We start from the raw sequence: 244,982 nt of genomic DNA on the forward strand, positions 1-244,982 counted from the left end.
GGAGGCGGAGAGGATTTACTGGATGGCAGCTATGGAGAAAAAACCGGCTTTGAGTAACTACCGAAAGGGCAAAAATGAAATAAGGAGGGAGGCATTTTACGATAATTCAAGGGGAAGCGCTTTACTGTTTGAAGCGAGATCGGGTTGCCTTAGAACGCGTAGTTATAAAGCAAGATTCAGTAAAGAAGAAGAACAATGCACATGCTGCGGGAAAGATAAGGAAACGGCGGAGCATGTTCTGATTGAATGTGGAGATATCCACCCAGGTGTACGTTTGGGCACGAGCCTACAGGAAGCCTTGGGTTTTAGGGACAACAATGGAAAGCTGAACACACCCGCGATTGAAATAAGTAAGAGACGGTTAGAGTATTGGTGGCAGAAAATTAGAGAGAAAGGACAAAAATAAATATTGGAAAAATAAAATATGGACAGTGTGCCGTAAATGGCAGAGAACTTAAGCTGAAAATTTACCTTTTTTTCCATTAAGATAGAATTTATCGAAGTAGAGGCATTAGGCCAACATAAAAAGAAAAAAAGGTTTTTTTTTTTTTTTTTTTTGTCGAGCCTGGTGGCATACTTGTCACCACCCCGTTATAAAGGGGACGCTCATAGCATCCATCCATCCATCCATGTGCTTTTCTCGCGTCGTCTACTTGCCTCTGGGCGGGTAAATGATTCGACCGTGCTCAGTTTTACAGTGGTAGTCTTTTCAATTATGTTGTTGACGCCGAGAAACTTGCGCGTGTAATCTACAAGCGCAAACCACGCAGCCGATACAGAGCGTGGGTTTCGCGGCCACTTCTTGCGAAATGGGCGCGCTTGTCACGCGAAAAAGAGTTCAGAGGAATCTCTTCCGCCGACCAGCAGGTGGCAACAACCCCGCGTGTGTCGCTCGCAGATTTGTTATACATTTTCGATTGCAGTAGTATTTTAAAGAGTGGAAGTCAATGCAGTTTTTATGCAGTGCGGCAGAAGAATGCAATAAAGTACAGACTACAAGACTGTTGGCTTGATACAAGTTTATTGGAAACAGTACTATAAAACATTACATAACACAGGGCTTCACCTTCATGGCTTTATTCTGAACAGCATGCTGGTTTAGCCCTTTCAGCAGAAAATGGACACGCGTAATGCTGTAGAACCTGACAGCCGATATTGTTAAAGAAGCCGAATGCTCACTGCAGCCAATTTGTGGCACATTGGCTGCTAGGTGCAAAAAATCCTTCACTACTTCGGTGTGCAAGCGCGTGGTGCTAAATGCACGAGTCTATCCTCAAGGGTTTTGATTAGACTATATAGACGGACAGACGGGTAAAGAAGGCCCCCATGTCCCACTTTTTACACGCTTCTGCTGGCAATTGGTCCGTCACACTATCACGTGTCACGAGGCAGTCATCCTTGCAAGCTTCGCATTGGGTTGAGGAGATCCGCTTCCTGGCTACATATCCTGCAATATAATAGGTGAGGCGGTCATCACTGCGTTCTTAAACGTAGTCAGCGTGGTCAATCGCAACCTCTGCTGCTTCGAGAGGTAGTGTAACGTCGTCACAAGCTGGTGCTTCATTTTCAGACGGGCAGGTGCACGAGAGACAGTCTTTCACCGCAGGACTTGTAGCCGGCGTCGCAACCCGGCACAAAGCACCACCTCTGCGTTTTTTTTTTTTTTTTTCCGTCGACGGCATTCTTCAGAGTGGTTCCAAAATCGACGACAACCGCTGACATCGGCTCCTTCAAGAAATCGGGAAGCGATAGAAAAAGCAGGCCGTACTTCGTGAACAGCGAGCGCTAACTTGCGATGCTCCGTCACCTACGAGACACGAGAAACACATGCTCACAGTCGGCACATGCCACAGCGCCCCGGACTGACGCGCCAAATTTCCCCCCAACGGCGAGAACGCGCAGAGGGGCCTCGCTAGGCAAGAGGCCGCCGCCGCAGTCATCACACCTCCCCACCCTAGCTGCGCCGCGCAACGCAAAAAACTCTGAAAAAAAAAAAAAAGACAAGTGGCGTTATCTTCAGGAAAACCGGTAAAGGATTCAGTAGCGCGCGGTATGGTGTATGAGAATTCATGGCGGGCCCACAGAACACCTACGGCGGGCTCAGGCGTATTGTGGCAGGCCCAAGCGAGAAACGGCCGAAAGGGGGATTTTCTGTGTATTGTGCGGGAGGGTGCCACAAGATTAGTTACAGAAACACCGCAGGAAAGCTACCAAAGGTGGAATTCTACCGATTCCCTTGGAGAAAGTACGATGACAACCGGAAAGCACGTGGATCACTGCCGTACAACGAGCAAGGTAATAACAGACCGCTGTTTTTGTTCATGTGTGGTGCAGCCCACCTCATGTTTAACCTGAACGCACGAATGTCTACCGGCTATTCGATAAGCGCCGTACACAGTAGCATAACTATTATAACGAGGGGTGGTGGCGAAACAAACGAGAATACGCGCATAAACAGTCCAGTGCAGCTATCTGCCAAGCTGTTCCGGACAACAGGACGCCGCCAATCGGCGCATGTGCATGATCAATTTCGTAACGTGTTAAACGTAATTTCCTTTCCTTCAGGTCAGAGAGGCATCTGTGGCAGCCCGTGTGGGGCGATACCCGGATATGCAGCGCGCACTTCGTGGGGAACAAAAGGAGCCCCGATGCAACGCACCCGGCCTATCTGCCAACGATACTTCCGTCGAGCGGCATACATCAGGCAAGTATCGCTAGGACAGGTCGTGTGTTAAGTTGCGTTGTGTGTGGCACTGTTTCGCACGCTGCTGTGGGCTAGATACATAAAATGGAGACCGAGCAAAATAATTTGCACCTCTTAGCGGAACCTACATGGTATATGGAGGGCTGAAAATCAAGAAAGCTAGCGCTCCCCCCCCCCCCCCCCTATTATTTGAGGCCTCCCACCTCGGCAGGTCAGCTGTAGCACGGCATCAACTGGAACTGTTGCGGCAGTCCTACAGCTAACCTGCCAAGGGGGATACTCAAGGTATAAAGGGGGGAAGGGAAGCGCTCTCCCCCGATTTCAAGCACTCAATATACCAATTAGTGACCCTTAAGAAGCGCTAGTGATTTTGCTTAGTCTCCTTTTTATGTGTGAAACAGTGTCATACACGCCGCAAAAGAACACATTTCGACAAGCGGTAGAATTGCATTTTCTGGCAGTACTGTCTTTTGCAGGGGCGATTCTAGCTGTGTAATTTGTTGCATATTAATTGAATATGGTTCATGAGGTTGACGTGGTTGAAAAAAAAAAAAAAAAACGGGTATCATCGTACTGCTGCACACATTTCCTCTGTACACTGTGCACAACAGGTTGCCACTGTGCGACTAAGCTTCTAGCGCAGTGTAGGCAGAGGTAAGATACGTGCTGATGGTAGCTAGCTCGAGTTTACCGGCCACATTCGGTGCCTGCAGAGGAAGCACTTCATGGTGTCCATGTGGAATTTTAACTTTATTGATTTATTCACTTATTTGATAATACCATATGGCCAAAAGGCATTATTGGGGAGAGGGGCAAAACATATCATACAATGTTAGTGATAGTTCAGAGGTTATGTAGAAAAAGATATGTAAGTTTGTTGGCTTCGATGTAGAATACTACATGGTGCAGAATAGAAGAAGCAGTGATCGATGATGGTGGGTACAGGTCCGGGAACGTGTTTCCAGTCTACAGACGTTGTAGGGATAAACAAATCACTGCATGTTTTGGTTGTACATTACATTACACCAACTTTATTTGAATGATCGATTCTAGCCCGTATATAAGAAGGGAGGGAAATGAGTGTGGCACAAAGAGCTAGAATAAAGAAATATAATTAGGGAAACAAGACACTGGCGGAAAAGCATACGACAAGAAGCAAGAGACGGCAGTTCAAGAGAGTTCTTCATGGCAAATATGCTAGCTTAATGGATGTGATTGTAAAAAATGAAACTAAGCCGAGTTGCTTTGTATGAATTAGAGAGTAGTTATTAGATTAGCTTAACTCGGATCAGCCTAACTCGGATTGGCATATTCTAGCTCGCTACTACTTAGTAATGTGCACTTTAGTCGTTGAAGTGAGGCAAACACAGATAAGTTTTGGTGAATATACCAAAGCATGCAATTTGCATCAGTGGTAATGTAGTGAACATGCAGAGACCAGCTTATACAAGAGGTAATGTGTATGCCTAGATGACGGTAAGGGGTAACTTGTTCGAGTAGAATGTTAAGTAAGTAGTTAGCAGAAGAGGATGAAGTACCGCGTTCCCTCGATGGTGTTGTTAGAAACACCTTAAATGAACACCCTGAATACACTTGGAGTTGTACATTCATTTTTATAACCTTCACAAGCATTTGTTGAATTGCAGAGGTGGCATCACTACATCGATATTGCCTCAAAGTTTTGTGGCTTGTGAAAGTTCTGACAACACTAAATTTTACTCAGAATAACACTTTATCTGTTATGTGTTTATCTATCTTAATTTGCATATGTAATTCTAAATATGTGTGGTCGCTGCCCTGTGATGCTACCCTCTCTTGTATAACGGGAGGCCTTGATCCCCTTATAAATTGCTTGTGTGCTGGTGTAAAAATGTGGCGCATGATGTAAAAATGTGTTGCAGAGCTCTACGACGAACCTCGGCAGGCATGGTGACAGCAGAAAAGGCCCAGTCACGGCGATTTAAATCTATGGTCAGTTTTTTTTTTCTTCTTCAGTGTCATGAAGTTATAAGTTGAGTAACTCGTGTATATTCAGGTTCTATAAAAGGACATGTATTGTTAAAATATATATTGCAGCCGCAGTAATTGTATTTATAATGAAAATTGAGTGTGATTAACGGTTAAGATATTGCAAATTACTTATCCAAGTTCAGTGCGGCTTTGAGCTGTTTGAAAATGCTTTGCAAATTAACTGAGGGTTGTTGTTGAAGGTACAGATAGCTGATTGATCTCGACTCATTTTTTTTTTCGGCATGACACAAAGCTCACCCTTCCTATGGTTTGTAGCTACACTGGTTAGTCCCAAAAGCACGTAGTTCTTCTCGCAATTCTTGGAAGCTGTTTTCATTCTGCTTTTGTAGAAGTTCCAGCCACCTCTATTTTGAGCTTTTTAAGGGCCAGTAAACAGGCTCCAACGGACAGAGAGACGGATGGACGGGTTGACGGATAGATGTTGAAAGTGCCTACAGTTTGCAAAGAAATGCTTCACATTTAAAATACTATAAATCCCCTCTCTTGAAAAAAGGGGTCGGTTTGAGTCATCGGGAAGGACTATCTTTCAATCAGTAGAGTCATCTCATTTCATGCTCTGGGCAGTTGTCGGTCTCTTTATTAAGTTAATAAAGGCAGGCCACGTTTAATTGAAAACATACCTCCTGCGGCTGTCTTTTCAGGTGACTCATACGGACGACACCGCCCGGTGCTACACAGATGGCTCTGCACGGGGCTGCACTCTGTTCCTGTCAGTGACACCTGGTGGCTTGGCATCGACCCAGGTACAGCGTTGCTGAAACTGTGCCATTTTGCTACAATCAGCATCAAGCTGCGCCAAGCGTCGTAAAGGTTGCGTTGAGACAAAGTTTATTGTTCTGTTCCTCCACACATCGAGAGAGTTGTTTGCCCGATAGTCTTGTAAACTTTTCTAAATTGCTGCAGATCAGCTTGCCTCTACTTCTTTGTGCCAGTGCAGTGCACGTGGTAAACAGGGTCCTCACACAAGTCATTTTTGTATCTGTGGCAGTTTCTCGGCCACAGAAAGTCCAACGCGACGCTACGACTTGGGAGATGTCCGAGAGTAGAACTCATTCTAACTGTGTTGGAAAATTTGTGATCTTTTTATTCTCAGTCAATTCTGAGTCAGTGCCACCACCTTATCGAAAGCTCGGGGTTGCACTTGTTTTACCATGGGCACACTTTTCGCTATTTGGTAGTTTCGTGTGACGATATCACCACGTGATGCCATCTTATGTGATGTCAAAATAATACAGTCAACTGCCGATTTTCGTTTTTAACTGCCAGTTAGTTAACTGTTTATTCTTTTATTAAAAAAAAAAAAAGACCAAAACGCTGTGCTACATCGAGTCATAGGCAGAGCGCCTAGCATCCAGGAAGTACGCCAGACCAAGGCTGCCCGAACAAGAACGCTTTTTTAGAGGCGGCTTTTGTTTTTATAGCCATCATGAAATCATATCAGGTGCAACTCGGTGCAAGCATAAACAACGCTATCTGTAACCGTAGGTCGCCATGCGCGTGCATGTGTAGCGCAAACTACTTTGCAGCAGCCCTTCCTTCTTATGGTGGTTCTGCTGTACTGGTTTCTTGGGCTCATCGGAAAGAGCATTTCTCCGTGTTTAATTTTCCCGCCTCAGCTTGCTCATCCCTTTAACAACAAGCAAGCAAAAAGCAAATGTTTGAAGGTCGTTTTGAGGCCCTTGATTGGCCGTGGCCGCCATGTTGCCTCAGCTCGCCTCGCCATTGGCCCGATGCTCGCTCCGGGAGATCGTCGTCTGCTGCTTGTGCGTCGCGAGGACATGGCTCTCGAAAATCGCCACTTCGTGACGTGTTCACGGCTTGATAATCACTTAAGATATACGCTTTAGTTACGAGCAGTAAGCGAATGCGCGATCAGGTTACTACGAGCGGGCGCGCGGTGTACGAGCGCCGCGCGTCATCGGAGTCATCTTTAGCCCTATCTCCGCCTACAGCGAGACTGCGGGCAGGAACGACGCGCTAGCGCATTCGTGGTGACGTGCTTCTTCGCAAGCAACGAAGCTGTAAGCGGCGGCACGATGTGATTACTACGAGTGGCCGCACCGATGCACGATCAAATTACTACGAGCGGGCGCGCGGCGGTCTACGATGGCGGCGCGCCATCGGAGTCGGCTTTAGGCCTAACTCCGCTGACAGCGAGACTGCTGGCAGGAACGACGTGCAAGCGCACTCTTGGCGACGTGCTTCTTCGCAATGCATGTACCACATCACTCGCTAGCTCCTCTGAATCACGTACGGGCATTTTACGCATCAGCAGCGGACAACACAGTCAAGCTCGTCAACCCCTCCCCTTCACGGCCAAGGATCGCTTGGAACAGCGACTAGCAGTTTCGCGCGTCGTCATTCGAAAATTGGCGCTCAAATGCTTCAGAAGTAGAGTGTTGGCAAGGTTTGCCCAGAGTGTTTTTGAGGCATGATGTGGCAATAGCTAATTTAACAATCTTATAGTGGGCGGACTTGAAATTCATTAGTGGTCTGTTAGAGCACGGTTCATAGCACCAGCAGATGCTAACACCTGCAAAATAAAACCACATATGTCAAAATCCAATTTGGCCATTTACTGGGAGTTCATGGCTTAGACTAACCCCCGTATTCAGAAACGCTCCTCGACTTGACTTGAAACTGCCTTCAATGCAGTGGGTTTGAAATGCATTGGTGCTACTTTGGCACCGCCTAAAGACAGCGGGTTCAAAAAGTCTTTCTGCGGCATTTAAGTTGGTGGCAGGTCAAATTCAAGTCAAGCAGCGTTTCTCAATAAGGGGGTTAATGGGTGTGGTGTTTGCGAAAGACGTAAGAAGCACCGGCAGCACCACCGAACAAAAAGACGTTTATTGTACGCAACACATCGAATAGATACATAAAGGACAGACGCGCCCCTGAGGGTGAAAGAACACAAAGTAAAAACCGAAACTGAATATAACATACTCCCTCCCTTATATGTAGTGATTAGTTGTTAGTAAGTGTTAGTAAGAAACCCCTATGTATGCACTGTACATTTTACACGCTGTATACACATACATATTTACACTACATACACACTGTGCTATACACACAGGCAACTAGTGGGTCTGATAGTCCTTGAGCCAGACCGGTGGCCAGCGCTCTCGGGACGGCCGATGGGGATGCTGCACGGCCGGAGAGGGTAAGGAGCTTGTAGAGCTCTGTAGTACGCCAGGAGACCGCGATTACGTCCCAGGAGAAGGCGGCTGCAGCATGGCAGGCTGCGGATCAGGAGCAGGCGACTGCGGTACGGCAGACTGCAGTACGCCAGGAGGAGGCGGCTGCGACCCGGGAGAAGGCGGCAGGGCAGGCTGCGGCACTTGAACCGGAAGCTGTGGCGCAGGTAGCTCCGAACGTTGGTATGGTGGACTCGTGCCCCTCTCAGGAACCCGGGAAAGCTTGGAGGCGTTCTATGTGCGGCCGTCTGCAAGTTGGAAAGAGGCAGGTCCCCTCCTCCCCAACACCTCAGTTGGCGAGGAAAAGGAGCGATCCCCCTTGAAGCGAACGGACGGCTTCTTGATACGAACGAAATCACCCACAGCTATCTTTGGCTGCTTAGCAGCTCTTCTGCGGTCCGTGTACTCCTTACTGCTTTGCTGTTGAAGCCGGACCCTTTGGCGCAGTCGCGCCAGTTCCTTTGCTGGGTCTTTTGCAAACGCTGGTGCCGAAAACCCCACAACATCCAATCTGGTTCGGGGCATTCGCCCATGCAGCAGAACTGCTGGGGCAACTCCAGTGGTAGCCTGTGGAGTACAGCGGTAAATAGAGAGGTAGTTCGTAACTGCTTGTCGGATAGGTCTCCTTTCGAGGAGTGAAACCTGGATGAAGTTCTTCAGAGTTCGATTGAACCTCTCTACTTGCCCATTCACCTGGGGGTATTATACAGACGAATGAGACAGCTTGATGGCTCGGTTTTGAAGAAAGCTTACAAATTCACGTGAAGTGATCTGCGGCCCATTGTCGCAAACAATCTCTTCTGGGTATCCTTCACGGGCAAAAACACTGGTTAAGAAGTCTTTCACGGTGCTTGTGGCCACTCCGCTGCAGAAATATATCTCTGGCCATTTGGAATGGTAATCGACCAGTGTTATAGCAAATTGGCTATTGTGAGGTGCATGTTCCAAGGGGCCAACAATGTCTAGGCCCAGTTTCTGCCATGGCCTTTCAGGCCAGTCAATAGGCTGCAATGGTGCTGGCGATGTTTTGGCAGACTTATCTGCCTCCAGGCAGATGTGACAGTTTTTCACGGCAGATTCAGCTTGCTTGTCCATCCGTGGCCACCAGAATAGCTCACGAAGTCGCGCCTTTGTGCGCGTGATGCCCGGATGTGCCTCGTAGGCAACGGCGATGAACTGAGCCGTGAGTGAAGACGGAACATGAGGCGTTCTGCGCGCAGTAGAAGGTCATCAACAACAGAAAGTTGTTCGCGCACAGAATAGAAAGGTTTTGCCTTCTCTGGTATGGACTTTTGTGGTGGCCAAGAACCGAGCACGAACGACTTGACCGTTTGCAGACAACCATCGTTGAGGACGGCTTGCTTGAATTCTTCCTTCGTCACGCAAGCCAACTCGACCAACGACACAATTTCTTCATCCTTGGCCAGCTGTGCCTGCGCGGCAGGAGCTGGCAGCCGAGAAAGAGCATCTGCCACCGTGTTGGTGGACCCCTTGCGGTACTCGACAGTGCAATGGTAGCATAGGAGTCGCGCATTCCAGCGTGCAATTCGAAGTGGCCTTCTGCCACGTCCTTGCGAAGACAGCAACGATACCAACGCCTGATGGTCCGTTCGAATCTTGAAATGGCGACCCCAAAGGTGAGTGTGCCATCGTTCGCACGCCCAAATGCATGCCAACGCTTCGCGTTCGCCGACCGAGTACTTTCTTTCCGCTGGTGACAAGGTACGAGACGCGAAAGCCACTGCGCGGAGCTCATGGCCATTTTGCTGCTGCAGAACGACTCCCTGCCCATAGTCAGAAGCGTCGGTCGACACGATGACTGGAAGTGATGGATTGAACATGTGGAGAACTGTACTTGATGAAAGCATTTCCTTGACCCTCCGGAAACTGCTGACTGCTTCGGCTGACCAGATGAATGGCTCATTCTTGCGAAGCAGAACGCGCATAGGCTCGACCACCTGGGCCAAGCAGGGAACAAACTTGGAATAGTATTCTACAAGACCCAGGAATGAACGGAGGGCAGCAACATCTGTTGGCACTGGAGTGTTAACTACCGAGTCTACTTTCTCTGGAAGCGGCGAGATACCTTGTGCAGTGACCTCATGCCCTAGGAAAGAAAGTTCTGGAACGTCGAAGAGGCATTTGTCGTTCAATTTCAGGCCTGCGTACTTGACTTTCTGCAAGACCTTTGTTAGATTCAAAAGATGTTCTTCTGCACTTTTCCCAAAGACTATCACGTCATCAATGTAGAACAACACACCAGGGCAGCCATCCAGAATTGTGGCCATCATCTTCTGAAATGCCGCTGGGGCAGAAGCTAACCCAAAGCAAACTCTCTTGAGCCGAAAAAGTCCTTCATGCGTGATGAAGGCTGTCAGGTCCCTGCTGTCAGGGTGCAAAAGAACCTGATGGTAGGCAGAAGCCAAGTCAAGTTTTGAGAAGTGTGTCGCGCCTACCAAGGCATGAAGGAGTTTCTCTGTATGAGGCAACGGGAAGCTGTCTGGTACAATAGCCTTGTTAGGCTCCCGGAGGTCAACACAAATTCTGATGGTGCCGTCTTTCTTGTCAACGACAACAATGGGCGAAACCCATTCAGAAGCATCGATGCGTTCGATCATGTCAAGGCGGAGCAACCTGTGAAGTTCATTTGACACTGGTTCCCGAAGTGAATATGGAAGACGGCGCAGCTTCGAGGATATCGGCTGCACGTCTCGCCGAATCTTGACACGATGCGTGTCACCCAACTCGGGACTGAAAAGTGAACCGAAGTCGTGTTCCAAGGCTGGCGGAAGGTTTGCTTGCCTGGGTTGCTCTATTGACTGCATCGGAATGTGACAAGGTGTCGGGTCATTAACAAGCGGCGGCGGGGCAACGGACGTGTGCAGGCACATAAGAGTGGAGCCCTATATTCGAAGATTTAGGGCCTTAATGCCGTCAAGGCCAATGAGACAAGTTCCTTGGCGAACTATGTAGAAAAGAAGTGGTGCAGAGCGCCCTTTAAACTGAACGTCTGCATGGAAACAGCCTAGCACGGAAATTGGGCGCTTCGAATAGTCAAACAAAGTGACATGCGGAGCTGGGAGGAGCAAACCGCTTTGAAAATGTTGGTGAAATTCTTGCTCTGATGGAATTGAAACAGACGACCCTGAGTCAACAAGGAATGACAACTTGACATCCGCTACGCGTACTTGTGTGTAAATTGCGCTGCGAGCGGGATGCTGCACAGTCAAAACTTGCTCAGAACTTCCCCCTGATAAAGCATCGTCATCGATGCCAACTTCACGAATCCTGCCTTGCATTTGACGCTTGCAGTTGCATACTTTCTGAAAGTGGCCCTTGATGCCGCAAAACAAACACTTCTTTCCCTGCGCAAGGCACTGTGTCGCTAATGCGCGGTGATTCCGCGAGCCGCATCGGAAACAGTGTGGTGAAACGGACCGGCTATCTCTGTCTCGCCGAGGGGGGCGGGGCCCCTGTGGCGCACGCGAACCGCTAGCGCTTGGAGAGTTTTGCTGAAAAAGCGCTTTTGGCTGGAACTTGAATTTTCGCGAAGAATGCGAATACTGGGAACGACGCCGTACAGAAACAGGCTCGACCGAAGCAGAAAATTCCTTCAGCTCTTCAGCTGCTTGCTCAAACTGAAGAGCGATCCGCACTGCGCTCTCGAACGAAAGGGAGGAACCCTCGAGCAGCAACCGTTCACGTACGCGGTTGGAAACAATGCCGGCAACAAATCGGTCTCGCAGAGCATCATCTTCTGAAGCGAATGAACAATGCAAAACGAGCTCCCGTAAAGCAGCAACAAAGTCATGAACGGACTCGCCTGCGTGTTCGCTGTGGCGGTGGAAACGATGACGCTCGACGACGACGTTGCACGACGTGGAAAACTGCTGCCGTAAGGCGAGGAGTGCAGCCTCGTACTCGCCAGTAGCGGCTGCGGGAGGCTTCTTTTGTACTTCTGGTGCTGCGGCGCTTGCTGGTGCTGCGGCATTTGACACTGCAGGTAAAGTCCGGTAAACACGCTGCCCTTCCGCCCCCAAACAATGCAGAAGAATGGCCTTGCGTTGCGCTGGTGGGAACTCGGCTGCTTTGGACGCTAGAAGGTAGACTGTTAAAGTCTGCGCCCACTCCTCCCATGGAAGTGATGGCCGGCTGGGCGTCGGGAATAACGGCGGAGGCGGAGCAAGGCCGGAGAAACTCATGGCGGGGTGGACCCGGACGGCACTCGATGCTGAAGGTAGCTTGACGTGTTTATCCCATCCTCGTCGCCAATGTGGTGTTTGCGAAAGACGTAAGAAGCACCGGCAGCACCACCGTACAAAAAGACGTTTATTGTACGCAACACATTGAATATATACATAAAGGACTGACCCCGGGGGTTAAAGAACACAAAGTAAAAACCGAAACTGAATACAACAATGGGCTCGTCACATCAAAAACCACATCAAGTAGAACTTTGCTTTGTAGTTCAAAGTTGTGCAGATGATAATTTAAAACAATCAAGTAATCATCAACATATTGTAATATGCAAAGAACATTTTTATCGGTGAGCAAGCCGTTGATCTGATGATGATTGAGTGACCAAGAACTAGGTCTCTAAAAACTGCGCAATGCAGGAATGAGTGCATATGCCTTGATTCTGCAGGTATGGGATCCTTTCAAACATAACGTATGTAGACTGATAATAAATGCTTAAAAGTTCTAATAAACCACCAGCAGAGATCCCCGCAGAGTTTTGAAAAGCGATGGAACCGTGTTTGTCAATAGAATGCCAAACACACTCGAGGATTAGGTTGAGGCTGGGAATAAAAAATACCTTTGATGTCAATCGATAAAGCCCGACACCACTTGTCAGAGAAAATGTCAAAGACATCTAAAACCTGGTTAGATTTTGTCACGATAAAAGGGTTGTCTAGCCCTAAAAGCTTGAGATTATGCCGATTCAGATTCAAAGACAATGGTCAGGAAACGTGTATTGATGTGCTGCTGCATTTTTGCACTAAAAGAGACATTTAAAAAATTTCTCTTGCTCCTATCAATGTGATGATGTAATTCGATAAAGCCCGACACCACTTGTCAGAGAAAATGTCAAATATATCTAAAACCTGGTTAGATTGTGTCATGATGAAACGGTCGTCTAGCCCTAAAAGCTTGAGATTACGCCGATTCAGATTCAAAGACATCACATGACCTTGAAAGCTCTTTGCAGATGCCGATAACGGAAGGGCGTATGGGAGTTAAAAGTGCTTGTTTTACTACACATGCACTCAAAAAAGACGATTTATATTTTCATAACATAAATGATGAGACTCAAACACTCTGGCAATGATCTTGGTCTTTGAATGTACTTGTGAAAGAATAATGAGTTTTGGTGCACTAGAGTGCAGAAATACACAATGGACCGAACACCATTGACGACGATGAGCGCTGAACTTCCTACAATGTTTATTGGAAAGTAGCACACACATACAGAACGTTTCAAGAAATGTGTCCAATATTCTTTTAATATCATCAAAAAGCGGTATTTGCTCGTTGTTTTCACGGTTGCTTTTTCTGTAGCGGCAGGCATCTTAGGAGGGCATCTTAGAATGGGAAGAACCCATTGACACTTTGAGATTTCGGGAAAGTAGCTTCTAGTAATAACTGCGATGTATTGAAATTCTTCTAGATTTTGCAGTGAAACCAAAACATGCAATTGCGCAACTGCCATATTCGTCCAAAATGAGGGAGCGTTGTTATATGAACTATTTCCTGACTTCATAGCGTGTGTGTGTGTGTGCTGCACTTACAATCACAACGCGCATAATGCAAGTACATAAACAAAATGGGAAGAACTGCAGCCCTGTAACTGCTGTTTTGAACAGTGGCTGCGTATAAAAGCCGCCGCTCGTCTAACAGGTGGGTCGGGTTTTACGCGCCGGCTGCACTGTCCACGCGGCCGCGCACCCCACGGTCATGTGGAGTGCTTTCAATAAGCTTTTGTGATGTGATTCAGACGTGCTTGGAGCTGTGCTTGATATCGCCACGAACGTCTATGAATGTTCCGAGGTTAACAAAGTGCTGTAGATGAGAGTTTCCGCGACCGGCTGTATGATGATGCGTTTCACGGCTAGAGCGGCGAAAGAGCATGTATGAATCAGGGGCACGAATTTTCATATGCCCGTTTCATGTCATTAATTATACTGCTAGAAATTCCTGTGCCACCAGTCTTCTGCCCATAACTTTGTTATTTAGAAAGAAGGCATAGGTCGTCATGGTGTGGTCCATTTTTCTGATGCAATAAACCTCTCTCCAAATAAAGAAAAGTTCAGTGAATATTTGTAATCAAGTACTTAATTTCGCTAATTACAACTTCAGGACAAAAAAGTATGTGTAATAATTTCGGTATATGGCTTTATTCAATTACAATCTTTTCTGTCATACCTGTCACACCACTCCTTCATACAAAGAACTTGGTTTGAAATCCATACTTGTGCTTTGTAAATCATGAAAAGAAGTCAACTATCACAAGACAAACCTGAGATCACAATTTTTAGGTGTCTTAGAGACGTAAAGAAAAGTTGAAACTTTAAACGCAGCTTTCTCGATACTGTTTTTTTGACATTATGCTCAGCCCCTCCACATGGTTCAATGAAGAAATAATTTGTTTCTTGTAAAGTATTTGTGGTATCGCTTCAAAATTTTTATGGAAGCACTGTGAGGTCATTCTTAGTGTCTGTGACAATTTTCATCAATATCCAAGGAGAAACAAAAAAGTTCATTGAAAAAAGCTTGTCGAAAACTTCGACAGGCTTTTTCTCACAAGTGTGTTTTGGACATTGTGCATTGCTCGTGGAAAGAGTAGCACGGGAATGGCTGGACCGATTTTGATTTTTTTTTCCCTGAATCCCTGAACACTGCTTGTGGGTGCAGCAATCTTCAATTTCTGTTTTATGGCCGTGTTATTTTTTTTGACGATGATTTGTCCGTGCCACTGTTTCTGACAATGTGTGTCGGCAGACATGATGATTTCTAAAAAAAAAAGAACTTATTAAAAAATTCTGAGAGTGCCATACCCTGTAGCTTTCTTTTGAGTAAATATCAACACCATTCGCAGCTTCCTGGCATGTTTTGTTGCAGCGCTAGGCTTTCCACGAGCAGACCATCTAATTGGATCGTGTAGCATTATGTAACTTGAGAACTACTGTAGCTATCATGATGAAACTGCATGTTTACCTATTTGAGACACTTATTAGTATGCATGCCAAATTTTATTGCTGTAGGTCAAAAAATAAGAAAGTTTTCTTTCAATGCCACCTCCCTCCTTAAATCGGTGAAGCCACCCGGTGTTGTCGGCAAAGCTGTCTTTACCGAGTGCAGCGGCAAACCATTTGGCCTTGGCCATCAGCATGGGGCCACTTACCGGAATAATTTCAGCTCGCACTTCTAAGAACCAGGCATAGAGTGCCTTTCCTAGACTCCTGTGGGCAGGAGCGGACACACGACAGGCTCCTGACGTTCGCTGCTCCACCACCTTTGCCTTGATGTCTGCCTTGTTTTTAAACAAGGTAATCAGCGTGCTCCGTGGTATCCCGAAGTCATCCGCGACAATCGAACATTTCTCGCCCGCCTCAACACGCTGAATTGCCTTCAACTTTATCGCAAAGTCAAGGGTCTTGTGCTTCTTGACGCTGGCCATAGCTACACGAAAACGAGAAGGAATCCGTAGCAGATTCGCACACGATGCATGCAAAAGAGGAATGCTGCACAAGTGGTGGTACGTAGGCAACGGGACAACTAAAGCAATGAAGCGCTCGCCACCTTTGAAGGCAACAGCAAAAGAAGCGAGCTGTGGTTGGCTGATCAAAACTCGCAAAACAGCAACAAAAAAATAAAAGAAAAGGCGAAAGGAGGAGACATCGACTCCTTCGTTCCTGCTCTCTGAGCCGACCCGACGGGTCTGCGGAGGAGGAAGCATGAAAAAGAGAGAGAAAGAACAAAAAAAAAAAAAAAAGCCGTTCTGCAAGTTAGGGACTGCACTCCGAGCCTTCTCGCCCTTACCTTTTTTTAATGCATTTGGCGCCTTCCAACTCTCACGGAGATCGCGGAGGGGCGCGTGCTGAAGCGCGTCATCCAGCTCGCGTGGCGTTCAATATATCCGAAGGTGGGTAAAAATACCGTTCAATATAAATGTGCAAATTTCTATACTTTAACAAGGAAATTTCAAGGTGACAACTTTCGAGTTCGATATACCCGTGTTTGACTGCATTATACTTGCCAGGGGATGCTCCAGAATTGCGATTGTTCAGCTGCCATGAGAGTGATAGATAGTGCACAGAAATTTTATGCAGTCGAAGCTCACTATTTCAAACACGCTTAATTCGAACTTCCGGTCAAATCGAAGTCACGATGAGGTTCTGTCAAAGCTATGTGTATTGCAATGGGCGAAAACAAACGCCTAGTAACTCGAATGCCCAAGCACTTACGACGGTTAAGGGGAGACACGGCTCTTGCGACCTAAAAATTTGCTCAAAATCGAATTTAAGTTAAATTAATTTTTTAATGTGTTTAGTTAGGCAGTTAGGTCAAATGGTAGCATTGAAGTCCTTCATGCGAAGAACCCATTGACACTTTGAGGTTTCGGAAAAGTGGCTTCTAGTAATAACTGCGATTTATTGAAATTCTTTTAGATTCTGCAGTGAAACCAAAACATGCAATTGCGCAAGTGCCATATTCGTCCAAAATGAGGGAGCGTTGTTATATGAACTATTAACTGACTTCATAGCGTGTGTGTGTGTGCTGCAATTTCAATTACAACACGCATGATGCAAGTACATAAACAAAATGGGAAGAACTGCAGCCCTGTAACTGCTGTTTTGAACAGTGGCTGCGTATAAAAGCCGCCGCTCGTCTAACGGGTGGTTCGGGTTTTAAAGAGATACTAAAGGCAACTATCAAGTTGACATTCATTGTTGAAACTTCGTAGTGTTACTTTTGTGCCAAGGAAGGGCTTAGTTTGAAATAAAATCCCATTTTACTGATCTGCATTGGGTTAGGGCACTTCAAATCACTCGCCTCAAAGGAAATACTGACGTCACTATTGTCGTGCACAACGTTGCCTGGCTTTAATGCGCGGTCGCAGACACTATGGTAGCAGCAGGGGGAAAGTAGCGGGAGCCACTGCAGACAACAGCCATTGAACAAATTTTAGCAATGCCCTTCAAAATTGCAGATGCGGGGGTTCAACTGGGTCCCGCTAGGTGGCATGACCTATCCAGTTAAACCACCCAAAAATTTAATTTTTGAACTACTCATGCCATTCCCCATAGTAACTTCCCATAGTTGTTTTTTCCATGAATCAAACAGAAACTAACAAGCAGCATTTTATTGCACCTCTTGATGCACGGAAGGATTTTATTTAGTGCAGCTAGATTGATTACTAGTGATTGATTGTAGACGGTTCGCCTGACATCATCGGGATCATTTTGAGAATGTCCTACTGTGGCACATGTATTCTTGTGCATTTACCTTAATTTCTCGATAAGCAGGGCACTGCTGTTGATAATATTGTCGTTTTAGACGTTGTCATACATTGAGCTTTCAGTTTGACATAAATTGTTATTTGACTTTAATGTCCCTTCCAGTGACGCACTTCCATGACTCACTTCCACACATGACGCATGACGCACTTCCTTGCCTTAATCAGAAGTGTAAAACGCTTGCGCACACTAGTTCAGGGAAGCAAAATGGTCTCTGCTCTGGCCGCAAAGCTCGCCACCAGGAAAAGCATGGTAACACACTGTTATAATGCCTTTCCCAGTAATTGTGATGTGATTTGACAAAAATCTTTATGAAACCCTGTCTAGATGGCGCCTTACCTATCTGTAATTCACATTTTCAGTGAGGTGTTGTAAGGGAATGTATAAACATGTTTCAGTGCTTCCTTTTTTTTTTTAATTGTATCATTTAGACAGCCACAGCTTCCATATAACAAGTTCTCTACAAACACACTCGCACAGGTACACCTACTGCCCAGCATTGAACAGGCAGGGCCTCGTTCAATGGCGACAGAGTGGTGCTCGAAGTCTGGCCCGCTGGGTGCCAGCCCAGTATTCTACCACTGAGCCACGCCGGTGCTTGGGACTTGGTGGCAAACTTGCCTTAAGCAGGCTTGGTGTCCGGAAAGCAATCACGTTAATATGACTTATAAAGCATTTCAAAACAGCGAAAGAACAACCAGTCGTCACTCAACGGTTATAGCGTAACGAGTGGGTCGTCCAATGCTCCAACCCATTACAAAAGCTTGTTCTTATTCACCTATTAACTGTGGTGCATACCCATTTCAGGCATAATTCGTCATTGTCGTCAGCCACTGCATGACCAATTGGCTCAAAATTCCTTACAAGTGTTTAGCGAATACTAGACTTTTCGGAAGAATGACAAAAAGCAGCATAGCGAATGCCGGCCTACTACCAAAAAAATTTTATGAATAATGCCCTAGTATATCAAGCACAAGCAAGTGTGCTTGCAGTAGTTACCCAATGAGTGTTAGAAAAGGCTCTGAAAGGCTGCTATTCTAGCTTTCGCTGTGACTGTGCTGTGCCTTACATGCAGACCTGACATTTTTTGCTTTGTTTTCTTGCTGCTGTGCTTGCATGGCAATATAAGCAAAGAGGTTTCTCCTGCATGAGACAGATGGTGCTCTGCGGTAAAAGGCGCGACTCTTACATTTTGATTGACGTCATCCGAGCTCGCGCTGCTCTCAACTGTTTAGCATGGTTGTTAAACTATGTTTTGACTTTTATTGCATCATTATTTTGTGATATAAGGGCTTGATTTAACACTGTTTCGATCATCAACGGCATGGGTTATCATACCGAAATAAAATGAGATGATACATTTAAAGCTTTCTTTTTCGAAGAACCAAGTGGAGGGGACGTTATTACGCAAGCAAATACGGTAATACATTTCCATCCTTATAAGCAAGCGTTCAAGCGAAAGTGAAGGCTTGAAGAAATGAAAAAATCATGAACGTGGTCTGTCATCAAAGTCGACGTTTCAACAAGCAGACTTCTCTTCAGGTGTAGTTGCAGCCTTAAAGAAGACAAGTTTGCTTGTCATAATGTCACCTCCAGCAACACCCCGTGTTCACTAATTAAGTTTAATTTGCATCATTACACAGCAGATAACATGAGACGAACGTATGTCATTGGTGCAAGGAATAGTCACGATGCTCACCTGAGGGATCTGGCCATCGGAGACACCGTCGCGGAATATTATGATGCGCTCGGGAAAAGCACCAAGGTTTGCCTGAGCGTACTTGCTCAAGCAGTCCCGAAGGTGCAGTGTGAGCATGATGCCAAGCTGCTCGTGTGTGGAGGGAAATGACACACGTGAGTACCAGCGCGTGAACGTCTGGTTCATGATGGCAACGAAGGCGCCCGCCGTGCGGTTGCGCGAGCCGGCGTTGTGGTATGTTTCGTAGCCTATGACGATCGTGTTTGACAGCGACATGGGCAGGCACCAAGCCTTGCCGCCCAGCTTGCAGTTGAGCTGAATGGCCATCTTGGTCGCCACTGAGCGTATGTTGCTGTGGTTCTCGATGGTGCGAGAGAGGATCACCTGCGAGAAAGTCGCCCCATCAAAGTAAGATGTATGCTGGCAATTTTCTCGCTTGTGAACAAACACGTGAGGAAGCACCAATTTACTTCAACAATCGTGCAAGAACGATAGGTTTCAGTGGGCTGATGATTGTCAATAACTAATACCACCTGCCTGTCGCAAGATGTTTGTTCAAGTTGCTGTGAATGGTAGAATGTTTATCAAGGCGAGTTCCTTGAGTATCCCATACTAACAAAAAGTTAGCATAAGCGAATCAAAGAAAATAATGATGACGAAACGAGCTGTGCGTTCACTTTATCCTTGAGGAGAAGTGACTAAAATAACAAGGAAGTGTTTTAGTGATATTAAGGGCACAGGGTTAGCAAACATATAGAAAAAAATTTTCTTTTTCTATTAACTGAAATATGCAGCTTTTCTTGAACCAAAATTAGTAGTTTTGTCTTCGTACGATTTTTTTTTTCCTCTAAAGATGACATATTTCGAAACTGCACAAACGTGTCAATGTGCTCAAGTGACAATGTAAAAGTTGCCTTAGAAAACCAGTGTCGGGATCACTAGGGAACAGTCGACTGATGCAGTTTCGAACACTCCTCGTATCGCTACACACGTGCAACAAAATTTAATCGAGGCCACGTTGTCTCTGCAAATAATGAAAAAATGCTGTGATGAGTATTGATCGCCAATGTCGTGAGTCTTGCTACTCAGTGACTACTGTAGTGCTGATGTAGCGTGCGATAGACTTTATGCAATCTAAAATGCATGTCTATGTCACTACATTGTGTCATACCCCTATATTGCATGAATTACGAAAAAGTCATTTTAAAAGTTATTTTTTCAGCTTTTAATAATAATTGATTGAACCTGAATGTGTACTAAAAGTTTCATAGTTATAATGGCTGTAATAATAAAAATACAGCTTTGTGCCAAATATGACTCGCCATGAAGATGGTGGAGAGGTCTTGCTGCCATGGGCAAATAACATAGAACCGTGGAAGGTGGTATTTGTAGCCCAATGTGTGAAATGAATGAAGCAGTTGTTTGTTGCATTCAGGCACAGATAATTGTTGCGTTTCCTGCACCTTGCTAACGACTTCTTTGTGTAAGATGGCCGCTTACGTCTTTATCTCTTTTCATCAAATTTTGCCAGTGGCTGGTTTGGTCAGATCGGACGTCATTGGAGGGCATTAGTGCAGCCGGTCCCCGTAGTTTTTTCACTTGAACCTGAAATTCGATGCCTTCTCTAGAAGGCCTTCTTTGTTGCTTTTTGGGTAGGCACTTGTTACGAAAGATAAGTCATTCTGCAATTTCTGTTTGAATTGAGCCAGTGGTAGTACTTCTTTCTTCTCAAACTGCTCCAGCACCCTCCGGTACAGTAGCCATGCTGCTACTACCGATAAGTCAAGCTCTTGGACCTGATATGCATGCAGTAAAGTCCAAGCAGTGAGTTCAGCATGTCGACTCCACCCATATGTCTGTCGCAAACCTTTAATATGCTGGGGCAATCATTCTAATCAAACTCCTTGGCTAAGGTAAACCAGCGCTTAGTCGTTTTGACTGGATCCCTCCCAACAAAGCTCGGCAGAAATGTCACGGCGCGGTTATCATACCAATGCACACACGATAATTCTATGTCATCTATGATGGTTGTGAGTTCCTCTGAAGCACCACGTCTTTTACATTTCAGTTCCTTTTCGCTTTTCAGGCTGCAGTTTGGTTGACAATTCCCCCTCACCATTCTGAGCGACGAAATTCCATCTTGTGATAGTGACCTGTGATAAATTGGATGCATTCATTGCACTGCCGCTCTATACCTTCACCGCATAGCACCTATATCCCCTCCCGCGTGATTTCCTACTATCTGCAATATGGTAAATGCTAGTTTGTAGTGCTGAGCTGCAGCCACGGAGGAAATTGAATAACCGAAGCTCGAATGCATTGCATTACATATATTTGTTTTGCAATTTACGGGACAGATGGCACCACGATACCAATTTTGTCTTTCAAGTTCATACTGGGCTAAATTTGGCACACACTAATTTCAGGTTCTTTGGTGTAGTTGCGATAGAACTACTGAAAACTAATAAAAGGCTTGAATTCGTGAGATCATAACGTATGCCAAAATATATTTTCCTTGCTTATCAGCGGAAAACGTTCATAGAAAAAAAAATGTCGATATCTCGTGTTCGCCCCCTCTGAGTTGCAAGTTGCATCCCAAAATGCACTTGCCTCTGTTTTGCTTATCACTCAACAGATATGGAATTACTTGCCCATCATGAATGCACAAAACTATGAAAATTACTCCGACAGTATCATAGTCTCAAGTGGGCAGCCCACACCCACAAAAAAAAAAGGTAAACGGTATGTGCCTAATATGGGACGCTATACAATAGAGGGCTAATGACAATTAACAAAGATGTTGTTTTCTAATTGTTATTGTGTCTAAGAAAATGAGCCTTTCATTTTACACTTCTTTCCTACATTGTTTAATGGTGTAATATTGGGTAAATGTTTTAGATGTTTAACAAGCGTTGAAAGCTCAGCAACTTTGTATAGGTTCGTCTTCAGGCATATAGGTTCTCCAACTGAGTTCCACAAAACCCAGGGATTCAGTGAAGGACATCTTGGGGTCTCTTGAGTGGACAAAACGAGTCTAACCCGCTCCCGTATTAGCCTTATAGCAATTTAGCCACACTAGCAACTAATTATTTATTTTGGGCAAAAAGATTAGCATTTTATTTAACACTATCTAACATCGCATGCTTCTTCTGCGTATCGGGTGACTGCAGGTAGTGAAAGACCCGCATGGTAGCAGCACTAGAGGGTCGTCACTTAGTGTTCCATCAAATTTTCAGAATTGGGGAACCAGTAGTAACAGAACGCTCAGTGTCCTGATTGTTGTGGCAGAAAAGCAGAAAGGCAACACCTTTCTTTAGTGAGACTACGACAGAGAGTCAACACGTCTTTTCAGTTTGAATGCATCATGAAGACTGGTTTGTTTCTGCACTATGCGCAGTACTGTCGTAGAGAAGGAAGGTAAAAGAAAATAGAAAACAGAGAAGCACTACTACATTCAAAAGAACACGTGCGAACCGTTAAGAAACAGAGCGAGAAAACGCTGTGCCTGTGTTGGGTGTCGGCCCCTGCTGCTTTCAATTTGCTTCCTCAATTGGTCCTGTAGTTCGTAAAAGTGACGAGACGCCAAGGATGCTCTCCACTCTTTCCTTATGGTCCGCCACGTGGACCACTCGTTGCCTTTGAATAGCGAGTCATTGCGGTTGCACCCCGGAAACGCGTCCTCCCCAAGTTGCCCCTTTTCAGCCTTTTCGCTGCGGGTATTTCATTCAATGTTTCTTCTTAGTGGTGGTTGCTTCCCATTTTGTGATAAATACAACCTCTCTCTATGAGAGAACTCTTGAGCTCATTGTCTGTTGACTTCTAGGGAATAAAGCAGTTGTATTAGTCGTTTCAATTCGTTTCGTTAGTTTCAATCTGCACGGCCGCACCCTGTCGTCTGTGTCCTTGGAAATTTCTTTGAAGTTTCTTTCTGGGAATCATCCACATGCGTCATTTCACGTTATCTTGTTTTAAAAGTACCAAATTGTCTATTTTTATGTCGCTCAATGTCGTTGAGTGAACATGTGGGCCGATCCAAGCTTCAATAAGTACTCTTTTCGCCACAGCCTCCAGAATTCTTCAATCATGGCCGACCGGTATCTCCAGCGTCATGAGAGATGCGCGTCACCACCTGCAATTTCGGCTGGCATATGTCCTACCAGCAAAATTTCGGCTGGCAGATGTCCTACCACCGGATGCCCTACCAGCAATCAGTGACCGAGCTGTTCGTGCTTGGAAAGTTATTCGAGGCCAAGTTATTCGCGGCAAGGAAGGTACTGTTCAATCCCGCGGCAACGAAATTGACGGGGCGGGCGAAACAATTAGTTTTTGCGGTAATTCGTTGTAGGGATTTGAGGGGGGAAAAAAACATACGGGTCATGAGACTTCACTGATGCAAAAAATAAAACAAGATTTAATGCCAAAAATCGGTCAGTTTGGGCTGTTTTTGCTTCTTGCCAAGCAATTGTACAACACGACGTTCACATGCTGCCAACAGAGCCATTGCTTCGTTGTCATCTTGTGCCCCGATGCAACGACGGATGACGTCAAATACGTCCAGCATTTATGAAGTTGGAGGCAGCGCGGAAATACTTTGCACAGATGCATCATTTTTGTCCGACAAAACACCATCGTTCTGTACGCTTTGTGATTTCTTTGTTTTTCGATTCCTCACGCACCGCCAAGCAGTAGTCCGCTTGCATGAACTCGCTGATATGGACATTGGCCGGCACATCACTTTCCTGCAGGCCTGCCCATGCGAGTGCTACTTCTTCGTCCATCAACTCATTGTCATCATGATCTGCGTCGTCATCTCGAGCGTCTATCGTAGAATCTGAAGTCTCTGCACACTCCAAATAAAATCCAGCATGGCGAAAGCAGTTCGCGACAGCGTCACTTCCTGTCGCGCCCCACCAAGCAGCAATCATTTAGAGCCCCATAAACATGTCGATTTTTGTTTTGCGACCGAACGGGGTGTTTAAAAGCAGCCTTTGAATAAGGTGCTTACGATACACAAAGTGCATGCCTCGGATGACCCCTTTGTTGAATGGTGGAATAATAGAAGTGCTATTCGGTGGCATAAACTTGAGCTCTACGTTCTCGAGCTCCGCATTCTCAACGACGTACGCGGAACAATTGTCCAAAAGCTGACAAACCTTTCGTGCTTGCCTGCCTATATTCCAGTCAAATTCCTGGACTTCGAATTTCGCACGTGTCTTTCACGCGAGGCTGTTTGCCATATACCTCACTAGAAGGCGCCGATTTTCCTTGAAGCAGCGTGGTTTTGCACTTTTGTCGATGATCAACAGCAGTCATTTAAAAGAGAGTTTTGCGTAAGCATCTTGTAAACAAACCAGCATCATCGGCATTGTAGATATCCGATGGTGCATAGTCCTTCAGGAGGCTTCCTAGGCTGGCCGACATCCACGTGGTGGTGCCGTCTTTATCAGCCGAAGCGGCTTCACCACACAACACTTTGCCGATGATACTGTGACGGGACTTGAATCGGTTGAGCCACCCTATGCTGGCTTGAAGTTGCCTATGCCGAGCACAGAAGCGAAATCCACCACCGCTAATGGCTATTTTCTTGGCCCGCGTCTCCACAAACCATGCGTAGACTGCCTTGTCCAACGCTTCAGGCACTGACTGGGTCAACTTCTTATGCTTTGCCGACATCCCGGCAGCTGGAACTTTGTTTATAGCGTCCTCGCTCTTATAAATATAGTTGACAGAGAGCTCGCTGCAGTTTCAAACTCTTCAGCGATGAGCGCCTTCTTCTTGCCGGCTTCAGCACCTGCAATAATGTAGGCCTTTGTCTTCAAGAGACAAACACGACATGACTGTTCGCGTTACCGCAGCTTCAGGAAACAATGTATGGGTGACATATCGGCGGTCAGAAAAACCTCACGTAATGACTGGTCTCGTGCTAAAAGAGGTTATGTTATAAGTGGTCTGCACTGTAGTTGAGAGAGAGCTCGCCGCAGTTCTGAACCCTTCAGCAGAGAATGCCTTCTCTTTACTGGGTTCAGCATGTGCGATAATGTGGGCCTTCAAGCGGCAAACACTTCCACTTTTTTGCCGGCTGTGACATGACTGTTCGCGTTGCCGGAGCTTCGGGAAAAACTCCATGCCAGTTGTGAACATGTGGCTTTAGCCCTAGTCAAGCAGCAAACCGTTGCCCCAAACGCCTGGCCACACCGTGCTGGGATTGGCCTCACAATTCTAATTTTGTACGTACATTAACCAGCAATTCTTGGCAATAAAGATTCTCATAAGTTTGGTAAAAAACAATTAGAAGTACGATAAAAATGTGTGTTGCTTGTATGCAGACGCAATTTAAAACGTTTTCTCTGAACCTACATGACTATGAAAGTGCGTTGCATCGCCATCAGTATCGTGGCGTGGCGGCTTTGTTTTGTTTACGTTGCGTGACAAGGCTCCGTCGCACCTGGTATGCTTGTTCCGAGCAGCTTCTCATGTGCTTTTTTCTTATAATATTAACGTCGATAGTTTGTCAAGGCACTAAAATCCTTTGCAAAAATTATAGAAAGCTGTAACTTAAATCATTTTTGCTCGTGGTTGTTCGGAAAATAACTTCGTTAACGTGCAAATGCAACTGTGAAGTCGTTCGCATTTGGGGAAGCCTAAAGCATTTAATCCCATGGGACATCGACGGGGAATGAAAAAGAAGAAAATTTTGTTTAAGTGGACTCCTTTGAGCCAGGAGTCGACTGTATATGCTTGGCAAGAGTGACAAGACTCCCAATGGCGAAGCAAAGGAAGGCCATGCTTGGTCAATCATTGGAAACACCCCCTGCCATGGTTGGCTCTATATTGGAACGTCACTCAGTACCAAAGCATGTTCTTGGCTGGGAGGCAAGCATTTTGCCTATACGACTTCTGGCAAACTTATTTTAGTTCTTTGTCTTGGCTACTGTTTGTTGCCTACCTACTATACCTCTAAATTTTTGCATGCCAACCCTCTGTTAAAACACCAATATTTCTTATGCAACACTCAATATATATAAAGCAATATGACATTTTTCTATTATCTCCTGAACTTTTACGATTATGAAGTCTTCTTTGGGCTTCTGTTGAAGTCTTCTCTCGTAGTGCCATGCCTTCTTTGTATAGTGCAAAGAATATCTAATTTGAAGAAAGACTCCATTCATCTTTGCCAAATGAAAGAAAATTGTTTTAGTAGTACAAGTTTTCAAACAAACTTGAGTGACGCAGTGTGGGCAGTATTATGGTCATAGTGAAAAATTTTCTCAAGAACTGAAACAAAAGAAAAATCGCCACATGGAGAAGTCTACATACCAATAAACTTGAAGATTAGGGTGTTGCCAATGAAAGCCAGAGCAAGAGTCAAATCTGTTTTCTATGGATGCTGAATGAGCAGAAACGGCAGCACATTTGCCAGGATTTCAAATGCACAATTGAATGTGCTGAAGCTCCCCGTGCATGGCATATTCAGCACTTCTGACATCTTCTAGGAACAAATAGCTGATCTGTAACAACAAAAGCTATACATAAGTCATTAAGTTTGTATTTCTATATTTGATGTTTTGAATGATTAGAGCCAGGGTTCTCCCCAAAAAATTTTGAGAGGTGGACGGCGAGGGGGGGGGGGGGGGGGAGGAGGAGGAGGAGGTCGTGTCATATGAGCGTTAACCGAATAATGACAACACAACAGAGGGTCAAGCAGGGGGAGGGAGGGTGGGTCCTATTAGCATGAACCGAATAATGACAGCGCAACAGCAGATGTGCAGATGTTCAAGCAGAATTACAAAATACAAGGGACTTTATTTTTTATTTCTGCCTTCCCAGACATGTTACACCTTCAGCCTCCGATTCTTGCTCTTCGCCCACTTTTCAACAACCTCTTCATATGGATAGGTGTCAACATCAGGTCCTTCGCATGCAATGCGAATAAGGCAGTCCAGCGACTTTTCTTTCAGGCGGTTTCTTAGCTGCGTCTTAATTAGCTTAAGAGCAGAAAAGTCTCGCTCACAGTCTACAGTGTGCGGTGGCAGTACAAGATATGACCCTGCTAAACAAGCCATGATAGGAAACAGTTCTTACATATCATGTGCCACAAAAAGCAAGAAGTCTGCAGCTGTCAGCTTTTTTACACGGTCACACTCAAGCACGAAGTTGGCAAAAGCAATCCACTCTGCAAGCACATCCTCAGTATATGGCTTGCCAAGAGTGGGGCAAAGCCTCTGCAGCGCACTGACAACTTCAATGCCGTTGCCACCAACCATTTGTTTGTAGCTGCTACGGTCAAACACAGTAGAATAGCTGGCCAATATAGGGTGGTCCTGAAACCTGTCCTGGATATTTTCCAGCAGCTTCTTGACAAATGCCCTTTTGGTGTTATGGAGCCATTGTTCAGATTCCTCTGTAATGGTTACCTCTATGTCATGGCTGACACAAAAATCCTTGACCTTTGTTTGGATGTTGCTTTGCGTTTCCAAGGTCTTTATGCATGATTTTATAAGTCCTTGTATAAGGTCCACCTGCAGCGATGATGTTTGAAGAGTTCTGGAAAGCCTGTCAATTGCTGGGAGAAGGTCACACATCATCAGTAGAGTCCCAACAAACTTTGCATTCGTCACGAACTTGAGCAGTCCCGCTGCCCTGATGTCACTGCGTTGTTCTGCCTCCCTAGACAGACTGATGATGATGGCCGAGAGATTATTGCGGATGGCTGTGCATGACCCGCCAACACTCAGCCACCGTGTGGCAGATGGCTCGATGATTTTTCCTCCACGTTGCTCCGACTCCAAAATGTTCTGCGCAGCACTCAGCCCAGCTGTTCGAACTGAACTGGATGCATAGAAGTTGTACAGTTGCTGCAAAAGTTCTTTAAATTTACTGATGTATGGAATTGATTTGGGGGCCTGCAATGCTGCTAGGTTGAGCTTATGTGCCGCACAATGAACCCCTACAGCCTGAAAGCTGTGGGGAGCTGTTAGAGCTTTTTGCTTGTCAATCAATAACTTACCAGCCCCCCCTTTTTTTCCCGTCATAACAGGTGCGCCGTCAGTTCCAATTCCGCGAAGGGCACCAAAGAGCAGACCCTTCTTATTCATAAAATCTTCAACGGCACGAGCAATGTTGGTGGCATTGAGGGCTAATGCTCTTTCGTCACCTTGGTGTGGTTCGTGGTTGCCCAGTACATCAATCATAGTCAGGAATTTTACTCTTAATTCCCCACCGAAAATGTACCTGCAGTGGATGACCAGCTGCTCCACAGTTGCGCAGTCGGTAGTTTCGTCGAACATGAGAGCATAGTGCTCACTCTGACGAAGTTCGCAAAGGATTTTATCTTCAATGACATCCGACAGGCACGTGACCATCTCCTGAATTGATCTCTGGCTACAGTACGTAGCATTCTTTCCGGCTGTTATTTGTGCTTTCACATCAAGGCCAAGCAGAGACAGCAGACCGAGGAGCGGCTTGAAGTTCGTTGTGTGTGGTATCCGGTGTTTACACAAGTAATACATGGACGCAAATGCTTGCCTCATAGCATTGCGGGAAACCGGGCACTGAACTTTTTCAAGCTGCGACACGGCCACCTTGCTGTTTGCCTAAAGCGTGACGGCGTCGCGGTGCGAATGGCACGCATCATGTTTACGAACACTGTCTAGCCGTATCCTTTTGCATGGTTGTTCATTTCATACGGGCTTCTGTAAAGGCCTCTTGTTGTATTTTATGCACAGCTTGCAAAACATCCCACTTTTGATGTTGTCATAAAAAGCCATGGATGGTCACGTATCCAAGATGCGTTGAAGACTGCTGCCTGCTTGCCGACTTCGCAAGCATTTGTCTCATCACACGTTGCTTCAACGCTTGGGGTTGAACTGCCGCCATCATGCGCACTGGATTTCAGTCCCTGCGACACAGGCGATGTCAGGGGCTCAACAGCGTCCACGTCGGGTGCTTCCGGCTGCGTAGTTTGTTCTTGCGGATCACTACTGGTCACTTCTTCGGTAGCTTTTCGAGAAAAAAACGACAGCAGAGACGGCTGCGCCGCCTTTTTTCTCGCAGCCATCTCTCGCGCACTGAACCAACTGAACGACTAAACCTCTGACTGAACGAACAACGAATGACTACGAATTCCACGAGGCTTTTGTTCGCGTAGTCAGAGAATATCTACCACTGGCGTAGCGCGCGTGCGCCCGCCTCGTTTGCTTGGATTGGATTGGATTTACGGGGTTATGAAGATGGGACGTTCAGTGGCGCCACACCACGAATGTTTTAAAAATGTACATATACGCCGAGCGTGTAGGTGCTGTCTTTACTAGTGATGCTGCGCAAATGGGAAAATGCAGCTTCTTGAGAAAGCAATAAATAAAGTTGAGGAAGAAAGCAGCGACAACGTTGCGAATAGAGGCCCTCAACAACGATGAGAGCGCGCGCGCAAGCTGTACGATCGGTATCGGCGAGCCGAATGCTGAAGCTGTATTAAAGTGAGCTAGAAGAGAGTAGTGGGCTTGCTGGGGTCCCCTGCTTGACGCCGGGTATGTCACATGTGTGGTGGCGCCACCAGCGACTTCGATGTAGGGCACTGTCTGACGGAGGCGTTGGTGCGCAACTGAAGTCATGCTTTTTGTGCACTGTTATCACATGCACTGGACGGAAATGCACGCGAATTTCGGCAGTGTAAACGGTGATGCTGATGTCGCTGAGACAATAAAAATAAAGAAAGAAAACTAGCGTGCAGCTAGGTGCGTAGGCCGTTAGCCTACGTGTGCGCGTAGGTAACCCTCTAGAACACTGTAGCGTGGTGTATGCAGCTATGCTGTTAGCTCGTTATTTGATGTTAAATGAAACACACCGAATACCGTCAGTACTCGTGCGAATAAAGCTGCAGAAAACATTCTTTTCTGAAACTCTGTCGGCGTAACTCGCGCGATTAAACTGCATGCAGAACTCGATGCATGCAAGGGATGCTGCGCGAATATGAGATGCATTTAAATTCTCTTACGAGTGATAAGCAGCGATGGCGAACTTTTCAAAGCTTACGTTGCGCGGCTATCAATTGTAAACTGGATTCTTTGCATTTCTTGGGCCCTACTTTCGTCACGCACGCCTTTTACGAGCATGTGAAATTATTACCGAGGCTGAGCTTGGCACACACTCAGGAGTTTACCACGAGCTCTTAATGTTATACATTTCACAGCATTTAAAAATTTGCAGCTGCTCATTCTTTCTGCAGATCTCCATTATCTTGGCTCTGTAATTTGGCTATTTCTCCACTGAATATTCCTATGCAAAGACTAAAAATCCACAGATCAGAAAAACAGGAAGCCACTCTCCCCAAGTACTGGGCACAAGTACATGAAAATTTATTCATCAGATATTGGGAACAGTTGCTTACTGGATATTTCTTCTTCAGGAGCAGCGGCTCAACTTTAGATGCTTTGCCTTTTCCCGCTTCTCTGATCTATCAGAATTAATGTCTTTCACAAAAAAGTGTAACTGTGTAACGATATAAAAGCTGATTACGTCTTTTGAGAGGCCAGGGGCATGTTGTGCGCACCCAACTTTTTGGGAAAACCTTTCTTTCACGATTGCCAATACATCCAAAATGCTGTCCGAATGCAACTTGTGGCAAGAAAAGCACTCCGTAAACATGTTTTCTAGCTTGCTCACAAAACTGTACAGGTGGCTAGATGGATACGACAGTCCACCTTTGTCACGAAAGGTGGTCAGACGAGCGAGCTGAAAATCTTCTCCTTGAGCTGGCATCGTGAGTAGGGTTATGCAAACTTCGCAGTTTGTTTTCACGACACACTTTCGCGCAATACAGCCAGCAACATAAAAGATCAGCCTGGAATCACTTCTAGCAATATGCTGGTTGTGGTCAATAGGTGCTGGTACAGAACTAGGCTCATCCACAGTGCTTGCACTGCCAACCGAATCGTCTTGTGGCAGTGTGTCAGTAGCAGCATCGATCTGCAGCAATGAAGCTAGCTCGCCCTGGTCACAGTTCCCCTGGCTAACTGTTTTCACGAGACCATAGAATGACAGACAAGTAATGGTTAGCAAAAACTGAGTTGGCGTGGGGTGGTCATTGCTGCCGGATGACTGACGTATAATACCAAATAAATTTTCTAATGGGTCTTGGCTGATCTTTGATGTCATTACGTATTTAAATCCTACTTTCCCTGTCAAATAAGAAAGCATTTCTAGCACACTGGTTATAGTCGCACGCAGTCCAGTCACTGTGGAGTCACTCAGGAAAGCCTCCTGTGTTCTTTGCATGAGCTTCCCATTAATTTAGGTACACCAGGAAATCCTTCAGCAAATCGACTTCTCTTGATCCTGGGCGAAGAGCTTCAGCTGGGTACCGGGACGTCATTGCACATATCACGCTGTGTATCTTGCTGAAAGTGAAAGTATATTTGATTGTAGTGACAAATTTAATAGCATTAGTAACGGCTTTTACAAAAGTGTTCTAGAAAAATTGCACCTTGAACCACGATTAAAATGCTGCCTCACCGGAAAAAGAGCTGTGTCGGAGTTATGCTTCCCCATATGCGTTCCAGCTGTTCTTTATATAAATGGAGTGCTTGAATAACCTTCAGCCCAAAGAGCTGAAAGGCAAACGACACTCATTTTTTCGAAGCCATTTGGTTGAATGTGGCACATTGTGATTCCTGGCATGGCTTTCAATGTGACGTTGCAGGAGTCAATCTTGTGGGCCTCTTTAACATGTTGTATGGTGACCTGTAGAAATGCAGAAACTTGTGATGAATTGCTATCATATCCATATAGTTGCCTCATATTTTTAAACTACAAGTAACAGCCTAATCAGAAGATGCACAGTCTTATTCTCAATGAAGAAAGTGAAACCACTCAGGGTGTTAAAATGCTTAAAATCGTGCATGCAAATATTTTCATGCATGAACAAATAGACAACAAATGTCACTATATGGACAATGGAAAAACTTACATGGCCAGCTGGGGTATTGAATCCCGTCTTCAACAGTGAATTTCTTAGGCACTTGATTAAATGCGGGAAGTCCGACACGAAGAAGAGGTGCCGAGACGCATCAGTTGGGTGTTGGACCTTACACTTCACTGACTTCGCACTTGCTCCAATGCCCAATCTCTTCCACATGTTCCGGTTCCAACTGGCACCGTCGCAGGTAACAAAGTCGACGAATATTCCACTTTTTTCTGCCAGGATTGTTGCCTCAACAACCACTTTCGCAAGAATGTCCCCCTTCATATTGCCATTAGTGGCGAAGCACCCAATAATCTGGCTCCATTTACCTTGGAAAGGTACGAAAAGGATTACCAGTCCATGGTCGGAAGGTATGCCTTTGTGCGCTCCTGTAGTGAAGGGTCCTAAATCTACGAAGCCCTCGATTGCCCCAGTCTTCTTCACTGCCAAATGCTTCGACGATTTTAACTCGTCAATCAGCAGGCCACCGTGTCGTTTACAGTGATCCAGGTTGCCCGTCTTTTCTTTAAGTTGCCTTAAGACCTTTTCATTAAAGCCAAAACACGTGCGGTAAGAAGTCATGTAGCGCTTTAACGTGGCCTTGCTGGGGAGAGATAATATGTTGTTCTTTCGAAGATGCTCAGAAAGGCGAGGACTTTTCATCTTCATTATTACACATTCCAATATCCAATTTTTTGTATACCTTTGCCCGCATTTTTTCACCTTGGCGGTAGCGAAACACTGTCTGACAGCGTCTCATTGTCTTGGTGGAAGACACGTGATGTGTTTTTCGAGGGTATCTGTTTTAATTGCTGCATTTTTTCCTTGCATTTTGGCGAGGTCTTCCTTGACACATGAAAGAGGACGAACAAGACGCCTGTTCTTCTGGGTCACAGTTCTCAACTTTCGCTTATGTGAAGAGCAGCTCTTGACATGCTGGCTCTGAACTCGCGACCGTCGCATGAGCATAGCCCTCCTCAAATATTGGCAAGAGACGCACTGTGCCCCTGGAAAACAAGAAAAAATAATTACATTGGTAAGTGTGACAGAAAATAGCATATAGTTCGGAAGAGCGTGCATGTTATGTTAAAAGACGTCACAAGATAGTTAGCTTTTTTGGCAACCTTTGTCATACAGCTCCTGCTGAAGTAGGATCCGTGGCGTGAAACAACTTGGCCCTTGAGTTTTTGAGTGAACCACTCATCTTCATAATCCTCTTGTGATATGGCACCACCACATAACATTACAGAGTTTGTTTCTTCAAGAATTGTCTCAGCCTCGGCTTCACTTCGCACTAGCACCTCTTTCAGCAACGTACCTCTAGCGTACACCTTGCAATAGACGTCAGACGAAGAGGGAACGAACATCACTACTTTTTCTGACTGTACCTCGCTTTTTGCAGTCAGCACGGTTGTGCAGTAGACGACGCCGTCGTTATCCGGGAACTGATGCTTGCTCCAAAACAGGGAAGGAAGTCTCAAGGATCCAAACAAGTTTGTGCTGGCTTGTTTATCGTTTGAGCTTTCTGCATCAGAGTGTAGATCACCCAAGATATCGTCTGGACGCGCTTCCACGAGCTGGGCACACGTCGCAGTCGTTTCCGTCGAGTTTAGGGCGCAGCCATCAACAGTCACGCCAATGGTACGAGAACGTACCTTGTCGCCTTCAACGCTTCCCGATCGCTTTCTCCTTCGGGTCGGTATTTCTTGTGGTGTCTTTTTCGTCAAATACGACGCCAAGTTAGGCAGGATTGTAGGCACAGCGTCCTCTCGTAGGCAAGGTTTCCCACGTGGTGTGCGTACTTCTTTCCCTTCGATTATGTGCACGTAGTCCCGTAGCACATACTTTGGCTCAAAATGAAGTTCACACACGGCAGATGTGTCGTCCAGGGCTTTGTCCGCTCGATGCAAATTCCTTTCCCATTGCTTCCTCAGGGCTGCATCCTTCGGAGCGCCGAACAAAGACGGCTTCTTGCTGCTCTTCACGTGGACGTAACCTGTACGACAGCCTGGCTCAAAACAGGGGTTTTGCCGCCGCGGAAGCATTTTAACCTCGTTCGAGGGTCACTGCTTGTCAGGCCACATCACTGTTCGCCGAAGAACCTAGGGGATTGAGGATGCAAAGCGCGACGAGTTCTCAAAGTAACAAAACTTGCACACACCGACCGCCACTCCAAACAGGCAGCAACTGCCGCAGCGCCAACGCTCACTACATTCAATGCGGCGGTGGCGCCGTGCCGCGGAGGCGCGCCGAAGCACGTTTGTGTGACATTGGCGGCGTCACCGCAATGCATGGCGCCGGCCGGCGAGTGAGCCCACTACCCTATTCTAGCTCACTTTAGCTGTATGGAGGCGCAGCCAAGCCAGCGCCATGCCGGCCAAGCGTAGGCATGAAAGGGGAAATGGAACCCGTATCACCGTGCGCTCTCAATCTCAACTCCTGTTCTTTTGCGATGAGCGCATTCTTTGACATTACCTTTTCTCTCCAGCCGCTGACGGGTCCGTTCATTGAACATTTCCTTCCCGGCCTGCTTTTTCGGTTCGCGCTTGCGGGAGCCGGCGTGCCGGCGTCTCGCACTCGTAGGTTCCAGTTTTCCCCGAGTACAGCAAGCTTGAACCCCGAGAGGTGGGCATTGGTGGTGGACGGCCGACTGGAGAGGTGGACGGTCGGCCGGAGAGGTGGACGGCAAAACCACCGCCGACCACCGTGGGGAGAACCCTGATTAGAGCATAAGAATTCACTAGTACTTTAAACACAAAGTGTTCCTCGATTCAAAATGCAATTAAAAAAAAAAAAAGCTATCAGTTTTGTTCAAAACCAGCAACATGTCTGAAGAGGACTCTAGAATGATAATATGAAAGAACATATTGCATCATTTTTGTTGGAACAACTATTAAAATATGTCAAAAATCATGTTTCCAGAGTTTGATCGCCAGTGCTTATAAGGCATCTATTGTGACAAGATAACATATAAAATGTCATTTTCTCTTCTAAGCTTGGCTAGATGACACTAATGATGTCTTTTCAGTGAGTGGAAACTGTTTAGTAAAAAAAAACGACGATTCCAAGTAAATGTATTTACGTAGTGTGTGCTTCTACGACAGCGTTTGACATCCCTGAGTAAACAGACTGCTCCTCCATTTATGCCTTCTTTTTATTTTATCTACTGCGGTTAAAAAGAATTCATATCTTCCATGCTCAAGAATGCACTCCTTTCGTGCGTTCTTATGGTGTCATGTTGTGCCAGAATGAAAAAGCAAGGCCTCTCGCATGAATGAAAAAGAACTTTTGAAAAGTGGTCGCCAAATAGATTGGTTTTCATTAGCCCGAATGCGTACATTGTCAAACCAAAGGCGATCGATGCAGAGTTTAAAAAACGTTGATTACGTGAACATGTGTAGTAGCGGTTCTGGGCACGGACAAAACACGTTTTCTTTGTGTTGCATAAGGTCTGCATTGCCAAGCACGCCATGAACGGATGCCTTCCACTGAGGCGATGAGCTCCCATTATTCTTTTTTTGTTCCGGAAGCCCTCGATCTCGCAGGTACGTGCATGGATTAGCTCAATATTCATCTACTTGTTTTGTAGTAATGTGACCAGTTGAAGTGCTGTCTGTATTACACTGCCGCTTTCTGCCCGTAGGTTGTGAAAAAATGCCCGATGCATTCGCATCAAAAGGCACTTGACTATCCAGTTCTCGTCGTAACACATTCCCTTCAGGGGGCACACTGGTCTTAGAAACTTTTTTTTGCTTTCCAACCAATTTTAATGAAACTCCATGGGCTTGTTCAGTTTTTTTAGCTGATTTCAAATATCCAATTAGTTTTGATTTAAGCTAATTAGTTCCCGAGATAATCAAAAATCTTTCGTGATTGTTCTTGAGAACAATAGAAAAAAAACTAGTCAACAAAAAATTACCAGCATGGCATGAATTGATACTAGAAGTTGTGGAGAATGAAATGACGGAAGCAGTTTTTTTGTCTGGCAATCACACATGCAAGTTTACATCAATTCTAATTTCTCGGTTTAAAGTATGCCTGCTAACCAGTTATTTAAACAATTATTTAAACATGAAATGCAAAATCTGTTTCCCTTACTTCAAGGTTTAAACATTCAGCTTGACAATGCAAAAGAAGTTATCTTTCTAGCTGCACCGCATGCCGAGATTTACCTCTCAAGAATTTCCTAAACGTCTAAAATATGCATTTTGAGAAAATGGCAAAAAACACAACGGTGCCATGTTTAATGTAAACGGTAAAACATTCTGTACATTTTTGGAGTGAAATGACTAGTAGGCCCCAGAAGCATAGTCCCCTTGACTGCTGGCATCCAGGTGCCGCTTCTTGAGCGTCCGCTGCACATTTTCTGCAGACGCACGCCTGAGGGTAGAGTCCCTGGTTCGGCGGCGGTCTTTTTCAGCCATGTGTTTGCTACTCAGTAGGCCGGGGTTCAAGCACAGCTCTTTGAGGATCTTGGATGATGTTACTTGACTTCCGGCATTAAACCTCATCACTGCCTCGGCGACCGCAGCTTCTACACTGGGAAAGATGCATGGCGCTCCTTCGGGGCCAGCGACCAAATCACAGAGTGGAGAATTTCATTACTGTTCTGAGTCTTGCCTCGCTGGCAGCGCTCCAGCAGCTTCTTGTCCGCCAAGCGTTTGTACACTGGAAGCAAGTCCTCACAGACATGCGGCGGCAGGTTGTAGCGGTGTTTGGGGGCCGGCTCACCCCTGGCCTTAGCAGCGTTCTGGCGGCACCACGAGTCAGGACTTGTAAGGCACAGGCTGTGGTTGGACACGGCATCGTTGGACGTCACATGGTGGTATGTGGCCATCACAGCATTGTGCATGGCTGGCACGTCCCCTTTGTGAGATTTGATGGCCCAGCCATAGTAAGAGGTCAATTTGTTAACCAGGTCACCAGTCAGCCGCCCCCTACCACTGAGGCTCTCAGAGCCAGCTGTCCTCTGCTTTGGGAGATTGCGCAGTTGCGTGCCCATCCTCTTCTGGACGTGGTTCACACATTCCTCTTTGGTTACCTTTATAAAACCATACACATCTGCTTCCTTCAAAGCAGGGTAGGTGCGGCAGTCGCCATCAAAGAACTGTAGTGTATCTCAGCTTATGATGCTCCCACGACCTCTGAAACAGAATGAGGGCAGCTTCCACTTCCATCTCTCCAGCTTTTTTTGTGCTGTTTTTCTGGCAGTGGTGGTTCGCTTTCCACTCGTCGTAGGACGGGTCACTTTCTTTAGGCGCCCGCTCGCAGCCGGCACAAAAATTGCAGAGCACGACATAATCGAGCACAAGCCCCGTAAACAACTCGATAACTGTGCTGACTCCGATGTGCGACGAGTGTCCCCTCGTCATCCAGGAACCGTTGTACGACACAGCGATGTTGCCCGGGTTGCCGAGGTCCAGTTCCGCGTACAGTTCCCGAACCGATCGCGCGCACTCCGCGGTCAGCTTTTCCGACGCACAAACAGCTGCGGGCGTCAGTTTCGTCTTCACCTAGCTCTGCAACGTTTTGTTGTGCAGGCCGCGCGAAGAAATGTTCATCGATTAAAAACGTCGTTGAATGCGGTTTGCTGATTGCCAGTAGACTGCATAGCGCGCGCGCCCAAAACATTGATGGCAAACGGCTTTGCCTTGCTCTCGCCGTCAACGCGCGGCGAGCTCCATGCCACCAACACATCGCCGCAGGTCGCGCACGTAAGCACTAGCTTTACGGCAAGACCGTACTCCCTGTCCTCTTTGCCGATGTTTACATCACCGGAGCACAATTTGCACTTCACTGCACGCGTCAGTTCGTTCACCTGGTCCAAACTCACGATCGAAAAGCGTGTTTCGTCCAGCGGCGTGGCTGCAGCATCGTCGATATCGGCTAACAGGCCGCACTTGCGTTGTGTTGCTCCAGTTGAAGCGAGCTCTTGCAGCTTGTTTTCGGCGTTGCGACGCACCTCTGCCACTTCTAACGGGTGCAGCACTGCTGTATCAAGACGAACGCGGCCGCTGCCGGATGCGTTATCTTGAGCGGGCGGCGGCGGAGGTGCTAGGTTTATGTTATCAGAGGCCTCGCCGCTGGCCACGGAAGGTGGGTCGCTTGCTCGTTCAGCGCTCCTCGCTGACGCGGAACGGCCTTTGAAGTTCTCGAGGAGCGACTTCTTTCTTTTTTTGCCGTACTGATTCCTTGTGTGGAATTTCCTTCCGGCTTTCCACATCGCGATCTTTGGCTAATCCGTCGTTCTCAGTCCGAGCAATATGGCGCCTGACTGCCCCGCCGACGGCGCGAAGCAGACGACACACGCCGCTTGTGGCCAATCGCGTTGCGCTGTTTAGTCACGTGCGCTCGCCAGGGAATAGGAACGCGTATTTTTGCTTTTTTTGGCGCGTGTTTTCTACTCTACCAATGAGCGGACTGGAGCCAGAGTGGCGGGAAATTGAAGACCGAAGACCGCGCTTTCAAATGAGACCTAGATCACTGCGATACTGCCCGTGGCGCAGCAGCGGGGAATTATTGAAAAATTGCCATTTTGGCGTCAGAATCTCGCCGAATCGGGCCCGTAAGGCTTTTATAAGTAGCTGTTACTGTTCAAGTACCAACTTTTCGGAGGAAAAACTGAGCAAACTAATAGAAAAATACCTGTAGATTTCAAAAATGACATCTAAAAAAAATGCGTTTTTGGGCAATTTTTCGGCCCCAAAGACCCGTGTGCCCACTTCACAGATTGTCGTTAGGCAACAAGAAACCAGGTCTTCGCAGCAAGTCACTTCTTTTGACGGAGGGTTGCTATTCTTTCTTGCACTGCTGATTGATTAAATACCTCATTATGGACTTTCATGTAAGCCACTTCCTGCTGCACAGTGGCCAGTTTTCTTTTCGTGCACGATAGATTGCTTGATTGTTAGAGCATGCTGAAGACTCGTAGCGTGCTGCACGCCTTTTCCTGCGCAGTCTGTTTTGCACAAGCCTTCGCAGATATCTGCACTGTGCGCAGCTCTCCCCTTTAGTATCAACACTAAGCTTATCTTATACTTCTCAGAAAAATAGAGTTCCCTTATTTCGGCACACTATACTTTCCTAAATCGGGTTTCAGGCCACATTCACCACACAGAATCTGCGATCCAAATTTCTTGATTAATTCTCCAGCTTCGCTTACTATCCTAAGCACTTGCTTGCCACTTTCCTTTCCATGGAAATATGCTGTAGCCAGTACGGAACCTGGTTCGGGCATTACAGCTCCAAACTTCACCATCATTTCAATAAATAACGCAGCAGCGTTGTTTTCTCTGCGATAACACGCATAGGCAAAAGAGCCAGCTGGTGCTTCTGTCAACTGGCAGCGCTTTAGGAATTGAAGTCTTGCAGAACGGGTGTTGAGCTTGAAGCACGGTGGGCTGAACACTGCATCAGAGGCCCTGCAGTGTGTGCTTGATAACTAGAGGCCGGATTTCTAGGCACTAAAAAGTGTGTCTTAGGTGCCGAAAGACAGGCAGGTAAAACACCTATTTTAGTCTCTCGAAATCATAATTATAGGCACAATAAATTTCAACAAAAAGTGAAATATCCCGAAACAACGACCTTGGTGACTTGTATCTATAGCAAGAAGCAAAAAAAAAAATACTATTAAAAGAGCAGAAAGGTATCAACGATTCAAAATGTGGTATGCATTTCCTGCGTGATTCGCAGTACGTGGTCTTTCGTTTTATTGTCTAGCACTGTGCTTTAACAATCCACCATTCAATAAACACTTTTCTAGGTCTCTTTTGTTTCGTTGTGGCTGGGAAGGGCAGCGCAGGAGCAAATAACCAGGTCACTCTTCCCCCTGAAGAGAGGGATGCTTGGTCTAATTGTGTAGGACCAATTTCTCTCCTATCGGTGAACTCCTTGAAGGGCCCCTCACTAGGTTTGGGCATTTCGAGCTGACAAACGTAATGATGCACTGGGCACTTCGGATCATTCTTGTTAAGATTTGCAAAATTACATGTAATGTAAAATGCCTGCCTGGAAGAGCAGTGCGCTTTTTCCGAGTAAGTAATAAGTAAGGCACCAGCTGGGACGTGGTCACATCTTTGTCACAGATGGGCCAAGCACTTGTTTCGTCTGCCATGGAATCGGTGATACAGGCCAGGCAGAATACATGGCGGTAGGGACACTCGACCGGATCACCGAACACGCCCTGGCAAACGTGTTTATTGATCCATTTTTTTCTTTTTTGTTTATACTGATATCAAATTTGAATATAAGGTGCATAAATTTTGCACCTAATGTTGGTGCACACAAGCACTTGGTGAGGTCTCGGGTCGAAGTTCTTCACAGAGTAGACAGCAGAGTCTTACGGCATCTCCGACGGCCAGCTGGAGGCAAGTCTGAGGTTTTCAATGGTGGCTGGCTCGGGAGGAGACTTTCTTTGAAAAGCAGATACAGGGAGACCAAGCCGGTCCAAGTGCTGCGAATGGCACATGTCGGGAATAATTAAGTACATGTGTTAAATACAGTCACACCTAATTAATACGCAGTTGGCCGGGAACGTCGTTTTGGTACGCACTAAGTAAGCGATGTACGAATTAACCATCAGGGCTAGTTTAGCTTCTACTTACCGGTCAGAAAAGAACGCCACAATCCTCACAAACGTGCGCACACACACACACACACACAAGCTTTAGTTAGGGACAGAAAGGGTTGTGTGGGCAAAAGGTAATCAAATTATTAAAAGAAAAAGGAAATATATATATATATATATATATATATATATATGTACATATGCCCTGCCTGCTGCACGTAAGTATTGCAGGCTGTCAAATAAAAATAAAATGAATAGGATAGATGTCAAATTTCAATTTAGAATAAAAGAAAAAAATGGAGTGACGTAGAGAGCTCTACCAGCGTGTCCACCAATACCAGGGGAACGAGCCAGAAGCTCAGCGGTGTTTATTGATCTTTTTTTCTTCTTTTGTTTATACTCATATCAAATTTCAATGTTAGGTGCATAAATTTTATACACAGTCTTGAATTGGGATCTTGACTAGCAAGTCTTTCTTCTTTCTTGATTTCGATGTTTTTGTTGAACTCAATCTTCGTTCACCCACCTCGCGTGTCCTTGTTTTCTGCTTGATCCTGGATAGCTCTGCTGGCCTGGACTCCTCATTTTCTTGGTGCTGCTCAATTTTGTTCCTTCTCGTGGAATTAGCCCTTTCATTCTATAAACAGTGTATTTATCCCTTTTTTTGTCATTTTATTTGTATTATATCCCCTCTCCATCTATCTTTTTTTTCTTTTCGCTGTGTGTCATCTCTCACGTCCTCTCCCACACCGAATCACAACATCCATTGAATGTTTCTTGTGCCCACACTTGTTTCAATATACATATACACATGCACACACGTATTTCAATATACATGTACATTTGTACATCCATTTTTACACTATACAGACTACAGTATACATGTACATTTGTACATTAATTTCTACTCTCTACAGACTACCGAAGACATGCAATTTTTGTTTGCTGGCTAAACTATATTATAAAATCTTTCTTTTGTTGTTTTTTCTTTTTATTTTGTGTTTTTGTCTTTCTTTCTGTCTGTTCTTTTTTTCTTACTTCTTTTCACTTCCTTTTCTCTTTGTCTCTTCTTTTCTTTTCTTTTTCTCTTTTTTGTTCTCTGGTAGGTTTTGGTTTGCTTGTTTTTCTTTGTTTTTTTATCTGATATTTGCAATTTTGCTGTCAGCTGCATTCAATTTTTCTTTATATTTCCACTTTTACTTTCAGCTGCAGTCGTTTTTTTCTTGATTGTTTTTTTTCCTTTCTATCTTCCCTTTTTTCTTCTTTTTTTTCTTTTTTTGCCATTCCTTTTGAAAATTTTGGAACACTCTGACCAATGCTTTGTAGCGCTCAGGTCATTGAATAAATTTGAGCAAATCAATTCAATTGTGTTTTTGTATTCAAATGAGTATCCCTATTTCTACCATTTTTCGTTTTCCCCAAGTCATGTCCGAAGACTAACAAATCCATTGGAGGTTATGTGATTCTGTGCCCCGGGAGAGATGTATATGTCTGAACCCGAATTTGTCGTCAAGGAACACACGTGATGCTACATGTTTTCAAACGGTAGAGGCATTGTTAACCAGCTCTTGTGTGTTTGTATCTGTTCGAGGATTTCCAAAAAACGGGAGTTGGCATTTGGACTCCTTTTCTCTCCAAGAGAGGAGATTCATATCCGTCTGGTCTTCCCAGATATTCTTGTTTTCGAAATGCTTTCGAACTGGAAAGAACGTTGGGTTTATAGGGAGGCTGTCTATTCAATGACAGTCTAACTAAGGTACTCTGGGTATAGTCCTGTTTCCATTTTTTTCGTCCTTAGTTCTTCAGCTAAAAACATACATTTCCACAACCTTGTGTGGTGCAAGGTGGCCAACTTGCAAGGTGGCCAACTTAGTGTGAGGATGTTTGGCAAAGACCAGAAGGGAATGGGATTACTCCAAGCCAACGTTAGCCCTTGGGGTCCCCCCTGGCCTTCCCAAGGACGTAATGTAAATGAGCTACCTATGGAAGCTATTGTGTTATTGTATTGGAATACTTGTCTTTATTGCCGTGGCCACCGAAAAAAGAGAACAACACGAGGGACGCAATAAAATAACAGAAATAAACACAATTAGGAAAAAAGTTCAATTAATGAACTCAACAATCAACGCAAGAACATCATAATGGAACGTGAAAAGAAAAAGAAACTAAAATGAGCTCAAGGCTTATACTCTGTTATGAAACCTATTGAGACAAATTAAACTCTCACTTAAGACAGATCCACTGAGATAGGCCAAATCGTGCCGGCTAAACACAAGGGCTAACGCTAGCTCTACAGAACGACAGCTGCATATTAGGGCCATTTCTCACACAATGTTAGTAATAGTAATGCTACATGTCCGTAAATAACAAATTTGTTTGCATTAGATTCAGCTTGAGGCATGCGTAATAAGTAGATTTATCTTCTGCAAGTACAAGGTCATTCCAAATTTCCTAGGTCACTATTCCAACTAATCCTGTAGCAGCGTGACCTGGGAACTTTAGACTGCACATGCTTAAAAAAATTTACGAAGCGAATTCAAATGTTTAAAAACCAAAAAGGACAAGTTCCCTCTTCACAGAAATGGAATTTTGTTTTCCTATCATCATAAAACAAAATACAGCACGGACATTCTACAAATTGTGTAAACAAAAATTGTTAAAAAAATTTATTTTATTTTGGCGGCTTTGTATCTGGTATTTAAAATAAGAAATATCATAACTTCCATATTAGCAATGCACCTGTGTTGTTTTCCTATTGTAACAGTATTGTGCAGACTTCTTTTCTGAAAAAGAGGAGAAACATTTGGTAAGCACTACCACTACCGGTGAGTAGAGAGCGAAAAATTGTGTGAGCACTAATAAATAATTCATTTATTTCAATACTCCTAACAAGCCTTGTTAGAGGCTCTAAGTTGCAGCACAAAAATAAATGATTGCACATAATAAATAATAATATATATCATACAGATTGAAAGGGCTGAAAGCACACACAGCTTCATAAACACACCAAAATGTTGGCTTGTAGTACTAGTAGAGGCAAAAAAAGCAAAGGAGTAACACACCGATTAGGGTCATGCCATGCCAAATTACCCAGTATTCTTTCAACCATCTCGGATCTGGCGGAAAAAGTTTCACATGTTTCTCGAAGTGCGAAACTCGTCCTGGTCTTTAAAATCCGTTGCCAAAAATTTTCCTCCCAATTTATAAGTCTGTAGTATGGCACCAAGTGAGGTAAAAGTCGTCAAACAACAGCTTCTTCAAAAGACTTTTGGGAATGCACTCAATAAATGGCATTTGTGGCAAGGTAATGAAGTGATCTAACTAAACATAATGACTTATGCATATAAATTCTTTGAGAGCTTTTCCCACAAGCACTATTGAATAATGTTGCTAAGTTTGAGATTTTTTCTGGGAACATGGCAAGTTCTAAGGACACAAATAAATATGTACTGTTGACCAGTTTGAGATGCTACAAATTAAAAAAAGTTATGCACTGAAGGTTACCAGATAGTCTGCAAAAATTTTGAATTTCACTTTTTTTGAGCAAAGCTCTCTATTCAGCATCGAAAAGCTTGCCTTGGTGGTCGGACATAAAGTATGCACATTTCATTTTAAAGCTCACTGTACTAGCTAAATATAGGCGAAGTTACTAAAGAGTATTATTTTTTAACCATGAGAAACATTTTTTTATAATTGCATATCTCTATCAGCTTTATGCCTAATTCACTCAAGCAGCATGAAGCACTCGCAAGGGCAATTTTCAGCAGAATTCCACAGACCTGAGGCACAGACAGCAAGCTTGATGCGGAGCAATTGAAATTGGAATGAGGCTATCGTCAGCATTCGATTGCCAGGAGAGATGCGCTACGATGAATGTGGCCAGAGTGTGGAGACCAGTAGCATAGCAAAACAATATATATACATATATACACATATATATATTAGGGGTGTGCAAATATTCGAAAGTTTCGAATATTCCTCGAATAATAAATTCACACTATTCGTATTCGATTCGAAAAAAGTGTATTCGAAAAGTTTGAATATTCGAATCACTTCAAATATTCGACAATATCGAATACTTGATTGGATTATCATGCGGAAAATAACTCTTCTTTAATATTTCCGCTGGGTTCAGAGATATCAAAACGTTGCCCAGAGGGGCGACTAGCGTCAAAAGTGCACGGAGGCACTATGTCGGCCAGCGACGTTCAACAATCAGCAGCAAAGTTGACGTTCTTGTAAACGTATTGCACGCTTTTCTTATGCCGCCGTAACGTGCTGCACTACCACACGTTCACTATGCGGGACCTCGTGTGCAGGAACGAAGCTTAATCGTTGCCGCGTTGTCTCATCAAAACATCGCTTGATAACGCACGACCGTGCACGCGCGTGCTAAAGCAGAAACTTCGTCACCGTCGGCAAACGCTTCGGTTAGAAAACATAATAAGTTACAAAAAGAGTTCTAGTGGTAATTTGTACCATGACGTCGCATTTATTTCCTTTTTCAAGGAAGTTCCGCACGTGAGCAGTCGCACAGTTATACAACATGCTCAAAAGCGGTTAGTCCTTTATTGCTAAGTTATGTCGTATTCCCGGCAAGTATGCGTTAATAACTTGGACTGCATTCTAAACATATTGAATATATGAAATATATATGAATATATTCATATATGAATATATTGAAAATATATGAAGCATGCTTGGCTATGTTTTTGGACCCACGCTTCAAGTCAATGGTATTCAGAAACAACAAACAAAAGTTGGTGTGGCTAAAAGATCTGATGCTTCAGGATGTTGCCCTATGTCCTGCTGTGGAAGTCGTGCAGCCAGCAGCAAAAGGGCAGAAGCCACAACAGTGTGTGAAGCCATCCTCTGATGTTTGGAGTGCATTTGATAATCTTGCAAATAGTCAAGTAGCAAGTACACCACTGTCTACTTCAGAATGGGAAATTAAAGCGTATTCTGAAGAAGCCCTACTGAAGAAATACAGTGACCCATGTGACTGGTGGCAGACTGCGGGCACCTTCAGATACCCCAGTCTGGCAAAGCTTTGCCCCAAGTACTTGCCCATACCAGCCACTTCAGATCCAAGCGAGCGTGCCTTTTCAGTGGCAGGGGAGGTTGTCTCTGTTCGGAGGGAGCGCCTCCTGCCTGATAATGTGGAGCAACTCATATTCCTCCATGATAACATGTAGTCATTATGTTTCATGATAACAGCTAGTCATTATTTGCATTGTTTTCCAAATAACAGTGTATGTTGCGTTAACAGACAGGCTGTTGTGTATTTTTTTAGATAAATACATCTTAAATTATTGTTACTGTAGAGGCATTTGTCCTTTGATATTCGATATTCGATTCGATATTCGAACATGAATATTCGTATTTGATTCGTATTAGAAAAATTTCATATTCGCACACCCCTAATATATATATATATATATATTTATTTATTTCACGTGGGGGTGGTGTGTGAGGGGAAGGCGACTTCGGTGTCATACTTTATGTACATTCGTGGTTGTTTGTATGTGTGCACGTAGGTATGCATATGCGAAACTAAGAAAATCGCAGCATACCTAGAAGTGAATGATGATGCGTAGAGCGAAGCTTCAGAGGGTTTTACCAGTAAACCGTGAATCCGTCTGTCTGTCACTCACACTAGTGCCTTCTGCTGAGTCATCCATAAACTAGGCGGTCGCGAACCGGTCACAGTGGAAGGACACACCCATGGCTTTAAGACAAAAAACACATGGACTGTGCTTGGGGGGGGTGGGGGGAAGGGGGAGAAGAGAGTTAAGCAGCTCCTCCTGCTTTCCTGGCTAAGCCACTCGTGATGACTGCCACATGAACCATCAAGCCGCTAAAAAGTATATAGTACACAATAATCCCTTTCGCAGAACATAAACGAGGCTATCGGTTTGGCTTTTTTTTTACCACCGCAATGGGGGCTCTCTGGCCGCAGTGCGTACGAGGGCATGCTCCATATTCGGAAGCGTCCTCTACTCCGGAGCGCAGAAAAGAGCCCCCGTGCCGAGAGCTTACCACTGAGATGGCAGTAGGGCCATGTTAGTCGCCTGTGTGGTGTGTTGGTGCTCCCTCCCCCTTCTTCACCCACTTAAAGCGGTGGTCATAGGCTGGTGTACAGCAAAGCAACGCCAGCCTCCCTGGAGACTACGAATTGTTAGTAGTTTAAAATCGTCGGCTGAAAAGCCAAGATCTCTTAGAGTGTTTACACTCTCCTTGGCCCAAACCCCCCTATTCGATAATGTTATCGTCAAAACGATTGGAGGTACATCCCTTGTTACGAGAGCGCACAACTCGTGGTGCACGTACTTGCTTACTTTCACGGCATGGGCATTTTACAGCTTAACCCTTACTTTAACCACCTGAGCGTCCAAGACAAGGGCTTGGTCATCTCTATTCAACACGAAGTTGGTGATTTTAACCCCCAAGCCCGTCTTGTAGTGGGGTTTCTCTAAGACAGAAAAGCCCAACTCTCTGTATCGTTTAACAACATACTTCACCAGCGCATCATGACGTTGGATTCTCGTATGATGCGTGCGATGCCATTTCTACAATATGTGCCCAAGAGTCTCTTCTTGGGCACACCCCGCTCTGCATAAATTTGTTACGCCCTGGCCTCATTTTAGCCTCATCAAAGTAGGCACGGTGTTGAAGCGGACTCTAACCGCAATAAATTCCCTACCAGAAAGGAACCTAGTTCTTTCAGCTACTCACGCCGATGCCCCAGGAGCATTCGCCACTTCTTTTAGAGCTGCACCATCTGTGCTGCTAAGGAAGTATGTAGTCCAAAATTATTTATTGGCTTTCTTGAAATCTATTACACTCCCTTTGTATTGCTGCATGGCCTCTGACTGCCGCACAAGATCTTGTGCATGTGCCATCTTGTGGGCCGTTTTGCAAGCTCTATACTCAGAAACTAATAGGGCATGTAGTCAGCGTAAGCGTTGGTATGGAATGACAGTCCGTAAACATGGAATACCCAGTCTGCCATGTGGAACCCTCGCATGAAAAGCTCCAAAAGGAATGTCATGCGGAAGCTTTAACCAATCGCTGATCGATGACCGGATCGACTTTACAACCTCATCAGGTGTTGGCGCGACACCGGACCCAGAATGAGACTATGATATAATCGCGGGAGGACATAAAAGCGAAGGACAACTAGGCGCTGCTGCGGTTTCAAAGCCGCCTTCCTTATATTCTCCAGGTCCGCCTTGAGTTCATGGTGTACCGGCCTAGGACGTGTCATCCGGGCACTAAACGAAATGCCTAGGTACCGCCACTCTCTCTCACCCACAGCCGCAGGGATGGCCTCGTTAGTCACGTAGAACTTCACAGTTGGGTCAATCTTCACCAGCTTCTTCCCCGCCGGATCATCGCCAATGATAAGCACTTAGAAGAGTTTAGTGACAACCCTCGCTTTCTACGAAAAACTTGAAGACTGAGTAACTTGTCCTGCAGTCCCGTCGGTATCGATGCAAATATGATAAGATCGTCTGCAAATGCCATGCCCGACACATTCAAATCACTTGAGTCGGTTGCAGACACAAAAGCAATCTGTTTCTTGCAGTGCTCTGCCAGGAAGTCGTCAACCACCAGGTTGAAGAGTATGGGCGACACAGGGTCACCCTGCCTCACTCCCGTAGAAGACCGGACCAACAAGGACTTATCTTGAAAACTGAGGACAGTCGTTGCCAAATCATAGAATCGGCGGACATTCGACAAACTCCTCTGCAATTTCCTTCCTTTGTAGAGCCACTACCAAGGCATTGAGTGTAACGCTGTCAAATGCCTTCACTATGTCCACGGTGGCCATAAGCAATGCCCTTCTTTTCCTCCTTGCTTTGTGTAGAACCATGCCGAGCAGGTGAACATTCTCACCACAGCCATCCACCGGAATGAATGCACGTTGGGGACAGTCCAGAAGGGCCATCGCTTGCAGACGGTTTGCCAAAATCTTATGGAAGAGGCGAAGGAGAACCGGGGCCACCGTAATTGGACGGAATTGAGAAAAGGAGGTTGCCCCATTGACTTTAGATACAATGACGGTCCTGGTGGAGCATTAAGAAACCGGCAGATGCTTCCGAACGAGAAGAATATTCAGCAGTAGTTGCAGGATCACAAGAGGCACACATCTCAATTCCTAAGCCGTGAAGCCATCCGGGCTAGGAGAAGAGCTGGCTGCCGGAAATGCATATTTAATGTCCTGGGCTGTAATCGGCCTCCTGGGATTCCTATCCCCGTGTATTTCAGTGTTCGGACGAGCGAGCCGAGGCTCATCACAACGGTTTTCCATTACCCCTTTTCACTGGTTCAAGAAAGATTCAGGATCATCGACCTGACAGGACATTTGGCCATCAAGTACCTGCCTGGCGGCTCTAGCTTGGTCTCTCTTGAACATTTGTTGCAGCTGTGCATACTCCTGTTTCCGCCTTTTCCTATTGCTGGAAGAAACAGCTGCAGAGGAAGTGTATTTGGGAGGCTCCGTTTATCTCTAAAAAAGTTCTGCCTGATGTAATTCTTCAGGTCCATCCCGATATTCCTCCCATCAAGCAGTTGATCCCTGATCTCCCAAAGCCTTGGGGTTGAGAAGCTGCGAGCACATGCCGTGTCAACAAGTCTACAGATCTCCTCTAAACACGCACGATGTGAGTCCACATGTTCCTCAACATCGTCTCCGCCTGGAAGTGGCGTATGTGTGTAGTTTGGGACGTCGGAACTGCTGAAGCGCCAAGAAGTTCGCGGACCAAATTTCTGTACCCAGTGCCTGTGAGATTTTACAGAGTCAAAGGTCCTTCTGTTAATGTGAAAGTGTGGCTTTTGATTCAGGTTCTTAACTTCAGTTATAGTAAGCTCTGCTTCCTTTTTTGCCAAGAGGGAGGACTCCTCCTTAGACCACCTCGGCTTGACACGAGTAATAACAATGTCTGCGTTGTAGGCATTAAAGTAGGCATGTCGTTGATGTTGGCTCAAACCAACGAGTGAAGAGAAGGCCCTGCCGTAGTCATTACATGTGTGGTGTTGTGGAACAACATCCTCCTCAGAGGAATCAGACAATAACTCCATCAACTACCGTGGCAGGGGTCTGTTCAGACGCAAAGTAGTAGAAGTGGGGTTGTCAGGTGAAGACAAAGCGGCATCACATCCACGAGCCGCACCAACGGGCTGAGAAACCACCAGAGGAGAGGAAGAATAACTGCTCCCATGTGAGGATGTGAAAACATGGCCAGAAACAAGACAAGTTGGATCAGGATGCGCATCCCCCACCTTTGAAATAGGAGACAACAAACCACCAACAGACACAGCAGGAGAAACAACCGAAGAATCATCTATAAGATCATCACCACGAACCATCGAACCACCACAATGGGACCCAACATCTGGAGAAACCGAAACGGAAGAACCACAAACCATCGAACTAACACAATGAGACCCAACAGCCGGAGACACCGGAGCAGTTCTGACCACGAAGACTTTAGGTCGGCCACCCGTTGCCTCTCAAGCAACTGCGGGACCAATCTTCTCCGCACCATAGGCCAAAGGAACCGTGCTTCGATCTGCCGCTGCATCTGGAATAATAGAGGTCCCCTCCAGAGCAGCAACATGCACAGTATCCAATGACCTGTTCGAAGACAGCTCATGACGGTCCAACACGCTCCCCATCACCAACCCATCCGGAGCATTTGAGGTACCCTCCGGAGGGTTGGCTAGCGGTTGAACCGACATGAGTGTCAACGAACCTATGGTGTCAGAACAGTCGCCCTGAGACGTATGGGAGACCGCGGGAGTTGACACTCCCCTTCGGGATCTCAGGGCGAACCGTGAGGAACCCGTTCGAAAGGCGGGCACCTGGGTAAGTGCGGTGGCCCCGGCCTCCTGCAAGATAGGTACAGAGTGAGTTGCCTTCAGATCCATTCCAACATCTTGGCTAACTAGAATCGATTCCTGCGTGCCAAAAGCATCGTCACCACCGCGTAGCATCGTTTGCGGCTCATTCACTTTTGTACTTATTGACTTGTCAAAAGATCCAGCATCGCCGGTCAAAGCTTTGGCATCTTGTCGTAAATCTGTACAAGTCTTGTGGACTCTTGCCACATGAACACCCAATCCCCTTTCAGTGGTAAAACTTCTACCACAAATTAAACAAATTTCCCCTGGGGGGTCAGCATTGCTCCCGGCACCACCAGGGGTGCCAGCCCCACCACCAACACAGGCTTGAGCATTCCCGCTTGGGACGGGCGTCTTCTGACGCACGTTTTTCTTATTTTCTCTTTTCGTTTTCGTGACAAGCCAATTTAGCAATATAGGGGAGGCAGCCCCATATCGCCTTTTGCCTCCGCCATAAGATCCTGGGCTCAGGTGTGAGGACTTCTCACCCAGGAACTCTTCATTCCCTTTAGCAGCGAGAGCAAAGCTCTCTACGTTGCCGTGGGGCACCACGAGGAGGCGGCAATGGCAACGAGGTCGGTGGCGTGACCTCGTGAGAGCTGGAAAAACCAACTCTCGCCCCACAAAAATGGGGAACGCCTCACGATTTTGCGTGTCATCCTTGCGCAGGGGCCACGCTAATCTTCTCTGTATCAATCCATTTTTAGCATATGTACTTTGAAAGTACATATACTACAAAAGTACAAAAGAAAGTCTTTAATCCAAGTGAGCACATCAAGAGGAATGTTTTGCTGTATTGGTAAAATATGTAGTGAGCAACCCTATCAAGAGCTTTAGAAAAATATGGGAACAATGCATCAACCTGAGAGACCCTGTCAAGTAACAAATGTATTCAGACAAAAAGGCCAGCAAGTGCAATGTCACATGATAAAACTTATGAAAGCTGCACTGATAATTGAAAATTATGTTACGATCTTCCAGCTAGAGGCCTTGCCTTGCAACAAGAAAGCTGCTACTCATCACAGACTAAACTTCGTAATTATTATACAAGTTGGCATTAATGGGTCTGATCTTACTAGTTGAAAAGTAGCCTAAACATGCTCTCTCAAAATCAAAGGTATAGTGGCTGACCTTTTTACAAACTCTGCCACTCATCCCATTGAAGAAATGTAAAAAAATGAACGAAAATATGGATGCCCTAATGGGTACTGTTTCGACTTTTCGTGCTCTAGCTGACTAACTTGGTATGCTGTCAAACAGAGTAACAAGATGAGCGTCGTTACAATACTCTTGCTAGGTGTCCAGAACTATGGCTGGACGTAGCCAGGGTCAAATTTACCACAGAAATTACAACTGCGTGTCTCAAAGGTCTTTTTTCAAAGGCTATGTTTTGATTGTACGATGTGGAAAGCAAATTCCAACTGGATAACGACAATTAACTCAACATCATCGACATGGTACAGGTTTGTTTTACATTCACTAATGTAGAAGAACATTAACAATGAGTATGAAATTTTGACTAGTACTATAGCCTCATGCAACGAGAAAGAGCGAGAGAGAGAAAGGAAAGCCCCGCCGCGGTGGTCTAGTGGCTAAGGTACTCGGCTGCTGACCCGCAGGTCGCGGGTTCGAATCCCGGCTGCGGCAGCTGCATTTCCGATGGAGGCAGAAATGTTGTAGGCCCGTGTGCTCAGATTTGGGTGCACGTTAAAGAACCCCAGGTGGTCGAAATTTCCGGAGCCCTCCACTACGGCGTCTCTCATAATCATATAGTGCTTTCGGGACGTTAAATCCCACAAATCAATCAATCAATCAATCAAGAGAGAAAATAAAGGCCGTGAGGTTAACCAGATATTGGCATCTGGTTTGCTACCCAGCGCTTGGGGCGGGGAAATAGGGGCAAGAAAGAGGGGGTAGATAGAAAGAAAAAAAAACGTGTGTGCACTCATGTGAAAACAAAAACACATACAGGAAAGGAGCCCTAGCTACAACCGTTCAGTAAGGTTGGTCGATCGCAAAAAGTGTAGTAGCGCTTTCAGGGCCTTCTTCTGTGAAGTTGCACCTTGTCGATATTGTAGAATTTCTTGCTCCGACAGAGGTTGATTATCTAATTTGCTGAGTTCCTTGCGAAGGCATAGTCGTTTACTATACTCTAGGCAGTCACAAAGAATATGTAGGATCGTTTATTCTTTGCCACCGTGGCCACAGGCTGCGCTGTCGGCCATCCCAATGTAGAAAGTGTAGGCATTGGTAAACGCAACGCCCAACCACTCATGCAACGAAAATATGGATGTGCTTATGAGCTGCTTGATCACCTGTCACTGTTCTATGCCTGCTGGACTGAGAACGCTGAACCTTCCAGAATATGCAGTGGGGGATGGAGCGAAAATGATGGCACTTGGTTACTTTGCTGGTGATGCGGTGACACAAATTCTTGCGACATCAAGATACCATAATGCTTGTGACATAAATGTTATAGTGGCGCTGGCATGAGAGGCGACAACTGGGCCAAGAAGAATAGAAGCAGCACCTGAAAGAGAATAAATATTGAGTGTGACATTGTAATGGCTGCGTTATGGCCTCATGAAATAATGTGACATGCTTGCCCAACACGGTGTCAAACCTTTTTCATCAGTTACGTGTGTGCATACCTGCACACTACTGGCTGTCGAATGTGGATATAACCCACATGTGATTCACTGCCTATGTTAACTCAGAAATAGCAAAAATCTACTTTGGAATTCTCTGAGTAAGCATTAAGGAGACAGTACAACAGACCATCTCTTAGCAATAGCAGCAGCTTCACAATGAGTGAAATATTTCAATGAAAAAATACAGTAAATATCATAGTTGTGGCTGCATTTGAACCTTGGAATTCGAGGTGGTGTACACAGCCACACTAGTGGTTGTAAATGCTCCAGAAAAAAAACTAATAAGGCTTCGTATAGGAGCAATGCCGAGTGTTTGCAATGATGGCTATCTTCATTTTAAACAATGTAATAATCAATAGATATGTACTTAGATATGACTCAACAAGCTACAATGAAGCGCTGTTTTACCTGGCAGAAATTACGATACGCACATCATTGCACGGCGGCGTGCACCTCATTTTCATAAACGTGAAGTCTGTGCTCTTAAATGCACAGATGTGAGTGCAGGCATAATATTGCACCAGCAGCTACTCCTTAGGCATCAGTGTGATTGACATATTGACATGCCTAGTAGGCCCTTGATATGCTGACAGCTACTAAGATTACATGAATATATCTATCAACTTAGTAAAAACTGAAGGAGTAAAAAAAATGCAGCCAAGACAGCTTGTCATTGACTCTTTCACATGAAATCGATCTCCACAAATCCTGGGATTCACTGTATTGTATTTGGATTTAGTTCATGAGAATGTATAAGAACCACGCTTTTTAAAGTTATTTTTGTGCCTTCTGCTGCACTGTAAACAATAATTATATCCCAGGTATAACACCAGCAGAACCTAAATAAAAACAGTATGTTTAGAATAAGTGTGTTAAGTAAAATATATGCAACAATTATGAAAGTAAGCATATGTGGGCTTCAAGACATCTCGATACTAATCAACATGAGCTAATTACTTGCCATGTAATATTTGAGTTCTTTCTCAAAAGAATAAGAGCTTTTCAATTTAGTATACAAAAGTTGGCGCTATTGCAACCCATCATGTAAACCATTTTACATTTAGAAGCTAGTGATGACCAAAGCACATAGATATGAGAGTGTGCAAAAAAGGCAGCTCTTTTGTGAATGTAAAAGCTCCTGCTGAAATGAATTGTGACATTTGTTTCTAATTGAAAAAAAAAAAGAATTGATTCTATTTTATTCACAACATCAAGGTATTAACTTGGTTTCCAAGTGAAAAAATGAATTGATTCTACTTTATCAACTACAATAAGTATCGACTCTGTCCCTTTTAAGGTGGAAGTGACATCAAAGATAGTAAGTAGCTCGCACCCTGCTAACTTCAAGCAGAACTGAAAAAAAGAACACAGCTTCTTAAAGAAGCTTCGCCTTAAAAGAATCAACTACTTTCATGATAAGTGCTCCACTATGGTTTAAATGTTTTTTCGCTTTTCCAATCTTCGACAAGCAGTTTTTAACTGCAGATAACAGAAGCCATATAATCTACAGAGGCTTTGCGAGTAGCTAGCAGTGTCTTCGTATTCCTTTTATTTTCATCTGTGCATCTAAACTATGTTGCAACTACTTGACATGCGTTGTCACTTCAATACAGCTACATTGGTTCATGATTAGACATATCCTTTTTTTATTCTTATTTCAATTGATCCTTTTCCAAATTGCGGTGTTCTTGCCGCTTCCAAATGTTATCGCTTCACTGCACTGAAGAGTAGCACCTTTTATTGCCACCTTGACTTCACGGCAAGTTCACATCATTGCAACCGACTGGAAGAGGATCACGTGTGCTTAAACATTTCTCACAGTGAGAGTGGCCACATGTCCCTGAGAGCCTGGATCTATTGAAGGCCACAACAGCACCCAGACGATGTCACACCTAAGCACATGCCACGTCATCAATTTGCCTAACATAGAAGGACACACGAGACACCAGTTTGTCCATGTCTCCTTTCCTGGCCAAGACCAAAGGTGCGATAAAGTCATATACTTGGAGATTTTGGGGTACAGAGAAATAAGCTCTATCAAAGAAAGATTTACTAAACAATTAAAGTGTTTTTTACTCTTGTCATCAATAGCAAGCTCCTTCATTTATAATCGTGTACGTGCATTTTGAATGATACTCTTGTTTTCTACTAGGCAAAATACAAGATAGACTGATATGACCAAGCTTTCTTTTTGTTGTTATACACCTTGCAGAAGCACACGAGTGTTGGCCACCCGTCTTGTCCCACCAGTGTGGGCATCAGTGGGGCTTCCACGCACAGTTGCATTGCCTGGTAGTTCAAGAGATCACAAGTAAACAAGTTCAGAAGGAGGCTGCTACTTGAGTCCTAATGCATATAAAGCAGACTCATTCTCAGGGAGACAAAGAAATGATAGAAAGGCAGCAAGGGCAACTAAAAGAAGTGAATATGCTGAAACTACTTACACTTATTAGGTACTTATTATCCTATCAATTTATTATTGCATAGGACCAAAATATTGTACTGAAAAACAAAATGTTTTTCGCTGAGCTAATATTAATTTATATGAGGACATGGTGCAAATGTTAGCAACAGTTGAAATCTGACCCTGTATTTCTTTCCTGGCACAAAATGGAATTTTTCAGGCCATCTTGAATGATTTCCTACACTCAATAGCTGCGCCTAAAGCCACTTTGGTCGATGTTGAAAGCACTGATGACGATAATAATTTGAATCTGCAGGCACGCAGCAACAGAACTAGGGACAACGTTACTAGATAGGTTCAGTTGTAAAACTCTCCCCATGCGCCGTGCGCCGCCGGCGTCTCTGTTTCTCGGCGTGCCGCGAGAGGGCGGGACCGCCGCATTTTGCTCTACCCGGCCGCTGCTCATCGCGTGCAACGGCGCTTCTCCCAATGCCGCTTCGGCCTTCTCATGACGTTAGCGCACTATAACATCAAAGATTATCCGCTACCCGTCAAGTTGTCCGCGTCCAGACTACATCTAGGCCAGAGTACTTTCCAGTAGCTGCTCAGGATCGCTTAATGTGGGGCAGAAAAGCCGTTCGTTACGGCTCATTGCATTGCTTTCTACAACAGGTCAGCCGAAGCGCATCATAGTTTGCGCGCGCTTGCGTCGGCTGCTCGCCGGCAGTCAACCACGAGCGTGAACGGTCTGCCGCAAGCTGGTAGCATGGAATAAGCCTCCGTTAAAACTTATTTTGATTGTCTCTTTCCAATTTTATAAAAAATCACGAAACCGCTCATTTTGTTTCCAGCCAAAGAAGCAAGGTCATCATTGGAGCTACGTCATTTATGGCCACTCGAAGACGAAACTTCCCAATTGTCTCGACGTCCTTTTTGGAATAGTATCTTTTCCATGTCTTGCCCTGACAACAGTTAGCTTTACCAAACGCCACCAAGAAGCGACATTTCTGCAAAAGGCGGAATAGCTTTAATTGAAAGAATTATTGAGTCAATTAACTGACGAAGTTAAACCAGCTTACATGTCAATAAGCATAATGTTCTTTTCAGCAATTTATTGGTTTTCACAGTGCACACTTTACGGCAGACACAAAGTAGAAAAATATATGCAACGTTTTTTTTTTAAATTTACAATCAACTCCACACCTTTTTTGCTTGAGGTGAATATTGCTACAATATACCAAAGCATGTTAAGAGAAACAAAGTAAGTAATGAATAGATACATGCAAGCATTTTTATTTACAAATCAACTCCACATCTTTTTTGCTTACGGTGAATATGGCTACAAAATACGAAATCATGTTGACAGAAAAAAGTAATGAATAGATACATGTATGCAAGGTTTTTTTTTTTCATTTACAACAAACTCTACAACTTTGCCAGCGTGCTTACAGCAGCTTAGCGCGTTTGCGCGTGGACTTGACCTGCACATTCAAGGCACGCTCTCGCTGAAGGAATCTGGAATAGAAATACATGCGCGTCACCAAATACAATTTGATGACGCGCGCAGAGAATTCCTCAGAGTGAACGTCGCACCCCACCCGCACGAGGGACTTTTTGCTCAGGTCTTCCAAAATAGACCAAAACAAATCCCCGAATAACTGCTTTGCCTCTGTGTTCTCTTCAATAACTTGCTCAATGCCCGAGAGCAAGCAGGTTAGAGCATCTGATGGGTGCTGAAGGGCGCCTGGTACAAACGACCTCATTTCTGTGAGGATAGCTGCTGCTGACACATTACCGCTATCCTTAACGGTCGCTTTACAGTCATCACAGTCTGAGAACCTCCTAGCCTTTTTCACAATGTAGCCCCCAAGGTAATAAAGGACAGCATCCGTGGCAGCAGGCCTGCAGTAGCTGTGCTGAAGAGTGTCGCCCTCGGAATGTTCCTTCAGTTGAATTCTCTTGACGATTCCTGCCAGCTTGTCTTGACGGGCCTGCCTCTCTGCAAAAGCAGCTAGCTTTTTGACGTTCAGGCTCTCCTCGACCGTCACCAGAACTTGTTCCTGGTCCCCCGTGCAGTTTCCCTTGGTTGCCATCTTGAGCGGTGTGTACAAGCTCAGGAGCCTGAATATCTGGCTGAAGTGGCTGATAGTCGGGTGGTCCTCGTCGCCGCCGAAGCTCCTTACGACTCCGAAGAAGCGCTGTTAATGACAGCAAAGATACATTTGGTTAGTCACCAAACTGGCTAGCTGCAATGCTTGCGCTTGCTTACCTCTAACGGGTCCTGGTTTAGCTTGGCAGTCAAAACGTATATCACGTCTTTGTCATGCAACATGATGATGATGTCAAGCACGGACATTAAAGTGACATGCAGAGACTCTGTGGTCATCTGTGAGGCAAATAACTTTGTTTTGAGCCGTATGCTGTCCTCCTCTGTGGTGTTTAAAAGCCAGAGAAAGGTTCGGATCACCTGCAAGAAATAAGACATTAGCCACCCCTTTGCTCAAGGTAGCAAAAATGTACCAAAAGCGGACGACGTGTCAAAGGCGACTATTGTCTCACCTCGATTTTCGGCGAGCCCTTGCGGATGCCTTCTACCGGTATTTTGGCATTGAGGACATCAAACAGCTCATTTATGAGTGCAGTGAACCTCTCCGTGCCTTCAGTGTCTTCGGAACCAGGTTCACGTTGCTCTCTGTAGAAACGAAGTCCTAGGGCAACGCTTCTGCTGAAGAGGTGCGATAAAGTTTGAGGAAGTACCTCTGAGTGGTCTTATTGACAGCACGGCATGCGTCTCTCAATTAGAAAAAAAGCATGGGGAAGGGGGTGATTATATAGCGCAAGTGGAGGCACTATATGGAGCTTGCGTACCTGCGTTGCAAGCCGAACGTTCATTTTCTCCAGCTTGCCGGAGCTCACATGGGAGGCTGTGAGCTTTGGAACCACCTTCAGCTGCGCCTTTTCTTCCGTCTTGTATAGGTGTTCGTAGTGCTTGAAGTTTATGCAGTGAGGGCCCGCCTGAAATCAGATGCACGAAAAAAGAAAAAAAAATACATTTTCAACGAACAAACATATCGGTTTCCCGAAGCTTGATAATATTGAACAGTTGAATGCCCATGCGCATTTTTACTTACTTTTGCATACGTGTGAGACAGAAAGTGGTTCCTCACGCACTTCAGAATGTGTGGCACATCACACAGGAAGTGCAGAAACCGTCCCTCTTCAAGTGTGGGATGTGGAATCTTGTTCACCGGAGTGTGCAGCTTTCCTGATATTCCAACATGTTTCCACATTGGTTGTTCCCTGCGCCATCGCTGACCACGGCGATCACTAATGCGTTGTGGCGTTCAAGTTCAATCACACACTCCAAGACAAGTTTGGCCAGAACAAAGCCTGGAGCAGCACCTCTCGTGGCGAAGCTTGCTACTGGCTGCACCCAGTTGTGGAAAAGGGGTATGAACATTATCACTAGAGCGTGATCAGCAGGCACGGTGGCAGCCTCTCCTTGCGAACTAGAAAAATTCACAAATTCATCAAACTTGTACGTTGACTTATTAAAATCAACGGACTCTTTCAGTTTGATCTCGTCAAGGACAAGCGTCCCACACCGTTGCACAGCCAGCTTATCCCTAAAAAACGCACGAATAGTGTCAAGGGCCACTTCGTTGTATCCATACTCACAGGGAACGCCTGAAAGAATCTGGTTCAATCGGCTGCAAGTGGGAAGTGGCAGCAGCTTCATGCTGCGCAACAAGTTGTACGCCTTGGGGCTAGCAATTCGTAGGAGTAGGCAGTTCATGACCCATGTCCTTGCATAGCGTACCCCTTGTGGTCCTTTAACCTTCACGTTGTTCAGTGACGTTTCAAAGGCCACCTGTTGAATTGGTGGAAGGGATTTAATTGCCTCCTTGATTGTTTCTGTGGGCCTGCATGTCAACTCCTCCTTCAAGTTTTTGATTTCCTTCAGAAAGGCAACTTTTGCTGCTGCAGCTCTCATGGCCTTCTTTTGGAGGTTCTTCATCTTCTTCTGCTTCCGTGTCAGTCTCTCCTTTCTTCGCAAGGCATTCCCCAGGAGTTTCTTTTTTTGAGCTCGACAGGAAGAACAAGTCTCTTGGGGTGACAGAACTTTGCATTTTGGTGACAAGCAGCCACCGTTGTGCTGTTGTCCGTGACAAATCAGCAGCTTGTCAACTTTGTCTAGAAGAATGCTCAGGTCGTTAAGGGAGTGCACGCTGAGATTAAAAAATGTCTTCGCTGGACGCCCGTGAGCGCTTGCCGATGCTTTACTGTCTCCTCCGACGCACACACATTTTTCAATTTGCAGTGCTCTATGGGTTGACGTGATGGTGAAGAAGGCTACATATTCGCCGCTGCTATCTTCCAAAGCGAATCTGCGCCACAAAGGGGGCAACTCAACGTTCTTCATGTCAGCTACTGTTATTTCCTGTACGTTTTCAGCAGCAAAACATGGGCTGCAGCCTGCGTCTTGCGCGCTGTCGCCTTCGTCAGCGTTCTTGCATCCGGCCCCTGGAATACCCTCCCGTCGCTTTCGTTTTTTCGGAGGCGTTTTTTCGGAGGCAGGTTTGGGAAAACACTGGGAATGGCACCATCAACAAGGCTCCACTTCCCACGTGGCGTTTGAACAGTGTTGCCATTGATGGTGTGCACGTACCATTTGTCGATGTCCTGCTCGTGAAAATGGCAGTCGCACACTTTGGACTTCGTTGAAAGCTCCTTATCCGCACGCGGGATGGCCTTATTCCAAAGCGAGCGAAGCGTCGCATCTTTGGGAGCCGAGAAGAAGTGCCTGTCCATGTTGTTCTTGTTGCTGCTGTAGCCACTGGTACACCCGGGAACGAAGCAGGTCGGCATTGTCGGCCTCAGCCTCACATGCAGAGGCCCACAGCAATGAAATACAGTCGCTGGAAAATCACTAAATGTGCCATTCGAACGGCATCGCTCATTCAGCACTTCTGAAAACGACCGCGCGAGCAAGAAACGCCGGAGACCGGGGCACCGAATGCGCCGGCTACTGCGGCGCATAAGCGAAACCGCCTGCGAGCGCCCCGGCAACCGAGCCGGTTGCGACTGCAGCGCCACAGAGAGAAAGATCGGTGGCGGTTCCGGGCAGCGCCGGCCAGTTTTACAACTGAAAATAATCTAGTAACGTTGACTAGGGATTACAAACCTGCAGCAGCAAGTTTTGAAGGACTTGATGTTGGAGTTTGAGCACGCCTTGGTGCAGCAGTTGCAATGGGGTCAGGTGTAGGGCATGAGGCCGTCGGGTTGTCTTCAAGTTCGGTACTTCACAAGGGAACCAACATAAGAGCTGTGCTGTGTGCTTTGAGCTTTGGCCTAGCTTTTCTTTCCAATACACATCAGCAATAACTGCTCTCAAATAGCAGTTGCCTGATCCTTAACTCTTTCGCGACCGCGGGAAAAGGGGCCGTTTTTACTAGGTGTGAAAAATAATTTTTTTACGGCTAGATACTAATGCCTTATTTACATTGTTTGGTACTAAAATGTAGCTAAAAGAACGCTCTATCCAATAACATAGTTGTTGTACATATATTTATTACACATAATAATGAAAAAAAAATTATATAGAAAAGTTTATACAGTGTTTATACATTTAACACTTTAAAAAGGGGTATAACCTAAAAAATAATGAGGTAAAAAAAAACTGAAGATATACAATTTGTAGTTTTTTATGTTGCAAAAAGGTTGTTCAAGTTTCAGAAATTATTGTGAAAAACTGTTTTTCCCACAAAAAATAAAGTTAGTGAGGGTGCGTCTCGTGCCATTCTCGAAAGCAGTCCTTCGTCGGGATGAAACAAAAATAGACTCCACATGGCTGACACAAAACTGCTGTTTTCATCTGTGTCTTTCGTTTGTCGTAGCAGAGCTTGGAATTTCGGCGTTTTTCTTGCACCTGGGGCTTGTGTTCCGACTTTTTTGGAGGTGGAGGAGGGGGAGCATGTCTTTCGTCCATGCCCAGAATCTGGTTGATCAGCTCAATTCTAAATGAGAGCTGGTCAAAGCCAGTTTTTCTTGATAGCTCATCTATTTCAGGGTGATCCCTCCGGTGTGTCTCAAAAAGAATAAAACTATTCACGATGGCAATGTCGATGCAGTGAAAGAACAGCGTCTTCCACCATCTCACGTATTTCATCAACACGTTGTAGGAAGCAATGAGTTGATCCGACTTGTCAACACCAAGCATGCCCTTGTTGTACTCTTCTATCAAGAGCGGCTTCCTAACGGGAATCTTGGTTCATCTGTCTGCCCTCTTCACTTTTCGCGTTGCTATGACGTGTTTGTTCGCTGTGTGTGCTGTGCTCATCAAGTTTACTACGCGCTTGTCTTTCCACTGCAAGTACAGCACGTCACTGCATCGCATCCAGCGAACGTCTTCTCGAGCTGCTCTTTTCTCCCATGTGGTATCTTTCAGCTCGGAGGGGAATCCGCGGCGATCTTTGCGTGTTGTTCCGCAAGACAGAGTTTTCCGCTCAAGTAGGTGTACAAACAGAGACGTGGATGTGTAAAAGTTATCGAGGTAGATGATGTATCCTTGATCTAAATAAGACTCGCAGAGGCATGTTACAACGTCATAGGTGAGTCCCTTTGAGCTGGGTGCCTCTCTCTTCCCGGTGTAAACACTGAATTGGACAGTGTAGCCTGTCCTTGAGTCTGCGAGGACCCAGAGTTTGTACCCCCATATGACCCCCTTGTCCCGCATATACTGACAAATTCCCGATCTTCCTTTAGACTTTACCATTCTCTCGTCTACACACACGTTGCGGTACGGCCGAAAAGCTGCGAAGAGACGTCATTGATGTGCTTCAGTAGGTCTGATATCCTGTGCAGCTTGCCATCGCGGACGGGGTCTGTCTGCTCCGGGTCCATGACACTAAGAAAGGCAAGGAACGCAAAGGAACGGCTTCTTGGCATCATTTTTGGAGGAATGGGACCAGAAAATAATTCGGAGGTGTTCCAATACAGATGAAGGCGAGGCAACTCAACAATTCCCATGTAAATGAGCATTGCAATGCACTTCATCACTTCAACCGGACTGAAGTTCCTCCACGAGCCGTCTCTTTCCGCGTACGTCTGTCTCTCTAAAATATGCATCCACGCATATTTGTTCGTGTAGTCGCAGATCATGCTTATCACCTGCGTGGTGAAAAAGAACTGGAAGAAATCGACCGCCCGGACGAAGCGCCATGCGATACTCTGGAGCGCGCCGCCGACTTCGACCCCCGGGTTTCGTCTCGGCAGAAACTATACTCGCTTGATAGATGCAGGCAAAGAATCATGTCCGTAGAACGTTAAGACCCTGAAAATGAGTGAAATTGCTATGAGTACACGCTCCGCCACTCGTAACCACTGGTTAGTCAACAAAGTGTGCGGCACGCATACAGCAAACACTCACCTGTCGGACGTTGCAGTTTGACTTGACGCATCCTCGTCATCGGTGCTAAAATCTGATGAGTCAACATCTTCTCCAGACTCACTGCTGCTGATTACATTCTCAAAATCGACTGTTGATGAGCTGGATTCGCGAGAAACGTGTCGTCTTTTGGGAGCGTCTATGCGCGATGACGACGCCATGATCGATACGTGCACGCCGCAACCCGAAACTTATCGCAGCGAGAGAAAACTTCTCCGTAGCAAAAAACAAGCAAAACATCGCAGGTCCCTTCGTGTGTTTCCCACTTTCTAACCTAGATGGCGTTAGGCGCCCGTAAACTGCACAGCGGTGCGAGAATTCAAATTTGAAATGCATCGTTCAAATTGAACGATTTGAATAGGCGCGGTAGCGAAAGAGTGAAATCCAGCCAGCACCTGAGCTCGACAATCTGTCTGACATTGAATCTCGCCATTTGGTTTAGAAGAGTGAAGTTGTTCTAATCTTTGCTGGACACTGAACGGCATATCAGAGCCTTCTTTTGTAAGACAGCTATTCCTCAACTTTTCGCAGAATAGTTCAAGCTCTGGCATAGTAAAATGTTATGTAACTGGTGAAATGATTATGTGACACTGAAAACAATTGCATATTCATAAGAATTTCATGTCTACTGCAGGATGAAGGCTTGCATGAAGATATTCCAATTTGCCCATTTCGGCAAGCAGACTGCATGTCATGTCTGCAGCATTATCAACTTTGTCACTTGATATAACTCATGTTCAATGTTCTCTGCGTGACTCTTTTCTGAGAATGTGTGTTTGTGTGTAGACATGTCTTTTTGTACATGTCATCATTTTATACATCATGGTAATCACCTGACACCTCAAGTAGCAAGCTAGGCAACCAAGCAAACATTTCCAGGAATCTTATTAAACATCGCTATATCTCTGTCTCCATCTATCTGGTAAATATACCACAGTGACACACACGTAGCACCTAACTAAATCATACAACAGGTCGCAAAGTGTGCTGCTAAGCATGGCTGCTGCCTTCATATTTCACACAGAAAACTTTCAGAGATTATGCTTGCTATGATTGTGCAGAAAGCAAACGTTTATAAATATTTGTCCAGTTTGTTATACTCTCTTCTTAACTTACTCAACCAGTAAAGCACTGTTGTATCATGCAATTGGTCAAATGACACCACCTATAAATGCAAAGCAGGCCAAGTGTATGGCTCACTATCAGTTAAGAACGAGTAAGAATTGCAAAATAAGCACATTTCTTACCAGGCTCAGCACCGTCCCCCACTGTGAACTCCACGTAGATTGCCAGGGCTGCTTCTTCCCTATTATCTGTGCGACGTTTCGCTGGTGGGTGGGCGACCAAGTTTCGTGTGGGTCTTTTGATGCCGTCGCGTTCAGCGAGCAGTCGTACGGTTGACGGCGGTGGTGTGTAGCCGCATTCGCGTGTTAAGTCAGCCGCTTACTGCAGGAGGTCCTCCAGCTCGGACTGCTCCTCTTCTGTACCGGAACTATTGCGGAGCCAGTAATCGCAATTTTTGTGAATGGGAAGGAGCAGTACATTATAAAGTCCAAAACGAGACGCACTTACCTCTTAACTTTCTTCTTCTGATCCCGCAAAAAATGCAGGAGGATTAAGTTAAGCCTTTCGCTGACACTGCGAATACTAAAGCACCTGCCGAGCAGCTCTGAGAGCCGATCGGCTATCTTCAGCCACCTCGCAGGGTCAAGGAAAGGATTCACATATAATAACTCTTTTACGGGCGCGATGTCGTCGCTGAGCGTTAATCGCTTGCGCCCTGACATCGATGCCGTTGATGACTGAGCGAATACCTAGTCAAACAATGTGTTCGTTGTTGGCGCTTCTGCTTTGGCTTGTCTTGACTCGGCGGCTTGCTCCAGGCCGTGAATGTAGAGCCTATCGAGCGAGTAGTTTGCGTTACGTAAAGGCTCACGTTCTCTAAAGACTTGCAAAGGTAAAGAAATATACGTACAAGCTAAAGCTTCCCGATATCTGCCTACCGCTCCGAATCGTTCTCGCGGTTCTAATACAAAACGTGCCACTCCTGCCAGGCAATCCGTATAACAACCATTCGTGTAAACGTGTGTTCCCAGCAAGCGGGTTATTCGTCGCGCCTCGTCCCGCGTGAGTCTGAGGAAATGGAAGCCGCATTGGGCTGCGGGGTGTTCCTGCCAGTCGTCTAGCGTGGTCAGGACGTGATCAGGACGCATGGACTGTTGTTCGTAACGAATTGGCTCGCGTTTGATTAGTAACTCGAATTCTGCGTTGGCCCTTTCCAGTTTGAGTTGATCGGCGGTGCTCTCATGAGCACTTAAAGTGCCGTCTTTCGTGTCGTCTTGAACGCCCCCAACAAGTGGAGAACCGCGCGCTGCAAAGAGACAAAGTGGGATTTGAGATGGCAGTAGAGGCATATCGCTTCCCACCAAACTGGCGAACCGTACGTGATGGCGGGCATGATGACGTTTCTATACGTCAGCTTCTGTTTGGGGCGCGCAAGTCCACCCTGCATTCGAGCAAGTATTCCGATCTTTGCCACCAACAGTTCAATCTTTTTTTTTTTTTAAGGAATTCAGCATGCTTAAAGAAGGAGAGGAGAGTATGAGACGACTCACAGTATCCGCGAGAAGTCTTTATACGTGAGTTTGTTTTCTTCTGGGTTCAAATAATGGACATGCGCCACTTTTTTGTACGGCGGTGTTCATTTGTTTTATCCGTGCTAAGGGTGACCCTTGCCCCAATGGTTCACCTCACTATGTTCTTCAACACTGCGGACCCAACCTCTCCCAAGCGCTCTCATGATTCTGCCGCGATGACAATGATGGTGTCGTCGGCATTCGCTTGCATTGTGACGGCCATAGAAAGTGGGAGGCATAAGAGATCGTGGATCACTACGTTTCATAGCATTGGTGATATTGGGGACCCCTGCAGACTCCCCAGCAAGGGTTATGCCACCAGCTGGGCGGCGTTTGATCAAAAAACCACCGACCACTGTTGTAGGAACGGCCTCAGCAGGTGGTAGAGATTAGCCGGCACGCGGCACTCCCGGAAAAGCCAGAGCACTCAAGGGTGCCACACACTTTCAAAAATGCCCTAAATGTGTAATCACATCAAAACCGTGGACCTCTTTGAAGCTTTCAGCTGCAAGAGGGTCTCTTTTAGATGGACCAAGGCCAGCACCACACTTCTACAGTACGTGAATCCAAGCTGACGGTCGTGGAGATGCCCGTGCTTCCATAATAAGTAGTGGAGGCGGCCGTTCAAGAGTCGTTCCAGGGTCTTGCCGAGAACTGAATTCACCTATATGGGCCTGTATGACTTGAGCTCGGGGGGCCGGCCCGGTTTCGGAATGAAGATTATGCTGCCGCGGCACCAATAATGAGGGAAACATCCGAGCGCGAGCACCGCGTTGAATACAAACATTATGAATCTCGCGTGTTTTAAACAGGCCCTTCACAAGGAGTGCCATGATTGCGTCCGGCGCTGGCGAGGAATGCGGCGGCATCGCCCCAATCACCTCGTGTATCTCCTCCTCGGTAAATTGGATACCCACGTCGGCAAAACTGTATGGCCTGGCGGCCATTTGCCTGGCCTCAGCGTGCTCGGGCAAGTCGGTGCCCCGCCGCGGTGGTCTAGTGGCTAAGGTACTCGGCTGCTGACACGCATGTCGCGGGTTCGAATCCCGGCTGCGGCGGCTGCATTTCCGATGGAGGCGGAAATGTTGTAGGCCCGTGTGCTCAGATTTGGGCGCACGTAAAAGAACCCCAGGTAGTCGAAATTTTCGGAGCCCTCCACTACGGCGTCTCTCATAACCATATGGTGGTTTTGGGACGTTAAACCCCACATATAAATATAAATAATTGGGCAAGTCGGTGCACTGGTCGTCTAGATGTGTCGCAGTCATCGAGCCGTCAGCTCATTTCAGCAGGGGTAGGCCAGATGGCGTTACGCCCGCCATAATAAAAGAACTCTTTGCTATTAGGCCTGACTTCGAAATGTTCATTTTGAACACAGCGCGAAGACTCGGCCATTTCCTCAGGTGCTGGAGACGCAGTTGAGTTGTGTTCATTCAAAAACCAAATAGACCTCCGCAATACACAACCTTGTACAGACCGATCTGTGTGAAGTCGGTCTTCGGAAAGGTTCTAGAACGATTGCTAAATGGCCGTCTCTACAGCTTTCTATGGTGGAACGGTCACTTACATACCCACCAGTACGGGTTCACGCACGCAAGAAGTGCGGTATTGGCCCTTCACAATCTCAAAACCAGGCTCGTGCAGATGCGGGCATCGAAGAACCCCAACATACTCATGTGCCTAGACTTCGAAGCAGCTTTTGACAGCGTCTGGCACCCGCAGGTCCTACACTTCTTCCGGGAACGAAGGGTTCCGTCTAATATCTATCACTTATTAAGAACTTTCCGGACTGATAGATCTATGTTGTTCTGAGCGCAGGCTGGGGAGGTGGAAGCGTGGCCCACAATGGGTAGTCCACAGGGATCGCCATTGTCACCACGTCTGTGGATTATGATAGTTCACGAATTACTTTGCTTGCAGATGCCGACAGGTGTCGCCACGCAAGTGTACGTGTACGACACGTCAATAATCATTCCCGGAGACTCAAAGAAAAGGCTCAAAGAGCTTGGATCCAAGTACTCAGGAGAGTACTAGAGTGGGCGCGGGTTGCCAAAGTCCGAGCTAGTAAAGAGAAAACAATTTGTGTACTCTTCCCGCACGGGCAAGGCAGTCTAGGCGTGAAGAGTCGCCTAACAGTTAGGGCTGAAAGAACGGATAAAGCCATCGCTTTCAAGGATTCAGTGCAACTTCTGGGCGTCACTTTCGACAGGCGTTTATCATTCTTCCTCCACGCCGATGCCCTCAAGGCAAGGGTGGAGACACTACTGACGTGTGTCAACTCCCTTGCTCGTTTACAGGGTGGTCGCCTGCGCCCGAACCAAAGGACCACGCTATATAAAAATGTCATACTCCCGCCCATAGCATACGCGTCACCAATATGGTGGGACGAATTGTGCCAAGATTCCAGGCCAAAGTCACGAATCGTCTCAATTCAAAGATCAGTATTGGTTCACATGTCTGAGGCTCTCCACACGACGAGGACGGCCGTGCTACAGGTAAACTTGCGCGCCCGCCCCGTCCATCGTGCTGGAACTGGAGCGGTTAAACGCCGAGTTCCACCTGTTTGCCATCCGAAAAATGACACGATATGGGGACCTGATAGTACGCCCGGATGAGATAACGTATCCGGTAAATCGACTCGCAATACATCCATCTGAGCGGGCCTCGTTTCCTCACCATGGAATAACGGCTCGAGAGGCCACTTGGATTGCCGGGCGTCCAGGGCTACACGTTGTTGTGACTCCGGGTCCTGCCGGTCTCGTTTTCGGTAGCTGGCCCCGTCGCAGGATCCATCGTCCAACAATTCAGCGAGAAGAAGCGCCCGAACGAACAACAGAGATTTATTTACATGTGGAGAAGTGGTCAAGTGACCCAAAGAGAGAAGAGTGCGTGCGATACAAAACGTCTTCGGCATTTTATAGCGGCACGTTGTTGACACTGGGCGCCTTGTCCGCATCGTCAGCCAATACGGTGTCGCCGGCACCTCGGCCACGAGGGAGGGGAAAACACCTCTCACAACACAAGGAGTGGCACAACCCAACACCATATATGGTCCCGGCGCCCCAAAATGTTACCAAATATGGTCACGAACGCACAGCAGACCCCATAGCTCTCCCGGCGAGGAGGAACACGAATGGGGAGGTGGGGGTGGACGACACCGTCAGGTCAAGAACCGGTTCTCCCCCAAACTCTCCCTGCTTGGCTCCCCAGGGCCGGTCGTAACAGTCTCTCGCGCGGGGGGGTGAAGATCTCAAGGGGCTGAGGTTTGCAGCCACTGTCCGGAGAGATCAGCGCCGGCAGTCGGTTTGGTGACGACCGTCTTTGATGAAGAAGAGGGCAACACCTGCTTTATTGAGGGCTCAACAGACGTCACATACGCACATGAAAACACAACTACTCAGCCGGTGAGCGCCGGACCATTCCGCCAAACTCCACCAGGCAATTTTCCCCTTTAACTGATATTAAAGGAAATACACAGTTTATTCAAAATGTTACTCACACTTTAAGGTGACACAAAACAACAACACTGGAAGCACACCGAACCCGAAACCCTGGATAGCCGTGTCTTCAACGTTTTCAAACAAGTACACCTAAAAGAGTAAAAAAACAATCACCAGCTCTTGTCTAGGTCAGGAAAAAAAATGCCAGAGTTTTCGAGACATCCTCTCGCGTCAGGGGCATCGACTTAAGCCATCAGCGTTGCCATGGAGTACACCCCTTTTGTAGCGTATTTCAAACGTATATTGTTGCAAAACGAGGCTCCAACGCAGCAGGCGGCCGTTCTTAGAGGACATGGTCTGTAGCCAGGTGAGAGGACAGTGGTCCACTTCCACAATGAACTTGCTTCCGGCAATATAACAAGCCAGTTTCTGGACTGCCCAAACCAAGCACGCACATTCCTTTTCGCTAGCGCTGTAAACCTGCTCGCGAAGGGTGAGTTTCCGGCTAACATATAGGACGGGATGCTCTTGATCCCCCTCATCCCTTTGACTAAGAACTGCCCCCATGCCTCTATCACTAGCGTCGCATTGGACTATGAAAGGCCTCGAGTAGTCCGGTGAACTAAGCAAAGGTTGGCTCGACAAGGCCGCTTTCAAAACGCGGAAAGCCTTTTCTTTCCCCTCATCCCAGTCGACCATTTGGGGCTCGGTCTTGCGCAACGCGTCAGTAAGACTGCTGGCAATGTCGGAATATCTAGGAATGTACTTACGATAGTAACCAGCTATTCCAAGAAAAGCCCGAATATCGGTTTTCGTTCGGGGCTGGGGAAAGTCTCGGATAGCTGCCACTTTCATTTCAGAGGGACGGCGATGCCCTCGACCGATAACATGCCCGAGAAAGAGTACCTCTGCTTGTGCTAGCTGACACTTGGCCGCCTTTACCGTTAAACCTGCTTCGCGTAGGCGTGTCAGTACTGCTCTCAAATGCGCCAAGTGTTCTGGCCAGGACGAGGAAAACACGGCGACGTCGTCCAAGTAAGGCAATGCGAAGTCCTCTTGACCACGCAAAACCTTATCCATTAAGTTGGAAAAACAGTAAGGCGCGTTCTTTAGGCCGAAACTCAACACTTTAGGGCGGAATGTCCCCAATGGTGAAATAAATGCAGCATACCTGCTCGCCCTCTCGGTAAGCGGCACCTGCCAGTAACCTCTCACTAGGTCTAGCGTTGAGATAAATTGCGCGCTGCTTACCCTCTCGACGCGTTCCTCGATGTGGGGAATTGGGTATGTCTGATCCTTGGTGATGAGGTTTAACTTACGATAGTCTACGCAAGGACGCGGATCTTTGCCGGGTACCTCCACGAGAATTAACAGGGAAGTGTAATCACTTTCACACGGCTCAATCACACCCAATTCCAGCATCCTGTTAACCTCTGCTTTTATTAGCTCAAGCCGGCGAGGTGACACCCGATACGTCTTAGATCTTACCGGTTCCGACGAGGTAAGCTCTATGTCATGAGTGAGGACGGATGTCCGGCCTGGCTCGCTTACAAATCTGTCCTGAAACTCGGTCAAAAGACCACGCAATTCCTGCTTCTGCTTCGTTGTTAGTTGTGACTTTGATACTAAATCCTCAACTCTTTTCTCGATCGGGACTTCGTCCGATTCGGGAGCTAATTCAGGGATTTCTGCCGGAACCTCTTCCGGAACATTTAAAGTCATGTTCACGATGGCTTCCCTCTCTTTGTAGGGTTTGAGTAAGTTGCTATGATACACCTGGTGTGCCTTACGACTTCCTGGTAATTTTACCACATAGTTGGTGTCAGACAATTTTCGAGTAATTTCGGCCGGGCCGACCCATTGCACTTCAAGCTTATTCTTTTGGGAGGGCCTCAACAACATGACCCTGTCTCCTACAGCAAAGTGTCGTGCTTTAGCGGTCCGATCGTAGTAAAGCTTAGCCTTCTGCTGTGCTTTGGTCATCGCACTCTCGGTCAGTTTTTGGGCTGTTGTTAGACGATCCAATAAGGTGAGGACATATTCCACTACTACAGGATCATCACCCTGACCTTCCCACGACTCTCTCAGCATACGAAGAGGAGACCGCAGTCTGCGGCCGTAAACAAGTTCCGCTGGCGTAAACCCTGTTGTCTCATGTGGTGCAGTTCTTAGTGCAAACATCGTTGCAGGTAAGCACATTTCCCAGTCAGTTTTCCGTTCAAAACATAAGGCTCTTAGCACTCGCTTCATCATGGAGTGAAGCTTTTCTATCGAGTTCGACTGCGGATGGTAGACTGAACTATGCAATAATTTCACGCCACACCGCTCTAGAAAGGTTGTTGTTAAGGCACTCGTGAAAATGGTGCCCTGGTCTGATTGTATCTCGGCAGGAAAGCCTACCCGGGCAAACACGGACAGAAGTGCGTTCACTACTTCGACGGAACTTAGCTCTTTTAGCGGGACCGCCTCTGGAAATTTAGTAGCTGGGCAGATTAAGGTCAGGATGTGACGGTAGCCTGAAGTTGTCTTGGGCAAAGGACCTACTGTGTCAATTACCAACCGACGAAAGGGTTCCGTGATTACGGGTACCAGCTTCATTGGAAATTTCGCCTTATCTCCCGGCTTACCCACTCGCTGACACACATCGCAATATTTTACAAACCTCTCTACATCTTTAAAGCATCCAGGCCAGTAGTATTCCTGTAAGAGACGATTTTTCGTCTTCTTTACGCCTAAGTGTCCTGACCATGATTCTCCATGCACCAAACTAAGCAAATCCTGACGATACGCCTGAGGTACGACTACCTGGTCAAATTCTACTCCTCGCCTATCTAGATATTTTCGATAGAGTATGCCTCTCCTCTCTTGGAATCTCACATTTCGTTTGGCGATTCCCTCTTTCGAACTGTCCTGGAATTGCTTAAGCGTTGGGTCACCCTTTTGTTCGGTTATTAATGAAGCGGGGCTAACCTGCAGCAGCCGACTGAAATTATCCGAAGTTGGCATGACACACAACTCCTTTGTAGTTCCTAGTACCTGGAATGTGTCACCCTCTGTGCTATCCTCTGTATTACCGGGAATCGTCTTGGGAGCAATGGCATTCTCTATTTGCTCGGTCAACGAGGCGTAATTGACCCCTTCCAATTCGGGAGGAGGTTCAACGTCGCCTTTAGGAATGGTTGCCTCCGCGACTACGGCTTCTGCAGCCTGTTCTCGCACAAGTCGATTTGTTTCCGTGGTGTCCAACTCGCAACCAGGCCCGTTGTCGATTTGAGGCTTGTTTGCCTCAGTGAATGTTGCTCTCGCAGCCAGCGCACGTGCCTTTGATCTAGTCAGTGCCTGCACTATGCCTTCTCCCAACGTTAGACCTTTCTCCTTCAGCATTTGATCTGACTTATTTGAAAATAAGTAAGGATACTGAGGGGGTAGATATGGCGATACCGCGGCTTCTGTTTCCAATGTTCCAAATGCGCCTTTAAGGACAACTTTAGCTACGGGAAGGCACTGACTGTTTGCTTCTACGGCTTGTCTAATCCAGGCACAGTCTCCTGAATACTGTCCGGACTGAACAAAAGACGGGTGAACTACGTCCATAGTGGCTGCGGAGTCTCTAAGAACCCGACACTGCTTGCCGTTCAGGTAAGGTCGTACATATAGGGCTCTAACAACTTCATGTTCTCGTCGGCTTCATTTATAGATAAAAAAGCCACCTTTTCTTTCGGGCAGTCTTTCGCGAAGTGCCCTGTTTCGTGGCAATTGAAACAAGCAGCCGGTTTTCTCGCCTCAAATTTCCTTTTGCTTGCCTCTGCCGACGCCCCATGGTTAGATGAATTGTTTTCCTCACCCTTTTGTGCGAGACTTGTCGGTTGTTTTCTAAACGGCGCCTTATTCGGCCGTAGGAATTTTTCCCTTTTAGGCTCGCTGTTTGCCCCGAGGGCGCGGCGCGTAACGAATTCTTCAGCGAGCTCTGCGGCTTTTGTTACGGTGTTGACGTCTGGTCTATCCTGAACCCAGAACCTCACCTTTTCTGGTAACCTTTGATAGAATTGTTCCAGACCGATACACTCGAGCACCTTGTCATGATTCCCATATGCCTTTGCCTCTTTCAGCCACTCCCCCATGTTGGCCATTAACTTGTAAGCAAACTCCGGGTATGAATCATTGCTCTCTTTTACGGCGTTGCGAAATTTTTGTCTGAAACCTTCCGCTGACAACCTGTATTTCTTGAGAAGGCTCGACTTTACCTCACTGTACTCGTCAGCCTCCTCCTTCGTGAGGCGCGCGATTACTTCTGAGGCCTCCCCCGGAAGTAGGGACAACAAGCGTTGAGACCATGTATCCTGGCTGAAACCTTGCCTTTCAAAAGTTCTCTCAAAGTTGATGAGGAACAGCCCAATGTCCTCCCCTAGCTTGTACGATCTCATTAGGTCCGTCATTTTGAACCTGGCCCGCTCTGCTGTACCGGATGCCTCGCTGCCTCCTGCTCTACTATTATGGCTAATCTCTAGCTCGAGGCGCTTCATTTCAAGCTCGTGCTTTCGCATCTTATCTGCCTCGGCTTCTGCCGCTTTCCTTTCGGCCTCCGCCGCCTTTACTTCGGCCTCGGCCGCGGCCGCCTTTGCTTCGGCCTCGGCCGCGGCCGCCTTTCTATCGGCCTCTGCCGCTTGCCTCTCCTGAATCTCCTCGACACATTCTGACAGCTCGTCATCCTCCGCCCCCAATGCGAGAATCGCCTCTATCAGCTCTGGCTTTCTTTGAGAGTCCGACACCTCCAGATTTAACTCCCTTGCAAGAAGCAACAACATGGACTTTCGCAGGGATTTCAGATTCATGGCTGCCTCCAGTACCGCTGTCTCTGTTCCACAAAGATTCCTGTCCTGCAACTAATTAACCTTGACGGCAACGACAGCTCTAGATACCTGCCTTGCCTCAAGTTTTCCGTTAACTTAGTCTACAAATAAAGCTTCAAAAGCTCTTACACGGAATCCTGCCCTGTCACTGTTAACCTTGACGCCACTGACAGAAAGAGCTTAACCAAGCTATCACACAATTTCTGCCTGACGCAAGTTACCTGTTAACCCAATGACCAAGACAGCCCCTCTCTACCAGCTTTTACTTAACACATAGAGTAAATGCCTGGTAAAATTTAACAGAGAAAGCCGGCACTCACCCAGTTCGCAGTCATGTCTCCGGCGTCGTGCCTCTCAGAAGTGCCGTTCGATTCCCTCTGGAAGTCGATGAGCTCGTGTCCTCCTTCTCCTGTCGTCCCGTTGTTGAACTTCGGGCTCACTCCGTCCAGTGGTCGCTTTCGGGGTTATCGGCATCCCGCGGCTGCCATCCAGTTGTTGTGACTCCGGGTCCTGCCGGTCTCGTTTTCGGTAGCTGGCCCCGTCGCAGGATCCATCTTCCAACAATTCAGCGAGAAGAAGCGCCCGAACGAACAACAGAGATTTATTTACATGTGGAGAAGTGGTCAAGTGACCCAAAGAGAGAAGAGTGCGTGCGATACAAAACGTCTTCGGCATTTTATAGCGCCACGTTGTTGACACTGGGCGCCTTGTCCGCATCGTCAGCCAATACGGTGTCGCCGGCACCTCGGCCACGAGGGAGGGGAAAACACCTCTCACAACACAAGGAGTGGCACAACCCAACACCATATATGGTCCCGGCGCCCCAAAATGTTACCAAATATGGTCACGAACGCACAGCAGACCCCGTAGCTCTCCCGGCGAGGAGGAACCCGAATGGGGAGGTGGGGGTGGACGACACCGTCAGGTCAAGAACCGGTTCTCCCCCAAACTCTCCCTGCTTGGCTCCCCAGGGCCGGTCGTAACAACGTGTACACGGACGGTTCTTATGCAGAGGGACTGGCGGTGGCGGCATACATCGTTTTCGGCTGGGCAAATCGTGTAGAGGTCATTGGAAGGTTTTCAGTATCAAGAGACAAGAGTGCATTTTGTGAGGAGGCCGTGGCTCTGGCAGAGGCCCTGACATGGCTGAAAGCCCATCCCCGTCCCAGGACGTGTTCGTGTACACGGACTGCCTGTCGCTTCTCCAGGCCCATTTATACCGTATGAATACCGATCCCTGTATAGTAAAAATGCAGCACACGATTGTAAACATCGCATTGAAGGCAAACTTCCGTCTTTATCATGTCCCGGGACACCGTGGGGTGTTAGGTAACGTGATAGCCGATTTTATTGCCTCTCGCACAGCACGACGTGGTCTATCGAGGACAAACAAGTGGTCGCGGCGTAATGTGCGGTTGATGTTCCGGGCGGAGATGAACAAACGCTGGGCCTTTCAGTGGTCTCTTGAGAAGAGCGATACAGAACTACACAAGGGGGTGCCGAACCTGCGGCAACTACCGTAGTCCCCCCCCCCAACAAAGCACTCATAACGCTGCTCACGGGCGGTTTCACCCATACTTTCACAGATTCAACCAGATGAGAGATACCAGGTTGTTTTTGTGGAAGGTTGTGTGAGAACATCAAACACTACTTGACGGAATGCCCGGAAACAAGCCACACAGCTACACAACTGAGTCCTCACGTGATGGCCGACGACTCCAATCTACCACGCATTCTTGAACAAGCGTGCAATCGAGCGCTGTTAATACGCTTAGTGAGACAAATAAGCGAAAACATCCCCGAACTGTCGCGGTGACGATCGATCAGGGCTCTGGTCTTGTTTTGGTGGACACAGAAAACTGTGCTACATTACATACACACATAGACTAATACATAACAACAAACGTTGGATGGTGCGCGCCTTGGGATGCACAAGCCGCGTCCCCCCTGTCGACCCTATACAGGAGAGGTCTCGAACCTCGGGGGCGTGGGCGCTGTATCGATGCCGGCGCGTGCTTGATACACTAGGACAACAAACATACAACAACAAGACGGTGGTGCACGAGGAGGAAAAGTGCGAGTCAACCGTAGGAAAGATCGAAGAAAGCTCAACAAAGTCACAAAAGGTCTACCCTGTTCTGAACAACCACGTGTGGCCTGGCTGACCACTACTTCCCGGATGGAAGATATGAACATTGTGGATGGCAAACTATGAAGAGGCCTTCGAAATGAAGTGTACCAGGACGAAAAGAGCGGGTCAACCAGAGAAAAGCTCGAAAAAAGCTCAACAAAGTCACGGAAGGACTACCCTGTTGTGAACACCCATGCGTGGTCTGGCTGACCACTATTTCCCGGAGGGAAGATACGGACATGGTAGATTGCGGATTATGTACACAATTGTTTTTTTTCTTTTTTTCTTCTTTTGTTTTTCTCTTTCTTTTTCTTTCTTCTTTGCTTCATTTTTTCTTTTTCTTTCCTTTTTTCTTTTCTTTTGTTTTCTACTGTGAATCTTGTGAATCGGGAGCTGCCCCGCCGTGGTGGTCTAGTGGCTAAGGTACTCGGCTGCTGACCCGCAGGTCGCGGGATCGAATCCCGGCAGCGACGGCTGCATCTCTGATGGAGGCGGAAATGTTGTAGGCCTGAGTGCTCAGATTTGGGTGCATGTTAAAGAACCCCAGGTCTTCGAAATTTCTGGAACTCTTCGATACAGCGTCTCTCCTAATCATATGGTGGTTTTGGGACGTTAAACTCCACATATCAATCAATGAATTAATAGAGCATATGACAAATGGTGACAATTCCTTGCAGTGAGTGGAGTCTGCTGAAATCACCTCATCTAGGGAAAAATGAAAGAACATACCACTGTAAAAAGTTTGATTTATTGATTGATATGCGGGGTTTAACGTCCCAAACCACCCTATGATTATGAGACGCTGTAGTGGAAGGCTCCGGATATTTTGACCCCGTGGGGTTCTTTAACGTGCATCCAAATTTGAGCACACGGGCCTGCAACACTTCCTCCTTCATCGGAAACGCAGCCGCCACAGCCAGGATTCGATCCCTTGACCCGCGGGTCACCACTGCAAAAAGTGAAAGCTGTTAACTGCCAACAAATGTGCTACGAAGGTGTTCACTGCAAAACTACCAACAGTCTTTGTTGCATGATTGGAACCATTGGTGGTGATTAATGGCTTTCACTTGTGACAGTGACACGTTCCTTGTAAAAGATTGCCCTCTGTATGTCCCTTTCATGTGCAAGTAGAGTTCACCTCAAAGTGGCACTGATGTAATGCGAACATTAGCCACCGTAATAGGTTGTCAACACAGATTGTCTACTGCTAAAGTTTGCTAAGCGGAAGATATTAAGACTAAGCTGGTCACACCATGGATCCTGGCAGAGCAGCTGAAGTTTACTTGGGAAAATATTGAGTAAGCAGTCGGCATCTGATCTGCAGCACATATTCAGTACCACATTTGTAAGGCTGAGTTTATCACATGAAGCTTTGCAACTTTCAAAGGGCTAAAGTAATGCCGTATTTACTCGATTCTACTGCGCCCTCGATTGTAACGCGCACTCGGTTTTCACGACGAAAAAAAAAAAGTAAGACATCGATTGCAACGCACTCCCATTTTTCTCGTTGGCCCACACGATCACACTACTTGAGAAAACGACTCCTTTCGGGAGCGTCTTCCGTTTAAATCTGAGGTATGGGGGAAGCTTGTGCCTATCTGATGTGCAACGGAGCATTGCCATCACTCTTGTTTTACCGTGGCCCGATGTCAGCATGCGAACTTGCTTCGCCCCCTTCTTTTCGACGGTTATGGTGCCAGGCATGTCGAAGTAAAGAGGCGTCTCATCGGCATTCCCGATTTGCCCAAGCAGGTAGCCGTTGTTGGGCTGCAAGTTTAGGACGAACCTCTGAAAACTGTGAAGCTTTTCTTCGTACTCCTCCGGCAAGTTTTGGCGCATGCCCATTGGCTTTCGGAGGGAAAAACCTTTCCTCTTCATAAAGTTAGTTAGCCAGCACCTGCTCACTTTGAACTGGCTCCGCTTTAGCTCTTTTTCTAAAGCTAACTGCATAGCCCGCACTTGGAGCAGTTCTTTTGTCACGGGCCGCTGTGCCGCTCGCTGCTCAAGCACATACTCGGCGAGCAGCTCTTCAATTTGCGGGAACCGACCCTGCTGTGGTCCACGGAAGCCTTCGCATGAATCTTTTACAACCTTCTGCTTTTGTTTTCGCCAGTCCCACACGCACGTTTCGGAAACTCCGAATGACCGCGATGCGGCCCGATTTCCGTCTGTTTGGTCACATGCGATGACTTTTCTTTTAAAAGCGGCATCGTGGTGCACTTCTCGAGTTTCTGGAGTCGGCCCTTTCATGCCGTCGATGCTAATGAACTACAAGATGATGAACTCCTCAGCACACGTACGAAGTGCCGCACATGGGAAACACATAGGCAGAAACGGCCGACGCGCCATGCCGAAGCACGTAGGAGGCGGCCATTTTGGAATTGCCGATGGCAATAGAATGACAGTATTCATTTTTTTTCGCACTCGATTTTAACGCGCATGCGATTTATGAACTCGCTTAACCGGAAAAAAGGTGTGCGTTAGATTCGAGTAATTACGGCATGTTTAATTTTTAGAAAAATGAGTAGACATCTGCAATTGCAATGTAAAAGTACATGTTGCTAAGCTAGTCTGTTTATGTTGAAGTGGAAGCCACAGCTGTGGCTTTTACACACAAAGAAATAACAAGGGAAATCGAGCTCCCTTAGACGCCCTCTCTCGTCATTTCTGTGCGTGAAACAGCTGCAACTGTGGCTTCTATTTCATCTACAATTGACCAGAGAAATAAAAGAAAATATCATTTTTTAATCAATTGAAGATTCAAACGATTTTGTAATCCATGTGCATCTCAGCACAAATTTTATGTATAAAGGGCTGTGGCAGAGCCACAAAAAGCAATCAATAGGGCATATACCAGTCAATATTAAGTTTCAGCATTTTAGCTTCAACTTGCCAACAGCCATTATATCAATTCTTTATAAAGTATTCCTCAATTCCAGCAATACATTCCTGGATTATTGACATTTTGGGTCCTTAACAGTTGCTGTTTTTTACTCAGAATTCTTCCCACAGGAAACTGAAAATGTTCCTATGCATTTTCTTTGTTGCCTTTTTTTTGTTGGAAAAATATACTGTGCCCTGAAAGTCTATTATTTTACATCAAATTTGCTGAAACTTCTAAAATTCTTAAATTGGCAGAGAAGTTTTTTACGCACCAGAACTGCCAGGCTGACAAATAGAGGCAATTTTTTTTCACGGAATTAATTCACAATCACTGTTCATTTATAATATTGCACCGAACATTGTTCAAAGATCTGGAGCTACCCTCAGTAGCAACCTATAAGGCACAGGCATATTTTGTTCAATCCATTCAATACATCAGACTGGTTCTCCAACAATGTAAAACTAAGTTGTTACTAAAAGCCCTCAAAGCTCATGCAAAATAATACCTTTGTGGGGAGGGTGTGCGGCACTTGCTGCCTCGTCAAAGGTGCAAAAGAAGTGTTTCAGGTGGCGCTTTTTTCTGGCCACCTTGATAATATTTCTAGATGCTGCGGTGAGCACATCTTGAAGTTTCTCTGGCAGAGAAACTTCCGTCTGGGATTGAAATTCGTTCCGAGCCTTCACGTAGACAGTGTAAAAAAACATCAATATTATTATTACTGCAGTAAACAATAAAAGCAAGTAAGTACAGTCTTACTTAATTTTCGATTCTAAGATCCCATTTATATTTTAATAGTAGCCTATACATGTGGACGTCTCAGTGCTCAGTTATTGAAATGATTTAACAAACTAATTTAATTTCTTCAGCTGCATGATACCAAGCCAAACAAGAGGTAATTATAGCAAAATATCAGTAATCCTGTTAGCACAGTAAAAAACAGCTTGTGTGGTGTGAGTCAGGCTGCCTTATTTTAAAGTAGAATAATGCACAAACATGCAGTCAAAATAGGGAAAAGTTTCTAAAGGGCATCAGGAAGTAAGTATCCATTCACTACACAATTGATAAAGTTTCCGATTGGCAAATCAGTTTTGTGGTATCCCGAAAGGTAGAGGAAGGGTTATAAAGGGTACTATGTTGCCACCATCTGTTTTGTAGAACAAAGCAACAAAAAAATCTACACGGATTCAGTCTGTTTACCTGGTCGACATTTAAAAATTGCTAGAGTTCAACAGGTGTTCCGCGAGTGATACCGAAGTTTAATTTAAAGGGGTGGTGCCATCAAAAATGTAGCTTATGCATTATTTGTTGGAAATATTTCCTATTGCTGCAAGATTCGCATATTCTCGCTAAGTAATTAGATATCAGCCTATTTATATGAACTTCTCGTTTGCATTATTGGGTGACTGGTCAGAGAGTGATGCATGCCACCTGTAGGAAGCTTGAACACGTGGGCCCACAAAGCTGTGACACACCCTGTGCTGCATCGGCTACACACACCCACATACCCGAGCAACCGTCCGGATGCCTTAAAAACGTGCTAAAATTCTCTAATAGAGAATATTAGCATTTATGAAATTCCAGTATATGCAGAAATCTTTGAGTACTACTGGGCTACCGGTTAATGGTATCGACATCTCATGACCCTTCAATGAACCAGAATTATAAATTTTCTTTATTGTTTTCACTAAGCAACCATGACGAAAAATTGTTGATGAAAGGCAATGCATTCAAACAGCGCCTCTTCTCGCCGATTCGGAACCACTACTCTCCTGAGAATTTTCAGCAGCAGAGAAGTATAATACATTATATATCTTGAACAATGATTGCACCCTTGCCTAGTTCTTTGAAGCGCCGACAGGTGCCCCGACCAATCCGGTCTGGAAACAAATTTTCTCAAGTCGCCTTTGAAAATTTGAGTGACGATGTGAAGCACTTTTAAAAATGCAAGTTTGGTTACTTCGGCATTGCGCTGAGAAAAAAATGAGGGTGCTTGATTTGACGCCACTAAAAGTTTCGTTGCTTTTCGCACTTTCTACAGACTAACGTCAGTGTTAGCCGCTCAAGTGATTGGTCTTGATCGCGAGAATAAGCATTTAGGCACACTTTGGAAGTGAATGAAAATGTATTCTAAACGATTGCTGTGTTTAACATTTTGTACTAAGTGTCGTTGCATATAAAGGAAGCCTAGAACAGGCTTTTCATAGCCTCAAAATTTGGTGTTCCCGCACCTTTAAGTGAAGGTGGATGCCGTTTTCCCTTAGGCTGTAACTCTCTAATAAGCTTGTTAGTTGACAAAACTGCTTAATTAACTAGTGGTGTTTAGATCATTCAAAGAAGAAAACAGAAAGGAGGTGTTAATAAAATGCACAATGAATAAATGATCTTCAAAAGCTATTGAGAGGTCTCATAAAAACATTTTCAAATACGAATAATAGGAAGTAGGTGCAATAGAACAGAATATTTTTAAATATGCACTATTTCAAGTGAAAGCAACCTCGTTGGCCTGATGCCTGAACATTACCACAAGCGAGATTCTTTCTCTGCAGCAAGAAATCAGCCTCAACCATTCCAACATTCTCACGACGCTGAGAGTTGTATTTCACTGCTTTAATGTGTTCATTTTCACTAGGGCAAGAGACCCTGCGTCTTGGCCTAGCTAACTTTCACCACAAGGCTCACTCGAAAGAAAGGTACAGAGCCATAGACAATAGTGTATTGTACTTTGTCTGGTCAGGCTGCTTTTTCTTGGCAGCTTTTGACGACGAAAGCATCAAAAGAAAGGAAGAAGCTGATGCCGCCGCAGCACAGATTGATGCACGTGTCATAGGAGTACTGAGACACAAAATCACTTCATCATTTATGACATCTCTATTATGCTTTAAAATTTTCTTTTCTGCATGCTCTTGTAGGACGTCTGTAACTGCTGCTGAAAGAATTAAAGGTTGAACAGAACATCATGCCATTGGTTCGGCCTTAGACAAAACGACCGTCAGTGGTTTGCTCGCCAACAGCGTTGCAAATGAAGATACAGTGTGTGTGCTGGCTCTGCTTGCAGCAAGTTGGCGCTTTATACCTTCTGCGGGACTTGTTACCAATTTTCATCCCGTACTGCTCTGAGAAACAGCTTTTTTCATAGTGCACTGTACACAGTGCTCTCAGAACTTTCAGTGGGTCTGACCTAAGCTGCTAACTCCCGTTTCTGATTCATTTTGCTGGGACAAAAGTGCATTAGAATGCCCACATACTATACCGCAGCCAACAGTGTATTCAGAAGCTGAAAATTTGTACACCTATCCAGCACCACTAACAAACTCATTGAAGTAACGTAAGGCGTCGACTGAAAATTCGGATGCCCCACGATGCGCCATTCAATTTTTTAGACTCACCAAAAGTGATGTCGAATGCCATGACGAGCTGTTGGCGATGTTTACAATAATTTTGTTGAGTGGACAGCACTGAAATATTGCATAACCTACGGCTGGAGACTGTGGTTGTAGGCACATATTAACAAGGTTGCTAGAACAAGGTTGTTCTAGTAGATTGTACAATTTCGGAAATATAGGAGCTAGATTAACTTCAATTACAAATTTGAAATTAGAACCACAAATTCGGCAAAAGATTGAACCAGAAAAACGTCAGTCCAATAAACACGAAATGTTTTTTAGTAAGCTGATAAAAGTATAACTTACGATCGTCACCAGCATCAATGCTGGGTACCTATCTGTGATGTCTTCTATGGATGGTATTTCTTTTGAAATCCATTCTCGCCTTGCTGAGAAAGTCCTCAACATACTGTCTCTCACATAATCATAGTCTGGCCTTGCCTTTTTACACTCTTTCTGCATGCCGGTGATGTGTGCCAAGATGCTCTCATCGTCTTCTGCATCAAAGAAATCACTTGGCTGAAAAAAAAGGGGGGGGGGGGGGAGGAGGAAAATGTTAGACGCTACATAAACAAGTTCACCTAGCATAAGCTTATGTGTGCCTGTATTCTTACTATGAAAGGTCTCGTGGTTCGATTCTGGACTTCTGCAGAAGTAGGCTGCTTGCGTGGCCTTTTTGCTACAACAGGAGGCAGTTCCCCTGTGTTCACTCTCATCTTTTTCCTTTCATATTTCGCTTTGAACTTCAGGGTTTCGCGCCACGAGTCCTGCAGAGCACAAAAAATTTATGATGAAAGCTCTGCTCACTATGTAGCTTAGGCTGAGAACAGCTGCCTTCACACACACTATGCAGCGAGCAAGCACAATATAGAATTATGCTCACTATTCTGTTAACACAGTAACCTGCAATTTTTCTACTAGTGAGGAATGGAAAATGCAGATAACAAAGTGTCATGTACACAAAGACACCTTTCTTCTGCACATAAGCATTAGCTAAGAAGCTTAGGTGTGACCAAAACTCAACCAATGCCAATCAATGCACACCGAAACATGTTTTCATGGATAGTGCCAGAGTTTTTAACGCTGTAGTTACCTTAAAGGAACATTTAAGAGAAACAATGAACTGGTTTAAATTGATAAAGTGTGCTCGGGAAACTCTCAGGTCATTTATTTCGCCACGAAAGATTAATTATTAGAGGAGAAAACCAAGTTCAAAGTTTTATTTTTGAATTTCGTGCCGTACTTTGTAATACACAACATCAAAGATTTCAAAGAGCATTTATCGAATTTTGGCCCCACTCGCTCGATCAAATTTTCTCACACTTGTTATGTTAAGTTTCTGGTCCCCACAGAGGACAATGCACTTCATTTTAGCCGATTAAGAACTATGTATGCCCTAGTAGGCACCATCGATAATATGTGACATCGCGGAAAATGGTGCTGCGGGAATTCCAAGGTGTCGTCACCACCTCCATTTTCTTTTTGCACGTTTTCTTGCTTATTAGGCATCTTCTCACAGCAAGCATGGTGGTTTTGGTATTGTGGAAAGTACTTTACTAATTCAAAAAAAATTGTTTTTCTCTTTAGTGTACCTTTACTGATGTGACGTAGAAAAAAAAAGTGACCTAAATGATCAACTCTACATATATGTAGCATTCATGTGAAGTCACAGCCGCCACTCGCCCTCTCCTGCCATCCCTCCTGAGTACCTAAGCCGCTGTTCATGCCCTGCAGCGCAGGGTTTGAGTGAGTGTTCACCTGTCGCAGGGCACAATGAAAATCATTCTGTGTGATGCTTTGCTGTCACAATTCGGCAAACTCCTTGTACCAAGCCAGTTCGCCAGTTATCTCGATACATATATACGCAACATTTAAAGTGCTACAACAATGACTTGTACTGGCTTTCCATGAGGAGAGATGCCACTGCAGACGCCGACATGTTGCCCACAATAATCTTTGCGGACACTCAGTTAACTTCATTTTCACTGCAAACTATGTGGCCCAAATACAAACGAAAGCCCAGTGTCCCTTGAGTGCACAGCATTTACGTCTAATTGGGAAGCAGCTCCCATGGAAACAGCTGGGTTGTCGTGTGAAGTAAGGTAACTTTGCGTGAGATGTGCCCACACTACCAAAGCAGTTCATACAGCAAGAAAGTGCAATTTTGCTCATTTTTAAACAGTGATGAAAATGATGCTCTCTTCTTTGCATTCACAAAAACCATCAAAGAAAAGAAACTGCGCAAGTTCGAGGTAGTGACTTAGCAGGGTTGAAATACATGCCAGTACTAAAAATGCCTCTTACTTCTGGTTCATATGAAATGTTTTAGCAGTTTTTTGCTTCGCATTTTTCTTACACTACTTTGCACTAGTGTACAGTGGCATACCTACAAACAATGACAGTAACAAGCAGTAAAAAAAATACTGGAAAGGTTACCTGATCTTTCTCAGTGAGTGAAAAAAATGCACAACCAGTAGAAAATGAAATTTCATTCTCTCTTTTTGTGTACCGGTAAGTGCCTGGGTAGCACTTGCTTGCAATGACTGTAATGACACAGGCTTCTGCAGGCATAAATATTATCGAGATTCTTCAAGTTACTTCTGTTAATGTGTGCTAGAGAAACAGGGTAGCACTCTTTGCGAATCTGCACATACATTCACAATACCTTCTTACTAGGAGAACTTCCCCACGCTTTGTATTCTGTTCATGACTTTCAATGATAGCTTGCCTCAGGTACTGCCAATAACTGCACAAACTGGCATATTGAGGCTGAACTGAGTGGGTACTAGCTCCCCAAAACGACACGGCAGTAGGCTGTGACATCGTCCATAGGTACCGAGACATGTCAGTTGCCCAATCAGGAAGTAATGAAGCAACGCATGGTGACACACTTGCACACTATGTACAATAAGCAAAATATACAAGGGCTGGCTTCGCCACGATTACAGTAGCTGCTTACATTTACAGTTCCTGTTGTGTCCCTCAAGTTTGGGTAGGCGTTCACCAATGCACTGGCAGCTTCGTTGTACAGCTTCCCAGGATATCTTAGAAAAAAAGCAATTTCGTATAAGAGACCCTTTTTAGCACCTTAAAGTAGGAGCACAAACATTTCAGTTCTTAAAGAGCCAGATGAAGAAATAGTGGCCTGCAAGCTGTAGCCCTGTAAGCTATAGAGAAGCAGAATTGAAAGAAACTGACTTGTGCACCAGCAATCATGTAACATAATCAAGGTGTAACTTTTCACAGGTGTCAACTCACCCCAAAAGCCAAGACTGCAAATTTCACTTCAAACCATGCCACAATATTTACGTTCAGGCACTGAACAAAGATAATTTGCAGTATGCTTCATGATGAATATAACCACAAGAGAGTTATTCAGCTAGGCAGGCCGTGCAAAGTGAATATGCTGGTAGGTGAGTGGATATACAGCACCCATTAAGGCACACCACTTTCCTGCCATTGTTATTGATCCTTCAGTACAGCTGCATGCACAAATGAGAGTCATAAGTCATGCACTAAGACTTCAAAGGGGCCCTGCCACACTTTTACATGTGGACATTGATTACCTCACTAATGGAGTTTGCTGCTTCACCAATCACTTGTGTGAATCAGGCATGGCTCACTTTAAGTGTGATCCCAAGCATGCTGTGCGAGCACATAGCAACACACTGTGACAGCCACGGTAACTATGCAGCTCACTGTCAGCCAATGGTTGTGACCATCTGCTTAAGGGGGCATGTTGCAGTTGATTTTTGATATATGGCTCCATTTGTTGGCTCATTTGTTGAGAAAAGAGCAAGCAATTTTCAGCTCACTTTAAAATCATATTTAAATTTCCTGTCACAAGCTGAGCAACAATGTTTGGCTGACATGTTTGCCAGAGCCTGGACTAACAATAGGAAGCATTTTCTAATAATGTTCAGAAAGTTTGGAAGGGCCCCTTCAAGTATTCACTACACAGCAATACTGTGAACAACTTTAGAACTTCTCCATGATCTGCAGCTGCAGTCTTAAATGGCTCTCACCAGGTCATATCACAAATTTTAGTTAGACATTGGAAGTTGTTGTGTGCCCAATGAAGTGCATTATGCAAGTATTTTTCAAATCGGTGCATTACTAGCTGAGAAAACAAATATTTTGAAGCGGCGCGAATGCATGACGTTAGGAGGAAAGTTTGAAACACTTGCTACTAGCCCCGCATAACCATGGCAAGCCAAATCCCTCCACTGCCCCCTTCAGCACGGGAGCCGTAAAATCCCATAACTCATGCACATGGACAATGAACATTATGCACACGCAAGCTCACGAGCCTACGGTGTGCATGAATCAGCCGAAGCCCCCGTGACGCGAGTGTTGTGTCGACATTCTCTCGGTAAGCTATGCCGAATGTGCTCATGCCGATGACTGTCAAAGCTGCGACACTTCTATAGGCACAAGTCTAGCGGTATCGCCAACCAGTGCCGCATGAACATTTCGTTAGATGCGGGAGAACAAATGGGCCTAATGAGTGCTTGAACACGGTAGAAGACTAGTTTTGTTTCCAGGGCTAGTGTCTGTTCGACACACCAACCGCGAAAACGCGAATGCATGCGAAATGGAGACAAAACAGGCTGACATTTTGTTGTGATTCCAGAAAAAAAGAAAAAAAAAACACATGCATTGCATTTGTGTGTGTTATTAATTCTCTCAAGTTTCCTTAATCTACTAAAGGAACAAATTAGGCAAGCTATACTCAGTGTCAAAATGATTGTCACAGTATCACGTGCAACCGTGTGCTACGTCAGAGCACACATATCTACATAAGGTCCATTAAGTGATTAATGTCATGCCCTCCACCTTGGGGCACGTGCCCACGAGAGAAAGTGAAAGCAGTGTTCAGCTTGAAATCTGACCTCTTTCCATGGCACGTAATGTTGCATAATTAGGCAGGCGTGATCATGAGCCTCCAGTCTATACATTGCGCTCGTCAGCTCAAAAATGTGAAACATGGTGAGAGGCCCCTTAAAGAAGTAGGCACAAAAACTGCACCTCTTGCTTTTTTTACTTTTCATTTTTCTTTTGTTGTCATTGCTGCTGCAGTAAGTAGCTAATGTCCCGCTTACTATGGCTGAAAACTTCGTTTGGTCGATCGCGCACTGATTATATTTGGAGAAGCTTACATAGTCCCAGTCACCCTTACGGTGCTTCACTACACATGCTGTTATCCGGCGGACGCTTTGAAATTGTTTGAAATTATGTTCTACACTTAATCTGCATTAATATTTTGTAGGTAGTGTATGTGTGGCCACACAAATAAGCTTCACGTGGTATTGCCTTTGAAATTTTGTGTCAGTGCTGCTTGAAAAAAAATTTTAGGTATAATTGTAATGTGGTACTTTGCAAATCCAGCAAGTTGAGCTCCCACTCTCAGATCACAATGTGTTATTTTGTAAAAACAAACATATAAATAAAGATATAAAATACACAGGCACAAGGTTTTCATAAAGTATCAAGTATGACAGCCAAGGCCAGCTGAAACGGATGCGTCACCAAAGGAATGAGCGTAAATTGTAATAAACATGCTAATTCCATGCGAAAGAGGCTTACAGTGTATATGTGGACTGGTCATGGAAAAGCCACTGAATGACTTGGTTGCGGCTTTTAAAATGTGTGCCTGGCACATGCCTCTCCAGGCTTATCTTCAATGTCAGCGGCGGCTGTCATTGAAGTTAAGCCTGGAGAGGCATGTGCCAGGCACACATTTTAAAAGCCGCAACCAAGTCATTCAGTGGCTTTTCCATGACCTGTCCACATATACACTGTAAGCCTCATGTAAGAAAATTGGTGTGGCACAAGCACCCGAGAATGTCGTTGAACAACCTCACATGACGGCCCAGCTCGGAACGCCAAATCTTGACCATTCTTCTAATATGGCCCCACGAAAGAATAACGGCGCCGAAGAGTGAAGTGTCTTCATGGGGCGGGATTCCAGGGGCGGGAAAACAAACAGCTAGAGAGCTCTTGGAAGCCTACTTTATCAAAAAGAAAGGGCCTGATTGTATCAGTGATACATCTATTGTGTTGTACGCAACAGAAATGCATTTTTTGGATAACTTAGTGCCTTGATCGTGACGCTGTGCGATGTTTGTTGGCTGTGCATGCATGCGCGGTTCTGTCTTCTTTCCTGTGTTTTTCCTAGACGGTCATTAAACAGTTGGTAGTTGGCGCTGTTCTGTCTTCTCTCCTGCTCTTCCTGCTTCATGATATGTTTTTAGCGCCTCAGTCTTCTGCACCAAGTATGCGGACATCCGCAGCTTACGGAAAGCGCCATATCGTGTGGAAAGATGTGGACATCTCTAGCTTATGGAAAGTGCCATATCATGCTAAAATATCCGATAAGCAGCTTACGGAAATCAGCATAATGCAGAAACCATGCAGCTATCTGCTGCATTATGCCAAGATCAAATGGACATCCTAGATCTCGAGTAAAACCAATTGGCCATTCACGTTGTTTGCTAAGCTGTACTGTGTAGAAATATGTATGAATATTTCATTCTTAATATGTTGTATGAAGGTGAAATATGTTTGCTATGTGAAACAGCCTTGATGAGTAAACAAAGGCTTGGAAGAAATAAATGTGTTAAGAAGCTACCTAAATAATATCCTGGACATCACAAGCTGCCTTCAGACTCCAACAAAATAATGCAGGGTTTTATGTGATAGAAAAAATGCCAGCTAAATCTTCATATAGCTGGACGGCATAATAAATGTAGCTTCTGTTAGAATTAAATAAAATAGTCCTTGCACAAGAAAAGTGTTTACATGCACTTCACTAGCAGCCTTGCTGCAAAGACTAAATCTTTTTTATTTTCTGTGTGTTCTAGCTGTGATATCAATTACCGTGAAATAACATCACCTTGCACCACCACTTCACGAGTGATTGCTCACCCACAAAAAGATGGTGCTAAATAATGTGCAACAATTTAAAAATGAACAATTTATATAAAAAACAATATTCTTGCTGGTACGGTTGCTGCTTCGATGTCACCTGTAGCGTCAGGCGGCGACCGCTCCGACTGGTTTGCCGGGAAAAGCAGAGGGTAACCCCCCCCTCCGCATGCTTCTTCTAGCTCACTTCTTCAAAACTTTCAACAAATCTGCCAGATCCCGGTTCATGTTCCGGTGACGCTGAGCGTCTGGTAGCTTGCTTTCATGCCCCTTGAGGTGTTCCTCGTATGCATCTGAGTACATAAATCATAAACACATATGATGTCAAAAGCACATTTAGGCAGCTTAACCTTTTGTTGGACACAACGAGGGAACAAAAGTTATCATGTTTAAAACATTTTTAGTGAGCTATTTATCACTTCTTGATCCCAAGAAAACAAATCTGAAAGTCCAGAAGTGTTTTATTGCAAAGAAAAAAGTGGGACCTATATGTCCCACTGTCCACTTAGGTCACTTCGATAAAGTGGGACTCATATGTCCCGCTGTCCACTTGAGGCAGTTCACACTTTCTTGTGAAATGGTGCGAAGCAAGTTGCACACAGCGGAACATTGCACACTTTGCACATATACCTCGTGCGGACTTCTCTTTTGCTGGTTGAGCACCAGCGGCACCGCCGTCGCGTGCCTGTGAAGCTTGGGTGGTGAGTGTTTCCGGAGAACCGACTCTCATCCGGAACACCAGTCATCGCGCAACCGTTGCTCTTGCCTCGCTTATTCTTGAAGGCAGTGATGGTCCTCCGAGGCTTGCGGAAGCTCCTTTGTGCGATGAGTTGTCTGCCAAGCTTGAGGCGGAAGTGAAGGTATCCAACATTCTCGATGGAGTTGGCTTGTATAAATGCGTTGACAATCGCCGCATCAAGAATGAAGTAGAAAATTCTACTCCACCATCGCTTAGACCGCCGGTCTGCAGGGTAGGCATTCCTCTTTTGATCGAACTTGTCGACGCCACCCATCCATGCATTATAATCTTTGACCACCTGAGGGCACTCCACTGATATTTTTTTGCCATTCGGCAGCGTCCTTTGAACATCGACGCGACATTCTGGTTCGTGGTAATTGGACATCAGGTGGACATTCTTTGTGTCCCTCCACTGGTAGGCAATGACGTCCCGCTTTCTTCGCCACAAGTATGAACCCCTGTCCATCTTGTTGTCAGTTTTCACCTCAGGCGGAAGGTCTTTCTTGTTTGTACGGAAAGTTCCGCAGGCAAAAATGCCTATGTCCCGCAATTCTTGCAAAAGTTTTGTTGATGAAAAAAAATTATCGAAAAACAACTGAGAACCAGTGGGCACGACACCATCTGCTAGTGAGAGAACAATATGCTCACCTAATGTGCGGTCAAGTGGTTTTTGAGCGTTTTTCCCCTCGTAGAGTTGAAACTGGAGCAGGTAGCCCGTTTCGGAGTCTGCGAGGGACCATACCTTGTAGCCCCTCTTTATCTTGGGCTTCATAGGCATGTATTGCTTCAAGCTTGAGCGTCCTTTGAACAAAATCATGCTTTCATCAACTGCAACATGTGTCGATGGGCTGTACTCCGTCTGAAACTTTTTGTTCATCATGTTGATCAAAGGACGCACTTTATATGCGCGATCAAAATCTTTGTCACCATAGCCTGGCATTTTGTCGTTGTCGTTCAGATGAAGACAATTGCATATCATCTGAAACCGCTTGTATGTCATCACTTTGGCAATTTCATTCACGTAGAAAAAGCTATCGGAAGACCAGTACATTTGAAGTTGATGCATGCGGTTGACGCTCATAAGGATCAGCATCCCAATGTAAGCTTCAAGCTCATCGCGTGTCAGCGGCACCCATCCCTTTCACTGTGTCTGTTCAGCATAGAGATTTGTCTGTTCTAGAATATGGTCCAACACCTCATTATCGAAATACAAGGAGAACGCGTCAAGGGCAGTGATTGTCGGACTGAGTCTTTGGGAGATCGTGAAGCTGTGATTCGTAGGCGTAGGCATACAAACAGTCGACGCATCCCACTGAGGTCCTTCTGAATCATTTTCAGTGTCGGCTTTCGAAACAGCACTTTTCCTTTTTTTCTTTCTTTTGCCTGCATATGGTGGACGCCGTCTTTTCTTCAGCATGCTCGACGAAGCGGGGGGAGCGTTTTCAACATCACTCTCGTTCTCGCTGGACTCATCGGGTGGTAGATCCCAAACTTCATCTTCACTGCTTTCGAACTCTTCATCATCACTGTTGTTAGAGTTCTCTGGCAAGCTCCAGAATAATTCAAGTGCTTCTTCAGCAGTGAGACGTTTCTTATCTTAATAAAAAAAGAAAAGAAGCAATCAGTATGGACCGAGCTGCCCCCACGCTATTGCTGCGCAACGCTAAGCCTAACGTGGAACAGGTGATTCCCACTACTATTCGTAAAACAGGTTCCGTTTATCTATGCACTGCTAAACATCACAAAATATACCTGCTAGTTGTTTGTAAGTGGTTACTGAAGTGCAAGAAAGACAAGATTTACTCACCAGACATTTTTTTCTTGCTTGAAAGAACCTCACAAAAACACCGAAAAACTGCAACGCGCAAGTGAAAAAACAAAAACTGCTTCTTGCCTTGTTGCGTGCTTCCACCTAGTGGAAACGCCATGAAATTGCATACAGAATGTCCTAGCATACTCAATAGATGGCGCTAGTGGCTTGTATGTGATTGCATGAGCTCTCTCAAAGAGCTAGGGCGCCGAGAGCGTGGAATAATAAGTGGGACGTATATGTCCCGCTGTCCAACAAAAGGTTAATAGCGCAGAAAAATAAAACATACAGAATGACACTGAAAAAGGAATGCCCATATTATTTCTTTGTATATACGTCAATAACAATGGAAAGTGCATGAATGAGCTCCATTTCAAGCAAGAACATGTGAATGAAGTGCTTATCTCATGGAAAATAACTAAGTACGTCTTTCTCACTAAATTGAACGGGATGATAAATCTGTAGTGAAATAACATTATGTAAAATCTTGAAATAAATATTTCTGAAATACTAACTTAAATAAAGTATTGCCATTAAAAGCCCGCACTCAGGATGTAAGCACATTTACTTCCCTTAAACTTTGGTTTGTCTGAAATATTACTGCTTGAACAGCTTTTCAGCACAAAACACTGCAAGTTATGAAGCTTACAGATATGCACACACGTAGACGTGATCGTGCATTTGCCATTGAAATTACGTGCGACCCAGACCGCAACAACCCATCAAGTAGAATACGCATCAGCAATTAAACAGCAAGTTTTAAACCTAATAAAATCATGTTATAGAAATTGAATAACACTTTGCATTGTGCAGCATTCTTCGCAAAAGCATGACACTAGTATTCATTGGCATATTGAAGACATAATGAAAATTAAATTGCAATTCAGCTAGATGAGTATGGTAACCTATGTGATTTCCCCTACACAAAATTAAATTTTACTATGGAACTCTAGCAAAAGAAAATCGAAATCATCGCACTGTTTGAGACTTGAAAAACCAAAAAGTACTTGCACTCATCAACGTTGATAATGTATATTTATTAAAGAAACAAACTAAAGAAATATGCAATCACATATCCACCAACTCCAAACACTCTTCGAAAGGGAAATTGCTTGGGCATGTTGGTTGTTCATCATTCTTCGCAAAACACAGTGCAAGTAAGAACACAGGAAAAGAGACCAGGGTGAGCGTTCGTATTGGTCTCTTTCTTGTCCCCTGTTCTTATTTGTGCTGTTCTATGGAGGGCCTAACGCACTCTAGAAACTATCTAATTGAGGCTGATATAACACCGTAGTGACTACCTTGATGAACTTTAAGCAAGGAAAGGTTATGAGAGGAGGCTTTAGTATTATTTTTACTCGACATACTACTTTAACAGCAGATTGAGTGAATATACAGAAGCCAACACTTTGTTGACAGTGAAAAATTCGAAGATGCTTGTTTAGTTCAACTCATAGGCAGCAACAGTATTTATTCATCCTGTGTATATAGTGTAGAACCATGACCAAAAGTGTTGGGCGCCCATAAGTTTCCTTTGATTTAGCCCTCAATGGCTGCCAGATCAAGTGTGATATATGTAATAAAAGTGTAATATATAGTGATCTGAGTCAGTGATGTCTGCATTTTAACAGTCTTCCAAAACTGAAAGGTTGTACTGGCAAGGGCTGAATAGCTGGTGTCGCAATCCATGCACAGCAATATTTTAAAGGTGAACATATTCAACAGAGTCTGGCTGGGTAAAAATCGATAAAAATGAAATAAACTATCCAGCCACTTGTAGACCAATGTTTTTAAACTTGAAATTAGACAACTCTAAACTGATTCATTGTTTCAGGACCATTTCGGCTCCTTCTTCAGGGGTGACTGCTTGGCAGGCTCATAAACGACAATGGGCAATATCAAATGCAATGCTTTTGTTGGCTCCACAATGTTTTGTTTTATGTTAGATTTAGCCATATCAGACTGCAACGCCAAATCCAAAGGCCAAGCCTAGTTAATGAAGTGATTTTTGTTAGCAGAGTTGTTCATACGCTAGGTATGATCAATGGAAACATATTTCAGTTTTTGACTACATATACTTCTTCAAGATTCCGTTAAAACCCCAAGTCATTTTTATGACTATTGCATAACCACAAATGAGTTCTCACTGACTGACGAGATTTTCCACATTAATATTTCACTGCTACCCAAATATTTTTTTCAGGGAAATTGCTGAAAATTATGTTAAAGGTTTCAAGTGAGGTGCATGGTTGGTACATTACTCATTTTACTGCTTGTAAAGATTACCTCAAACTGTAGAAACATGACGATACTTCTACAAAAAAGAGATAATGAATTTAGCTCAGGTACTTGTAATGCACTGGCTATCATAGGCAGTGTAAACAGTTACCATAAATACAAAATAAAAGGCTTACTCCTCAGGGCATCCAGCTTCCTAGGCGTCAACGCTTGTTTTTCAACGCTTGGTGGCCCACCATCCTCCTTGTGAAGAAAGCGGCGACACGGGGGCCAGTTATGCTCCTATTGTATAGATTTCGGATCCCCCATATCGCCTTGGCTGCGTCTCTCACAAAAAGGGAACCTTTTGGTTGCGCCTTGAGGAAGAGCCACTTTTCTTGGGAGATGTTGATTCCATTTTCGAGATCTTTCTGCATAAAAGAATACATATTGACTTAATGCAGATTATTCATGGATAATGAAAGCAATTTTTATTAAATGTCCTAATGCAAGTTTATATGAATTTTTTGTTTATAAATCATGACTTCTCAATTGTCAAAAACAATTTTTGACAAAGGAACATAAAGTTGGATGTAATTTCTATGATAACCAGAAAATTTCTCTGTTGAAAACTTGACCGTAAACATACACGTACGCTGAATGATAATGTAGTGTCATCACTCAGCACGAGGCACGTACCCAGACCTCATCAGAAGCAATCTTTAGACCTTGAGTACTTCCCCAATTCAATCTTTGCACCTATGGTGTCACTACACATGTGCAACTGAATAATATTTTTTTCTTTCCATATAATTCTCCCAGCTGCTTTTTAGTTCAGAGGAATGCTTTTGTACTGCATCAAGAGATAGCATATGTGATGCAACCCATGCCAGTACACATCAGTACATGCAGTTCCATAGCTAAACATAGCTGCAGGTGACTGTTTTTCTGGCTTGCTTTCTTCTATTTCTTCTATCATGCTTCACCACGTACCATTATTTTTGTTTATTCATCAGACTGGATGTAAGTTCAACTTTGTCATCCTCACCATCTTATAGCTTTCACCATCCATGCTTTCTGTCAGGCAGAATTTACATTTCTACACAATTTGCGTTTTTCCAAGCCTTTGTCTTCCTTTTGACTTGGATATTCATTCTGAAAGAAAATGTCCTGAATTTGTCATTGAACTCTTGGCCTCATAAATAAAAAGTTCTTTTGCTGTAAAAAATAAAAAAAAAACTCCATCATACTGCAAACTGCAGCGCATTTGGGAACACAGGGAAAAGCTGGACTTTCTAGTCCTGAGTGCCACAAATGTGTATGCAAACACACAAGGTTGTCAATAATCAATGGCATAAAAATACTACAAACAAGTATTGTTAAGTAGACTACACAAAAAGGAATAGAGGTATTGTTATTATAACAAGATATTACACATAAAAGAGAACCATGAAAAGGCTAAGTAAACATTGTCTTTGGCGGCTACACGTGATCTTCATTTCTACAATGAAAGCAGCACTCAAGTGCTGTACCAATGGTGCCACCAACCAAGTGTACCATATAAATTGGAATATAAGTCGAGATATTTTCAATAAAATAATAAGCTAAAGTCGCCCCTCGTCTTATATAGTGGTGTTTAGCCGAAAGTGCGACGCTGTCTGGCAACATGTGGCTTGCATGTGCTTGAGAAGCCAGACGCGGCCATATCCGCATCTAAATCCAATTGCAGGTTGTTTTTTCTCCGTCGTCTGTTTTCTTTTTGATCGTGATTTCCTTCCAATCTGTTATGAGTTTTCGCTCTGCTTGACATTGCACTGCATTTTTAGTGGTCTTTTTTTCGTTCACTGAATATGAGTAGCGGTGCGAGGAGGCAGTATCCAGCTGCGTTAAAACTAGATGTTGTTGAGTTCGCTTCTGCGAACGGGAATATGGCTGTTCAGTGCCGCTTTGGTGTATCGGAAAAAAGCGTGCGCTATTGGAGGGCGGGGGAAGCTGCAGATGTGCTATGCTCGGAAAATGTCATTTTGTGGATGAAGGGCCGTTCATCCACAACTGGAGGATAAGCTAGCGGACTTTCTGCGGGAAGTTCGTGCGCGCTCGCTGCCAGTGACCGTAGATACCGTTCGCAAGAAAGTCGTGGACGGAGCTGCGCACAGCCTCAGCCATTGTGCCACCACGGCAGGTACCAGGCAGTAGGGCACTTGCTAGTGTGTTGATGGTTATTTCTGATTGTTTGTGTGGTTAGTTGGGGTTTCAATTTTGCATGTTTTGTTTGTCTTCATTGAGGTCTATGTTTACAGGTCACATTGTGGGGTTCAGAAAGATGTACAAAGTATTTTGAAGTGCAGACAATTCAACTAAGAAGTTTTCAATATTCAAAACCCGTTCCTGATGTGTTCTGTGTATTTGTACCCATTTATATCAGAATATTTTGTCTTGCCGCTTAAAAAAACAAGAGTCCTTTGGAAAATTTTAAAAGAGCCACAATAACTCAAATGTGTTGTGGTGCTCAAAACTAAGCTGCAACCTTCTTTGAGTTGGTCTCATTAGTCACTTCCTCGTACACGACTACGTCGTCATCGGCGCGAACGAATGCATCATAGTGACTTCATGTGGGATGTCGATGGCTCGAAGTTCCCTCCAGGTGTTGGTCAGGGATAAAGGCACTACACTGCCACCACTCTCGCCGTCAAGTGCGCCTTCGTCCAAATCTTCGTCTGGTGAGGCCAAAGCGCAATCTGTGCGTGATGCTTGCACGGTGGTGGTGAAGCCCGCGTCATCATTTGCCACCGCCTGATCATTTGCCATCGCCAGCTGCAGTGGGGCCAGGCACGTTGCCGGACACAGACCCGATCGCCGATTTAAGTAAAGAAGAATGGCGGTACCCACGCTAGCGCAGCAAAAGTAGATGTTTACAAGTTTTGAGTGCACATAACACACATATTTTCGACAGTTAACCTTTGGCGGGAGGGTAAAATAAGGCCCGCACCGTGGTAGAAAATTCGTTATTGCGGGATCGTTGTCCAAAAAAGATTTCATTGCCGCGAGATACATAATACATGGGCTTCTATGAACGTTCGCCGGGGATCTTGAAATATTTCGTTGCCGCGGGGATTTCGTACTCGCAGGGTTTTGTTATTGCGGGTTATTGGTGCGCTGCCTTCTTTTAGGGAGTACACAGGAGTGGTGGGCGAATACAGCTTCGATAAATAGATTAAGAAAACCTAGGGCTATTTTGAAGCAAAACGACCCAGGCAGTAGTTTTCTCTCAATTTTTATTCATGTAAAGCACAGTGTGCCAACAGCTAATTCTATCTAGCTGCTCGAAACTGCCCTGCGCATTACAACCCTTGGTGTGGCCACATCACAGCTGTCCTCCACAAATATTCAGTAAGCATTAAACATTGTTTTAAGAAACCTCCTTCACCAGAAAATGTTTTTTGTAGTTTAAACTAATGTGTTCTGGAGGGCTCATAAAAAGAATCCACAACTGTTCATTGCAGGCGAATTCGATTTGAAATAAGACTAATTCAGGATCTAATGAACCTTAGTACAATAAAAACTTGTTAATTCAAACTTTAAGATGGCTATAAAATGGTTCAAAATAAGTGGACTTTGAATTAGTGGCAGGGCAATAGAATGAATGGGCATCGTTTGCCCAGGAAAACACCAGCAACACTGTCGCTTCAGAGCTTTTAAAGTGAAAATGGGCTCGTCTCTTGAAAGCAAGTGCGTGCGCTGAAAAAAACACCTTGCGCTTCATTGGTGCAATGCAAAAATATATACTTTGTGATAAGTCGCAAATTGTAGTTCAGATGAAGCCCCCCCGTATCGGAAAAAAACGAATGGTGGGCATGGTGGAAACCACCACCCACCATTATAGTAGATTAATGTAGTGGGTGAATGGTGGGAAACGCCCACCATGGCGCATGGTGGGTATGGTGGGTGCTGCAGTGCCGGCAACACTTGAGTGCGAAATGACGTCAGAATCACCGTGACGAGCTGCCACAAAAAAATAAAAAAGAAGTCTATAAAAACGGTATAAAAAACACCCGTCCCGTTAAAAAAAAAAAAAAACAAGGCGCTTAGAGGATCGAACGTGCAACCTGCGGATTCCCATTCGAAGACGCTAACCACTGCACCACACCAACATGACGTTGATTGCGTGTTAAATACTTAGTTACCATACAAACTTACGGTTCAACTTCAGTTATGTTTGTCGTGTACACGACATAGACGAGATCTGCACCTGCTACTAAAATTGCACATTTAATACTCACAAGCAACTGCTGCTTTTAACGATTGCCACTGTGTTAACTCTTTCGCTACGGCGGAAAAACGGCACTTATTTTGTGCTTTCACAAGAAAATTTATTACTCTTGACAAAAAAGGAACATGTAGCATTGTAATATATGAAATGGTAGCTTATTGATTCGGCCTTTTATACATATAAAACACTTTGGTATGAAACTTATAGAATTGGAAAATTTAATTGTTAAATAACAAAAAACATACAAAAAGTTATACAAGCGCTTCACAAGTTAGTGAATGTAGAGAGCAAAAAAATTATTTTGAGAAATCTGAAATATACAAATTATTACTAGTTCTCTTAGCTATCATTCTAGATAAACACAAATTCAGTGCAGCATATCAACAATTTTTTTCGGCCCATCAACCTACTGGCCCCGACGACTGTGCCACTCGGCAAAACAGTCTCGTGAAGGCAGGAAGCAAAGGTAAATATTACAGGTTGAGCAGAATACGTTCGTTCTGTTTTGTGTTTTCGTTTTTTCGTAGCAAAGCTTGCAGTTTCTTCTCTTTTCCATTCTTTTCGGCTGGTGCCGAACAGGATCTAGAGGGGAGAAGGGGGGTGAGAAAGGGGCGTGTCCTTGAGAAACTTCATCGTACTGAAATATCTGGTGAGTCAATTCTTCTCTGAATGCCAATTGGTCAAAGTTCCTGTTTCTGAATAGTTCTTCGACATTTGGATTCTCTTTTTGGTGCTCCTGAAATAAAATAAAACTATTTACGCACGCAATGTCCACAGCATGAAAAAACAATGTTTTCCACCAACGTACACACTTTCTGAGTACGTTGTACGTGGCAATTATTTGGTCAGACTTGTCCACGCCGAGCATTCCGGTGTTATACTCATGAACAAGGAGGGGCTTCTTTGTGGTATTCACAACCCACTGGCCCCCCCTTTCCTCTCTCCTTTTAGCAGCAACATGTTTATTTGCTGTGTGCATCGTGCTCATCACACACACAGAACGTCGATCCTTCCATTCCATGAAAAGGATGTTGCCTTCCCGAATCCAGCGAACGTCCCCACGCTGCGCCCTTCTTTCCCACGCAGCATCCTTCAATTCTTTTGGGAAGCCCCGACGATCTTTGCGAGTGGTCCCACAGGCAAGCGTCTTGTGTTCAAGGAGGTATTCGAATAATTTTGCCGACGTATAAAAGTTATCCATAAAAATTTTATATCCCTGATGAAGATACTCTGTGCAAAGCCGAGTCACAACGTCAAACGCTAATCCATGGGGTCCAGGTACCTCGCGTTTACCAGTGTACACAAAAAAATTTATTGTATAGCCGGTATTCGAATCCGCCAGCACCCACAGCTTATATCCAAATTTCGTCACTTTGTCCCGAATGTACTGCCTGATTCCTGACCTCGCTTTTGATTTTACCATGCGTTCATCCACGGCAAGGTTGCGCTGTGGTTGAAACAAATTTTGTGACTGCAGATTTATGTGTCGCAGGAGCCATGACACCCTCCAAGTTTTCCCATCAGATGCTGCAGCCGCAAGATCTTCTGGGTCCCCTACGCTCAGGAAAGCTAAAAGTGCAAAGAATCGGTCCCGTCTCATAATATTTGGTGGGAGAAGGCTTGAAAATATCCCCGTCGTCCGCCAGTACATGTGGAGCCGTGGTACATCAACAACCCCCATGTAGATGATAAGTCCGATAAACCTCAGCATCTCCAGTGGCATTACCTCTTCCCAGGAGCCGTCCCGGCGAGCGTAGGTTTGCCGGTCCGAAATACGCATCCAGGCGTACTTGTTAGTGTTGTCACATAACGTCTGGAGCACTTCCGTTGTGAAAAACAAAAGAAAAAAATCAAGCGCCCTTGAGAAGCGACGCACGTCACTCCGTAGCGCTGCTGCAAGATGGGCACCAGGCTGTCTTACGGGTGAAAACTTCATACGACGTGCTGGATTTGGCAAAACATCCTTGCCGTACGTTGTTGAAACCCTAAGCAAGGAAAGGATACCATTATCGTCAAATATCAAGTGCGTTTTTCCTTCATAAGCAGTGCGAAGTCAAAAACGATACTTACTTGGTAGTACTTGTGGAAGTCTGAGGCGTCTGGTCTGAAGTGTCATCATCGGAACTCGACTCTGAAACTTCAAAATCGTCACTCGAGTTGTCTGCACTACTCGGATCGAAAAAATCGTCGGTAGAAGCGGCCGAAGTGCTTGCAACAGCAATCGGCTGTCGCAGCGGGCGACGGGGAGTGGCGGCCATTATCACGTAAAACAAAACTGGATTCCATTCAAACTGCACACGAGGGCGCGGCTCAGCGGGTGAAATGTAAACCAAGAAAGGTGAAAATGAAAAGTGGGTTGCCCAGGCTTAGGCTAGATGGCGCTACATGTCCGTAAAACGTGAGTTTTCAATTTTTGCGGGAGATTTGAAATCATCGGAACTCCGTGTCCGATGGCCTATGGGTTCGTAGCGAAAGGGTTAATGGCACCAGTGCTATTTTTTTACAATTCACAACTGCAAGAAAAAAAACCAAGTGGACTGGGGCGCAGCAACCGTTTACGGGCGGGGTCTGCCAAGTTTAATATCCGTTTCGCACTCGGTCTAAAGGGCGACATCTGCTCACGCTTTATGACGCTTCTAGGCTCATTCCATAGATACGCCCGCCTAATTTATTTGATTGAGTATTGAGATGCTTTTCGCGCGCGGTCGCGCCAGCGCAATGCTGTAGCTCTTTCGCTAAAGCAACAACTACATAACGGCTTGGCCAAAACGAATGCAGTGTGCCGGAAACATTACGCTATCATATTGGTTCACCAAGCACACGAATTGCCACGTCTGAGTTCTCGTACAAAAGCTAGAGAAGTGCCGGCGAGTGTGACCGGCGGCTGTCGGTGAGAAGACACTTAATTACGTTCTCTGGGAGTGCTTTAATCGCGTCGCATCGATGTTTGTTGCTTCTTGAGCGGACACCATACACAATGAAAAATGCTTCATTTAGGTTAATTGATGCCATATGGCTGCGCTGTATTGTCATACTTAATCGTCGTAATCATGTATTCTGAAACCCGGAAGCACGGATAACACAATTGTACGGGCTCTGTCAGTAGGCGGAACTTTTGGTGGAAATCATGGTGGTAGAACATGTAGTGTACAGATCCTAGCTTTGTACACTATATAAATTGCACGCCATTATAAGCCCACCCATCGTCTGCTAACTGCTTCCCAGCATTATCGCGATGGTGGGCAGAGCTTCTCAGCTTGGTACACCATGTGGCCCACCAGAACAAGCAGCACCCATCGTCTGCTTAGTGCTTCCCAGCATTATCGCAATGGTGGGAAGAGTTTCTCAACTTGGTACACCATGTAGCCCACCATAATAAGCACCACCCACCATATGTTTAGGGCTTCCCAGCATTATCGCAATGGTGGGCAGAGTGTCCCATTATTGCCCACTATCTAACCTCTGCTTACCACCATCATTTCCACTTTACCCATCATCTGTACACCATACCACCCAGTATGTCCCAGCATAACCACCATATTTTCCACTACGTCCCACCATAGCCATCATAATTTCCACCATGCCCACTATTATTTCCACCATGCCCACTATTATTTCCACTACTCCCACCATGTTTTCCAGTATCCACCATGGCAATTTTTCCGATAGGGCCATTGCGCTCCGCATCCTTCGCAGGAATCACCTCAAGGGAAAGTGGGCGCAATTTTTTAGCTTGCCACATCTAAGGCTTTTCTTGCGGCTTGCCACTCGTCTGTTGAATGAGAGAAGACTGGAAGTTGCTCAGGGTTGCCGTCACAGTCCAAATTTGGTTAATCAGTGGAGCCAAGGTTAACAGTACGGGTCTATCGGAAATGTGGAATGCCTTTATCCGCTGTATCCGCCGCTCCACGTGTATACGCAAAGCAGCAATCTCCTTTGTACATTTCACTTCCTGAGGCGAGAATGTTCCACCCTTCAGGAACGGCGGCAGGTTCAATTTTATTCCATTATTTTTCAAAAGATCTTCGATGAGAAAGCCCTTATCTGCCATAACAACATCGTTATCAAACTTCAAGTCTAAAAAACATCTCCTGATCACGCACTGTGTTCTGAGGTGGATCCTGTGAAAAGCTCTGACACAAAGGCGACAAGGCCATTAGGCAGGACGCGGATAAGTCCCTTAAATGTGTTGCTCGACTTGTATGGGGAGTACGTTGTAGATTGTAGGAACAAAGATGACGGCACCTCGCACTGTACTTCCGTGGCATCCTGGATTACTCGAGACGATGAATACTTTTCCTTAAACTCAGGTGGCATTGTAGCATCTACAATTCTTCTAGGAGCCCACAGAGGTAACAGGCCCAGTTTGGCATACAGGAAGCTAATCCACGATGTGCATATTTGGGACACAGTTGACTGGGAAATGGAAAACCTATGAGCCAAATCATCTTCAAACAGGCCGAGGCGCAGTCGGACTAGCACCAAAAACGGCTCATTTTCCGTGCTTAGTTTTCTCTTCCGCCCTCGCAATGATCTGGGTTCACTAATTTCTGCACGTTCTGACTGTAGAACATTGCACCCGTCATCACCGGGGTTCAAGTAGGCCAGAAGTTTCTTAAAGTGACTGTGGCTTGGCAGCCCAGTATAAAATATCATGTCTTCGTCGCAATCCTTGAACCGCTCCACTGCGAAGGGAGCCATTCGTTCTCTTTCAGCAGCAAGCTGGCAACTCAAGGATGCCTTTTCTAAGCCCAGTTGCCCGATGATTCCGTTTGATGTTGGAGCCGCGCAATTTCATTGTTTTTCTGTTTTATTGTTTTGGCCAAACGTGCATTTTCACCTTCAAGTGAGATGTCGAGCCCAGTGGGTTCCTCTAAACCTACCGGTGCTGCCTCCACTTCTGGGCTATGCATAGGCTCATCGCCTAGCCCTCCTGGGCCTAAAGCCGGGTTTTGGCTTCTTACTTGTGGTGAAGCACGTGGCTTTGGGGGCTTCTGTTTTCTGTTTTCCTTGGAAAAAGTAAAAACTGACGACTCCTGAAAGAGGCTGCGGCCACTCGCAATGCTAGGCATAAAGTCCGATGACCTAAAATGCTTCGAGCAGACCTTCGTTGACTTGCCGACTTGAAATTCCGAGCCTTCTACCCTCTTGATTGCAACAATCCTCTTCTTGTATATCATTGCATCTTTCGGAAAGCGTTGGAGGAATACCTACCATTTATAAGCATACAAACATTCACTGCGATGTCATGAGCTAGGTTTCTCTTAGCTGTTTAAAACGATTGTTGTTTACAAACACAGGCACTATCACAAATTCATCTCACCGGGAATAAAGGTCACACTTATACGTGCATTGCAGGACTATTGATGCACTTGTAATGTGACCCCCTCCCCCTCAGTTTTTTGTGTGCACACTCCAGTTTCCTAGCAGTCTTTCCTGGATGTGGCCCTTCACAGCAAGCCTTAAGAGGCATTAGTCACTTGTGGGCACTCAGGGGAATATAAATTAGTTATTTTTTATCTCTAAGTAGCTTCAAAGGTTTCTTGGAGCTGCGAGTGTGAGGCAGCCAAAATGCTGAATCCCATACAACTAAGTTATTGCTGTCTCCACAGCTGTATGTTTTATAATCCCCGCAGGGGCGCCTTTGAAAGCAGGCGTTTGGTGTGTAGCGACACCACAGACCCGAGCTAACGGGGGAGTTCCGACTCCCTCTCACGCCTAGCCGTGTGTGGCTCTGCCATGTCCGGGGAAAAGGGGATCCTGGGGGTTGAGCAGACGCCGGGTGATCAGACCTTTAAGGCCCCCCAGCAGAGGCAACACACCCCTTTGGCCCCGGCTTCACGTAGACGGCACCCCTGGGCTGACCCACCCAGGGGAAATCGGCAGTCGCCTTCTCCTATCTCTCTCTCCCTACATCTTCGTCTTTATCTCTCACTTCTTATCTATCCTGTCTTCTACTCTCTTCTGTTTACTTCCAAACTTCCTAACGGCTAGGGTTAACCCTGTGCAAATAACCTACCTTGGTCTAGGCGCATTGGGTTATAGTTCGTTGTACAGCTGGCGGCCCTCCGCAGGGGCGCCTGCGCAAGTAGGCGTTTGGTGTGTAGCGACACCACGGACCCGAGCTAACGGGGGAGTTTCGGCTCCCTCCCACGCCTAGCCGTGCGTGGCTTTGCCGTGTCCGGGGAAAAGGGGATCCTGGGGGTTGAGTCAATGCTGGGTGATTGGACCTTTAAGGCTCCCCGGCAGAGGCAACACACCCCTTTTGCCCCAGCTTCACGTAGACGGCACCCCTGGGCTGACCCACCCAATCTAATCCAATCCAAACTTCATTCCCACTCTAAAAAAAGGAAAGCCAAAGTTAAAGGTGTGGGAGAACCTGTCCCTGCATAATGCATACCAGGTTTAATGCCAATATAAAATAAATGAAAAGGGGTTTTAAAAAATACCAAAAGCGCAAATTCAGGTAAAAAGCCGATATTGAAAGAAAAAAAAAAAAAGGTGGGCCACGGTAACGCATATTGTGTCCTAAGGGCGCAACGAGCACGGATACCTCGGGGGGCGTTTATTAATTGACAAGGAGACTTGGCTGGGACCAGCCCAGCAAGAAAAAGTGAATTGTAAAAAACAACGAATTGTCCAACGATAATGGCTGTTGTCGGACGATGATGGCGTCACGATCTCACCTCAGTCTTTGCCCGCCGACCGGGGCAATGTGGCAAGGCAGGGGCCGCTGAGGTTCTCACCCTCGCCAGTACATGGCCCACAGGGCGACCCTGCCCCCACATCGCCCCAATCGCGCGGGTGTGTTCTTTGTGTGTGTTCGGTTTTTAATGCGTGACGTCCCGTTAACTTACCGCGTACAAAACGCAAAAACGGGTGACGTGAAATGCAGGCCGTACTCAAGCGAGGTCTGGGATCATGTCTCCAACCAGTTTAACTAGTCTAATCAACAATGCGCGATTTCTCGCGTGTCGCAACAGAGACGCATATCTTCTTTGGTCGAAGTCGGCTCGTGGTTCTATTTTCCCCGTTATCTGTGTCGTAAGGGGGCAGTCGTACAGGTAATAATCGGTTCCCTCGCATGTTGACCGCACGAACAGACGGGTTCCGCGAGCAGATTAAATCGATGAAAATATGCATGAAATCGGCCGTGCCCCGTTAGTAGAGTCACGAGTGTTTGGTTAGGCGGACCCCGCAGGGGCGCCTGCTCAAGCAGGCGTTTGGTGTGTAGCGACACCACGGACCCGAGCTAACGGGGGGGTTTCGACTCCCTCCCACGCCTAGCCGTGCATGGCTTTGCCGTGTCCGGGGAAAAGGGGATCCTGGGGGTTGAGCTAATGCTGGGTGATTGGACCTTTAAGGCCCCCCAGTGGCAGCAACACACCCCTTTGGCCCCGGCTTCACGTAGACGGCTCCCCTGGGCTGACCCACCCAGGGGAAATCGGCAGTCGCCTTTTCCTATCACTCTCTTCCTACATCTTCGTCTTTATCTCTCTCTTTTTATCTGTCCTGTCATCTTCTCTTTTCCGTTTACTTCCGAATTTCCTGGCGGCGAGGGTTAACCCTGTGTAGTTACCCAACCTTGGGTAAGTATATTCGGTTATAGCGGCGATGCATGGCTGGCATCTCCAAGTGTTCACTAGTCAACCTTGTAGCGTCCCCTTCTTGGGCTCGGTGGTGGGTGGCCACCATCGCCGCCGAACTTTATAGTATTTTTATGGCAAAAGCTTTTCCCCTCCTTCCTGATCGCTCCCTAAAAAGGTGGCGCACCGATGATACTTTCCTGCTTAACACACGAAAGCCGACATTCCCAAAGTACCATGTAATCCACAGTCAAAACGTAAACAAGACAGTCCGAGCCATTTCACCTTTCCTCGTTTTTAAAACTCTCACAGAAGCAATAGGCCCAGGTTATAAAGTGAGAAAGATGGGAAGTGGCGATCATCTTTTGGAGGTTCGTGACAGAGCTCAGTATGAAAAGCTGTCTAAGCTTGTAGCCTTTGGGGAAACCCCTGTTTCGGTGGGCCCACACAGGTCCATGAACACTGTCCGTGGCGTAATTTCTGATGATGATCTTACTGAGCTTTCTGAAAGTGAGCTGCTAGAAGGTTGGCAGGACCAGAACGTGGTCAAAGTCCAACGAATAACAATAAGGCGCAACAACAAACTGACCCCTACAAAACACGTAATAATTACCTACGGAACAAGTGACCTACCAGAATCAATCGAAACCGGCTACAGTGAAATCTCGATACAACGAATTTGAAGGGACCGCGGAAAATAGTTCGTTATTTTGAAATATCGTTATAGTGAAAACATCGAAAATTCGCATTTCAAATCGTAAATGCAACCGGCTATTCTAAGCTTCGTGTAAGACCATACATTACCAACCCTCGTCGATGTTTCAAGTGCCAACGTTTCGGTCATGAATCGCAGAGTTGCAGAGGGCGTGCCACTTGCGCAAAGTGCGCATCCATTCAACACATCGGACAACTGCACCTCAGAAACAACTCATTGTTCGAACTATGAAGGAGATCACGCTGCCTACTCACGATCATGCCCCGCATGGAAAAAAGAGAAACAAATAGTAGAACTCCAGGTTAAATTCACTCTCACATTCCAAGAAGCACGCCAACGTTTCGCAATACACAACCCATCTTATCCCTCCTTTGCAGATGTGACGCGCCGGGGCGCCGCGCCACATGCCTCGGCACCCGCGAATGTCACACAGTGTGTGGCCACGATCGTGCCGCCATCGCCCCCGGCTGGAGCAGCCTGTACTGCTCCGCCACCTGACAAACAGGGCCGGCAGACCCCGGTGTCTGCCGAACCTGGGACCACTGCAGGCGCAGTTAGGTCCAAAAGTTCAGTGATAGTGCCTGCCCAGCAGGCACCATCCACCACCTCACAAGAGGTGATGGATACAAGTCCCATTCTTCCGGCGCCTCAGACGCCGAAGGATAGGCGCAACTCCTTGGAGCGCGCCAAAAAAGAAAAACCTCGAATCACGGGGCCTTCAAAAGGCCCTGTAAACTAACGCAACTCCTCTGTACACACAGCGTCACACTACATTAAAATGACACAACTTCTACAGTGGAACGTCAGAGGACTGTTGAGAAACCTCGACGATATCCATGAACTTTTACACAAACATACACCTAAGGTGCTGTGCGTACAAGAGACACACCTGAAACCTAAACACACCAACTTTTTACCATATGGTAGTGACCGTTTTCCTATCGTTATCAGCACATAAATAACAAATACATGTCCTGCACAAGTTCCCAAATGGCTCACCGACAAAGCTGATTGGAAAAAGTTTCAAAAAATGACTTTATTATCTTGGACTGACATGGCGGCATTGAGCATAGAGGATGCTGTATGCTACTTTACAGCTTTCCTGGTTGATGCAGCAACAAAATGTATTCCCCAAACATGTGTACCGTCAAGCAAACGAAGAGTACCATGGTGGAATAATGAGTGCCGTGAGGCTCGGAAAAAACAAAATAAGGCATGGAGGTTGCTTAGAGACTCGCCCACAGCCGAGAATCTTGTGAACTTTAAGAACGTCAAGTCGCCAGCAAGGAGGACGCGCCAACAGGCGAGAAGAGAAAGTTGGCACAAATTTGTATCGGGTATTAACTCATACACAGATGAGTCGAGAGTCTGGAGCATGGTTGGTAAGGTGGCAGGACGAGCAGCGCATTTGCTTCCTCTAGTGAACACACAAGGGGTGAGTTTGGAAGACCAGGCTAATACTCTCGGAGCGCACTTTGAACAGGTCTCCAGCTCAACACACTTATAGTGAAGCGTTCCGACGATACAAAACCGCATTAGAAAAACAGAGATTAGAGCGCAAGCCCAGAACACATGAGGCATACAACAAACCTTTCTGTTTGGCTGAACTGCAGGCCTCACTTGCCTGCTGCAATAAATCTGCCCCAGGCGCGGACCGTGTGGCATTGAAATGTTAAAACACCTGCCCACTGAAACCCAGAAAGGTCTCCTCTCTCTGTATATTGCGATATGGTCTTCTGGCGAGCTACCCTCAGCCTGGAAGGAAGCTATCATTATCCCAATCCTAAAACAAGGCAAGGACCCGGCCTCAGTTTCCAGCTACAGGCCAATAGCATTAACCAGCTGTATTTGCGAAGTCTTTGAAAAAATTATTAACAGGCGCCTGATGCACTTTCTTGAAATTAGTGGCCTACTTGACCCATACCAGTGTGGGTTTCGAGAGGCTCGGTCCATCACTGACCACCTTGTCCGTATCGAAGCACAAATTCGCGACGCTTTTGTTCATAAGCAATTTTTTCTTTCTGTGTTCCTCGATATGGAAAAGGCTTATGACACCGCATGGCGCTTCGGCAGATTGCGAGACCTGTCACATTTAGGTATGCGGGGTAGAATGCTGACAGTTATCGAAAGCTACCTGTCCGACCGTACATTCCGTGTCCAAGTTGGCACTGTCTTATCTCGAGTATTTGTCCAACAAACAGGAGTGCCACAAGGAGGTGTATTGAGCTGCGCACTTTTCATAGTTAAAATGAATTCCTTGCACCTGACTCTTCCACGAAATATTTTTTACTGCATATATGTCGATGATGTGCAGATTGGTTACAAATCGTGCGACATCTCAATGTGCTAACGTCTAGTTCAACTAGGGTTGAATAAGGTATCTCAATGGGCAAACGAGAATGGTTTTATACTCAACGCGCAAAAGAGCACTTGTGTCTTGTTCAGCCGGAAGAGGGGCCTCTATCCTGATCCCGACATTGACCTGCATGGTCAACCTTTGTCAGTGAAGACAGAGCACAAGTTTCTTGGTCTCATATTAGACACTAAGCTAACCTTCATCCCACACATTAAGTATTTAAGGGACAGGTGCTTAAAAACAATGAACATTTTGAAAGTGTTGTCACACACTACATGGGGTAGTGACAGGAAATGTTTAATTAACTTATATAAAAGCCTCGTACGCACACTCTTAGATTACGGTGCTATAATCTATCAGTCGGCAACACCTTGAGCCTTGAAAATTCTCGACCCTGTCCACCATCTAGGAATTCGCCTCTCTACGGGTGCTTTCCGCACCAGCCCTGTGGAGAGCCTGTACGTGGATTCGAATGAATGGTCGCTCCACCTACAAAGATGTTCCCTGTCCTTTTTGTACTTTTTGAAGGTGAAGGCAGACAAGAGACACCCTTCCCATTTCACAATTAATGATTTGTCTTGTTCTGGCTTGTTCGAGAACCGTCCTTCGTTTAGGCAGCCCTACGCGCTGCGTGTAAGGAGCCTGGTCGAAGAAACAGGTGTGCGTCTTCTTGAACCCAGTTTGATGGCTCCTGCAACATATCTGCCACCGTGGCAGTGGCAGCTTATAGACTGTGATGTTTCTTTTGTTGATGTCACAAAGCACGCACCACTTGCACACATACATACATACTTTTTAGAACTACACATGCCCCGAGTTCTTTACCGATGCGTCAAAGTCAAACACTTCTGTGTCATATGCAGCGGTAGGCCAATCCTTTACCGAGTACGATGTTCTTCATCTTAATGCAAGCATCTTCACAGCAGAAGCTGACGCAATACTGGCGGTCGTAAAACATATTATACAGATAAAATTACAAAAGGCGGTAATATACACAGATTCCCTAAACGTGGTCAAAGCCCTGAAAACTCCTAAAAAACACAAGAACCCCGTGCTGGTGTCACTCTACTCACTTCTGTGCACACTACACATAAAAACAGCATGTCGTTGTCTGCTGGGTTCCAGGGTACCGTGAAATACAAGGGAACGTTTTGGTCGACAATCTGGCTGCTTGCGCCAATCTTACTACTGCCAATGAATCAACACTAGTCCCTGCACTTGACTTAAAACCTTTTATAAAACGAAAGCGCAGGGGGTATTGGCAGAGCATGTAGGATAAACACACAGATAATAAACTCTATGCTATTAAGCCGCAACTAGGTTATTGGCCGCCACTATCAAAATCATGACACACAGAAGTAATATTAAGAAGGGTTAGAACAGGACCCACACATTCTACACATTCATTTCTTCTGTCTACCGGTGATCCACCATATTGTGAGAGAAGTGGAGAGCACCTTACGGTTCTCCACATTCTCGTCCAGTGCAATGAGCTAGATGCTCTAGGAAAAAAGCACTTTTTACTGCCCTACCGACAGCAGCTCCCTCTACACCCTGGGGTGCTCATCGGTAGGGATCCGCTTTTTAAACTGCAAACACTTTTAACGTTTCTAAAAGATGTGCAAAGCTTTCACCCGATATTTCGAGGTCATCCGTAGCACGACCTCTATAGAGTGGTCGTGGCTGCGGTGACTACATCTTCATCATGGTTTTATTATCATGGCATTTTGCCATCAGTTATCACCACACATATGTCACGCTACTGTCATGATTTTATTACTTTCATGTTTTAACCCGCGTTAGTGCGAGGAATTTTAAGGCCCCTTTACAGCCACGCTCCATATCCTTGTTCATATCTGTAGTCAATTGAAATGGCGCTCTTTGGCCATCAATTGGCCCTTGCGCCACTAAAAGCTACTTATCATCATCATTGGTTGGGCAGAAGCGAAGAAGGCGCGTCTAATACGTGTGGTACCCACTTAAAAAGGTCCGTGTCGGCGTTGTTTTGCCTCCAGTCGGATTCCCAGCGGCGCAGTTGCTCGCTCCTCAGCATACTGCGGACCGCTCTCGGAGTGAGCGAAGCCTGCCTCACGTCGCCCAATCGTGCCGCGCGAGCTGCGAGAAAATCCGCCAGCTCGTTTCCGAACAGGCCGGAATGTCCCGGTACGTGATAGAGTTTAATCTTTGTCGTGGCTGAAATGTCATTTAAGAGAGCCTTTACATCCCGGACTCTCGGGTCGGTGGTCTTATATTCAGATATCGCCTGTAGCAGGGACAGACAGTCTGTATATAGTCTGACCGTGGCGGCGGAGCACTTGTTTTTGACGTATCTCAATGCCTCGATCAACGCTATGACCTCCGTGCAATACGCGCTCGTGGCATTTTCAACTTGGTATCTTCCTACCGCTCCGATGCGCTCACTCGGTCCTAATACGATAAACGCCGCTCCTGCCAGGCGATCGGTATACGAACCGTCCGTATAAATGTGTAATCCCGGCAAGCGGGCCATTCGGCGCCTCGTCCCTCGTAAGTCTAAGAAAGCGGAAGGCGCATCGGGCCGCGGGGTGTTCCTGCCAGACGTCCAGTGTGGGCAGGAGGCGATCTGGACGCACGGACAGTTGTCCGTAACGAATTGGCTTGCGAGCGATTAGTAGCTCGAACTCCGCATTGGCCCTTTCCAATTCTAGAGCGATGGGCGGTGCTCTCATGAGCACTTGAAGTGCCGTCGTTCGTGTAGTCTTGAACGCCCCCAACAAATTGAGTAGAACCGCGCGCTGCAGGGAGGTAATGCGAGATTTGAGGCGGCAGTCAGGGCATATCGCGTCCCACCAAACTGGTGAGCCATACATAATGGCAGGTAAGGTGACGTTTCTATACAGCGTCACCTTCTGTTTGGGGCGCAACAGTCCTCCCTGCATTCCAGAAAGTACCCCGATCTTCGCAACCAGCAGTTCGGTCTTTTCTTTAAGGTAATCGGCATGCTTAAAGAAAGAGAGCCGAGTGTCAAAGACGACTCGGAGTATCCTCAAGGAGTCTTTGTACGTAAGTTTTTTGTCTGCTGGGTTTAGGCGTATGCTCGGGCGCCATTTTTCCATACCACGGTGTCCGTTGGAGAATAGCACGCAGTATGTTTTTTCCGTGCTGAGGGTGGCCCTTGCCCCAACGGTCCACTTCACTATATTTTTTAAGACTGCGGACCGAACCTCTCCCAAGTGCTCCCGCGATTCTGCCGGGATGACAACGATGGTGTCGTCGGCGTACGCTTGAATTGTGATGCCCGTAGGGAGTGGGAGGCATAACAGGTCGTGAATCACCACGTTCCAGAGCATGGGTGAGATATGGGACGCCTGTGGACTCCCCAACGAGGGGTATGCCACCAGTTCGCCAGCGTTTGATCGAAACACCACCGACAGCTGTTGTAGGAACGTCCTGAGCATGTGTTACAGATTAGCCGGCACGCGGCGCTCGCGGGAAAACCCGAGCACTCAAGGATGCCACACGCTATCGAAAGCGCCCTGGAAGTCTACTGACATCACAACCGCGGGCGTCTTTGAGACTCTCAGCTGTAAGAGGGTCTCTTTTAGGTGAACTAAGGCCATCACCGCACTTCTAACGTGTATGAATCCATACTGATGGTCGTAAATATGCCCCTGCTTACATACGAAGTGATAGAGGCGGCCGTTCAAGAGTCGTTCGAGGATCTTGCCCAGAACCGAATTCACACATATCGGCCTATATGACGTTGTGAGCTCGGGGAGCCGGCCAAGTTTCGGAATGAAAATCATCGTGCCGCGGCGCCAACAGCGAGGGAAATATTCAAGCGTGAGCGCCGCGTTCAGTACGAACATTACGAACCGCGCGTGCAATTTAAATAGGCCCTTCACGAGGAGCGGCGTTATTGCGTCCGGCCCCGGCGATGAACGCGGTGGCATCGCCCCAATCACCTCGCGTACCTCCGCCTCGGTAAATGGGACATCTACCTCGTTATAATTGTATGGCCTTGCGGCAATTTGCCTGGCCTCGGCGTGCTTGGGCAAGTCTTTGCTCGGGTCATTCAGCGCGATGTGCGTTTCAAGTAGGAGGGCGGCCGACTCGAGATCTGTCGCAGTCATCGAGCCGCCAGCTCGTTTCAGCGGGGGCAAGAACCTTGGTGGGCGGTTTCTGCCAAAAGCTTGTCTATATGACGTCGAAAAGACGTTTCCGCGCGAGCACGCCTTAGGCATTCTCTTTCATATTGGGCCTTTGCCTCCGCGACCCACAGACGAAACCGTGCCAGTGCGCGACTGTAGTCCATTTTGAGGAGGGCCCTAACGTCGTCGCTTTTTGCTCTTTGAAAGCGTCCCCGCATGGCGTTTACCTTCTTACGCTCTTGTGCCAGAGCTGGTGTCCACTAAGAGTTTCCCCTGGCGTTTGACTTAACTGACCTGAGCTGGCGTCGTAGGTGTTTTTCAAAAATTTCATAAAAGGCCCCCAAGATGAAATCTAGTGCCTCTGGGGACCGTGGTTGCGAGCATATGATCTTCGCGAACCAGGGCTCCCTCTCTAGCGAGCGCAAGAGCTCTTGTTGTGCGTATTTTGTTAGGTGTTTGCGGGCTACTCTTTCGTCGGATCCTATTCGCACTTCTATGTTCTTATGTTCTGAATATGTGACATTGGAGCGTACGATCCATGTGTATCCCGCCATCAGGACCGAGGGCGTTGCCAGGGTCAGATCGATCCAGCTGGCGGCGTATGCCGTCTCGTAGGTCGGCTCAGACTGTGGGTCATTCATGACGACCAGGCCTGCCGCGGCCGCGAACTCCATGACCTGTGCGCCCCTATCGTCCCCGGCTCTGGGACCCCATGCTCGGTGCTTGGCGTTAAAGTCACCGGCTACAATGACGTGTGGAGAACGCGACTGCGACACCACCTCCTGAACTATCCGGAGTGTCGTGTCCATCGGCTTGTGTGGCGGAGCATAGACCGACACTATAGTAAAGTGGGAGTCGCGATATTGCCCATAGACTCCCACCACATATTTCGACAACATCACGGGGCACAGGTCGAATGGTGGCCGCCTCACCAGTACGATAGCCGCCAGGTCTTCCTCGCAGGCAAAAGCCGTAAATCCCGCAGGTAGGTTGGGCATTTTTCCCTTCGGTCTATATGGGTCGCACGCTACCGCGATGTGTGTCGGTCTCTATCATGCGATCGCACAAGTTACTCAGAGAGAACCTTGTGTGATCCAAGTTGACTTGCATGAACGCCAGACGCAACAACCCTCCCCGTAGCCCCCCCCCCACGGCGCTACCCTCGCCGTTACGCGCCGCCATAGTGCGTGCGCGCCCTCAGCCTCGCCACCCTCTCTAGTAGCATCGGGCATCCCGAGAAGCTGGTCTGGTGTCCAACCGCCTCCAACCCGACTCGGCGGCAGGCCGCGCAACAGATCGCCTTGTGACCCATTTTTACGGGACATGCAGCCCCCATATGGCCCTCGGCCCCACACTTCGTGCAGGCGGCCTTGGTCGGGTCCGCTGCGGCGGGACACGAACTTCTACCGTGCCCATAAGACGCGCAAAAGGTGCATGTGGGCATGTGTAAGTCTTCTGATGCATGCACCATCATCCACCCGACCGATAACCGCGGAGAGGCCATGATTCTGCGGAAAGCCTTCGGATCGACCTCTACTACGTAAGCTTTAGTTCGCCCACGTTCTCGAAATGTCACCTTGACTTTCGATATGTCCACCCCTATCTGGAGGGTGGGGTTACGTTCGTGGAGGAGTCTCAAGAACTCCTCAGGTCCTAAATCGGAGTCTACTCCAGAAAACCTGACGTGGGGGTTTCGCGGGCGGGGATGCAAATGGTCATGGCGGCGCGCGTGACTGCATTTTCGTTTATGGCGTTCTGTATGTTTGTGATTGTTTGTGCGTTGTTGGTGAAGACCGTGACGCCATACCTGGTATGCCTTAGCGTGACGTCCCAAATGTCCTTTGCCACAGGGTCGATGTTCGCCTTTAGTAGTCGGACCACGTCCCGTACCGGCGCCTCCGTCGCTCCAACGAGTGTCAGGAACGCTACGTGTTCGTGTCTGAGGCCAGACACCCTGCCAGGAGCTGCTCCAACGAGTCCGGCAGGACCAGCCGGCCCAGCACCAGGGACGCCGGCCGGCCCGTCCGCCCGGACCACCGCAGCATAGCTCGGAACACCAGGAACAGCCGGACCCGTAGGCGTGGCGCCCATTGCCACCTGGACACCCGGCCCAGCAGCAAGCACAGCATGGGCCGGACCAACTGCAGGAGCCGCCGCCAGGCCGCCTAGGATCTCTCCTACCGGGGGTCGCTCCGCCACTAACGCTTGTCTCTGCAGGCCGGCGATCTCCCGGCGCGCATCTACCAACTGCCCCTGCAGCGCCAGGGCCGCGCCCCGCTCCAGGGCCGCGTCCGCCCGCATATCGGAGCACAGGTTCACCAGCTCGAAGACCCTGGACATGATGTAGTTTTGGGCACTCACCGTGATGCGATTTACCGAGTCCGCGCAGAAACGAGAGATCTCGTCTTCGATCTCGCGCGCCCGAGTCTGCATTCGAGTGCCCGGATGCCCCCTGTGTCCGATCCCGACCGCGGTGACCTCCGAAACTGAAGGACCGGCATCTTCTTCCTCGCTCGCCCCCGCTGTTGGTCTCGCAGGACGGAAATGAGCTTGAGCAGTAGTGGGTTCGGTACTTGCATCGCCTCTCGTCGCCTCTTGTTCAGTCGGGTTCTGCATTTCCGCCAAAACGCTATCGCCTTCCGGCGAAAAACCATGAGTAGGTGTAATGGAAGAGGCTCCTACGGCGGGAGAACCTGCCCCATCGGGAGACACTTCGTGTACGGTCCGGCTAGATGTCATAGTGGGGCCGGCTCACACCCGCCATTGGCCGAGCCCGGGTATCGCCTCTATCGGTCGAATAATGGTCAAAATGACCGTTCCAGCTCCAAATATCTCTGTGGAGCGAGTCCTGAGACGTTTAAAAATAGCCTGCCACTAAGAAAAGTAGTCAGGAAAAGGTGGAAACTTGCCTTTCGGCGAAATCGTCCAGGAGCAGATGCAACGGGCAACCGACCAAAAGCACGAGCGCTCGTGCTTTTGGCCGATTTCCCCTGGGCTGACCCACCCAGGGGAAATCGGCAGTCGCCTTTTCCTATCTCTCTCCATACATCTTCGTCTTTATCTCTTACTTTTTATCTGTCCTGTCATCTTCCCTTTTCTGTTTACTTCTGAATTTCCTGGCGGCGAGGGTTAACCCTGTGTAGTTACCTAACCTCGGATAGTTAGTTATATTCGGTTATAGCGGCGATGCATGGCTGGCGTCTCCAAGTGTTCACTAGTCAACCTTGTAGCGTCCCCTTGTTGGGCTTGGTGGTGGGTGGCCACCATCGCCGCCGAACTTTATAGTATTTTTATGGCAAAAACTTTTCCCCCCCTTCCTGATCGCTCCCTAAAAAGGTGGCGCACCGATGATACTTTCCTGCCTAACACACCAAAGCCGACATTCCCAAAGTACCATGTAATCCACATTCAAAACGAAAAGAAGACAGTCCAAGCTATTTCACCTTTCCTCGTTTCCAAAACTCTCACAGAAGCAATAGGCCCATGTTATAAAGTGACAAAGATGGGAAGTGGCGATCTTCTTCTGGAGGTTCGTGACAGCTCAGTACGAAAAGCTGTCCAAGCTTGTAGCCTTTGCTACAAGCTTGGACAGCTTTCTCGTTCGCCTTTGGGGAAACCCCTGTTTCGGTGGGCCCACACAGGTCTATGAACACTGTCAGTGGTGTAATTTCTGATGATGATCTTACTGAGCTTTCTGAAAGTGAGCTGCTCGAAGGTTGGCAGGACCAGAACGTGGTCAAAGTCCAACGAATAACAATAAGGCGCAACAACAAACTGACCCCTACAAAACATGTAATAATCCCCTTCGGAACAAGTGAGCTACCAGAATCAATCGAAACCGGCTACAGTGAAATCTCGATACAACGAATTTGAAGGGACCGCGGAAAATAGTTCGTTATTTTGAAATATCGTTATAGTGAAAACATCGAAAATTCGCATATAAAATCGTAAATGCAACAAAAGGAGTCGCCTACCTTTGCTGTGTACACATCCGCAAACGCTTGATTTTATGACGAGCGTGAAAAGAAACAAAACGCGAAGTATTCCGGAATGGGCGCACGTTTATTTGAAAAAGTCGGTGATCTTGGCCTGGCGGGTGCCGCTCTACTGCCGCAGGACGATCGCTTCGAAGTTGTCCACATTCTTATGCTCTGCTTCGGTGGCATTGCTGCACCTGCCAAGGTAAGTGCGCATCTTTCGCACGCATTCCATGATGTCGGCGTTGGAAAGCGATTCTTCTGGTTGGCTAACGGGGGCGGTCTCAGCATCGTCTTCGCCATTGGCGTCCTCGTCGCTGTTATCACCACGAACAGCACTGACGATGTCATCGGTCGTCAGTTCGGCGGACGTGCATGCTTCGTCGTCGCAATGCACATAGTCCTCGAACGTCACCTAAGCATCCATCGCGAGTCTTTCGACGACTTCTTGCCACATGCCACTCGCGTCGCTTTCTTCGCTGCCTTGTTCAGATTCAGATGGCATTACTACCAAGCCTGCCTTCCTCCAGCAGTTCTGGATGGTGGTTGATGTAACGCTCCACCAGGCCCCGGTAACCATTTCTGTGGCCTGTCGCACATTGATGGAGGTAGGCAGCTTCATCCGAAGATTTATCAGCAATCGCTGAACCAGGCGTGTCCGGTAATGGGCCTTGACACTTTTTATGATGCCTTGGTCCAGTGGCTGGAGCAAGGACGTACAGTTCGGAGGCAAGAATTCCAGCTGTACATTTGTCAGCCTGACATTAACAAGATGCGCCGAGCAGTTGTCGGCGATAATCAGGATTTTCCTACCTGCGCTCCTCATCTCATCGTCCACCTTTAGTAGCCACTCAGAGAATAACTCTCGTGTCATCCACGCGCGTGAATTAGCCCGATAATCGCACGGCAATGAAACAACGTTCCTCATGCAGCGAGGCTTCTTGTATTTGCCGATCACCAAGGGCTTCAGCTTCTTGGCGCCTGTGGAATTGTAGCATAACAATACCGTAATCCAGACTTTGGACTGCTTGCCGCCTTTGCAGCTGTTCCCTTTAAAATGCATGGTTTTATCAGGAAGCATTTGATAGAAGAACGCCATTTCGTCCGCATTGAATATATCATCTTCGGAATATGAAGCGACGATTTCGCGGAACTTCTCGTCCCTCCATGCAGCAGCGCTTGCTGCGTCTGCCGCCTTCTCTTCACCAGACACCACTTGCCAGGTGATTCCATTCCTTTCACGGAAACGATGAAGCCACCCCGCGCTTGCTTCGAAGCCTGTGATGTCCAAAGCATCAGCGAATATCCGGGCTTTTTCCTGCAGCATGGGTCCCGACACCAGCACATTTTGAGAACGCGCGTCCTTGAACCAAGTCAGTACTGCAGCATCCACTTCTTGGAAATTCCCAAGTCGGAGCCGTTTTCTTCACGGTGCGAGTTGGGACCCTCGGTGCAGCTCGAGGATCTTTCGTCGGTCCTTCAGGATGGTTGCGACAGTTGATGGTGCAACCCCCATCTCGTTCGCAATGTGGATTTGTTTTTTACCGGCGTCCACTTGAGAAAGAATATCCACTTTTTCTTTCAAAGAAAACTGCCTCCGTTTCTTTTTCACGCTGCTTCCGGAGCCCATCGCGAACGCAAAAACGAATCACTCTAACCTTTAAAACGAGAAAGCCGTACGACAATCGTGCGACATTGCCGGTCGACGTAACAAAACAAAGGCGGCGAGGTTAGGCTCAACCTGGCTCAACGAGCATGCAAAAAGAAAAAAAAAACATCGAAAACAAGGTACTGGCGATGGCGATAGGGCTAGCCAGGCTGGTGCGCATTTAGCATAAGGCAACGCATGGAGAAATGAGCAGGAGCTCTGATGATGATGATAGTGCCACATATGGCGCTGGGCATTTAGACCGCCGCACGTAATTTTTACGCTAGAAATTTGTTATTTTGAAGTGCTCTTAAGGTACCAGGGTGATAAAATTTGATACGTTATTCTGAAACATTCGTTATTCTGAAATTTGTAGTAGTGAAATATTTTTACATTGAACCAATGGACATTTGGAAGGGGATTTCCGAAATATTGGTTAATCTGAAAAAATCGTTAATCTGAGGTTCGTTATAACGGGATTTCACTGTATTGTAAGCTTCGTGTAAGACCATACATTCCCAACCCTCGTCGATGTTTCAAGTGCCAACGTTTCGCTCATGGATCGCAGAGTTGCAGAGGGCATGCCACTTGCGCAAAGTGCGCATCCATTCAACACATATCGGACAACTGCACCTCAGAAATAACTCATTGTTCGAACTGTGAAGGAGATCACGCTGCCTACTCACGATCATGCCCTGCATGGAAAAAAGAGAAACAAATAGTAGAACTTAAGGTTAAATTCAATCTCACATTCCAAGAAGCACGCCATCGTTTCGCAATCCACAACCCATCTTATTCCTCCTTTGGAGATGTGACGCGCCGGGGCGCCGCGCCACATGCCTCGGCACCCGCGAATGTCACACAGGGTGTGGCCGCGGTCGTGCTGCCAGCGCCCCTGGCTGGAGGAGCCTGTACTGCTCCGCCACCTGACTAACAGGGCTGGCAGACCCCAGTGTCTGCTGAACCTCGGACCACTGTAGGCGCAGTTGGGTCCGAAAGTTCAGTAAATGTGGATGAAAGTGGTGAAAGTTCAGTAAAGGTGGATGGTGCCTGCCCAGCAGGCACCATCCACCACCTCACAAGAGGTGATGGATACAAGTCCCACTCCTCCGGCGCCTCAGACGCCGAGGGATAGGCGCAACTCCTTGGAGCGCGCCAAAAAAGAAAAACCTCGAATCACAGGGCCCTCAAAAGGCCCTGTAAACTAATGCAACACCTCTGTACACACAGCACCACACTATAATAAAATGGAACAAATACTACAGTGGAACGTCAGAGGACTGTTGAGAAACCTCGACGATATCCAGGAACTTTTACATAAACATACACCTAAAGTGCTGTGCGTACAAGAGACACACCTGAAACCTAAACACACCAACTTTTTACGTCACTACGTTATCTTTCGGAAAGACCGGAATGATGCCATTGTGCCATCCGGTGGTGTTGCCATTATAGTCAATCAAGGGATTGCATGCACACACCTACTACTACAAACATTCCTTGAGACGGTGGCTGTTCGAGCAGTTCTTTTGAATAAGCTCGTCACCATCTGCTCTCTCTACATATCTCCACAACACCGTCTTGAAAAGCATGAATTGGAGTCCCTCATTGAGGAACTTCCAGAACCTTATATTCTCCTGGGAGATTTCAATGCACATAGCAATCTATTGGGCGACTCTTGCTGCGATGCTCGAGGTCGCCTGATTGAACAGCTCCTTTTTTCTTCCGGTGCGTGCCTGCTGAATCGGAAAGAGTTAATATATTACAGCATCGCTAACAATATGTTTTCAGCAATAGACCTCAGCATAATATCCCCATCACTCCTGCCTCTACTTAAATGAGAAGTCATTAATGATCCATATGGTAGTGACCATTTTCCTATTGTTATCAGCACATCAATAACAAATACATGTCCTGCACAAGTTCCCACATGGCTCACCGACAAAGCCGATTGGGAAATGTTTCAAAAAATGACTTTATTATCTTGGACTGACATGGCGGCATTGAGCATAGAGGATGCTGTATGCTACTTTACAGCTTTCTTGGTTGACGCTGCAACAAAATGTATTCCCCAAGCATGTGGACCGTCAAGTAAACGACGAGAACGATGGTGGAATAATAAGTGCCGTGATGCTCGAAAAAAAACAAAATAAGGCATGGAGGTTGCTTAGAGACTCGCCCACAGACGAGAATCTTGTCAACGTTAAGAACGTCAAGTCGCAACCAAGGAGGACGCGCCGACAGGCGAGAAGAGAAAGTTGGCACAAAGTTGTATCGGGCATGAACTCATACACAGATGAGTCAAGAGTCTGGAGCATGGTTGGTAAGGTGGCAGGACGAGCAGCGCATTTGCTTCCTCTAGTGAACACACAAGGGGAGAGTTTGGAAGACCAGGCAAATACTCTCGGAGCGCACTTTGAACAGGTCTCCAGCTCAACACACTTATAGTGAAGCGTTCCGACGATACAAAACCGCAATAGAAAAACAGAGATTAAAGTGCAAGCCCACAACACATGAGGCATACAACGAACCTTTCTGTTTGGCTGAACTGCAGTCCTCACTTGCCTGCTGCAATAAATCTGCCCCAGGCCCGGACCGTGTGGCATATGAAATGTTAAAACATCTGCCCACTGAAACCCAGAAAGCTCTCCTCTCTCTGTATAATGCGATATGGTCTTCTGGCGAGCTACCCTCAGCCTGGAAGAAAGCTATCATTATCCCAATTCTAAAACAAGGCAAGGACCCGGCCTCAGTTTCCAGCTACAGGCCAATAGCATTAACCAGATGTATTTGCAAAGTCTTTGAAAAAATGACTAACAGGCGCCTGATGCACTTCCTTGAAATTAGTGGCCTACTTGACCCATACCAGTGTGTGTTTAGAGAGGCTCGGTCCACCACTGACCACCTTGTCCGTATCGAAGCACAAATTCGCGACGCTTTTGTTCATAAGCAATTTTTTCTTTCTGTGTTCCTTGATATGGAAAAAGCATATGACACTGCATGGCGCTACGGCATATTGCGAGACCTGTCACATTTAGGTGTGCGGGGTAGAATGCTGACAGTTATCGAAAGCTACCTGTCCAACCGTACATTCCGTGTCCAAGTTGGCACTGTCTTATCTCGAGTATTTGTCCAACAAACAGGAGTGCCACAAGGAGGTGTATTGAGCTGCACACTTTTCATAGTTAAAATGAATTCCTTGCGCCTGTCTCTTCCACGAAATATTTTTTACTGCATATATGTCGATGATGTGCAGATTGGTTACAAATCGTGCAACATCTCAATGTGCTAACAGCAAGTTCAACTAGGGTTGAATAAGGTATCTCAATGGGCAAACGAGAATGGTTTTATACTCAACGCGCAAAAGAGCACTTGTGTCTTGTTCAGCCGGAAGAGGGGCCTCTATCCTGATCCCGACATTGACCTGCATGGTCAACCTTTGTCAGTGAAGACAGAGCACAAGTTTCTTGGTCTCATATTAGACACTAAGCTAACCTTCATCCCACACATCAAGTATTTAAGGGACAGGTGCTTAAAAACAATGAACATTTTGAAAGTGTTGTCACACACTACATGGGGTAGTGACAGGAAATGTTTAATTAACCTATATAAAAGCCTCGTTCGCACACGCTTAGATTACGGTGCTCTAATCTATCAGTCGGCAACACTATGAGCCTTGAAAATTCTCGGCCCTGTCCACCATCAAGGAATTCGCCTCTCTACGGGTGTTTTCTGCACCAGCCCTGTGGAGGGCCTGTGCGTGGATTCGAATGAATGGTCGCTCCACCTACAAAGATGTTCCCTGTCCTTTTTGTACTTTTTGAAGGTGAAGGCAGACAAGAAACACCCTTCCCATTTCACAATTAATGATTTGTCTTGTTCTGGCTTGTTCGAGAACCGTCCTTCGTTTAGGCAGCCCTACGCGCTGCGTGTAAGGAGCCTGGTCGAAGATACAGGTCTGCCTCTTCTTGAACTCTGTTTGATGGCTCCTGCAACATATCTGCCACCGTGGCAGTGGCAGGTTATAGACTGTGATGTCTCTTTTGTTGATGTCACAAAGCACGCACCACTTGCACACATACATACATACTTCCTAGAACTATAAGTACACATGCCCCGAGTTCTTTACCGATGCGTCAAAGTCAAACACTTCTTTGTCATATGCAGCGGTAGGCGAATCCTTTTCCGAGGCCGGCGTTCTTCATCCTAATGCAAGCATTTTCACAGGAAAAGTTTACGCAGTACTGGCGGTCGTAAAACGCATTAAACAGATAAAATTACAAAAGGCGGTAATATTCACAGATTCCTTAAGCGTTGTGAAAGCCCTGAAAACTCCTAAAAAACACAAGAACCCCGTGCTGGTGTCACTTTACTCACTTCTGTGCACATTCTACACATCAAAACAGCATGTCGTATGCTGGGTTCCAGGGCACTGTGAAATACAAAGGAGCGTTTTGGCCGACAATCTGGCTGCTTGTGCCAATGTCACTACTGCCAATGCATCAACACCAGTCCCTGCACTTTACTTAAAACCTTTTATAAAACGAAAGCTCAGGGAGTATTGGCAGAGCATGTGGGATAAACACACAGATAATAAACTCCATGCTATTAAGCCGCAACTAGGTTATTGGCCGCCACTATCAAAATCACGACACACAGAAGTAATACTAACAAGGCTTAGAACAGGACATACACATTCTACACATTCATTTCTTTTGTCTACCGGTGATCCACCATATTGTGAGAGATGTGGAGAGCCCCTTACGGTTCTCCACATTCTCGTCCAGAGCAATGAGCTAGATGCTCTAAGAAAAAAGCACTTTTTACTGCCCTACCGACAGCAGCTCCCTCTACACCCTAGGATGCTCATCGGTAGGGATCCGCTTTTTAAACTGCAAACACTTTTAACGTTTTTAAAAGATGTGCAAAGCTTTCACCCGATATTTCGAGGTCATCCGTAGCACGACCTCTATGGAATGGTCATGGCTGCGGTGACTACATCTTCATCATGGTTTTATTATCGTGACATTTTGCCATCCGCTATCGCTACACATATGTCACGCCATTGTCATGATTTTATTACTTTCATGTTTTAACCCGCATTAGACCGAGGAATTTTAAGGCCCCTTTACAGCCACGCACCATATCATTGTTCATATCGGTAGTCAATTGAAATGGTGCTCTTTGGCCATCAATTGGCCCCTGCACCACTAAAAAAACTAGTCATGATCACAGCTAGCGGCCGCAGCTTTTAGCATCCGCAAACTTGTGGCGTCCCCTTGTTGGTCTCCGTGGTGCGTGGCCGCCAAGGCTTCTGAAGAAAATGAAACACTCATGCATAGAGCTTTTCCTCTGTTAAATGATCGTACCGCCTTAAAGCGCGTACGCACCGAAGACTTGGGTTTTTTGAACTGTTCAAAAGAAAACTTCCCCCACTTTCACGTCATACATAGTGAGAAAAGTGGCAAACAAACCAGAACTGTATCCCCCTTTGTTGTAGCCAGGTGTCTTACAGAAACTCTTGGGGCCGGGTTAAATGTTACCAAAATGGCCAGTGGAGACCTCCTCCTCGAAATTAAAAAAACAGAGCAGTTTGAGAAGCTACATAATCTTTCAACTTTTGGTGACACTCCAATCACTGTAACACCACACAGATCTATGAACACAAGCCGTGGAGTGGTATCTGAGGCTGATTTGCTTGGCTTGACCGAAAAAAAAAACTTCTGGAAGGGTGGAAGAGTCAGAATGTGACCAATGTACAAAGGATCATCATCAGAAGAGGCAACAAGGTAACACCAACAAAACGCCTACTACTCACGTTCGCTTCCAGTAATCTGCCAGAACATATTCAAACAGGGTACACGAAGACCTCTCTCAGACCGTACATACCGAACCCTCGTCGTTGCTTCCAATGTTACAGGTATGGCCATGGTCCTAAAACCTGTCATGGTATCCAGACTTGGGCACAATGTGGAGTTCTAGGCCACGTGTCTCAGAACTGCAAACAACTGCCACACTGTGTAAACTGTGAAGGAAACCATGCCGCATATTCACACTCTTGCACATACTGTAAAGAAGAAAAAAAGATAATTGCATTGAAGGTGAAGGAGAGCGTTTCATTTAAGGAAGCACGGTGAAGAGTCTCACCCTTCTATGAACCTACTTATGCCGATGCGGCGCGTCAGGGGGCACCGCCGCACCAGCCCTCGCCACTCCTTCGGCCCGCGAATACCGAGCCGGCGGTTGTGGCACCTGCCCCCAAGGCGGCTGTAGTCCAGACTACACCGCCTACTCCCGAACAGAGACTGGAGACTCCAGAGTCCTCAGGTCTCAAGGCCTCACCTCACCAGGGGAGGCCCAAATTTCATACTAACAGCTCGCATGTGCGGGCATCCAGTGCCTCCAAGGAGGCAATGGATACGTGGGTACCCTTGGTGCCGAAAGAGCGACGTGGCTCCTTAGAGCGCGCCAAAAAAACAAAAAAAGCAGATGACAGGGCCTGGTGACGGCCCTTTTACGAGAACTCTAACTCCCTGCCTAAACAGCCACTCGCTTTTCGTACACACAGCACTATTTTACATTCACCATAAACACTAAAATTATACAATGGAACGTCAGGGGCTTCTGAGAAACCTTGACGACGTCCAAGAGCTTTTACACGAACACTCATCAAAAGTGCTGTGCATACAAGACACGAAACACACCTTAATTCAAAACACACCAACATTCTTCGTAAATACGTTAATTTCCAAAAGGACCGTGGTGATGCCATGACATCATCCGGAGGTGTTGTGATTATAGTGAATCGAGGGATTGCATGCACACACTTACAGCTCCAAACATCCCTTGAGGCAGTGGCCGTTCGAGCGGTTCTTTTTTGATAAACTGATCACAATCTGTACTATTTACATTCCTCCTAGCTATCAGCTGCAAAAACGTGATTTACACTCTTTAATTGATGAACTTCTGGAGCCTTATGTTCTCCTTGGAGATTTTAATGCGCATAGCAGGCTACGCGGTGACTCTCGTTGCGATACGCGAGGTCGACTGATTGAACAGTCCCTCCTCTCGTCGGGCGGGTGTCTCCTGAATCGAAAAGAACCAACTTATTATAATCTCGCTAATAATACCTACTCCTCCATAAACCTAAGCATAGTATCTCCATCTCTTGTGCCTCTACTTTAGTGGAAAGTTGTCAGTAATCCGTATGGAGGTGACCACTTCCCCCTAGTTTTGAGCACAACTACAGCAACTGAGTCACCACCAAGTGTTCCCAAATGGCTCTCAAACAGAGCTGACTGTCAACAGTTTCACACCATCGCTCGTTTAGCATGGAGTGACATATGCACTTTAAGCATTGATGCGGCTGTCAACTGCTTCATAGCGTTTCTGATTGATGCAGCAACAAAATGCATCCCACAAACGAATGGACCCTTGGAAAACGATGTGTGCCATGGTGGAACTCGCAGTGCCGAAATGTCCGCAAGCAGCAAAACAAAGCATGGAGGTTGCTTCGGAACTCGCCGACAGCCGAAAATCTTGACATATTTAAGAAAACCAAGTCTCAGGCCAGGAAAATGCGCCGGCAGGCCAGAAGGGAAAGCTGGCACAAGTTTTTATCAGGGATCGATTCATATACCCAAGAGGCTAAAATCTGGAACATGGTTGGTAGAGTAGCAGGAAGACAAGTCCATTCACTTCCACTCGTAAACATTCAGGGTGATACCTTGGAAGATCAGGCAAACTTCCTCGGTGCACACTTCGAATGGGTGTCCAGCTCGTCACACTATATCGACACTTACCAGAAATACAGAACAAGAATAGAAAAGCAGAAACTCGAATACAAATGCACTAGATACGAGGCATATAACCAAGCTTTCAGTCTAGCTGAGCTCCAAACATCTCTAAACTTGTGCAGTACTTCTGCCCCAGGTTCTGACCGTGTGGTGTACGAAATGTTAAAAAACCTACCAGCCGAAACACGAAAAACCTTACTTTGTTTGTACAATGCTATCTGGTTTTCAGGCACTATCCCTACCTCCTGGAAAGAGGCTATTATTATTCCCATTTTTAAAGAGGGCAAGGACCCTTCTTCAGCTTCGAGTTACAGGCCTATTGCACTTACAAGCTGCTTGTGCAAAGTCTTCAAAAAAATGATAAACTGCCAACTTGTACATTTCGTTGAAACAAACAATTTGCTCGACCCATTTTAGTGTGGGTTTCGAGAGAGTAGATCGACCACAGATCACCTTGTTCGTATCGAGGCGCACATCAGAGACTCTTTCGTCCATAAACAATATTTTGTATCTGTGTTCCTCGGTATTGAAAAGGCTTATGATACAACATGGCACTTTGAAATTTTAAGAGACCTGTCCCACCTTGGCGTGCGCAGAAAAATGTTTCACATAATCGAAAGTTACCTGTCAAACCGTACATTTCGTGTCCAAGTGGGCAGCGTTCTTTCCCAAACATTTGTCCAGAAAACAGGCGTGCCGCAAGGTGGTGTACTTAGCAGCACACTTTTTCTCATCAAAATGAATTCCTTGCGCTTGTCCATCCCTCGCAATATGTTTTATTGTATTTATGTCAATGACGTCCAGCTTGGCTTTATATCTTGCAATCTGGCAATGTGTGAGCAACAGGTTCAGCTAGGTTTAAACAAGGTCTCCAAATGGGCAGAGGAAAATGTATTCCGACTTAATCCACAAAAAAAGCATGTGTTTCTTGTTCTCCCGAAAGAGAGGCATGCACTGAGAATCCGACATAGAAGTGAACGGTCAACGTCTGTCTGTTATCGCGGAGCCTAAACTCTTGGGCTTAATCTTGGACAACAAGTTGACCTTCAAACCGCACATCAAGTATCTAAAAACAAAATGTTTAAAAGCCATGAATGTTTTAAAAGTGTTGGCACGTACAGTGTGGGGTAGTGACAGGCAATGTCTCATGAATCTGTATAGAAGCCTCATTCGCACCCGCTTAAATTATGGGGCCGTTGTTTATCAGTCTGCGACTCAAAGTGCTTTGAAGATTCTGGACCCCGTGCACCCTTTGGGCATCCGCCTTTCTGCGGGTGCTTTTCGCACCAGCCCCGTAGAAAGCCTTTACGTTGAGTCAAATGAGTGGTCGCTTCATCTGCAGTGAACTTACATGTCCTTTGTATATTTCCTTAAGGTGAAAGCAGACAAGAAGATGCTGGACCCCGTGCATCATTTGGACTTACATGTCCTTTGTATATTTCCTTAAGGTGAAAGCAGACAAGAAGATGCTGGACCCCGTGCATCATTTGGGCATCCGCCTTTCTGCGGGTGCTTTTCGCACCAGCCCTGTAGAAAGCCTTTATGTTGAGTCAAATGAGTGGTTGCTTCATCTGCAGAGAACTTACATGTCTTTTGTATATTTCCTTAAGGGGAGACGCTCCTCGAAAGCACTTTTTTTTTGTTATTCAACTTAGAGCTTCAGAAATTGGACCACTGATGCAGTTTTTCCTCCTGATTCCAAATCTGTAATCAGTTTTTACATAAGTGCAATAGTTTGGGAGTTGTGTTTCAAGTAATGGTGAAACTTGATAAGTTTTCCGGGAACTTTCGCGCATACTAAATGTTCATGCAGAGAGTTGTTTAATGGCTCCTTTTGCTCCCTATTAGCCATAGAGTGCCGATATCTAGCTAGAAATTGTGCTCCAACTTTGAAACTATGAAAAAAACATCTGTGTAGCAAACTACCCTTTTTTTTCCACTCGACCACCATTAAATTTATTAATAGATATTTACAGCTGATAGGTTGTGCTGATTCAAGTAGATATCGGCACCCTACGCACTCTCCTCAATGTGTGTGCCAAATTTCGTCGTCGTATGACCATTCTAAGTGCCCGAAACACTTCCCGCAAAATATGCAAATTGGCCAAAATTGCGAAATGAGAAAAACGCGTTTGAAAGTTTGAAAGTCTGTATTTACAAAAATGAAAAACGCAGTAGCACGAAACTTGTGCTGAACACATACACACATGTCCAGAGGGAATATCAGTTGTCTAAAACTCTCCAGCACCGTAGGTTTTCCCTTCCCGGCTGGTGCGGCAGGACTCTTCCTCCCGGGCCCTCTTGGCTGCACTGCGACGGTGTGCCCTCGCCTCAGCGGTCTGACGCACATTCATCTTGTGCATGCGCATGCTGTCTCGGCGGTCGCTGAGGGTAACCAGGGCCTCCGAAGGAAGCACCCCAAGCTCTTCCAGCACCTTTTCAAAGCTCGCGTGGCCCCGGTTGAACCACAGGACTGCAATGGCTGTGGCTGTTTCCACAGCAGTCCGGGAAGCAAACCGGGTCTTTGGACACAGCAGCCATATTTTGCTGTTCAGGGACTCGGCCGCGTTCTGTGTCTTGCCGTGGAGGCACCGGGCAAGCAGCTTCGCATCTGTGAGACGCTTGTAGATTGGGAGGACTGCCAAACCCTGGGCCTTGGTCAGGAGGGGGGTGTGGCACGGTGCAGGCTGGCCCTGCGCCTCAGCACGTCGGTGCTTGCACCACGAGTCTGGGCCTGCAGGACAGAACTTGTGACTTCCAGCACCGTCTGTTGAGCACGAGTGCAAACATGAGGCCCATATGGCAGTGTACATCTTGTGGACATTTCCCCGATTGTTCACAATGGCCACCTGAAAGTAAGTTTGAAGCTTCTGGATGGTGGTCTCCTTCAGCTTCTCCCCTCGTGGAAGTGGCGTTGGCAGCTTCCGCAGGCCGGTGCCCAGACGTTTCGCCACGTGGTTGGTGCACTCCTCTTTTTCAATTGGAGTGTCAGGGTACACGTTGGCATCACAGACCCCGTTGTAGGCCTTGCTGTCTCCATCGCTTAGGAAGATGGTGAACCGCAGGGGTGTCTCATAGTCCACAGTCCTCTGCCAAATGCGCACTGCAGCTTCGGCCTCCATGGCATGCGAAGAACAGTCGCAATTCTTCTCACAAACGGGATGATGAAACGCCTGCCATGTTTCTTCATCGCCTCCCATGTCGTTATGCAAACTGCACGCCAGGCAGAAGTTGGAAAGCACTTCATAGTCCAGGCACAAACCAGTGTCCAAGGACACTACAGTTCCCACACCATTGTGGCTTTTGTGGCCTCTTTTTTGCCATGTGCCGTCAAACATGACTGGCACGTCACTGTTACCAGCCACCTCTTTGGTGACGCTGCGTGCCCTTTGCATGTTTTCACAGACAGCCTTCACTGCCGCACTGTGAATCTTTTTGCCGATAGCATGGAAGGTCTTATGGTGCATAGGGTTTGGCAATCCAACTACTGCACAAAATCGTGAAAGTTGCTCATGCCCGATACCGACGGCACGCGCTGCAAGCACCACTTTCAGGTTCACGGCAAAGGCGTCACGCGAACTCCCGCTGTCGTAGCTTCTGCTTGCACCGCGGCCGCCATCTGACGCGACCCGCTTCGACGAGTACGCGGACGAAAGGATGCTCTCCGAGCACTCCGCATTCTCGCAGTGTAGCTCCAGAAACGCCGAAAGGCCTTTCCGCTTTTTATTCGGTGCCCGAACTGCGAGTTTACTCTCGTGACAAACGGGGCATGCCGCGCCTGCGACGACGGCCGTCAATGCACCCAACTCGCACAGCACTACGCTTTCGGCACGATCGGCATTCGGCCTGACGTCGTTTTCGAATAACGCGATCTTTTTCTGCGATGCACTCACAAAATTCACTGCAGCGTTGATCTCGTCGTCGCAGTTGCCATGGTCGACGTTGCCGTGGTCGATGTTAGGCCTACCGGCCGCTGGCCCGTCGCGGACATTTTCGTTGGCGGTGGCTTTCTTGTACGTCCTCCGCCGCTTCCCTCTGAACTTGTTCTTACTTCTGTATTTCCGATGGTCGGCAACGTCCTTTTTCGGGCTTGCCATCGCACGAAAACAGCGAAAAATAACTCCGGAAAACAGTGAAGCGAACTACGGCAAGAAAACACGGGTGCTGTCAGCCAATGGCGGCCCTGCGTTAGTGGCGCGCGGTTTGAAACGGCGGGAAAAGACTGTTTTTGTTGCTTTTTTTTTAGATTTTTCGTGAACGTACGAGACTTCAAGAACCGGGATCGTGGAGAGTAAGGACAACTCTACACGAGCCAGCGGCCGCAATATGGCGGACAGCTCTCTTCGCGGCCCCGCGAGCACGCGAACAGCAGCCCGTTTTGTGTAAATTTCGTGATGCCGCGCGTCACTGCCGCTCACTCAGACGCGTTTTTCACTGACTTCTGATGCTTATTTCGCTGTGATATTTTCAGATGTCAAAATATAATGTATAAAGATGATAAAGCAACAAAAAACAGAAAAGGTGAAATTTGGAAAAAAAAACGCGACTTTTCGACCCGCGTCTCCCCTTAAGAAGGTGAAAGCAGACAAGAAGGACCCCTCATACTCTACTATTAATGATTTGTCGAGCTCTATTCTGTTTTAAAACAGGTCTTCGATGAGGCAGCCCTTCTTAGTTCGCCTGAAGGGTCTAGCCGAGGACACTGAAGTGTCACTTGAACACAGTTTAATGGCTCCTGTAGCATACCCGCCATCGTGGCAGTGGCAGACTATAGACTGCGATGTGTCTTTCGTAGAAGTTACAAAACATGTGCCTATTGCCCATATCCGAACATACTTCCTGGAACTTCAACACAAATACACACGTCCTGAGTTCTTTACAGATGCCTCCAAGTCTAACTCTTCTGTGTCCTACGCTGTTGTCGGCCCATCCTTTTCTGATGCTGGCCCTCTACATCCAGGCACAAGTATCTTCACAGCGGAAGCTTACGCGATACTTGTGGCGGCTAAACACATCAAACAATTACAAATACAAAAAGCAGTACTTTATACGGACTCCCTCAGTGTGGTAAGGGCTCTGCACACCCTTAAAACAAAAAACCCTGTCCTCTTCTCACTTTACTCTATTGTATGCACACTCTACACACTCAAACGACATGTTGTAGTTGGTGCTTCCGTACACCACTGAAAGTATAGAAGCCTCATTCGCACCCGCTTAAATTATGGGGCCGTTGTTTATCAGTCTGCGACTCAAAGTGCTTTGAAGATTCTGGACCCCGTGCACCCTTTGGGCATCCGCCTTTCTGCGGGTGCTTTTCGCACCAGCCCCGTAGAAAGCCTTTACGTTGAGTCAAATGAGTGGTCGCTTCATCTGCAAAGAACTTACATGTCCTTTGTATATTTCCTTAAGGTGAAAGCAGACAAGAAGATGCTGGACCCCGTGCATCATTTGGGCATCCGCCTTTCTGCGGGTGCTTTTCGCACCAGCCCTGTAGAAAGCCTTTATGTTGAGTCAAATGAGTGGTCGCTTCATCTGCAGAGAACTTACATGTCTTTTGTATATTTCCTTAAGAAGGTGAAAGCAGACAAGAAGGACCCCTCATACTCTACTATTAATGATTTGTCGAGCTCTATTCTGTTTTAAAACAGGTCTTCGATGAGGCAGCCCTTCTTAGTTCGCCTGAAGGGTCTAGCCGAGGACACTGAAGTGTCACTTGAACACAGTTTAATGGCTCCTGTAGCATACCCGCCATCGTGGCAGTGGCAGACTATAGACTGCGATGTGTCTTTCGTAGAAGTTACAAAACATGTGCCTATTGCCCATATCCGAACATACTTCCTGGAACTTCAACACAAATACACACGTCCTGAGTTCTTTACAGATGCCTCCAAGTCTAACTCTTCTGTGTCCTACGCTGTTGTCGGCCCATCCTTTTCTGATGCTGGCCCTCTACATCCAGGCACAAGTATCTTCACAGCGGAAGCTTACGCGATACTTGTGGCGGCTAAACACATCAAACAATTACAAATACAAAAAGCAGTACTTTATACGGACTCCCTCAGTGTGGTAAGGGCTCTGCACACCCTTAAAACAAAAAACCCTGTCCTCTTCTCACTTTACTCTATTGTATGCACACTCCACACACTCAAACGACATGTTGTAGTGTGCTGGGGGCCAGGGCAACGTGAGATCCAAGGCAACGTGATGGCGAATCAGCTTGCTGCATCCGTCCACGAAAGCACTGCCACTACACCCATATCAATCCTGGCCCTTGATCTGAAGCCGTCTCTCAAACGAATGCTCAGGGACTACTGGCAGGGCAAGTGGGGTAGACACACACCAAACAAACTACACATCATTAGGCCACACCGTAGCCATATGCCGGCAGTATCGAAATCATGTCATACAGGGGTAATATTAACGAGACTCAGGATAGGACACACATATATCTTTTTTCCGCTGGCGATCCACCATTGTGTGACAGATGTGGTAAAGCACTAACAGTTCTTCACATTTTAATCCAGTGCAAACAGTTAGAAACTCTAAGAAAACAACACTTTCCATTACCCTACCGACAATATATACCATTACACCCTGCAATGTTCGTCGGTAGGGAACCGCTTTTTAGTCAAAAATCATTGTTAGCGTTTTTTAAAGAAATTCATAGTTTTCACATCATATACCCGGGCATCCCGTAGCATGACCTCTCCAGAGAGGTTTTTGCTGCGGTGGTTACACAAGAAAGCACTTGCCTCACGGCCCTTGGACGCAAGGGTATGAACGAGTGAGGCACTTGTGCTAATGCCATACATATCCACCATCGTCTTTTATTATCACCAACTTTTGTCATCTATTCACACCGCACACACCTTTCACGACATGGTCATGATTTTATTACTTGTATGTTTTTACCCGCCTTACCGCGAGGAATTTTATGGCCCTTATACAGCCGCTTATCACAATCATTGTCCATGTTTTTAGTAAGATGAACTGGCGTTCTTTGGCCGTGAATCGGCCCTTGCGCCATAAAACATCAAACATCATCAAACATCATCATCATTACACTCTTCAAGGTTCGTTGGTAGGGAACCACTTTTTAGTCATAAATCATTGTTAGCGTTTTTAAAAGAAATTCGTAGTTTTCATATCGTATACCCGGGCATTTCGTAGCACGACCTCTCCAGAGAGGTTTTTGCTGCGGTGGCTGCACAAGAAAGCACTTGCCTCACAGCCCTTGGACGCAAGGGTATGAACGAGTGAGGCACTTGTGCTAATGCCATACATGTCCACCATATTTTTTTATTATCACCAACTTTTGTCCCGCCGCGGTGGTCTAGTAGCTAAAGTACTTGGCTGCTCATCCGCAGGTCGGAGGATCGAATCCCGACTGCGGCGGCTGCATTTCTGACGGAGGCGGAAATGTTGTAGGCCCGTGTGCTCAGATTTGGGTGCACTTTAGAGAACCCCAGGTGGTCGAAATTTTCGGAGCCTTCCACTACGGCGTCTCTCATAATCATATTTCATTTCATTTATTCAACCTGAAGGGCCCGAAGGCATTACATAAGGGGGGTCGTACATCCAGGTTGTAAGTTCCTAAGCAATGTAACAATATGAGGGTATACACTGATTACAATGAATGAGCCAATAAAGAATACAAGTGAAAATAACACGCATAACAAAACATAATAAATATAATAGGCAATAAATAAATTCTGGGAGTACAGTAAAACAACTATAAATGCAAGAGTTAATGTGCTGTTAGGACATCATATTTAAATTTTGTAAAAGAGTTAGTTTTTCGCGAAATGTTGAGCGGTCCCTGCAAGAAACAGTGTTATCTGGCAGTGCATTCCAGAGTGTTACGGCATGGGGGAAAATGAGCTGCTCATCGTCGTCTTCCGGCATTTTATGGTCATCAGAGTGTGCGTATGGGACAGGCGAGAAGACGTTCTTAATGGGCGTTTTAGGAGAGGGTGTCTCGACCTGCTAAAGTAATAGAATGTGTGAAGGAGGCAAATACGAGAGGTTATGCGACGTGAAGCGAGCCATGCGAGTGACAACGTTTGTTTTAGTGCGGTTATGCTGATATGCTTTGAATATTGTGACGTAATAAAACGAGCTGGGCGATTTTGCTCGGCTTCTAAATCATCGGTGAGATATCGGTGAGATCTTTTATGTTTGTAAGAGAACTCTGCAGGTAATCGCAAAAAAGTGGATGACTGTCTGGCGGTCTGTAACAAATCACAAACACTGATTTTACAGAGCAGTTGTGCATGCAGACCCACGTTAGTTCTAGGTTAGTATCATGATAGATCAGCGAGGACGAGAGGTTGCTCTTGACTGCCACAAGAACACCTCCTCCTCTTCTATCCATTCGGTCATTGAGGTATAGCGTGAAATTCGGGTTACAAGTCAAAACTTCGGAGTCTTCGATGTCGCTTGTTAACCAAGTCTCAGTAAGAAGAATTATGTCAGCGTCACTGTCTGTGATAAAACCGCGTAGATGATGTATTTTGGGGACAACACTTCTGATGTTTGTGAAAGCAATGTTTGCATTCAAAAATGAAGGCGGGCGGTTTTTTGAACGGCACTGGCTGTATGAACTGCGTCACTTGGTACCTGGTTGCTTTCTATCACGTGCCTCAGGAGGAGTTGGTCGAAATGTGGACGCATTTGCGCACTCTAGAACACTATCAGTTGTAATGTCGTAGAAATATGTCTTGTGTCCAACATGCAGTTTGTCAAATAAAAATTTGAAGCCACACTTCTGCGGGCGTTCGAACTGTATCAACTTAGAGCGCGCTTGGCGAGTACTGGGAGCGAAATCTTCTCTGATAGCATAGTCAGTTCCTTTTAGTAGACGGCCGCAAGCAAGAATGTTTTCTTTGGTTTTGAAATGGCTTAATTTTACTATAGTAGGCCTCTTTTTCTCATATTCAAGTTTGCCTAAGCGGTGCGCACGTTCGATGGTGTTTGTGTCCAGTTGTAGCTTCAAAGTTTCTGTGCATAGTTTTAGAATTTTCGTTTCAGATTCCTGCCATGTTTCTTTTTCTGCGTCATCGAGGCCAAGAAAAAGTAGATTGCTCCTGCGCATTCAGTTGTTGTTATCATTGTTTGCAGCTTTCAGGAGCACAATATCACGTTTTATTTGATTTGCCTCGCTCACAACTGGATCAAGATTCATTTTTGTGTGCGTGATTTTTAGAGCACCTAGTCGGCCGCTAATATATGTGAACATTTTGCTGTGTTCGAGTTGTGTGTTCTTTAGTTCATTCAGCTCGGTACGGATGCTATATTGGTTTTGTTCCAGCTTTCTTAGGGCTGCCAGAATTTCTATTGTGGGAACGGGATTTCACTCAACATCACCGAAAATGATCAATAACACGTGACAAAGCGTATCGTAAGCAAATGCAACAGTACTAGTACACAGGCAAATACTACGGTACAAATCAGGGTCGTAGGGGCATGACACGGTGACAAGAAAATGGTTGTCGCATCGATACTTGGTTGCATGGCCGAGGTAACTAACCTGAAAGATTAGGCGTGGGGTGAACATTGTGTCGCTTGCGTTGTCGTGCCCCAAACGGCTGTCCGATGGATGCGCCTTATATAGCCTTGTGTTGAAGTGCAGAGTCGATGACGTCGATGCGCCCAGGGGTTGCCAGGCCAGGAGTGAAATCCAGGCTGGTTCCGGACTACTTGAGGGTGTCCGAGAGTCCGCAGGCCATTCAGCGATGCAGTCGCCTGCCTTGCGAACATACAGGGTTGTGGGCTTAGTTGGTAGGTGCAGCAAAGGGCACGGACCGGGCGATAATTAGCACATGGCAATCTGAAAGGTTAGGCATGGGGTGGACATTGTGTCGCTTGCGCTGTCGTGCCCCGGTGCTTGCGTTGTCGTAGTAATTTTGGGACGTTAAACTCCACAAATCAATCACTTGTTACCACCAACCCTTTTCATCTATTCACACCACACATACCTTTCACTGCATGATCATGATTTTATTACTTGTATGCTTTTACCAGCCTTACCGCGAGGAATTTTATGGCCCTTATACAGCCGCTTATCACAATCATTGTCCATATCTTAAAAAGATGAACTGGCGCTCTTTGGCCGTGAAATAGCCCTTGCGGCACAAAATATGAAACATCATGATCATGTATGTTTTATAATGCAACATGAAACATTTTTTATGTGAAGTGAATTGCAACATAAATAAACAGCTGCAACGCAACTGAGCCAAAGAGATTAAAATGCAGAGATTGAATCCCATGCTACGAATAAATAGGACTGCCGTGCTCTGAACTCATGCAGAACGTCATTCAGTCAAGTCCTGGCGATACTCATGGTGCCAGTTTTCGAAACCTATGACAGTGCGCCCCGCAATCTTTTCGATTTTATTTTGTTGGTAAAGAAAAATCAGTGAGAGAGGCCCCAATAGAAAAGTTGGGTTCGTGTACGTTGGGGGAATTGAAGTTAAGCGCCTGAGCAGATAGTTTTCTGTTCAAAAGTGCGCATAGCCCTTATCTTTCGAATGAATGCTTTATTGCTGCGCGGTGACCGTACTTGCGGATACAACGAAGCTTAAATGCGGACAAGCAACCGAGCTTCCTTTCTAGGATGCGTGTACGGCATGTTACTCGGAGTAGCGGAAGCTGTGCACGTCTCTGTGCGCAATCACCTTCGAAAATAACATTTCTACGTCGTCTACCAACATGATGTAATCATGTCACAAAAAAGCCCGTCCTAACAGTTCGGTTCTATAACACCAGTTACCCCACCAGCAGTTCCGGACTCTTCATTCGACTGCAGGGAATCACCCGGGCTCTTCGATTTGCCATCTCAGACTCACCGCGGGTAGTCTGCAGGCAGTCTGAGGCTGCCTTGAAGTCATAAGAAAATTTGAATGCTGCACAGCTTCTCAGCGAGTTCGAGACGGTAAATCGAAGAGCACCGCTGTCGTGTAGAGGCCTGACGTAGTGAAAACACCTAGCTGCAAAGCTGACAAACCTATAAAAACAGGGCCTGTCCCCGTAACACAGAAAAATGGTTAGTCTTGCATTGCTCTCGTGCAGCCCGCGCACCGCGGAGATACATGCATCCTAGACTATACCCATAAAGCTTGTGCACGCCATACCCTGTTTTGCGTTTAAGGGGGGGCATGGTTTTTAAAGATAACATAGGTTATTTCTTGGCCAAAGTAGATGAAACTGCACTGCTTTGTTCAGTTTCTTTAGCTTTATTTAACTATCCAGTTATATTTTACACAGGTCAATTATTTCCAGAGGTAATTAGTACTCTCATTCTATTGTTTGCCGAAACAATAAAGTATTATCTATGCAACATAACATCATTTTAAACACATATATGGATACAAGGAAGCCGAAGGAGAGCAACGCTGCAAGCTGATTGGAAATTGAACAACTACTTCTCAATTTACAGCACTAATGAGTTCATGGTCTACACCTAGCCAAAAACAAAAAAAATTTAAATTAATATAAAAAAATTTTGAAAATCTGCTTGCAGCGTTGCTTTCTATGCACATTTAGCTACATTGTGCAAAAAGAATTGTAGCTCTAGCTGTCCTGGGTCGACTTTTAGAGAAGAAGCAAACAAGGGAAGTGGCGAAAATGCGTGTTCTGAGAAAATGAGCAAAACAGGTTAAAAATTTATTTAGCGTTACAGAATGTAAAACATCACAGGCACACATAATTTTAGCGAGTTAATATGCACCAGGCATATAATCAGATTGATTGTTAGCATGAGCATGCCTTTTTTTCAAGTTCCGCTGTAAGTTGTCAGCCGACGAGCGTTTGCTTGCTGACGCCACGGAACGACGGCAATCCTTTTCGGCCATGCGCTTGGAACTGTGGATGCCAGGGTTGAGGCCAAGCTCTCTCAGCATGCCTGCAGAGCTTCTCTCATTACCAGCGTTAAACTTCATGACTGCTTCGGCTACTGCTGCTTCAACAGTGAACAATGAAGCATGTCGGTCCTTCGGCACAAGTGCCCATATCATGGAGTGTAAGCACTCGTTGCTGTTTTGTGTTTTGCCCCATTGGCATCGTTGCAGTACCTTCTTGTCAGAAAGCCTCTGATAAATAGGCAATAATGCCTCACAGACATGAGGAGGCAAGCTGAGCGGATGCTTGGGTGCAGGCTCGCCCTTAGCGTCTGCAGCATTTTGCCGACACCATGAGTTGGTCCCTGTTGGGCAAAATGTGTGGTTGGCCACTTCATCGTTTGATGTCACATGGTAATAAGTGGCCATCACTGCCCTTTGTATGGCATCCACATCGTCATGAGATTTCAGGGCCCATCCATAATATGAACTCAACTTGTTGATGAGATCCCCAGTCAACCGGCCTTTTCCGGAAAGGCTCTCCAGGCCAGTGCTTTTCTTGTACTTGTCCACCGAATTGCGCAAGGCTGTACCCATCCGCTTCTTCACGTGATTCACGCAGTCTTCCTTGGTGATGGGAATGTACCCATACACGTTCTCTTCTTGTAGCGCCAGGTACGTCCGGCTATCGCCATCTGAAAGCACGGTTGTGTACCTGACACTATGCCGCTCTAGTGACCTTCTGAATAAAATGAGGCCAGCCTCCACCTCCATTTCCCCGGCTTTCTTTGTTGTGTTTCGCTGGCACACGTGGTTCTCTTTCCACTCTTCGTAAGCGGGGTCCCCGTCCTTCGGGCCCGACTCACACCCGGCACAAAAGTTGCTCAGGACAACGTAGTCAAGAACGAGGCCGCTTATCAGTTCAATGACGGTACCGACGCCAATATGCGACGAGTGTCCGCGCGTCATCCACGATCCGTCGTATGACACGGCGATGTTTCCCGGGTTGTCCACATTGAGTTCCGCGTAGATGTTGCGAACCGAACTCGCGCACTCACTCATAAGTTTCGAGGCAGCAAGAGTAGCGGCAGGTGTTAGCTTCTTCTTCACGTACGCCTGCCACGTTTTCGTGTGGAGGCCGCGACGCGATATGTTCATCATTGCAAATATGTCGTTAAAAGCAGTCTGCCTGTTGCCAGTTGCCTGCATTGCGCGGGTGGCGAGCACGTTCACTGTGAATGGATTTATTTTCTGCTGTCCGTCGACGCGCGGCCAACTCCACTTTGACGACCCGTCACCGCAGTTCACACACACTAGCTCAAGCTTGACGGCAAGGCCGTATTCCCGCTCGCCTCTCCTGATCTCGGCGTCTCCGTTGCAAATCTTGCACTTTAAATGCAATATTATCAAAGCATTTACCGCCTCCAAGTCCAGGATGGTGAAAGTCGTTTCATCGGGTGGGGGACCCACAGCGTCGGCACGTTTAGCGATAAGGCTGCGCTTCCGCTCTGTCGCCACAACAGATGAAATCTCTCGCAGCTTCTCTTCTGCCTCCTTCTTTTTATCCTCTATCTGTTGTGGCTGCAGAATTTGCGTGTCGTGACACACACGGCCGCTTTCCGCGACGTTGTCGGCAACTGACGGGCTCGTAGGACTAGCGTCCGTTAGGCCTGCCGCGCTGGCGTCGACGACCGCTCCGCTGGCCGCTGCGAGTTCGTCATCCTCGTTGTCCTGGGTCGTTGCGGGGCGCTTCCTGAAGTTCTCGGCTAGCGATCGCCTCACCCGCTTTCCAAATTTGTGTTTGGTGCGGAACTTCTTGATGGCACAACCCATAGCTGTAGGCAGTTGACAACACCAAGACAAAATGGCGCACGCTCACGCGCGTCTCTGCGATGAAGCAGACGCCAGAAACGCCGCTTGGCCAATCGGATGCCTAAATTTTGTCACGTGCCCCAAGCAGCCAATGAAATCGCGTGCTTGTACCTCTCGATGACGCGCTTTTGCTAGAAAACCAATGAGCAAAGCGAGCCAGTGGTGGCGGGAAATTGAAGATGAAGAACGGCTCTTCCAAACGAGATCGAGATGGCCACGATAGCCCTTGTGTACCGGCAATGGTTCGGCACGGAAAAAGCGCGATTTTAGCGTCCATTTGCGCTCATACACACCTCATATTGGTGTTACAAATTGATTTTACGGCGAAAATAATGACAATATAAGCTAGAAACTTAGCAGATTAGTGCAAAAATAGATATAGATTCCGAAAATGTCAGCTTGAAAAAGTCAATTTTTTTGCGATTTTCGGCCTTCTAAGACCCGTGTCCCCCCTTAAATGATGGCAGCAAAATCGTAATTCATGCCACATACCTTGCTCCCATTGCTGTCTGTGACTCCACGCTGCTTGCACAGTGGCACACAGCAGTGTACTTGTATTCCGCCAGCAAAAAAATCTGACTGCGACAGTCAAAGCGTTGAAACGCGTACACTCACATGTGGGTCGCCTGTGCGTAGTGGTCGAGCCTCGCCAGCATCAAAAATGGTGGATATGGTACCTGCTGCGTTCACTAGAAGGCGCTGTTAATTTCGCATATTGCTTATTGAATCTCTATATATTTAAAAGAAAGCCCTAATAAGATTTGGAAGCGTAGAATGAAATTAACTCGTGTTTTTCAAAAAAATACCAGGAGCCGAACATACGCTGACCAGGCAGAAGTGCGGGCCGGCTCGCACCCGGGTAAACTTCGGGCCCATCCCGGGGTGTACCCGGGCCCGCCCCGGGGTTTACCCAGAATTCATAAAGATGAATTCGAGCCGCCGCGGTGGTCTAGTGGTTAAGGTACTCGGCTGCTGACCCGCAGGTCGCGGGATCGAATCCCAGCTGCGGCGGCTGCATTTCCGATGGAGGCGGAAATCTTGTAGGCCCGTGTGCTCAGAATTGGGTGCAAGTTAAAGAACCCCAGGTGGTCTAAATTTCTGGAGCCCTCCATCATATGGTGGTTTTGGGGCGTTAAACCTTTCATATCAATCAATAAAGATGAATTTACTCATTTGACTCATCGCACTGCGATAATCCACTTTCGCCTTCGCGACTTCTATAGCAGTCTTTGACCGAGCAGTACCTGCGTCCACTTTTCTTCTTGATATGGGGACGGCCAGACGGTTCTGAAGACGCCATGGGGTCTTCAATTACAGGAACAGGCGCAAATCTTTCGAACGTGACGAATAAGTGCTCGAAAAGCCCACGCTAGATCCATGCTAAACATGTGCAGTGAAGACTGGCCTGCACGCGCGAACGCCTTCAAGCTTATTGTTTGGGCCACCAAGTGGTGCACCCTGTTTTTAAAACTGCATTGCAGGGTGCCTATAGAGTTTCCTAATATGGTGCTGCTTTCCTGGCTGACTGGTGATGTCTCGCCTGCTTGGCCATCTTGCCGGGGAGTTGAAGAAATGGCCGCCATGGCCGGAGGTATCGCTGCTACATTGGTATTCGTGCTCTTGGCGGTTCCTTTTGTGCTGCTGCTGCCTGGTGCTACCTTTTTCGACGTAACACGTCCGTGCAGCGTTGTCGAGATGGCTCGGTTGATGGGCCGCAATGTAGGCGTGGAGATTCCGGCAGGGGGTTTGGTATCCGAGCCCTTGGTTGCCAGAAGCTTCCGAGCCCGAGTTAGTGCTGGACTGGGGCCGGTTTTTGGGGGGGCACTGCTTGGAAACAGCGGCCTTGCGAGAGGTGCCATTTATTGTGGTTGATGGCTGATCTCGGTAAGGAGATCAAAAAGAAAAAGAAAAGAAGACCAAAGAAACAGGGAACTACATTTCTCTTTATTCTTAAGGTCCTGAAAAGGGCTGCACGCTAGGTGCTGATCAAGAGGGCGAGAAATATAAATGAAAAAGCCAAATAATGTGCGCAAAACTATCAAAAGTAATATACTGCGGAGGTGAAAAAAAAGACGACCTTCCTGCGTGGTGTGTCGTGTCGCACCGTGTCGCACGAACTCGCCGAGCTTTTTCGGAAACGACGTTCCTCCTCAGAGTCGTCAGATGAACTCAATAGCCATGTACACTCACGCCGCTTACGACGTTCTTTTTCTGAAAAGGTATATTCGATAACAATCACCTAAGATAACTTGCATACCTTTACCTTGGTCTGTCATGTCTATATTGCCACGGCTCACCATAAACAGAACACCGAGACGTTTAGTTCAAGAACCAGGAGAGTGTTTTATGCAGCAGCCAAAAGCAAAGACATGAACACAAACATGTCGTCTACTTTGGTCAGTGTCTCTCTTGTTCCAAGAGACTGTTGGAGTGCACATTATCTTTGTTGTCTGCCCATCTCGAGCATGGAATTTGCCACCCCTTAAAAGAGCATCACCCTGATGCTATAGCCGAGCCAGTCATTCGTGCATAAAGTCACTTTGTACAAGCAATGGTCCTTCACAGAGTCACTCGCTTACGTACGGTTTAATGCGCACTACATATAAAAGTTCAGGTTGGTGCTAGCGACACCTTGTACAGTTTGGCCTATCCAGGATGACCTCGTAGGTGACGTCACTCAGTCACAGCACTCCATAGGTCCGAAGTATCTCCTGAGCAACTTCTCAGATAGTCCCTGTCTTCGAACAGGTGTTCACACCCATACCCTGTCTTCAGTTTCATACTTCACAAGTGTATGAGGTAGATTATAGCGACATGAGTCGTACTGCTGCTGTTGGTATAATTGCACACATGAGAGCTGCCTGGTTTCCTCTGCGCGTTGAGCGATTGGGTCGGCACTCGTTTCAATGTCATCACGTTCGTGTGGCATCATCATGTCCAACATCGTCCTTCTCATCTGTGAACAAGGCTGAATGGGGTCATCCATGTAGTTTCTTGTTTAGCAGTGTTATATCCTCCTCAGACCCGAATGAATTTTTCGCCACACAGGTGAAATCAAAACACATTTTTAGAATGTCTACATATACTTTATTGCCTCAGAAAATTATTGCAACTTTAGCACGAACAGATTTCACACACCAGGGTGTGCATTATAATGCACACTCGATCTGAGCGCATAAGAAAGTGTCAAAATTCAATTTTATCAGAAATTTACTGCTTCTACCAAAACCGCCATCATTTCGTGTGAAATTGCTTGTAGCAGTTCCGCGCGGTTGTAATACAAAGAAAGATGTTACATGTTGTGCATAGAAACTTTGTTTGCTGCGAACATCCTGGGTATCGGCACCTCGATGACGATCCCTGGTACACATGTTCTGGCATGTGGTCTGCTTTAGTTCTTCTTTTCGGTTCGGCAGGCATCGACACAACCTTAGTTTTTAGCACCTTGCGTGGAAGCTCATCATCTCCAGATTCTTCACCACACCTGTTTTTCGGCAACAGATATTGTGCAAGTGACATCTTGAACTCGAGCAGTCCAAGGTTGTTTTTCTTTGGCACACCAAGAAGAGTAGAGTCTTCTTTGTACTGCAGCCCAGAGTTTACAGCTGCAAGGTCACAAATAAAAATCATGGTCCTGACAGTCCACTTTTTTGTACGCTGTGTCGTGGGATACAGTCTTAGCATTCTGTCTGACATGTCCCTCCACCCATGTTGCGGTTGTACTCCTCCGTCACGGCAGGGCGAGGAATGTTCTGGTACACCTTCACCTTTCTGGACCATCTGTGGCACTGCCCAAATAGTTCCTCATCAACGTGATTTGAGGCGAATGTGATGACCTTGTTGTCCAGTTATTTCACTAAGCAGGTACCCGAGGAGACATTCACGGTTAGTGAACTCGTTCCTCTACCTCACTTGGATAAGCATTTGTCCTCCTCCCCCGCAGGGGCGCCTGCGCAAGTAGGCGTTTGGTGTGTAGCGACACCACGGACCCGAGCTAACGGGGGAGTTTCTACTCCCTCCCACGCCTAGCCGTGCGTGGCTTTGCCGTGTCCGGGGAAAAGGGGATCCTGGGGGTTGAGCCGACGCTGGGTGATTGGACCTTTAAGGCCCCCTGGCAGAGGCAACACACCTCTTTGGCCCCGGCTTCACGTAGACGGCACCCCTGGGCTGACCCACCCAGGGGAAATCGGCAGTCGCCTTTTCCTATCTCTCTCTCCCCCACATCTTCGTCTTTTCACCTCTTTAAATCTATCCTGTCCTCTAATTTCTTCTGTTACTTCCCCATTTTCATGGGCGGCTTGGGTTAACCTTGTGCAACTAGCCAACCTTGGCCTACGCGCATTAGGTTATCGTAGCGGTGTACGGCTGGCGTCTGCATGTTTCTCGTTTCATGAACCTTGTAGCGTCCCCTCGTTGGGCTCCGTGGTGGGTGGCCGCCATCGTTACTGAATTACATTCCTCTATCATGCAGAGAAGTTTTCCACTCCTCAATGATCGTGCCGCTTCAAAGCGCGTACGCACCGAAGAATTTTCCTTTTTCAGCCGACCCAAAGAAGTATTCCCTCGCTATCATGTTGTACACAGTGAGAAGCCCAACAAAACAGCCAGAACAGTGTCCCCGTTCATAGTTTCGCGGTCCCTGACAGCCACATTAGGTGATGGCTACAAAGTTACAAAAATGGCTAGTGGTGACCTTCTTTTAGAACTCCGTGACAAAACACAATTTGACAAACTAAAGAACCTTGCAACATTCGGCGACATCCCCATCAGCGTAACACCTCATCGATCCATGAACTCTGCACGTGGAGTTGTTTCTGACACAGACCTCCTTGACCTGACGGAGGCTGAACTCCTCGAGGGCTGGAAAGAACAGAATGTGACCAACGTGAAGCGAATCACTATCCGAAGGAACAATCAGGAAACCCCCACAAAACACTTGGTACTGACCTTTGCCACCAGTGAACTACCACAAACAATAGAAACTGGCTATACAAAGACACCGATCAGACCCTACATACCAAACCCCCGCCGATGTTACCAGTGTCAAAGGTTCGGCCATGGCTCTCAGAGCTGTCGTGGTCGACCTGCTTGTGCCAAATGCGGTGCCCAATGCCACATCTCTGACAATTGTAATGAAACCCTACATTGTGTAAACTGTGACGGAGACCACGCATCATATTCACGTTCTTGTCCTCAGTGGAAAAAAGAAAAAGACATCATTACACTGAAGATTCGCGAAAATATCTCATTCAAGGAAGCACGCCGAAGGTGTTCGGCATTTCACGGCACAACTTACGCTGATGCGGCGCGTCAGGGGGCAGCGTCGCATCACCCACCGCCACTACCTAGGCCCACGCAAAGTGAGGCATCGGGTGTGGTGGCCGCCCCCATGGTGGAAGCAGCCAAGCCTGCTCCACCTACCAAGCCAGAGACTCAGGTGACTCCAGGGTCGTCGGGTCGACCGACCACGTCTCACCAGGCGAGGTCGCAAATACGCAGCAGCAGCTCGCGTACGCGGGCGTCCAGTGCTTCACGTGAGGCAATGGACACAAACACGGTACCTCAGGTGCCGGAAACGCGGCGTGGCTCCATAGAGCGCGCTAAAAGAACCAAGAAACCAATAACAGGGCCCGACAACGGCCCTGCTACTTAAGTTACAACTTCCCACTTGAACAACCACTTCATTTTTGTACACACAGCACCACTTTCCATCAAATATGGAAACACAGATTTTACAATGGAATGTCAGAGGCCTTCTCACTAACCTCGACAATGTCCAAGAACTTCTACACATTCACTCACCAAAAGTGCTGTGTGTACAGGAAACACACCTAAAATCTAAACACACCAACTTTCTACGCAGTTACATTATTTTCCGAAAGGACCGTGATGATGCCGTGGCATCATCTGGAGGTGTAGCTGTTATAGTTAAGCAAGGTTTAGCATGTAAACACTTGAAACTCCAAACGTCTCTTGAGGCAGTGGCTGTTCGAGTGGTGCTTCTAGGCAGACTTGTCACCGTTTGCTCTATATACATACCTCCACATATTCAACTACGCAAACATGAATTCCAGTCTTTGATGGATGAACTTCCCGAACCCTATCTTGTTCTAGGGGACTTTAATGCACATAACAGGCTATGGGGCGACTCTCGTTGCGACGCCCGAGGTGGACTGATTGAACAGTTTCTTCTCTCTTCAAGCGCTTGTCTCCTGAATCGGAAAGAACCAACTTATTATAACCTCGCTAACAATACCTATTCCTCAATAGACCTGAGCATAGCATCTCCATCGCTTGTGCCTCTACTTCACTGGAAAGTCATCACTAATCCCTACGGAAGTGACCATTTTCCCGTAGTTTTGAGCACACCTACATCAACTGAATGCCCGCCCCAGGTTCCAAAATGGCTATTAAGCAAAGCCAACTGGGAACAGTTTTATACCATCACACATATAAATTGGCGCGACATATGCACTTTAGACATTGAAGCGGCTGTCGACTACTTCACAGCATCTTTGATCGATGCAGCAACAAAAAGCATACCACAAACAAATGGACATCATCAAAAACGACGTGTGCCATGGTGGAATTCAGAGTGCCAAAACGCACGCAGGCAGCAAAACAAAGCATGGAGGGTGCTTCGGAACTCACCAACAGCCGAAAATCTTGCCACTTTTAAGAAAATGAAGTCTCAGGCCAGGAGAACGCGTCGGCAGGCCAGAAGAGAAAGCTGGCACAAGTTTTTATCGGGGATTAATTCTTATACTCAAGAGGCTAAAGTCTGGAACATGGTTGGTAGAGTAGCAGGAAGACAAGTGCATTCACTTCCACTCGTGAACACACAGGGTGACAGCCTGGAAGATCAGGCGAACTTCCTCGGTGCACACTTCGAGCAGGTCTCTAGCTCGTCACACTATACTGAAGCTTTTCTAAGATACAAAGCAAAAATCGAAAAGAAGAAACTGGAATATAAGTGTACAAAATACGAGGCATACAACCAACCTTTCAACTTAGCTGAGCTACAAACATCACTAAGTTCCTGCAGTAATTCTGCCCCAGGCCACGACCATGTCATGTATGAAATGTTGAAAAACCTGCCGCTTGAAACGCGAAAAACTTTACTCTCCCTATACAATGCTATCTGGCTTTCTGGCACCATACCTACTTCCTGGAAAGAAGCCATCGTTATCCCTATTTTGAAACAGGGCAAGGACTCTTCCTCTGTTTCAAGTTATAGGCCAATTGCACTAACCAGCTGCCTTTGTAAACTTTTTGAAAAAATGATAAACCGCCGACTTTTATATTTCCTTGAAACACACAATCTGCTTGACCAATACCAATGTGGGTTTCGAGAGGGTAGATCTACCACCGACCATCTGGTGCGTATCGAGGCACAGATCCGAGACGCTTTCGTCCACAAACAATACTTTCTTTCTGTGTTTCTCGATATCGAAAAGGCTTACGACACAACATGGCGTTTTGGCATATTAAGAGACTTGTCTCACCTGGGTGTGCGCGGTAGAATGCTTTCCATAATTGAGAGTTACTTGTCCAATCGGACATTCCGTGTCCGTCTGGGCAGTGTGCTCTCCCAAACATTTGTCCAGGAAACAGGCGTGCCACAAGGTGGTGTACTTAGTTGCACACTTTTTATTATCAAAATGAATTCTTTGCACTTGTCCATTCCCCGCAATATGTTCTATTGTACATATGTCGACGACGTTCAGCTTGGCTTCAAGTCATGCAACTTGGCCATGTGTGAGCGGCAAGTTCAGCTGGGTTTAAATAAGGTCTCCAAATGGGCAGATGAAAACGGATTTCGACTTAACCCACAAAAAAGCACGTGTGTTTTGTTCTCTCGAAAGAGAGGCATGCACTCGGAACCTGACATTCGACTGAACGGGCAACGTCTGTCCTTCAAAGCCGAGCATAAATTCTTAGGCCTAATCTTGGACAACAAGTTGACATTCGTGCCGTACATCAAGTATTTGAAAACAAAATGTTTAAAAGCCATGAATGTTATAAAAGTGTTGTCACGTACTACGTGGGGTAGTGATAGGCAATGCCTCATGAACCTCTATAGAAGCCTCATTCGCACCCGCTTAGACTATGGGGCCGTTGTCTATCAGTCTGCTACTCAAAGTGCCTTGAAGATGCTGGACCCCGTGCACCATTTGGGCATTCGCCTTTCTACGGGTGCTTTTCGCACCAGCCCCGTAGAAAGCCTTTACGTTGAGTCAAATGAGTGGTCGCTTCATCTGCAAAGAACTTACATGTCCTTTGTTTATTTCCTTAAGGTGAAAGCAGACAAGGAGCACCCCTCATACTCTACAATTAATGATTTGTCGAGCTCAACTCTGTTTCAAAACAGGCCTTCGATGAGGCAGCCCTTCTCAGTTCGCCTGAAGTGTCTAGCTGAAGAAACTGCAGTGTCACTTGAACATAGTTTAATGGCTCCTGTAGCATACCCGCCACCGTGGCAGTGGCAGACTATAGACTGCGATGTGTCTTTCCTAGAAGTTACAAAACATGCACCTATTGCCCATATCCGAACATACTTTTTGGAACTTCAAAACAAATACACACGTCCTGAGTTCTTCACAGATGCCTCCAAGACTAACTCCTCTGTGTCCTACGCTGCTGTCGGCCCATCCTTTTCGGATGCTGGCCCTCTACATCCACGCGCAAGTATCTTCACAGCGGAAGCTTACGCGATACTTGTGGCAGCTAAACACATCAAACAATTACAAATACAAAAAGCAGTAATCTATACAGACTCCCTCAGTGTGGTAACGGCTCTGCACAGTCTTAAAAAACAAAAAAACCCGGTCCTTGTCTCACTTTACTCCATTTTGTGCACACTCCACACACTCAAACAACATGTTGTAGTGTGCTGGGTGCCAGGGCACCGTGAGATTCAAGGCGACGTGAGGGCGGATCAGCTCGCTGCATCCGTCCATGAGAGCACCGCCATTACATCCATATCAATCCCGGTCCTTGATCTTAAGCCGTCTCTCAAACGAAACCTCAGGGACTACTGGCAGAGCAAGTGGGATACACACACACAAAACAAACTACACGTAATTAAGCCACACCTTGGTCATTGGCTGCCCGTATCGAAATCGCGACATACAGAGGTAATACTAACGAGACTCAGGATAGGACACACATACACGACACACACACACCTTTTGTCTGGTGGCAATCCACCATTGTGTGACAGATGTGGTGAATCCTTAACCGTCCTTCACATGTTAATTCAGTGTAAACACTTAGAAACTCTAAGAAAACAACATTTTCCAATACTCTACCGACAACATATACCTTTACACCCTGCAATGTTTGTCGGTAGGGAACCACTTTTTAGTCATAATTCATTGTTAGCGTTTTTAAAAGAAATTCACAGCTTTCATGTCATATACCCGGGCATACCGTAGCATAACCTCTCCAGAGAGGTTTTTGCTGCGGTGGCTACACAAGAAAGCACATGCCTCACGGCCCTTGGGCGCAAGGGTTTGAACGAGTGAGGCACTTGTGCTAATGCCATACATATCCACCATCGTCTTTTATTATCACCAACTTTTGCCATCTGTTCACATCACACACACACCTTTCACGGCATGGTCATGATTTTATTACTTGTATGTTTTTACCCGCCTTACTGCGAGGAATTTTATGGCCCTTATACAGCCGCTTATCACAATCATTGTCCATATTTTTAGTAAAATGAACTGGCGCTCTTTGGCCGTGAATCGGCCCTTGCGCCATAAAACATCAAACATCATCCTCAGAAACCTTGACGACATCCAAGAACTCTTACATGAACACTCGCCAAAAGTGCTGTGTGTACAAGAAACACACCTTAATTTAAAACACACAACTTTTCTTCGTAAATACAATATTTTCCGAAAAGACCGTGTTGATGCTATGACATCATCCGGAGGTGTTGCCATCATGGTGAAACAAGGAATAGCATGCAAACACTTACAACTCCAAACACCCCTTGAGGCAGTGGCTGTTCGAGCGGTTCTTTTTGATAAACTGATCACAATCTGCACTATTTACATTCCTCCTAGCTATCAGCTGCAAAAACGCGATTTACACTCTCTAATTGATGAACTTCCGGAGCCTTATGTTCTCCTTGGAGACTTTAATGCGCATAGCAGGCTATGGGGTGACTCTCGGTATGACGCGCGAGGTCGACTGATCGAACAGTTCCTTATCTCGTCGAGCGCGTGTCTCCTAAATCGAAAAGAACCAACCTTTATAACCTCGCTAATAACACCTACTCCTCCATAGACCTGAGCATAGTATCTCCATCTCTTGTGCCTCTACTCCAGTGGAAAGTCGTCAGTAATCTGTACGGAAGTGACCACTTCCCCGTAGTTTTGAGCACAACGACAGTAACTGAGTGTCCACCATGTGTTCCCAAGTGGCTCATAAACAGAGCCGACTGGGAACAGTTTCATACTATCGCTTGTCTAGGTTGGAATGACATCTGTACTCTGAACATTGATGGCGCTGTGAACTACTTCACAGCGTTTTTGATTAATGCTGCAACAAAATGCATCCCACAAACAAATGGACACCCTGGAAAACGAAGTGTGCCATGGTGGAACTCTGAATGCCGAAACGCGCGCAAACAGCAAAACAGAGCTTGGAGGCTGCTTCGGAACTCACCGACAGCCGAAAATCTTGAAACCTTCAAGAAAATAAAGTCTCAAGGCAGGAGAACGCGTCGGCAAGCCAGAAGAGAAAGCTGGCAGAAGTTTTTATCAGGGGTTAATTCATACACACAGGAGGCTAAAGTCTGGAGCATGGTCGGTAGGATAGCAGGGAAACAAGTACACACACTTCCACTCGTAAACACTCAGGGTGATACCTTGGAAGATCAGGCAAACTTCCTCGGTGCACACTTCGAACAGGTATCCAGCTCGTCCCACTATACTGACACCTTCCAAAAATACAGAACAAGAATTGAAAAGCAGAAACTCGAACACAAATCCACCAGATACGAGGCATATAACCAAGCTTTCAGTCTAGCTGAGCTCCGAACATCTCTAAACTCCTGCAGTACTTCTGCCCCAGGTTCTGACCGTGTGATGTATGAAATGTTAAAAAACCTACCAAACGAAACCCAAAAAACCTTACTTTGTTTGTACAATGCTATTTGGTCTTCTGGCACTATTCCTACCTCCTGGAAAGAGGCTATTGTTATTCCCATTTCGAAAGAGGGCAAGAACCCTTCTTTACCCTCGAGTCATAGGCCTATAGCACTTACAAGCTGCTTGTGCAAAGTCTTCGAAAAAATGATAAACTGTCGACTTGTACATTTTCTTGAAACAAAAAATTTTAAGGCCCCTATACAGCCACGCAACATATCATTGTCCGCATCTCTATACTCATTGAAATGGCGCTCTTTGGCCATCAATTGGCCCTTGCGCCATAAAACACCACACATCATGGCTTCGTTGGCCACGATCCATGCCAGAGCCCCAAACATTTGGACCAGCTAACACCGCTCCCAGTAGCTTGACTGAAAGCACGCACAATACCAACAGCTCGTTTATTACTGTCTTGATCCCTTGAGAAAATAGCCACATCATCTGCATACGCCAGCAGCTTGACTTCAGCTGCCAGCAACTCAAAATCGTGAATTTCTTTGTCGTTGACTATTTTCAAGCACAGCGTTTCTATATATGTAAAAAACAACAAAGGGCTGAGGGGGCAACCCTGACAAACCAAACGCTGCACCTTAATGGGGGCCCCCAGATTCTTATTCACAATCAAACTCGTCGTGCAGTCTCTGTACGCCAGGGCCACTGCCTCGCAAATAACAGAACCGACGTTAACATGGTTTAACACAGAAAAAAAATTTGGTGATCAACACAATCAAAGACTTTTTCTAGATCAATCTAACATGGAAACTTTTTCATCGGACTAATCACAGAAATCAAGAACGCTGCGTGACTTATGAATATTTAAAGCGATGGAACGCCTTTAGTGCCGCACGTTTGGTGAGTCCCCATCATGTCCTTGATCACTGCCTGTAATCTTCGAGCTAATACCTTCATGTAGATTTTATAGTCTACGTTTGTTAGGGCAATAGGACGATACGCTGAGACAGCTTTCAATTTACGTGAATCCTCTGTTTTCGGTATGAGAACCGTATGGGACGTCCTGTATGATGGCGGCAAGGTATTTAATTTATAGGCTTCATTAAGTATTCCTGTCAAAACAGGGCTAATTTCGTGCTTAAACTCTTTACAAAATGTGGCTGTGAAACCGTCTGGACCGGGTGACTTGCCTGGGTTTAACTTGTCTATGGCAACCTCTACTTCGGTCACAGTTATTGCACGCTCCAAACACTCTTTTCTTTCGTCATTCAGACGGGGTAACAACGGCAGAAATTCAGTCTGGAATCTCACGAAATTTGCGTCGCGCATTGCGAACAACTCGCGATAATGGTCCGTGAAAGCTCTTGTGATGCCTTCAGTATCAGTTAATACGGTGCCGCCCCACTCTATCTCGCGTACGCAGTTTTTTTCCCCGCGGGCTTTTTTCAAGACAGAGCGCGTTTCGACGGCATTTTCGCAGCTGCAGTGTCCTCTGCCCTTGCCCTCACTAGCGCGCCCCGATAACGCTCTTCGTCCAGCTGCTCTAACTTTTGTTTTACTTTTCTGATATCTTCACTCCACTTTTCCGGGGCTCGGCACTCATGCATGTGTAATTTGTCGAGTAACACCCTCAACTCAGTCTCCTTCTTTTTTGCCTCGTACCGAATGCTCGTGGCCCTGTTTATTGCTTTAAGTTTAAGCTTTTCTTCGCAAAGTTTCCACTGTTGCCAAAGGTACATCTTTTTGCTGGGGCTGATTTTACTAATTTCTTCTTTCACTTCCGGATTATAATTGTCGTCAGGCAGAAGGTTATCGTTCAATTTCCACAGTTCCCTTGAGAATGACTTATTACGCTTCGTAATACCGATAGAGCAGAGGACTAAGCAGTGATCGGAAAAAGACACAGGGATGACATCACAACTAGTGCATTCTGGTAGGATGCCGACGGAAAAGTAAATGCGGTCAAGTCTTGCGTGGCTAGGGCCTTCAGAACGCGTGTACTTGACCGCACGTGTGCCTGTAATACACTCTGCTACAACCTCGACGTCCCATTTTGCGATAATACTAGTCGAGATGTCGGTACTCTTATCTATGTAACCCTGGGTGCTTGTTTTGTCGTGTGCACTCGGGATGCAATTAAAGTCGCCCAGAATTACTAATTTGTTTCCCACAGATACGCGTTGCTCATACCGAGAAAAAAACTGCTCTTTCTTCAACCCTGTTGGGCGCGTACACACACACGACCCGCCACTTGGTGTTATTCAGAGCAAAGTCAAGAACAGCACATTGACCCGCTTCACACGAAAAGTGGGCGTTCACTTTAAGCCCAAGCAACTTTTTAACAAAAAGTGCGCAGCCAGCCGATGCGCCCACCGCGTGGCTAACTACAACAAAAAACCTCGACGCAAACAGTTGCACCATGCTGCCGGCCTCTGCATCGCCATCAACTTTCGTTTCCTGTACCGCTTACACGTCAATGTCGCGCTCCGTTACGAGACGATAAAGCTGGCTTTGTTTTCGTTTACCTGCCAGTCCTCTGACATTAAGAGTGGCGACATTCAACGGAAAAGCAGGCGCCATTTTGAAGATGAGAAAGGAAACCGGCAACATTGCGCTCACCCTTCGCGTCTAGCCATAGGCTAGATCGTACCATCGCCAGTGGTGCCGTCCGGCGAAGCTGTTGACTGCCCGACTGCCTTGTCGATGCCGCCGCGCTTTTCAGCCGGACTGTTGAGACGCGGTCGAATAGACGGCCGCCGTCCTTGCAGAGTATTTGCTGGCGGTTCCTCGAGCCCAGGCGTGGTCGTTTCAGCACTGTCATTGCTGGCTGGCGGGGCGGGGGGGGGGGGGGGGGGGGGGGGCGGGGGACGTTTGGGAGCCGCGGCGCCGTGGATCGGTATATTAAAGCCACTCTTCTCCAACGGTAGCTCGTTGGCATCCTCACGCTCGCCGTCCTTGGGTGCTGGTGAGCTTTCGGGGGCTTTCACCGTCACCATGGGCGAGATGGTTGTGTCGCCCGCCGCTTCTGGCAGGGTTGGTGTGTCACCCTTGCCGGTGTCGAATCTCAAAGCCGCGTGCAGAGCCTGTGCCACCAGCTGGTTGACAGACCCTGCCGAGTCGCCTTGCGCTTCTTGGTCCGCTGGGGTGTTCCTTTTCGGGGCTTCATCGCAGAAAGGCGCCAAAGAGTCTCGAGGTCCTGCCTGCTTTCGCCTCGCTGGTGCCCCGAGCCGCTTCATCTGCCTCGACGACAACCATGATTTCCTCCCGGTCGTCCACCTTCGGTAGTCCTGTCGCCGACGTGTAGGCGCGTATGCAGTCGGCGTCCGCATGCCCATAACGACGGCACTTGGAGCACCGGGGCACCCTGCAGTCCCGGCGGACGTTTCCCGTGCCATGACAACGTAGGCACTGCATGGCTCGTCCGGGCACCACAACGAGGGACAACTCCCCTGCAACTCGGACTTGGTGGGTGAGGTCGTTCACTTTGTATCCGGGCTTCAACTTCAGCAGGACGGTTCTTGGGTTGAGCCCTTTTCCTTCATACCTTGGACCCGCCAACGCTCTCGAGTCACCTCGGTGACGTTGCCAAAGGCCGCAAAAGCCGTGCGAATATCTTCGTCCAGGATGCCGTGAAGCATCCAGTGGAGGCAAAGCTTTCCTTGCTGGTCCTCTGGGTTCAAGATGATACACCGGCGGCCTTTCACGTTAAGTTCCTTAACCGCAGCCAGTTTCATGGTGGCTTCACTGGTGTTCAAGGTCACCGCCCACACATGGTTAATTTGGTAAGCGCCTAACGCCGCGACATCAGGAAGCACACCAATTGATGCGAGGGCGTCCCGAAAATCCTCGATTCTGTAGGGCCTCTCACACACGTCTCCGTGCAAAAACAATGTGTTCGGTACAACACGGCCGGTGGGCAACGTAGGCAGCACTATCTCGTAGTCCTTATCATCTGCACCATCATTCCTGTTTCCGATGCCGGCACGGGCCGCTATCGCTGCTCCGTCGGAGCTCATGATTTGACGACGGTCCGCTTTCGCTGCCGGAAGAAGAATGCATGGTATCGCCGATGGCGAGAACAGGTCGTTTCGCGACACTACTTATAACAAACTGTAGGCGATTTCCATCTTGTCAAGTTAAAATAACGGCTTATGCAATGCGGTAAATTCTTTTGGCGGAAAACTTTGAAGGTGCGTGGCTATACCCTCTGTGATTCTCTGACTGAAAGCTCTCTCTGTTCCTTCGTTGGGGCGCAAAAGCACGAGTGTGCCAACCTTTACGCACGGGTGTGTGTGCGCTTGCGGGCCGCCGCCACCGGCCTTGATCGTTAAGGGATTTTCTTAACTTTAAGAACGTCTGTTCTGTCGGCTTTTATAACTAAGCCACACACGAGTGACCGATATAAAGCAGAAATATTTGGAAGGCCCAGTAACTCGCCACGATGTTCTATAGTGGCTTGACACTCGATGCTGGCCGAGAGTCGCGCAGGGTCGAATCGCGACTTCGGCGGCCGCATTTTCTATAGAGGCGAAAATGCTTAAGGCCCATGAGCTTAGCTTATATTTGGCGCACGTTAAAACTAACAAACAAGAAGAACCCACGAGGTCAAAATTTCCGGAGCACTCCACTACTGCGTATCCCATAATAAAATGAACATCATACCCCGACAAATGTGATATGTTCTTGAAGCTATTGTACAAGCCGGCAATAAATACTGTCGATTAGTGATATCACACGATCGAACTGCCATGCGCGCCACAGTTAAGCACACGTGCGCAGCCATAACACACACGCATTAATTTTTTTCGTGAGAGACGAATGACGTGCAAAAATTTAACAACACCCTCGAACTCTTCCCCCACCCCTCTAATTTTCATCCGAGCAAAAAAAGCACACATAAAGGCAGATTAAAAAAAAAGGAAGGTGCCATGTGCCCTCGGCGTTCTTCCGATTAGAGATATCCCACACTCCAACTGCCCCCGCAGGGGCGCCTGATAAAGCAGGCGTTTGGTGTGTAGCGACACCACGGACCCGAGCTAACGGGGGAGTTTCTACTCCCTCCCACGCCTAGCCGTGCGTGGCTTTGCCGTGTCCGGGGAAAAGGGAATCCTGGGGGTTGAACTGACGCTGGGTGATTGGACCTTTAAGGCCCCCCGGCAGAGGCAACACACCCCTTTGGCCCCGGCTTCACGTAGACGGCACCCCTGGGCTGACCCACCCTGGGGAAATCGGCAGTCGCCTTTTCCTATCCCTCTCTCCCTACATCTTCGCCTTTATCTCTTACTATTTATCTGTCCTGTCTTCTACTCTCTTCCGTTTACTTCCAAACTTCCTGGCGGCTAGGGTTAACCCTGTGCAAATAGCCTACCTTGGTCTAGGCGCATTGGGTTATAGTGGCGTTGTACGGCTGGCGTCTGCAGGTTTCAGCATCCGTAAACTTGCAGCGTCCCCTCGTTGGGCTCCGTGGTGGGTGGCCGCCAACGCTACTGAACAACATACACTTAGCATGCACAAAGCATTTCCCTTACTTAGTGATCGTGCCTCCTCAAAGCGGGTACGCACCGAAGATATCAATTTTTTCCTCCGGCCAAGACAAACCTTTCCTCATTTCCACGTTATACACTGCGAAAAAACTAACAAGCAAGCCAGAACAGTATCCCCCTTCGTAGTGGCTAGGTCCTTAACCGAAACTCTCGGTGCCGGGTACAAGGTTACCAAAATGGCCAGTGGAGATCTACTCCTCGAAGTACGTGACAAAGACCAATTTGATAAACTGAACACCCTCACAACGTTTGGAGACACACCCATCAGTATTACGCCACACAGGTCTATGAACTCATCTCGCGGGGTCGTTTCGGACGCAGATTTGCTTGACCTGACCGAAGCTGAACTTCTTGAAGGATGGAAGAGCGAGAACGTGACAAACGTACAGCGCATTAAGATAAGAAGAGATCAAAAGGAAATACCAACAAAACACTTAGTACTGACCTTTGCTTCGAGCGATTTGCCAGAAACAATTCAGACTGGGTACACAAAAACATCTGTGAGGCCATATATTCCCAACCCCCGCCGTTGCTTCCATTGTCAGAGATATGGCCACGGCTCGCAAAGCTGTCGTGGCCAGAAAACTTGTGCTATGTGTGGAGTCGTGGGCCATGCGTCCGACAACTGCGAAGCACCTGCACACTGTGTAAACTGTGGCGGTAATCATGCCGCGTACTCGCGTTCTTGTTCTTTCTGGAAAAAAGAAAAAGAAATCATCACTTTAAAGATAAAAGAAAACATTACATTTAAAGAAGCAAGAAAAAGAGTCTCGCCATTTTATGGCCCTACATATGCTGATGCGGCGCGCCAGGGGGCAGTGTCGCACCAGCCCTCGCCACTCCTTCGGCCTGCGCAGAGCGAGCCATTGGCTGTGGCGCCTGCCCCCAAGGCGGCAGTAGTTGAGTCTACTCCGCCTACTATTGAACAGAGACCAGGGACTCCAGGGTCCTCGGGTCTCAAGGCCTCACCTCGCCAGGCGAGGCCCAAGCTTCGAAAAACCAGCTCGCATGAGCGGGCATCCAGTGCCTCCGAGGAGGCAATGGATACGGCGGCACCTCTGGTGCCAAAAGAGCGGCGCGGCTCTCTGGAGCACGCCAAGAAAACTAAAAAGCTCATAACAGGGCCTGATAATAGCCCTGCTACTTGAGCTCGACCTTTCAGTTTAAACAAGTCACTCCCTTAACGTACACACAGCACTACTTTACTTCCAATATGGAAACACAAATTATACATTGGAACGTCAGAGGCCTGCTTAAAAACCTCGACGACGTCCAAGAGCTTTTATACAAACACTCACCTCAAGTGCTGTGTGTACAGGAAACACATCTTAAATCCTCCAATACAAATTTTTTACGTGCTTACGTCATATACCGAAAGGACCGAGATGATGCTGTGGCGTCATCCGGTGGCGTAGCCATTATTATTAACCAAGGAGTAGCGTGTACACATTTACCACTCCAGACATCCCTTGAGGCGGTGGCTGTTCGAGCAATACTCTTAAACAAACTCGTCACCATCTGCTCTTTGTATGTACCTCCCCACCAACGTCTTGAAAAACGTGAATTTCAGTCCCTAATAGACGAACTACCGGAACCTTATTTGCTTCTTGGGGACCTAAATGCACATAGTGGACTGTGGGGCGATTCTCGCTGTGATGCACGAGGTCGTCTCATTGAACAATTTCTCTTCTCTTCCGGCGCCTGTTTGTTGAATAGGAAAGAGCCAACCTACTATAACGTTGCCAACAAAACTTACTCGTCTATAGACCTCAGCATCGTATCACCTTCACTTCTGCCCCTATTGAAATGGAAAATCATAAAAAATCCATATGGAAGTGACCATTTTCCTGTAGTGTTGAGTTCACAAACAACATATGAATGTCCTCTACATGTTCCCAAATGGCTGATAAACAAAGCAGACTTGGAACAGTTCCACAACACTACACGTTTGAGTTGGACAGACATATGTAGGTCAAACATAGATGAAGCTGTGAAGTACTTCACAGCTTTTCTAACTGACGCAGCAGCCAGGTGCATACCGCAAACATCTGGAATGCCCGGCAAACGACACGTCCCATGGTGGAACACGGAGTGTCGTAATGCGCGAAAGGAACAGAACAGGGCATGGAGATTGCTGCGCAACTCGCCAACACCGGAAAATCTTGACACGTTCAAGAAAATAAAGTCTCAAGGAAGGAGAACGCGTCGGCAGGCCAGAAGAGAAAGCTGACAGAAGTTTCTGTCAGGGATTAATTCATACACACAGGAGGCAAAAGTCTGGAACATGGTCGGTAGGATAGCAGGGAAACAAGTACACACACTTCCACTCGTAAACACTCAAGGTGATACCTTGGAAGATCAGGCAAACTTCCTCGGGGCACACTTTGAACGGGTATCCAGCTCGTCCCACTATACTGACACTTTCCAAAAATACAGAACAAGAATAGAAAAGCAGAGACTCGAACACAAATGCACTAGATCCGAGGCATATAACCAAGCTTTCAGTCTAGCTGAGCTGCAAATGTCTCTAAACTCCTGCAGTACTTCTGCCCCAGGTTCTGACCGTGTGATGTATGAAATGTTAAAAAACCTACCAAACGAAACCCGTAAAACCTTACTTTGTTTGTACAATGCTATTTGGTCTTCTGGCACTATTCCTACCTCCTGGAAAGAGGCTATTGTTATTCCCATTTTGAAAGAGGGCAAGGACCCTTCTTTACCCTCGAGTTATAGGCCTATAGCACTTACAAGCTGCTTGTGCAAAGTCTTCGAAAAAATGATAAACTGCCGACTTGTACATTTCCTTGAAACAAATAATTTGCTCGACCCATTTCAGTGCGGGTTTCGAGAAGGTAGATCCACCACAGACCACCTTGTTCGTATCGAGGCACAGATCAGAGACGCCTTCGTCCATAAACAATATTTTCTCTCTGTGTTCCTAGATATCGAAAAGGCGTATGATACAACATGGCGGTTCGGCATTCTAAGAGACCTGTCTCACCTTGGTGTGCGCGGAAGAATGTTTCATATAATCGAAAGTTACCTGTCAGAGCGGACATTCCGTGTCCGTCTGGGCAGTGTGCTTTCCCAAACATTTGTCCAGGAAACAGGCGTGCCACAAGGTGGCGTGCTTAGTTGCACATTTTTTATTATCAAAATGAACTCTTTGCACTTGTCCATTCCCCGCATTATGTTCTATTGTACATATGTCGACGACAATCAGCTTGGCTTCAAGTCATGCAACTTGGCCATGTGTGAGCGGCAGGTTCAGCTGGGTTTAAATAAGATCTCCAAATGGGCAGATGAAAACGGATTTCGACTTAACCCACAAAAAAGCACGTGTGTTTTGTTCTCTCGAAAGAGAGGCATGCACTCGGAACCTGACATTCGACTGAACGGGCAACGTCTGTCCGTCAAAGCCTAGCATAAATTCTTAGGCCTAATCTTGGACAACAAGTTGACCTTCGTGCCGTACATCAAGTATCTAAAAACAAAATGTTTAAAAGCCATAAATGTTTTAAAAGTGTTGTCACGTACTACTTGGGGTAGTGATAGGCAATGCCTCATGAACCTCTATGGAAGCCTCATTCGCACCCGCTTAGATTATGGGGCCGTTGTCTATCAGTCTGCTACTCAAAGTGCCTTGAAGATGCTGGACCCCGTGCACCATTTGGGCATCCGCCTTTCTACGGGTGCTTTTCGCACCAGCCCCGTAGAAAGCCTTTACGTTGAGTCAAATGAGTGGTCGCTTCATCTGCAAAGAACCTACATGTCCTTTGTTTATTTCCTTAAGGTGAAAGCAGACAAGAGGCACCCCTCATACTCTACTATAAATGACTTGTCGAGCTCCATTCTTTTTCAAAACAGGCCTTCAATGAGGCAGCCCTTCTCAGTTCGCCTGAAGGGTCTAGCTGAGGACACTGGAGTGTCACTCGAACACAATTTAATGGCTCCTGTAGCATACCCGCCACCGTGGCAGTGGCAGACTATAGATTGCGATGTGTCTTTTTTAGAAGTTACTAAACATGCGCCTATTGCCCATATTCGAACATACTTCTTGGAACTTCAACACAAATACACACGTCCTGAGTTTTTTACAGATGCCTCTAAGTCTAACTCCTCTGTGTCCTACGCTGCTGTTGGCCCTTCCTTTTCGGATGCTGGCCCTCTACATCCAGACACAAGTATCTTCACGGCGGAAGCTTACGCGATACTTGTGGCAGCTAAACACATCAAACAATTACAAATACAAAAATCAGTCATTTATACAGACTCCCTTAGTGTGGTAACGGCTCTGCACAGTCTTAAAAAACAAAAAAACCCTGTCCTCATCTCACTTTACTCTATTTTATGCACACTTTACACACTCAACCAACATGTTGTAGTGTGCTGGGTGCCAGGGCATCGTGAGATTCAAGGCAACGTGATGGCGGATCAGCTTGCTGCATCCGTCCACGAGGGCACCGCCACTACACCCATATTAATCCCGGCCCTTGATCTTAAGCCGTCTCTCAAACGAAACATCAGAGACTTCTGGCAGAGCAAGTGGAATACACACACACAAAACAAACTACACATTATTAAGCCACACCTTGGTCATTGGCTGCCAGTATCAAAATCGCGTTATACAGAGGTAATACTAACGAGACTCATGATAGGACACACATACGCAACACACACACATCTTTTGTCTAGTGATGATCCACCATTGTGCGACAAATGTGGTGAAACATTAACAGTCCTTCACATACTAATCCAGTGTAAACATTTAGAAACTCTAAGAAAACAACATTTTCCATTACTCTACCAACAACATATACCTTCACACCCTGCAATGTTTGTCGGTAGGGAACCACTTTTTATTCATAAATCATTGTTAGCGTTTTTAAAAGAAATTCACAGCTTTCATGTCATATACCCGGGCATACCGTAGCATGACCTCTCCAGAGAGGTTTTTGCTGCGGTGGCTACACAAGAAAGCACATGCCTCACGGCCCTTGGACGCAAGGGTTTGAACGAGTGAGGCACTTGTGCTAATGCCATACATATCCACCATCGTCTTTTATTATCACCAACTTTTGTCATCTGTTCACACCACACACACCTTCCACGGCATGGTCATGATTTTATTATTTGTATGTTTTTACCCGCCTTACTGCGAGGAATTTTATGGCCCTTATACAGCCACTTAACACAATCATTGTCCATATTTTTAGTAAGATGAACTGGCGCTCTTTGGCCGTGAATCGGCCCTTGCCCCATAAAACATCAAATATCATCATCATCACACTCCAACTGCACGAGCGTGAAAGTTAAACACGTGTGCGCAAAGATTGTTTCCACGTGCGCGTAATGATACGAGGAACGAATGACGACAAAAACTTAACGATCTCGCCCCCCCCCGCCCCTTTGTCTTTCTTTAACAAAAAGAACAAAAAGAAAAGATAAAGGGAGGTTGAAAATATAGTGTATGTCATGCGCACTGGGTGCCACAGATGAACCCGTGTGCGCACGCATCAAAGTTTGATTGGCTAATTGTATGCTAATGTTCGCGTGTGAAACGGGAACCAATGATGTCGCAAGATTAAACATAACCTTTCTCGACTTTCTGTTCCTTTTGTGCAAAAAAAAAGTTTGAGAAGTAAAAAAGTTGCCATCAGCGCTCGGTGTTCCCAGGTGGTCTCCCTCCCAAGTACTGACCGAGCCCAATGCTGCTTAGCTTCAGTGATCGGACGAGAACCGGCGCATCCAGCATGGTATGCCGGTTTTTTTTTCTTTATTACCTGCATTTGGTACCAACCACATAATACAAGCGACACTGGTAAGAAAGTATGAAATGTACAATATTTATATGATGACTTAACAGTCAACCAGGATGGTGCTGATTTCGTTACTATAAATCTCGCAAGGTCACCAAAGGCTCCAGTCGTGGAAGCCATGCTGGTGGCTCCGGAGCCGCTTTTTAAATCTCATGGAACCAGTGAATGCTTTCTCTGAAATAGACATATGCTGGCCGTGCATCCTTATCAAAGTGGCAACCTGCCATTCTCGCTCTCCATATACAATGGAGGCCCATGAGCATAACCGCGTCAAAAGGAGCCCTGTCATCGTTGTCTACATTTAGAAATCTAATGCCACGTGAGTCCAAAGGGAATTCTTTTTTCACTGATCTCTGCAAAACATCCCAAAAATAAATCCCCTCCCAACAATGTAAAAAAAAACATGGTCTACTGTTTCTGGCAGCTTACAAATAAAGCAACGGGTACCCCAAGGCAAATAGCACCCCCTTTTCTCCAAAAACGTTTTAACAGGCAGTGTCCCACTATGCAGCTAGAAGAAAGAGGTTTTGGCTCCCGGCATGACTTGCATTCTTTTAACCATTTTTGAAAAATCGCTACCTGGGCCTCCACTGATTGAAGATCGGTATATAGGCACTGGAAAAACGATATCGCATAACGCAAAATAAAGTTCTTTTCGTCTTACAGCAGACAAATACTCTCGTGAAAAACGTATAGTGAAAAATCTTACGCTGAACACAATTTCTTTATTAAAACTCCCGATCCCTTTCACACAATGTTGGGTTGAAACAACATATTCATGGAGTGCTCTAGCTAGTCTGAGTTGACATACTGTGCGTAGGAAAGAGTCGGTCGCATCTCTAAAAAACAAAAAACCGGTTAACTAGTTGTCGTAGATAGAGGTGGCCTAGTCCGAGACCTCCATGTTTCACCCGTCTAAACAAGTTTTTGCGACTGCATCGCTCCCATTCAGAAGCCCAAATAAATGTCGCCAATATCCTGTGCAGTTTCTGCACAATAGCCCGTGAACAATGTATGACCTGCATAACATACCAGAACTTGCTGTTGAAAAACAAGTTGCAAATTGTGGCTCTGGCAAAGATCAAAAGGGCGCCTCCTTCCCACTTCTCCACTTTCTCTTGTGTCTCCTTAACCTGCCCTTTCCAATATTGACCGCTGTCGCGATAACAGTCTAGTGGAACGCCTAAGTACTTGCCTGGGGTCGTCACCCAAGGCATGTTTGCGAAGTGGTCCGGTTTTGCTGGCCCGTTCCAGAGCCTAAGGCACTTGCCCCAGTTCACGCCACTACCGGTAAATTGGCTGAATTCACGGACACATTGGACAGCCTGTGTAATGCTCCGCTGGTCACGAGTAAAGATAGCAATATCATCTGCCTAAGCCAGCAGTTTCACTTCTGCGGCTTGTAAGTTAAAACCAAGGATACTATTTTCTCTGATTATTTTCATGCACAGTGTTTCAATGTAAATACAAAAAGGAGGGGGCTGAGGGGGCAGCCCTGGCGAAACGAAGGTTGCACACTGATTGTTGCCCCCAGTCTCTTATTTACAATCAATCTCGTAGTGCAGTTCTGGTACGCCAGAGCAACTCCCTCGCAGATAACCGAACCAAGATTAACGTGATTCAAAATTGCAAACAAAATGCTATGGTCTACACAGTCGAAAGCCATTTCTAAATCAATTTGTAGAATGGCGACCTGCTCAAGTGAATAATGACACCATTCCAGTGTGCTCCGTGCTTTATGGATATTGGTGACAACAGACCGTCCTTTAATACCACAGGTTTGATGAGGACCGACGATACCCGGAATCACAGTCTGGAGTCTGCGTGCTAATACTTTCATATATATCTTATATTCGACGTTAGTTAGAGCTATCGGTCGGTACGCTGTGACCGATCTTAGTTTGTCAGCGTTATCGGTTTTGGTTATAATACAGTATGAGATGACACTTACGACGGAGGAAATGTGTCCAATTTGTATGCTTCATTGAAAACAACTGTCAGTATCGGGCTCAGTTCGTGCTTGAACGTTTTGTAAAAAAGCAGCCGTTAACCAATCAGGCCCAGGCGATTTGATGATGATGATGATAGATTTTAGTGGCGCAAGGGCAACTCAGGCCAAAGAGCGCCAAACACACGGTTTTTGGTCGAATTGATAATAAAATTCTATTCAGGGTGGCAAGAATAAAAGAGTAGTGTATAGGACTTAAACTTAGGTGTAGTGACTATGTGTGATGGGTTTAAAACTGGCTATGCTTATGGGTTTTACAAAGTCATGCCGTGTCGTCAACAGTCCTTGTCAAGACAAGGAGTGCGTGCTGCATGACATTTGATAAAAAAAAAACTCTCAGCGGTCTTCTCAGGATTGAGAGGAGGCTAAGATTAGTGAGAATATGTTATGGAATGTAAGAAGCCTACACTAGCTAAAAACTTTAAGACTACTTTTGGGGGAAACAAGGGATCGTCTCCAAGAAAAAATTGTGGATGAGGTGGAATGTGACATTTGTACAGCTTTGGAAAGTGACACAGTCTTTCTGGTTTGAGGTATGGGCAGGTGATTAGAACGTGAACGACAGACAGCTCATCACCACATTTGGCACAATGTAGTGCTGGAGAGTTCTTTAAAAGGTGCTAGTGTGTTGCATGTGTATGATCGATCCTGAGTCTGCACAGTGCAACCTCTTGGTGCCTGTTACGTTTTTCATTCACATATCTTCCTATTCTTGGCTTTACTAAGTGCTGTTTGTTTGCATTTGCTGCGTTCCATTCACCTTGCCATTGCTTACGCATTCGGTTTCTGATTAGCGGCCTCAAGTCCTCATATGGGATGACGGCTACGTCTACTGTTGGGCGGAGTGCAGCGGACTTCGCAAGTTGGTCCGCTGCCTCATTGCCAGCTATGTTGCAGTGTCCCGGAATCCAGCATAGCGTGATTTTCAGGTTGGATCTGTAGGCTAACATGAGGCAGTTTAGAAGGGTATTAGTCACTGGATTTTTATGTGTCTTTGCGGAAGACAACGCAGTCACTGCACTGAGGGAATCTGTGTATATGATGGAGGCTGGTTCTTTCTTCTTTAAGATGTGCCTTACAGCTAGCAGTATGCCATAGCACTCAGCAGTAAATATGCTGGTATGTTCATTCATTGTTGCAGATTCAGAGTACGCTGGGCCGTATGCAGCACATGCGATGGCCGAGGACTTGGAAGCATTAGTGTAGTACTCAGCACACCTGTATTTTGCCTGCAAGTACATGAAATGCTGATCGATTGCGATTGGGAGGCCATGCTTGCCTACCTCTAGGAATGACAAGTCGCAATTGATAGCTCGCATTTCCCATGGTGCCACAGTGTCCTTGTGGGAACTTTTTTCAAAGTGTGAGGCCGCTCTAATGGGATACGTTGGTGTGGCTGATGGTCGCCTCAAGAACAGGTGGGCGTTTGATGTATCCTGCAATAGCTCGCGAGATGGGTGGTCGACATGAGAGAGCACCTTGGTTGCATACTTGATGCTTGTGAACTGCCGTCGTCGTTCTAATGACCACCGATCTGTCTCAACATACAGGCTGGCTATTGGGCTGGTTCGGAAGGCGCCACTAGCCAGACGAAGCCCATGGTGATGCACTGGGTCGAGCATCTTAAGTGTGGATCTCGATGCTGATTCGTACACAACCGAGCCATAATCAATACGTGAGAGCACTACACTACTGAGAAGGTTTAATAGACAGTCCGGATCTGTACCCCATGACTGATGCGAGAGAATCTTGAGCAAGTTCAAGGCTTTCAAGCATTTCAGTCGCAGCTGCTTGATGTGTGGGACAAAGCTGAGCTTTTCATCCATCACAACACCTAAAAATGTATGATGCTTCTTAGTAGCGATGGTGTGTCCATTCATTGAAATGTTGGGGAGCGGCCTTATACCACGTAGTTTTGAAAAGAGTAGGCAGACAGTCTTGTCACAGTTAAACTTAAAACCATTTTTGTCTGCCCAGCTTGAGAGCTTATTTACTGCCAACTGAATCTGACGTTCGCAGATGGCTAGGTTGCATGATTTGAAGCTGATCTGAATGTCATCAACATATACAGAGTAGGAAATTGTTTTAGGCAGTATAGTGTTTATGGAGTTCATTTTTACGATGAATAGTGTGCAACTAAGTACGCCACCTTAGGGGACATCATTTTCCTGAGTAAACCGCCTTGAAAGAACATTTCCAACACGAACCACGAACATACGTTCAGAGAGGTAGCTTTGAATTGTATTCAGCATGTTCCCTGACACTCCAAGGAATTGCAAGTCACGGAGAATGCCTTAACGCCATGTCGTGTCATAAACCTTCTCCAAGTCAAAAAATACAGAAAGGCAGTGTTGTTTGTGAATGAAGGCATCCCTGACGTAGGATTCGAATGCTACGAGTTGGTCAGCTGTCGACCGGCCTGATCTGAATCCAGCTTGACGGCGGTCAAGGAGGCCATTATATTCAAGATAATACATGAGGCGGCGGTTTACCATTTTTTCAAAAACCTTGCATAAGCAGCTAGTCAGGGCGATAGGCCTATAACTAGCGACAAGTGTGGCTTCCTTTCCTTGTTTGAGGATGGGTATTATAACTGCCTCTCTCCAGGCCTTGGGTAGACGCCCGGAGGACCATACACTGTTGAACAGTAAGAGAATGACATCAAGCGTGTGTTCGTGTAAGTGTTTCAGCATGCCATATGTAATTTTGTCTTGGCCTGCAGCTGAGTTGCCACATGTTGCCAGCACTGCCTTCAATTTGTCGATGGTAAACAGAGTATTGTAGCCTCCAGCAGATGGCCTTCTATTACGGATGGGCTTACGTTCCTCAGCAAGCTTGTGTCGTTTAAAGGACTCTGTATAATGTGCTGAGCTAAAGATATACTCAAAGTGTTGGCCTATGGCATCTGCCTGGTGTTCCAGCGTATCACCAGCAGTACTGACGAGAGGGACCGGATGAGTGTTGTGCCCTTGAAGTGCTCTTACTCTGTTGTACACCCTATGCGTATCAGTATAGGAGTTAACTGACGAGAGGAAGGACTGCCAGCTCTGCCTCTTTGATTCTCGTCGGATACGCCTACCATTTGCTTTTTCACGCTTGAAGTTCATCAGGTTGTCAGCTGTCGGGTACCTGCGAAATTTCGACCAAGCTTTGTTTTGGTTCTCGCGAGCTTTTTCGCACTCCGCATTCCACCAGGGCCGTCGTTTGTTTCGCGTCTTGTCAGATGTCTGTGGGATCGATCGCTCTGCCGCCTGTATGATATGAAGTACGACCAATGCTTCACAGTCATCAATGTCTAGGTTTTCAACAGAAGAACGCGACAGTTCTGTAAGTTCTCGGAATTTTGTCCAGTCAGCATCCTGTTCTCTAAACCTGAATACATTTGTAGTCGTCTTACTTGTACTTCCTGTGTGTTTTAGGCAGACAGGAAAATGATCACTTCCATAGAGGTTATGAATAACAGACCAATCTATGGTTGCCATGAGTGAAGGAGAGCCGATAGCAAGATCTATGGCTGTGTATGAGTTGCACGCTGTGTTAAAGTACGTTGGTTCTTTTTTGTTAAATATACAGGAGCCGGAGTACAAGAGGATGTTTTCGATTAAGGAGCCTCGAGAATCTGTTCTTCTGCATCCCCATAGGGGGTTCTGCGCATTAAAATCTCCAACCAAGAGGAATGGATGCGGGAGCTGGTCGACTAGAGTTTCAAACTCTTTAGTAGACAGGCGGTAATCTGGAGGGATATATAATGAGCACACAGTTGTCATTCGTCCAAAGATAAGGGTTCGTATTGCCACTGCCTCTTAGTCAGTGACCAGAGTGAGGTTTTGGGACGGTAGTGCTTTCTGCACCACGATAGCGACACCGCCGGATGAATGGGCAGTGCCATGCCTGTCCTTTCGGTATACCGCATATCTTCTTAGAAAGTTAGTGTGTGTTGAGTTTAAGTGTGTCTCCTGCAGGCAAAGTATGTTAGGTTGGTGTTGCGCAAGTATTTCATAAATGTCATCCAGGTTCTTCAGTAGGCCTCGGCAGTTCCAGTAGATGATACTCTCAGCAGCCATTTTTGAGAAAGAAGAAAGGTAGGAGGGTTATTCAGACTTTGCCGCGTTTGTCAGGCGCCTGGACTGGAGGGTGTTTCTTCCCTCTGAGGCGTTCTGTTGGGCTCTGCTTCAATAGGGTGGATTCCGTGAGCATCGGAGACGCTGAGGACGCCGGTGTCACATCCATTGCCCCCTGTGAACATTCGGAGGCTGACGGAGGTTTCTCAAGAGGGACAGGTGCCCTCTCAGTTGTCTGCGTCGTCCCCGAGGTCTCACGGAGGCTGACCTGCGGGGTTTGGATTGTATTTTTTGTCTCCGAGGTCTGATGGAGATGGACCTGCGAGACTTCGAACGTTGGTGCTGCCTGCGGCTGCTTGGTGGGGGGCCGAGATGTGCACGCATCAGCAAAGCTGTACTACGTGCCCACGGTTACTAGACGCCGCCCGGCCCCCCGGCGCGCTGCGTCAGCGTACGTTCTTCCGGAGAAGAGCGACACCTTCTTTCGGGCTTCAGAGAATGTGATGTTTTCTGTTACTTTTATCTGGATGATTTCCTTTTCCTTCTTGAAAATTTCACATGTCCGTGAGTATGCTGCGTGCGGCCCGTGACAGTTAGGGCACTATGTTTGCGTGGAAGTACAGCTCTCGGTAGGGTGCTCATGATCACCACATTTTGCACATGTTTGTTTTCCGCGACAGGTGTTCGACCCATGTCCATATTTCTGGCATTTGTAGCACCTTCTAGGATTGGGTATGTAGGGGCGGACTTTGCAGTGAAGGAATGCAGCTTTCACGGATTCTGGCAGGATGGAGCGGTTAAATGTTAGTACTATATGAGGCGTCACCACTTCTTCATTGTTTCGCCTGATGGTTATCCGCCGGATGGCGACTACGCCTTGCTCTCGAAAGCCTTCAAGGAGTCAGCTTCAGTTTCTCGCATCAGATCACGTTGTGAAAGACGCCTTGAACAGTGTTAAGACTGCGGTGGGGGGTGATAGACACGTCCAGGTGGGCGAACTGCTTCTGTTTAAGGAGAGTGTTTGCATGCTGTTTCTGGCTTACTTCAACAAGAAGATCACCGGATGACAATTTCTTTGCGTCTTACTTTTTGCCTATTAGGTTAGCAACGGTTTTAGCTACCAGGAAAACCGACAGTCCTGCAACAGAGACGTTATCTGCCAGAGAGTGTATGACTAGAAATCGTGGAAAGTGGTCACAATCACTTCCGGTTCGTTTGGAGAATTCATCGGTGCGGTTCCTTTTCAGGGACCGATCATTGAGAGGGGGGAAAGATTTTGCCATGTGGTGCATTTCATGTTCGGCGGCGATGGTGACCACCCACCACCGAGCCCAACAAGGGGACGCTACAAGGTAGAACACTTGAAGGCGCCAGTCATACATCGCCGCTATAACCAGATATAACTACCCAAGGTTGGGTAACTACACAAGGTTAACCCTAGCCGCCAGGAAGTTTGGAAGTAAACGGAAGAGACTAGAAGACAGGATAGATAGATAGTGAGAAGTAAAGACGAAGATGTAGGCAGAGAGAGATAGGAAAAGGCGACTGCCGATTTCCCCTGGGTGGGTCAGCCCAGGGGTGCCGTCTACGTGAAGCCGGGGCCAAAGGGGTGTGTTGCCTCTGCCGGGGGGCCTTAACGGTCCAATCACCCAGCGTCGGCTCAACCCCCAGGATCCCCTTTTCCCCGGACACGGCAAAGCCACGCACGGCTAGGTGTGGGAGGGAGCCGAAACTCCCCCGTTAGCTCGGGTCCGTGGTGTCGCTACACACCAAACGCCTACTTGCGCAGGCGCCCCTGCGGGGGCCCAGGCGATTTCCCAGGTTTTAACCTTTCAATCGCTTCCTCTACCTCGACTTCCGTTATTACCCGCTCTAAATACTTTTTCCTTTCGTCCTCGATGTGGGGAATGAAAGGCAGAAAGTCGTGCTCAAATTTCTTGAAATCTACGTCCCCCAAAGTGAACAACGCCCTATAATGCTCGGTGAACGCCGTTTTGATATCGTCTGTATCAGTTGATAGTTTCTCTCCCCATTCGATTTCCCGAACGTGGTTCGTCTCGGCTCGTGCTTTTTCCAAGCCGAGCGCACGCTTCGAGGGCATTTCACCAGCAGCTGAGTCATCCGCTTTTGCCCTCACCAGAGCGCCGCGATAACGCTGTTCGTCCAGTCGCTCTATTTTTAGCTTCACTTTTCGAACGTCTTCTGACCATTTGCCGGGTTCTCGGCACTCATGCTATACAAGCTTATTGAGCAGAGCTCTCAAATCTGCCTTTTTCTTTTTGTAATCGTACCGTATACGCGTTGCCCTGTCTATCGCTTTTAATTTTAGAGTCTCCTTACATAATTCCCATTGCTGCCAAAGGTGCAGGCCTTTGCTAGGGTCTAAGTTGCTAATCTCATCATTAACGGCCTGAATGAAAATTTCGTCTTGCAACAGTGTATCGTTTAGTTTCCATAGATCCCATGAAAAGTTGTTACGTATCAATAAACGTCTGATAGAGCACTGGACTAAACAATGGTCCGAAAAGGAAATGGGCACTAACTTCATAATTGGAACACTCCGTCAGGATCTCCAAAGACACATAAATTCGGTCCAGCCTTGCATGGCTAGACCCTTCGAAGCGTGTGTACTTTACTGCACCCGAGCCACAGAGACTTTCGCGACATCCTCAAGGTCACACTTTTCAACTATGCGTGTCAGAACGCTGGTACTTTTGTCTCTAAAAGCTCGAGTGCTAGTTTTTTCTCGCGCACTGAGGACACAGTTGAAATCGCCAAGCACAATCAAATGCTTTCCTACAGCAAGTCGATCCTCTAAACCGAGAAAGAAGTGAGCCCTTTCCTCAACCTTGTAAGGCGAGTAAATACACAAATTACACCACTCGGCGTTGTTCAGTGAAAAATCGAGTGCAGCACATCGGCCAGCCGAACACGAAAAGTGGTCGAGCACTTCAAGCCCCGGCAACTTCTTAACAAAAAGTATGCAGCCAGCCGATGTACCTACTGCGTGACTTACGACAACATAAAATCTGGACGCCAAACGTTGAACCATGCTGCTAGTCTCCTTCTCGCCGTCTACTTTGGTTTCCTGAACTGCCAGGACGTCTATCTCACGCTCCGTTAGCAGTCGGTAATGCTGGCTCTGCTTTCTCTTTCCTGCCAATCCTCTGACGTTAATGGTAGTGACAATTAACAGACAGACAGGTGTCATTTTGCCGATAGCGAAAGAGACCAGCAGCATTAGGCCCACCTCTCGCGTCTATCACTTGGCTAGACGGCTCCATCACCAGGGCTGAAGTCCGACGCCGTGGCTTGAACTTGCTCAACTTGCTCGACGTTGCCGCCGCGCTTGTCGGGAGGAATGTTCGGGCGCGGCCGGAGGGTGGACCGCCGTACTTGTGGCGTCTTTGCAGGGGGTTCCTCGATGCCGGCCAGCGTCTCCTCAAGACAGTCATTGCTGGTCGGAAGGTGGGGGCGTTTCGATGCCCCGGCCAGACTGGTTGCTGCTTGTACGCCGCTCTTTTCGGCTTGTAGGTCCTTCGGACTTTTCAAATCACCGCCCTTGGACGCTTTCCTCGTCGTTCCGGTCGACCCATCGGCTTCACTCGCCGCTCCTTGCGGCGTTGGTAGGTCGCTTTCACCGGCGTCCCCTTCCGTGACCGCCGGCGTACCCTGTCCTACTGGTTGGGTGCATGTAGGCCCAGTCGTGTCGGATTCAGGCTGTCGGTCTGCCGGAGCACCTCGTTTCGGGGCGTCACCGCTGGAAAGCCCCGCCTGCTTTCTTGTCTGCTCGGTTCCCATGGCCGCTTCCTCAGCCTCGATGACGTCCATGAGTTCGTCGTGCTCGTCAGCCCTTGGAATCCCGGTCGCCGACGCGTAAGTACGGACGCAGTCAGCGTTCGCGTGTCCGTAACGCCGGCATTTCTAGTTAGTTATGTTGGGTTTAGTGGCGCAAAAGCAACTAAGGCTATGCTGCGCCAGCCACATGGTGAAAAAAAGGAGAGAAAAAAGAGCAAAAGAAAACGTCACTAGTTAGCTCGGCATACATTGTGCTGTGAAAGTCTGATTGAAAAACTATTTTCTCTGAGGGAGTAAATCCGTCAGTCAGGGGAAAATGTGCTTCGTCGTCCAGGTGATTTTTCCTTTACAATGGTCATGACTATGAATGCGCGGTTGACGATGACTAATGGAATAAAATGAATAATGTTGTGCGGCTGTATAGAGACCTAAAACCAATCGCGTAATGTGTATACTTTTAAAATTATGGACATGGTACATGGCGTGGTCAATGGGTATGGTATGTGCGTGAGGTGATTTTGTCAAAAAATGTGAGGGGATCGCTCCAGCACTCCCGCCTCACCTGTGTCCTTGTGCGCAAGGACCAGGAGGTAAGTGCTGTGTTCAAAAGAAGCTGTCACAGCACTGACCTCTCGCAAGAGGCCGTGCTGTGGCCACACAGGTTCGTGAATCTTGCAGATCTGTACCGTACAAATACGATGGCGTGCTTCTTATAACTTATTTAGAAATTTGGTGTCATCCAGGAAGTTGACAACGTCAGTTAGGGGTATCAGCGCGTCATCTCCTAGAAGGAACATGGGGTGACGTGGAATGCGTAACTTGTACAAGGTGTAAAAATGTTTTCTTCGATGTGCTTCCAAATGTGCGCATGTAAGCAAGATGTGCAACACTGTTAGAGGTTCATCGCATTTATCACATGTTGGCTGTTTTTCTTGTTTTAACAAGTAATTATGAGTGATGTGCGTGTGACCAATTCGAAGACGGCACAGGATTACTTCGATAAAACGTTCTTGGTGGTAACATGACTTCCATTCATTTAGGAATGGCTTGATTAGTTGAAGTTTGTTGTTGCCTGTCATATTCCATTCCCGTTGCCATTTAGATGTTAGCGCTGTACGGATTGCGCGGATACTATCCCTAACGGGAACATTTACTTGCGAGATACTTAAGTTCTTTGCTGCTGCTGCGCACTGATCTGCCCTTTCATTTCCGGGTATCCCGACGTGACTTGGGACCCAGCAGAACCGGATATTTTGTCCTTCACTTAGACGCGATAATACGCTTAAAATGTCGCCGATGAAGGGTTCGTATTGAGAGCGTATATGGAGGGCCTTCAATGCACTCAAGGAATCCGTAAAAAGTATTGCTTTCTTGTATCTAGCACTTTCAATTCTTTTTACTGCCATCCACAAGGCATAACATTCAGCAGTAAAAACTGAAACAAACCGTGGTAATCTGACTGTTTCTTCCCACGCACCTTGGACTACACTGCTACTGACATAACTAGCCGTTTTGGAGCCATCAGTGTAAAATTCTTTGTATGTGCTGTACCTTTCTTGAACGATGCGAAATTCTTGCAATATGTGTTCACGTGGTGTACCTTGTTTTTTGAGATGTGTCAATGAGAGGTCAAGAAATTGCGTAAAGTTTTTCCAGGGAGGCAGCCTTCTTGGCCTTTTGGTAACAGAAAGGGCATCTGTAGGGACGTTACACTCGCGACATTTTTCTTCGAATCTGAGTATAAGTGGCCTTATTGCGTTTGGTTTGTTTGTGTAATGGAGTCGTTTGTCACAGTGTGTGATAATGTTGTAGCATATATGGTTTGGCGATGAGCGAACTCTTAGGACATATGTAAGCATTAGCTGCGTTCGTCTGCTGTCCAGTGCCGGTTCGTTACTCTCGGAGTACAAGCTGGGAAGCGGCGAGGTCCGGTATGCACCGGTTGCCAAGCGTATCCCTTTGTTATGTACGGGGTCGAGTCTCTTGAGGTAGGATTGTCTCGCTGAACCGTAAACTACACTTCCATAATCTAATTTGCTGCGCACCAATGAACGATATATGTGCAGAAGGCACTTACGGTCAGCGCCCCACCGCTTCCGCGACAGAACTTTGAGGACATTGAGTGCCCTAGTCGCTTTAATTTTTAGACTGGTAATGTGTGATAGAAAGTTAAGTTTCTTGTCAAATATGACTCCTAGAAACTTGTGCTCTTGTTTAACTGGTAGGACTGTTGCATTCAGTTCAAGAATTGGGTCCGGCTGCAAGCCTCTTTTCTGAGAATACACTACGGCAACTGTCTTTTCCCCGGAGAAACAGAAGCCGTTTTTCTCCGCCCATTGTGTTAGTTTGTTCAACGTGATTTGAGTCTGTCGTTGACATGTCACCATGTTAGACGCGCGGCACGCAATCTGGAGGTCATCAACGTACAGAGAATGCATCAGTGTGGATGGTATAACTTTGTTTACAGAGTTCATTTTCACAACAAAAAGTGTAGTGCTCAGAACGCACCCCTGAGGTACACCGTTTTCTTGAGTAAATACACGAGAGAGTGTCACGCCAAGGCGGACCTGGAAGGTTCGGTTGGACAAGAAGTCGGAGAGACAGTTAAGCATTCTGCCGCGGATTCCCAGATCCGCCAAGTCTCGTAAAATACCATACCTCCAAGTGGTGTCGTAGGCTTTTTGAAGATCAAAAAAGACTGCTAGGCAGTGTTGTTTGTGTAAGAAAGCTTCTCGTATTGTGTTTTCCAGCCGAACTAGGTGGTCAATTGTTGAACAACCTTTTTTGTACCCACATTGGTGGATATCTAGTGAGTTTTCTGTTTCGAGGACGTACGTAAGCCTGATGTTAATGACACTCTCGTAAGTTTTTGCAAGACAACTTGTAAGTGCGATTGGCCTATAGCTGTTTGCTAATGTAGAATCTTTTCCCGTTTTTAGGAATGGGATTATAATGGCCTTCTTCCAATCCGTGGGCATTCGACCAGTTTGCCAAATAACGTTGAAGAAAAACAGAAGGGCCTCGACTGTTTTTGGCGACAGGTGGGCGAGCATTGCATAGTGTATTGTGTCAGGACCAGGCGCTGTTTTTTTACCTGTGGAAAGTACTGTGTTCAGTTCATGGATGGTTAAAGGCGCATTGTATGGCAAGTCTAAGAAACCTGCTGTAGGAAGCTTTTGTTTTTCTATAGATTGCTTGTGCCTTAGGAACGTTTCTGAATAGTTTGCTGAGCTAGATATGTTGTAAAAGTGAAGCCCTAATAGGTCTGCCTGTTCCTGTAGGGATGTCTGAGTACCTGTTGTTGAAAGAAAGGGGATGGTATAGGCAGCGTAGTTGCCATTAAACTTGCGAACCTGATCCCACATTCTTTTGGATGTGACCGAGCTGTTTATGGATGAAACGTAGTTTTGCCAGGAGATTTTCTCGGCTTGCCTACGAACATATCTAGCTTTCGCTTTCGCCTTTTTGAAGGAGATGAGGTTATCGTACGTCGGGTACCTCCGGAAGATACCCCAGGCTTTATTTTGGAGTTTTTTGGCTTCTGTACATTCGTGCGTCCACCAGGGCTTCAAATTCTTTTTTAAGCAACCAGAAGACTGAGGGATAGCTCTCTTTGCTGCCGCGATTATACACGTTGTAATCCTTTGATTCATTTCATCTACGCTCAGATTATCTAGACTCTCTTTATCCAGACTGGCTTGATCGGTAAAGAGAGCCCAGTCTGCCAAATGAAGTCGCCAGCGGGGTGGTCTGGAGGGTATGGTAGGAAGTGCTGTGGTTAGACTGATGAGTGCAGGCATGTGGTCACTACCGTATGGATTATCTATTACCTTCCATTTAAAATCTGTGAACAGCGCTGGAGAGCATAGCGCAAGGTCCAGGCAGCTCATAGCTCCTGAACTTGGGGAGCAGTAAGTGGCAGCGCCAGAATTTAAAAGACAAACATCGTTGGCTAAAATAAAATCTTCAAGTGTTTGTCCTGAAGTCAACTGTTTTACTACCCCAAAGCGTGTTATGTGCATTAAAATCACCTGCTATCACAAAAGGTTCGGGTAGTTGGTCTAAAATTAATTCTAAATCGCTTACGGTGAATTGCGTGTGCGGTGGAATGTAGAGGGAACAGACGGTGATGGTTTTGTGCGCTACAATGGTAACGGCGGCGGCCTCTATATGACTATTAATATGAATTTCTCTCACTGCTATACCACCTTTAACAACAACAGCCACACCGCCCGACAGTCGGCTTGCCTGCGTACGATCGCGCCGCACAACAGTGAAGCCTTTTAGGATGTTTTGATATCGATCACCTAGGTTGGTTTCCTGAAGGCACAAGGCTACAGGAGAAAAGTCGTGTAGTATTTCCTTTACGTCACCAAAATTGTTTAAAAGCCCTCTACAGTTCCAATGAATTATAAAAGCCATGTTGAATGTAAAAGTTTAAAAATCGGAGGACAAGTGAGTAGGATATAGTAGAATGGAGGTGACTTGCTTCTAAAAGAACTAAAAAATGCGAGTTCCAAAATGGTGCAGGTTCACTTATTTTACAGGGCCCTTTTCTGGCCCTGTAATTGGGGTTTTGCTTTTTTTGGAGCGGTCGAGAGTGTCTCGCCGCTCCTTAGGCGCTGCCTGCACCGCTGGGCCAGAAGTAGTGTCCATCGCCTCGTGCAAGACGTCGGACAGTTGCTCTAGCGAGCGATGATGGCGTTGTGTTGGCTTCGTCTTGGCAGACGAGGCCTTTGACCCCACCAGAGAAGAGGTCGGCAGGACCTCTTTGGCCTCTGAGCTGTCCCGGCTGGTGCCAGGTCTAGGAGAGGCCTCCAGTGTGGCCACGTTAGGGGAGGGTAGGACAGCCGTGGCTGCTCCCACCGTGGGGGCGAGGGGCGGTCGCCTCAGCGCACTACGCGTGGCCTGGACGGCCGCCTGATGCCGTTGTGGTGCTGGCCCCCGTTGCACCACTTCGGCGAATGATGACTTTTTAGCAAGGTACGGTGAGAGACGCTGTCTGGCTTCGCGGAAGCTTATGTTTTCCTTATATTTGATAGTGATGACCTCCTTCTCTTGTCTCCAAGCTGTGCAGGATCTCGAGTACGCCGGGTGGTCACCATCACAATTTGCACAGTGAGCTTCAGCATTGCAGTTGTCATCAGCAGAGTGTCCCGTAGCGCTGCACTTAGCACAAGTAAGCTGCCCTCGGCAGCTCTGTGATGCATGGCCAAACCTTTGGCACTTGAAGCAGCGCCTTGGGTTCGGAATGTATGGTCTGACGTGCAACTTCAAGTAGCCTGTTTCTATTTCGTCTGGGAGTGTGCTAGAGTTGAAGGTGACGATTATGTGCCTAGTGAGTATTTCCCTGTTGTCTCGTCTGATTTTTATTCGTTGTACCTGTACAACATTCTCATCCTTCCAGCCGGCCAGGAGTTCATCATCAGTAAGGTCCATGAGGTCATCGTCTGACACGACACCCTTCACCGTATTCATTGTTCTGTGGGCGGTGACAGTTATCGGTTGGTCCCCAAACGCTACAAGGTTCGTCAATTTTTGATATTGCGACTTATCTTTAACTTCAACCAGCAGGTCCCCACTGGCCATCTTCGTGGCTTTGTAGCCGCTTCCGATGGTCTCAGTGAGACACCTTGACACTAGGAAAGGTGAAATGTTACGGACTTTTTTGTCGGTGTTCTCACAGTGGATGACGTGATACTTGGGGAAGGTGTCTTTCTTTTTCTGGAGGATTTCAGCGGTTGCATCGGTGCGCCCCCGCTTCGGGGGACGATCATTTGCGAAAATGTTGGACGATCCCATTAAATGAGTACATTGTTCGGCAACAATGCCAGTCACCCACCACCGAGCCCAACAAGGGGACACGGCAGAGGTTGTGATGGAGCAAGCCCTGCCATGCCAACTGTACATCGTCGCTATAACCAAATATGGTGTACCCAAGGTAGGACCACCACACAAGGTTAACCCTCGCCGCCAGGAAAATTGGAAGTAAATAGAAGAGAGTAGAAGACAGGACAGATAGATAGCGAGAGATAAAGACGAAGATGTAGGCAGAGAGAGATAGGAAAAGGCGACTGCCGATTTCCCCTGGGTGGGTCAGCCCAGGGGTGCCGTCTACGTGAAGCCGGGGCCAAAGGGGTGTGTTGCCTCTGCCGGGGGGCCTTAAAGGTCCAATCACCCGGCGTCGGCTCAGCCCCCAGGATCCCCTTTTCCCCGGACACGGCAAAGCCACGCACGGCTAGGCGTGGGAGGGAGTCGAAACTCCCCCGTTAGCTCGGGTCCGTGGTGTCGCTACACACCAAACGCCTACTTGCGCAGGCGCCCCTGCGGGGCGTAACGCCGGCATTTCGAGCAGCGGGGCAACCTGCAATCTCGGCGCACGTGGCCCGTGCCGTGGCAATGCAAACACTGCATCGCCCGCCCGGGAACGACAACGAGGGCCAACTCAACGGCGACTCGCACATGGTGGGGCAGGTCGTCGACCTTCATTCCCGGCTTCAGCTTTAGCAGCACGCTTCCTGTTGTCGAGGCCTTCTCCCTCATGCCTTGCACCCTCCACCGTTCTCTCGTCACTTCAGTGACGCTACCGAACGCTGTCCGAATGTCCTCATCTTGGACGCCGTAGAGAATTCAATACAGGCGGACCTTTATTTGCTGGTCTTCGGGATCAATAATTATGCACCGGCGGCCCTTTACCTTGAATTTTTCCGCGCGGCCAGTTTCCTTGCCGCTTCTCGCTGATGAGGGTGATGGCCCAGACGTGGTTAATCTGGTACGCTCCTAAGGCGACGACGTTGGTCTCCAACGGTCTCGAGGGACTCCAACGGTCTCGAGGGCGTCTCTAAAGTCCTCAACTCTGTACGGACGCTCACGCACATCACCGTGCAAGAACAACGTGTTCAGTGCAACACGGCCAGTAGGCAACGAAGGCAGCACGATCTCGTAGTCCTTATCTGCACCGTCATTCCTGTTTCCGCGGCCGGCGCGGACCGCTATCGCCGCTCTGTCGGAGCTCATGATTCCACGTCCGTTCACGTTCGCTGCCGGAAGAAGAATGAAGCATGGTATGACCGATGGCAAGGACTGAGCGTTCCGCAACACTACCTACAACGAACTATAGGCGAGCTTCATCTTGCCAAGTTACAAAGAACGGCTTATGCAGCACGCCAAATTCTCTTGGCGCGAAACTTCGAAGGTGCGTGACGATACCGTGTGTGATTCTCCGACTGAAGGCTCTTTCTGTTCCTTCATTGGGGCGAAAAAGCACGAGTGCGCCAACCTTTACGCACGGATGTGTGTGCGCTTGCGGGCCGCCGCGACCGGCGATGCTCGTAAGTGATTTTACGTAACCTAAAGAACGTCTGTTGCATCGGCTTCTATAAATGAGCCGCACACGAGTGACCGATATAAAGCAGGAATATTTAGAAGGCCCAGTAACCCGCCACGTTGGTTTATAGTGGCTTGGCACTCGATGCTGGCCCGCAAGTTTCGCTGGGTCGAATCCCGACCTCGGCGGCCGCATTTTCTATAGAGGCGAAAATGCTTGAGGCCCGTGAGCTTAGCTTATATTTGGCGCACGTTAAAACAAACAAACAAACAAAAAGAACCCACGAGGACGAAATTTCCGGAGCCCTCCACTACTGCGTCTCCCATAATCGTATGAACATTATACCCCGACAAAAATGATATTGCTGCATCAAGTGCGAGTGACCCAAATCTTCTGTTGACGCTCCCTACTAATAAGAACTTGCTGGAAGTGCATGTCGACGGTCTTTCTTTGACGGCCTTAGTTGACACCGGAGCTCAGGTGTCGATCATGAGTGCTCGTCTTTGTCACCGCCTCAAAAAAGTACTCACGCCTGCCGCAACACAAGCCGTCCGTGTCGCCGATGGTGAAACTGTGGCCGTCATTGGAATGTGTATCGCACGTATTAGCCTTGCCGGCCGTCATGTTCCTGTTTTATTTACCGTGATCGACAAGTGCCCTCATGATCTTATCTTCGGGATAGACTTCTTATCGACGCAATCGGCGCTGATCGACTGTTCCGCCGGCACTCTCTGTTCAGAACTTCCTCTTCTTCCAGATTCTCGCCCCGAGATGCCGAAAAACCTCTGTACCACAGACTTCAGTCGGATACCGCCAAAAGCCCTCATATTCATTGTATTGGCAACAAGCTTACCCGTTGTTGACGGTGAATATGTTCTCACGCCCATTCCTGAGGTTCTCCTGGCATAAGACATCACTGCCACACTCCGTCGTAACTATGGCCTCTAACCAAACATGTCTGCCCATTATCAATTTTGGATTCATGCAGCAAGTACTACCTAACAGAATTTCAGTCGCCACGCTTCGACCCTTAGTAGACGCCCACGTCAACGCTTTTGCGGCAGACGCATGCTCCGATCGTCCATGTTGTCTGTCCGCAGGATGCCACATCCCTCGATTCGGCCTTGCGCCCCATGATCAACCCGAAACTCAAACCTGAGCAATCCGACGCCCTATTCTGCCTTCTGGCTTCCTACCGCGACATATTTGACACCGAAGGCAGTTCACTCAGTCAGACTTCTGTCGTGAAGCACCGCATTAATACTGCTGATTCCCTTCCCGTTCACCGCCGACCATACCGGTCGTCTGCCACAGAGCGTAAAGTAATTCAAGAAGAAGTTAACAACATGCTAGCCAAATGAATAATTGAAAATTTCTCGAGCTCTTGGGCATCTCCCGTTGTGCTTGTTAAAAAGAAAGATGAGACGTGGGGAGTCTGCGTTGATCACCGCCATCTTAATAGAATCATGAAAAAGGACGTTCATTCTTTGCCCCGAATTTATGACGCCCTCGATTGTCTTCATGGCGCGCGATAATTTTTTTCAATTGACCTGCGTTCTGGCTATTGGTAGATTGCGGGGGACGAGAAAGACCAAGAAAAATCGCTTCTCGGCCTTTTGGCTAAGATCAAAGTGTAAAGACCAAGAAAAGATTGCGTTTGTAACTCCCGACGGCCTATACCAATTCAAGGTGATGTTGTTGGGCTATGCAACGCCCCAGTTATGTTTGAGCGTATGATGGACTCGCTATTGCAAGGTGTGGTAAAAAACGCTGCCCTGGAGAGTGTGCGTCATGCTTTGACGTAGAAAATCGGTGTGCGGGGCCGATTTAATATTTCAAGGTGCGTGGGAATCATCATGATGGTGATAGCGGTAAAACTATGAGCGCGCCTATGCGCGTGCTCGTGCGCGTACCACGTGAAAAAGCTCCCGAGCCACGGGGACAGCTCGGCTAACCCCAGAGAGCAAGGACAAGTTCGGGCCACGCCCCGGCTGCTCGTTCTGACACTCCGTGACCGGGCCTCGTCCCGGCGTTGAAGTCCTCGGGTGCGTCCTGGACTGGGCATCGCCCCACCACACCCCCACGTTGGTCTGAAGCAACGTTCGTCACGGCCAGCTGCTGTTCTGGTCTCGGAGCGAGACGCTGTCCCAGGTCTGTTCGCGGCAGACGGGCGGTACGCTGTGCTCGGTGGTGTACAGGCAAGCCCAGGCGTTGACCACCGTACTGGGATGCCCCTGGCGGTTATCTTCTAGACCGGGCCCCGCCTCGGTACGAACTCCGCAAGCACAAGGCACACCGCCTCCTGACTACCAGAGAGCTCAAGGTCAAGCCAACGTCCATGCCCCAAGAGTAGAATGTGAGTGTGTGTAACTCCCTTTCGCGTAGGACCGTGAACGCGTGTATATATGTGTGAGTTTCTGTTGTGTGTATCCCCTTGTCCGTCTTCGTGTATATAAAAGTCTCTCGTTGTCCTAGAACGTCCTCTGTCCTCATCTGGCTAACCTGCGCCCACAGTTGCCCACACAAGGGTTCAAGTGGTCAACTTGCCTGTGTTACCTGGATGATGTCCTTGTATATTCGCCTACACTTGAGACGAACCTCCAGCGTTTGTCAGCAGTTCTCAACATCTTCCGCACTGCTGGCCTTCAACTAAACTCGTCGATATGTCACTTCGGCCGCAAGCAGATTACGGTGTTGGGCCACCTTGTTGACGCATCAGGTGTGCAGCCTGACCCAGAGAAAATTCGTGCCGTCACGAGCTTTCCTGTACCCCAGTATGTCACGGACGTCCGGAGCTTTGTGGGACTTTGTTCCTATTTCAGAAGGTTCGTGAAAGATTTTGCAACAATCGCCCGACCATGCACTCACCGACCTCCTGAAGAAAGACGTGACATTTACGTGGGGTTCCGCTCAAGCTGCCGCTTTTTCTCAACTCATCACCCTTCTCACGACTCCACCTTTATGGGCGCGCTTTCTTCCGTCCACTCCGACAGAAGTCAGAACCGAGAGTGGTCACGGGATTGGAACCGTCCTAGCCCAACGCCAGCGGGGACACGACCGAGTCATCGCATATGCTAGCCGCCTTCTCACAGCTGCCGAGCGCAACCATTCAATAACAGAGCGTGAATGTCTTGCTCTTGTTTGGACCGTCACAAAGTTCCGCCCATATTTATATGGCACGAGCTTCTCTGTAATAACGGACCACCATGCGCTATGTTGGCTTTCGTCACTGAAGGATCCTACTGGCCGGCTCGGGCGCTGGGCTCCGCGACTGCAAGAGTATACCTACACGGTAACGTACAAGTCCGGACGCCTACATCAGGACGCAGACTGCCTGTCCCGCTACCCGGTTGCTGAGTCGAGCTCTATGCCCGACACCAACAACTAACCTTGCGTCTTTTTCCTTTCGCAAATGACATGCATCGGTGACGAACAGCGCCATGATGCGTCCTTGCGTGCTATCATTGAGCGCCTCGAATCACGATCTTCCGATCATTGCTGTCCCTCATTCGTGCTCCAGGATGGTGTATTATACCGCCAAAGTTTTGAGCCGGATGGGCTGGCCCCGCTTCTTGTCATTCCGAAACAGCTTCGCTCTGAAGTTCTACATGAACTTCATGACCTTCCGACTGCTGGTCACCTTGGTGTGTCACGCACTTACGACCAAATACGCCGACGCTTCTTTTGGCCAGGCCTTGCACGCTCAGTCAAAAGATACGTTGCGGCTTGTGAGAAATGCCAGCGCCACAAAACACCATCGACGCTTCCCGCCGGATGCCTTGCAACCATTTGACATTCCGTCAGAACCGTTCTTCCGCGTTGGCTCGGACCTACTTGGCCCTTTCCCCTTGTCTTCCTCGGGTAACAAGTGGATAGCCGTGGCCACCGACTACGCCACCGTTTATTCCATCGCACGAGCTCTTCAAACAAGCGGCGCCACAGATGTCGCCGATTTCCTCCTCAAGGACCTGATTTTGCAACACGGAGCCCCATGGCAGCTGCTTACAAACCGTGGCCGCACCTTTCTGTCGAAGGTCATAGCCGACATCTTGCAGTCTTGTCAAACGAGACACAAGCCGACAACGTCATACCACCCGCAAACTAATGGACTCACGGAGCGTCTAAATTGAACTCTTACAGACATGCTTGATAATTATGTTTCTACCAACCATACCAACTGGGATCTCGCGTTGCCGTACGTCAAATTTGCCTACAATTCTCGGCATGACACTGCCGCCTACTACTATTTTTTTCTGTTATTCAGCCGCGAACCTACATTGCCCCTAGATACAGTCATTCCGTCTACCGCGACACCGACCAGCGAATATGCCCTTGACGCTATCACTCGGGCTGCCAACGCAGGCGAAATCGCTCGCACTCCCTTCCTGGCCTCTCAAGAGAACCAGCAGCGCTTGTACGATCAACGGCACCGCGATGTGCACTTCTTACCCGGTTCGTTGGTGCTGCTGTGGTCCCCGACCCGTCAAGTCGGCTTGTCGGAAAATCTTCTTTCCCGCTACACAGGTACATATCGAGTTCTTCGTGAAATTACTCCTGTGACATACGAAAGTGTCCCTGCTGCCCCATCGCCTTCAACTGCCTCACAGACCACCGATATCGTACATGTGGCACGCTTGAAGCCTTACCACTCTCCCGCTGACGTTGACATCTAGATGCGCCGAGACGACGCTTCTGCCGCCGGGGATTATGCTACATGCACAAACCGGCATTAAATGCTATTGTATGCTATTGTACAAACCGGCAATAAAATCTGTCGAGTAGAGATATCGCACCATCGAACTGCCATGCGCGCTACAGTTAAGCACAGTGCGCAGGCATCACATTTGGATTCACTACCGAATTGAATTTTATTCATCAAGCGTGAACAGGGAAAAGTGCATGGGTACAGATTCACTGGGAGGTCCCAAGGTAAGAACCGCAGGCGGGACCTCCCATGATGGGGAAAAAAAAGAAAAGAAAAAAAAGAAAAGGTAATCATCAAGCAACACTGAAATACATTGTCAGAAAATAAACACAGCATAGAAAAGAGAAAGATGAATAAAAAACAAAAGAAAACAAAAAACCATTAGAATAATAAGCAGGAACACTGAAAAACAGGGAATACATTGTCAATCTAAAAAAAATGTGGATATGAATACCACAACAAAAAAAGACATGATAATACAGTTACAATTCAATCAAACAGAAGGGCCTAACAAGAAAGTTTTTAGTTTGGATTTAAAAATGCAAAGTGATTTAGAAGATTTAACACCAGAGGTTAGTGAATTCCAGAGCGAAATGGCCGAGAATAGAATCGTTTGTTTGCCGTAGTTAGTGTGTATACACGGAAGTAAGAGATTCTGGCGTGAGGCAAAGCGCGTTGAATTGAGAAGATTAGTGATGTAATGAGGGAGAATATCTAAGACAAGGTGATCGTGCAAAACGTTAAAAAATAAAATACCAATGCTGTACCTAAACAGATGATGAAGGGGCAAAACACGCAGCTGATAGAACAGCGGGGAAGATTTTGCTTGTCGATGGTAAAATGTAATGATGCGTAACGCTTGTTTCTGCAGTGTTTTTAATCGGGCGATGTTGGTATGATACGTACCACCCCAGGAAGAAATGCAGTAATTTAGGTGACTGTGGACAAAAGCGTAATACAAAGTTAGGAGAGTTTGCAAGTTGAAGTATGGTCTAGCTCTAATCAAAACTCTTATGCCGAACATAACTTTCTTTGAAATGAAGATTACGTGCTCATGAAATTTAAGGTGAGAATCGACTATTACGCCAAGAAAATTAGTGCTACGACGAAGTTCAATTTTAATACCGGAAATATACAGGGTAGGGAACTCGGAAATTTTTCTTTGCGGGGAACTAAAAAGCAGAAAGCAAGTTTTAAGAACGTTAATAGATAACTTGTTGAAGAGACACCATCGCTCGAGGGAAAATAGGTCAGCTTGGAGCATTTGCGTTAAGGTACACATGTTTCGGTGGGAGTTAAAGATGGTAGTGTCGTCAGCATATAGTACGCATTGTGAAGAGGTTAAACAGCGAGGAAGGTCATTAATGTAAATTAAAAAAAGAAGTGGGCCCAAGATTGAGCCTTGTGGAACGCCTCTGTTAACTGTGACTGGAGGTGATGTTGCTGTGGAAACAAACTATTTGTTGCCTGTTTAAAAGAAAGCTGCGTAACAAAGTTAGAGCAGGACCCGTAATGCCATAACGCTCCAGTTTAGTGAAAAGAATGTCATGATCAATGGTGTCAAATGCTTTTGAAAAATCTTTGAAAACAGCAGCAGCAACGTCGCCGTGATCAATGAAAGACTTAATTTTATCTGTTAGACATGCAGTCGCAATATTAGTTGATAGGGCAGCACGAAAACCAAACTGAGAGGGGGTGAGTAAGTTGAATTTTTTAAGGTAACGGGAAAGACGGGTCTCAATGAGTTTTTCTAGAACCTTATCTAAGAAGGAAAGAATAGAAATGGGTCAATAATTATCCATAAAGCGCGCGTCACCTTTTTTGAGTACAGGAACAATTTTTGCTATTTTCAAGGACTGTGGAAATAATCCGGTTTAAAAAATTAAGTTGAATATATAGCAAAGTAGTGGCGCAACAAGTCGACGTACAAGTTTCAAATGGAACCCATGAATACCATCTAAGCCAGGCCCGGTAGTCTTTAATCCTGCAATGGTAGCTTCGATTTCGTCGGAACAAGTAGGAAATAGAAAAAACGATTGGGGGCAACGCAAAAGGTCAGAATAATAAGGGCATGAGGGAAGTTGTGAGCATACACCTGAAAAATGATTGCTAAATGCATTAGCAATGTCTGCAGGTTCAGTAAATGATGAGTCGCCCTGAACAATGGATGTGATGGGCTTGTGCTGAGTAGCGTTATTCAGGAATTCCTTAACTAACTTCCATTTTTTCTTTATGTTGTTACCGCACCTATTGAATTCAATGTCATAGTAGCGGCGCTTGGCGGCTTTAAGGAGCGAGCACAGAACTTGAGAGTAGCGTTTATAACGTGCTCGGAGATTAGAATTTAAAGGTTTGCGCTTCATCTTTTTGTATAGATTATCTTTTTTACGCAAGGCAAGAAGAAGGGAATTTGAAAGCCAAGGGCACCGAGGGGCAGTGTAACGCCTATTGGAAGTTATTATTGTTGTACAGTCACAGACAGCATTGATCATTGCATCAGAAAATTGCTCTAAAGCGATATCAGGATTCGAGGCATTGAATACGCTGGACCAGTCTATTTCTGATACAAGGTTTAAAAATTCTTCACAATCAAATATAGAATGCTTGAAGGTTTCAGTTTTTTTTTTCCTGCTTGTGCAAGTAAAAAAACACGGGGAAGTGATCGGTAATATCGCAGTCGATAGTGCCAGCTTCTATTGTGAAATCATTAGAAAAAGTATGGTCAAGGAGGGAATGGGAAGAATGATCTACAACACGTGTAGGCTTGTTTATCAGTGACTCATAACCGTAGCTAGAAAAGGCACTAGTGTAGATCGAAGTGATAGGATTCGCAGAATCAAGAAGATTGATGTTAAAGTCACCCATGATGAACACATTTTTGTTTTCGAAAGACAACTTATCAAGCACAAGAAAAAGTGCATCGCAGAACTCAGCTGCATTAGATGAAGGAGAGCGGTAAACGGAGCCAAAGACTATCCTATTAACATTTGAAGAATCAATTGGATCGAGTTCAACCCAGACAGATTCGCATTTGGGAACATTTATGCTTAGATCTTTGCGTCGACAATACGAGAGCTGGTTTGAAACGAAAATGACAGAGCCCCCGTAAGGGCTACCACTACGATGATCGTATTCGCAACCATAGTCGGCAAAGCCATACATATCGCGATCTTCACAAGTAAGCCAGGTTTCGGAGAAGAATGATGGAGAAATGATGGTTCAAAGTATGAAGTAGTGTGGAAATCTTGTTACAGTTCTTTTTAAGGCTACGAGCATTGAAATGTATTGCGCTGAAAACATTCGCGTTACCTAAACATTTAGCCACCTGTGCTGGTGAAGCACAATTCATTACAGAAAAAGAGAGAAAGCTACAAAGCCAAGGAAAGTAGCCTACTCTTCAAAAATTGCAAGGTCGTGGTCAGTCAGTACCCGAAATACACGACTGTTGATTGTTTTACGCGCCTTAATAACACAGTTCTCGGTCCACACGAACATCCAGTTTTTGTCTTTTTTTGGCGCGCGCGCCTTTCCAAGCAATATCTTGTTTTCCGGGGTAAGGTGTTCATTGATAAAAATGGGTGAATCCTCGCGATCATTGAAATTGAGGGATGAGGTCGCAAGACGGGCTTTGCGGGCTTCAGAAAGGAAACTGGAACGTTTGTCTCGTGACCGAAACCTGGCAATGATGTTTAGTTGATTTTTTACATGTGTGGGGACCCGATGCACAGTATCAAAATCATCAGAAGTCACTGGGCAACCGACTTTCTCTCCGATTAGTTCCAGGATCTCTGAGCAGTGTTCGTTTTGAGTTACAGGAACTCCCCTAATTTCAACGTTATTTAAACGTGAGTTTTGCTCGACTTGAGCCACTTTTTTGGAAAGGCGATGGTTGCACTCAGCCTGTGACTTGTTACTGGCAACAAGGGTGGCATTTTCCGCCTTGACAGCCTCAAACGTCTTATTCACGAAATCCATCATCTCGTTTAGTTCACGCTGTAGATCCTTAATTTCAACAGACTTGCTGTCTACCAATGCGAGTTTCAGCGCGTCCAGTGATGCAGAAAGCTTCTCCAATTTTGCATCAACAGCAACCTTATATTAATCGAACTCTTCAGAAAGTGACGCGACAGTGGGTATCATGGTTGGGGCGAGCGATCCACACTGCGGTACCAATTAGAAGTTCAAGAAAATAATTCGCACTGTATTACCTGGGTCAAAAGATGATTCCGATTAGTGGCTGGTCAGAGCGGTCCGCAGTGGAGGATCGCTCGCCCAAAAGTGGTGGCCGTTGGCGCGAAGAGCAATTTATGAAGGATCCGGCGTTGACTGCAGAGACACCTCGCGTTATAAGCGGGAACCACAGGCTTCCAGTAACAGCTGAGCTGCGCACGCACCAGCGGAACAGGTGACAGAGTGGTCAGCGGCACGCGACGGTGAATATGCAGACGATCCGTCACCTAAGTATCAGTCGGGCAGTGCCTGGGTCAAAAGATGATTCCGATTAGTGGCCGGTCAGAGCGGTCCGCAGTGGAGGATCGCTCGCCCAAAAGTGGTGGCCGTTGGCGCGAAGAGCAATTTATGAAGGATCCGGCGTTGACTGCAGAGACACCTCGCGTTGTAGGCGGGAACCACAGGCTTCCAGTAACAGCTGAGCTGCGCACGCACCAGCGGAACAGGTGACAGAGTGGTCAGCGGCACGCGACGGTGAATATGCAGATGATCCGTCACCTAAGTATCAGTCGGGCAGTGCCTGGGTCAAAAGATGAATCCGATTAGTGGCCGGTCAGAGCGGTCCGCAGTGGAGGATCGCTCGCCCAACAGCTACGCACATTAATTTCCTTCTTGAGGAACGAATGACATGCAAAAGTAGAACAACGCCCTCGAACTCCCCCCCCCCCCACTCTATTTTTCTTCTGAACAAAAAAAGCACACATAAAGGCAGATTGAAAAAAAAAAGAAGGTGCAATGCGCCCTCGGTGTTCTTCCGATTAGAGATATCGCACAGTACAACTGCACGCGCGTCAAAGTTAAACCCGTGTGCGCAAGGATAAAGTTTCCGCGTGCGTGTGATGATACGAGGAACGAATGACGATGAAAAGTTAAACAACGCCCCTATGCCCCTCTTTCTTCTCTGAGCTAAAATTACAAAAAGAAAAGATAAAGGGAGATGGAAAAATAGAGTATGTCATGCGCACTGGGTGCCACAGATAAACCCATGTGCGCACGCATCAAAGTTTAATTGGCTAATTGTATGCTAATGTTCGCGTGTGAAACGGGCAACCAATGACGTCGCAAGATTAAACATAACCCTTCTCCACTTTCTGTTCCTTCTGTGCAAAAAAAAGTTCGAGAGAAGTAAAAAAGTTGCCATCAGCACTCGCTGTTCTGAGGTGGTCTCCCTCCCAAGTACTGACCGAGCCCAATGCTGCTTAGCTTCGGTGATCGGACGAGAGCCGGCGCATTCAGCATGGTATGGCCTTTTTTTTCTTTCTTTATTGCCTGTGTACATACAACATTCACAAACAAATATACATCAAGCAAAAGAGAAACATGAAACAAATAAAAGAGGCAAAAAGCATCATACTTAACAGGCTTTTTAAAATTCCTTCATCTGTAGAAGGCTTTCTACTAGATGAAGCCATTCGGGCACCTCTTGTTGATCCTTTTGTGATTCCACGAACGATCAGACAGATGGAAAAAAGTATTGCCTAACCGGACGTGCATTAACATCAGCATGGCGCACCGCCATTCTAGATTGCCATATACCGTGTAGGCCCAGTAACATAACTAGGTCGAAAGGTATTCCTTCTTCATTTCATACTGGTAGGAATCTCATGCCATAGGCATCGAGAGGCAGATCCTTGATGAAAGTCCTTTGGAGAACATCCCAGAAAAAGACTGCATCCCAGCAGTCCAGAAAAACATGTTCGATTGTTTCCGGCTTTTTGCAGAGAAGACAATCAATACCCCAAGGAACGAATAAGCCTTTTTTTTCTTGCATCAATGTTGTCACTGGCAAGGTCCCAGTGTGCAATTTAAAGAAAAAGGATTTCGCGTCAAGTGATACCTCCATTTTTTTTACGCGGCTTAAGACGTTTTGGCCAGGGCCTACACGGTATAATGTTCCATATAGGGGAACAGGAAAAACTGTTTCTACTAAATTTGTGTGTAACTTTTTACGCGAAACCGTGCTGAGGTATTCCAATGAAAAACCAGTTTTTAGAAAAAGACATGAATCAACAACTTCTTTTAGGAAACCTCAAATGCTTGCTGTCATGTGACCAGATACTACCACGAATTATAGCAACCGTTTTGCAAGCCTAAGCTGTATGACAGTACGTATGAATGGGTCTCGATTATGTCAGAAAAAACATAAACCGATTAACTAACTCACGAAGGTACAAATGACACTGACCAAGTCCACCAGAGCGAACCCGCCTGAATAAGTTAGTTCTACGTGTTCGCTCCCAAGAAGAATCTCACAAAAAACAGCAAATATTCGATGAAGCTTCTGTAGATTCACACGTGAACAATGCAATACCTGAAGGACATACCAGAGCTTACTGACTAAAAATACGTTACAAAAGGTTGCTCTGGCGAAAATTGATAGCTGGATACCGTTAGGTTGTTCAGCTTTTTCTCGTAGCTCCACGGCCTGACGCCGCCAGTACGGTTCACGGTCACAATAATATTCTAAAGGCACACCTAGGTATCGTACCGGAGTAGTAGTCCATGAAATACCAGTCACAAATTGTGAAGTCACAGGCCATTCGCCGTGCCAGTAACCCACTCACTTGCTCCAGTTTACCAAACGGCCACTTGCATTACAATAAAGGTTCACAAACTTTATGGTTTCAGCGATACTATCATGATCTTTACAAAACACAGCTATATCATCTGCGTATGCCAGTACTCGTACCTCAGCTTCTTGTAGTTTGTACCCTACTATGTTACTGCTTTTCATGACTTTTTGGCAAAATGACTCTATATAAATTGAAAATAGGAGGAAAGACAAAGGGCAGCCTTGTCGTACAGAACGTCTGACATTAATTTGTTTCCCAAGAACTTTGTTGATGATTAGCCGAGTTTTACATCCAGTATATGCCATTCGAACTGTATCTCGAATTACTTTGCCAACATTGACATAGTCTAACAAAAGAAAAAGTATTTCGTGCAGTACTCTGTCAAATGTTTTTTTTAAATCTATCTGGATCATCGCGATGTAATTGTTTGTGGCATCGCAGCACTCCAATACACTTCGTGTCTTGTGAATGTTTGTGAATATAGTGCGCCCTTCAATTCCTCATGTCTGGTAGTCGCCTACAATGTTTTTAATAACTGTCAGCAGTCCCCTTGCTAGTACATTCATCAAAATCTTGTAGTCGATATTTGATAGACTGATTGGCCTGTACGATTTCACTTCACGTAATTTAACTGCGTCTTCAGTTTTTGGAACTGATATAGTATGGGATAGCAGAAAAGAAGGCGGCAGAATATGTCTAAAGCTTCGTTAAAAACCGCTGCGAAGATCGGTGCTACAGTCAAACCTTAATATATCGAACACATATATATCGAATTATTGCCTATATCGAACGGTTCCTATATCACGTGGGAAATCGTATGCATTATTGATTTTTTATTTCGAAAAAAGTTTGACATATAATGGATATATCGAACTCAGCCACCCCAAACCGCCCGCGCTCCATTGACAGGCGGCGAGCTTTCCCACAACTCTCGAAAGTAGCGGTAGAGCGGCGGGCGTTTACGGATGCTGCACACATCAATGGCGCCGAGAGCGCCACTTTAACGTAACGGCGTACGCGCACCGGAGCCTTGCGGTAGAGGTTCTTGAATGAGGAAAGAGAAGAGAAAAGCGCGGAGCTCTTATTGTCTTTCAATTAGTGTACTAGAAGTATTCTGTAGTGGCCGGAGCGGCGGCCTAGGCGTGATGCGCCGTGCTTAAAAGGTCGCCAGATGGCGTGCAAGCTCGTTTCTCGAGCTTGAGCAGTTAAACAAAGAGCAGTTAGGCGTGTATGCGGTTACAGAAACACACCTTAGAGACTTGGAAGAGCCACCACATATTAAAAATTATGTTTGGGGAGGGTGTAACAGGACCATATCGGAAAGGAAAGGTGGGGGTGTAGGAATGCTAATTCACCGCGGAGCCAAATGGGTTAGAGTGAAACAGACGTGTTCAGAGCACCTCTGGGTTCGGGGCACAGTAGGTGGAAAGGAAACGTGGCTAGGGGTAGCCTACTTGTGGACGGGGAATAACTGCAGAGAAAAGAATCAGGAGATAGTGGATTGCATGAGTGCGGATATTAAGGAATTTGGTAATGGGGCCGAAATCATCCTTCTAGGGGACATGAATGCCCACATACATGACCTTGACGGATATTCAGACACCAATGGGAAGTTATTACTAGATCTTTGCGAGCAACATAGTCTGGAGATAGTTAACACGGGGCCTAAATGTGACGGCCAGATCACATGGGAAGTCGGAAACAAGCAATCAAGTATTGATTATTGTCTCATGACTGAAGGAATTCACCACAAACTTACAGAAATGAGGATAGACGAGGAAGGCATTAACAGCTTGGGTAGTGATCATAAACGAATAACATTACAAATGGGATACGAAACTGAAAATATGAGCATGGAATCAAAGTCTGGCAGCTCGTATTTAAATGACAAATAATAAATATAGCCGCAAGAGTCGAGGAAGAAGTAGGCGAAATACCAGGCAAGGACTGGGAGTATAGTGAGCTGTTACATCTAATGACGAAGGAGATAGGGAAAGAGAAGAAAACTGTTTGCTGGAAAGGAAAAAGGAAGCCAAAAAGTTGGTGGAACAAGGAAATCCGGGAGGCGATCGAGAAGCGACGCGAAGCCTCACGGGAGCATAGAAAGGCAAAAAAGGAGAAGCGGCCGCAGGACGAAGTCAAAAAAATATGGGAAATATATTTAGAGAAAAAATCCCTTGTACAGAAATTGGTAGAGGCAAAAATTAAAGGTGAAAGTGAACGCTGGATGACAGAGATACACGAAAAAAAGGAGGCCGCGCCTAGGATTTTTTGGAGCCACATAAAGGCGCTAGGTAGGAAGTCTGTCACAACGCAACAACATATTCTAGATGAAGGAGGAAATCAATTGGAAGGGTACGAAGCGCTAGGTTACATCCAAAAGGTAACAGCCGATTCGTTTCAAAAGAGCGTCCAGGGGATCTCCCCGGTGAGTAAAAGTGTGGCGGAGAAAGCAACAGAGGAAGAGCTAGTACTTGATAATTTCAACTGAAAAAAGGCCGAAGGAAAAATTCCAAAGCGCACTGCCGCGGGTTTAGATGGGATTCCCGCTAGCCTCATTAACGAACTAGGACATAACACTAAAGAAGCATTGTTAAAAGCAGTAGAAAAAAGCTTAAAGGACGGACAAATACCGGACAGTTGGCGACAAAGTAGAATGAACTTAATCTATAAAGGCAAGGGAGAAAAGGACAAGATTCGCTCGTATAGACCACTAACCATTACATCGGTACTATACAGGATGGCGATGCAAGCAGTAAAAATGAAAATAGAAACATGGGCCGAACATAACGATATTTTGGGAGAACTTCAGAACGGATTTCGAGTCGACAGGCGGTTAGACGATAACCTGTTTGTTCTCACTCAGTGTATAGAAATATCCAAAATAGAGAATAGGCCCTTGTACGTGGCTTTTCTAGACATCACTGGGGCATACGACAACGTTAATCAGGAAATTTTGTGGGATATATTGAAAGGAATGGGCATGGGCGACGACTGTATACAGCTTTTGAGGGAGATATACCGAGAAAATACAGTTTGCATAGAGTGGGAAGGAATGCGTAGCAAAGAGAACGTTGAGGTTAGCAGGGGTCTGAGACAGGGATGTCCTTTGTCCCCGCTGTTATTCATGCTGTACATGGTGAGTATGGAAAAAGCGCTAGAAGGTAGCAACATTGGTTTTAATCTGTCACACAAACAGGGCGGCATGATGATTGAGCAGAAGCTTCAGGTTTATTTTATGCGGACGATATCGTCTTATTTGCGGACAGTCGAGATGATATACAGCAGCTGGCGAATATATGCGGAAGGGAAGGTGAAGCTCTTGGACTAGGATTCAGTGTAACGAAGTGTGGATTGATGGTATTCAATGATCCCTGTGATCAGACGGTGTCCATACAAGGCCAAGAAATACCGAGGGTAAGTGAATACAAGTACCTTGGAGTATGGGTAAATGAGAGTGATAGATACCTGGAGGTACAGGAAAAAGCCTCGGCAGCAAAAGGAAAGAGGAATGCGGCAATAATGAAGCACAGAGCGTTGCGGGGATACAATAGGTATGAGGTGCTTCGAGGTCTGTGGAAGGGTGTAATGGTTCCAGGGCTTACTTTTGGGAACTCAGTGGTGTGCATGAGGGCAGAGGTGCAAGCGGGAATGGATGTAAATCAAAGGACTGTGGGACGCCTCGCGTTGGGTGCTCACGGGAAGACGACAAACGAGGCTGTAAAGGGCGATATGGGGTGGGCAGGTTTTGAGGCGAGGGAAGCGCAGAGCAAAATAAGGTTCGAAGAAAGGCTAAGAAATATGAAGGAGAGTAGATGGGCAGAGAAGGTGTTCCGTTATTTGTATAGGAAGAGCGTGGACACACAGTGGAGAAAAAGAACTAGAAGACTCACTAGTAAGTATACGGCTGGTATTGTAAGCCGTATGTCAACAAAGAGCGTTAAGGGAAAAGTCAGGGAGGCGGAGAGGATTTACTGGATGGCAGCTATGGAGAAAAAACCGGCTTTGAGTAACTACCGAAAGGGCAAAAATGAAATAAGGAGGGAGGCATTTTACGATAATTCAAGGGGAAGCGCTTTACTGTTTGAAGCGAGATCGGGTTGCCTTAGAACGCGTAGTTATAAAGCAAGATTCAGTAAAGAAGAAGAACAATGCACATGCTGCGGGAAAGATAAGGAAACGGCGGAGCATGTTCTGATTGAATGTGGAGATATCCACCCAGGTGTACGTTTGGGCACGAGCCTACAGGAAGCCTTGGGTTTTAGGGACAACAATGGAAAGCTGAACACACCCGCGATTGAAATAAGTAAGAGACGGTTAGAGTATTGGTGGCAGAAAAGTAGAGAGAAAGGACAAAAATAAATATTGGAAAAATAAAATATGGACAGTGTGCCGTAAATGGCAGAGAACTTAAGCTGAAAATTTACCTTTTTTCCATTAAGATAGAATTTATCGAAGTAGAGGCATTAGGCCAACATAAAAAGAAAAAAAGGTTTTTTTTTTTTTTGTCGAGCCTGGTGGCATACTTGTCACCACCCCGTTATAAAGGGGACGCTCATAGCATCCATCCATCCATCCGAGCCTCGGCTGGTCGCTCCCCTATTCCGTGGCTTCACCTTTGTCGCCTATGCGTTGCGAGCGCTTGTGAGTTGCCACTCCTGCATTTTTTTTACATACTCGTTTACACACAAGCGCGTTGTATGAAGTGTAAAGCGCGTGCGCGGGACGATCGTGCGAGTGGTGGAACGCAGAACGCATCTCTCGCTCCGCTTGAAGGTAACTGACCGGAGCGTTTGCCGTAGTTTTGCAGCCAAGCTGAGCCCGTCTCGGCAAGATGCGCTCCTGAAAAACGCAAAATGTATGCAGTTTCTTGAAGCATCTCGGGGAGCTACATCTGCGCGAGGCTGAGCGTAAGCGACGCTCAGCTGAAAGTATCTGATTGCTCATTCCTCCTCCAGGCTGGTCGCCACAAGCGAGTGCATCGTCGAAGCGTTTTAGAATGTCATGTTTATTTTTCCTCGTGCCAAATATGTCACTTAAAAGACAGTAGGATTGGACGTCTTGGTACAACAAGATTAAGAGTGTGTAGCAGCACAAAACGAGAAGACGGGACAGAAGAGAAGACACAGAGCGCTGATGTGTCTTCTCTTCTGGCCACTCTTGTCCTTTGCGCTGCTACGAACTCTTAATCAAATTTGTCAGCAAGGTGTTATGTAAGCAACCCTAAAATCTGTAACATGCGATGGTAGTACATGGCGCTTACCTGCAGCAATATCTGATCGGGATGCATGCACATCGTGCTGCTGCAGAAGAACGCATAAAAATTTCAATTTGTGTTTATAAACTTTGTTTAGCTGCACCAGTCAAAAGTCCTGTTGGAAACATACAAAATATTTTTCTGCTGAATGAATGCATACAATAAACGTACATTTCAGAAGCACGAGCCTCCTGCAGACACTTCTATTTAGGTCACATTATCAATGGCAGGGGGAGGCGTATTCACGAAACATACTGCAGGCGAAGAGTTCCACGGAAGAAAGCACGCAATATCATTATACATACTTATGTACAGCGGCTCAACTTCGGGTATCTTGAGGTGTCCGGACTGTTACTCTCGGAACGATTTCAAGACTTCACAAAAAAGTGCAGCCGAGTGGTGACATAAAAAGCTATAACCTTCACTGTCAACGATTCCGCATGGCTGGCACATCCAATGCGGTCTTGGCGGTTTCACTTAACAAGAGCAATGATATCCATCACGCTCTCATGATGCAGCTCCTGTGTACTGAATGTGGCTGTGAACAGGTTTTCTAATCTTCGAATAAACCTGAAAAGTCATCCAGTTGGGTACAGTAGGCCACCATTGTCTCGCAGCCGGGTGTACTGAGCAGCAGCAAGACAATCCACATCATCCTTCTTTGTGAGAAGCAATTTGTGGCATTCATCACACTGCGATTTCAACAAAAACTTCCTTGCAACGTAACCACAAATATAAAAAACGAGGCGGTCATCACTTTTTGCTTCAACACATGAGGCATGGTCTTTGACGGGGCCCTGCTTTTGATGTCCTGCAGAGGGAATGTCATCGTCACTAAGGAGACATTTGATGACGTCACTTTTTCCATGTGTTTGGTCTCCCATCATGTCTGGCTCAAGCAGGGCAGTAAGAACACCAGGTTCAGCATTGCCGTTAGATACAGACCTGGCAAGCCCGTAAAAACTCAGGCAAGACACGGTAATTAGAAACTGTTGGGGTGTTGGATGAGTATTGCAACCGCTTGATTGCCGTACTATGCCAAACAGATTTTTCACTGGGTCCTGACTAAGCTTGGCGGTCATTAGGTACTTGTAGCCAACGTTCCCTGTCAGATATGTCAGCAATGACAGAACGCTAGCAATTGTGACTCTCAGGCCAGGCGCAGTAGATGCCGAAAGAAAGCCACCTCGACCACCTGCATGCAGCTCCCATTCGGTCAGGTACGTCAAGAACGAAAGTAGCTTGTCCTCCGACGCAGAGTCTGGCCGCAGGGCTTGTCTTGGAAATCTGGATGTCATTGTTTCAATGACGTCTCGTATCATTCTGAAAAAAATACCAGAAGTTGCATTTTTAGAGTTAGTTCATGGTTGAATATATAGTGCTGCAATTTTTTTTCATAGCTGAATAAATGTACCTTCGAAAAAGCGTTGCGTGTAAACTTACCCAAAGAAGGTGAGCACTGGTTGTATGCTTCCACAGTTGCGTTCCAGCTCTGTCTCATACAGTCGAAGACCATTGAGCACCTTGTCACCAAACACTTGAAATGCAAAGGGAACCCTCATTTTCTCAAAGTTGTTCGGGTTTGTGTGACTGCTTGTTATTCCAGACATGGCTTGAAGGGTTACATTAGAGCCGTCAAGCTCCAGTGCTTTCCTTAGTGGACAAAGAGAGACCTGCGAAATATACACAGAGAAAAGACAAGCCGTTTGCATTTTAAACCAATATACAGCTCTGGACATACAAACACGGCCTGCTTGCAACAGATGAAATGCAGGGAAAACCTACTGAACTATCTTACCTCGCCTGCTGTTGTGTTGAAGCTGCTCTTCAGGAGGCCATTTCTGAGGCACTTAATCAAGTGCGGAAAGTCGGACACAAAGTGAAGTGAACGGCTTGCATCAACTGGGTGTTGCGCCTTGCATATGTCAGTGTTGTAGTCGCTCCTATTCCCATCAGAGACCACATCTTCCTGTTCCAAGATGCGCCGTCACTAGTATTGAAGTCAACAAATAATCCCGCATTTTCTGCAAGGATAACTGCTTCTGTCATAATTTTTGCTAGCAGGTCTCTTCACGTTACCATGAGTGGCGAATACGGCAAGAGTTTGCGTCCACTTCCCAACAAACGGTACGAAACAAATGACCATTTTATGGTCACACACAGTGTGTCAGTCTTAGGTGTGAAGGAGCTCAGATCAACGAATCCTTCAATGAGTGCACCGGAAGTAACAGCTAGGTTTTCTGACAGTTTCATTTCGTCTACTAGCAGCCCTCCATGTCTTTTGAAATGATCCATCGTGCTTGTTTTTTCCTTAATGACTTTAAAAATTTTGGGATGAAAGCCAAATCCGGTACTATAAGACTTCAGGTAATTTCTCAGCGTTGATTTTGCAGGGAGTGTAAGAATATTTTGCTTGCGCATGCGCTCATATAGTTTCGGGCCTTTCATTTTCATAATGACACACTCGAGGATCCAGCTCTTGCTGTATGCCATTCTCCGCATGCCTTTACGTTTAGCTGCTGCAAACATATGCATAGCGGCCTCTTTTTGTTTTGATGGCGATGTTTCAAGTTTGCTCTTGAGGGCGTCTTCAGTAATTTTCGAATTTGCATTTTTCATTGCGGAAACCATTTGTTGCAGTGTGCTAGCACGTGAGGCCAAGCGCTTTGTCCTTTGCCGAGCCAGCTTCAGATGCTTAGTAATGTTCCTCTTCACAGGCTTTCTTGTCTTGAGCCAGGACTTTCTTGATTGTAGGCTCTTCCTTAGGTAGCGGCATGCTACACAGACGGCACCTAAAGCAAAAAAAAAGTTTGGCTTTTATTTTCATATTCAGAGCCATATTTACGCAACAACTGTTACAATATGTAAGAAATTATTGAACAAATCAGTGAACAGCACAAGGCGAATTTTTCGATTTTTTTTTGTAGCGGTCCAACATTATTCTCACAGCCAGTTCCCTATTTTGCTTGTGCTTTCCTGTTATTGCCATCTGGCACCTTTATTAATTTGTAATAACACATGACATAGGGTGAATCCAAATGGAGAGTTTCTTGTAAGTGCGTGGCAACATTTTTCAATTGCACGTTTAGTTTTCACTTGGATAAGAAGGATGACAAGATATGGTATTCATCTGGTTTGCTGAAACTTATGAGCCTCGAAGACGCATGAAGCGACATGATATTACACTTCAATGTACAAGCGAAGCTCTTTTTTTTTCACGTCTTAAAGGGTGCTTTTTCCCACATGAACAAAAAAATTAATAGCACAGTGTCGCAGAACAAGCTGAGTGCTTACCTTCTTTGCTTACCATTCCTGAGCAAGATCTGCTGGGAACAATACCGTATACAATGTCTACAGAGTACTTGAGGTGGCATGTGATATTCTTGCTGTAGTTGTTGTCAAACTCTGCTTGGCCCATGGCACCCTTGCAGAGAATAGCACTATCGGAATACCTAAAAGTCTCCGCCGCTTCCTTTACCGATCTGTTTGGAACGTCCTTCTTCTCTCTTCCGCGAAAGTATAGGCGGGCGGTAACTATGTCTGCGCAGTCCGTTGCAAACATTAGCACTCTTTTGTGAAGAAGAGCAAATGTTTTTTTTTACACTTGTCGTGGCAAACACAACACCATCAAAGTCCAGAGCAAGTCGCGCCCACCCGTTCGGGACACTCACAGTGTTCACAATCGTACGAAGATCATGCTGGGGCACCATCCCATCCAGGCTGTCGTCGCCATCCGCACCCACATCTGGGGATGATGTATCAAGAACATCGCGTTGAGACAAACGCAGCTTCTTTGTGCACGTAGCTGGGCTCACAGCAACGCGTTTTCTCTCTGGTCTTCGCTGACGCGTCTCCTTTGAGAGGTAGGCTGGCAAATCGGGCAGGAGAGTAGGGACCGCGTCGTCGATCAGTGCCGGCTTACCTCGAGGAATCCTTACTTCCTGACCATTGACGACGTGCACATAGTCGCGCAAAATAAAACGCTCCTCAAAGTGCCCCTCGCACACAGCTGAAGTCTCGGTAAGTGCCTTATCCTTGCGGTGAAGGTTTCTGTCCTATTGCTTCCGCCGTTCATTGTCCTTAGGCACTACAAAAAGAGACAGCGTGCGCCCGTTTCCTTCCGTTAGAGAGAGAGTAATATATGTGCCGGGCACAATATTAGAACTATCTTTTCGTCATTAAACCATGCCCCGCCGCGGCGGTCTAGTGGCTAAGGTACTCGGCTGCTGACCCGCAGGTCGCGGGTTTGAATCCCGGCTGCGGCGGCTGCATTTTCGATGGAGGCGGAAATGTTGTAGGCCCGTGTGCTCAGATTTGGGTGCACGTTAAAGAACCCCAGGTGGTCTAAATTTCCGGAGCCCTCCACTACGGCGTCTCTCATAATCATATAGTGGTTTTGGGACGTTAAAACCCCACATATCAATCAATCTCGAAAACCAGGATACCCGCTCTTGCATCCGGGTGCATAGCAATGCGTATCCGTTTTTTTCCTTCTTCGCTTCCATTACCCTAGAAGTGACATTAGCACAGCATCGAACACAGAGAGAGTCACGGATTCACTTGCAAAAAACACACCGACCCGTCGCAACGCCACGCGGTAAAGCATGCAAACGCTTGCAGCCGGCATGGTCTCCTCGGAAAGAGCACACCAGTGCCCCTAGCGAGAGTTTTAGCTCTTGGCTTCACGAATCCTATGGCCGCCGCCCTCCGCTCTTTTCACTATCCAATACTTCTAGTACACTGTACTTTCAATGCGAAGGCACCAACACGGCTTCGCGCGGGGGAAGGGGGAGTGGGAGGTAAAGATTAAGGAGGAAGTATAGGAGGGTGGTGGTGGTGGTAGTGGTTAAAAGGAAGAGAAAAAAAGGCACCTCATTTCTGTCTGCCCTCAGGCGACACGGCGCAGTGCCTTATAGGGGTGGGGGGAAGGAGGGTTAAAAAGAATAGAAGGAAAATAGACGAAGTGGACAGGCAAGCGATGAAAAAAAAAGAAGATAGGAAAGTGGGGATCCGGTCGAAGCAGTCTAAGGGCGGGGCGCCACAATGCGAGAGCTGCACGGCGTCAGGAGACCGCGGAGGGCAAACCAGTCGGCGGGAGCTACGCTGGCGTCGGAGATCGCGTGGGCACAACCGTCCAGCTTGAAATCCTGCGAGCGAAATCTAGGAGGGAAAGGACGCAGACGACTGTCTCGGACGCGGCCCGCGCTGCCGCCGGGAAAGGGAAAGCAGTCAGGCGAGCCGGCATGGGTACAGTGCACTAGAGGGCTTTTGGGTAGTGTGCTCAGGAAAGGTTGTCGGCTGACGCGTTACGCGTCGGCGCCGCGAGGCGGCGCCACGGCTGCATCGGCTTTACGCGTAGGCGGCGGCCGACCTCGGGCGGCTATGCGAACCGCGGCAAATTTGCGCAGCAATTACTATTCAACTGATTTTCGTTAAGAATGGCTCTTCCCGGTTATGGCTCTTCCCGGAATGGCTCTTCCCGTTTGGGGGAAAAAAACTCCGACCCGCTACCGCTAAGCAATCAACTATTAAACCCCGCAAACAAAAGTTAGCTGTTGGGGCGACTACAAGCTGAGATGGCGCAAAAAAAAGCAAGGTCCTCGTAACCAATGCGAACTTTTTATTTCACAGGTAAAGCAATACACTCATGAGCAACGACTGATCTTCCCGTGCAGTTTCTTCTTCCTGCGATCTGCTCGTGACTGATTCAGTCCTCTCACATAAAAATGAAGTTTTGTCAGAACATAAAACTTGATTAGTTCAGTTGTGAGGTCATCTTCATGCGGCGCGCAGCCGATACTGTCTCCAAACTGCGACTTCACTAGTGACATCACATCAAGAATGCTATCACTGCACAGCTTCTCTTGACTGAAATGCACAGTGAAGATATTTTCTAACTGCTTCACTGCCTGAAACACTGCCTGTGAGGGGTACACCAATCCTCCCTTGTCACACATTACCGTAAACTGGCATGCTTCGTCTTTGTTGTTGACAGAGCTGTCCAAAAGACTACCTCTGCACTCCTCACAATTGCTACGGTAAAGGAACTTGCGAGCGACATACCCCGCCATATAATGTACGAGTCGGCTGTCACTCCTTTGTTCAATGCACGCTTTGTGATCAACAGGAACCCTGTGAAGTAGGCGTTCAGCTGAAGCCAAGTCTCCTGACTCAATGAACTTATCAAGCGTGCTAACACTAGTCTCTGGAACACCAACATCACGTGCGCTCAGAAGAGAACTTAAATCCTCACTACCTTGCACTTGCTCGGCATTACCTGCACCAACTACCTTAGCAAGATTGTAAAAAGAAAGACAGTTGACGACAATGAGGAATTGTGTTGGTGTGGGGTGGTTGTTGGAGCCGAATGATTGCCTGATAATTCCAAAAAAGTTTTCCAAGGGGTCCTGACTCAACCGAGGTGTCATAATGTACTTGTATCCATGCACTGCAAGGTAATCCAATAAGTGAAGGGTGCTCGCTATTGTCACCTTCAAACCGTCGGCAGTTGATTTACTTAAAAATCCACTGGCTTCTTTTGCCTTTTCAACGTTCAGTGCACCGTGCATGCATTTCTTTTCTGCTTTTACATGAGTTTCCCACTGAGACAAGAAATCTAGAAAGTCCTTCAGCAGTTGCACACCCTGGAGCCAGGACGAAGAGCTTTTTCAGGGAAGCGTGAAGTCATAGTTGTGATCAGGCTGTTGATGGGTCCTAAAGATAATAAGTACATAACTGCAATGTTTATTTTTTCTTTTATGTGAACAGCAAGAACAACAAGAAAGATAAAATGAACACACAAGTTCTAATTTTCATCCTTACCTGAAAAATGACAATGTTGCGTCAATCTTGTCCCATGGAGGCTCGAATCTGCCTTTGTAAAACTGGAGGCCAGTGATCACACGGTCACCAAAAAGGTGAAAGGTGTAGTTCACCCTCATCTTTTCAAAATTGTTAGGATTTAGGTGCACAGATGTAAGGCCAGGCATAGCTTTCAGGGTGACGTTGTTGCAATTCATTTCGTACGCTTTCTTTACAGGCTCGATGGAAACCTGAAATAGAAGCACTGTATATCAAGACGCGGATTTACATGCTTCAATTATATTATTTATTTATTTATTTATTTAATTATTTATTTATTTATTTATTTATTTACAGTACCTCAAAGGCCCCAATGAAGGGGTTTTACATGAGAAGTGTGCTATTACAATCGGTTAAAGGAGTAGATGCTCGATCGCTGCTTTGAAGTTGATGGTACTGGAGTGGTGCGCAACGTGAGGAGGAAGGCCATTCCAATCTTGTGCGGTCTTGACAAAGAAGGATGACAGGTGCGCAGTGGTGTGAGCTCTTGGTGGGTAAACAGCTTTTCTGTGATTGATGCGGTCTGAATGACGATGGGCTGGTTTGATGGTGGGAGTATGAGGCGATCCATGATAAAACTTGAAAAACAGGCACAGACGAGCTATACAGCGGCGTGACGAAGGGTAGCGGGGTTAGCACGAGATTTAAGTTCGGTTACGCTTGACTGATATGAATAATCTGAAAAGATGAATCTTAGCCAAAGGTGGAAAAGGTGGCCCGGCTTTGCACTGCTTCAAGCGTTTTAGTATTGTTACTCTGATGAGGGTCCCAAACAGCGCATGCGTATTCAAGTTTTGGTCTGATTAGTGTCTGATAAGCGAGTAGTTTGACAGGGGTAGGAGCTAGATAAAGGTTTCGGCGCAGACAGCCAAGAGCACGGTTTGCTTCGTTAGTAATGTGCGTTATGTGAAGGGACCATGTTAAATCAGAAGAAAAATGGACACCTAGATACTTGTATGTAGTTACGCATGAAATTTGAGTGTTGTTAATGAAGTATGCTGGAGATGGGTAGCACTTTCGGCGATGGAAAGAGACTAGTGACGTTTTGTTTGCGTTAAGGGACATTGACCACGTTGTACACCAGATTTCAATTTTATGAAGGTCAGATTGAAGTTCATGAACATCTGATGTGTTGTTAATTGGGCGATAAATGACACAATCATCGGCGAAAAGTCTGATGTTAGAAGAAATATTATTCGGCAAGTCGTTAATATATATGAGAAAAAGCAAAGGTCCTAGAACCGTGCCTTGAGGCACGCCTGAAATGACTGGGCGTAAAGACGAAAAAAGATTATTTGCGTAAACGAACTGCTGGCGGTTAGTTAAAAAGTCGCAAATCCAATTGAAAACTAAAGGGTCAAGGCGTAGACAACAAAGTTTTAAGAACAAGCGTTTATGAGGAACTTTGTCAAAAGCTTTTTCGAAGTCTAAAAAGAGCGCGTCTATTGGTATATTTACATCAATGCTAGAGCTAATGTCATTAGTAAACAGAGCTAGTTGAGTGTCACACGAAACATCTTTTTTAAAGCCATGTTGGTTTTTATGAAAGAAATGAAGAGGTGCGAGAAAGTTGACTATGTGGGAATAGAATACGTGTTCCATTATTTTAGAGCATACACTTGTGAGCGAAATGGGACGATAGTTTTTGGGTGAATACGAGTTACCTTTTTTTTGGGATTGGAATGACCTTGCCTACCTTCCAGTCTTCGGGCACCACTCCAGATGAGAGTGATTGCTGAAAAATGTTAGATAAAATCACACTTGTTACGATTTTAGTGTTCTTCAATATTTTTGTGTTAATGCCATCTATACTCATTGATGAAGTAAGCTTTAACGGGTCGATTATCTCGGAAATACCATTGGCATGAAATACAATTTTCGACATGATCGGGTGGCATACAGGAAGGGCTTGGGGAAGGTCACCATCAGATTCTATGGTGAATACAGAGCAGAAGGTTTCATTTAATACATGCGAAGTGTAGTGTTCAGGAATTGAAACATTTTGTTCGTCGCGTAGTGTAATGTTCGATGAAGGGGTAATAAATGAGGGGTAATTGTTTTCCAAAATTGCTTAGGATTTTTTCAGAGCATATCAGGTAAGGTAGAAGAATAGAAAGAACGCTTGGCTTTAGCTGCGAGAGAAGCAAAAAGCTTTTCGGTTGCCTTGTATTTGTCCCACGCGTACTAGGTGTCTGAATGCTTAGCGGAGCGGAACTGGCGCTTCTTTTTATTTTTAAGACGTTTTAGTAAGGCGTTGAACCATGGGGATGTTGACCTTATGGTTAAGGTGACGGTGGGAACGTGAACTTTTATCAGGTGCTGTAGTTTGGTTTTAAATAGGTGCCAGTTTGTTTCGACAGTGCGCATAAAAAATCGGTTTGAAAGGATTCAGAGAAAGCTGTTAGTTCATCGTTTATAGCACTGTAGTTGCCCTTATTGTATAATGTGATTGTTCTCTTAATTTTCTTGGGATTAGGTAAGTAGCACTGAAAGGTTGTCTGAAAAACAGAGTGATCGCTAATGGCAGATAAATATGACACTGTACTAAAATTATCAGGGTGAGACGTAAGCAATAGGTCTAGAATGTTGGAGGAGTGTTCTGTTTGTCGAGTAGGTTTAGAAATAATTTGTGATAAGCCGAATGTTAAACAAGAGTTTAAGAAGTCACTTTCAGCGCTGTGTTTTGATGCAGTTAGTGCTACATTTGACCATGTTATTCCGGGGAAATTGAAGTCACCAAATAAAATAAGTGGGGCGTTTGAAAATGCAGTTGTGACAGAATAAATGGCATCATGGAAATGTTTTGTGAAAGATGTATCGGCTTCAGGTGGGCGGTAACACACTCCGATTACAACTGGTGGATTAGACGCTTGGAAATGCACAAAAAAGATTTCTAAGGGAGAGGGTACATCAACTATGGAGCACTGAACACTGTTATGGGCGGCCATCATGACACCACCACCACGTTTATTTTCTCGGCCGCGCCGAAAAATTACAAAATCAGGGAAACAGCACTGTAGTTCGGTGTTGGAAATGAATGAAGTTAGCCAAGTTTCGGTTCGAACTATGAAATTGCAGTCAGTGGTATCTGTTATGTGTGAAAGTGAGTCGCGTTTGGGCAGGATACTTCTCATGTTCGTATATACGAAAGCATGAAGTATGAAGCATGAAGTACGTCTTCTGTACTTAATAAACATGGCTTTAGAGAGCAAAATGTTTCTTCAAGTTGCTTTTTGTCAAAAAGCCCCCCAGAAATTCCATGTGTCACACAATTACAATACAAAATCATGCCACATACCTTGCCATTTGGAGTACTGAGAGGGCCTTTGAGGAGTGTGTTCCTTACACATTTCAGCAGATGGGGGAAATCCGACATGAAGTGAAGGTAACGGGAAGAATCAACGGGGTGCTGAAGCTTGCTGGTGATCTTGCCCGACTTCACGCCAATTCCCAGGATGTCCCACAATTTCCTGTTCCACACGGCTCCATCGCACGTTACAAAATCAACAAATAGTCCGCTGGCTTCTGCAAGTATTGTTGCTTGAATAAAAATTTTTGCAAGCATCTCTCCTTTGACATTGGAGCTCGTTCCAAAGGCGCCAATAACCTGATTTCATTTTCTTGTCAACGGAACGAACATGACAATCATGCCGTGGTCACAGGGCACGTTTTGACCATCAGTCGTGAAGGGGCCCATGTCGACAAACCCTTCGATATGTCCAGTAGAAGTTACTGTCAAATGTTCGGAGAGCTTAATTTCATCAACCAAGAGCCCACCACGTCTTCTGAAACTACTGATGCGTGTTGTCTTTTCTTTTAGTTTCTTCAGCACCTTCTCATTAAATCCAAATCCGCTTTGGACAGTATGAGGTATCGCTTCAAGGTTGTTTTACTTCGAAGGGAAATAATGTTGTGTTTGCGAAGGTGCTCATAGAGTTTCGCACTCTTCATCTTCATGAGGATACACTCTAAACTCCAGTCTTTGGAGTAGACATTTCCCTTGGAGCTCCTTTTCTTCGCAGCTGAAAAACACTGCATGATGCACTGTTGCTGTTTTGGTGGCAAAGTTTCAATCTGAGCATGAAGTACGTCTTCTGGTTTCGAGGCGTTTGCCTCCTGCATTCTGCAGAGCTCGTCCTTGAGGTTAGCTGATCAAGACGACAGCCTCCTGATCTTTTGCCTGGCTGAACGGAGTTTCTGAGAAGTGCTTACGACATGCCTCCTGACTGACCTCTTGAGCCTTGACTTCCTCGTCAAAATGGCCTTTCTGAGGTATTTGCAAGAGATGCATGCTTGACCTGAAAAACACAGTAACAAAATGAGACATTGCTGACGTAGTGTAAACTCATCTAGACTAACATATTTGATGCTGAAAGCTTAAGCAATTCATAAATAATTCACAGAACCAATTAGCGACAATGAATCGTACCTTCTGATGGCCCTTTTCCTACGCAGCGCTTGCTGAAATAGGTGCCTTCGTGGGTAATCACTTGCTCCTGCAGTCCTCTTGTCAGGTCACACTTTTGCATGCTTTTTGTTTACAAGGCACCTTTGCACGCAGCGTACGAGTCAACGTTTCGTCGAACATCCTCGGCTTCTCCAGATCCAGCGACGTGTCCCTTTTCTACCAATCAACCCCAGAGGTAGGCATTGTAGGCGACGCCGCGCTGGCTATCCTCACCGTCGTGTGAAAAGATAACTACTCTCTCTGATGCAATTTCATTTCCATCCATTTTCAGCTTGCAGTAGAGAGGAAATGTGCGATTAGCCACACGATGGCAACTCCAATATATGGAGGGCACATTAAGGGCCAGTAGATATTGCCGCGAACCATGCATTGGGTTTGTTTATTTGTGTTTTGTTTTTTCGGCCTGGCTGCGCCGGCCTGTGCTATCGCTGTTTTCACAGCGTTTCGAACAAACGCTACCACAGCGTTTCGAACAAACGCTATCGAACAGCGCTTCGAGCGTTCCGAACGAACAGCGTTTTTAACAAACGCTATCACGGCGTTCTCGATACAATTCGACTATTCGAGAAACCCTCGCGCCGAGGGATATAAATTCCCGCACAGCCGATGCCGCGACATTCGATCGCCGACGCTCACTAGCGTGCCCGTCGTTTTGCCGGCTGCTGCTTCGCCGCCTGTGTATTCTTTCAGTTGTTAGGGGAAAACAGGTTCGCTCCAATAAACTTGTTTTCCTTATAGACAACTGTGTCGTCCTTTGCTGCGTGGCATCTGGTGGAGGTTCTGGGTACATGAACCCTAAGCCATTGCCAAGCCGACAAGCAAGCCCAACACGACAAGCACGCCCAACTCGTGTCAGCCGCCGACAGCTAGGCCTTCAGCCAGAGTTTGGACTGCTCCCGGATAAAAAAGGATTGATTGATTGATATGTGGGGTTTAACGTCCCAAAACCACTATATGATTATGAGAGACGCCGTAGTGGAGGGCTCCGGAAATTTAGACCACCTGGGGTTCTTTAACGTGCACCCAAATCTGAGCACACGGGCCTACAACATTTCCGCCTCCATCGGAAATGCAGCCGCCGCAGTCGGGATAGGATAAAAAAAAAGGAAAGAAGACTTTTTTTCATAAAAAAAGGAAAGAAGACTTAAAAACCACGATGATCAACGCAGGCACCATGACCAGCGCTACCAACCCTCCCGTCGTTCTGCAACAACCTCGTGAGCCCCCATCATTCCGAGGATCTCCTGGTGAAGACCCGGAAGAGTGGCTGGAGAAGCTGGAGCGCATCCGCATCTTTAACAGGTGGGATGACGAAGAAACGTTTCGTCATGCCTTCTATTTGGAGAATGCAGCTCGAACGTGGTTTGAGAATCATGAAGGTTCCCTAACCGACTGGACTGTCTTTAAGAGCGAATTCCTCAAAACATTCGCTACGGTTGTGTGGAAAGAACGAGCCGCCCTTTTGTTGGAGACGCGAATGCAACACCCTAACGAAGGTGTTGTACTGTTCGCTGAGGAGATGAAGATGCGGTTCCGGAGAGCTGACCGCGAAATGGAAGAAGAGAAGAAGGTGCGCTTTCTGATGCGGGGAGTTAAATAAGAGCTCTTCGCTGGACTCATCCGCAACCCCCCTAAGACCGTCGCTGAGTTCGTCACCAAGGCTTCGATGATCGAGAGGACCTTGGATATGCGTTCGCGGCAATACGATAGACAACTCAACACCCTTTCGGTGAACCCGGTAAACGCCCCTTGATTGGCGACGGAAGACTTGCGGGAGACCATCCGCGCCGTCGTTCGCGAGGAACTGAGGAAATTGTTCCCAGCAACGCCGCAGCCCCAAGTCGCCTCCCTCACTGACGTCGTCCGCGAGGAGGTTCAGCAAGCACTGGGGAATTCCACTCCGTCGGAAGCTTCTTGCGAACCACAAGCGAAGACCTACTCCGCTGCTTCTCGTCGACCCCGACCCGTCCCGACCCGTTATCAAGAGGCCCCGCCGTACCGCTGCCAAATGTCGCCCGCCCGACCCCCTGTAACCCGAAACCAGGCGCCCAGGAAGACCGAGGTGTGGCGAACGCCAGATAATCGTCCGCTGTGCTACCACTGCGGAGAGGCTGACCACGTCTACCGCCGCTGCCCGTACAAGAGGCTGGGTTTGCGTGGGTTCTCCGTCGACGCATCCCGCCTGCGAGCCGGCCAGCGCCCATTTGAGATCGAAGAATACCTGTCGAACACCAGCCGTGGACCATCCCGTTTCAACCGTTCGCCGTCGCCCTACCCGTACCAATCCCCCAACCGTCGCAGCAATGCTAATTTCGCCCGTGGAAGGTCCCCCAGCCCACGAGGGGGAAACTAAAAGCAGCAACTTCTGGAGGTGAAGTTGCACAACGGCGAGAAAATTAAAACCCTCCAACGACGCAAGACCGTGATTCACGACATGCCCTCATCCCGACGACCCGACGACACCCTGACGAGACCCCCGAAAACGACGACAGCTACGCTGTGCGACGCGTACCCAAAATGACAAAGCCTGCCGCTGAGAAGACGACGATGACGACGCATAGTGCCCGACTATCAACACGTGCAAGCCGTGATACGACGCCCCGACGCACCCGAAATTCGAGGAAAGCGGCATCCGACGTTCAGTTGTCCATTGACGGCCTTGACGTAGTCGCCCTCATCGACACGAGAGCCGACTACTCGGTCATGAGCGGATCATTCGCGTCCAAGCTAAAGAAAGTTACGACCAGATGGGACGGTCCGCACATACGCACAGCAGGAGGCCACCTCGTGACCCCAAGTGGAATGTGCACATCGCGCGTCACCATAGACGGCACTACGTACCCTTCGAAGTTCGTCATTTTGCCTAACTGCTCCCGCGACGTGATTCTCGGAATAGACTTTTTGACGGACAATGGCGCAATAATTGATCTGCAGACCAGGTAGATAACGTTTTCTTCCGATCACTCCACGACGCCGCAGCCGAACCTCGGACACCGTGCTGCTGTAAGGATCGTCGACGATCACGTCACCCTGCCACCCCGCGCAAGCTTGATGATAGCCGTCTATTGTGAAGGTGCTGCTCCTGACGTCGACACTATCGTGGAGACTGACCAAAGGTTGCTTCTAGACCGCGGTGTGTCTGTCGCAAGAGGCATTGCGCGGTTTAAGCAACGCAGATCCCACGTTTTGGTCACCAATTTCACCGAGGAGTACCAGCATCTAAACAAGGGCGCTGCACTTGCGTTCCTCGAAGAAACGCAAGAAGTGAGTCAAGTGATCGCGGTCGCCACCTTTGAACGCGCACGTGCAGATGCTTCCAGGCTGCCACATCCTTTCGACGTGAACCCGGCGCTGTCGCAAGCAAATCGGGACAGATTACTGGAGTTGCTCCGTCGCTACAGCGAGTGTTTTTCCTGGAACTCGAAGTTACGTCAGACACCTTTGGCGAAGCACCGGATAATAACCGAAGATGGAGCCCGACCTACCAGACAGTCACCGTACCGCGTTTCTTCACACGAGCGCGAAGCGATCCGGACTCAAGTAGATGACATGCTCAGCGACGACATAATACAGCCATCAAAAAGTCCGTGGGCTGCGCCGGCTGTACTCGGGAAGAAAAAAATGGCACTTTAAGATTCTGCGTTGACCACCGGAGACTAAACAAAATCACCAAAAAGGACGTGTACCCCCTGCCACGAATCTACGACGCCCTCGACCACCTCTGTCACGCCAAGTACTTCTCATCCATGCATCTGAAGACCGGCTACTGGCAAATTGAAGTGGGCGAGAGAGACCGAGAGAAGACTGCATTTATAACCCCGGACGGTCTATACGAGTTCAAGGTGATGCCGTTTGGGCTGTGCACGGCGCCCGCAACGTTTCAGAGAGTCATGGACACTGTGCTAGCAGGCCTGAAGTGGCACACTTGCCTCGTATACCTCGACGACGTTGTCGTATTCGCCCGGACATTCGACGAACACCTCACAAGATTGGAATCTGTACTCGAGGCCATTCGTACGTCGGGGTTAACGCTGAAGCCTGAGAAGTGCCTTTTCGCGTACGAGGAACTCAAGTTCTTGGGTCACGTCGTGAACGCCGCGGGAGTCCTACCTGACCCGGCAAAAACATCAGCTATTGCGAACTTCCGAAGGCCGAAAGATAAAAAGGGTGTGCGAAGGTTTCTCGGACTGTGCGCATACTACGGGCGCTTTGTCGCAAACTTCCCCCGCATTGCAGAGCCACTCACGCGCCTGACGAAAGAAAGCACCCCTTTCAGCTGGAAAAATTATTAAGAAAAGGCATTCTGCGACCTGCAACAACGCCTGCAAAACCCGCCCGTGCTCGCTCATTTCGACGAAAACTCCGAAACGGAAATGCACACGGACCCCAGTGATATCGGTTTGGGTGCCGTCCTCGTCCAAAAGCAAAGCGGTTACGAAAAGGTAATCGCCTATGCAAGCCGTGGTCTGTCGAAGGAGGAGAGAAACTACTCTGCCTCCGAGAAAGAGAGCCTGCCTATCATATGGGCCATTTCAAAATTTCGCCCATACGTCTATGGTAGACCGTTTAAGGTTGTGACAGACTATCATGTGCTGTGTTGGCTCGCCAATTTGAAGGACCCCTCTGGCCGTCTTGGGCGGTGGAGCTTGCGCCTGCAAGAGTTTGACGTTACAATATTCTACAAATCCGGCAGGAAACACTCCGACGCCGACTGCCTGTCCCGCGCCCCCGTCGACCCACCGCCACAGGACTCCGATGAAGACAGCGCGTTCTTCGGAGTTGTGACAGAGAGCGACCTAGCCGCCCAGCAGCGTGCCGACCCTGACCTCCGCGCCATGATCGACTACCTCGAAGGACGCAACGTCGCCGTGCCTAGGGCGTTCAAGCGCAACTTACCAGGATTCAGCCTCAAAAACTCCATCCTAGTGAAGAAAAATTTCAACCCCGGGACGAGAACGAATTATCTACTTGTCATCCCCGCAGACCTTCGTGACGAAATTTTGGAAGCGTGCCACGATGACCCATCTTCCGGACATCTCGGAACAGCTCGCACGATTACAAAAATCAAGGCGAAATACTTCTGGCCTCGCCTTACATCCGATGTCACCCACTACGTCTGGAGCTGCCGTGACTGCCAGCGACGAAAAACACCACCGACGAGATCAGCCGGACTTCTGCAGCCGATCGCCGTCCCAACGAGGCCCTTCCAACAGATCAGAATGGACCTTCTGGGCCCGTTCTCTACATCCCGATCCGCGAACAAATGGATTGTCGTAGCGACAGACTACATGACGCACTATGCAGAGACCACCGCTCTTCCTAGGGGAACTGCACAAGAAGTTGCAAAGTTCTTTATTAACCAAATTGTGCTGCGACATGGAGCCCTTGAGGTCCTAATCACGGGCCGCGGAACGACCTTCACTGCGGAGCTCATGCAAGGAATCTTACGCTACAGCAACACAGATCACCGAAGAACGACGGCGTACCACCCCCAAACGAACGGACTAACGGAACGGCTGAATAAGACAATCGCGGATATGCTGTCTATGTACGTCGACGTTGAACATAAGACGTGGGACGAAGTCCTCCCGTACGTCACGTTTGCGTACAACACGGCTATCCAAGAAACCACGCAGATGACACCGTTCGAGCTCGTCTACGGAAGACGGCCGACTACGATGCTCGACGCCATGCTTCCGCACGTAGAAGACGACGACTTCAACGCCGACGTCCAAGGATACCTCCAACGTGCGGAGGAGGCCCGCTAGCTCGCTCGAGCTCGTATATAGGACCAGCAACTGGTGGATGCCGGACGCTACAATCTCTGACGCCGAGACGCCGAGTACCATCCTGGAGATCGTGTGTGGGTTTTGACTCCCATTCGACGACGTGGACTCAGTTAGAAACTTCTACGACGCTCTTTCGGACCCTACCGGATTCTACGACGTGCTGGCGAACTAACGTACGAAATGATCCCTGATGGTGACTCCCGTACATCACGACGACGCACGCGGCCCGAAGTCGTCCATGTAGTTCGCTTAAAACCTTTCTACGGACGATGACGAACTTTTATTTTAATTTGTGTGGACTGTCCCTTATGTTAGCATCGGGTCGATGCACTCTTAGAGGGGGGGGAGGTAATGCCGCGAACCATGCATTGGGTTTGTTTATTTGTGTTTTGTTTTTCCGGCCTGGCGGCGCCGGCCTGTGCTATCGCTCTTTTCACAGCGTTTCGGACAAACGCTACCACACCGTTTCGAACAAATGCTATCGAACAGCGCTTCGAGCGTTCCGAGCGAACAGCGTTTCTCACAAACGCTATCACGGCGTTCTCGATACAATTCGACTATTCGAGAAACCCTCGGGACGTGGGATATAAATTCCCGCACAGCCGATGCCGCGACATTCGATCGCCGACGCTCACTAGCGTGCCCGTCGTTTTGCCGGCTACTGCTTCGCCGCCTGTGTATTCTTTCAGTTGTTAGGGGAGCACAGGTTCGCTCCAATAAACTTGTTTTCCTTATAGACAACTGCGTCGTCCTTTGCTGCCTGACAATATTCGGGAGCGGATGATGCCCCGCAAACAGTGGGCACAGGTTCTGACATTACACCAGTGGAGCAGACACTACTTGAATCTAAATTGCCGGCTTCGTGGGCGCAAACTCTGCATCTCTTCGTGGCGACTGGGGAAGGGGCGTCATTGTTCAACCTTTTCCTAGGCGGTCGCGGCTGCGTTGCTTTTTTTGACAATTACGCCGGAGCGTTTAGCAATGCCGTGGGTACCGCGTCAGGGGCGAGCTCCGGTTTCCCACGCGGGATCCGCACTTCTTCTCCATTCACAACGTGCACATAGTCTGTGATAATACATGACGGCTCAAAATGAAGTTCACACACGGCACATGTTTCGTCCAGGCTCTTGTCTTGCCGTTGCAAGTTGCGCTCCCACAGTTTTCGCTTCTCTTCGTCTTTTGGCACAGAAAACAGGGATGGCTGCCGACCTTTCGTCCACTTGTACCCTGTCTGGCACCCCGGGGCAAAGCAGTGGCGTTGCCGTTTCCGCTTGGCCATTTCTGCTCAAACTTCAAAAAACCAAACGACACCCATGCACACCGAGAGCTGTTTACGCGCCGAAGAAGCCGCTGCCACCGCTGCCGCCGTTCCGCGGTTAGCCGCTACTGCCAGCCCACGCGACTGTAACGCCGCCGCCTGCACCCGAGACTTTCTACATTCGCCGCTTCGTTGCTATGCATGGCACGCGCGGCTCCTGAACACACTACACAAAGCCCCCCTCTAGTGCACTGTAGCATGGGTGCGCCACAGAAGGCGCGCCATGTGCGCGCTTTACTCCCAGACTCACGCCGCAGCCTTGCAGCTTGCATGCACTCGTTGCAGTCTCTATGGTGTCAACGGCACACTGCGCACTTGTTGCAAGCTCCTCCCCCGTAGCATCGGCAGGCATCGGTCGTTGTGCTCGCAGTGTTCGTGCGTTCGGAGTTAGGCCTGTCGCGTGCTGTGGTGCGCGACGGGCCTAACTCAGAACGGCGGAGCTCACGGATGTGTCAGCGCGAGAGATCGTCTTTTGACCTTCCACGATATAACAAATCACTACCGCCTACAGCGCACTATATACTCCCCCTTACATCATGGAGCTTCGCGCTACCATGAAATACTATCGCGCCAGTTACAGACCCGTACGTTTCCTACCCAATCTTTTCGCCATCTTATACACCCTGCGATATACCCCTCCCCTTTATGCATTTGCTGTCAACAAAGAGCTAACCTAGACCATATCATGTGGGGGTGTACTCGAAAGCCACCACCCCATTCTCTACACATTAATAGTAAGGAGCAGTGGGAGGCTGCTATGTGCAGCTCGGCGCCCGAGGTCCAGGACCAGATCTTGGATTGGGCCAAGAGGGTAGCGGAGACCTACGCTGGGTAGGCTCCTCTGACACTCCACCACCGCACCTTTCCCTCTTGGGATGAATAAAGTTTTTCTCCTCCTCCTCCTCACGGATGTGGAGATTGTCGCCGAAGCTACTGCTGAGCACCCAAATGAAGACTCTGCCGAGGTGGATTCCGCAAGCGCTGATGGTGCTCCGCTCCCGACATCAGCTGAGGTCGTAGCTGCCTTGGCCCTTGCGCGCCGCCACTGCGGCGCGATTGAAGGCACCGGCCTATCACTTATGGATCGCCTGGACCATTTCGAGGACGCAGTCGTCAAACACGCCATGGCCAACAAAAAGCAGGCTACTCTTTTTCAATATTTTAAACCAACACAATAAATGCTATGTTTGAATCTTCAAGTGAGTATTTACTGCACCACGCTTGAACGGTTCGTTGATTGTTTTCAGAAAGCTGTTGACGCATTTTTTTGTGATTTTTGATATCCTATTCTGGATATATTGAACTATTTCGCGATCGCCGCGCCGTTCGATATATTGAGCTTAGACTGTAGTTAATGTTTGAATTCCTTATAAAATGCGGCTGTTAACCCATCAGGTCCTGGGGACTTTCCCAAATGAAGCGCAATAATTGCTTTTGTCACTTCCGGTTCTGAAATAGGACATTCTAAGCTGTCTTTCCTGCAGTCTTCAACCTTTAGCATTAATTAAAAAAATTCATTCTTGAATTCTTCTACATTTACTTTACATTTATCAAATAAAGTGGTGTAGTACTCATTGAAAGCATCCTCTATTTATATGTGTTCACTTGTAACGTTACCCATGTATTCAATCTGATGTATAGCATTCCGCTGAGCGTTTCGTTTTTCGAGACCAAGAATTATTTTGGTTGGTTTCTCTCCTACGGTCATTTTCTCTGCCCTTGCCCTTATTTGCGCGCCACGATAAATCTCTTCATCAATTTGTTCCAATTTCGATTTTACTGACTTTATATCATATATGAATAAGCCTGGCATTTTGCTTTCCTCTGCTAGCAGTTCTTTCAGATTTAAGCGTAGGGTTCTTTCTTCTTCACTTTTTCCGTGTTTTATTACACATGAGTGTATAGCTTTCAATTTTATATTCTGTTCAAATTGTTGCCACTTCACTCCATATTCTGGTCTCCACTGTCTATGTTTACCAACGCCTCTCGAACACTGTCCATAAACATTTCATCTTCCAAGAGATTAGAATTTAGTTTCCACGTGTTCCACTTAAATACTGATCTACGTCTATTTCTTTTACCTATTACAAATGATACAAAGCAATTATCACTAATTGAAATAGGGAGGACATTGTACTCACTGACAATCAGAACTAATTCCAGTGACACGTAGGCCCTATCTAGGCGTGCATGACGGGAGCCTTAGAAATGCGTATACAGTGTTGGTGCTTTACCAATACACTCTGTAACATCCTCAAGGTCCAAGTCAGAAATTAAATTCGTTAACACGACTGTGCTTGAGTCGTTGAAATTGGATATACTTGTTTTATCATCGGCACTGATCACACAATTAAAATCTCCCATTAGGATGACTATGCGATCGCATTCATAAAAAGTACGAATTTCTTCGAATGTTGCACATCGTTCATCAACTTTAGGAGGTGCATATAAACAAATCACTCGCCAATTAAGAGAAAAGAAGGCCAAATCACAAACAACAATCGTTCCGGATTAATCAGACGTGACATTTTGAAGTGTGGGACCCAAACTATTCCGCACAAAAATCGCACACCCTGCCGACCTACGAACTGCATGACTAATGCTGGCGGTGTAGCGTCCGGTGAAACGTTGCAGTAAGCTCTCGGTGGCGTCCACGCTCTCCACTTTAGTTTCCTGAACTGCATTAATGTCCAGGTCTCGGTCTATGGCTAGTCTGTAGAGCTGAGTCTGTTTCTTTCTGCAAGCCAGTCCTCGTACGTTGAGCGTCGCTGCTTTCACGAACCAAGAAGCCCACCTCACAAATCAATATACGCGTCTTACGCAGACGCCCCCCGGGCGGCGCCTACTGGACCGCCTCTTGATCCGGCACGAATGCGAAATCGAAAACGCGGAGCGTATTACTGAACTTCGGAGAACAAAACTCTGGGTGTCCCCGCTTCCCCGCAATATGACCAGGGAGGTGCACCAGGGTATAAGGCAAGCGCGCGCTGAGGCACTTGAAAAACGGCTTGGCACCCGTGATGGGGTCTATTACGTCGATGTGGCCGGGCCGCCACCTAGGGGATACTACACGCGGCGGTAATACATCAAAGAACGTAGGTGGACGGCCTCACTTTCAAAGCCACAAGCTCAAGTAAGGCGGAGGAGGTGGCCATTGCACTGGCAGTATCCCATCCAAACTCAAAACAAATAGTTACAGACTCTCGAAGAGCCTGCGAGGGCTATCTTGCAGGAGAAATCACTTCATTGGCTAATAGACTTTTAAAATTCAGCATCAGGAACTGCGATCCTACCCCAAAACGTCTTATATGGACTCCGGGACATCAGGGTCTACAGGGTAACGAGGCTGCACATGCAGCGGCCCGCGTGCTTACTTCCCGGGAAACTCCCCGTTCCCCTGATAGACCTGAACGTCCCACACCTTTAACACGGTTTCGAGAAATCAAAGAATACTACATTGAGCAACGCCGCTTGTATCCCGCACCAGTGAAGGGACTCTCGAAAACGAAGGAGCGCATCCTGCGGCGCCTACAGACAAATACGCTGCTCTGTCCAGCCATACTAAAATATTATGACCCTAAAATAAGTGGGCAGTGCCACTACTGTGGGGAACTGGCCAACACTTACCATATGGTCTGGGTCTGCCAAATGAACCCAAAATTAACCCCCTTTCCCAACCCCACCAAAGAGGACTGGGAGACGACCCTACTCAATAGCTCCACACTAGAGGAACAGCGAACTCTAGTGCAGCGGGCTCGGGTGGCGGCCTCGACTAATGACGTCCCGGACTAGGGATGTCAACCAGCCCGGTGGGGATAAGGGCTATCTGGCACAGCCAGCATCAATAAAGGTTTTTTCCTCCTCCTTCACGAACCCGTTCTGCGACGTGACCGGTGAGCGGGTCCAAGCTGAGAGCCGTGCACGTTCACTTATTGGGCTCTCGTCGTCCAGGGTGTATCCATGTTGTTCACCTTTAGTTTGAGCGGCCATCGTCGCGTTTGAGCGACGACGACCGTTGTCGGGCAGTGTTTCGTTTCTTGCCTCCACTGACCACCTTCCACTGCACTTCCGACTTTACTTGCGTTTCGTCTACTTAAGCGCCGTCGTCTGAGTCGCGACGGCGTTTTGCAGACGCCGATTCTAAGTCTATCCTTAAGGTATCCAGGTCACCAGGCCGATACTCATTTTCGTGTGTTTCGTTCGCCAAAGAGTACTGTGAAGCCGAGCTTAGAGGAGTCGAAGTGGCGTTGGCCTGGAACGCCGACGTTTAAGGGCGCGTTGCTTGCAGCTGCGACGTGGCAGTCAGCGCAGGCGCAGGACGCGTCTGTTCGCTCGCCGTTGGGGCCGCGTGATTTTAATTTCCCATTTTCCGCCCGGCGTTGGTGTCTAGGGATGAAGAAACTTGCTTGCTTTTGTTCAGCACCGGTGCGTCGTCCAATGTCGTCTGCTTCTGTGGCGTCGCTGCCAAAGACGCTTGTTCAGATTCCTCCTCATCCACGAGAAGTTCACTCTATTGTGTCTTCTGGTTGTCGCCCTGCAGCTCATGCGTATGAACGGTTGCACTCGTCCTGCTCTTGACCGAAAGCGTGGCATTCGCTGCACCTTGGGACCTCGCAATCGCGTCGCATATGCCCCGTGCTTCGGCACCGCAAGCACAAAGGTGGTATTCCCGGCACCACGACCAGAACCGTACTGCTGCCAATACGACCTGGTGGTGTAGTTGATCCACAGAAACGCCGTCTCGTAGTTGCATGCCCATTAAACGAGTGGTCGATTCAACTCCTTCAAAATCCTCGACTTTCCATCGATCATCGGTCACCTCCTTTACGTCGCCGTATTCATAGAAGGCACACGAATAGCGTCTTTTCTAACATCCAACGCTAGCCAGTGCAATTTCATCTTAACCTCTTGCCGCGTCGGGTCAATGACGAGACACACCCGGTCTTCAACTTTGAGAACGCCTGCGTCTGTCAGAGCTTTCTTTGCTTGCTCGGTCTTCATGTTCAATAACCACACGTGTGACATCCGATACGCTCCGATGCCACTTATTTGACGCATGACGCCTAAGTCTTTGACAGGTTTCTTGAAGTCGTCGATGCGATACGGTCGGCCGCTGACGTCGCAGTGTAGAGCTACTGCTCGACGCATCGCTTTACCTGGTGACAACGAAGGCAGAATAATCATGTAGTCCTTTGAACGAGGGGAGACGCTGTACCGCGGCCGACGTCGGCCGCTGTCGCTGCTCGGGACGAGCTTTCCATCCTGCGTCTGCACCAACCGGCGTCCAGAAGCAGAATTGGCATGGTATGACCGATGGCGAAGACAGAGCGTTTCGCAACACTACTTATAACAAACTATAGGCGATTTACATCTTGCCAAGTTACAAATAACGGCTTATGCAGCGCGTTAAATTCTCTTAGCGGAAAACTTCGAAGGTGCGTGACTATACCGTCTGTGATTCTCCGACTAAAAGCTCTCTCTGTTCCTTCTCTGGGGCGCACAAACACGAGTGCGCCAACTTTAACGCACGGATGTGTGTGCGCTTGCGGGCCGCATATGACGACGAAAAGTTAAACAACGCCTCCTCCGCCCCTCTTTCTTCTCTGAACAAAAAGAACAAGAAGAAAAGATAAAGGGAGATTGAAAAAATAAATCGAGTATGTCATGCGCACTGGGTGCTACATATAAACCCATGTGTGCACGCATCAAATTTTGATTGGCTAATTGTATGCTAATGTGCGCGTGTGAAACGGGCAACCAATGACATCGCAAGACTAAATAACACCCTTCTTCATCTTCTGTTCCTTCTTTTAAAAAGCTTGAGAAGTAAAAAAAAGTTCCCATCAGCACTCGGTGTTCCCAGGTGGTCTCCCTCCCAAGTACTGACCGAGCCCAATGCTGCTTAGCTTCGGTGATCGGACGAGAACCGGCGCATTCAGCGTGGTATGGCCGATTTTTTTTTTCTTTATTGCTTTGCATATCATGACTGTTCACATTTTACATATTTACATATTGGTTCAAATTCAAATGCGACACAAAATACACCCACAGAATTCATTGAGGTACCGTCAGCTCTTGGCTGACTGTTAATCAATACTTCGGCATTCGTAACAATTGCTCGATGCACCCAATCCAGTCTGGCACATCCTCTTGGCTTTTCAGCATTTCAAGAAAATGGCACACAGATTTACAAAAATATTCGCGCACAGCTAGCACTTCTACATCCGCGTTTTCAAAGGCACATCGGGTTTTCCATATACTGTGCAGGCCCAGAAGCATGATGAGATCATAAGGTACACCTGCCTCATTTTTAACCGAAAGAAAACGGATGCCATGTGGACTTAACGGTAATTCTTTTTTCAAGGTTCTTTGCAGTATGTCCCAGAAAAAAACCCCGCTCCAGCAATCTATAAACACGTGTTCAATTGTTTCCGGTTTTTTACACAAGTGGCAATTTGTGCTCCATGGCACGAATATTCCCTTATCCTGCAACCACGTTTTAACTGGTAAGGTACCAGTATGTAACTTAAAGAAAAAAGTTTTGACCCCTGGCACTACAAGCATTCTTTTAACACGTTTCAGAACATCCTGTCCTGGGCCTGCACAATATAGCTGACGGTACAATGGAACAGGCAGTAAAACATCGACAAGGTCTCTATACAATTTTTTGCGTGGTACTTCAGCCAGATACTCTAACGAAAATCTCACTGACAAAAAGCGGAAAGACAAAACAACTTCTTTTAAATACCCTTGTATTGGTCCTTGCATATTTGATGATGATACGAGAAATCCCGGCAGCACTCTAGATAACCTTAGTTGTATAACAGTTCTCAAAAAGGGGTCATCCACATCACGCAGAAAAAGGAAACGATTGACCAGTTGTCTTATGTACAAATGAACTAACCCGAGCCCGCCATCTCTAACTTTTCTGAACAGGTTTGTGCGGCTTGATCTTTCCCATACAGAGCTCCATATGAAAATTGCAAATACTCTGTGTATTTTCTGCACACTTATTCTACTGCAGTGCAAAACTTGCATTACGTACCACAGCTTGCTCACCAGAAACAAGTTGCACGTTGTGGCCCGTGCGAATATCGAAATACCCCAACCTTTCCATTTTTCTACATCCTTGCGCAATGCCTCTGTTTCTTTTTTCCAATACGGTTCACTGTCCTGATAGAACTCAAGCGGCACTCCTAAATACTTCACTGGTGTTTCCTGCCATTTAATGTTTAGAAATACTCTTGGCTTGACGTCCCATTCCCCATGCCAAAAGCCAAGGCACTTATCCCAGTTCACGGCACTACCACTCGCCTGGCAAAAGGTTTTCACGGCATTTACAGCATGCATTACACTCTCATAATTTGTACAGAAAACTGCAATGTCGTCTGCGTATGCAAGGAGGCTAACCTCAGCTTCATGCAATTTAAATCCGCTTATTGCAGGGTTATTAATTACACTTAAACAGAAAGGTTCAATAAAAATAGCAAAAAGCAGGGGCGATAGTGGACACCCCTGTCTCACTGACCGCAGCACAGGTATACGCTCACCCGCAGTTTTATTTATTACCAATCTCGTCGTGCATCCAGTGTAAGCCATGCGCACTCCTTCGCTAATCAAACTCCCTACGTTAATGTGCTCAAGTAATGAAAGGAGCACGTCGTGCGGCACGCGATCAAATGCCTTTTCGAGGTCAATTTGAAGCATGGCAACATTGAGATGCATAGCGTCACAACTTTCTAGGATTGATCGTGCTATGTTTATGTTGGTCATTATTTTCCTTCCCTTTATGCCACAAGTTTGGTGGGGCCCAATCAGTTTTGTCATAACTGTCTGGAGTCTTCTGGCCAATATTTTCATCAATATTTTATAGTCGACATTAGTTAGGCTAATTGGTCTATACGCAGTAACACTTCTTAACTTCGCGGGATCTTCTGTTTTTGGTATTAAGACTGTGTGGGCTGACAAAAACGATGGTGGAAGTTGTTTGCACTTAAAAGCCTCGTTAAATACCTCCCTCAAAATAGGTGAAACTACGTGTTTGAATTCCTTGTACACTGCAGCACTAAGGCCATCTGGTCCTGGAGACTTACCATTGTTTAACTTATCAATTGCTTTTTCAACTTCTCGCTCTGTTATAGGCAATTCTAAAATTTCCTATCTTTCATCATCAAGTCTTGGCATTAATGAAATGAAATCGCTATTAAAACGTTCTACGTGTACACTGGTTGGTGTGAATAACTCTTTGTAATATTCGAAAAAAGCACCGGATATTGCTTCTTTCGTATGGCACCTTGCTCCTTTATATTCTATTTCTCTTATTTCATTTTTACAGGCATGTCTCTTCTCAGCTCCAAGAGCTCGTTTTGTTGGCATTTCTCCCGCTACCAAGTTTTCTGCTCGAGCTCGAATCAATGCTCCACGATAACGTTCTTGGTCTATCAACTCTAGCTTCTGTTTAGTTATGTTTATCTCCTCTGAAAATGTTCCGGCCTGAGAACATTCATCCGCTACTAACTGTTGCAAGTTTTCACGCAAGCGCACTTCAAGTTCTTTTTCAGCATGTCTCAGGATACTGGCTCTCTCAAGTACTTTCAGTTTAATGGTCTGTTTAAATGTTTCCCACCTATGTCCCCAGGATTCAAGTGTTCTATTTAGTAAGTCTTCTATGCCCTCTAGAAAAATTCGATTAAACTCTTCATCCTTTAGTAGCTTTACATTAAATTTCCAGAGGTCCCAAGAGAAATGTTTGTTATTCCTTTTATGTTTACCCATTGAGAATGAAACCAAACAATGATCACTAAACGTAACAGGTGTAACTCTGTAATCATGGCACGAAGGAATGATTTCGGAAGACACGTATACTCTGTCAAGTCTAGCATGGCTTGAACGCTGAAAGTGGGTAAACATAACCGCTTTTCCACTGCAAAGACATTCACCCACGTCCTCTAGCTGAGCTTTCGCCACCATATCGGTTAGAACGGCAGTGCTTAAATCTTTGTATGGCCTGGAACTTGATTTATCTATACTCGAACAAACACAGTTGAAATCCCCGGCCAAAATTAGTTTACGTTCACATTCCAAATACACCTCAAGTTTTTCAAAAAACTCCTTACGCTCTTGAATCACAGTGGGTGCGTACACACAGATTACTCTCCATTTTTCTTTTGGTAGGGATAAATCACATATAATAAAACGACCCGCCTCGCAGGTAGTTACAGACTCCACTTTCGCATTAAGGCTCTGCCGAATTAACAAGAGGCAACCTGCCGACGCACCTACTGCATGACAAACGCACACATCAAACAGTCTCGTGAAAGGCTGCACCATTCGCTCAGCGTGCTCTTCACTCTCTACTTTAGTTTCCTGTACAGCGACGATGTCTAGATCTTGTTCTATAATCAGGCGGTAAAGCTGGTTTTGCCGCCGTTTGGCAGAAAGCCCACGTACATTTAGCGTCGCCAATCTAATCGTCGCCATCGTGATGAGAGAAAGCCGAGCGAAAGACGCTTACCTTACCAACACCTAAACCTCTGTGCGGCCGACGCTCAAGGCGTCGTCCCGTCGCCGCCGCGTGAAAGCGACGACGAACGCAGGCGGCCAGCACCCCGAGACTTTTTGGAGCCAGCCACTCGCCACTGCCCTTGATCTTCCTGGGCCAGACGCTGCTGGGACGCCGCGTCTCCCTCATTCAGGCGTCGCTTTACTGGCGTAGCTTCAGCTGTATCCATGTCCGAAGTAGCGTCGGACCCGATGACTGGTTCAGCCTTGTGCTGGGTCTCGCTTTGAGTCGAACGCCGTTGCGTTGGAGTGCCCGTAACCGTATTTTCATCTGCGTCTTCCTTAGGTGTCTCCATCTTTCTCTCGCTGGTCGCCACTGCTTGAGACGCCTCCGTTCCTGCCTTCGACGCCGCGGCCCTCTCTGCTTCCTCTTCATCCATGAGCAATTCACTGTGGTCGGCATTTGTTGCTCGACTTGCTGCACTGGCATAAGAACGGGTACAGTCCGCCTGCTCATGCCCAAAAGCGCGACAACCAGCGCACCTGGGCACCCTGCAGTCGCGACGAATGTGTCCCGTGTTCCGGCAACGCAGGCAAAGCGGCGCTCTTCCTGGCACGACCACCAGTGCCATGCCGCTCCCGAGACGCATCTGGTGGGGTATGCGATCCGTAGTAACGCCTTCTTTAAGTAATATTCGAACGAATCTTGTGGTTGACTCAACTCCTTCGAAGTCTTCGTCTCTCCACTTGTCGCTGATGACTTCTTTTACTTCACCGTACTCCCGGAAAGCACGCCGTACAGTCTCTGCGTTGACGTCAAAGGCTACCCAATGCAACTTGAGACGCACCTCTTGCCTTTCTGGGTCGACGACGACGCAAGGCTGGTCTTTCACGGAGAGTAGGCCAGCGTCCAGAAGTTTCTTCTTGGCTTCATCTGTCTTCATTTCAAGAAGCCAGACGTGCGACATCTGATACGCTCCTATGCCGCTTACCTCTTTAATGATGCCTAGTTCCTTGAGCGGCTTTCGGAAGTCATTAATCCCGTACGGACGCGCTGCGATGTCGCAGTGCAGAACCAACGTGCGTCTGAGTCCTTCTCCTGTGGGCAGTGGTGGCAGAATTAAACGGTAGTCCTTGGGAAGTGATGTGCACGAGAAACCGCGGCCAGCGTCGGCCGCTGTAACAGCTCTTGAGGAGCCTGCCATCCTGCGTCCGCACGCGTCGGTGACCAGAAGCAGAATGAGCGTGGTATGGCCGATGGCGAGAACAGGCCGTTCCGCAACACTACTCATAACAAACTGTAGGCGATTTCCAATTAGTCAAGCTCATATAACGGCTTATGCGACGCGTTAAATTCTCTTGGCGAAAAACTTCGAAGGTGCGTGACTATACCCTCTGTGATTCTCCGACTGAAAGCTCTCTCTGTTCCTTCGTTGGGGCGCAAAAGCACGAGTGCGCCAACCTTTACGCACGGATGTGTGTGCGCTTGCGGGCCGCCGCCAGCGGCCATGCTCGTTAAGGGATTTTCCGTAACTTCAAGAACGTCTGTTGCGTCGGCTTTCATAACTGAGCCGCACACGTGTGACCGATATAAAGCAGGAATATTTGGAAGGCCGAGTAACCCGCCACTGTGGTCTATAGTGGCTTGGCACTCGACGCTGGCCCGCAAGTCACGCAGGGTGGAATCCCGACCTCGGCGGCCGCATTTTCTGTAGAGGCGAAAATGTTTGAGGCCCGTGAGCTTAGCTTATATTTGGCGCACGTTGAAACAAACAAACAAGAAGAACCCACGACGTCAAAATTTCCGGATCACTCCACTACGGCGTATCCCATAATCATATGAACATCATACCCCGATAAAAGTGATATGTTCTTCAAGCTATTGTACAAACCGGCAATAAATAATGTCGAGTAGAGATTTCACACGATCGAACTGCCATGCGCGCCACAGTTAAGCGCACGTGTGCAGGCATAATACACACGCATTAGTTTCCTTCGTGAGAAACGAATGACGTGCAAAAGTCGAACAACGCCCTCGCACTCTTTCCCCAGCCCTCTATATTTCCTCTGGGCCAAAAAAGTACACATAAAGGCAGATTAAAAAAAGAATGTGCCATTTGCGCTCGGTGTTCTTCGATTAGAGATATCAAACACTCCAACTGCACGCGCGTCAAGGTTAAACCCGTGTGCGCAAGGATTAAGTTTCCGCGTGCGCGTAATGATACGAGCAACGAAGAACGACGAAAAGTTAAACCACGCCCCCCCGCCCCTGTGTCTTCTCATACCAAAAATAACAAAAAAAGATAAAGGGAGATTGAAAAAATGGAGTATGTCATGCGCACTGGGTGCCACAGATAAACCCGTGCGCGCACGCATCAAATTTTGATTGACTAATTGTATGCTAATTTTCGCGTGAGAAACGGGCAACCAATGACGTCGCAAGATTAAACAACACCCTTCTCCACTTTCTGTTCCTTCTGTGCAAAAAAAAAAGTTTGAGAAGTAAAAAAAGTTGCCATCAGCACTCGGTGTTCCCAGGTGGTCTCCCTCCCAAGTACACACTGAGTCCAATGCTGCTTAGGTTCAGTGATCGGACGAGAACCGGCGCATTCAGCATTGTATGGCCGATTTTTTCTTTATTACCTGCTTCTGGTAATCTTACACGTAACTCAAAGGACAGAGAAAGTAAAACCACACAATGTACAATGCGCTCAGGAACTATCTCTAGTCCACCAGCTTAGTGCTAGTGTCGTCGAGTTAAAATTCGGGCAGAGTCACAAGATTCTCTACCCGCGGGAGCCAATCAGGTGGCTCAGGTACAGCTTTTTTAACAGAGAGAAACCAGCCTATGCCCTCACGAAAATAGGCTCGAGCGGGCCGCGCATCTTTGTCGAAATGGTAGCCCACCATTCTCGCTCTCCACAAAGAGTGGAGGTTCAGGAGCATGATTGCATCATAGGGTACCCCGTCTTCGTTTTCAACATTCAGGTTCCGGATTCCATAAGGGGCTAATAGAAGGTCTTTCTTAATAGCTCTCTGCAGCACGTACCAGTATTACACGCCCTCCCAAAAATGTAAGAAGACGTGGTCAATTGTTTCTGGTGCCTTACAAATTATGCAATGGGATCCCCTAGGGGAGGGACATCCTTTTGCCTCCAAGAACGCTTCAACTGGCAATGTGCCCGAGTGCAGCTCAAAGAAGAATGTTTTGGATGCCGGCTGCACATGCATCTTTTTAACCCTTTTTAAAACATTGCTTCCTGAACCTCCACTGTACATAGCCCGATAAAGCGGCACTGGAAACACAATGTCACATGAAGGCAAAATAAAGCTCTTTTCTTTTTACGCTCCACACGTATTCTTTTGAAAACCTCACAGAAAGAAATTTTGTACTAGGCACAACTTCTCTATAGAACCCACCAATCCCTTCTGCACAGGCCTCGGTAATCACAAGATATTCAGGGAGAAATCTACCGAGACGCAGTTGACACAGGAAACGCAGGAATGGATCGCTGAGGTCTCTAAAAAACAAAAACCTGTTCACAAGTTGCCGCAAAAACAAGTGACCAAGGCCAAGGCCCCCCGTATTTAACCCGCCTGAGCAAGTTGGTACGGCTGCATCGTTCTCACTGGGAAGCCCATAAAAAGACAGCGAATATCCCGTGAAACTTCTGCACATTAGTTCGCGAGCAGTGCAGCACCTGCAGCACGTACCAAAGCTTGCTTATAAAGAACAGGTTGCAGACGGTTGCTCTGGCAAAGATTGGCAGACTTGCCCCCCTCCACTTCTCGGCTTTTTCCTGCATATCTTTAACTTGGTTCTGCCAATATTGGGCACTGTCTCTACACGCATCGAGCGGGACGCCCAAGTACTTGCCCGGGACTGTCGCCCAGGGCACATTTGCAAAGTGGTCAGGTTTCGTGTGCCAGGATCCGTGCCAGAGCCCGAGACACTTGGACCAATTCACTCCGCTTCCTGTGACATGACTAAACTCGCGAACAGTGTCAACCGCCTGTTTTATACTACTGTCGCGAGAGCAAAGTTTCGCGAAAAACCTTGTTCTTTTACGGCTCACAAGCGGAGTCAGGGTCAACGGCGGATCTCACCACCGGGAGACCAGCTATGCAGGCCGAGGGGTATGCCACCATTTTCTATGTTTTGTCTTTGTGACCCAGTGCATTTTGTAAATTGAAGTTGGGTTAGCTAAATAAACCCCCAATGAGTGCTCCCCGAAATCATCGTGTTGACTTCTCATCGATTGCCTCCGCGGAGTTTCACCCACACTTATTCGTCTCCCTGGTCGTCCGATGCGCCTAACTTTGAACAACCCTGACGTTTCGCTACAAAGTGGTGGAGGTTGCTCGGTAACGATAGTCCCGCTCTGAAATTATGCCCCGAGTCAACAACAAATATCAGGAACCTTCCTCTGACAGCTCTACTATGACGGAACCCCCTACCTGCTTCTCTGCTATGTCTACCCCCCAAGCTAAACCATTCGTCGGACCACCAGTCTTTAGAGGCGCGCCGGAGGAATCGATTTCCGAGGGGCTACTTTGCTACGAACATGTAGCGTCGCTTAACAATTGGGACCAAGCCACGAAGGTGAAATTTCTATATCTGGCTTTAGACGGAGATGCGAAAAAGTGGCACACCACTCAAATTCTAACCGGTGCTCCTAATGCATGGGAAGAATGGGCGACGCTACTAAAAACGTCCTTTACGAGTCGCCACTCAGTCGAGATCGCCTATTTGCGGCTACAAAACCGCACCCAATTGCCGTCCGAAACCCCGAGCAGTACTACTATGACGTCGTACAGCTGTGTGCAAGAGTGAACCCGTCCATGACGGAAGATGATCGGTTGCGGCACCTTATGCGCGGTTTGCGTCCGGTTATTCTGGAGAAGATGATAATCGCAAACCCGGAGAGCTGCACTGCATTCCTCCAAATTTTGCAACGCATAAATCTGGCAGCTTTGATGAGCCGTGCGTCGGCGCCACAACCGATTGGCATCCAGTATTCTACCGGATTGCAGTTGTGGATGCAAAACATCGCGCATCCCGTAGGGTTCGCACCCGCCGCAGCGACAGGGCACTCTCCTCCTACGTGTGTCGCCACCTGCGCCGCGGCCGAATCGTGTTGCCCACGGGAGGCTGCCGACCGCGAAAGAGACCTGAAGGCGATTGCGGACTCGATCGCCTTGCTGTCTGACCGGCTAAAAAGCATCGAAGACGAGGTGCGTCGCCCCCCAATGCCTTGGCCTCAGAGAACTTCCCGTGCCAACGACGGGCGTCCCCGATGCCAGATTTGCCGCCGCATAGGTCACATAGCACAACAGTGCTCGCAGCGGTTCCGAGATGACAGGAACGATCAGGCGGAGCTCCAAGGCAATCAGAATGTGCAGCCTAATCCTTCGGGAAACGAGAACGACCGCGCCTAGGGGGCCAGCCCGGCCGCCCCATCGGCACATTGTCGGAAGATCAGCTTCTCACAGTCCCCACACGAGCCAACGGTACAGAAACGTTGTGACACCGCCCTGGCCTCAAGAATGAAAATTCCGACACGCTTTCCCGCCTTCCTCATGATCCCGCGCCTGTAAGCGAAGAAAACCCCTTACCGTTGCTGGTTCTGGATCAGGTGGATGTTGGAAAAAAGCAGAGGGCAGACCCATGGTTGAAGGAAATTATGCAGCACCTCGAACACCCGGATGCGCCCGTTGTCAGGAAAACTAAAAGAACGGCACGGAGCTTTCGGTTGATCGACGGTGTACTGTATGGAAGGGCGAAAGGGTTTCAGGAGGATCGTGCGGCGCTCGTTGTCCCCAAGTGCTTGAGATCTGAGATTTTAAGGTACTGCCATGACGCCACCACGGCAGGCCACTTAGGTGTCAAGCGCACATGGGAGAAAGTTCGTTGCCGATATTTCTGGCCGAAGATGTTCTCGTACGTAAGCAAGTACGTTCTCTCCTGCCCCGACTGCCAGACACGAAAGCAACCACCGGGGAGGCCGGTTGGTTTCCTCCAACCGATCCCACCTGCAATTCGACCTTTTCAGCAGGTGGGCATGGACTTCATTGGGCCTTTCACTAAATCCAAAGCAGGGAACCGCTACATCGTCGTGATTACCGACTACCATACGAAATGGGTCGAGGCTGTCGCGTGTCCAGCGGCCGCTACCGCAGAAGCAGCAAGAGCTTTCGTCGAACAAATCGTCCTACGTCATGGTGCCCCGGAAAAAGTAATAAGCGATCGTGGGCAGCACTTTGTCGCCAACTTGACCGAAGAAATATTCCGGCTCGTGGGTAGCGAGCATGCCACCACAACAGCATACCACCCACAGGCCAACGGCTTGTGCGAGCGTTTTAACCGCACGTTGGCTGACATGCTCAGCATGTACGTTTCCTCACACCACCGCGACTGGGATGAATTCCTACCGTACGTTCTTTTTGCATACAATTCTTCCACCCACGAGACGACTGGATTCACTCCCTTCTTTCTTCTTCACGGACATGAACCGACACTACCGGTGGATGTGGGGTCGGGCGCGCAACGCGGTTTCGACTACACCCTGGATGCAATGAAAGTGGCCCGCAGGCTGCGGCAGGCTCGAAAGATAGTAAATGAACGGGAGAAGCGTCAGCAAGAGAAGAACAAGCGCAGCTATGATGCTAGGCGACGAAGTGTTGTTTATCATCAGGGCGACTTGGTGTACTTGTGGACTCCCTCCCGGGCGAAAGGGAGACGACGAAGCTTCTTCACAAATATCACGGACCTTTCCGTCTTGTGCGCCGGGTAGCCGAGAACAACTGGGAGGTAGTAGACCAAACTGGGAAAAAACGTGACGTTGTGAATGTAGCGCGTTTAAAGCCCTGCCACGTTCGATTGGGCTCCGATGCCGACGACGCGGACGATGAGTCCGATGACAATCATGAGGTGCGCGATCTCAGTGGTGATGTGCGCGAGGGCAGTGCCAGGAGAGATGACCACGGATTGCATCGAAGTGTTGTGCGCGAGTGCAGTGCAAGGAGAGATGACCACGGATTGCATCGAAGTGTTGTGCGCGAGTGCGGCTCAAATGGTGATGGGCGCGAGTGCGGTTCGCGAGTGGGTCAGGAACTCCGTTTGCAACATTGTGTGCGCGGGACACAGACCAGTGTTTCAGTACAGCAGTGCGAAAGCTACGACACGGACACTGAACTTTACTCGGACTGGAAGACATTTTCAAGTAATAACAACGCACAACAAAATGTCAGTGCTTACGAAACGCACACTGAGTTGTATTGCAGTACCGACGAGTGAACCTATATATTTCTGTGCCCAATGATTTTGTTTTTTTTTCATCTGTTGTTTTTATGTAATTTTTTTAAAACCTCTCACCTTTTATACACATGCATAATTGTCTTTAAATAAGCGTCTCATACACTTGTTGAATGCAAAACCTTTTTGTATAATTAGTCTATTTCTTGTCGTATTTTGCAGATAAAACGAGTGGGACACTCTTTTTCGTAGGGGGGAGGTGTCGCGAGAGCAAAGTTTCGCGGAAAACCTTGTTCTTTTACGGCTCACAAGCGGAGTCAGGGTCAACAGCGGATCTCACCACCGGGAGACCAGCTATGCAGGCCGAGGGGTATGCCACCATTTTCTATGTTTTGTCTTTGTGACCAAGTGCATTTTGTAAATTGAAGTTGTGTTAGCTAAATAAACCCCCAATGAGTGCTTCCCGAAATCATCGTGTTGACTTCTCATCGATTGCCTCCGCGGAGTTTCACCCACACTTATTCGTCTCCCTGGTCGTCCGATGCGCCTAACTTTGAACAACCCCGACGTTTCGCTACACTACATTGGTCTGTTGAAAAAATGGCCACATCGTCAGCATAAGCAAGCAGCTTGACTCCTTAAGATTGTAGCCGGAAGCCAATAATACGTGTGTCATTGAGAATGGCTAAGCAAAAGGGTTTCAATATACAAGCAAAATAGAAGCGGGCTGAGGGGGCAATCCTGGCGCACCTAACGTTGCACACTGAGGGGGCCCCAAGGCTCTTATTTACAATCAATCTTGTTGTACAGTTTCGGTACGCCAGGGCCACTCCATCACAAATAACAGTACCAACATTAGCATGGTCCAAAACAGCAAACACTAAGCTATGATCCACACAGTCGAATGCCTTTTCGAAATCTATTTGTAAAATGATGACACGTTCATCTGAGTAATCACAGCACTCTGGAACACTGCGAGCTTTATGGATATTTAGGACAATCGAGCGGCCTTTGATCCCACATATTTGTTGCGGCCCGACGATGTCTTTCATAACTGTCTGCAATCTTCGGGCCTATACTTTCATATAAATTTTGTACTCGACATTTCTCAGAGCTATAGCTCGATATGCTCTTATTGATTTTAGTTTATGAACATCCCCTGTTTGGAAACAGCACTGTGTGGGATGACCGGTATGATGGAGGCAACGTATCTACTTTATACGCTTCATTAAATATGAATGTCAAAAGGGGGAATTTCGTCTTTAAACTATTTGTAAAAAGTGGCAGTGAAACCGTCTGGTCCTGGCGATTTTCCCAGGTTTAGTTTATTTATGGCTTTTTCTACCTCGGCAACTGTTATTTTACTTTCCAAACTCTTTTTCCTGTCATTGTCAAGACGGGGTATGACAGGCAAAAATTTTTCCTTGGAGGCTTCACAGTCGGTCGCGTGCAATGCGAACAGCTTGCTATAATGCTCCGCGAAAGCTTTCGCTATACCGTCCGTATCGGTTGATAAGGTACCACCCCACTTTATCTCCCGTATGTGGTTATTTTCGGCGCGTGATTTTTCCAGTCTTGGCGCGCGTCTAGACGGTGTTTCGCCCACCGCGGTATCTTCCGCCCTTGCTCTCACGAGCGCACCCCGATAACGCTGTTCGTCCAGCAGTTCTAACTTTTGTTTTATTTTTCTGATGCCTTCAATCCATTTACCGGGGGGGCTAGGCCGTCATGCTTTTCTAGCTTTTTCGGAAGCGCTTTCAATTCGGTCTCTTTTCTCCCCGCAGGGGCGCCTGTGCAAGCAGGCGTTTGGTGTGTAGCGACACCACGGACCCGAGCTAACGGGGGAGGGGGGCAGGGGGGGTTTCGACTTCCTCCCACGCCTAGCAGTGTGTGGCTTTGCCGTGTCTGGGGAAAAGGGGATCCTGGGTGTTGAGCTAATGCTGGGTGATTGGACCTTTAAGGCCCCCCAGCGGCGGCAACACACCTTTTTGGCCCCGGCTTCACGTAGACGGCACCCCTGGGCTGACCCACCCAGGGGAAATTGATAGTTGCCTTTTCCTATTTCTCTCTCTCTCTCTACATCTTAGTCTTTTCTCGTCTTTAAATCTATCCTGTCTTCTTCTCTCTTCCATTTACTTACGATTTTTCCTGGCGGCAAGGGTTAACCTTGTGTATGTGCTCTGTCTTGGGCACAATATATTTGGTTATAGCGGCTGTGTACAGCTCACGTTGACATGCCTCATATAAATTTAGGACTTGTCACGTCCCCATGTTGGGCTGGCATGGCTGCCGAACTCATATTTAGTTTATGGCTTTTTCTTCTCTCCCTTCATTGCACGATCGTTGAGTGTGCACCGAAGACTTTTGCAACTATTTCAGCAAACCGAAAGAAACCTTTCGCCGCTACCATGTAATCCACTGTGAAACATGCTAATATACTGCACCGGATTTGCCTGGGCGTCTCCTTCACTCACCACTACACCCACCTAATTGGCCGTGCGAACAGTCCGAATTGTGAGCGCTGCCAAGTGCGTGAAACTTTAGCTCACATATTTTGTGACTGTGCATGATACGTGGCACAAAAAAAAAAATGCTAACTGCAACGTTGGCAAGCATCGGGTGAACGCCATTGAGTGAAAGCCACATATTGTCAGCGATCAGCGACTAAACAGTGTGAAAAACTGCTACAAAGGCTGTTTTAGACTTTATCAAAAGCACTGGACTAGATACTAGACTGTAGAGTACTATGCTAAGTGGCTACTGTACATACCCACTACCTCTTCTAGTTCCCATCATCACCCTTCAATCCTCTTTCCTTCCCCCTTCCCTTATTCCCTGTGTAGAGTAGCAGGCTAGAACGAACTAGCTCAGACAGACCTCTCTGCCCTCTAATAAATTCTCACTCACACACATATATCAATTCGGCGGATGATATCGTCGTTCAAAAGTAGTTAAATAAATGTATGTTGTTTCATTTGTACCGACCGTGTCTGTTGTGTCCGTTCGCTCCAAGATCGTGGCGTGGCGTGGCACTCGCCATTTCGAGACCCTACACTGTCGCCCAACGTGAGGCTCTTAGAGTATTGGACGACAGTTTTTGCGGTTCGGTACAACCTTTTGTTAGAGCAGAGAAAGAGTAGGCCTAGGGGGGAATTCTCATTGCTAGTGCCGGCAGTGTGCTTTCTTGAGAGTGAGGAGATCGGATTTGTGACGTGTTTGAAGAGTTTGGCAAGTTGAGTTTTTATTTTTTCTGCTCGCAATTTTTTTGTTTGATTAGTTTTCAAAACCGTTGTTGAATTGGGACGAGAGCCATGTGGTCTGCATCCTTGGGTGAGCAAGGCCTAGAGTACGTGGTTTGTAGGCCAGGCCCAAAGCGAGTGAGTACGGAAGCCTCGTGGGTGGTCCGATATTCTGTAAATAGCTTCTTTTATCTCTTTTGGGCTCAGAGAGCCGGGCATCGTTGCTGTCTTCTATTGCGGCTCGACGCCGGGGCGTCGTGACACCACCCGGGGCGGTGGACGCCGATCGCTCGGTAAGCTGCTGTATGCGGCGAGCGCTAGGGCCACTTCACAGAGTGGATGTGTCCTTGCAGCTGCCTCTTCTGCACCTAGGCTGGATGCTGTGTGGATGCCGATTGTTGCCGTGCGGCTCATTAGGCCTAAGGCTCTGCGCAGCCGCCTGTCGCAAGTGGCACAACTAGGTGGATCGTGGCGTTGAAGGGTTGCGCTTTGTTTCCCTCACTTTTTTTTAGCTTGCGATGCACGAGTTAGCAAAAAGCAATTTTGCTTTATTTTGATGGGCGTCTCGGCCGCCGCCGATGTATTAGCTAGCAGTATACTGACCATCGTACCACGTGGCAGAAAAGCCTGAAGCTCTATTCCCTAGGCCTGCTCAATTGTTCTTTCGAGTGTTTTGGAATTACGCAGCGGGAGGGATGTAATCCACGGCTGGCTGTCTTCTGCACATCGTCAGCGCCGCTGGCCAGAAATGCGGTCGTGACGTCGGGTTATGGAGATGCGTGGGACCTGCGCAACTGCCTGCAGTCCGGCGCCTTCGTGAGTGCTGGTCGCAACTGGAAGAGATGTCGGCGCTAGTGACGGCTCGTCGTGCCGACAGCAACGTTGCTGTTGCGGAACCGGTACTGAGGTGAAGTCGAGCCGGACAGTACAGCAGTGTCGACCGGCGGTGGTGTCGTGGTGCAGGGACATTATAAAGGGACATGTGTCGTAATCTTTTCGTTGGTGCTTGTGTAACTGATTTGTTTTTCGGAATATGGTTTGAACTAAGGTTAGGGGAATGTGGGGGTGCAGACACCCCCTGTAAAGTAGTTTGCACCGCGTGGCGCACGTGTCTTGCCCAAAAGCCGCATTTCGGATGACAACCACCGGGTGGTAGGTGGAGTTGTGTTCGTGAGAGTTGGCCACCACTATCGTCATCATCATCATAGGGTAGCGCCGGCAGTGACCCCTGGCTGAAGCAAGCCTTGGTGGCGGGTGAGAGTTGAGCGAGTCTCTTCTGCGCGTGGCGGTTGCCGCGAACGGCTGTCTCTAGCGTGGGTCCTCGGCGCGTGCTACCGCGGCCTGCGCGCCGGGGAGGGGGGGGGGGGGCACGTGGTAAGTCAAGCGTTAGCGACGCCACCTTGGGTGTGTTATTTTGCTTGTCATGTTACTGTGTTTGTCATGCAGTGCGTGGTCGTACTGTCTACGGACGTCCTAATGTGTTAATTACAATTGATGTATTGATTCGGCGAACGATATCGTCGTTCAAAAGTAGTTAAATAAATGTATGTTGTTTGGTTTGTACCGACCGTGTCTGCTGTGTCCGTTTTCTCCAAAAGCGTGGCGCGTGGCGTTCTTTCGCAATTTCGAGACCCCTCAAACGTCCTGCACGAATCCCCATAAGCACGAGCGTTCGGAGAAGTTTGATGAAACAAATAAATCTGGTAAGCAATCAACAAGTGTAGCCTGCAAGAAGGAACAGATTACAGGATGGGAATTGTCTCGACAAAAAAAGAATCTTGACACTATTTGCCATAAAGTTGTTTTAATCCTAAGCCACCCTCACTAACTGGCCTGAATATATTATCACAACGCATCGGCTCAAAAGTCGAAGACCACATGGAAATAGCGAAAATCCGATGAAAGTTTTGTATATAAAATTTTGACACGGCAATGAATAAGTTGCAATACATAGTAAAGCTTTGTTGCTAAGAAAGTATTGCAAGCTTCAGCTCTCCCAAAGATTCAAAGTCGATAGGGAACAAATGTCTAGGCCTGTGGTTCAAGCTTAGGGTCGCATTCCTTTCAGTGGTGCGCACTCAATATATATGCATGCAGTGGTACACTGAGGTATGTTGGAGGAGCTCTTGTCCTATTATTCCCTGCAAAGCGGTTCGGTTTGCTACCCCACAAGCCCAACCACAGACCTAAATTCTTAGAGGCATTTAAACGAGCTCCTGAACTGCGCCAAACTTTTCAATAGTAGATACCACATTTTCGACACTTGGCTTATCTGTGCAAAAGAATGCGACATCGTCTGAATAAGCTAATACATTATTTTGACTTCCTTATATACTGAAGCCACAAATGCCACCCGACTGTATTATGCTTAAGCACAGTGTTTCTAGATAAAGTGCAAATAGAAGAGGTGACATCGGGTATCCCTGTTTTATAGAAGAGCGAATAGAAACAGGCTTGGAGAGTTGACCATTAACTATCAGACGAGGTGAGCATTCATTATAACCTAGTTTAACGCCTTCAAGAACAACTTTGCCAACATTGGCTTGTTCGAGAAGAGAAAAAAGAAGGAATGACAAACATGATCAAAAGCTTTTGCGAGGTCAACCTCTAGCATCGCGAGATGTTTTTGAAAATCATGACAGTGTTGAAGCACTGTACGAGCGACACGTATGTTGGTTTGTGTAGATCGACCCCTGATTCCACATGTCTGATGAGACCCAATTGTCACACATGTCCCGTTTATTAGGGAGGCGATCGCCGGGCTAATTCCAAGAGCCGAAGTATCGGCCCCCCGAACCGCACCACGAAAGCGTGGACAATTTAGAAGTGGTCCTTATTGGTGCGCCAGCGGACGCCGGCTGTGGCCCAAAGAACAAGACAGAGCCGAGAGTTGATAAACAAACAAAATTATATTCTCATTAACGGCAGATCAAAAACAATACACACGTATGCACACTCCACAATAGTTACATACAATACGTCACCAAACAGACAATGTACTACACAGTACAATCAACCACACTTGAAACAACGGACACAGACAACAATACGCACTACAATGCAGTCGCATGCATTGAACAACCAAGACACTTAAAGACTAAAGAGATATAAAACCTATTCAGTCCAAAGTCCTTGGAACAAAAGTCTGAATGATACTCTTCCGAGAATCACTCACTCAAAGTCCAGCGTTGTTGTCGTTCCGTAGTTCTCGAAGTTTCTCTTCCAGGAAACCTCGCGTCCTAAAATGGCCACTCTCCAAGCTTCAAACTTCTTCGCCGGAAATCCGTCGGCTTCACACACGCAGCTGTTGCCCGCGTCTTCGCTCGATAGCGGTAAACCCACGCTCTTGCCTGTAGCTCGAGCCGTCCCTACGGACCAAAAACTTCGCCCACTACACGGCGGACTCTCTACGCACTCTGGCGCTCACTTCCGTCTCCTCCTGTTCTGTCACTACGGGCAGAACCTTCGCCGACTACACGGCGGAATTCCTACGCGCTCTGGCGCTAACTTCCGTCTCCTCCTGATTGCTCGTCTCGGCTGCTCGGTTAAATACCTTGCGCGCGACTTTCCAGATGTTTCTCGTCATTTCATCGGCGCGATACGCAGCGAAGGCTGGGGAGAGGCACGAGACGGTTCGACTGCCCTCTCCCGAGGATGATTCACTCGGTCTGACCCCGCCTCCTTCGTTCTAGAAAAATCGCGGTCTTGCTGGGCCGCCGATGTGGGGTGAGGAGGATCGTCTGCGAAGCCGTGCTTCTGCGGGGAGAGCGCGCGCCCGGGAGCCCTGGATGTTTGCTTTCTTTTTTTTTTCTTTTTACCTCGCGGCGTTTCTGCCGCCCGTTGTCCCAAGGATTTGGCGGCGCGCTCTTTTTTAGCGCTCGTTCTGTGACACTGCCCCCCACTTTAAGAATATTATCTCATAATATTCAAAACCACACAAACGAGCGCGAACAGTCACCACACATTCTCACAGACTGTAACACAATCCGTCGCTCATGACACTTCCCATTCACAATATATCACTCAATACAATCGTACATTGTAGTTCAATTCCACAACACATGAAATATAGCCACAGGTACATGCCTACAACACTTCATCACACATTCTAAACAATACAACCGTACAAAGTTCTGTCTATCCAACAATTATACAACACTATACATCACACCATCGCACAGAACACTGACTCACTCGACATACACTTGAGACACAGGATAACAAGAACCTTAACACAACATATGTCACTCAGCCCTGCCGAACACATTCTGATTCCACCTCAGCACCTATCTTGAGTACTTCGAACAGCGCTTGCGCCCCCTTTTGCGGTGCTCGCTCGATCTCTTCTTGTGCTTCCACGTTCTTTTTCGGCGAGCCCTTTCCAACGACGATATCTGAGGCGTCGTCTCAGCCATCGTTGTCTCTTCCGACACTGTTAACGCGTCATTACATTCGACGGGTCCTGTCTGTTTATTTACCCGCTTGATCATGCCTCTACATTTTTCCCGGCTGGCCAACTCCGTCTCCTTTACACTGTCGGTCGGTTGAGGTCGTGCCGACTTAAGTCCGGTTGCTTGACCCGTGAACTTATTCGACACGATCGTCTTCTCCTTCGCTGTCTCTTGCGCCGCAGCTTCACCTTGGGCTCTAGTGAGACCCGTCACAGGATGCTCCTCCATTGTATCTCGCGGCCGCTGTGTTGGCGAGGGCTCTATCTTCGGGTCTTCTCCCAAACATTCTGGATCACTTGGCCCTCGCGCCCCGTCGATGTTTCCGATGACAAGGTCATACAGGGGGGTCGTCATACATAGAGCGGTAACCTTCCCGCTGAAGTACGGGGTTTCAACCTCAATTTCTGCTTCGGGAAGCATCCGAACCGTACGGTCAATTAGGCAAACCGGTTTCGTTCTGCCTGTCAACTCTCTTTCCCGTACCAAATTTCTCCGCACGATAACAGTGGAACTGCCGGTATCTCTTAACACCGTAATTTTTTTGCCCGCAACTTTTCCAGGCAGCGTTGGCATTCCCTTCGTAACCCCGGTTGGCTGTTTTGACATTACAGCCCCCACAATAGGAATTTTCTCCCCATTCTTCAATTCTACGAATCCATCAGTGACGGCATTATTATCAGATTTCGGTGCTGCTTGCACACAGGATACCTGGTGAGTTTGACTCACTCCGTTCCGACATGCATCTGCTTTGTGCCCAGTCTGACCACACTTAAAACATTTCACTACCGTAGGGCTCGTAAAGATCGTTCGACAGTTTTTCGCGCGATGACCCACTCGGTTACACAGAAAACATCGCTGCATGCTCTCTGGTGCACGCTTCTTTTCTTCAGGAGCCAATTTCTTCGAATCATCGGGACAATCCTTCTTGACCTTGGCCAAATTAGTTCCTCCTTGCGCTTCTAAGAATTGATCAGCCAATTCAAGCATTCCTTCAAATGACTCCGCCTTCCTCTCTTTCAAATACAGCGACAGGCTTGGGTGGCAACTAGTAAGAAATTGTTCTCTAATTAGGAGCTCTCTAAGCTCATCGTACTCCTGTGCTGTCCCTGAAAGTTCAATCCATCTGTCGAAATAATGGCAAAGTCGGGCGGCATACTGCGTAGCCGTCTCACCATCATCTGGCTTTCCTGTCCGAAATCTGTCCCGGAATCCTTCCACAGTGAATCTAAATCGCTTCAACAAAGCCGCTTTCACCTTTGCGTAGTTGGCTGCATCGGTCGGCGTCAGCCTACCGTACACACTGAGCGCTTCACCACTCAAGCAAGTACTCAAAGCAGTTGCCCATTGATGTTCCGGCCAATTCTGGCTCTTCGCAATCGTCTCGAATCTGTGGAGGTACGCGTCTAGATCGTCCTTCCTTTCATCAAACGCTACGAGCAACTTGCTTGGGTTCAAGCGGAAGCCGTGATCTTCCCGTTCGCTGCTTTCAACTCTAGCTTGGACGGGAGTTTCACTTCGCTGTTGCAAACGGAGCCGCTCGAGTTCCATCTCGTGCTGCCGCTCCCTTTCCTCTCTTTCTTCTTTCAGCTGGCGCTCCCTCGCTTCTCTTTCTTCTCTCGCCCTTTCGGCTGCCAACTTTTCTCTCTCCAGCTCCAACTTCAATTGCTGCTCTCTTTCTTCCTTCAGCTGTCGCTCTTTTGCCTCTCTTTCTTCTTTCAGCTGTCGCTCCTTTGCTTCTCTTTCTTCTCTCGCCCTTTCAGCGGCCAGCCTTTCTCTCTCCAACTCAGCTTCTTTTTCCGCTTTGGCTCTTTCGACCGCCAACCTCTCTTTTTCCAGCTCGGCTGCTTTTTCTTCTTTGGCTCTCTCTTTTTCTTCTTTTTCCTTCTGGGTGACCCACTTCCGTAGTTCGACGCCAGAAAGACCCATATTTTCACCAAGAGCAACTAACTTTTCGAGATCCATTGTGTCTCGCAACTCGCAACTAAAACCTTGCCGCGTGCAAAAAGTATCTGCCTAAATCAGTCTATCGGAACACTCCCCTGCACTCGTTAACGAGAACACTGAACAACACACAAAATCGTTCCGATAGCACTATCAACAACTCGAGGCTCTTTCTCACTACTTTGGACACACTGTGCACCAAAAGGTCCTGTCGCGGACGCCAGATTAATTGTCACACATGTCCCGTTTATTAGGGAGGCGATCGCCGGGCTAATTCCAAGAGCCGAAGTATCGGCCCCCCGAACCGCACCACGAAAGCGTGGACAATTTAGAAGTGGTCCTTATTGGTGCGCCAGCGGACGCCGGCTGTGGCTCAAAGAACAAGACAGAGCCGAGAGTTGATAAACAAACAAAATTATATTCTCATTAACGGCAGATCAAAAACAATACACACGTATGCACACTCCACAATAGTTACATACAATACGTCACCAAACAGACAATGTACTACACAGTACAATCAACCACACTTGAAACAACGGACACAGACAACAATACGCACTACAATGCAGTCGCATGCATTGAACAACCAAGACACTTAAAGACTAAAGAGATATAAAACCTATTCAGTCCAAAGTCCTTGGAACAAAAGTCTGAATGATACTCTTCCGAGAATCACTCACTCAAAGTCCAGCGTTGTTGTCGTTCCGTAGTTCTCGAAGTTTCTCTTCCAGGAAACCTCGCGTCCTAAAATGGCCACTCTCCAAGCTTCAAACTTCTTCGCCGGAAATCCGTCGGCTTCACACACGCAGCTGTTGCCCGCGTCTTCGCTCGATAGCGGTAAACCCACGCTCTTGCCTGTAGCTCGAGCCGTCCCTACGGACCAAAAACTTCGCCGACTACACGGCGGACTCTCTACGCACTCTGGCGCTCACTTCCGTCTCCTCCTGTTCTGTCACTACGGGCAGAACCTTCGCCGACTACACGGCGGAATTCCTACGCGCTCTGGCGCTAACTTCCGTCTCCTCCTGATTTCTCGTCTCGGCTGCTCGGTTAAATACCTTGCGCGCGACTTTCCAGATGTTTCTCGTCATTTCGTCGGCGCGATACGCAGCGAAGGCTGGGGAGAGGCACGAGACGGTTCGACTGCCCTCTCCCGAGGATGATTCACTCGGTCTGACCCCGCCTCCTTCGTTCTAGAAAAATCGCGGTCTTGCTGGGCCGCCGATGTGGGGTGAGGAGGATCGTCTGCGAAGCCGTGCTTCTGCGGGGAGAGCGCGCGCCCGGGAGCGAGTTTACAAAGGCGAGCGGATAAAGCCACCCACAATGCACCGCGGGCCAGCACTCTTGGAGGCTATGCATTTCCGCCGGCCTAACTGTGTCATCGCGCTGTCACTCCCCGCACTTTCGTATAGTTTTGCCGGAGGCTGCTGCTGCAGCTAGCGGGGGGGCCGCCTTGCTCGCAAAGGAAACCCCTCAAGGCTTTTGGACCTGCGGCGAGTTGAGTTGGATACTCGCGAAGAAATCGTGTGCGCTCACCTGTCGCCTCTCGCAACCGAAAGCCGGCTCGTTCATGACGCAAGTGGGCACTGGAACGACGTGATCAAGAAAAGGAAAACCCTCTACGATTGACATCTCGCAATCGGTTCATGTTTCAAGCAGTGCGCGCGCCTTGTATCGCCGCTGCGCTGCGCTCCTCGCTCTGCCCAACGTTTTGCCGGCCCGTTATCAACGATGTAAGTTTGGATGTTTACTAAGTCGTATGCAATCAACACAAAACGACGCGATCACGTACTTGTGCAAGCCTTGCCTCGTCGCTGGTCAGAAAGGGGGTTCAGGAAAAATCACACTCCGCTACGTCGCGGTCGTCACTTCAGGGTTAATTAGCATTAGCTGAGGCTCAGCACTGACTTCTAAGCTACGCATTATGAATAGGAACGTGCCATGCCACACGGAGACCTTCCAAACACCATTGTGCGGCTTAAAAAAAGTAAAGCTTCCGGCCTCGCCCGTTCATATATTCAACGCCTCCTTGATATATTACACGGACAAGCTAATACGTCATCGTTAAGGCAAAAGAACGCCGCTGATTAAATATTGCCTATCGGCGCAAGTAAGGTTCGAACAAAAACAAAATTTTTCTGGTGCGTCCTGCAGAAAAAAGCGCCCGTGTTTTCGTTTCTTTTTTGGCGCTTCAGTGCAGCGTGCATGTGTAATGCGGTGAAGCTGTGAGGGCACGCGCAACTTTATAATATGCGACCGAGCACCTCGACATGATGTTTTTCTCTTTTTTTTTCTACAACCCGCCCTTGTCCAACAAGCAGTCATGCAAACTTGATGGCAAGTAAAAAAAAAACATACCTGGCCACTAGTGCCACATAGCAGTCACATGAAATTGAAATAAAAGCAGGAGTGCAGACCATGCATAGAGATACACTGGAGGATGTTCTGAAGCATAGACCATGCTCTGAATGAAACATAGAGAACTTTGATGCTAGTGTCTGTAGCAGCTGCAACACACAGCACTTCAGCTAGCATGGCAGGGATGGGTAGTACACGAATGTGTCTAATGTTCGTTCTTTTAGCTCCGTGTGGCCTGAATTCGCTTTGCCACAAGACAAAGTTTAGCAAAGGTTTAAAATTAGCAAAAGTTTAGCAAAGGTTTAGCAAAGGGTGGGCACGAAGGACGCGGCTTGGCCATGACGCTAACCAGATCTCTGTTCTGCGTTCTGCAGGGCATTTTCCAGTTTAGCGCATCTTCAGCTGTGAGAGGCCACACGTGCTGGGAAAACGACGGCATCATCGACAAGTATCAACTTCCGCCAGATATCGCCGCCGGACAAATTCCGCTGTGGTTCCACCCTGGTAGTTTGACTCCGCTGGCGACACCAATCGGCAGTTGCTGCGTGACGTCATTCGAAGAAAATGCTATAAAAGAAACGCCTCACCGATTTGCCTTTTGTGGGCACGAAGGACGCGGCTTGGCCATGACGCTAACCAGATCTCTGTTCTGCGTTCTGCAGGGCATTTTCCAGTTTAGCGCATCTTCAGCTGTGAGAGGCCACACGTGCTGGGAAAACGACGGCATCATCGACAAGTATCAACTTCCGCCAGATATCGCCGCCGGACAAATTCCGCTGTGGTTCCACCCTGGTAGTTTGACTCCGCTGGCGACACCAATCGGCAGTTGCTGCGTGACGTCATTCGAAGAAAATGCTATAAAAGAAACGCCTCACCGATTTGCCTTTTGTGGGCACGAAGGACGCGGCTTGGCCATGACGCTAACCAGATCTCTGTTCTGCGTTCTGCAGGGCATTTTCCAGTTTAGCGCATCTTCAGCTGTGAGAGGCCACACGTGCTGGGAAAACGACGGCATCATCGACAAGTATCAACTTCCGCCAGATATCGCCGCCGGACAAATTCCGCTGTGGTTCCA

The 244,982-nt window shown here is 47.1% G+C and overlaps 1 protein-coding gene, 1 non-coding gene and 4 pseudogenes across 6 annotated transcripts; 1 reads left to right on the forward strand and 5 right to left on the reverse strand.

Annotated features, from left to right (window-relative positions):
- Positions 1-1,449: 1,449 nt before the first annotated feature.
- On the forward strand, positions 1,450-232,476 carry LOC119187024 (uncharacterized). Of its 5 annotated transcripts, XM_075869754.1 has the most exons (6): positions 1,451-2,295; positions 2,566-2,704; positions 4,606-4,675; positions 5,377-5,478; positions 35,554-35,649; positions 55,049-55,967. In XM_075869754.1, exons 1-5 carry the CDS (start codon positions 2,070-2,072, stop codon positions 35,602-35,604), a joined length of 588 nt encoding a protein of 195 aa, XP_075725869.1. In that variant the 5' UTR covers positions 1,451-2,069; the 3' UTR covers positions 35,605-35,649; positions 55,049-55,967. The 5 variants fall into 5 exon arrangements, with proteins under 5 accessions (XP_075725867.1, XP_075725869.1, XP_075725870.1 ...); XM_075869752.1 differs by lacking the exons at positions 35,554-35,649; positions 55,049-55,967 and adding an exon at positions 17,928-18,813 and having other exon boundaries at positions 1,450-2,295; XM_075869755.1 differs by lacking the exons at positions 35,554-35,649; positions 55,049-55,967 and adding an exon at positions 232,138-232,476.
- Positions 51,201-51,303, reverse strand: LOC142767978 (U6 spliceosomal RNA). Its single transcript, XR_012885184.1, has one exon. It is a non-coding gene; the product is annotated as a U6 spliceosomal RNA (small nuclear RNA).
- LOC142768070 (5S ribosomal RNA) lies at positions 162,600-162,711 on the reverse strand (annotated as a pseudogene).
- Positions 190,029-190,147, reverse strand: LOC142768071 (5S ribosomal RNA; annotated as a pseudogene).
- Positions 220,998-221,116, reverse strand: LOC119180434 (5S ribosomal RNA; annotated as a pseudogene).
- LOC119187127 (5S ribosomal RNA) lies at positions 227,174-227,292 on the reverse strand (annotated as a pseudogene).
- Positions 232,477-244,982: the final 12,506 nt, after the last annotated feature.

This window comes from Rhipicephalus microplus, chromosome 7 (genome assembly GCF_043290135.1).
Source record: "Rhipicephalus microplus isolate Deutch F79 chromosome 7, USDA_Rmic, whole genome shotgun sequence".
Classification (NCBI taxonomy): Eukaryota; Metazoa; Arthropoda; class Arachnida; order Ixodida; family Ixodidae; genus Rhipicephalus; species Rhipicephalus microplus.

What these genes read in the sequence shown, in the direction of transcription:
- LOC119187024 (XM_075869752.1), top strand. Translation starts at nt 2,070, where the DNA reads ATGGCGGGCCCACAGAACACCTACGGCGGGCTCAGGCGTATTGTGGCA. An exon ending in CGTCGAGCGGCATACATCAG is followed by an intron (nt 2,705 to 4,605) that starts GCAAGTATCGCT and finishes AATGTGTTGCAG; the next exon opens with AGCTCTACGACGAACCTCGG. An exon ending in CACGGCGATTTAAATCTATG is followed by an intron (nt 4,676 to 5,376) that starts GTCAGTTTTTTT and finishes CTGTCTTTTCAG; the next exon opens with GTGACTCATACGGACGACAC.